This window comes from Homo sapiens, chromosome 9, assembly GCF_000001405.40.
Source record: "Homo sapiens chromosome 9, GRCh38.p14 Primary Assembly".
Taxonomy (NCBI): domain Eukaryota; kingdom Metazoa; phylum Chordata; class Mammalia; order Primates; family Hominidae; genus Homo; species Homo sapiens.
The window spans coordinates 26,331,829-26,620,186 of NC_000009.12; the positions used below are offsets into that span (position 1 = coordinate 26,331,829).

The 288,358-nt window shown below is 37.3% G+C and overlaps 1 long non-coding RNA gene across 3 annotated transcripts, besides 1 other annotated feature; it reads right to left on the reverse strand.

Moving 5' to 3' along the window:
- Window positions 1-14,341: 14,341 nt before the first annotated feature.
- Window positions 14,342-169,830, reverse strand: LOC105375999 (uncharacterized). 3 transcript variants are annotated; one of them, XR_001746566.2, is made up of 4 exons: window positions 169,748-169,830; window positions 94,608-94,761; window positions 92,281-92,384; window positions 14,342-14,460 (listed from the first exon to the last, which is right to left on the reverse strand). It is a non-coding gene; the product is annotated as an uncharacterized LOC105375999 (long non-coding RNA). The 3 variants fall into 3 exon arrangements; XR_001746565.1 differs by lacking the exon at window positions 169,748-169,830 and adding an exon at window positions 108,409-108,521; XR_001746567.1 differs by lacking the exon at window positions 169,748-169,830 and adding an exon at window positions 94,842-95,046.
- Window positions 281,983-282,277: a silencer, noted in NCBI's record as "tiled region #5633; HepG2 Repressive non-DNase unmatched - State 13:Ctcf". NCBI's record gives its function as "represses a minimal TATA promoter and a strong SV40 promoter by Sharpr-MPRA in HepG2 cells {active_cell/tissue: HepG2}" and the evidence as "EXISTENCE:reporter gene assay evidence [ECO:0000049][PMID:27701403]".

A 288,358-nucleotide genomic window follows, 5' to 3' on the forward strand; every position in this document is an offset into this window, starting at 1 on the left:
CGTGGACACATATTATAAGCCCATAAAATTCAACAGCCCATAAAAATACACAGCTTGATTTTATAAAACTCTCACTTTACCACAACTGCTCAATGTTAACCCCCTTCACCTTCATTTCACCAAAGAATGAGTGTTTTAAAACAAGCATAATACACGGATTCAATAATTTTTTGAAACATGAAAATGCCTTGATATAACAAAGCATAACAAATGGAAATGATTTCTCCCTGACTGTTATTTTCAGATTAAGGTTAGTTTGTCTTGATTCATCCTAAAATGCTTTCCTTCAGTGTATTTTTGTCCACTTAAGTCACAGGCTTAGACAAGTCCCACTTACTGCCCACCAGGATCAGACATGAGTGGGATTTTAAAAATATGATTTAATGTTGGAAATTTCAAATAAGTCATTAGAAATCAAAGGTCAAATCCTGATTAATTTTTATTACATGTGAATAATAAACATATTGTAGGACTTTCTACAAATAGTTTTCTAATCTGTCATGGAAAAATTCTCCTAATATTAAAAGATGCAGCAGTGATTAAAAGTTATGACATGAAACTGTATAAAGAGTATGATCTCAATACTATATATAAAATGTAAAGTACATATATAACATATATTTATGTAGGTATGCAAAAAATTAACAATGGCAAAAACTAACAATGGCAAGATTCTGAATAATTTTGGTTTTCCACTTTTTTACGTATTTAAAAGAATGATGTACATCAGCAGAGTTCCTTTTAAGTTTTAAACAGGGAAGCTGGTACTTCTCAAAGTTTAATGCACATACAAATCAACTTGTAAACTTGTTAAAATGCAAAATCTGATTCACTAGTCTGGGGTAGGACCTGAGATTCTGCAGTTGTAAAAAGCTCCCAGGTGATGCAAAAGTTGCCAATCCAAGGACCACATATTTAGGGTCAAGGCCATAGAACTCAAGCTGTCCAACATGGTTGCACCTTAACATCATTTGGAGAGTTTTTACAAGCACTGATGAGTAGGTCCCACTGCCAGAGATTTCAGTTTAATTGGTTTGGGCTGAGTATCAGGGATTTTAAAACTTCTCAGGTGATACTAATGTGCTACAGAAGTTTACATTCCAAAAGGTCTGATTATATATGAATATATATATATAAAATATATGGTTTTATATATATGTATATATTTATATATATAAAATATATGGTTTTATATGTATATATTTAATATATATTTATATATTAAATATACATAATTTACATATATAATTAATTATATATTATTAAATATATATAATTATATATATAAATATATATAATTATACATAAATATATATTTATTTTTTTATTTTATATATATTATATATATATATATACCATTTTATTGTGAGTGATTCCTGTGTAGCTTTATGTTCTATGTGATAGGACATTTGCCTTTGTATTACTTTAGATGTGCATATTTTTTCAACAATTGCTCTTGAGTTTTCCAAAAATAAGAAAGCAACATCATCACTCATAGCTCCATCTCTAAAATGACCTCTTTAGAGGAAAATCTCAGGAAGCCAACACTGTGTTCACTGGAAGCTAAATTCAACACTGCAAGGGAATGGGCCACAATGTCAAAGAAGACATGCAGCACATCACAGATGCAAAGAGTTCCATCTACTTTTCATTTGATATTCAGCTTTTATTCATCTTAGAATCAGCAAGTATTATGTCTTTTTCTTGAAGTGTTCTGGTCTTGAGCCAGCTACTTAATCTTTCAAAGGCCCATGGATGAAATGAAGGGATACCATCAAATGATCCCCACATTCCCTTTTGATTCTGAAGCTCTGAGTTTCTCGCTTTTTCCTCTATCCATTCTTTCTACTCCTCATTGTCACTGTCAATGTCAACATTATCATCTCAAATACTCCCCTGTAGAGCAGTGTTTGTGAAACTTTAGTGTATATGAAGACATTCAGTGATGATTACCAAACAGATTCTAAGACCCATCCACAGAGTTTCTGGTGCAGTAGGCCTGGTAGAGAGCCTGGGAATTTACGTTTCTAAAGTTTCTAGGTGATGATGATGGTCTAGTCTACAGTTTGAAAACCACTACTTAGATCATTCATACAAGCTAAATTAGGATACTTTTCAGTAAGGAGTAATTAGCAAGGTGTGGAGAAAGAAATGGGCACATAGCTCCAAAAGCAGTAGACATTTGCCTAGAAAGCACATTGCCTAAGGACTATCAATTATGACATGTGTTTTTAGAAAACTCTGCCTGATCTACCTCACAGATCAATCTAATTAGAGGAAAGTTTCTTTGCCTATTGCTAAATGCATGCAATTTGAAACTACAGGATTGCTACCCTCCTCCAAATGAAAACAGGCTGAGATGAAGCAACACTCCCCTCAATTTGATAAACTACTCATTGCAGAGCAGGCTTGAGCTGTAGAAAGCATAAGCAAACAAAGTAACTCACAAACAAAATCAATTCAACAGCACTATACGTTAACTTAAAAAACACCTGCTCTCACTATACAGTCATAAATTACCTTCAGAAAATGAGAAATTATATCCAAGATCTGACACAGTCCTTCCTGATGTGTATTATTCAGACCCTTTAGATGCGGATTACTTGACTCCAAAGCTTTCCTAGTAAGAACATTATGATTAAATTTTTACTTTCTAAATTTTACTTTTATGTAGATGAAAAACATAGGAGAAACTATATATATTATTAGATATTGGCAAATCTACTATCTTAATTTCCTTCATAGCACATATTATGGAGAGGAAATTCTAAGTACCAATAATTTCACACCATTCCTGTGTGAAATCCTTCCTGTGTGTTGACACGTAGAGTATATTTGCAAACAGGTGCACACACACACACACACACACACACATATATATATATACTCATGCATATGTAGATATGTGCATGAAATTAACACACACATATATACACGCATGTTCATGCACATATTGTCCTTCTAAGAAACTCTTTAAGGGCTGAAAATAAGATAATCAGGTGTCTTGCTTCTGTCTTCTTTAGCAGAGTGTGCCTTTGCATATTTCGAGGTTTCCCCAGGAAGATGCAGAAAGTATAAGTCACACCCTTACAGCACTGAGTCAGCATCAATCTGGCAACCGCTGCTTTATTTGTGCGGGAACCCCTTCCATGCCATGCTTGGTATTCTCCAAACCTGTTTTAAGATCAATGTTATTAATATTTCTCATTAGGTGATTGTAATCACCACTGTTTTCTTTCATAGAAAATGCTTGTAAAAATAGCATGAAATTCTCAAAATGGTTTAGATGAAAGAAAAAAAATGAAGTAGTATGGAAAATGCCTTAAGTCTTTTTATTATTTTTTAAAGGAGGATATTAAAATGTTCACCCTGAAGCTTATCAAATGTTTTGGAGATTCTTTGTACATCTATTCAGTAGTTATAAATTTGAGTACTCCATGCTGCTTCCACGATGGGCATATTTTCAGCAACTTTATATGAAGAAGAGGGATTTTTGGGTTGTGTTGTCATGGTAACCCTATATTCAAGGTTGAAAAGCTTTATTGAATGTTTTGGGTATTTCTCCATCGCAGCCTTCATTTAATAGATTTTGATGTTCAAATGTTTAAATATACTACTTCATCTCTGATAGTGTTATTTGGCCATATATATACATATATATATACATACACATATATATAATACACATATATATGTGCTATATGTATGTATATATATGCAAATATTGTTTACATGTTTATATACCTACAGGAAAGAAAATTGATAAATATGATTTTTCTTTCTCTTCCTCTATTCCTTTTGGCACCTAAGGTTTTTCATTTGTGAAAAGCAAAAGAAGATATATAGATAGATACAGTTTCAGATATAGAGAAAATAGATGGCCTCTTATTTATATCTCACAATAGTACCACAATGTATTTCTAAAAGTGCTGTTGTTTTTCCCACACTATTCTCTTTATTCAAAGGGGTGGAGATGCTACAAGGGTAAGGGTCAATAGGGCTCAGAGGGGATCAATAAGTGATATGAGAAAAGCACAGTTGCTCCTATTTGTCCTTTTTACAAAAATTCCTTGCTATAACCCAGCATTCCTGGAAACATTTTCCTAAGGAATGCATGCGTCCCATCAAGGGTGAATTAGAGTTTCAAGGTAAAAAGAACTTTGTTGTTAAATATATTAGGATGATGCTGAATTAGATAAAGGATTTAATATTCTTCTGTGTATTGTCGTGTCTTTGAAGGATCAAATAGTCATACCCAAATATTTTGACAAGGAACCTTGGAGACGGGTCACCTACAGAGCAGACTTTGGGAAATGCTGCTTTCTTGCATATTTCTAACAGGTTTCTACCATTCCAAATGTGAGCAGGATCAGAAGGAGATTCCTAAGTGGGTCAGCAAAGTGATACTTAAATCACATTTTGTCTTTCTCCATATATTTGAAGACACAGGTCTTTCAAAACAAAATCGGAGCTCATTTGAGGAAAATTAGAGACCTCTTAGCAATAGGTCCCTCATCCGCTAGAAAATCACCTCTGTGCGTGTAATCTCAGGAAACTATAGCAGCAACTGCAAAATGTCTCCAAGAGAGAACTTATCCTAAAATTCTGCCCTGAGAGTGATTCTAAGGAAACAAACTAACTACAGGGCAGGATATATATGAGAGGGAAATTTGAGGGCCTCCCTCATATGAATGCTGCTGTTTTCCCTACTCACACATTTTAAACTGTAATTTAAGCCTTTTATTATCTAGTACAGTAACTACAGTAATGGGAGCCTAGAGAATAATTTTCAATCAAATATAATTTCCTGTGAAATTTTGAAGAAAAAAATACTTCATTACTGAGGCTGATGCTTATGCCTCTTGGATTATGATTCGTGGAGACAATCTTTCCAATCTTGTGCAAAACTATCAGAAATCACTCCTTGCACTATTTCAATATACAGTTTAAAAACATGCTTTGAACTTCTTATTCTGTACTGAAACCCTTTAATAAGTACAACTTTGTTATGATGATAATGAGTATTATTTAATACTTATCATATCCAACCCTAAAATAGTTTCTGCACAGCAGGGCTATTTTAGAAGTACAATCCCAAATAAAAACCATAAACTGGGGTGTTGGTGATTCACATCAGAGAAAACAACCACTATCATATATATTTACATCAAAAATTGTTAGCCACAGGGAGTTGTTCTTCCTGACTTCACCATCCAGTTCTCAACCAGCATCTTTCTCACCGTTGCATGACATACTTCCAGGAATGAGTAGGAATGTTGCTGAAGGAAGAGGCAGAGTGGACACTGTCAGTCTTATCGTGCCATTTTTACACCACAGCACCATAGCTTTGCTCAGGGAAGAATAATCTTTCTGTCAAAGAATCCAATTCACAACTGAATTGTTAGTTGCTGGGTGCTTCAAGGTCTAAAATCTGTCCAAATCAATTGTTCTCTTCTTACCTTAAAGCGTCAGTTTCCCCAAAGCTCACTAGCTGAATCTGAAGAGTACATGTACTCACATAATACAGCTTTTTTCAGTCACTTTGCCTGATTGATTTCTCCATCACAGTGAGTTAAGGAAGGGAAGTTCAGTGGTTGTTGGTGGTACCCAAGGCAGATCCCCTTTACCAGACTGCGAGCTTATCCCCAATTGTTGTGAGTGTTTTGTGCTAATGACTCACAGCCTCCCCCTTCTCTAGAGAATTTCCCTTAGCACCAACTGAGCCACTGGGTGGAGAAATAACCAGCTGGTTTGTCCAAGCCTCTCCCAGTTTTTAGCACTGAGAGTTCTGCAACAGGGAAAACGTCTTAGTCTCCAGTAACTGCAGTGGTTGGTCGTTCCCATTGTCCTCCCTTATGACTGATACAAGAAGACCCCACAGGGGTGGCCTTGAGATGACTCTAGACATTGTTACTTGTCTCCCACCCCTTCTCTGTCCTGCTTCCTCATTCTCTTTTTCCTTAGAGCGCTCCTTCCACAAATCACTTGCTCCCAAACTCTTGTCACAGGCTGAGGAACCCTATCTTACCTAAAACAGAATATGTGTCAGTACTAGACAAGGGCTCCAGGAAGGCAGCAAAATCGGGTGGAAACTATGGGTTTTGAGGTAAAACTCACCTGTTTACATGCCACATTTTTTCCTTGCAAGATATGTGATCTTAGACAAGTTGCTAAAACTCTTTCTTCCTCAATTTCCTCTTCTGTTAAATGGTGATAGTAACATCTGTTTTATGGGGTTTTATGATTATTTTAAAATAAATAACATTTTGGACATATTGTCAGTGCTTAGTAAATGGTACTTTTTGTGAAAAACTTCAGCATTTATTTGAAAGTGGGTGCTCAGTTAAGTCGTGCACTGAGTACACATTAATTGCATTAACTTACCCACCCCATATAGACATTTTATCATTATAATCTGAAAACATTTTTAAAAATCCATTACAAATCTGATTTCAGATATATACATGTGAATTTTTTCAATCTTACCAAACTATAAGACAATTTGGATTTGATCAAGATTCTGATCTGATCAAGACTCCCTTATCTCTCAAATTTGATTTTAGAAATGGAAAAGTCTTAGATTTTAAAGCTATGTAATTTTTTAAAATAAGCACATATTTCGGAAATAATGAGCAGGCCAATTTTGGGGGTAAATCTCAAAATAATAATTATTATTATAAAAGCTATTTTTGTTGTGATGATAAGAATCCAACATGAGCTCTACCATCTAAAATTGTTAAGTGCATGACACAATATTGTTAACTATGGGTACAATGTTGTGCAGTGGATTTCTAGAAATTATTCATTTTTCATAACTGAAACTTTTTACCATTTCTCCCTCCCTGCAGCCCCTGCTAACCACCATTCTATGCTCTGTTTTTATGAATTTAACTATTTTAAATAACTCATTTGAATGGAATCATACAGTTGTCCTGTGACAAATTTCACTTAGCATAATGTCCTGATGTTTTCTCCATGCTGTTGCATATGACAGGATTGTCTCCTTTTTTAAAGGCTGAATAATATTTCATTGTATGTGTATACCACATTTTATGTATCCACTCATTCATCAGTGAATATTTAGATTATTTCCACATCTTGGCAATTGTGAAAAATGCTGTAATGAACAGTGTTAATATTTTTTCAAAATCCTGATTTCAATTCTTTTGGATATAGATACAGAAGTGGGATTGCTGAATCATGTGGTAGTTCTGTTTTTAATTTTTTAAGGAACTCTTTGAATTTTCCCATAGTTTTTTATAGATGTATACATCAAGATCCATATTTAGAATAAAAGATCTGAAATGAGAACGGTATTCTAAAAAACTTGTTAACGATAACTTTTACTTATCAAGCTCTTTCTGTGTAGTTCTGTGACATGTATATTACATACATAATTCTTAATTCTCACAAACCTGGAGCAGTGAGAGTACCAGTCTTACCAAGAAGGGAACTGAGACTCAAGCTAATTAAGGCCATAGAGTAAAGGGAGAATGAGTAGAAGAAATAACCGGGAGGAGGAAAATCAAAATGCAATCACAGGAGTTTCTAGAAATTTCTCTTTAACTAGAGATCATTAAAATTAAGTCATCTTGCAACCAATGTAACTTTTGTATGATCATTTCACATTTAGAAATAGGCCCTTCTCTTTCACTACTGACTTCTTGGAATCCAGCAATTATGATATATCATTATAACTATTTAAAAATTATTTATCTGTCACACCTGATTTCTGCTCATTCCTCGTACCTAGTAAAACTAGAGCGTTTACCTAGTAAAACAAGCCACATAAGCCTCCTCCTCACTATCAAACAGCTGTTCATCCACCAACAATCTTTATTGAGGACAGAGCAGAATACTTGGCATTTTAGTAGGTTTTACAGCTATTCAAATATGATTAATTTAAATACCAATTTTATCTAGAAACCATAGACTCTGGCACCAACTCTAAAAACAGGAGAGGAAAAGAGTGTTCAAGTCTTACGTGTAGAGGCCTACGAGTAGCTTTTTTTTTTTTTCATAAAGCCTAATTTATGAGCTTATAATTGACTAGTGAGCATCATGCTTTAATTATGATTTTGAAAAGGCCCTGGCAGTAGACTAGCTCTGACAGCCAGTGACACGGTGTGGGCTTAAGAGAATAGGTATTTATACAGGCAGTGTCAATCACCAAGTACAAGCCATTTCAACTGCCTGTCCCAATCAGGGCCAGCATCCAAAAGTATAGCAATTAGAATGAGTAGATGAAAAACACCGGGGACATTACAATAGAAGCCCATGGCCAGGGGAACCCACAAGAAAGCACAAAATGTCACCTTCGTGCAGTTATTTTAATACTGATGAGACAAACTGAAGTCCTTTCAAATGGGGCCACTTAATTTGTTGAAATAGAGAACAAAGAGTCAATTTAATAAAATCAAAGGGCATACGTTTCCCCCAAAATTTAGCAATTCAACCTGATGTCATTGTCATATATGACAATAACCTCTTACCACAGAATCTAACCACTTAATATTATATATGAGCCAATATTTGATCTTATATCATAATAACCACTGGATGCTGAAGACAGAATAATTACAATTCATTAATGTATTCAGGAAAGTTAAGTAGTTACATTGTTCTCCCTTTTTTCCAGCATTTAGTTAAAAAGAAGGAAAGCAGGGTCTTAGTTGAAAAAGCACTATATATATATATAGTGCTTTATATATATATATTTTATATATAAGATATGTATTTTATATATAATATATGTATTTTATATACAATACATAAGATATGTATTGTATATACAATACATAAGATATGTATTGTATATACAATATATAAGATGTATTTTATATATAAATGCATTTATATAAATATATATGCATTTATATATATATATATATATTTTTTTTTTTTTTTTTTTTGAGACAGAGTCTCGCTCTGTTGCCAGACTGCAGTGCGGTGGCACGATCTTGGCTCACTGCAACCTCCGCCTCCCATGTTTAAGTGGTTCTCCTGCCTCAGCCTCCTGAGTAGCTGGGACTACAGGTGTGTGCCACCATGCCCAGCTAATTTTTGTATTTTTAGTAGAGACGGGGTTTCACCATGTTGGCCAGAATGGTCTTGATCCCTTGACCTTGCGATCCACCCACCTCAGCCTCCCAAAGGGCTGGGATTACAGGCGCGAGCCACTGTACCCGGCTGAAAAAGCATTATATTTAGAGTCAGAAGGTGTAAATTCACTTTTTTTGTGTGAGTTTGTTTGTTTTGAGACAGAGTTTTGCTCTTGTTATCCAGCTGGAGGGCAATGGCGCGATCTTGGCTCACTACAACCTCCTACTCCTGGGTTCAAACAATTCTCCTGCCTCAGCCTCCCAAGTAGCTGGCATTACAGGTGCCCACCACTGTGCCCGGCGAATATTTTTTGTATTTTCAGTAGAGATGAGGTTTCACCATGTTGGCCAGGCTAGTCTCGAACTCCTGACCTCAGGTGATCCACCTGCCTCGGCCTTCCAAAGTGCTGGGATTACAGGCATGAGCCACCGCACCCAGCCTGTAAATTCACATCTTGATTCAATTTATTCTAGCTTTGAAATCTTGAACAAGACTTCAAACCTCAATTATTTTACTGTAAAGAGTGACAATCATATAAGGTCATTGTGCAAATCACTTGATGCCTAACATATGTAAACTATGAAACAACAAAACAGAATCATAATTATTAAAAACTGTATTATTTATTTATGTATAATAAATTGTACTAAAAGTGAGGAGCTGGAAGCAACAAATATTTATTATCTCCTACTTTCTGCAAGTCAGGAATCTGGGAGTGGCTTTGCTAGATGACCCTATATCAAGTTCTCTCACAGAGGCTGCAGTCAAGATGTTGGCTGCGGTTACAAGTGTCTCAAGGGTCTACTTAGAAAAAATCTGCTTCTAAGCTCACTTGTGTGGGAGTTTTCAGGCCATAGAAGATCCATTTCAAAGCTCACTCATGTGGCTACAGGAAGGCCTCAGACAGTTTGTTTCTGATTTCATGCACATGGGCCTCCATCCAGGGCTGCCTCACTACATGGCAATTGGCTTCTCCCAGAGTAAGGTATCCAAGAGAGAGCAAGATAGGGAACCCAAGAGAAAAACCACAATATTTTTTATAATCTAATATCAGAAGTGGCATACCATCATTTTGGCTGTATTCTATTTGTTACAAGTAAGTCATTAAATTCAGCCCACACTCAAGAATAGAAGATTACACAAGGGTATGAATACCAGGAGGAAGGGATCATTATTACCATAGGAGAGGATAGCTCCATGCATGTTACTGCCCCTGAAAACCTTCCAGTGGAATAAGATATGGAGATGGGATACAGTAATACTGATGATGCTGACCCTGTGCAGCCCAAGGCTAATGTGTGTTTGGGTCTTAATTTTTAATTAAAAAAAATAAAAATAAAAGTAATAGTAAACATAAATAATTTTTAAAATGGATAAGAGTTTATAGAACAAGGATATAATGAAAAAATAATTTGTACAGCTGTACAATGTGTTTGTGTTTTAAGCTAACTGTTATTAGGAGTCAAATGTTTTAAAAATTTAAAACTTACAGTTATAAAGTTATGACAGACTAAGGTTAATTTATTATTGAAGAAAGAATTTTTTATTAGTATAGCCTAAGTGTACAGTGTTTATAAAGTCTATAGTAGTGTACAGTAATGTCCTAGGCCTTCACATTCACTCACTCCTCATTCACTGACACACTGAACAACTTCTAGTCCTGCAAGCTTCATTCATGTAACTGCCCTATAAAATTGTACCATTTTTTATTTTTATACCATACTTCTACTGTACTTTTCTATATTTAGATAACTTTATATACACAAATACTTACCATTGTATTTTAATTGCTTATAGTATTCAGTATGGTAACATGCTGTATCAGTTTGTAACCTAGAAGCAATGGGCATATAGCCTGGGAGGGTAGCATAGACTATACCATCTAGGTTTGTGTAAGTATTCTATGATGTTTGCACAATGACAGAATCACCTAATGATGTGTTTCTCTGAATGTATCACTGTTGTTAAGTAATGCATGACTGTATTTATCCTCATACCTTATAGTCAATATGTAATTTATGAATCTTAACATTTTATGGTCCTCATAGAAGTCAATGTGTTCCTCATATCACCTTGATCCTCCACAAGGTTATTAATTCTCCATGTGCTTCCTCTGTTTCTTCCCACTCCCACTCATTAGTTTCCTTAATGTTGCTCTAACACTCTTCCACATTACATTTGAAAGTGTCAGAAAAAACCAGACAGAACATAAGGAGATTTATGACACCAAGCCATAAAAGGACTGATATATCTGTTGACTTAATGTCTTTGACATTATTGTCCAGCCATTCTAGAATTGTCATTAATGTCTAGCCATTCTAGAATTTATCTGAAATGCCCCAGTGAGCATTTCCTTTGCAAATGTCAGCCCTAAAAAAATTTCAGATTTTTGAGCACTTCAAATTTCAGATTTTCAGATTTGAAATTCTCCACCTGTAGGTGTATCATGGAAGTCATAGAAGGAGAATAGTGAGAGAAAGGGGACAGAAAGCTAATTTAAATAAATAATGACTGAAAATGTCTCAAACCGTGGGAGAAATATAGACATCCAGGAACATGTGACTCAAGGGCACCCCAAAAGCTTTAATCTAAAGAGAACTTCACAATGATACAATATAATCAATTTGTCAACAATCAAAGGCAGAATTTTGAAAGCAGCAAAAGAGAAGAGATTTGTCCCATACAAGGAAGCCACAATTAGACTATTAGTAGATTTCCCAGGGCAAGAGAGAGTAGGATGACATAATCAAAATTCTGAAGAGCAAAAAGCTGTCCAGTGAAGAACATTTTACCTGTCAAGGCTGTCCTTCACAAATCAAGTATAAAGACTTCCCCAGATCAAAAAAAAAAAAAAAAAAAGAATCTGAAGGGATTCACTAGTTCACTAGTACTAGACCTTCCTTAGAAGAAATTCTAAAAAAGAAAAGAAAAATTCTTTAGGCTAAAGCCAAAGATAGTAATTAGTAACCATGAAAGCATATGAAAGTATGAAACTCATCAGTAAAGTATATAGTCAAAAGCAGAATACTCTAATACTCTAGTGGTGATATAGACATCACTTTTAACTCTAGTATAAAGATTAAAAGAAAAAAGCATTTAAACAAAACCAGAGCTATAATAATTTGCTTATAAATAGAAAATACAAAATAATTAAAATGAGACATCAAAAACATCTGGGAGAATATAAGTGTACCGTTTTGCATTTAGTCAAAATTAGGCTGTTATCAGCTTACAACAGACTATTATATTTTATAGTAAGCCCCAAGACAATCACAAAGAAAAATCCCATAGTAGATACAACAAGATAAAAAGAAAGGAATTAAAGCTACCAGTATAAAAAATCATCAAATTCCAAAGGAAGAAAATCAAGAGGAAGAAAGGAACAAAGGAACCATAAAATAGTCAGAAAGCAAGTAAGACACTGTAATACTAAGTCTTTACCTATAAAAAATTAAATGTAAATGGACTAAATTTCTAACCAAAAGACACAGGATGGGTAAATGAATTTTTAAAAACTCAAGACCCAAATATATGCTGCCTACAAGGACACAAATAGGGTGAAAGTGAAGGGATGAGAAAAGATATTCCATGGAAATGAAAACCAAAAGAGCAGAGATAGCTATATTTATATCAGTTAAAATAGACTTTAAGACAAAACTGCAACAAAAGACAAAGAAAGTCATTATTTAATAACAAATGGATCAAATTATTAAGACAATATAACAACTGTCAGTATACAAGCACTGAACATCAGAGCACCTAAATACATAAAGCAAATATTAACAGATCTAAATGGAAAAGTAGACAGCAATTCAAAAGTAGTATGGGATTTCAGTAAGCCACTTTCAACAATGGATACATCATCCAGACATAAAATCAATAAGGAAACATTCACTCAGAGCAAATGGACATAACACACATAGAACATCAATTCAACAGCAGCAGAATAAATATTCTTTTCAAGCATACATAAAACATTCTCCAGGATAGATCGTATATTAGTCCACAAAACGAGTCTTAGCAAATTTAAGAAAATTAAAGTTATATCAAGTACCTTTTCTAACCATAGTGGTAAGAAACTAGAAAGTTATAACAGAGAAAAACTGGAAATTTCAAAAATACAAGGAAATTAAACCACACACTCTTAAATAACCTATGCCTCAAAAAAAGAAACCTAAAGAGAAACCAAAAAAGAACTTGAAACAAATAAAAATAGAAACACAACATGTCAAAACATATGAGATGCATCAAAAACAGCTCCAGTAGAGAAATTTACAGTAAGAAGAAAAATCTTATACACTATATACCTCATGGAACTAGTAAAAGAAGAATAAACTCAAAACTAGTAGCAAGATGAAAATATCAAAGATCAGAGTAGAAATAAATGAAACAGATACTAGAGAGTAATAGAAAAGATCAACAGAACTAATAGTTGACTTTTTGAAATGATAAAATCAACAAACTTTTAGCTAGAATAAGAAGAGTAGACTCAAATATATGTAATGATAAATGAGGAGACATTATAATGAATGTCACAGAATACATAAGAGACAGAAATATAAGAAATATACGAGACAGAATTATAACAGACTACTATAAAGAATAACACGACAACAAATTACATAACCTAGAAGAAATGGACAAATTCTTAGAAATATACAACCTACCCAGACAGAATCATAAAGAAATAGAAAATCTGAGCAGACCAATTATAAGTAAGGACATTGAAGCACAATTTTAAAAAATTGGACAACACAGAAAAGTCGTGGACCAAATAGCTTCACTGACGAATTTACCAAATATTTAAAAAGGAATACAAATTCTTCTCAAATCCTCCTCAAAAAATTAAGAAAACACTTCCAAACTCATTTTACAAGGTTAGCATTATTCTGATACCAATTCCAGACAAGGACACTCCAGGAAAAAAATTACAGACCAATATGTCTGATGAATATTGATGCACAAAACCACAACAAAATACTAGCCAACTAAATTCAACAGTACATTAAAAGGATTATATTATACATCATGATCAAGTATAATTTTTCCCTGAGATGCAACAATGGCTCAAAATATGTAAACTGATAAATGTGATAACACCAAAAAAAATGAAGAATAAAAATTTTTAAATTATCTCAATGTATAGAGAAAAGGCATTTGACAAAATTCAACATCCTTTTATGATAAAAACTCTCAACAAATTAGGTAGAGATGGAATGTGCCTCAACTTAATGTCCACAACTAATATCATACTCAATGGTAAAAGTTTAAAGCTTTTACTCTAAGACCAGGAATAAGACAAAGATGTTCACTTACCATTTCAATTCAGTATGGTACTGGAGGTCCTGGCCTGAGCAACTATACAAGAAAAAGAAATGAAGAGCATTCACATAAGATGGGCTTGAAAACCTGCCCCAGGCTACCTGCCTCCCACCTGCAGAAAAAAAAAGGGCTTGGTTCTTCCCCCACCTGTGGAGTCTGCACACTGGATTTGTGCCCTCCCCCACGTTCTGGCCAGGAGGTTTCTCAACCCATTCAAATTGTTACAGAGCTCACCTAGAGATTTTCTTCTCCCTGTGTAGTTTTACCCCTGCTCCTCTCCCATTGGATCTTTGTGGTGTCAGGCAGGAAAGGCCTGCTAGGGGACCCAGCAAGCTCCCAGGGCCTTTCTACTGCTTTCTCTACCCCTGTATTTCACTGGGCTGTCCAAATTGACTCAGCTCCAGGTAAAGTCAGAAACATCTCCCCCAAACAGACCTTCTCCAAACAGAGCTTCTCCAGTGGGGGTATGTGTTCAGAAGAGGAGGGTCTCCCTTTCCCATTTCTGCAGTTAGGGCCCTCACAGTTTTTTTGGCGGCGGGGGGGGGGGGTCTCCCAGGTCCTGCAGGGACAGTCTGCTGCCTTCAGAGGGTCTGTGGGTCCTCTTGGGATTGCTGGTTTGTTCTTGCAGTCAATCTGGAGCTAAAATTCATAATGTGAGCCCCTGCCCACTGCTCTGTCCGGAGCTGTGATCTAGTCCTGCCTGCCATCCACTGTGAGACCTGGGAATCTCACTGCCATCTCCCACAGCAGCCACAGCAAGACCTGCCCAAGGAGAGTCTGAGCTCAGACACACCCTAGCCCTGCCCTCACCTGATGGTAGTGGAAGACAAAGGACATATAATATATATGTCATATAATAGACACACCTCGCCCTTCCCTACCCACCCTGGTAGTGGAAGACAAAGGACATATAATCTTGGGTGTTCTAGGACCCCACCTTCCACCGGTCCCTCTCCACACTACCATAGCTGATGCTCTCTGGAAAGTGCCACTTCCTGGCAGGAGGCCAACCAGCACAAAAGTAGAGCATTAAACCACCAAAGCTAACGACCCGCACGGGTCCATTGCACCCTGCCTGCCACCAGAACAGACACTGGTATCCATAGCTGAGAGACTCATAGATGGCTCACATCATAGGACTCTGTGCAGACAACCCCCAGTACTAGCCCAAAGTTGGGTAGACTCGCTGGGTAGCTATACGCAGCAGAGCGACAACAATCACTGCAGTTCAGCTCACAGGAAGCCACATCCATAGGAAAAGGGGAAGAGTACTACATCCAGGGAACACCCCATGGGACAAAAGAATATGGGCAACAGCATTCAGTCCTAGACCTTCCCTCTGACAGAGACTACCCAAATGAAAAGAAACCAGAAAACCAACCCTGGTAATATGACCAAACAAGGCTCTTCGATACCCCAAAAAATTACATTAGTTCACCAGCAATGGATCCAAACCAAGAAGAAATCCCTGATTTACCTGAAAAAGAATTAAGGAAGTTAGTTATTAAGCTAATCGGGGAGGGATCAGAGAAAGGTGAAGCCCAGTTCAAGGAAATCCAAAATATGATATAAGAAGTAAAGGGAGAAATATTCAAGGAAACAGATAGCTTAAAGAAAAAACAATAAAAAAGTCAGGAACCTTTGGACACACTTTTAGAAATGCGAAATGCTCTGGAAAGTCTCAGCAATAAAATTGAACAGGTAGAAGAAAGAAATTCAGAGCTCAAAGACAAGGTCTTCAAATTAACCCAATCCAACAAAGACAAAGAAAAAAGAATAAGAAAATATGAACAAAGCCTCCAAGAAGTCTGAGATTATGTTAAACAACCAAACGTAAGAATAACCTGTGTTCTGAGGAAGAAGAATTCTAAAAGCTTGGAAAAACAAATTTGGGGGAATAATTGAGGAAAACTTCCCTGACCTTGCTAGAGACCTAGACATCCAAATACAAGAAGCTCAAAGAACACCCAGGAAATTCATCACAAAAAAGATCTTCGCCTAAGCACATTGTCATCAGGTTATCCAAAGTTAAGACAAAAGAAAGAATCTTAAGAGCTGTGAGACAGAAGCACCAGGTAACCTATAAAGGAAAACCTATCAGATTAACAGTAGATTTCTCAGCAGAAACCCTACAAGCTAGAAGGGATTTGGGCCCTATCTTCAGCCTCCTCAAACGAAACAATTATCAGCCAAGAATTTTGTATCTAGTGAAACTAAACATCATATATGAAGGAAAGATAGAGTCTTCTTCAGACAAACAAATGCTGAGAGAATTCTCCATTACCAAGCCACCCCTACAAGAACTGCTGAAAGGAGCTCTAAATCTTGAAACAAATCCTGGAAACACATCAAAACAGAACCTCTTTAAAGCATAAATCATGCAGGACCCGTAAAACAAAAATAGAAGTTAAAAAGCAAAAAACAAAAAACGAAAAAACAAAAGTACCCAGGCAACAAATACCGTGATGAATGCAAGGGTACGTCACATTTCAATACTAACATTGAATGTAAATAGCCTAAATGCTCCACTTAAAAGATACAGAACCATAGAATGGATAAGAACTCAACAACCGACTATCTGCTGCCTTCAGGAGACTCACCTAACACATAAGTGAGAGGAGATTTCAACTGGGCTTCCCAGGTCGAGGAGGGCTCAGAAAGCTGTGAAACTCACTCATTTCCTGCAACAGGACTTACTTTGGTCCTGGATGAATAATATTAAAGACATATGCTTAAAATATTCCTAATATCGGAATTTGTGCATGTGTTTTCTTCCCCAAGAAAGCTATAAACAGCGAAACTTTTGCTGTAAGCTTCCCTGTGTCCTCACTCCCTCTCTCCCTTCCCCTTCCCCTGAAACTAAAAGGAATGTTAAAAGCCCATTTTTCTGTGACCAGCAGACCTTATCTATGCTCCCAATTCCAATTCCTTGTAAACACAATTTGTAAAATCCTGTGAGATCCTGTCTCCTTTGCCATGCCACCATAAGGTTATAAAGTGGATAAAAAGTTACAATTCCGGTTTTCCTCAAGATCTAAGACATGTTAATTGTCTTTGTTTCTCATTCTGGTAACATCTTCCCACCTTCCTGCCCCATGTATTTCCCGCCTTAAAGAGTTTAAAAGGTGATCAAAAAATCTAACACTGGCTACCCACTCGGGACACCTTCCACACTGTGGAAGCTTTGTACTGTCACTCTGCTCAATAAAGCCTACAGTTTTTTTTTCTCTTGGTCCGATCCGTGTCTCTCTCTCACCACAGGCTGCCACCACACCAAATCTTTGGCGTGGCTAAGGCAAGAACCTTTGGCGTTACATAAGGACTCACATAAACTTAAAGTAAAGAAGTAGAAAAAGGCATTTCATGCAAATGGAAACCAAAAGCGAGCAGGGGTAGCGATTCTTACATCAGACAAAACAAACTTTAAAGCAACAGCAGTTAAAGAGACAAAGAGGGACATTATATAATGGTAAAAGACCTTGTCAAACAGGAAAATATCACAATCCTAAATATATATGCACCTAACACTGGAGCTACCAAATTTATAAAACAATTACTAATAGACCTAAGAAATGAAATAGAAAGCAACACAATAATAGTGGGGGACTTCAATATTCCACTGACAGAACTAGACAGGTCATCAAGACAGAAAGTCAACAAAGACACAATGGATTTAAACTATACCTTGGAACAAATGGACTTAACAAATATATTCAGAACATTTCATCCCACAACCACAGAATACACATTCTATTCAACAGTGCATGGAACTTTCTCTAAGAGAGACCAGATGATAAGCCATAAAATGAGCCTGAATAAATTAAAGAAAATTGAAATTATATCAGGCACTCTCTCAGACCACAGTGGAATAAAACTAAATCAACTGCAAAACGAACCTTCAAAATCATGCAAATACAGGGAAATTAACCTGCTCCTGAATGATCATTGGGTCAAAAAAGAAATCAAGATGGAAATCAAAAAATTCTTTCAAATGAATGACAATAATGATACAACCTATCAAAACCTCTGAGATACAGCAGAGGCAGTGCTAAGGGGAAAGTTCATAGCCCTAAACACCTACATCAAAAAGACTGAAAGAGCACTAACTGACACTCTATAGTCACACCTCAAGGAACTACAGAAACAGGAAGAATACAAACCCAAACCCAGCAGAAGAAAGGAAATAACCAAGATCAGAAGAGAACTATATGAAATTCAAACAAAAAAAAATACAAAAGATAAATGAAACAAAAAGCTGGTTCTTTGAAACGATAAATAAAATTGATAGACCACTGGCAAGATTAGCCAAGAAAAGAAGAAAGAAAATCCAAATAACCTCACTAAGAAATGAAACAGGAGATATTACAACTGACACCAATGAAATATAAAAGATCATTCAAGCCTAATAAGAACAGCTTTATGAATATAAACTAGAAAACCTAGAAGAGATGGATACATTCCTGGAAAAATACAACCCTCCTAGCTTAAATCAGGAAGAATTAGATACCATGAACAGACCAATAACAAGCAGCAAGATTGAAATGGTAATTTAAAAATTACCAACAAAAAAAGTCCAGGACCAGGCAAATTCACAGCAGCATTCTATCAGACATTCAAAGAAGAATTGGTACCAATCCTTTTGACACTACCCACAAGATAGAGAAAGAAGGAACCCTCCCTAATTCATTCTATGAAGCCAGCATCACCCTAATACCAAAACCAGGAAAGGACATAACCAAAAAAGAAAACTACAGACTGATAACCTTGATGAACACAGACGCTAAAATCCTTAACAAAACACTAGTTAACCAAATCCAACAACATATCAAAAAGACAGTTCACCCTGATCAAATGGATTTCATACCAGGAATGCAGGGATAGTTTAACATACACAAGTCAATAAATGTGATACACCACATAAACAGAATTAAAGAAAAAATCACCTGATCATCTCAATAGATGTAGAAAAAGCATTGGACAAAATCCAGCATCACTTTATGATTAAAACTCTCAGCAAAATTGGCATACAAGGGACATACTTTAATATAATAAAAGCCATCTATGAGAAACCCACAGCCAACACAAATGGGGAAAAGTTGAAAGCATTCCCTCTGAGAACTGGAACAAGACAAGGATGTCCAATCTCAACATTCCTCTTCAACATAGTACTGGAAGTCCTACCCAGAGCAATCAGACAAGAGAAATAAAGGGCATCCAAATCAGTAAAAAGGAAGTCAAAGTGTCACTGTTTGCTGAAGATATGATCGTTTACCTTGAAAATCCTAAGGACTCCTCCAGAAAGCTTCTAGAACTGATAAAATAATTCAACAAAGTTTCCGGATACAAGATTCATGTACACAAATTATTAGCTCTTCTATACACCAAAAGCAACCAAACAGAGAATCAAATAAAAAGCTCAACTCAACCCAACCCCTTTTACAATAGCTGTAAAAAAAAAGAAATACATAGGAATCTACCTAACCAAGGAGTCAAAAGACCTCTATAAGGAAAACTACAAAACACTGCTGAAAGAAATCACAGATGACACAAATAAATGGGAACACATCTCATGCTCATGGATGTGTGGAATCAATATTGTGAAAATGACCACACTGGCAAAAGCAATCTACGAATTCAAGGCAATCCCCATCAAAGTACCACCATCATTCTTCACAGAATTAGAAAAAAAAATGCTAAAATTCATATGGAACCAAAAAAGAGCCCACAGAGCCAAAGCAAAACTAAGCAAAAAGAACAAATCTGCAAGTATCACACTGCCTGATTTCAAACCGTACTACAAGGCCATAGTCATCAAAACAGCATGGTACTGGTACAAAAATAGGCACATGGACAAACGGAACAGAATAGAGAACCCAGAAATAAACCCAAATACTTAGAGCCAACTGATCTTTGACAAAGCAAACAAATACTTAAAGTGGGAAAAGGACACCCTTTCCAACAAATGGTGCTGGGATATTTGGCTAGCCACATGTAGGAGAATGAAACTGGATCCTCAACTCTCACCTTATACAAAAATCAACTCAAGATAGACTAAAGACTTAAACCTAAGACCTGAAACTATAAAAAATGTAGAAGATAACATTGGAAAAATCCTAGATATTGGCTTAGGCAAGGATTTCATGACCAAGAACCCAAAAGCAAATGCAATAAAAACAAAAATAAATAGCTGGGACCTAATTAAACTAAAGAGCTTCTGCATGGCAAAAGGAACAGTCAGCAGAGTAAACAGACAACCCACAGAGTGAGACAGAGTGAGACAAAATCTTCACAATCTATACACCTGACAAAGGACTAATATCCAGAATCTATAATGAACTCAAACAAATCGGTAAGAAAAAAAATCAAACAATCCCATCAAAAAGTGGGCTAAAAACATGAATAGACAATTCTCAAAAGAAGATATACAAACGGCCAACAAACATATGAAAAAATGCTCAACATCACTAATGATCAGGGAAATGCAAATCAAAATCACAATGTGATACCACCTCACTCCTGCAAGAATGGCCATAATCAAAAAATCAAAAACACAGTAGATTTTTTTTTGTTCACCATGTGGTGAAGAGGGAACACTTCTACACTGCTGGTGGGAATGTAAACTAGTACAGCCACTATGAAAAACAGTGTGGAGATTCCTTAAAGAACTCAAAGTAGAGCTACCATTTGATCCAGCAATCTCACTACTGGGTATCTACCCAGAGGAAAATAAGTAATTATTCAAAAAAAAAATACTTGCACATGCATGTTTATGGCAATGCAATTCACAAATGCAAAATCGTGGAACCAACCAAAATGCCCATCAATCAACGAGTGGATAAAGAAACTGTGAGAGATATATATATATATACATGATGGAATATTATGCAGCCATAAGAAGGAATGAATTAACAGCATTTGCAGTGGCCTGGATGACATTGGAGACTATTGTTCTAAGTGAAGTAACTCAGGAATGGAAAACCAAACATCGTATGTTCTTGCTGATATGTGGGAGCTAAGTTATGAGGATGCAAAGGCATAAGAATGATGCAATGGACTTTTAGGACTTGGGGGGAAGAGTAGGAGTGGAGTAAGAGAGAGAAGACTACAAATATGGTGCAGTGTTTACTGCTCAGGTGATGGGTGCACCAAAATCTCACAAATCACCACTGAAGAACTTACTCATGTAACCAAATACCACCTGTACCCCCAATAACTTATGGAAAAATTAATTTTAAAAATCAGATGGGAAGCAGTAAAATTTTCTCTAAGGATGACACGATCTTATATATTGAAAACCCTACGTGGCCTACCAAAAACTCAGAATTATTAAACAAATTCAGTAAAGTTGCAGGATGAAAAATTAACATGCAAATCAATTGTTTTCTATGCACTAACTATGAACTATCCATAAAAACAAACTAAGACAACAATGCCATTTACATTGGCATCAGAAAGAAAAAAAATTTAGAAATAAATGTAACCAAGAAGTTGAATGACCTATACACTGAAAACTATAAAACATTAGTGAAAGAAATTGAAGACAAATAAATGGAAAGATATCCTATATTCATCGATTGGTAAAATTAATGTTAAAATGTTTATACTACCCAAAGCAATCTGCAGATTCAATGCAATCACTACTAAAATTTCAAAGGTATTTTTCATAGAAATAGTAAAAAATCCTAAAATTTGTATTGAACCCCAAAAGACCATGAAAAGCTAAAATGATTTTGAGAAAGAATAATTAAGATGAAAGCATCACACTTTCTTATTTCAAATTCTATTACAAAGCTGATATATATTACAAATATTACATATATACACATAGATTACAATATATGATACTGGCCTAATAACAGACACGTAGACCAAAGGAACAAAATAGAGATCCCAGAAATAAATCCATATATATACAGTCAATTAATCTTCAGTGTAAGTACCAAGAGGACACAATAGGAAACGGATAGTCTCTTCAAAAATGGTACTGGAAAAACTGAATATGCACATGCAAAAGAATGAAATGGGACCCTTATTTTACATCATACACAAAATAAACTAAAATTGATTAAAATCTTAGACATATAACCTAAAGCCACAAAACTCCTAGAAGAAGACATAGGGGAATGTTTCTTGACAATATTCTTGGTAATAATTTTTTGGGTATGACACCAAAAGCATGGGCAATACAAGCAAAAATAAACAAGTAGAACTACACCAAATTAAAAAGTTTTTGCACAGCACAGGAGAGAAATATCAATATAGAAAGGTAAACTATGGAATAAGAAAAAATATTTGCAAACCGTATGTCTGATAAGGGGTTAAATCCAAAATATATAAGGAATTCAAACAACTCAATAGCAGAAAACAAAACAAAAAAAACCACTCAATTTTTTAAAAATGAGCAAAGGACCTGAATAGACATTTTTCCAAAGAATACATACAAATGGACTATGGGTATAAGAAAACTGCTCAACATCACAAATCATCAGGGAAATGCAAATGAAAACCATAAGATATTACCTCATATATGTTATAAAAGCTACTATCAAAGTCAAAAGATACCAAAAGTTGGCAAGGATGTGGAGAAAGGGGAGCCCTTATGCATTATTGATGGGAATGCAAATTGGTAGAGTCATGGAAAATGGTTTCCCAAAAAAATTAAAACTAGAACTACAATGTGATCCAGCAACCCCACTTCTGAGTATATATCCAAAGGAAATGAAATCCGTATCTCAAAGAGGTGTCTGCTCTCTCATGTTTATTGCAGCATTATTTGTAAAGCGAAAATATGGATACAACCTGTGTGTGTCCATCACGGAATGAATAATACAGAAAATGTGATATGTGTATGTATGATATGTGATGTATATGTAATGATATAATAATATTCTACTTTTCAGCCTTGAAAAGAAGAAAATCATAGATTTGCAACAATATGGATACCTGGAAGACATTATACTAAGCAATATAAGCCAGAATTGAAAACAAATATTGTATGACATCACTTATATGTGAACTATTAAAAAGTCAAACTCACAGAAATAGAGAGTACAATGCTGGTTATCAGGAACTGGAGGGTGGGAGAAATGGAAAGATGTTGGTCACAGGGTAAAAAATTTCAGTTATAAGATGAATTAATCCTGGAAATCTAATATACAGCATGGTAAATATAGCTAAGAATAAAGTACTGCTTACTTGAAATTTGCTAAGAAATTATATGTTCAGTATCCACATCAATTAAAAAAGGTAACCATGTTAATTGATGGATAAATTAATTAGCTTCATTTTGCTAATTATTTCACAATGTATAGTTATACCAAATCATGGTGTACTCCTTAAATGTATAAAATTTTCATTTGTCAATTATACCTCAATAAAGCTGGATAAACAAATGCACATTTAAATAAAAATAATTATTTTGAATAAAATGCCATGTATGCTTTAATGAAAGTTAACATAGTATGTGTTCCTGACATAAATTATAATTCTCCAACTCTCCAGTTAATCCCCTATGAAGGGGTTTGACATGTTTGCCATGTTAGTGGCTATGCTTGAAAGCAGAGAGTATACATCCTTACCTCATTTTCAGGCTAATCTAGGCAATTTCTTTGGGGTGGAAAGTGGGCAGGCATGATGTATGCCACATTGAAACAGAAGCTTTAAATGGAATTGTATCGTTTTTTGGTCTCTTGCCTTCCTGTTTCACTAGGCAATGAGAACAGCATAGTCTGTATAGTTCAGATAGAGATTACTCTGTCATCCTGGGTTCAAGATTGAAAAGACACAAAAAATAAAGACAAGCAGGGTCACATAGAGATGTATGCAATCTGCAGACCAGTGAACAAAAAAATAAACATTTTCCATTTAAAGCCACTGAAATTTAAGAGTTATATGTTATATGTTACTACAACAAAACAGAAAGAGAGAACATAATTTCTTATGTAAACTCCATTAATATGAACTGCAGAATATTCTGATTTTCTGTGAATTAACATGAAGTTAATTCACATTTAGACATCAGGTAGCAAGCCTTCAATACTTTTTGTAACATAACATTTATTCTTCATTTTAAATAATTTAGGAAAGTTACTGATGCTTCTAATAAAATTTGTAAAATTTCAGATTCTATTACTCAAGGTATCTCACTATTTGTGTTTTCCTCTAACTTTTCATTTTTTTTTTCTGTTCTGAGTGTCCTTTGAAGTACCACTCTGATTCCTGTTGAGAGATTTTATTAATTAAGCCTATATTAAAAATGTCTTTCTGCCAATCTCTGTGGAAGTCATTTGAGCCAAAGATGTTCTCTTTAACACTATTAAATAATGTCCCCCATCCCCACATGCAGAGACTGTGAAAATCAGGAATATATTGCTCAATTATTTCGCTCATTTGATTTTGTAGTCTATGTATACAGTTCTGGTTGATGAGTTCTTAGAATTCTATCAACGTTCTTGGCATTTTTGGCAACCATTTGCCCATGACATTGAATGTCCAAAGGTTTGAATAATTTCAACACCTGTAAAAGGGTTGTTATTGCTATTGTAGCCTTATACTTGCTTTCCAAATCAAATGGCTCCACATTTAATTATCACCAGACAGAAATGAAATGCTTTAAAGAATGCAGTTGGCTCAAAATGACTTCTTACAGTTACCATCTGTCTTATTGAAAGACTATACATCACTTTATATATCCAAAATGCAACATTCTCATTAATATATGTACATTGTCTTTTTATTCTGTTAAATGATACCAATTTGTAGCAAACCCAGAACAATAACTACACATACTCAAAGCCTAATGACAGTTCCTTTCTCCTATACAATTTCTTAAAAATTCAGCATGTGACCTTACAGTTCAAATATATCACTGAAAAGATGCCTTTTGGCATCCCTAGTGTATATTAATCAGCAACTTCAGAACACCCATAAACATGGTAATATTTAGGCAAGCTACAAAACAGCGAAACAAACTTCCTTTTAGGCTAGAAACTTTGTTAGTTGGTTGCTTTACAATTTTCCATGAAATATGTTTTAAAAATCATGTACAATATGTATTCCTTACTTCAGTACATACTAGTACAGAAAAATTGACTTTCCTGAGGACTAGTGAATAAGCATAGTGCAACAAGCATAGATTATGCTTTTGTCTTATAACATGACTCTTGAAAGCATGCCTAACAAACTCCTTGTTAATATTGTTTACTCTTAGAAATAATGTATTCTACTTCTTCCTTCTTAATAGTTCTAGACATGTATATAACTTTTTCCCTAGTCACTATGTCACTTAACGTTCCCAAGTGCCAAATTTTGAGTAAGACAGCTGCATACTTCAACTTCTAACTAGGAAACAAGGAGGGAGACATATTCAATATGTCAAGTGGAAATACCGTTGTCCTCATTTTTTAATAATTGCTATCCCTCTGATTTAGATGCCTGTGTTCTCATTCCAGGCAGTGAGATGTGTTGCTCTAGTGCTTTATAGTTCTCGATGCAGAGGCTCCTACACTTCAGAGCCATATCCAGACCAAAACCTAGTCTAGCTGAATTGATAGGAACTACACAACCAAATATCAGATCCATGTTAGTGAAAGCGTTCAAAAGCATATGAATCAGATAAATCTTCTGTATTACCTAGCTTTCATCTTGTCTTTTATTTCTTGGCACTCCTTTGAAGCAGAGAATATTTAGGAACCTTTTCAAAAAGATCAGATGCTTTAACGAATAAGAATTTTATCTATGCTGTCTCAGCAATTTTTAAGAAAAGAAAAACAATGAGGTTTTAGCAATGAAAGATGTTTATTTAGCAGAAAGGCTATTTGACAAACCATGTAGTCAATGAACCTAATTCTGAAGCACTGAGTTTGTGTACTGGAGCCTCAAGTATCTGGCAGAGTGGTTTCCTTTTTAAAATTCATGACATCATTCTCGGTGCTTCAAGTTTGGCTCAACATGAGAAATCTCCTTCTGTGGATGAATTAATTGGATTATTGGCTCTATGGGAAAAAGAATCCCTCCAAATCTCTTTAGGAAGAAATTAGTATCTTGAACTAGGTTTTCCATTCCCTAAGGGGGAACAACATCTCTTGATAAATATAACAAATTGCTTCCCCAAATTTGTTAAAACTAGTTCAATATTCTGCTTTAATTGTTTTGTCAAGTGCTAGTATGGAAAGAATTTTCATTGGCATGGATAATCTATGAACAAAGGAACACAAAAGAATGAGTGTTGAGCCAGTAAATAAGTTCATGTTTTAAATATAATTGTATTTATTTGGGAAAAAAGATTTTTGAAAGATAGAAAAAACATTATGAGAGCCTTATACTCTTATTAAAATATAAGACATAGTATACAGTGTTGTCCTGTTGGAAAACGTTCCATATTTCTTGACTATCAACAATTAAAATATTTTATCATATATTATAAAGCACTTTGTTGTTGTTCTGTGAACTTGAACTACATATATCTCTATCCACAAGGCAGAGTTTAGCAATGTCACCTCTATAAGTACAGCTTAATTTATATTTTCTGTCTTTTCACCAGCCTTGCCACAAATTTGTCCCAATGTTGGGGGGTGGGTGGAGTTTGCAATCTGTGCTCACTATATATCAAACCTATAATAAGCCATCATATTTTTTATTACAAAGAAAAATGTACTTTCCTATATATTTCAGAGAAAGTACAATTTTTAATATAAAAAGCACATACTTCACTTCAAAATGTTGAATGAGGATGTACTTAAAGAATTCCAGCTGGTTAAATTTAGAAAGCTAAACAAAGTCCAATCTAAGAATATTCTTTGGCTTTATGCCTACAGCATTTTTATTTGATTGTAAATTGGACATATTTTCATTCACTTCAGAATTTTGCCTTTCAGTGGTTTGTTCTCTTAAGAGATTCAACAGGTTCTGATTCACATGTAGGCACCAGTATTAACCCCCTACTTTCTGAGGACAGTTGTATCATTTAGAGTCAGTGATGGACCATCGCCCCTTCACTTTCTATCTACAACATTTTCTATGAGTAACTGTGACTAGAAAGGTTAACCTTTCTTTCTTATGCACCAATCTTATTGAGGTAAAATTTACACACAGAAAAAGTCAACCCTTCAGTGAATTTTTACAACTGTAACTATCATCAAAATATAGAACATTTCCATCATCCCAAAAAGGTCTATTATACCACTCATAGTCAAAACACCCAATATTTCTCATCCCAAACAATGACTGATCTGCTCTGTGTAAATCTATATGTACATAGTATGTACTCTGTTGTGTATGATTTCTGTTACTTAGTATAATGTCTGTGGACCTGGCATGATGGCTCACTTCTGTAATCCCAGCACTTTGGAAGGCCAACGTGGGTGGATCACCTGAGGTCAGGAGTTCGAGGCCAGCCTGGCCAATATGGTGAAGCTCCGTGTCTACTAAAAATACAAAAAAAAAAAAAAATTAGCCAGGCGTGGTGGCAGGTGCCTGTAATCCTGGCTACTTGGGAGGCTGAGGCAGAATTGCTTGAACCCAGGAGGCAGAGGTTGCAGTGAGCTGAGACCACACAATTGCACTCCAGCCTAGGCAACAAGAAAGAAACTCTGTCTCAAAAAAAATAAATAAATAATATCTGTGAAGTTTATCCACGTTGTTGAGTATACTAGAAGTTCATCCCTGTTCATTGCCACATATCAGTACATTGTTTGAATATATCACAATTTGTTTACCTATTCACCAGCTGACAAACATTTGGATTGTTTCTAGTTTGTGAGTATTGTGAATAAAGCAGTGATGAACGTTCATGTGCTAATGTTTCTGTGAATATACATTTTCATTTCTCTTGGATAAATACATATTTTGTTAAATTTTTCTCTGAGTATTTCATGTCTTGATGTTATCATAAATGATGTTGTTTTTCCAATTGTTCATTGCTAGTATACGGAAATGCAATTGATTTTTATGTGTCTTTGTATCTTGGGATCTTGGTAAATTTACATGTTAGTTCTAGCAGCTTTATAGTTGATTTCTTAAGACTTTCTACATAAAGAATTATATCATCTGTGAATAGGAACTGTTTATTTCTTCCTTTCCTATCTATATGCCTTTTATTTCTTTTTTATTCCATTATTTTACTGCCTAAGACTTCCACTGCAATTTTAATAAAATCGTAAGAATAAACATCCTTGACTTATTCTCATTGTTAGAGGATTAGTATTTAATGTTTCATCATTAGGTATGATGTATCTGGAGATTTTGCGTGGAGATTTGATTGATTGAGGAGGTTTTCTTTTATATCCTGGTTTGCTAAGTGTTTAATTTTTGTCAAATGCTTTTCTACACGTATTAAGATTCTATTTTTTAATGTTTATAATCTGGTCACTTAAATTTATCATTGTACATTACATCATATAAAAATATTGATGAAAAATATTACTTAGTCATGATGTTTCATTGTTTTTATAGATTACTGAATTTACCTTGGTGATACTATGTTAAGGATTTTTGCATCTTTGTGATATCTGGGACGACAACAACCTTCTTACAACATGAGGAAATGTACAAGAGATTTTTGAGAGATATGAACTCTGACTCATTAAGCTTCTAAACCAATACCAACAACTGTCTACCTCCAGACTATTTTGTAGGGTAGAAAACAAACCCTGGTTTATATAGTCCAGAACAGTTGGGATTCCCATTACTTGAAGCCAAAAGCAACTCTAACTGATGCAAATGCCACTTGGGGAATGCTGGATTTTAGAACTACTCAAGAATACACGGAAGTCCCACTTTACTGTGGTGTTTTTTTTTTAAGGACAAACAATAATCATAGTAATAATAAGAGTCTACATTAATTGTTGTATTTAATTTCATAAAGAACTGACTTTACAAAATAGGCACTACTGTGCTTATTTTACAGATAGTGAAACAGAAACTCAGTTTGGCACAAGGTCTTCCACTTTCTAAACCTATTTTATCCAACTAGAAAGTTCATGCTCTTCACTATGGCCTCCCCAGTAGTGCAATAATGTGGTAGGAGACCAACAGGACTTGTTTTCCGGTCACAATACTGCTGACCAAAACAAGATCCAGTCCAGAAGGGATGAAGTGAAAAAATGGGAAGGAACCAGTAGATGGCAAAGAAAGCTATCCCTAGCTGCCCTCATTGCTCATTAGCATAAGATACTCCTACCAATGCCATGACAATTTACAAAAGCCTTGGCGATGATCCAGAAGTTACCACCTCTTTCCATGGCAATGATCTAAAAATTACTGCCTCTTTTCTAGAAATTTCTAAATACCCTGCCCCTGTCAATTTGCATTGACTTATCCCTTAATTTGCATAAAATTGAAAGTGAGTTTGCCTGAGTATAAACAGAGTTGCCAAAAGCTCATACCTTATTGACTCTAGGCGCACTGCCTATGAGTTAGCCCTGCTTTGGAAGAAGCAGTACAGTTCAGTTAAAGATTGCTAACAACACTAGATTATCGTTGAGTACTTTCCTGTATGAAGCCCCAGTCTGGGGACTCAGCTGTCCTGTAATATCAGTAAAAGATCTTTCTTGAAATTTTTTCTAAATAACTGGGAATTCACATTCAGGGGTCTCCACAGTCTACATCTTTGGACTTGGTACTTTGGAAAGGCATGCAAATTTGACCAATGGAGGACCTGCTCCATTGAAGAGTGAGGCCATAAGAACCCAGTCTGGCAATTCAAAGAGGAGTATTTACTAATGGTTAAGGAAGTAAGGTCAAGATTTTGTTGATTTTATGCCTCATGTACAAATATATGGGAAGTAGATGCTATTGAAAACTGGATGATAAAAATTATGTAACAATATCCTGAGATGTCTGGAAGGGAATTACTAAGAAATAGTAAATAATAATTCTTTTTTTTTTTTTTTTTTTTTTTTTTTTTGAGACGGAGTCTCGCTCTGTCGCCCAGGCTGGAGTGCAGTGGCGCGACCTCGGCTCACTGCAAGCTCCGCCTCCCGGGTTCACGCCATTCTCCTGCCTCAGCCTCCCGAGTAGCCGGGACCACAGGCGCCCGCCACCACGCCCGGCTAATTTTTTGTATTTTTAGTAGAGGCGGGGTTTCACCGCGTTAGCCAGGATGGTCTCGATCTCCTGACCTCATGATCCGCCCGCCTCTGCCTCCCAAAGTGCTGGGATTACAGGCGTGAGCCACCGCGCCCGGCCGAGAAATAGTAAATAATAATTCTTAAGCTACTTTCCAGTTTCTGAGAATCTTCTTGTTCAGAAACAAGTATACATATAACATCTGTTGGCTTTTTGCTACATGATATTTTCAACAAACCTGTAAAGGACGCTAAATTGTGCTATTAAACTCTGGGAGGAAAAAACAACTCTTGAAAATAACTAGGGCTGTAGTTTTTCAAGGAAGAAGTTCAAGTTGAAATTCTCAGGCTTAGTATAATTATATAAATATCAATACCAGAAAGAAAAATGAATTCACTAAGAGTTCAAAGGACCAAACCAAGTTTGACTGAAAGATTAGAGATAAGACAGAAAATGACACATGCATATTTGGAAAGAATGTTTAACAGAAAGAAATAAACCTTCACTTGGGCATAATTTTTTTAAGTCGAAATCACTTACTGGCACTTTTGAAGATGCAGTCACGTAGCAAACCTGTTTCAACTGATAAAACAAAGCCTAATGTCTTCTACACAATCAGAAAGAGAGACAAGTGCTTCTTCCAATTAATTGGTGGAGCCTGTTTCAATACTGATTAGGTCTTCCACACACTGAGCAATGAAGGAAACCAAAGGAGTCCCGGTTACCAAATACTAGAAATTGAAAATGAAGTGAGGCAGGAAATTTAGCGTGGTTGTTTTGTAACTTATAGAACTACAATTCAGTAGCATTTTTAAACATTACTTTGTCTCTAGCCAGCATTCCACCTCTTTAAAATAAAAGCAAAATTCAAGTGTTAGTTTATTTTGTGTAATAACACTTTACATTTTACAAAGTGTTTTCAGAGACATTATCCTACTTGACCTTCCTAACCACCAATGAGGTAGAGTTATGATTACTATCTGACAGATGAAGAAACTAAAGCCAGTGAAGAAAAATAAAATTATGAAATTGCTTGCTCTTCTGCTTATGACAATGTTAAAAAAAAAAAAAACCCTTAGACACATTAAATTTAAAAAGTTTAACTGAGCAAAGAACAATTCCTGAATCAGACAGCCTCCTGAAACAGATCTAGAGAGATTCAAGCATAGCCACAAAGTGGAAGATTTATGGACAGAAAAAGGAATGTGATGTATAGAAAAGGGAAGTGAGGTACAGAAATAGCCAGATTGGTCACAGCTGGGCATTTGCCTTATTTGAACGTGGTTTGAATAACTGGCAGCTTTCGATTGGCCAAAACTCAGTGACTGGCACAAGAGTAGGTTAGTCTATTTAGCCATCCAGTTAGGTTACAGTTCATTATGTACAAAGAATCATTTACGCTGAACTTAAAATATGTAAGGAGGCAGCTTTAGGTTAAACTTGATTTAACAACAATAACCATAAAAACAAGACCACCAGTTATTGGCCATTTGGTATTAATAGATGGCAGGAATTATCTTAAGCACTTTAAATATAATACCTCATCAATCATAAAAAAATTTTGCAAGCTACATATTATTGTCTTCACACTACATGTGAGGGATATTGAGGATGAGACAAGTGAAATAACTTGTCCAAAATCACACGGATGATAAGTTATAGACTCAAAATTTAAGCCCATATCTGTTTGGTTGTAAGCCCTGTGCATTAAAAAGAAAAAAATTGGCTGTACTATACTACTCTTTGCTAAATTAATGACTTTCTTAACCCACTATATTAAAATTGCATATATATGCATTTGCAAATACTTATTTACATACATTATACACATATACTCACATAATTCAAGTAGTGTAGGCATGATTTATATATGTCTTTACTTTTAAAAGGTTCTATTTAATGCCTAGATTGGGTAAAAAGCAAATGAATAAATTTTTTTCACTTTTATCATCTGAGGCCATTTGTCATTCATTACACAAAGTTATGCAAATAAGTTCGAATTGTAAAGACATGCTTAAATTTTACAAGCTCTGAATTTCACACTAGGGAATGAGGATAAACAAATTGTATTATGTTCTGAAAAGTCTACTAAGTAATAAGTAATTTGTTAAAGTAAAAGAAGTCTAAAAAGAGTACAACTTGGTTTTGACCATTGCTACATCACAATTAGTACCAATGTAACCATTCTACCAATTTCAACATTTAAGGAACGCCTATTTCGTACTAAACATTGTGCTACAAAGATGAATAAGACATAACCTTTGTACTTGAAGACCTGAGGATCTAGTATATGAGATATGCAAAAATGGACAAATTCAAGTCAATAAGGTCAGTACAACAATAGAGATGACAAGGTATGCTATGGACTGTATGTGTCTCCCCCACAAATTCATATATTGAAAGCCTAATCCCCAGTGTGATAGTATGTGGAAATGCAGCCTTTAGGAGGTAGTTAGGGTATGAGGATGGAGGTGAGGGCATCTTAGGGCATGAGGATGGAGGTGAGCCTTTAGGAGTTAATTAGGGCATAACGGAGTGAAGTGAGGTTGATGATGGGACTTGTGGCCTTATAAGAACACTAATATGCTTGCTTCCGCTCTCGATCTCTCTCTATCCCCTACATGAGGACATAAGGGGAAGATGGCTAACTGCAAACCAGGAGGAAGGCTCCCATCAGAACCTAACCATGGACTCTGATCTCTGACTTTCCAAACTCCAGAAGGGTAAGAAATAAAATTATGTTGTTCAAACCATCTGTCGTATGGTACTTTTGTTGCAGGAGACTTAACTGACTAAGAGTTCTTCAGGAGCTTAGAGAGAAATCATAAACAAGCAAGTAAAATCAAGAAAGTCCTGTGGGAGATGACGCCTGAAGCAACCATTTAAAGGACAAGTAGAGATGAGCCGGCAAAGAAGGGAACACACAGCATTGTGAAAAGAGGCACAACCCAGAAACTTTCACACCCTTCATCTCATAACACTAAGGTCGTACATGCGTGAAGAGAGAGAACAACCACCACCCTTAGAAGGCCAATTTAGTTTAGAGAAGAAATTCTACTTCCAATGGGCTTATTCTTTAATTTATATTAAACTTAAATTGAGACTGCACTGTTTCTCTATTTACTCTCTGAAATGCTCATGCCCTTAATCAACAGATTATTATTAAAGACTATGTTAATATCCAATTGTTTTCATTAATGACATTTAGGACAGAAAGGTATATTCAGGTTAAAAAAAAGAAAAAAATGCCATACTGAATACCAGAAAATATAAATATTAGACATTCTTTTCAAGCCCCTGAGGCTTTCTTGTGGGCATTTTGATAATAGTAAAAGTTTTACTTCAGGGTGCCATCTTGAATGAGCCAAATTTAGAACCTTAATTCTAATTGAAATTTTAACCTCCCAAAATGATATGCATATGAAAGTGTTGCTTATATCTCCTTAGTAAATTTGCAGATCTAAAATGCATCATTCTCATACAGCCATAGTATCTGTGCTCTTTGCTGTCTTTTTGAAATCTCATGACAATCTCTTTTATTTGAAATAAACATGCTATTTTTTTTTAAAAAAAAATCACTCATATGGTAATATAAGAAGATCGAAGTAATTTGGACTAAACCTAAGAAGTGATTCTCTTCTTCTATCATTTATAATTTCTGTCTTCTGAGTTATTATAGAAAATTTATGGCATGGTCACCCTTAGAATTAAGACTCTGCTTTGACACAGGAAGATACCTCCTGGTAACAGTGACCCTACATTCCTAACTTGGGTCACAGTCTTGATTGCAACTATCCTTCCTTTTTGTACCTATAAGTTAATTAATGCATGCCAGTTCACAAGCCAGGCCTTGGACAGGCATTTAGAAAACAAAATTGAAAAATGGATTCTGCCCTCAAGAGTTTTATGGTCAAATGGGAGACAAACATTTGTAAACAGATAATACTGGCATTGGCTCATCCCTTTTGGATCACTAACGTTGTAATTTTATTACAATTCGATTAAACTTTGGGATATTTTGAGATTCATTCTTGTTGTATTTATCCTCAATAATTTCATCCATTTGAGAAAGCTATGGACGCCAAGGTCATAAATCAGTTACAGTCAAAAATATATATTGGCATAGTGCTTTATAATGTACAATGTGCTATCATATACATTAATTCTTTAATTCTACCTTGAGGTAGGTACTTTTACAACCTTTCCTATTTTCCTTTTGAGATAAGTGAAGTTGAGAGGTTAAGTGACTTGCTCAAGGGCAGGTACCTGTAACAACTAAACCAAGTTATTTGATTCAAGCAGATGATATATTAATCACAATATAATAGCTAAGATATGGGTATATTCTATATGTAAGATGTAAGGCTCTGCATCCATTAACAACTTTATTCTTCATTAAGAAAACTATGAGGTTTGTCCATTTTGCTCATTTTTTATATGAACAATAAAGCAAATTGGCTAAGGCTACATAGCCACTAATTGTTAGAAACAGCATAGAAGCAGACATGTGCCTTCAGAGATACAGTTCTTTACTGCCTACTAGATTTCTCCTTCATGAAATGTTCTTTACATTAAACTGCTTCTATCTGTCTCTCATTGGCATATATCATCAAAAAGCACAAACGAATATTGAAAGGTTAGAAAAACACAGACAAATCAACCAAAGACTAATTTTTTATGCTTTGCTGTCAAACACAAAATGGCTCCCCCATCTTACCAAACACACCCAGTGTATTCTATTGAAATTCAGACACTTCTTAAACACAAAAATGACTTTAGTAAGTATGTTCATGTCAGTCCATATCATCCTTCTTAATTCTTTGGTTCCTCCTTAATACTTCGTCTTCCTTAATTCTTCCCTTTAACCATACCATTTTCTTGGCTTAGTGTCTTACTCCCTTCCAAGCCATATATATCCTTAGCCATCCAGATAAACTGCAACCATCTTCAGTTATACTACCCATTCTTTCTCCAATTTTTGTTTAAACCATGTGTATGTTCAACATAATTTAATATGTACTTTTATGCTTTATCATTGTTCTCATGTTGTGTTAAGTGAGAAAATTCTTGAGTTTATATATCACCTAGGAGTGAGCATATAGTAGGTGCTCAAAACCTACTTCAGTAGTGAAACAAAAGCATATTCACAGATGTTTCCATTTCAATGAGAAACCCAAAGGAGCTTCAGTTTCAAAAGAACACTTAGAGGAAATAAGCTTCTCTTAAAAATAAATAAGCCTTTCTTTAAAATAAAAACAGTTCAAATGTCTTTACATTTAAAAGATCTTATGAAGCCAGAGTCAAGAACAAAAGCAACCTGAGTTAACTCTCTTGATATACTTTGACCTAAAACTAAGGGTAAGTGGGAAAAATGTAATAACACAATTTGATTACCTGGTATCATTTTGAATAAAAAGGCTAAAATCAAATATTGAGACCAATTCTGTTGATTAAGTTTCCCAAACGCAAATTAACTTGATCATTTAAATTTCCACATTATGATATGCCCTCTATATGACTCAAATGCCATTTCCAATTCAATTATTTTTTATTTTATGCTAACTCATCTTTGAATGTCAGTAAACAAGAGGGAAAAAATATGAAATTTGCAGAGTTGAGGGCAGTAGAGAGAATGCTGTGATCTCTATTTTCTATTTATGGATCACCCTCTGTATAGGTTTGGCATTCATTCTGAAAATTACTTTCAGCAATAAAATGCACCTAGAAATGCATACTGATTAAGTGGCATTATACCACATGAACATTTTCCCTGTAAATATATTATTAATAATTTTATAATTTCAAATTAAGATTCTGATTCCTATCTGTTTCCCTGAAGTGTTTTTCCTCCTTAATTACCTGTCTCAGAGATTTTTCTTTTTGTGTCTCTCTTTCTTCATATTCCCTTGAGGCCCCATAATTAGAGCTTGCAGTACCTCTGCACCAAACAGAAAACCAAGAAAATCTTCCTTGGTTTCAGGTTTTTATAAAAATTTGAAACGTGGAACTGGGTTCATGAAAAGTTTTCTTGAGGTAGACAAACCTTTCAGCAAGTTTTGTGCAAATCTTGGATGAATTCAAAGTTAGCCTGAGCCAATTAATTTTTTGGCAGGGAAATTGTAACATATGATGGTTGTGTCTGTGCTAGATGGCTTTATATAAAAATGGGTGACTTTGGATGGATTTGGCTTTGAACGTGTTGGCGCTTTCCACCTAAAAGCACAAAATACAATTCAGGGCTTATAGAATTCTATCCTCTCAGATTCCTAGCAGGCAAATTTGTCTCCTGTCATTGTATTTCCCAAACAGGACATTTCTTTACTCAGTACAAAATATTTTCCCCAGTTTGTGTTAAGATTGAAATTTATTTTTTAAAGGATTGAGGATCAATTAATGACATTAAACAAGATGGATCACAAAAGTGAGTAGTCCCAGACTACAACTGCCATCAGGGCAGCCATTTACACTCTGTTTCCAGCATCTAAAACGGTGCCTGGTACATAGTAGGTGCTCAGTGAATATTTATTGAATAAGTAAATAACAACTCATATCTGTAAAGAAATACCACAGCAATAGAACAGAGGAAAAAAGACATTCCCTAATATATCTTCAAACTCTTTAGGCTTCCTGCTTCTAAATGTGTTTGTACCTCTTCCCTCAAATATTCAGTATACCAGATAGTCACAAGATTAATCAATGAAATCAATAACCTAGTCACATATGCTTTTGCTTAAACATAATGATGTTGGTATTGGTGGGCACATGATAGCAGAAACAGTCCTTGGAGTAATTTCTCATTACGGAAAATAATTGCAAACCCTTACAATATCTTTTTCTGTTGTCTCACAAAACTGAAAAGGACTTAAGAAACCCATATGTTATGCAGGAGGAACTTAATTTCAGTCAGAGGACATGATTACACAAAGTCACGCAATAGGCTAGGGGAAAAAAAAATATGTGGCTGAAGTCACCTAGCTCCAGGCCAAGTGTTACTTTCATTCTACCATATGGGTGAATTTTTTTGCTTTCCTGCATACCAAATGCACCACAAAATATTTGAGTTTGTTTTAACCTATCATTAGAGTGGATCTTTGAAATCCTGAGTAGAACTAGACCACAGATAAAACCTCATCCCCTCGCTCCCAAGAAATCACTTTCCTTTACAAATTTTATATTGCTAGTTTATTTTTAAGAATGTGTATGCAGCCGGGCATGGTGGCTCACGCCTCTAATCCCAGCACTTTGGGAGGCTGAGGCGGGCAGATCACGAGGCCAGGAATTCGAGACCAGCCTGACCAACATGGTGAAACCCCATCTCTACTAAAAATCCAAAAATTAGCCGGGCATGGTGTCGCATGCCTGTAGTCCCAGCTACTTGGGAGGCTGAGGCAGGAGAATCACTGGAACCCGGGAGGCGGAGGTTGCAGTGAGCTGAGATCACGCCACTGCACTCCAGCCTTGGCGACAGAGTGAGACTCTGTCTCAAAAAAAAAAAAAAAAAAAAAAAGAATGTGTATGCTCCACTCAGAACTTTCAGTTATTCTATATTCACCTGATCCACACTGGAAATAACGTGTATTCTTTTGGTCTATGACTACTCCAGCATGGATATGCTCATAGATGGAGGCACCACAATGCAGATTCACCGTATCTTTCCAGCCCTCACATGCATGCTCTTAGAAATGTCCAGAACTCAAAAACAACTCTTGAATTCAATTCAAGTAAGGATCCCAAATCTTCAATGTGAGGACAATAAGACATCATATTTAGTCCTGTCAGTCTCTTCCCTTATACAGTAACCCTAACTCCATATTTAACTCATTTTGCCTTGTAAGTCCTTGACCGAAGAATGTCCAGACAATGCAATTTGAACGTCAATCTATTGACCAGAAAGCTAATGCTACTCAGTAATTAATGGTACACTTGAATTTTGGCACCTAGCTTAGACCTAAGAAATAGAACATGAGATGAAAATAAAGCTGGTCACTGGAAAGACAATAAAAAAAACAGAAAGCCAATTACTTGGAACCATGAATTAACCAAAATAATTCTCCATAGCACCCAGTATTCCAGTTTTTACATTCTAAAGAGTGAGACATTAGTGGACCTCATCCACTACTACAATTTACCAGCATCCCTACATGTATTATTCACTCAATTATTCACCGTGACTTCATAAAGCAAGTACTTAAACAATGTATTTTCTCAGGTCCTGAGGCTTACTGATATATTCATCCAAATGTTGATCGTGTTAAATATATGCTTGTATAATATACACTGCCCTGGGTGCTGGGGATACAACTATGAATAAGACGTACTCAGGCCCTATGCAATCGAACTTAAATTCTGTTTATTCTGCCCAATCTCTTTCTCCTCTACTTCCAAGACTCCAGTTTCATGTATGTTAAACTACTTATTACTGCTCACATGTCCCTAAGACACTGTTCATTTTTTTTTCTCTTTTTTCTCTCTGTTCTTCACATTGATGCTTTCTGTTAATATATCTAAAAGCATATTCTTTTTCTTGCCATCTTCAATATGATAAATCATTTTTCATTGTAGCTATTGGATATTTAAGCTCTAGACTATTCATTTTATTTTGTTTCTATATCTCTGAGATTTTTCATCATTTTATTCATTATACATGTATCTTCTTTAATGTCCTTAAAATATTTATAAATAGTTGCTTTAAAGTCCTTTTCTGCTAAATGGAACATCTAGGTTTTGCAAGATCAACTTATATTAGCTGATTTTTTCTTGAAAATAAGTAACATTTTTGCTTTTTCACATTTGTATATACTACAAATTATGAATAATAAGTTGTAAATATAGACACTGCTATATTACTGTGATGACTGATTTCTTTTCATGGAAAACCAGGTAACTTGTCTGGATTCCAACTCCAAACTCTGTATTTTTGCAAAGACCATAATCTGTTACCTCTGCATGGCTCTTTCAGATTCCAGATGCTGCTTTTTTGTTGTTGTTTGTTGTTTTTGGCTGAGTCCTATAGGATTTATTCCCCATATGCCAGCTAGTTTAGCCAGGTTAGCACATAGCTAAGAATGTGCATGAATTTTATATGCTGATTTAGGGGCTGAACCACTCTGAATCCCTTTCTTTCAGGATTTAATGCTAATTTTCTGGCTAGGTTCCCAAACTCTGTTCTCTGACAGCTCAAGCCAGTAAAATAGTGGCTTTCTTCCTATAGAGCCTCAGGTAGGTCTGAGCATGACCTCCAGCAAAGAGCTTAAAAATAGCAAATTTCACCTGTTATACTCATCTTTCAAGTGTATCATCATCTATAATTCTCGCTTGCTTTTGTTCATTCTCTTCTGCCTTCAAGTTGTTTGGTGAATATAGAGGATATGAATATACATATAGATACACTTTTCCAAGTTTTATAATTCTTATATGCAGAGGATTATTCCAATCAAACCACTCCACCATTTCCAATACACTATCTTTTTGAAATCAAGAAATGAATCTTACTCAACTTGGTCTTGCCAGGGCAAAATATGGGTTTTTTGCCATATAGTAGCTGATCAATAAGTGCTTGCTGGATTGAATACTTCATTTTGACATCAAGGTTATTTACAAATCATTTATAAATAATTACGTGTGCATTGTTGGACATGAATAAAATTTCTAAGAACTGACAAGAGAAACAGCACTGTGCTGAATCTCAGAAAAGTTCAAGAAAGTAGGCAGAATATGGGTCTCAGAATATAGCTTAGAAACTATTAGGAGCCATATATTTAATATGGAATTACAGAAAATTTCATAAAGTATGTCATCCTAAGCAAGAAAAAAAAACTTGTCTACTATTAAAGAGTCTATTATCTGTCAGAGGTAGGGCTGTACTAAAATCAGATGACCTTGACCTTCAAAACAGTCCCCTAAGCCTACACATTTTTCCCATAAGATGACACAATAGGCCTGGGGCTGATGAGAACTTTGAAGATAATCCCAGCCATACTCTAAGAATACTCATCAAAAGATTGTCCACTAAGACCAGATCTACCTATGCTAAGAATCTGTCAATGTTAATCCAATTCGGTTACTTGGAGTTGGAGAAAACACACACACACACACACACACAAACTCAGCTTAAATAGCCATTTACTCTCAGTGGTGTGAGGGTATTTGTTGTCTATGAATAACTCTTTGGCATAATACAAAAGAAGAATCCACTAATCTTATTAAAGGTAAATTATTTATGAGTAACTTATTCAACAGGATACACAGAAGAATAAAACATTAGATATTAGGACCTCATAGGTAAGGTTTCTATTTCGGATATGCTATTGAGAAAACAATCAGTTTATCATCAGGAAAGGTTTTCACTTTATTTCTATGGAGAAAAATAACCTCCCACCTGCTGCTAAACATACTTAATTAAAGAGATCCGGATTGTACTGCTTATACTTGTGGCATATCACTTGAACTTTTCACTAAGTGTCATTCTTATAACATTATCACAGACTCCTAGCTTATTATGAGAACAGAGGTGCTAATCAAGAGGAATTACTTAGTAATTATATTTTTATTTAGAATTTTAAAAGGATGCATTTCTATTTTTTTGGAGCACCCCAACCATATTTCTCCACACACATTTATCTAAGGAAGTTCAATTAACTATGTAGGCACACCTAGATTTGCCCCTCTTATGGCACTGTTTGATGAGTAGAAATGTTTTAGAATACAGTATTCAAAACTGTAATCATTAAATGCATTAGTTAGGATTCTCCAGGAAAACAGAGGGGAGAGAGAGAGAGAGAGAGACAGTGTGTGTGTGTGTGTGTGTGTGTGTGTGTGTGTGTGTGTATAAAGAAATTTCTTATAAGGAACTGGAATTGGCTCAGGAGATTGTGGAAGCTTAAAAGATCTGCAATCACCAAGCTGGAGACCCAGGAGAGCCAATGGTGTAGCTAGTCCAAGTCCAAAGGCTTGAGAACCAGAAGAACTGATATTTCAGTTGGAGTCTCAAGGCAGAAAAAAAAAAAAAACGCCCTACCCAGTTCAAGGCAGTCAGGCAGGAGAAACTCCTTTTTATTTGTGAGAACGTCAGCTTTTTTTTTTTTTTCCTGAATTCAGGCCTCCGCTTGGATGGTACCCATCTACCTGAAGGACTGCAACCTGCTCCACTCAGTCTACCATCCAGATGTTTATTTCACCCAGAAACATCCTTCCAGTCACACCCAGAGTAATGTTTGACCAAATACCTGGGCACCCCAGTGAAGCCGGCACATAAAATTAACCATCATACCAAGTGAACATGAAATAGCTAAATTATTTCAGCAACTTGCCTCCATTATACATTGTCCTGAACAGAACATGAGATTCAGTTCTAACTCCAATAACCAGATAGGGAAATAATTTTAATAATTCATGGTAATATGTTTTGCTCAAGTATAAAAATGAGGAATCAGTTTGTGTCTGGTGCACACAATTTATGCTTCTTTGCTTCCAAGATGACATCATTCTGTCCCTTTTTGGCATTTATCTTTTCTACTTGCCAGTGTGCCAAAATGAAAATGATTTTCAAAAAGCTATAGAGAATCATACTTTGGGAACACACAATGGTATTAATAAACGTTATCCTGAAAATGCTGAAGTAGCTCCTAAAAAAGGTGTTCCCAATAAAAATTTTATCATTTTAAATGTTATCCGCATTTTTTTATCTCAACTAAAAAGCAATAACCATGGCCAAATTGGTTAGTAAAAAACAACTATCCATAAGAATTCCTGGGTTCCGATTCCAGTTCAAACATTTAATTAGCTGTATAAGCATCAGTATAGCATGTAATTTCTCTGATCCTCAGTTTCCAGAACAATAAAATGAGGAAATCAAATGACAAAAACGGAAAGTCTGAAAATTTCCTGACAAATCTTTTAATTATATTCCTCTCTCAATTCAGTATACCAAACATGTATTTATTGAATATGAACCAAGCATTACCAAATAAACCTGCACTAGGCATCTGTAGGAATACAAAGATCAATAATACATAAAATTTTCTTACTACGAGGGGCTTACCATCCAGAGGGAACGAGAAGAAGACAGTGTGATATTGGTATAAGAATACACAACAAAAATGGATAGTAAAAATACTATTATTAAAATTTTAAAATTATAAGCTGCATTTTAAATAATACTATTAATAGAATGAGAAAGCAAACCAAAGACTGAGAGACAATATTCACACTATGTAGTTCAAGTATGGCTGTTAAAATTTAACAGACAGAAATAAACAAGATGTAACTACAGAAATAAGTACAATGCATATCTTCCCAAACAAAAAGGAAATAAAGAAAAAGTGACTGAAAGAGTTTATACGAAAGGCAAGAATTAAGAAATAAAAGAAACAACATAAAAGGGAGGTCAATAGAACATACAAAATAAATGCAAGTATATCAGCAGCAAAAGTAAATATATTAAATTCACTGATTAAAGGCAAAGACTCTCAGATTGGAAAATAACAACAAAAATCCAGCAATATGTTTTAAAAGGATTATCCTCAAAGCATATCAACACTGAAAGATTGAAAGTAAGTATATAGATGGAAAAACTACTCTGGGCAAATACAATATGGCAAAGTAGTCTCTAAAGCAAATGCCCTTTGGTAATTTAAAAATGGTTATTTCATTTATTCATACATTCAAAAAATATATATGTGGGGCTCCTATATTTACCAGGTACTGTTCTAATAACAACATAGTACTATATGAAACAAACTCTGCGGGCATGGAGGCTCACGCTTGTAATCCCAGCAACTCAGGAGGTTGAGGCAGGAGTTCAAGACCAGCCTAGGCAACATAGCAAAACTCCATCTCTACCAAAAAACAGTAGCTGGGTATGGTGGAGCATGCCAGCTACTCAGAAAGATGAGGCAGAAAGATTGTTTGAACCCAAGAGTTCAAGGCTCAAGTGAGCTATTATTGCACCACTGCACGCTAGCCTAAGCGGCAGAACAAGACCCCTTCTCTAAAAATAAGTAAATAAAAGATAAAACAGAAATAAACTCCTTGCCTCCATGATGACTGCATTCCATTGAGGAGAAAAAGGCAACAGCCAGAATCATATGTTATACAGGGTATTAGATGATACAAATACTTTGGAGAATGCTAAACAGGGAAAGAGGACATGAAGAATCAGGAATAGTGGTTTCCATTTTAAATAGAGTGGTCAAGAAACACATCACTGAAAATATGTCATTTGAACAAGGAAAGGAAGGGAATGAGTCATGTGGGTATCTGGTGAAAAAAAATCTTCCAGCAAGAAGCAAGAGCCAGGGCATAAATCCAGAGGAAACAGTATACCTGCTATTGGAGGCTTGAGTAGAGGCTTAACATCATCTTACTCATAGCTGAAACATCTGGCTGATATGTGACGTATACTCTTTAGTGGGGCAAAGTTGGAAGCAGGTAGTTTAGAGCCTACTAAAATAATCTCAGAGGGAGATGATGACTTACATGAGAATGGTAACAGAGAATGTTGTGTTACGTGGTTAAATTCTCAACATATTAAAAATAGAGCCAGCCAGGCACGGTGGCTCACACCCGTAATCCCAGCATTTTGGGAGGCTGAGGCAGGCGGATCACCTGAGGTCAGAAGTTCAAGACCAGCCTGGTCAACATGGCAAAACCCTGTCTCTACTAAAAATACAAAATTTAGCTGGCTATGGTGGTGGGTGCCTGTAACCCCAGCTACTCGGGAGGCTGAGGCAGGAGAATCACTTGAACCTGGGAGGTGGAGGTTGCAGTGAGCCAAGATTGCATCATTGCACTCCAGCCTGGGCAACCAAGAGTGAAACTCTGTCTCAAAATAATAATAATAATAATAATAATAATAATAATAATAATAATAATAGAGCCAATAGGTGGCTGCCCAGGGCTGGGCAGGGAGATAATGAGATGGTGGTCAAAGGATACAAAGTTTCAGTTAAACAGAATGAATGAGTTGTGGAGATCTACTGTACAACATAGTGACTGTAATTAACAATAATGTATTGTGTATTTGAAAATTGCTAAGAGATTAGATCTTAAATGTTCTCACCCATAAGTAAGTATGTGAGGTGATGGATACGTTAACCAGCTTGATTTCATCATTTTACAATGTATACATATACCAAAACATCATGCTCTACACTGTAAATATACACAAAAAAAATGAAATTATGTGAGGAAATCAGACAAAAATTGAAATAAGAAAACTGTTTGAATGTGGATTTACAACAAAAGTCACTGATAATGAACTTTTTTGTAAGTGTAAGTTTATACTTTGAAATATTAACTATTAAAAAAGTTATATGTTAAAAATTTATAAATAAAAATGCAAAAGAAATGATCACCAAGAACAACCTTCATGTGTCTGGACACTAAAATACACTCTTGTAAAATATACATTTTATACATGTTTTCAGGAAAAATTCATAATAAAAATTACATCATACAGAACTGAGAAAAAATGAAAACATAAATATCTACCTTGTGGAACGTAGCAACAGTCATAATAGAAGGGAATACATAGCATTAAATGCAAACATTAGGAAAGAAAGTTGAAAATCAGTAAGCTAAGCATCCTACTCAAGAAGATAGAAAAAGCACAGCAGGATCACTGTGTAGAAGATCTATTCTTTCAGAAAGACACTGGAAGTCTTATATACCAACAATAACCAATCAGAAACCACAGTATTTGATAATAATACTATACAAAAGAACAACAAGCAAGACATACATATCATTAAGATTTTAGAAGTGTATAAATTTATTGGAGGACAAAAGAAAAAAGGAATTGCCATACCATATTTCAGGTAAAACAAATATTATTTTAAAATACATTTGTTAAAATGTAACTGTCCAGTGGGCTGTTTTCCAGACAGCTTCCTAGTGAGCTGAGCAATGAAAATGTAGGCTTAAATATTTTTCCCCAGTAATGGGATGTCTGGGTCAAATGGTATTTCTAGTTCTAGATCCTTGAGGAATTGCCACACTGTCTTCCACCATGGTTGAACTAGTTTACAGTCCCATCAACAGTGTAAAAGCGTTCCAATTTATCCACATCCTCTCCAGCACCTTTTGTTTCCTGACTTTTTAATTATCACCATTCTAACTGGTGTGAGAGGGTATCTCATTGTGATTTTGATATGCCTTTCTCGATGGCCAGTGATGATGACCATTTTTTCATGGGTCTGTTGGCTGCATAAATGTCTTCTTTTGAGAGGTGCCTGTTCATATCCTTTGCCCACTTTTCGATGGGGTTATTTGATTTTTTCTTCTAAATTTGTTTAAGTTCTTTGTAGATTCTGGATATTAGCCCTTTGTCAGATGGGTAGATTGAAAAATTTTCTCCCATTCTGTAGGTTGCCTGTTCACTCTAATGGTAGTTTCTTTTGCCGTGCAGAAGCTCTTTAGTTTAATTAGATCCCATTTGTCAATTTTGGCTTTTGTTGTCATTGCTTTTGGTGTTTTAGACATGAAGCCCTTGCCCATGCCTATGTCCTGAACAGTACTGCCTAGGTTTTCTTCTAGGGTCCTTATGGTTTTAGGTGTAACATTTAAGTCTTTACTCCATCTTGAATTAACTTTTGTATAAGATGTAAGGAAGTGATCCAGTTTCAGTTTTCTACACATGGCTAGCCAGTTTTCCCAGCACCATTTATTAAATAGGGAATCCTTTCCCTATTTCTTGTTTTTGTCAGGTTTGTCGAAGATCAGATGGCTGTAGATGTGTGGTATTATTTCTGAGGGCTCTGTTCTGTTCTATTCGTCTGTATCTCTGTTTTGGTACCAGTACCATGCTGTTTTGGTTACTGTAGCCCTGTATTATAGCTTGAAGTCAGGGGGTATATACCCAAAGGATTATAAATCATGCTGCTATAAAGACACATGCACACGTACACATAAGTTTATTGCAGCACTATTCACAATAGCAAAGACTTGGAACCAACCCAAATGCCCATCAGTGATAGACTGGATTAAGAAAACGTGGCACATATACACCATGGAATACTATGCAGCCATGAAAAAGGATGGGTTCATGTCCTTTGTGGGGTCATGGATGAAGCTGGAAACCATCATTCTCAGCAAACTATCACAAGGACAGAAAACTAAACACTGCACATTCTCACTCATAGGTGGGAATTGAACAATGAGAACGCTTGGACACAGGAAGGGGAACATCACACACCGGGGCCTGTCGTGGGGTGTGGTGAGGGGGGAGGGATAGCATTAGGAGAGGTACCTAATGTAAATCATGAGTTAATGGGTGCAGCACACCATCATGGCACATGTATACATATGTAACAAGCCTGCGCATTGTGCACATGTACCCTAGAACTTAAAGTATAATAATAAAAAAATTAAAAATAAAAATAAATATTTTTTCCCAAAAAAGTCATCCCTAAACCCAAAATGAACCAAGTAGTTCTCTCTGTGCTCAAACAGTATCTTTGCCTACTTTTATCTCTGTAACTGTCCCACTCTTTAGAACATTTGCATTTATGTGTTTATCTTTTCCATTTGACCATACATTCCATAAAGGTGGAGACTATGGTCATATTCATCTTTATAAGCTCATTATCCACCTCTGTTCCTCCACTATGAAAATTACTCAATAAATCCTCATTTGTTGAGGATGCTACAAATTGTAGGTGTTATAAGTTCTGATGAAAAGATCTAGGCATTAGAGAAGCTGTGTTCTAGTCCCAAAGCTGCCATTAAATAACTGGGTGATATCTATACTTTAAGATATCTACACTTCTCTGAGCATCAGCATCTTCATGCATAATGTGAGGGTGAGATTTCCTGACTGACCATACTTTACGTGATACTTAAAATAAATATTAAATATAAAAGCAACTGAAATATTACAAATCACTACCTGGATATGCCAGAATGTGACAACTGAACAGTTTCCATTAGTTTATAAGTTACATAGCCAAATAACTATGAAGCATAGACATTATTCCCAAACCACTAGCTAGTCTAACCTTTTCTCAACTATACTCTAGAAATAGATTATATTCTCCAAAGAAGACCATACCAATATGTGTTTCATTTCGCATGCTCTTCTTAAAATGTGTTGCTGACATACCTTGATAGGGCAGTCCCCTCGAACTTGGGCAAACCTCTATAACTGCATTAACCAATAAAATGAGCACAAGTGACCCTGAGTGACTTCTGCAAGTCATAAAAATTAATATCTCTCAGAACACTTGTCCTTGAAATCTAGCCAACCTATTTTGAGGAAGCCACAGCTACAAGTTCAGCCCAGCTAGACTCCAAGCTGAAAGCCAGCATCCACTGCTAGACATGTGAGAAAATAAGTCTTCAGATGACACCAGCCCTTAGCTTTCAAACATTTCATCTGAGGCCAGACACCATGGAACAAAGATATCTCCACTGTGTCCTATATGACTTCCTGAGCCACAGTAACCGTGAGAGATAATAAATACTCATTATTTTTTAAACTACTTAGATTGGGGATAGTTTCCCAACAACAGATCACTAATACAACTTGGTTACCACAAATACTTCTAACCACTTCTTAGAATAAAGCAGCTTCTGCTTCCTCTCCTATTACAGTGTGTGGTATCTTTAGCAGAACTCATAGGCGGAACCAATAGATTTCAATAGAAAAGACACGTAAGATAAAAACCGTAATTTGTAAAGAATGCTTGCAATTGGAGTTTCTGACTTGGGTGGAAATGGGGCAAAGAAGGACAAGGTAATGAGAAACTTTAACTTGGAAAATACCAAGCTGATAATACATCTTCAAGCCAGCCTTCCCATGGCAACTTTTTGTTCAAGCACAGGTATGAAATATTTAGAACCGCTAGAACTCCAGTAGGAAGGCTTTTATCCCTGCAAAACAGTTTGTAGCCAGAAGCTGCCTGCTGGCACTGCATGCAGTAACACACCGTTTGTTCAATGCCTGAGTTTACTCTTTGACTGACTGACACACTCCAACCCGCCTCCAAAGGCTCCTTTGCCTTCATGACTGACACGTCCCAGGAAAGAGGGGTTGTAATTGCCTCTTATTTAGGAGCTAGAGGCTGGTGGAGGATATTTGCTTTGGAGTGCCAGAGACCTTCCATTGGGCATCACCCGCTCCACGGGAGGAGCATTTCAACACAGCGGAACAGACAAAGGCAACAGAAATCAAGAAACTTGCTGGGTTGATGTGTTTCTGTCCAGTCTCCCTGTGCTGTCATTTCACTTTGCCCAGTTACAAGGACTTGTTTAAAATCTGTCACAACAGATTTCATGACACATTTACTTAAAAAAAAAAAAAATCTCTGGTATGTTCTTGTCCCATACACATCCCCCTCAGAGAATATAAAAGATGGGGAATCAGCAATGTCACATTCTGCCCAAGCACTACCTTGGCTGCTGTCAAGAAAACCACGTATGCCCCACTTCAAGGGAAATGGAGGTAGGGGGCATGTGCAGTGTATGACATACTTTGAAATGGTCTCGGTTTTTAAAAGTTGTCAACTTAAATGATTTTCTCTGATAAATCAAAAATGTCCCTATAAGAGACAAAATAATTGGATACTCTGTTTAATGAGAATACAGGTTTTCACAGAGCAAAACCTCAGGTACGTAAACTAGTTTTACCTAGTCATGATGGGGAGGGATAGCATTATCTCATCAGTGATCACCAAAACTTTTACAAGAACTTTTAACATTACATTATTATAATTTATGATTAGCATGAGCTATATATTGTGAATCTATTGAGTTGTACAATTCCACTCAAAACCACACCACTTTGATATTTTTGTAGAACAGTGTTGTATTATCATGGGATAAATATATAGTGTACATTAGGCATTCTGAAATATTTAGGATCGGTTGTAAATACCTATTACTGTTTCAGTGGGATCTTAGGATCCTGGAAAAACAAGGTAAAGAACAATAAATTTAGAAGAGTCCAGAGAGATGTCCCTACCTCCACCCCCATACATAGAAAAATTGCAAATGTCCAACCAGTTAAAAAGCTAGTTTGCTGAATCCTCTCTAGTAACCTAAAAATATGAAAATACTGAAGTTTCCTGAGCAAGCCAGTTGAGACAGCAAAAGTCTTCTAGGAAACAAAAGCTAGAAATAAGGAGACAGAATACCTGTGTTTAAGAAAACTCCAACAATATAGTTGCTAACAGAGCAGATTCTGCAGCCAGGTGGCCTGTGTTTAAACCTCAGCTGTGCCATTTACTAGCTGTAGGATCTTGGGCAACTTATTTAACCTTAGTTGCTCATATGTAAAATGCGGATCCCAATAAATATCTCCATCCAGTAGCTTGGGTAAACTTAAAACGTCATACAGAATACATGTAAAGCACATGGAATAAAGGCTAACATCTATGAATATTAGTTTTGTAAGACACCATCCCGTATTTCATATGAAAACTGACTTTTACTGAACTCTTTTCTAGTAAAATTATAAAAACCATTAAAGCACTGCTCTAGGTCACACAGCAAGAAGCACAGCAGAGATTCAAACCTAAGCTGTCTGGCTCTAGAATTACGTGTGAAAAGTATTAAATTTACACATGTGATTTCATTTCATATTAATCTCCATAAAAGAAAGCTCTGAAGTATCTTTTTACAATGAGGAAACTGAGACCCAAAAGATTATGTAACTTGCTTAAAGCCACTGAGCAACATCAAGGATGAGGCAAATCTTGCAACCCAAGTTTTCTTACCACATACTCTCTTCACACTGTCTCTCTTCCTGAGCCAGGTTTATTTTGTGCTGAGAACTGTCATCCTCACTTCTTCACTCATTTTGTTCTTTTTTCTCACCGCCATACCTACCAAGAAATCTCAGCCACTATCAATTTCACCTTTTCCCAGGGCTTTCCCCTAAGAAAAGTTGTGTTATTTGTTGTTAATCTCTCACTTTTCTAATCTTTTACAACGCTCACTGTCTGTAGCCCTGCTACTCAAATTGTGGCCTATAGACCAAGCAGCATCAGCATCATTTGGGAGCTAGTTAGAAAGAACAGACTGTCAGGCTCCTCCCCAGACCTACTGACTGGAATCTATATTTTAATGAGATTCACAGGTGATTCATAGCCATTTCAATGCTTGAGGAATGTTCCTCAGCAGCAGCATAATTGGCATTTTGTGCCAGATATTTCACTGTATTACGGGGAGCTGTCCTGTGCATTGTAAGATGTGTAGCAGCATCCATGGCGTCTACCCACTAGATGCTAGTAGCATACCTTCCCACTCCAGCCCAATGCTGCACTGTGACAACAAAAAAAAATGTCTCCAAACATTGCTAAGTATCACCTGCAGAGGCTGAAAAATCAGGCCTGGTTCAGAAATCCTTGTCTATGTGAAACTATTTTGTCCTCAAGCATATATCCTCAATATTCTTCAATATAGTTTTCAAGTATTAATTTTACATCTTCAACTAATTAGATCATAAAGTACTCCATTATAAATGCTACATCTTTTTCTTCTTAATCTGTTGCATTGGATACCAAGGTGGTTGACTGCAGCAAGGGCCATCCTTGTAGGGGCGTCTCTCCTATTCCAGATCACTTCCCAAATAAAATATTAGCACAAAAGCCTTTGTTTCAGGCTCTACTATCAAGGAAACACAAACTAAGTTACGCCTATAAAATCTAGAAGAAAATAGATACTTTATGCAATAAATGTGTGTCAATTGAGTGATACAGCAAAATACCATTAATTCTAAAGAATCTATGGGTCACTGAAAGGAGAGGTAGTATATTTGAGATGTGTTTGTCTCTCCATTAACCATGAAAATAACTAGCATGTGAGTTGCTCAAGTAGTTATTAATTAATATAAAACATTTTAACCTTTATCTCCTCCTGCTTAAATAATACCTTTGTCACCATTACTACTTCAATATTACAGGCTAACAGGTAGGAAAGAATAAGGTCTGAAACACTTTCTTTGAAATCAAAATAGTTAATTACTTCCTTGTAATTGGGTGTGAGACAGCAAGCCAGAGCATGGGAAATTTCTAAGCTGGTCACATGAAGGAAATTTTGTCTGGGATTTTCCAAGGCAAGATTTTCATCACCTTTTCCTTTAAAGGGAAAAAGAGTATAGGAGAATTAATTTCTGCATTAATTTTCCTCCGAGTAACATTTCCTTATGTGACAATACAACTGCCCCCAAGCGTTTCTGCAACACATCCTGAGATTTGTCTGGCTGTGTTCGCCATGGTCACAACTGTTCTTCCATGTGAATTATTGGCACTCTTATAATGGAAGCCGGCCCCTAATATTCTGGTTGCACAGTACAGATGGTTAATAGCAAAAGAGGAACAGCCTGAGAAGGAATATAGTGCAATGCCATTTGTTGGCTTGAAAGAGATACATTATTTAAAATATATAAAAATCATATAATAGCAATATGCCTGTAATCTTAACTTTTTGAGCAATAGAATCCTAACAAAATTTTCTCACATTTTTGCTTATAACTCCCCAAGAAAAAAATCAGTTAATAAATAGAGATAAACAGAAAAAGAGTTTCAAAATGTTATTTCTGTTGTTGGTTAGTGTAGTTTATTGGGATTACTGTTCTTACGTTACTTTTAAGATATTTGTCGGAGAAGAGGGGTCCTAGAAGAGGTATTTATCATAAGCTAGCCTAGTTCTAGCCACCAATGTAATGTTAATACAAGATGGTAAGGCAGCTGGCAGGCATTGATTCTATTTAAAAGGATAGTCTCAACCTTTTTCCCCGCCGTATTTTATCCACAGAAACATCTGTCACAGCTGTCAAGGTTCCCCTACCTTAGCAAGTAACTGATCACGGTGATGTGTAAAAAAATGACTTTAAATCACAGCTGTGTCTCAGGAAAGGTTCATGGGAGATGCAAGGTTCAACTGATAGATCATTTGAACGAAAGTGTGATGGTGTTCAATATCCCAAAGACAGGGAAGGAGCCTGGAAAGTAATAAGGCAAAATGTCCCAGCAATTGAAGATTAGATCCAGACCAAAAAGAAGTGTGTGGCCTCAGAAATAACGCAAACGTGGGTAACTGGACAAAAGTGTCCAATAAAAGAGCAGGCACAAATAACCTTCAATTGAAGGAGTGGTTTACACTCACAAACCATAATGTTTGTCCATAATCTGGTTATGGGTTAATGGAGCTATTTCATCAGTCCCTGGCTAAAATTTTTTAAAAATAATAATGAGACCCACATATGGAATATTTCATAGAGATGAATTTATTCTACTCAAAAAAACCTGTTCTTTATTATGATTTATCCTTTTTTCATCTTTAGTTATATTAGTTAGGGTAAATAATGCTCTAATATTCCCTCTTCTCTGCTGTGACTAAACTAGAATTTTTGTGCCTTGAGAAAGGCCTATTCTGCATTCTCATCACAGTTCTTGTAGTCAATCTGAGAAAGATAAAAGGGTTGATGACTATGTGCCAAATTTCTTTTCAAATTTTACTGTTGCACAAAATCTCAAAATATGGGAAGCGTACTTCTTAAAAAAATTTATATATTTGAAATTTTTCAAGCTGCAATTTTAATTCTATTCTTAAGTTTAAATTGGCCCTGTACATGTATTCAATACCCTTTAGCTCTTTCATACTTTATTGTTTCCAGACTACTTCTCAAACTCTCTCTAATAACAAAAATGATACATAGATCAGGAGACAGAGAAGACTGTGAAATTGTGACTAGGAGCCAATCCATTGCTTTGGCCATTTCTACCCTAAGTCTCTGTTATTTATGCATGTTAACAAATTTGCTGGATCAGGAAATAAGCATCCTGGTGGAGAATTCAGTGAAGATGTGACTTCATTAAGTAACAGAGGTCTGAAGAACAAATAAAAAAGGCAAGAATAATGAGGAAGCAGTAGGAACAAAAAGAACATATGAGAACGGTACTGCTTAAATCAATAGGTTCTCAGCTTAAGTACTTCTTTTGGCTCGAACACACACATCCAAAATAGATGCAGGTTAAGTAGAGAAGCCTTTCCATAGCATGCCTAATTTCCTTTCATGGAACTGGCAGCCTAAATTAATGCCTATTGCAGTAAGGAGACCTCACTCAAAGTTCTAGCACCAAAGTATAAAAGTTTGTATATTAGTAATATTTCTTTTTCTGACTGATTCTATTTTTTAATTGAAAAACAGATAATATTGCTACCCTTTCCCATTTTTATTGTGTTGTCATTGGGGGCTAGATTTTTGTATGCTCTTGAAAAGACAAAAACATTATTGGAGCATCAAATATAGACCAAGCAGTGCTTGAGGGCATTTGAAAGCTATTATCTTCATTTTAAAGATAAGGAAATAAAATCTTAGAAATGTTATTTAAACTGAAACTGTGTATATAACACAGCAAGGACTTAATTAAGTGAGAGATGGAAGTGAGTGGATCACTTAGACGATCATTTGGATCACTTAGATAAAGTCGGCCTTGGTACTACCCCATACTGAATGAAGCACTGAAAGCTCATATGTTCACTTGAGGAACCAGATTTTTACTACTATTGTAATTTAAGTGGTCTCCCCCCACCAACTTTGGAGCACTATCAATCCAAATAATGATCTATAATAACACATACAAGGTCCTATTAACTCTAACATTTATCAAGATGTCAAAAAGAATGAGAATGAGTGAAACTATACTCTGGAGAGAGAATAAACATGGCTATGATTATTAGTTTTAGAACTAAATAATATGTTATAAATCACAAATTGCATATATTATAGTTTTGTCATTAACTTCTGTATTAATTAGGCACTAGTTCCACTGCTGTAACAGAGAGACCAAGAATAATAGAACACAGAGTTTATTTCTTTGTCACACAAAAAGGAGGTAAGCAGACTTCTATCTAGTTGCTCCACCATCCTCAATGCTTGGCTCTTCCTGGTGGTCCAACATGTCTGCTCCAGATCCCATTATTACATATTCATTCAAATCTGGAGAAGGGAAGTGAATCCCCCTATTTTCAAGCACAACAGGAAACTTTCACATTTTTCTTCCGTTAACACTCCATTAGCCAGACCTTAGTCACACAATCCCATATACCTCCAAAGACGGATGAGAAATCGAGTATTTAATCAGGTGTCCAGTCCATGTGCCTAGCTAAAATTCTATTATGGAAGAATGGATGTTTTGCTACAACTGTCCATTCTGACACACACACACACACACACACACACACACACACACACACGAAAATCCTTAGCAGTTGTTGTTAAGGAAATTGTTTTGGGTTTGATCTGGTTGATATTCTGTTGTACTATTGTTTTAAGAGTTGAGAATTAAAAGTTACTCCCTAATATCTCTTAATTTGCTGGTTACATAAAATACTCTTCCTTTGTCAGCAATTGCTGAAAATCTTGTCCTTAAATGGTTATCCATGTTATTATAAAGAATTACATAGGAATGTCCTCTCTTTATTTACATATCTATGCTGTGCTTTCTCTGCTTTCAGTACTCTGATAATTTCTGCTGCCCTTCAGTAAGAGAAAATATTGATAGCTTTTCAAAGAGCAACATATATATATTGGATGTGAAGACTTACCTCTTGCATAAAAGTCACAAGAGTTATAATACCCTCCTGTATTTACTATCAACTTGTCCCTCTAAATGACATTATCAAACATTCTAACTCTCTGTTGTGCAAAGAAGCACTATTTATAAATTATACAACATCCTATAGAACTGTAGGAAACTTTTTTTTTTTTTTTTGAGACGGAGTCTCGCTCTGTCACCCAGGCTGGAGTGCCGTGGCGCAATCTGGGCTCAATGCAAGCTCCGCCTCCCGGGTTCACACCATTCTCCTGCCTCAGCCTCCTGAGTAGCTGGGACTACAGGCGCCCGCCATCACGCCCAGCTAATTTTTTTGTATTTTTAGTAGAGATGGGGTTTCACCGTGTTAGCCAGGATGGTCTTGATCTCCCGGCCTCGTGATCCGCCCGCCTAGGCCTCCCAAAGTGCTGGGGTTACAGGTGTGAGCCACCGCGCCCGGCTGTGACAAACGTTTGAGTGCATGGGTCCTTTTGGTAGAACGACTTGTTTTCTGTTGAGTATATATCCAGTCATGGGATTGCTGAGTCCAATGGTAGTTGAAGTCTTAGTTTTTTGAGAAATCTCCAAACTGCTCTCCACAATGCTAATTTACATTCCCACCAACAGTGCCTAAATGTCCTTTTTCTCAGAAGCCTCATCAACATGTTATTTTTTTACTTTTTAACAAAGCCGTTTTGACTGGTGTCTCATTATGGATTTGATTTGCATTTCTCTGATGATTAGCAATGATAAAAAAAAGTCTTATATGTTTGTTGGTTGTTTACACACCTTCTTTTGAGAAGTGTCTGTTCATAACCTTTGCCCACTTTTAAATGGGGTTGTTTTTTGCTTGTAAATTAAAGTTACTTATAGATTCTGGATATTAGACCTTTGTCAAATGCATAGTTTGCAAATATTTTCCCTATTCTTTAGGTTGCCTGTTTAATCCCTTGATAGTCTCCTGCTGTGCAGAAGCTCCTTAATTAGTTTCTACTTATCAATTTTTGTTTTTGTCATAATTCCTTTTGAGGACATAGTCACAAATTATTTGCCAAGGCCAGTGTACAAAATGGTATTTCCTAGGTTTTCTTCTCGGAATTTTATAGTGTGAGGTCTTATATTTAAGTCTTTAATCCTTTTTTATTTAATTTTTCTATATGGTGAGGTAGGGGTCCAGTTTCATTCCTCTGCATACAGATAGCCAGTTGTCCCAGTACTATTTATTGAATATGGAGCCACTGCCCTATTGCTTATTTTTGTCAAGTTGGTAAAAGATCAGATGATTGTGGGTGTGCAGCTTTATTTCTGGCTTCTATATTCTGTCTCATTGGCCTATGAGTCTGTTTTTGTACCAGTTCATGCTGCTTTGCTTACTGTAGCCTTGTAGTATAGTTTGAAGTCAGGTAACATGATGCTTCCAGCTTTGTACTTTTTGCTTAGAACTGCTTTGGCTATTAGGGTTTTTAATTCATATGAATTTTAGAATAGATTTTTCTAATTTGCTGAAAAATAATTTGGTGGTTTGATAGAAATAGCATAGAATCTAGAAGTTACTTTGAGCAATATGGCCATTTTAATGCTTTTGATTCTTTCAATTTGTAAGCATGTAATATTTTTCATTTATTTGAGTTGTCTCTGATTTATTTCAGCAGTGTTTTATACTTCTCCTTGTAGAGATCTTTCACCTCCTTGATTAGATGTATTCCTAGGTATCTTATTCTCTTTGTGGCTATTTTAACTGGGATTGAATTATTATTGATTTGGCTTTCAGCTTGAACATTATTAGTGTATAGAAACGATATTGACTTTTATATATTGATTTTGTATCCTGAAACTTTACTGAACTTTGTTTATCAGGTATAGGAGCCTTTTGGCAGAGTCTTCAGGGTTTTGGGGTTATAGAATCATGTTATCAGCAAAGAAAGATAGTTTGACTTATCTTCCTATTTGGATGTGTTTTATTTCTTTTTGTTTATCAGTTCTAGGCGACTTTTGGCAGAGCCTTTAGGGTTTTTTGGGTATAGGGTCACGTCATCAACAAAGAAAGATAGCTTGACTTATTTTCCTATTTGGGTGTGTTTTATTTCTTTTTCTTGCCTGATTGCTCTGGCTAGGACTTCCAGTACTATGTTAAATAGGAGTGGTGAAAGTGAGCATCCTGGTCTTGCTCCATTTCTCAATGTGTGTGATATGGTTTGCTGTGTCCACACCCAAATCTCATCCTGAATTGTAGTTCCCATAATCCCCATGTGTGGTGGGAGGGAAATTCAATCATGGGGGAAGTTTCCCCCATGCTATTCTTGTAAGTTCTCACAAGATCTGATGGTTTTATAAGAGGCTTCCACCTTTGCTCAGTTCTCATTCTTCTCCTTCCTACCATCATGTGAAGAAGGACGTGTTTGCTTCTCCATCTGCCATCGTAAGTTTCCTGAGGCCTCCCCAGCTCTACAGAATGATGAGTCAATAAAACCTCTCTCCTTTATAAATTACCCAGTCTCAGGTAGTAGGGTGCTGCTGTAAAGATACCTGAAAATGTGGAAGCAACTTTGGAACTGGGTAACAGGCAGAGGTTGGAACAGTTTGGAGGGCTCAGAAGAAGACAGTAAGATGTGGAAAAGCTTGGAATTTCCTAGGGGCTTGTTGAATGGCTTTAATCAAAATGCTGATAGTGATACAGACAATGATGTCTAGGCTGAGGTGGTCTCAGATGGAGATGAGGAACTTCTTGGGAAGTGGAATACAGGTGACCCTTGCTATGTTTTACCAAAAAGACTGGCAGCATTTTATCTTTACCCTAGAGATCTGTAGAACTTTGAACTTGAGAGAGATGATTTAGGGTATCCGGAGGAAGAAATTTCCAAGCAGCAAAGCATTCAAGACACGATTTGGATGCTGTTAAAAGCATTCAGTTTTATGCATTCACAAAGACATGGTTTGGAACTGGAACTTAAGTTTAAAAGAAAAGCAGAGCATGAAGGTTTGGAAAATTTGCAGCCTGACAATGCAATAGAAAATAAAAACTCATTTTTCTGGGGAGAAATTTAAGCCAGCTGCAGAAATTTGCATAAGTAACAAAGAGCCAAATGTTAATCACCAAGACTATGTGGAAAATGTCCCCAGGGCATGTCAGAGACCTTCACAGCAGCCCCTCCTATCACAGGCCTGGGATGTGGAGGACAAAATGGTTTCATGAGCCGAGGCTCAGGGCCCCCCTGCTTGATGTAGCCTTGGGACATGGTGCCCTTCCTCCAAGTGCTTCAGCTCTAGCAGTGGCTAAGAGGGGCCAATGTACAGCTCAGGTCATTGCTTCAGAGGGTGCAATCCCCAAGCCTTGGTGGCTTACATATAGCGTTGGGCTTGTGGGTCTGCACAGAAGTCAAGAATTGAGGTTTGGGAACCTTCACTTAGATTTCAGAGGATGTTTGGAAACACCTAGATATCCAAGCAGAAGTTTACTGCAGAGATGGAGTCCTCATGGAAAACCTCTGCTAGGGCAGTGTGGAAGGGAAATATGGGGTTGGAGCCCCCACACAGAGTCATCAATGGAGCACTCTCTAGAGGAACTGTGAGAAGGTGGTTACCATGAAAGTAGCCTGGAGGGGGGCTGTGCCCTGCAAAGTCACAGGGGTGGAGCTGCCCAAGGCCATGGAAGCCCACCTCTTTCCTCAGCATGACCTGGATGTGAGACATGGAGTCAAAGGAGAATATTTCAGAGCTTTAAGATTTAATTACTGCCTCATTGGATTTTGGACTTGCATGTGGCCTGTAGCCCCACTGTCTTGGCCAATTTCTCCCATTAGGAATGGGTGTATTTACGCAGTGCCTGTGCCACCACTGTATTTAGAAAGTAACTAACTTGCTTTTGATTTTACAGGCTCATAAGCTGAAGGGACTTGCCTTGTCTCAGATGAGACTTTGGACTTGGACTTTTGAGTTAATGCTGGAATGAGTTAAGAGTTTGGGGGATGGTTGGAAGGGCATGATTGTGTTTTGAAATGTGAGGACTTGAGATTTGAGAGGGGCCCGGGGTGGAATAATAAGGTTTGGCTGTGTCCCCACCCAAATCTCATCTTGAATTGTAGTTCCCATAATCCCCATGTATGGTGGCAGGGACCAAGTGGAAGGTAACTGAATCACTGGGTGGTTTCCCTCATGCTCTTCCCATGATAGTAAGTTCTCACATGATCTGATGGCTTTACAAGGGTCTTCCCGTTTCTCTCAGCTCTCATTCTTCTCCTTCCTGCCATCATGTGAAAAAGGACATGTTTTCTTCCCCTTCTGCCGTAATTGTAAATTTCCTGGGCCACGTCAGTCCTGTGGAACTGTGAGTCAATTAAACCTCTTTCCTTTAGGAATTACCCAGTCTCAGGTATGTCTTTATCAGCAGCATGAAAACTGACTAACAAGAGTGTGGTTACAGCTTTTGTCTATCCAGTATGACGTTGGCTAAGGGTTTGTCATAAATGGCTCTTATTGTTTTGAGGTATGTTACTTCAGTGCCTAGTTTGTTGAGGGTTTTTATCATAAAGGAATGTTGGGTTTTATTGAAAGCTTTTAATGTATCTATTGAGATGATCATATGGTTTTTGTTTTTAATTATGTTTATATGGCAAATCACACTTATTGATTTACATATGTTAAAAACACCTTGCATTCTGAGAATAAAGCCTACCTGTTTATGATGAATTAACTTTTTGTGTGCTGCTGAATTTGGTTTACTATTATTTTGTTAAGGATTTTTGCATCTATGTTCATCAGAGATACTGGCCTGAAGTTTCTTTTTTCATTGTGTCTCTGCCAGATTTTGGTATCAAGATAATGCGGGTTTCATAGAATGAGTTAGGGATGACTCCCACATCCTTGATTTTTTGGAAAAGTTTCCATAGGATTAGTAACAGCTCTTGTCCTTCTGGTAGAATTCAGTCATAAATACATCTGGTCCAGAGTTTTTGTTGGTTGCTAGGATTTTTATTCATGATTCAATTGCAGAACTCATTATTAGTCTGTTCAGGTTTTCCCTTTCTTCCTTGAAAGCCTGTGTGTTTCCAAATGGTCAGTTGTTGAGTTCAAGTCCAGAATTTCTTTGTTAGTCTTCAGCCTTGATGATCTGTCTAATGCTGTCAGTAGGGTGTTGAAGCCTCCCCCTATTATTGTTGTTTGGCTAAGACTTTTTTGGGTTCAAGAAGAATTTGTTTTATGAATCCAGATGCTCTAGTGTTGGGTGCATATATATTTAGGATAGTTAAGTCTTCTTGTTGAAGTGAGGCCTTTATCATTACATAATGCCTTTCTTTGTCCTTGATTGTTGTTGGCTTAAAGTCTACTTTATCTGATATAAGAATAGCAGCCCCTGCTCTTTTCTGTTTTCCATTTGCATAATATATATATCTTTCTTCGTCCCTTTATTTTAAGCCTGTGGGTGGCATTACATGTGAGATGGGTCTCTTGAAGACAGCATTTGGCTTGTCTTTCTATACAGCTTGCCACTCTGTGTTTTTTAAGTGGGGTGTTTAGACCATTTACACTAAAGGTTAATATTGGTATGTAAGACTTTGATCCTGTCATCATGTTGTTAGCTGGTTTTGAAGACTTGATTGTGTAGTTGCTGTATAATGTCTGTGGGCTATGTGCTTAAGTGTGATTTTTACAATACGGTAGCAGGTATTGTTATTTCATTTCCATATTTAGCACTCCCTCAAAAGCCTTTTGTAAGGCTGTTCTAGTGGCAACAAATTCCCTTAGCATTTGCTTGCCTTAAAAGGATTTTATTTCTCCTTCGCTTATGAAGCTTAGTTTGGCTGGATATGAAATTCTTGGTTGGATTTTTTTTTTTCTTCATGTGGCCCCCAATCTCTTCTGGCTTGTAAGATTTCTGCTGTGAAGTCTGCTGCTAGTCTGATGGGGTTCCCTTTATAAGTGACCTGACACCTCTCTGGCTGCCTTTAATATTTTTTTCTTTCATGTTCACCTTGCTAAATCTGATGACTATGCATCTTTGGGATGGTTGTCTTATATAATATTCTAAAAGGGTACTCTGTTATTTCTTAAACTTGCATGTCAACCTCTAAAAAGATTGGGGAATTTTTCACAGGCTGTATCCTCAATATGTTTTCCAAGTTGCTTACTCTCCCTCTTCTCTCAAAAATGACAATAAGTTGTACTATTGGCATCTTTAAATAATCCCATATTGTTCTGAGGTTTTCTTCATTTCAAAAAATATTTTTCTTTATTTTTGTGTGAATGAGTTGATTCAAAGGACTGTTCTTCAAGCTCTGAGAGTCTTTCTTCAGCTTGGTCTATTCTGCTGTTACTGCTTCCAACTCTATTATGAAATTCTTATACTGAATTTTTTAATTCTAGAAGTTCCATTTGATTCTTAAAAGGGCTATTTTGTCTTTCAACTCTTGGATCATTTTACTGGATTCCTTGGATTGGGTGTCAACTTTCTCCTGAATCGCAATAAGTTTCTTTGCCACCCAGATTCCAAATTCTATGTCTAGCAATCATTTCAGTCATTTCAATCTGGTTTAGAACCATTGCTGGGGAGCTAGTATGCTCATCTGGAGGTAAGGGAACATGGACTTTTTGAATGGCCAGAGTTCTTATGCTGATTATTTCTCATCTGAGAGGGCTGGTGCTCTTTTAATTTTTTGAATTTGATGTTGTTTGCATGTGGTTTTTTGTTTTTATATTCTTTGTTTCCTTTGAGGGTTTAACTCTGGTGTAAGTTGAGTATAGGTGATTGGCTTCATTTCTGGAGGGCCAAGCCTTTGTATGAGATCTTTATTTGGGCTAGATCATTGTCCTGGGTTTCACGGAGGATGTATACTGGGAGAATATTTTTGGTGTTGTAATTTGGGCTACAGTCCAGTAGATAGTGCTTAAGAGTAATGACTGGCAGATGGTCTCTTAGCTGTGTGGCTCTTTTGTATTTAAGTGTGTTCACAGCAGTGCTCTATAGTAGGGGTGGGAGAGAGATGACACCCTCACCAGGTCAGTTTCCACGCCTTAAGGGACACTCTGCTGGTTACTGATGCCATGCCCACATTTCCTTTGTTCGGTGTTCTAGACTGTGGGGCTCCCTCAGGAGGAGGCTATAGCTGGCAGATAGGCCTCATACTTCCCGGACAGCCCTACAGAGGGAAACAGGATCCACTCCAGCACCAGCCAAGAAACCTACATCTCACTCTTCTCAGTGTTCTGAGATTTGGGACTCCTCCCCTGCTCAAGTGCCAGCCAAAGAACTCAGCTTGGCACTCCTGAGCTATGTGCTGCAACCCTGTGGCATTGGGACCTGCCAGGGGCTTTGTCCTCTAGCCCTTCAGGGTCAGCCACTGGCTCTGCTGGGGGAACCGAAGTGCTCCCAGGTTGCCAACAAAGCACTCAGGCTGGGGGCAGTGGAAGTTGTGCTGTGTACATGCTCTTGTGGGAGTGCTGGGCAAGGGCCTTGGGAAGGGCTGGCAGATGGGGGAGATGCAGAACAGACTGGACACACCCTAGTCCCATGGTAAAGATGGACCTGCTCCTTACTGGCCCAGCAGTCAGCTGGGGTTAGAGCTACTTGAAGGAAGATAGATAGCCTTGGGGAATGGGTGCCTATGGCTGCGTTTGCTGCAGCTGCCCCATGCACCACATAATCTGGGTTCCTTGCAAGCAGGAGCTCTGTCTCTATCTACTCTCCAAGTAGATCCCCCTGTCAATTCAAATGCCTGTCAGGGTCATGTAGCTAGGATTCCAGAGGTCCCTGGCAAGAATGGGTTGTCCTGCAGTGACTTCACTCACCCCTTCCTTAGGAGCTGTTCAGGGCTGGGTTTGTTTTCTTATTGTTAAGTTTTAAGAGTATGTGTATAGGGGTGTGTGTGTGTATATATATATATATATATACACACACATATATACGCATATATATATACGCGTATATACATATATGCACACATATATACACGTATACGTGTATATACATATATACGTGTATACGTGTATATACATATATGCACATATATACATATCTATACATATATACACACATATATACATGTCTATGCATATATACACATATATATATCTCAGAGAAGACATATAGAGAAGTCATATAGAAAGACACAAGATAGATTTTATATATGTGCGTGTATATATATATATACACACATATAAAATCTTCTCATTCTCTTGAAAATGTGTTTTGTAGACCAGAAGGTTTTAATTTTAATAAAGTTCAACTTATTATTTCTCTTGTGGATCATGCCTTTGGCGTTATAGCTAAAAAGCCATCACCAAACTCAAGGTCTGTATTTTCCCCTGCATTATCTTCTAGGAGGTTTATCATTTTGTGTTCAGTATTACAGTTTTGTATATAGGTATTTGATCCATTTTAAGTTACTTTTTGTAAAGTTTAAGGTCTGTGTTTAGATTCATTTTTTTAACTGTAACTCAGGAATAGCCAAAGGGAAGAGATATATAGGGCAAGGTATACGGCCTGGGGTGGTATGGATCTTCCATGCCCTCTCAGGGCATGCCATCTTCCTAGCACCGTGATGTGTTGACCAACTCAGAAATTTCATTCTGTATTTTTTTTAACTTCTTAAGAATTGTTCATCTTTCCTCCTCCCACCCCAATAACATATAAGCTTTAATAGGGTAGGAGATTTTTGCCTGTTTTGTTCAACATTATACCCCCAGTGCCTGACACATATTTAAAAATGAATAAATACTAGTTAATGTTTTAAACTATAAAAATTGCAATAAAATATAATGGGCCAGACTTACAGCAGCAATGCGAAGCTATTTCCTAGACTACCGTCAGGGTTAGCTATCACTGTAGAAACAAAGACAAGTTGCAGAAAAAAGCTAAAATGTTAAGACTGTAAAGTAAAAATAAGAAAGAAGAAAAAAAGAAATCTTACCATAAACCAGAAACATTATAGCCATTATGTGTTTCACATTCTCAACAACACTATGAAGTAAATATTCTCATTTTACTCATGCAGTAACTTTGGTCAAAGAAGTTAGGTAACCTGCCCAATGCCTCACAGGTAGTAGAATTTCAATTCTAGTGGTAACAATTTAGTTCCAGGCCTGATTGTTTCTAAAAGCCAAAGAACCAGAAAAGAGAGAGAAAGGAGATTGGATGAGCTCCTTTCAGAGGAAATGAAATTATCCGAAGTCCAGAAGGGAAAAATGAAGTTATGACACTGAAGTAGATGAAGGGCAAAAGAAAGGATTTTGACAAACCCAGAATAGGAGGCAATCAAGAAAAACCATGAGAAACAAACAAAAGACTAGGCATAGAAGAAATTTTTTTAATGGTTTGTAAATAAGGGAAAAAGAAAAGGGGGAAATTGAACCTCAATGTGCATGAGTTAAACATCCCTGAAGAGAAAACACATGCAACAGTAAAGTAACTTCAGGACATAGAAGAACAAATTCCTTAGGAATTCAAGATAAGCATTTTAGAAAAATGAGAAGGGAATAAAACTGACATGTTCTATGTGTTCTTGGAAACACAAATGCGATGTAAATAGGTGACAGGTAGGCTGCTACATGAAAATGCCTACAAAATGTGGTTAGACAAATAGGAGGGCTTATTCTCCACCCACATAAAGCCTTTGAGTATTAGGTTAGTGTGGCAACAACTAACACGAGCGGTGAATATCATTCTGGATCTCTGAAGTCCTCAGGGTTTTGTTTCCGACAGTGACTCGGTGTGGACAAAGCTAACTTTGGAGTAAGACAGACCTAGTTTTCATCCTGATCCATCATTTACTCATGTGTCTTCAGGCAAGACTCAGAATCTTTGTCAGAATCTGTTTTCTCATCCATAAAACAACAGCCTTTTTGCTGGGTTCTGGCAAAATTAAATGAGATAATGTATGTTGTATTTTGTCCTGTGCTCAATAAACAGTCACTATAACTACTAATGGCCTCATGTTCGAACTACAAGGACTTAATATTTCAAATGGAGGGACTGTAACCAAGAGAAGAGATAGCTGTCTTTGAGACTTGTGACCTGTGAAATTACAGGATCGTGGGAGACACAACTGTACAAATCATGTAAGCCTCATCATTCAGAGAATCCAAGTGTCTTTCCCAAGAAGCAGAATGGGTACTGAGTAGGCCTGACTCTTCCTTAAAAAGAGAACGTGAAAACTGCGTTTAAGTGGAAAACTGGACAATCCCTCTCCCACTCACACACCACAGCAACTTTATTCTTCTAATAATAGCCTGAGCAAACTAAATGCAAATCAAAACTGCTATTAGAAAATTCCAGCTTCTCCCTGAAGCTCTGCTTAACTGCATTTAGGGTCACAAATATTTTTTCTACTAACGCTATAATCTAGCAGTTCACTGACATTTACAGCCTGAACTTCCTAATTTCCTCTTGGTTTTCAGGGGAGTAATATGCAGGAACATGCTGCTTGATTTAAAATTTTAGCAATAACGTGATACGTACTGATCTTTCTCCCCTTCTTGGATTTTTCTATACTTGGTTTACACGCAGCCCTGTGGAAGCTCAGTGAATAAATGGACTAAATTCTCTCCTCCTCACCATCCGTCTTAAAAATATCCTGGTGCTAACTGGGGTACTTAGGATGGAACATTAACTCTTTCAGGCCTCCAGGGGCTTCTCTGAGGACTCAAGAGGTTAAACATAATGAGAAAAAAAAATGGTTATGCAACTTTTTGCCTACTTTGAAAGGCAAAGTTTGCTCATATGTACCTCTTTTTAAAAGAACTATATTTTTTAATACCACTGCAAACCATAACCCTATCCTGTGTTTCTAACTAGTACACAATTCACAATTTTTTGGATTTTGAACTCTGTCTCAAAGCAGCCTACACACAAGTTCCAGGTTAAACTTCTTAACATATAACTATTGTTATGGATCTGCTTACCACTCACAGAGTAATAACGTAAATCCCTCCTAGAGGCCTATAATGTCTTTCAAAATTTAATTCTCTCTTTTAGCCCTACCTTCTCTAACCAAAAACTAGCCAAGGCCTCTGACCCTCCTGAGGTTGAGCTGAGTAGGTTAGAGGTTCAAGGAAAAGAATTCAACCTTACATACTGGTGCTACACAGGCTACCTTTGAAAGCTCCCTTTGCATGGGATCTCCTGGCTTTTTGGAAGAACCTTCCACAGAGTACCTAATGGTAGCATCCCAGACGTGAACCAGGCCCGTTCTCTATGTGGATACTTAAGGTTCCACCCTCAGCTTCTGGGATTCAGGCAGTTTATCCCACCCAGACTCTCTGTCATGGCCTATTGCTGTTCCAGGCAGTCCTCTTGGACCAGATACTCATTAAAATAACCCCTGGCCCACTCACGCACCCACCTAGCCCATGGGAATTTCACACACATTACTCACTCCCAGGCAGCACCAGTCCAGCTGGCTGTTTATTTTAAGCTGAAACCTCAGGAAACACACATTAAGGGAACCACGTGTCCCTCTTAAAGCACCCCTAACCCACCTGGAGATGAGAAAGACCATTCCCCTTTCCCTTGCTGATGGAATAGGAATGGGAAATGGAAAGCTCAAAGACGATTACAATGGAAAAATTTTTCTCTTGCCCAATTATTTAATTTCTCTTCCAAACCTCAGATCCTACTCTTTGATAGATGGTCATTGGAAAAATTGCTTTCTTAAACTTTTAGCACGTTGTGTACAGGTTCATGGCAACTCCATTTAGAATGTTGGTGACTTGGCCTCTAATGTCATATTCTAGTCCTTTAGAGCTCTCAGGCAAAAAAGAGACCAAGAAGTCATAATTGAATATATGCTATATTAGGCTGAGTGTTTGTTCAACACTTTCTGCATTTTCTTTTTTCCTTACTTTGATTATTTTGTCATCTCCCTAAAACGTTTAAACCACTCCCAAAGGCACATCTTAGAACATACTCTCCCCACCCACATATTGAGGAGAGCTCTGTTTTAGAAACTTTTACGGTGTTCATACTCTCCCTCAAGGTCCAATGATTTCTAGGAGTCTGGTGATTTGTAAAGTTGTTGTACCTTTTTATGGATCTAAGCTTCTTGAAGAAAGGATTGTTTCTTCACATCTATCTCAGTGAACTCTGCAGCTCATTGAATGCACTGCAAACTATTTTTTTTATTTCTAAAAAGTACGACTTCCTGTAAGATTCAGCAATTACACTCCTAGGTATCTACCGAAGAGAAATGAAGATATGTGTTCACACAAAGAGTTGCATATGAATTTTCATAGCAACATTATTGATAATAGCCCAAAATTGGAAACAACACAAATGTACATCAACTTGTGAATAAACAAAATATAGGACATCCATACAATGGAATACTATTAAGCAATAATGAAGAAACAAAGCACTGATACATGCTACAATCCAGATGAACCTCAAAAACATTAGCAAAGTGAAAAAAGCCAGACACAAAAGATGATATATTATATGATTCCATTTATATTAAATATGCAGAAAAACCAAAACTATAGAGATAGAAAGTAAACTAATGGTTACCTGGGCTCAGCGTAGGAATGGGGATTAATTGCAAATGGGCATGAAGGATACTGCAGGAGTCATGAAAATGTTCTAAAACTGGATTATAGGGATGGATGCACAACTCAGTAAACTTACTATAAATCATTGCTTGTACAGTAAAAATGAGTGAATTTTATGATATGTAAATTATAATGAAGTTCTTTTTTAAAGCCTATAGAATTTGGAGTATTTTGGTTTTTTGATGTCAGCTTTTCATAGGTGTTAATGCTGCTGAAGCCCTGAACAGTTCAAAATAGAAGAGAACAGGGCCTCTGGGCCTACGCCTTGCTCACAGAGTCGTAAACAAACATATTGCTTCCATATCAAAAGCCAGAATTCTTAAAATTTCACAATAGGTCAGATCACAGTTAGATTGAGTGCAGCTGCAATGCACCAATGGTTTTCTGGCAGTGAAAAGAGCTGATGGTCTCCCCAAGTGTCTGGCTTAATAATAAAAAGTGACTTAGGCACTGAGCATTAAAATTTCCTCATAACCTGAAAATCTTGTCATTGTGGGATTTTAAATCCTAAATCGGATCATCGTAGCAAAGTAATTTAGAAATCAATCAGCTTCATGTGTAGAAAATGAAAACTGTGGGATCAATGTTTCCCCTAGATATTTAAAATAAAATCATACTTTTAAAATGGTATATACTTTGGCTCTGGTAAATATATATTTCATGTAAGAAAACAGATACAATTCATTTATCACTACAGGAGATTTGAAAGTTCCATGCAAGGCTTGAAATGTTGTGTGTTTTTTTTTTTAAAGTGTAACATTTCTAATTATTTTAACTAGTTATATTTTTAAATACTTTGGCTATTTCCATTGTTATGTAACTATCTATAGAAAAGCATCTAAATGCATTTGAGTGAACTGTGATTTGGTCTCCATAGAATTTTCACTAAGCATCCATTTATGAGCTCATATTATAAGGGTAGGTAGTAATTTATACTTCTAAATTCCCAGGGTTTAAATTATTTGTAAAGCAAAACCTAAACATTGTAAAATTATCACTACTCAAAAGAATATAGACAATATTTTTAATTGTATCCCACCCAAACACTCTCCATTGAGTAATAATTATATACTCAACACAATAATAAAATGTATCAAAATCCTCAAATATCCACTGCCCCATCACTTCATAGCCACATTAGGTGGGAGATTTAGTGTTTTGCACCTCCGGAAGGTATCAGGATTTAAACCTCAGGCTCAGGCAATTTCAGAAAGGAGGAATGTATAGCAGGAAGTTCTAACAGAAAGTTAATCTTCCTATTTAACTATGCTGAGCTCAAGGAAACAACAACCAGCAGCCAACCCACCCAGGCTTTAACACAGTAATCCAAGAATTATTTGTTGAGCATCTACTGTGTGCTGAACACTGCACTAAACATGGTGATACCACTGTCACTGTTCTCATGAGGTTACACTGTAGTGGAGAGAACGGATTTATAAATAAAAATAATCACAAGTTGTGAAAATTCTATAATGGAAACAAACAAACTGAGAATAACGAAGGCAAGTGGTAATAGTAACGGCAGCAGGAACTAATTCTGCATAGTGCAAATAGTGGCACCATTGGAATAGTGACAGAGTATGTCTGTCTCCAGACAGAAAAGACCTGAGGCAGGAAGTAGCTTGGCATTTTCGAAGAATTTAAACTAAGATCTTTACTAGAGAAAATAGTGAGGCAATGAGTCTGACAACTTAAGCTGAAGAGATAGAGGCAGAACTTGAAAAACTTTACAAGAAGTTTGAATTGTAATGTAGGTCAAGGACTCACAATATGATTCATGTCGTGAGAACATTTTTCTTCTGGCTTGAGAATGAATTGATGAGATCGACAATGGCAGAAGGCAGACTAGTTAGGAGACTGGAAGGAAGACATTATGGTGGACTTAACTAAAATGGAATCAAGAAAGAAGAACTAAAGTAGATAGACTAGAGAAAGAGGGAATATAAACAACTATATATTTGGACTTAAAATTCACAGTATTTACAGATAAATTGGATACTGTGGATAAAGGAGAAGAAAGAATAGCATAGCAGGCTCTACCCACATCACCTTGGATTCCTTTTAACCATTTTGTGTGCACCTCTACCTCCTCTTTGGTGAATCTCTGCTTCCATTAGCCAATACTTATGATTTCTTTGGAGGACTGCTGTTGAGCTACTGGAGCCACTTGGCTCACAACAGAGAGAGCTCAGAATGTGGGAATGCACGTTCCCTTGGAAAAGTTTTTAACAAATGATTAGTGAGTATAGGAGTATGAAAGCTCCAACTAGGGTCAAGACAACCTGGAGATTTAAACTAGAGTCTTGAGTTTCCCTGAGAGATCTGGTGGAATCTACATTCTATGGGAACTTTTCCTGAGATCTCATTATTGATGGACATCTTCTTCTCCCTGTTCTGTTTCCATAACTTCCTTACCAGTCTCCCATGATTCTTTCCTTAATAAGTCATTTGCAAGGAATCCTGTTATGGGACCTGCTTCTAGGGAACCTAACCCAAGACAGGAAGTCAATTACTCATAGATTCATAACTTTACAGATGAATACTGGGGTGGTAGGAGAAAGAGTTTGTAATCAACAGTAGTATTTTAAATGATCAATTACCTTAATGTAAATTATCTTGCTCCAACTTCCTTTTCACTGACCTCTTATACCTTAAACTTCCTTGTGTCTTTCTCCTCTATTATATTTTCCTGATAAATCTCTAACCCTAGATAAATCCCAGTGCCTGCCTATTCCACATCTGCACCTGCACGGTGATCTTAACTTAAGAAAATCACATGAGCATGCTGACTGGTCTCGTACAAGGTTTATGGCCGCTTATCTCAAGCAGTGCTTTCCCAAGGTCAAGAAATGCTAGTAATAGTATAGTTCTATATACCATTATCCCAAGATTTTAGAAAAACATTTTACATCTTTTCTTCCCTTCTCAAACTTCTAACACTTTCTCCTCCCATCCCCCACCATTCTGATGGCATCGGTTCCTATTTCACTCAGAAAGCACAAGTAGTCAGAAGAGAACTTTCTCATGGCTCTATCTGAAGGCCTTTGCACTTGTTCCTCTACCTGCAACTCTTTACCTGGGCATGTTCATACATCAGTCTCTCACTTCCTTCATGTCTCTAATGTCACCATATTCAACAGATCTTCTCTGATCACCCTTGTTGATTTATTTCAAAACAGAGCTCTTATTATCATTAGGAATATTATATATTTGTTTTTATATGTTCTAATTCTCTTTCTCCTTCCTCTGAGCTCCACAAGTGTGTGTGTGTGTGTGTGTGTGTGTGTGTGTGTGTGTGTGTGTGTGTGTGTGTTTTCCACTGCTTTGTCTTCAGGACCTAGAAAAGAATTTGACACAAAACGGATTTTCAATCATTATTTGCTGAATGAATGAATGTTAAAGAAACCTTGAGACATCCAACTCCCCAACCAAAGAATTAGGTCCACTGTGCAACTCCATTTTCTATAGTAGGTGAGCACTCTTATTATTCAACTACATTATGATTATTATTGCAATTACTTTCCAGTTTGAGTATTTTATCTTTAGCTACGTATTTCAGTTTGGTAAGTGGCATTGAACATTTAAATTTCAAGTACAGTTTTGCCTATTTAAATAATCTATAGTTACTTAAAATATATAATACAATATAAGCATTATATTGTATAATAGCTGTTATGTTGTATTTTTATTTGTATTATTTTTATTGTTATATTGTTATTTTTATTGTTTGGAGTGGGGTTTTAAAAATCTTTTTCTATTGAGTAACTGCAAACTCTGTATTTTCCATCAACAACATTTTAGCCAAATGCATATCACTTTGAGAAACTAGAGAGAAGTCCTAACAAGGAAGATAAGTATATTCTATTTAGTACCAAATATACCTTCTATAATTACAAAATAACTATTTTGTCAGGTCTATGTAACACAACTGGAGGCACTTTTCATGGTCAGTTTGCTACATTTTGGCTCTTCAGAATTCCGTATTGAAGAGCTCCTCACCCTTCTTTAAACAAGTAAACTTAAAACATACAGGCAGACGCACAGGGACTTGCAGAGACATACCGAACCAGGTATTAAATCTGTCTAGCAGGTTAGCAGAGGGAAAGAAAGGTTAAAATTATTACCACAGGCACATAAAACACTTTTAACATTTGGCTGTCCTAAAATACTCAGTTTAGGCATCCCACTATATCTGTGTGAAATATCAGCCTTTATTGAGTATTTGGAGGAATGTTCTGGAAAGCGGATAAATTATTTTCCATATCGGTTCACTTTGCCTCCATAAGTCATCAATCGAAAAACAGAAATAAGAAGAACCATTCCATTTAAAAACAGAATGACTTGCCCCAGAATTGGGACATTCATTTTAAAAGTGGGAAAGTTACAGAGGTGTTAGAGATCTGTCCAATAGATACTGAAGCCAGTCAATAGCAGAACTGGGCAAGAACACAGCTCAGGTAAACTCTTTCTACATTCCAGTATTTCTCAATCGTATCCTCCAGGTCTGCAAGATTTTTGTTATGAAATTTTGTCTTAAGAAACTGAAGCTGTGTTTCACTAACTTGTCTGTAATTTGTAAAAATATTACTACAGAATAAAAGTTTTAACTTTATAACTTTATAATTCAACATAAGAGCAATTGCCAGATGTAAAGCAAAGAATATTTCTCAAGATTCAAGAAATTTAATGTTGGATCACACTATGGGACACTATTCTCTCCCTTCACTCACAAGTTGAGTAGTAAGTGTCTTTAATCATTCCATGCCATGAGTCCTGTCCCACTGACCCCAGCTCACATCCTCCATGCATAGAGGCTTTCCTACTGCCTCTTTTTCTTCAACAGTTACACTGAGTAGGGGCTTGGCACATAGCTCACAAAAAGGTGTCTTAAAGGAAACTAAAACCCTGTAGGAGATTTGTAAAATCTTTCCCTTCCAATTCAATAAGCATTATGCACTGTCTACCACATGCAATGTAATTTCTTAGGACTGCAAAACTCATGATTATAATAATTAACACTCTGGCATGAGAGCACTTACAACCTAGAAGGGGAAACAGACAAGAAAAGTTCTAATATGACAATCACTATAACATGTGTTGTCATTGCAACTGCAGCTCAGATGTTAGAAATTGATTACATTGATTACATGGTTAACATTCAAACTGTCTGGTGTTTCTTTTATTTTCTATTTTTATCTCTTTTTAAGATCAGTGAATGATATAAAATACCAATAGTAGAGAAGTTTTCAAATGTTTACATTTTAATCTTCTATATAAAAGTAAATTTCAAGATTTTCACAAACAGTGTCTGAAACACATTAGGCAGGTGTTCAATAATTATTTGTTTAATGAATAAATAATTGAATGTGATACAAAATTTGGGATTGTCAAACTGCACACCTGGAAGCTGATTTTGACTTAAGGATAATCAATGACTGAATAGCTTTAATAAATTCCAGATTCTAGGTTTCAGGGATTAAAGAAAGGAGGAGTACTGGGGTAGAACACAAGTTGATTACTTCTCAGAAGAAGATGCACTGGGCTGTCACTCAGTCAATCTGTGTAAGTAAGCCCTGGAAAGTCCTTCCTACCACCTTCTGATTATCTGGAGATATCTATTAGTCAAGAAACCAGTGGGGCTCCCTTCTTTTGGAAGCAGTGCGGGATACAGCCCTTACTGAGCCTGCTGATCTTCTGAAAAAATCATTGCTGCCTCTGCGTGACAGTGTTCTTACACAGAGAAGGAAAAGGAGCATTGAAGCAGCAGTGCAAGAAGGATATCCACACAACAGCCCAAGTTCTCAGCTAAGCTTGCTCATTGATGTTCTCACTGAAGACTCGCTAAGAGCAAAACAGGCCTTGAATAATGACAATGTAGAAATCAATTTTTTATCCTTAATGTATTTTGTTAAGAAAATATAAATTTGAAACTTAATAGTCAAATTTATTTTAAGCAAGTGATAAGGGGAAGTGGGATTAGTAATTTTAAAAAACCAATAGTATTCGTTAAAAATTCAACCCCTTCTTTTTCATATGGCAGTTTTCAAATATGTATAAGACATTTATCACTAAACCTTTGCATTTAATGAATATCATTATATAGGTAAAATTAATTTTGTTTGTCAAAGATGCAATAATGAAGAGCTACATTTCAAACATGACTTTCAATTTACCTAAGGTAAATCTATTATTTTATCCTCCAATTACTAGATAATTGACTTTTTAGCCATGGTATAATTGATATCCTCATAAAAGACTTTCCATTAACCAATTTAGAAATAAAGCTACTGTAATACTTCTATACAGGATTTGATCTTCTCACTTAAATGCCTTTTCAGCTGCAAAATGCCTTTGCTTTCAGAGCACCTCTGTTTCATGAACTGTTACAAAGTGAAAAGTTTTTATGTGAACATTCTCTTGCTTAACCTTTCCCTGATACTGACATCAATGATTACCCCTCTGAAAAATTACATCAAATGTTTGCATTTGAGGAGTCAATTTTTCCCCACAGATTGGAGGGGAGAGGAGGAAGAATTTACAGTTGGGAAGTGAAAGGTAGAGTGGGATTTGCTGAGAATACTCTAGGATATTATCAGTAGAAATAGGAAATTGCTTTTCACCATCATTACAGACACTTCCTACAGAATCCTGAATCATCATGAACACAAAGTGAAGGGGGTCAATTGTGATGATGATTCTAGTTATCATTGCTGGTTAGAAAGAAGTACTTTCACATTTATTTTTATACAATTAAGGACTGAGTTTATTTTTAAATGTTGGAGAAGGTGGCTTACCATCAACCCACACAGTTTAGTCTTGATGAATCTTAATCAAGTTTTCCTCTCCAGACAGCGTGGGGTTTGCAATTCCTTTTGACTACTCAAATAGATGAGCAGCCTAAAGAAAAGCAGGAACAGGCGCAAACAGAAGACCTGCATGCCACAGTGGTGGCATTTGGCTTTTAAATAAGGGCAATATCTTGAAACTAACTACAGCACACAGCATAGACTGGTGAACTCTGAACTGACGGACAGCACATAGCAAGGGTAGATGTCTTCCTGCCCTGGTGTGGCTTGGGCGTCACAGGGAGAGATATGCAAGGCTGTTTTCTAAACTGCCACTGAAAAGATAGATACCTGGCCCTCCTTTTCTAAGCAAGAGCTCAAAATGAAAAGGAAAACAACTTCAGCTCTCATATTAAATTTGAGATATGGTGCTATAGAGAAGCTGATATTTCCAGGAAGAGTTATAACAGCAGCAAAAACGGCCATTTGCTTCTAACTTTGAAAGAGTGACAGCCCACCAGGGTCTCAGTATGGCCCACCTACCTGCAGCTCTCAGCTTTTTGCACAAAATAGCAGCTTCTTACCATTCTGTGTCTTTTAACAAAAAAAGTGCAGTCTTGAAGAGGTTTCTTGGTGTAACATTAGCAGTTAATCAGATAATTGCTAAACCTCTTGCCAATAGCCTGCAGCCATTCACTGTTCTGAATAATAAGTGTATTATTAATTTCTTCATTCTGGCCCTGAGCCCCTGCTTCTGCTCCCATGGCTGCTTATCGAATCCCTGCTGTGTCAGCAGCCCCACTCAGATGCTTGGGCTTTCTATCTTTCACATAAACCGGGATGCAAATTGTTGCTTGTAGACCCCACAGGTAAATCCCTTCTAGTATTTAGAATGCAGAGATTGTGAACTCTTTTTTTTTCCTCTAGGAAGTTTGCTTTCAATTGTTCCCAGGTTATCAGAATCAGACCACAGTAGAACAAGACAGCTGATACTGTCCATTTCTACAAAAATCATGGTTGTTTGGCATGAAAGAGGCAGCCCAATTCTTATAGTGTCTGGGTTGCAGTAAGGTTGATTCCTTACTTCACTGTGAATCCCTTAATTGAGCAGCTACTGATGATAAGAATTGCAATAGATGCTAGAGGAGATACAAAATAAGATAATGATCCTTTGTGCTGCAGATATTATTCTCTTGTAGAGAGAAGAGATCCCTACATAATAACTAAAATGTAAGCAGAAATTAGATCAATGCAAAAGAGAAATAAAGAAAACTATACTACAAGGAACTCTGAGAAGGGGAATTCACAGCCTGTTGAGGCACGCAGCAAAAGTGTCATGCAAAGGGTTGTGTTTGAAGCCAGGAGATAAGTAGCAAGGACTGGACAGGAAAAATGAGAAAGATACTTTAGGGAGACAGGAGAACCGACATAAACTGAAACCTGCCCTGGGTTCAAGCACTAACTGAGTTTTTTGTGTGTACTAGGCACTGGGCTAGTCTCTGGAGATACAAGGATAAATCAGTCACAGTCCCAGTCTTACTAAAGAAACAAACAAGTAAGGTAATTATTATAGTACCACGTGATACATACCAAAGAAGTAGGCTCAAAGCAGAGGAGCATTTTTGACTAATGCATGGAAAGGAAGAGAAAATGAGCATGGAAAAACAAGGTAGGGTCCTAGTGAAGGGCCACAAAAGCCAGGGTAAGGAACCACAACCCAGGAGCAGGATGTGGAATTGAGAAAAGAAAGAAAGTAAGTACATTCATGAAATAAATATTTCATGGGGAGAATCAGTGGGCGGTGGGGGTAAAGGAGAACAAGAGAAAAATTCTAAGGTGTCTTCAAAGTTTCAACATAACTTTTATACAACTAAGCCCTAAACGGTACTCTTCAAAAATATTAGGAGTTACTTTTAAGATTTCCCAAAGCAAAAGAGGGGCAGAAGGATGGAGAGTAATTCTTATATGAAAAATTATAGTTGGAAGTCAAGCAATTAACTTACTGATATGTAGAGCTAAAAATATTTAGAAATCTATTAAATCACTTCTTCATGTTTCAACTAACAATATAAACTCAAAAGCGGGTAAATGGGTTTTCCAGAGGTGTACAGTTGAGAATTGCGAAGACTAGACCATAGAACAATTTCCAATTCCAATTCAGGACCCATCCTCGTCATGGTTCTATTGTGCAACTTGATCTTACGTAAGGATAGCAACCAAGACCTCTGCACCAAAAGCAATATTCTGCCTTCTTTGACAATCATCCTGGCAATCTGGCTACCATCCATCTGTTCTCCTTGTCTCAAGCTTTAACCCACTTCACCAGGCTACTACAGTGATCTTTCTGAACAATAATCTGATCACATCACTCCCCTTCAGAAAGCCCTTTAGTAGACCTTTAATCTATATTAAATCAAGTCCAAATGGGCTGGCCAGTGCCCAGCCCTAGTGATCACACCCCCACCCCACACTTTACTGTACTAGACCTCTCATCTTCATACCTGATTTAGCCAGACAGTTTAGTAAACATCCCAGGACAGTCCTTGTCTTTATGGCTCTGCTGAGACTCTGTTTTCTGCTTGGACTCCTTTTACAAATGGAAAACAGACAAAGGAGAGAGTTAGAGGTTCTCTGATAAAGAGCCGTACTGAATACAGCAGAACAGAAGAGGGAGTAGCTTTTTTCTACTTGTCATGGTTAGGAAATGTTTCCTACGAACAGTCTGAGAGTCTTTTTTTTTTTTTTTTTTTTTTTTGAGACAGAGTCTTGCTCTGCAAGCTCTGCCTCCCGGGTTCACGCCATTCTCCTGCTTAGCCTCCCGAGCAGCTGGGACTACATGCGCCCGCCACCACGCCTGGCTAATTTTGTGTATTTTTAGTAGAGATGGGGTTTCGCCGTGTTAGCCAGCATGGTCTCAATCTCCTGACCTCGTGATCTGCCCGCCTCGGCCTCCCAAAGTGCTGGGATTACAGGCGTGAGCCACCGCGCCCAGCCGAACAGTCTGAGAGTCTTAATGATGACTAGGTGTTTGACAAATGAATAAAATGGGCTTAGAATTTATAGCTGCTTTTGCACTCTCATGGCAGACTAGTTGTGATATAGAATACACGGCCTGCAAATCCAAAAATATTGATTATCTGCCCCTTTACAGAAAAGGTTTGCCAATCACTTTCTAGACTGTAAGCTCCTTCAGGTCAGAGACTATTTTCTATACTTCTATCTTTAGTGTTTAGCATATAATAGATACTCAACAAATGTTATTTGAATAAATGAATCTTTTTAAAATGGAAATATTTTGCATATTTTACAGGTAAAAAGGCAAAGAGGCAAATGGAAAATTTTAAAGAAAGTCTCTTCAAAAATGTTTAAATTGAAAAAATATACTTACATTAGCTGGGTCAGCTCTTTCAATTAATATGGAACCTCAACTATCTACAGTAATTAATTTTCCCCTGGCTCTGTGCAGCTGAGATTTTGCTTATCAGTGTTAGCACTGAATTTTTATGGAAGGACTCAAGTGCAAAGGTTGAATGAATGTGAGGTAGAAAAGTCCCCAAAGACGGCAAACTCTCTTCACCTATTTTCATAGCCAGCAGTGCCAGAATTGAGTAAGAGTCAAAAGCTCTCCACCATCAAAGACCTCAGGAGAAGCCACTCACCTCATGGATGACATACTCTGCCTGCATACCTGATCATTTGTCTGAATGTCTCTAATGCAATGGCCAGCCCTGTACAGCCTGGAGCATGAATTTATCAAAAGGAAATTGGTTCCTAAATGTAAAACTCAATACATCAAAATCTACCAGGCAGACCAGTGAGAGACAGAAAGTGGATTTAATATTGCATTTGGCCATTATAGCCTCAATCCATCCGCCATCGTTTACCCAAAGGCCTTCAAGGCAGCAGACGTGATAAGCAAAATTTTATTCCCCTGATGAATTTTTCAGGGCCGACCTTAATATTGAAGCTTTCAAGATGAGGAATGATTACATTTGACTGGTCCTCAAAGAGCCTCATCACTAAACAGTCAGCATCTATGGGCAGGACTGCTGGAAAGGATTTTCAACCCAGCTCAAGCCATTCAGTCAACAAAATGTACTGGGCCAGAAGTCTAAGTTAGGCATTCCAGGATATAAAAGATAGTATGGTAATAGTCCTTGCTCTTAGATAATCCATATAGGAAATGGAGAAAACAGATATAGAAGAAAAATATAGGGAAAGTCATATAGCCTAAGAATGAGTACAGATGAAAACAGATGAAGGAACTGCAGGTATCAGAGCTCTGGGGAGGAGGATAGGGTTATTTAGAACATTCTCCATGACGGAGACAGAGTTTAAATGGTCATTTGAAAATAGCAAAGGTTAGTAGAGAAGAATGCAAGAAGGAAACTTCAAACTGATGAGCCTAGTCTGAAATCTGTGACAGAGGGTAATGAGCGATGAAAGTGGTAAGATGTGGGCAGTTAATTAATTGCAAGCAGTCCTTGAATCGTGAACTGAGAAGCACAGACTTTATAACAGGAGTATCTTAACAGTTAGAGCAATGTTACTTTGCAAATTATTTTCACATGCATTATTTTCTCACAGTAATCTTCTTCCTATAGATTGAAATCCTCCCTTACTGTTCCTCCCCCTGGTACACTTCATCCTCAGTACTTCATCTACCTCACCTTCAAATACATGCTCAAGTCTCACCACTTCTGGGAAATAGTTTCCTGATTCCCAGACTAGATCAAATCCCCATCTTCCCACAATTTATTCTCAGAATACCATGTAAAATTCCCAAGGAAGACAATCCAGGGATAGGATGGTGGCTTTGTTTCCCAAACTTCCCAGGGACTCAGGCCCTCTCTGGTCTTTCGCTCTACTATGGCTTATGGAGTCTCCCTCATTCTCTTGATCCAAATGCAGCTCTGGCCATTGTCCACATTCCAATCAGCAGGACAGAAGAAAGGGACTAAAACAAGAGACAAAGGATATCCATCAGGTATCTAGAAACTGCCACATGTATTTTCAAATTTATTCTGTTGATCAGAACTTAGTTACATGACCACACTTCACTGCAAAAAAAAAAAAAAAAAAAAAAAAAAGATTGGCTGATGTTTTCTGCATACAGCTTCAAATTCTCTTATGTGGATGATGAGAAAAACAAATATTAGGCAACAATTAGTAGTCTCTTCCACAAGGCCAACACTTGACAAGCAGCTTTCACTTGATGGCAAATCTATATTCTCAGATTCTTTCATTGGTCCATTTGCTTCAGTGGGTTATAGTATCTTGTCCGGAAAAGAGTTGAATTTGGTTTGCTCACCTAGGTATCCAAGGCATCTAGCACAGTGTCTGGTTTTTTTGTTTTGTTTTTGGGTTTTTTTTTTCTTTTTCAGACTAGCTGACAAAAAGTTTGTTGAATCAATGTTGGTGGGTAACAGGTCATATGCCAATTTTATAGAAAAAAATGTTGAGTATCCTTTATTCTTCAGGTTTGTGAAAGTAATGGATATAAAAGAACGAATAAAGTCATTCTGGGACGGTGAAAGAAGCACTTCCGAATTTTAGTGCTATCTTTCAGACACCACACTACTCTCTAAATTGCATGTGATTGATCATGTACAAAATGTGACTTCCCAGCAATTTCTTCATCTGAATAAGAGAAAGCACTGCACAATAAAGGAATGCTTTTCTGAGTGTGGGAAATGGTGCAGAGGATGCAGAATGGTGAGATGCGACCAACTCCGGGAATCCTCAAGTCATACTAATAAAATCACAAGGTTACATGATCCTTTAGAAGACATCTAACCCAATAACCCCCATGAGAATCACCTGAGAAAAATGTTAAATCACCCTTTACTCTCTGGGCCCTAAAGCCTAGTGAATCATCATCTTCAAACATGAGGCTAAGTAAAAATTTCCAAAGATGGCTGCTTCAGACCAGCTATTAGTGTCCCCCACCAAAATTCTTATGTTGAAATCGTAACCACCAAGGTGATGGTATTAGGAGGTGGGGCTTTCAGGAGGTAACTAGTTCATGAGGGAAAAGCCCTCACAAATAAAATTAGTGCCCTCATAAAAGGGACTTCAAAAAGCTCCTTTAACCCTCCTGTCTCATGAGGTCATGGCAAAAAAAGACAACTGTCTATGAAACAGGAAGCAGGCCTTCACCAGACACTGAGTCTGCTTGCTCCTTAATCTTGGACTTTCCACCTCCAGAACTGTGAGAAATAAATTTTTTTGTATATAAGCTACCAGTTTATGGTATTTTTTAGTAGACAGAACAGACCAAGACAATGCCTAGGTTACTTCTGTTCACAATTAAACCTGAAAACACAAAAATAATTCAACAACACCTCTCCCGCCTCAATTCTGTATTTAAACTCACTACAAAACTACTTCTAATACTTTATGGCTTGCTTTATGGCAGACATCCAAACTGGAGAGGAAACATACTATTTTCTCCTTCCACAGCATCCTAAGGAAAGTTCAGCACATCTCAGGGGTATTATGGCTAGACTGGATACAGGCTTTGGTCCCCACAGGCCTGAGTTCAGCCTGGATTTCCAGTTAAGTATGAGTCCTTGGGAAAATTTTTAAAACTTTCCAAGCTTCAGTTTTCTCACTTTCTCATCTGTAAAATGAGGGTCATTATACTACTAACTCAATAGGTTTGGGGTTTTTGTGTTTTTTTTTTGGTAGCAAAACAAAATATGTAAACCATTTAGACAAATTGTAGACATTATTTCTTCCAATTTTTTAGGGCAACTATACCTAGTGTCAATTATATTTTTATAGGCGTTAACTGAGAAATATCCTAAAAGGTTTGCAAAAATCTCATAAGTCATAAGGAAAAGGAATCTACGTAAACAGTTTGAAAGATACAAGAAATGTTTATTATCATGTAAATGGGGAAATATACACTTGACTGGTGTGGATCCATTTTTTTATCTTTATGCTAACGTCAAGTGTCTGATATCTATGTATATTTGTGGGCTTTTCATCAAGTCACAACAGACTTTTTTCTTCACTAATTTGCCTATGGAAAAGTGGTGACTTTTTAAAAGTTAGACAATGCAGTTTTTCTCGTCACAATGTTTTAAAACCACACAGAGAAGCTCTATGAAATAGGAGTTTCTTTGTATTTATAATGAATTTAGACTTTCAAGATCCAGGACCAACTAATTCTTCTTAATTTTCTCAGTTTCCTATTGTCAACCAAAGATGAAGCAGTACTAATGACCACATTTTAAAAAGTAATCCTCAAATATTCAACAGATAGTTTAACAGCAACTTAGAACATGAATGCTAGGGGACAAATTATACCCTGCAAGCTGAGCTAGTATCTATTATTCTTGGTGAATGCAGCCAAAAAAAAAATGTGTTATTGGCACCAAATGAAATAAAAGAACAGAGCTTCAAGATAATACCTGGCAGAGGGGGGGCAATGGGAGAGGGTGTCTTTCACAACTCCCGTGGCAGTGTACTGAAACAGAAAAGTACTAAGGGAAGACAGTACAGGAAGATTAAATATGATCTTGAACAGTGATATCCCCAGAGATCTTAGGCTTTTTATTCTTCCAGACCTAAAAATTGTCAGGATTTTGAGTAAATCACAAAAGCAATTGTCATCGAGAGCATTCACAGCTGCTCAAACAACTATTTTAAGGCAAGGGAAGCTGGCAGGCAAAGTGAGTATTGCAGCAGGGAGTCAGTGAAATGAATAAGTATGAAGAATATAAAACACTGTTAAAAAGTAAGAGCTGCCACATTTGAGGCAATTCGGCCTCAGTGTTTACATTTATATAGAGGGCTGTTTATGGGATTGTCGCAATGTATGCTTTTACCATTTTAATGCATAATGGTGTTGCCATTGAGGGTACTAGGAAGAAAATGATAGACCAGTTTCCAAGACAGACTCCAGGTTTAACTGCCTCATAATTTCTCAAATGCCTCAGAGTCAAAAATTTTGTAGAGGCAACTTCTGAATGACTAACAACCTCTAAGCCAAAAAGAAAATCAGAATTTAAAAATGATGACGCTGAAAGTAATAAAAAGGATGCACATAGACTGCAGACTTCTGCCTCCCATCCCTGTTCAGAAACCATATTCATAAACTAAAGAAACTGAACTCAGTCTCCCCACTGATGTGATGGACATCATCTGTAGTCGTAAACATTTGGCAAAGCTGAAGTTAGTAGTTATTTTATTATAACATTAATTCACTTACCCAAATGGGATTACACACTGTGGTATTCCTTTATAAGTTAACTTATATTAAATATTATAAGCAACATATTTAGCTGGGTATTGATGTTTACTAACTTTTTGTGGCTTTAATTTCTAATAAAAATTCCTATTAAAATTGATAGTTCACTTTGGGTTTATCGTACATTTGGAATAAAGTTGTCTTTTCAAAAAAATCTACTTCAAGGACATTTATGCTATAGTTGACTTTACAACAAGGGAAATAATATGGGTAATGAATAATATTCTGACATGATCAGCATTTTAATATGTGAACCAAAGCAAGATCAAAATATTATATAGCTCAACGGTAATTTATTTTAACCACTTCTTATTCATTTGACAAATATTTACTGAATATCCACTTTGGACCATTTACTGGGGATACATCACTGAATAAGGATGTCCTGTTCACTCTCATCACATTACTTAGAGTCTATTAAAGGAATCAGAGATCAAATAATTACAGTAGGAGCCTGTTTTTGTTTTGTTCTTGGCAGCTTTGTTGAAGCATAATTGACACGCAATAAACTTTTGACACATGTATATACCAATGAGAATATCACTATATACTCAAGATAGTGAACACATCCATCACTTCAAAGTTTTCTCATGTTCTTCTGTAATCCTTCCTTCCTGAGTCTCCCCATATGCCTTCCCTCCAGGCAATCGCTGATCTGTTCTCTATCACTACAGGTTAGTTGGCATTTTTTAAAGTTATAGAAATGAAATCATATAGTATGTATTTTTACTCATATGCCTTCTTTCACTCAGCGTAACTATTTTAAAATTCATCCATGTTGTTGTATATGTCAACAGTTTGTTCTTGGTATTGCCGGATAGTATTCTATTGTTTGAATGTACCACAATTTGCTATTCTGTTGACCTGCAGTGGATATCCGAGTTGCTTCCAGGTTTTAGCTACTACAAATAAAACTTCTACAAAGAAGCCTGGGTTTTAATTATACATGGGTTATAAGTGGACATGAGGAGAAATGGAGTTCAGACTAGAGGGAAAATCAAGTGGCTGTACTTTGGAATAAGGCTAACACTCCAGAAAAGAGGTATGGGGATTTTGCTTTCAATCATCCTCCTTGTTTTTGGCAGGTACAGGGATAGGCTAACCTAAAGACACAAAGAGGGGTTAATAGGTACTTTACGAAGCCTTCTCATAGAGTCCACATTCACAGAAACTATCTGCACACTGTAAATGCAAGCGAATCTACCTTCTGTTTCTTGAAGAGAATGAATGCCTTGATCTATGTATATTGGCTGCCCTCTTGAGTATAGGCACTTATCAGCTTTATCTAGGCTGATGTCATCAGAAACCAGGAACTATGCCTCATACATCACTAAATCAGCCTCCACTGCAGTACCTAGCACATTGGATCCACTCAGTAAATATTAGTAGAAGGAAAAAAAGAGGGAAAGGGGGAAGAGGGTGAGGAAGAGAGAGATTACATAATGGTAAAATCAACGAAGATGGAGATATACTAAATAAAAATCTTACAATTATTTATTTTGGCTAGGAGCATGGTTAAAAATCAGACATGCTATAAATACTTGCATAATGCTAAAAACATTTTATGGTAATTTCTATGATCTGGAAATAAGAGGAAAATCCCATGGGCAAGAGGGCCTTCTTGGTGGAATACTAGTTTGTTCATACCTCCATTAGCACCTTTTTCTCTTCACTTTATAGTAAATAACAAAATACTTTAACTCTTACTGGACAGTGAGCTCCAAAATATCAACTATCAATGTATCCTCAGTTCAAAAGACAGTGCCTGTTGATATTCAACAACAGTTCAGGTTAGGCTAATCACTACAAATAACCAAGGATTTAATCTTCAGTACTTCAGGAGAAGTCACTTAAAAGTTACCGATCTTCCTATATCTCCTTATTGCAAGCTATACTCCATGATAGGACTTCTCTGTACTTCTCATATTTCCTACATTTGTTCATGATGTTGCATCTAGAAAACCCTTTCAAACCTTCATATATATCCCTATTAGAAATTCCATCCATCTTTTAAAACTCAAATGAAAGACTATTTTGTCCATGAAGGACTCTTTAATCGGTTTAATTGACAAGAGATCCTTTCTCTTTAAGTCCAGGCTACTTTGTTCCCCACCTCCTTCTTCTATGGTCCTTATCCCATTAAGCCTTGTACTATTATTAGTCATGTATTTGTTATTATCTATCTTACTAAACTGTAATATCCTTAAGAGATATGTCTTATTCATCTCTGTATTTTATCTAGAGAATTTCAGAATGACTTGAAAATAGTAGGAGCTTAATAGATGTTTGTGATTAAATAAATAGATTAACAAATAAAAGAATGTAAACTTTCCAGTGTTTGCATTATGTGAAAGGCAGGAAGAAAGATGCTTTCCTCATATCTCACCCATTGTTTCTAATCTAATGTGAGAAAGCCCTACCAACATTATACACTGGGGAAAAAGCTATGGGTAAGTAAATGCTATTGAAGTAGAAATGTGATTTTGATATAGCAAGTTATAAGCCACCAACTCTTTGGTTGTAATTAATCCAGGTAATTAGCCAATTCCCTAGGAGGATCCTGACAGAAAAAAAAAACCTAGGTCAGGCAAGTTTTGATGGGAAGAAATGCAAGGCAGAAGAGTCCTAGTGCATCTGTAAAGACAATGAAGACCTCTAGCAGAAAACAGATTTTTGACTCCTGGATTTAGATTTAGAATGTTATGTGCATTTTCATAAAGTACATTTTCTCTAATATGACCCAATACTCTCAGTTGTTGACTAGTGCTGGGTAGAACAGGAGTCTTGGCCCTCCCTCTGGGTACTAGGGCAGCAGGATAATGTGTTTACGTTCTCAGAGGTTTAATCACATTATTGACTGACATTGAGTGCACTGTGGAGGACATCCCCTAAAACCTTGTACTTATATTCATGAAGTTATATTTCTTCTACTCTGTAATTATGTCATTATGCTTTTAGACTTGAAAACTGGACTCTAGATTTATCTCAATTATTTTTAATAGGGATGTACTCATTGCTCAAGAACACCCAACTCATGTTTGGAAAAATTTAAAATCTCCCACATTTCTACTCTATTATATATTATGATCATATCATTCACTTCTACATAGACAAAATAAAGTAGAAAGCTAGTAGAAATTATCTTTAGGAGAGAAATCATCTACTATACCAGAAAATGAAGAGAGAATAGAACACAGTATTCATATACTTTTTTTTCTTAATCTAGCAAACAAATATCAATTCTCTGCTTAGTTTACCTGTAGGTACACAGCTAGAATAAGAATTCTAATTTAAGGGAATAAAGCCATCAATAGAACTGTTTCTTGACCAAACAGTATGCATTAAGCTGTTGTAGAGCAATGTACCAGGCACTGTGCCACACCTTGCTTTGCTTTAGCTGAGACCATGCAATTCAAGTTTTCCATCCTCTGTGTCGAGTCTAATAATTGCTTTTGTTTTGTATTCTTTTTCTCACATCACATATTTCAACTTTACTAATAAATTGTTGAAGAAAACCATAGAATACTACAAATGAGATCTATTAGTTGCACCATTTTATTAATAGCATTTAACTTTGGCTGTTAAACTATTAACATATAATAAAAAGCTGCAATACTGCATTAGCAGGGTAAATGCATTCTAGTGAATAATAACAAACCATTCACAATTTACTAGGAGCTCAATTTAACCCAAATTATATTGTTAACAGTATGGCTGGTTTACTCACATGAAATTTAAAGAAGCGCTCTCAAGAATTAACATAAAATACCTTATGCTGTTTATGCACAATATAACTCACAGATAGAATGGGCAACATAAATTCCCAAAATTAACGCTTAAGCCAGTCTCTTCAGAATAGCTATCAATGTACAGCCTTACAAAATATATGCCCATCTCTTTCATTTTATCTATATGTCTCCATTTGTACTGGGTTTTATTTATGGTAGTAAAGTGAAATATATCATATTGTCCCTGTTTGGAGACATATGGTGTTTTATAGGCTCCATGGTCTACCCATAAAATTAACAGAGTTTGACAGTACCATTACAAGTAATTGTAGCAATAGCCTTAAAATAGAAAAACTCTGACAAAACCTTTTACTTTTCACAGAAATCCCCTCTACGCCATTTCTAGATAACAATCATGCAAAATGCTAACACTTGCTGCATTGTCACTATGTGTTACTTTACACCCATGAATATCCATGAGGATTTACAAAGCAGATGCTGAGACAAAGAGTCATAGGATAACTTCTCTGTGATCTCCTAGCTAGCAACGGGCAGAGACAGAGCCCAGAAGAGCATCCATGCCAGCGCCAGTGCTTACCCATTATACTAGACAGTCTTTCAGTATCTGTGGTTAGGCAGTCTCTGCTTAAGCAGTTATAAAGAGGGATGCTCATTTTCTCTCTAGGCCACCCATGGTATTTTTTAGCATCTCCTGTTCAGCAAGTCCTTCCTCTATCGAATCTATATAACTGATATTTATATCTCTTGGTCCTGGATCAACCCCTTAGAGCAACTCAGAATAAATCAAATGCCTCTATTTGTGACATATCTTCAAGTATATAAAAAGAGCAACCACGTTTCCTTCACACCTCCTTTTTACAAACTAAACACTTACTAGTTCTGTCAACATTTTTTATTATGACATACTTCCCATTCTTACCACATTCTGATTGCTCTCCCCTAACCACAATTGTTCGTCAACAACAATTTTAAGTTATGGCATCAAGACTAAAACACAATATTTCAGATATGAGCTGACCATTAGAAATAGTACTGGAATTCTACCCTCCCTTGTCCTTGTCTCTGGTAGACCAAAGAACCTTAGCATTTCTGATTAAATGCTACTTCTGACTTTTTGTAAGCCACGAGTAAATCCTTGAAATGCATACCATAATGAGAATATGAATGTGTTTTTTATAGTCTGCTTTTATTAAATAACGAAGATAAAATCATGGCTTAATTTTTAGCACATGCACTTCAAGATTAGTATTTACCAGTAAGCCACTTGCCTAGTGAGTGAGTCTAGATAGCTGCTTAGTCTTCCCATGCTGATGAACATCATTTTAGATCTAAGGACTTGAGGAGTTTAGACCAAATCCTGCATGTGCAGCAATAGTCAACTGTGGTACAGAATGTAATAGGCACCAGCTCATATTTCTATCTCTTTCTGACCTTTAAGTCAAGAAAATTACCTAGATTATTGAGTCAACTCTGTCCAAGCCTGTGCTTGAATATCATTTATATTAAAGTTTAAAAAATAAACTATGTATTTATCTTAGTAAATTTTATCTTTTAGTTTAGTCGTGACCTCTGAATCCTTGCTTGGTTATCCAGGCATTAGCTCTCCCTCTCAGAGCAATGGTATCCTCAGATTTGATAGCATGCTATCTTTATCAATTTCAGGATCTGATTAAGAAAGAGGAAAGCAGGACAAATCTCATAGTCCTGGCTATGCCACTAAAGCAACTGTTGAGCCCAGCAAAGTCACCAGGGCAGAGAACAGCACAGTAAGGGAAAAGGGAAAGAGCATCGGTACAGGATCTGGAGACCAGCTGGAAATCTAACACATAATCAGGCCACTACAGACACTGTCACCTTTGACTACATCTTCTCTGCCTCTGGCATCTCTAAGAAATTAGATTTCAAAAATCAGAAACCCAAGAAAAACACTCACATCTTCTCAAGATGTTCTAGTAAAAGGTTTATGATGCTCCTGAATAATAAATGGTAGTAATAATAATGGTCCTCATTATTAAGTGTTTACTCTTGGCCAGGCCCTTCATGTGAGCTACTTCTTTAAATCCTACCAACATGCCGCTGAGGCAGATATTATTGTTATGCCTCTTTTACAAAAGAGGAAACGAAGCTACTTGCCCAGGATCCCATGGATCAAAAGAGCAATCTCAGGATTTGCATCCAGCAGTCTGTCTCCAGAGCCTGCACTCTATGACATTCTTCTACACTATTATTCCATCCTTTAATACAGAAAGCAATTTTCAGTTCCTGTATTTTCTTCTGAAAATGGTCGCAACCATAGTTTTATTCCGATTTATTTTTGCAGTCTAATGTATCTAGAACATTTACTTTAACTCTACGACCAAGTAAGCCTACTACTACCATCTTGAGTATCTGAAAACTTCCTTCTTTAGGTTAATACCTGTATTTTTCTTTATTGCAATTCAAGCTTTTTCATTTGTCAATGTGCTACACATGTATCATGTTCTCATCATTATACTAAGAGCCTGGGTAATGCTTAAGCTAAATCTGAAAGGTGTTTTGATTTGTTAACAAAAAATCCTAATCATACATTCAACAGAGAAGACAAAATATCTAAACAAAATTGTTCTCAATGAATTATAAAATTATATATCTGATCTCTACTTAAAAGAGGAGAGCCTAACTAGCAAACATACACATATTTTATGTCTAAAGTTACTCTGTATGTAGAAATAAAAAGGATCAGGAAAACTGCAGGTATCCTGCCAGGAAACTATCCTGTAATTATCTGTGAAACATTCTGTTATAATTTAAAATATACTGCATAGGATCACAAAGAAAAGAGCAAAACTAACTGAATTCTGCAACAGGTTTGTAGATTTGGTGACAGCTTCAACCCAATCCCCCTGGCCATTAAAGAAAACACAAGATTATATAAGAAACTTCCCAGCCAACACTTAAAGACATAATTGTCCCAACCCTTTCAACTCCTCATGATTAGTTCCACTTACACTTCAGGGACTTTCTTGTTGAATCAAATATTCCCTGATCACCAAAACTTCTGTTCTTGAGCCTGAAACTCATGAAGTTATTGTCAGCCAGAGAATCATCCAGAGACACATATGGCTGCCTAATGCTCCCCAGGCTCTTGTGAGGTAGCTGCAACCAAAAAAGAGCTGCAAGCCAAGCTGAGAGCCTAACAGATCCAGCACTCTGCCGGCACCAAAGCAGCCCTGGCTCCCTCATGATTGCTCCTGGAGAAATTCCCCCACAAATTCTTTTTAAAATGGGCTACCCCTGTCCATCTAGGAATATATTAATGTGGAAATTTTCAGAGATGTATGCATAGAAAGAGGAGGACATCAAGAGAACTAGGAAAAGCATTGGCATTTCTCTTAATGGTGGTAGGATACCTCTTCGTGACCAACTGTGTCAATCTCAATGTGAACTTGCTCTTTCTAGGCTGCAGGGGATGTTTCCCTGCCCAGTACTGAGATTGCTCCACTCGAAGTTGGCATTGTTCAATGTCCTTTACTTCTTGCTCTATTATTGACTTAGCTGCAAGTTCAACTCAGATTCTAAAAAGACTAAAAGGGTCCTTACTGAACAGTAAACATAAAACCTATCACCAGCTCTCCAATGCATAGGACTGACTTGTGGCTGGTTTCTACCCCTAAGCAGGAAAGAGGCAAGATGAGCTCCTACCACCCCCATTTCTTCAGTTACATTTTTATTTGTCATATTTTAGCCAAGATGACTTTCTACATGGAAGAAGATTCAAATGATCACAACTGTTTACATTAGTATTTACTAACTGCCAGATATGTGAGTAAATGTTTTAAATTCATTGCCTCAGTTGACCCTGATAACCACCTTCTGAGGAAAGCACTATCACGTGCCTCATGTTTCCAGTAAAGAAATTGAGACTCAGGGATAAAATTTTTGTTTAAGGTCACACAGTTCCTAAGTGGATGGAGCAGAACGTGAACTTGACCGCACTAATGGCAGAGCTATATAACTTGAAGTAAAAATGCTCTCAATTTCCTACTTAATAGGATAAATGCTTAAGAAATTCAAATACAAATTGAATAGCCTTTCAAATGATAGCTTTTACCATTTTTTTACTTATAAGCAGCACAGAAAGGAGCTACATAGGATATAAAGGTGCTTTCAGGTCTAGATTTTAGGAAATATTTTTGCTTTGTCAGTTTCTCAAACTTAACTTATTCCAATGATATATTACACTGTTTATTATCTACAAAGAGGATAAATAGGTACAAAAATGTTTTTGACCCCTCAACAAAAGCAAATATAACCTCTTTTCCCAACCAGAAACCTTGGTCTGGACTTTGAATACTGATTTGGAAACAAGTTTTTAAAAGAATTAGCTCAAAGCAGCAGGTTTGTAGCTCATATGACACAAGATGATCAATGACCACATTAGCTACTAATCTAAGGCATAAAACATGCATGAGGCATTAGCATGGAAATCTAACACGTTCCCACCTCAGGTGGCACTGGATTTCTAATCCGTTGCCCCATGTAATAGGAATAAACTTAAATAGCTTATTTAGAGCTTCATTTACAAAGTTAATAATTAGAATGATTTACTCAAAAGGCAAAGAAGGAAGGCAGACAGCTGGGTGGGGTGTTGAAATGCAAGGAAGAAAATAACAGCCATTTTCAAAAAGCCAAACTCAACTTCTTAGTAAAAATGACTTTGCTTGTAATTTTGTCTTGAAGGACATTCCCCATTCTTATGGAAGGGAATCAGAGTTAGGAAAAAGCATGAGTTCTAGAAGCTGAGTTGGTTAGAGACCAATAAATAGATCCAGGACCCTAGACAAGTTGTTTAATCACCCGAACAAAGGTTTCTACATTTTTAACATTTGAATAATAATTCCTGCTTTGCAAGGAATAAAATTTAACAAAAGCAAAGTGGTTAATACAGTGCCTAACACTTGGGAGGTACTGAATTACTATTGATTTCACCCCTTACAGGATTCACCAGCAAGTTCCAAGATACAAGCAAGATCTCCTCTTCCCGGTTCTGCAATAGAAGGTTCTGATCTAGTCACAGATTTTGACATAGTAGTTTTCTCACCTACATTCAGTGCCGGAACAATAGTTGGATGAATTGTTTAATGTGATGTTATATAAAATATTGGACGAATAAAGTTCAGCTAATTAGAAAAAAGCAGGTATATAGTTTTTCCACCCTTCTCTCAGGTGATTCAAGTTTCTCTATGTAGCATTTTTGTGACCTGGTTTAGGCTTGTCTCTAACTTTTGAAATGTCCAGGTCAAGAGTCCCAATGAAAATCCATATTCCTAAATATTTGAAATGCATAAAACACCTGACAAAATTTAAATGAATATTATAGATTATTTCCTATAACCTAGACAGAAGTACCTTCATAATGACGTGGAAGCCTAGATTCAAATTTATAATTGTGAGAGGACTTGGAGTTCTGCGCCAAGACATAGTATCGTGGGAAAAGCCAGCTCTTCCTTCTCTTTCCACCCCAGCTCTATCCTACACAATGAGAGGACTTGCACACACATGTGTGCTCCAATTAAGTCAGCCGTCTATGCATGTGGATCACGCATATCCAAGCCCCATCCCCACTGACCACCCCAAAACTACCCATCAAGCCCACTGACACATCCACAGACATCATGGTTGGTTCTTTCCCAGAGGAAATTCCTAAGGAAGAGGCCTCTGTGAGCTCTAGAATCTAGGAATTCCAGGGTCTCAGGTACATAAAACATGTCCAGAAATGAGGGTGGTAGGCACCAGGTGGCCATGAGGACTCCAGGTGGCTCTGAAGACACACTGCCCCATGTAAAAGGGTAGGACCAGAGAACCAGATCGGAGCCTGTACTACATGGAGCCCAAAACAAGGGTCTCTCTTGCCCTGGCTCAGTAAAACCTACTTGCTCAGTCGAGTTTACCTCCACATCATCCCAAGTGCTATCCTGAAGAACAGAGGGTTCACATATTCATTGCAGGGGAACTCCGTGTTATCCATAAACTTGCTGCAAGGCAGATTGTCTTTCTGCAAGATAAAGTATGGACATCATTATTAACCCTTCTAATTTCACTTTTATACACTAAATCAGTCCTGATAATTAACATGTTCCATTTTAAACAACTAGCTGGGCTAGTTTCCTATCAAGAGACAGGAAAAAATAACTTCAATTTTCTTCACAGAAATCTATGGAGACATATATATGTCATATATATGTACTTTAGGGATTCTTTTTCATAGAAAAAATTGTTCTAAGGTATTCTCATGCTCATCCTTATCATATAAAAGTATATTCTGCCTCACATGTCTAATAATATTTGGCAGTCTTAGCACTGCTAAAAGATTTTTCTGGGCCACAGAAAGACCTTTTACAAGTGGAATTAGGCCATAACACTCACTTTTCGAGGGTTGTGAATACAAGTTATAAGCTACTATTCACAGCTTGTCATTGACTCATGCTGCTGCCCTCACAGGAAAGAGCCAGTAGTGAAAGGGCTTCAAGATACCCATGCCCACGAGACTGAAGCTCTGCCAAAAGCCAGAAATTTCACTCATGGACAAGTCGAAGGACCTTTGATTATGACGATATCCCTCCATGAGCTGGTCCTTTCCTACTTTCCCTCTCCCATCCACCATTATATCCTTGCTGTCTCTCAAGGGCTCTCTACCTCTGAGGGTCTCAAACCATATTGTAATCACCTGGAGAGCTTTAAAAATCAGCTGTTGAGATTCTGATTTAATTGGTGCAACCTGGCCATGGAGTTTTTTTCCAACTCCCCAGGTGACTCTAATGTGCATCCAGGTTTTAGAATCACCTTATCATACGCCCCCAATCTGCTTGACCTTTTCTGAACACAGCCAGCACTCTCACACTCCTATGCCCTTCTGCTTCAAATATCCCTTGCCTACCTGGCAAAAACTGCTTCTCATCCTATAAGACTCAGTCAGGTGAAGCCCCACTCAAGGAAGTCAGTCCTTCCCATTTTGAGCTGCGAGAATACCTCGTGCATCCCCTTAGTACAACTAACAGAGACTATATAATTCATCATCTAAACCAACACACTGTTGAATGTCAAATTAAACACTATTAATAATTATGCTGAATGACAGGTATCAACTAGGACTATCTCAGGCACATGGGACATAAGATAACCCTAATTATAGCTCCTATTATATTAATCAGTAATTGTGTACTGGCTTGTTTATCTCCCACCTTATTCTGTGAAAGCCACTAAAGCAGAGACTGTATATATTCGTCTAACCTCAGTGTCCAGCACAAATTAGATGCTGAATAGATGTTTCTAGAAGATGCCCTCTATTTTATAATGGCTAAGTGCATGGACTCTATAACCAAAGCACATGGGTTCAAACTCCAGCTCTACCACTTAGTAGCTGTGTGACTGGATAATTTGTGTGTCAGTGGCTTCATTTCTGAAATGAAGATAATAATGGCATGTACTTAACTGGGGTGTTTAAAGGTTCAAATGAGTTTGAACCTAGAACAGTACCTAAACATAGGAATAAGAACACTATGTAAGTGTTTATTATTTTTAAAAAGAATAAACCAATTGAATATACTCCAAGTGGCTTTTTTTCTATGAAACTCTTTCAAACAATCACGCCCATACTGAATGCTCACAGTAATAATGGCTAACCTTTACTATGACTCACCGTGTGCAAGGCACTGTTACATGCTTTACATACATTTTCTCATTGACCATTCATCACAAGTCTATCAGGGAAATATATCTATCTATTACCTTAAGTTTACAAATAAAGAAACTGAGGGCTCAAAATAAAGGTTTCCACAGTCCCTCTATTTTATCTTTCCCTAAGGAAAAAAAAAAACTTCCATTCTCTCTCCCTGAGAGTTTCTTGTGATTTCTTTGAGAAATAAAAGGGCTTCTCTGAAGTCTCTAAGACAACGTACCTAATGTATGAGGAAATGGAGAGTGAAAAAGCAATGGCAGTGAAATCTGTGCTCTAGAAGGAGCCCGTTATTGCTTTTTGAAGTGTTTTAACAATTCATGAGCCAACATTATCAAGGAGGTAATATATAGAAAATATTATTTTGGGTACTGAGAACACCCAAAATTATAAAATCTTCCTCTTACCTCCAAGGAGTTCAAAATCTAGCTGAGAAAAGAGAGAAAATAGTAAATACCATTATAAGGTTTAAATAGCAGTAATATAAGGGAGACTCCCAGAGCAACATATGATTAATTCCCAAATAAATGATAAAGTTTGTACCTGCCACGTAAAGTCAGGAAAGGACGGACTTTTGAAGAGTGGAGACTGAGAGGGCTTGAGATTTGTGTCTTTAAACATTTACTGGTTGAGGGGTTAAGATGGCGGAGAGGAGGCAGGACTTGCTTGCAGCTCCCACTTGGATAGACGGAGCAGCCTGTGAAGATTTACATCATGAACTTTTGCTCCAGCGACTACCACAGCAACGTACCAGGAAACCCGAGAGAATCCACACACCCTTTGAAGGAACTTGCTGCGGGGTCCCTAAGACGCCAAAAAACTGAGTCTGCTTGCTTTCTCAATGGGGAGGCTTGTGGTCTGAGGCAAATTCTCAGCCCGGGTCACTGGCTTCCTGGAAACTGACTCCAAGCTGCTCACGGTGGGAGTGAGACGGGCCTTTAGGACTGCAGGCTGTGTGGGAGCGGGGTGAAACCGGTGACTGCTGGCTTTCCCCCACTTCCCTGGCAACTCAGCAGACTCAGCAGAGGGAGCCATAATCTCCCTGGGAATATAACTCCAATGGACTAGGAGCCCCACCCCCATCCCCCACAGCAGCTGCAGCAAGCCCCATCCAAGGAGAGGCTGAGCTCAGACACGCCTATCCCTGCCCCAACCTGGTAGTCTTTCTTTACCGGCCCTGGTGGCGGAAGACAAAGGTCATAATCTCTTGGGAGCTTTACGGCCCTGCCTACCGCCTGAGAAACCAGGATACTTAACCAGGCCACACTAGGGCAAGTTTGTTTCCTCCCTATAGTACTATATTGTACTTTTTTTTTTTTTTTTTTTTATACGGAGTCTCTGTCGCCCAGGCTGGAGTGCAGTGGAGCCATCTCGGCTCACTGCAACCTCCGCCTCCCAGGTTCAAGCAATTCTCTGCCTCAGCCTCCCGAGTAGCTGGGATTACAGGCACCTGTCACCATGCCCAGCTAATTTTTGTATTTTTAGTAGAGATGGGTTTCACCATCTTGGCCAAGCTGGCCTTGAACTCCTGGCCTCATGATCCACCCACCTTGGCCTCCCAAAGTGCTGGGATTACAGACGTGAGCCACCGCGCCCGGCCTTTTTTTTTTTTTTTAAATACAGATTTTCGCTTTTGTTGCCCTGGCTAGAGTGCAATGACACGATCTCCGCTCACTGCAACCTCCACCTCCTGGATTCAAGTGATTCTCCTACCTCAACCTCCCAAGTAGCTGGAATTACAGGGGCCTGCCACCACGCCTGGCTAATTTTTTTTGTTTTTTTTTTTAATACAGATTTTCGCTTTTGTTGCCCAGGCTAGAGTGCAATGGCGCGATCTCCGCTCACTGCAACCTCCAACTCCTAGATTCAAGCGATTCTCCTACCTCAGCCTCCCAAGTAGCTGGGATTACAGGGGCCTGCCACCATGCCTGGCTAATTTTTTTTGTATTTTTAGTAGAGACAGGGTTTCGCCGTGTTAGCCAAGCTGGTCTTGAACTCCTAACCTCAGGTGACCCACCTGCCTCAGCCTCCCAAAGCGCTGGGATTATAGGCATGAGCCACCGCGCCCGGCTCTGATGTGCTCTTGAAAGCACCACCTCCTGGCGGGAGACGATGCAACTCAAAACCAGAGTAATAAGCAAAAACACAACCAAGGACCCACACAGAGTCCGTTTCACTCCCCTGTTACCTCCACTGGAGCAGGTGCTGGTATCCATGGCTACAAGACCTGAAGATGGATCACATCACAGGACTCTTTGCAGACACTTCCCAGTACCAGCCCAGAGCTTGGTAGCTCTGCTGGGTGGCTAGACCCAGAAGAGCAAAAACAGTCACTACAGTTCAGCTCTCAGGAAGCCCCGTTCCTCCGGGAAGCGGGAGAACACGACATCAAGAGAGCACCCCGTGGGACAAAAGAATCTGAAGAGCAGCCCTTGAATTCCAGATTTTCCTACTTACATAGTCTATCCAATGAGAAGAAACCAGAAAAAAAAAATCTGGTAATACGACAAAACAAGGTTATTTAACACCCCGAAAAATCATAGCAGCTCACCAGCAATGGATGCAACCAAGAAGAAATCTCTGAATTGCCAGAAAAAAAAAATTCAGAAGATCAATTATTAAGCTAATCACGGAGACACCAGAGAAAGGTGAAGTTCAGCTTAAAAAAATTAAAAACATGATACAAGATATGAAAGAAAATTCTTCAGTGAAATAGGTAGCATAAATAAAAACAATCACAACTTCTGGAAATCAAGGAAACAGAGAAATGCAAAATGCACTGGAAAATCTCAGCAATAGAATTGAACTAGCAGAAAAAAGAACTTCAGAGCTCAAAGACAAGGCTTTCAAATTAACCCAATCCATCAAAGACAAAGAAAAAAGGATTTTAAAAAATGAACAAAGCCTCCAAGAAGTTTTGGACTATGTTAAATAACTAAACTTAAGAATAACTGGTGTTCCCAAGGAAAAAGATAAATCTAAAAGTTTGAAAAACATATTTGAGAGAATAATTGAGGAAAACTCCCCTGGCTTCACTAGAGATCTAGACATTCAAATACAAGATGCTCAGAGAATACCTGGAAAATTTCTCACAAAAACATCATCACCTGGGCACATACTCATCAGGTTATCTAAAGTCAAGATGAAGGAAAGAATCTTAAGAGCTCTGAGGCAAAAGCATCAAGTAATCTGTAAAGGAAAACCTATCAGATTAACAGCAGATTTCTCAGCAGAAACCCTACAAGCTAGAAGGGATTGGGGTCCTATCTTCAGCCTCCTTAAACAAAATAATTATCAGCCAAAAATTTTGTATCCAGTGAAACTAAGCTTCATAAATGAAGGAATGATACAGTCTTCTCCAGACAAACAAATGCTGAGAATTTGCCACTACCAAGCCAGCACTACAAGAGCTGCTAAAAGGAGCTCTAAATCTTGAAACAAGTCCTCAAAATACACTAAAATAGAACCCCCTTAAAGCGTAAATCTTACAGGATCTACGTAACAATAACAAAATGAAAAAAAGTATTCAGGCAACAAGACAGACCATATGACAGGCCACAAAACAAGTCTCAGGAAATTTAAGAAAATCAAAATTATATCGACTACCTTCTCAGACCACAGTGGAATAAAATTGGAAGTCAACTCCAAAAGGAACCCTCAAAACCAAGAAAATACATGGAAATTAAATAACCTGCTCCTGAATAATCATTGGGTCAACAATGAAATAAAGATGGAAATTAAAAAATTATTTGAACTGAATAAGAGTGACACAACCTATCAAAACCTCTGCGATACAGCAAAGGTGGTGCTCAGAGGAAAGTTTATAGCATTAAATGCCTACATCAAAATGTCTGAAAGAGCACAAATAGACAATCTAAGGTCACACCTCATGTAACTGAAAAAACAAGAACAATCCAAACCCAAATCCAGCAGAAGAAAAGAAATAATGAAGATCAGAGCACAACTAAATAAAATTGAAACTAAAAAAATTACAAAAGATAAATGAAACAAAAAGCTGGTTCTTTGAAAAGTTGAGTGAAATTGATAGACCATTAGCAAGATTAACCAAGAAAAGAAGAGAGAGGATCCAAATAAACTCAATGAGAAATGAAACGGGAGATATTACAACTAATACCACAAAAATATGAAAGATTATTCAAGGCTATTGTAAACACCTTTATGTGCATAAACTAGAAAACCTAGAGGAGGAGATAGATAAATTCCTGGAACTATACAAACCTCATAGATTAAACCAGAAAGATACAGAATCTCTGAACAGGCCAATATCAAGCACCAAGATTGAAATGGTAATTTAAAAATTGCCAGCGAAAAAAAGGTCCAGGACCAGATGGATTCACAGCTGAATTCTATCAGACATTCAAAAACAAATTGGTACCAATCCTACTGATACTATTCCAAAAGACAGAGAAAGAAGGAATCTCCCTAAATCATTCTATGAAGCCAGTATCACCCTAATAGCAAAACCATGGAATGATATAACAAAAAAAAAAAAATTACAGACCAATATCCCTGAAGAATATAGATGCAAAAATCCTCAACAAAATACTAGCGAGCCAAATCCAACAACATATCAAAAAGATAATCCACCATGATCAAGTGAGTTTCATATCAGGGATGCAGGGATGGTTTAACATACTCAATAAATGTGATACACCACATAAACAGAATTAAAAAGAAAAAAATCACATGATCATTTCAATGGATGCAGAAAAAACATCTGACAAAAGCAAACATCCATTTATGGTTAAAACCCTCAGCAAAATCTGCACAGAAGGGACATACCTTAAGGTAATAAAAGTCATCCAGGACAAACCCACAGTCAACATTATAGTGAATGGGGAAAAGGTGAAAGCATTCGCTCTGAGAACTGAAACAAGACAAGGATGCCCACTCTCACCACTTCTATTCAACATAGTACTGGAAGTCCTCCCCGGAACAATCAGAAAAAGAAAAAAGGGCATCCAAATTGGTAACAGGATATCAAACTGTCCCTGTTTGCTGATGATATGATCATATACCTAGAAAACCCTAAAGACTCATCCAAAATCTCCTAGAACTGGTAAATGAATTCAGCAAAGTTTCAGGATACAAAATTAATGCACACCAATTAGTAACTCTGCTATGCACCAACAGCCACCAAGCTGAGAGTCAAATCAAGAACTCAACCATTTTCACAATAGTTGCAAAAAAAATTAAATACTTGGGAATACACCTAATCAAGAACATGAAAGACCTCAACAAGAATAACTACAAAACACTGCTGAAAGAAATCAGAAATGACACAAACAAATGGAAACACATCCAGTGCACACAGATGAGTAGAATCAATATTGTAAAAATGACCAAGCTGCCAACAGCAATCTACAAATTCAATGCAATTCCCATAAAAATGCCACCATCATTCTTCAAAGAACTTGATAAAACAATCCTAAAATTCATATGGAACCAAAAAAAGAGCCTGCATAGCCAAAAGAAGACTAAGCAAAAAGAACAAATCTGGAGGCATCACATCACCTGACTTCAGACTAATACTGTAAGGCCATAGTCACCAAACCAGCATGGTACTGGTATAAAAAATTGGCACATGGACCAACGAAACAGAATAGAAAAACCCAGAAATAAAGCCAAATACTTGCATCCAACTGATCTTTGACAAAGCACACAAAATCATAAAGCGGGCAAAGGACACCCTAGTCAACAAATGGTGCTGGGATAACTGGCAAGCCACATGTAGGAGAATGAAACTGGATCCTCATCTCATCTTATACAAAAATCAACTCAAGATGTATCAAATACTTAAACCTAAGACCTGAAACCATAAAGATTCTAGATGATAATATCAGAAAAGCCCTTCTAGACATTGGCTTAGGCAAAGACTTCATGACCAAGAACCCAAAAGCAAATGCAACAAAAGCAAAGATAAATAAATGGGACTTAATTAAACTAAAAAGTTTCTGCACAGCAAAAGAAATAATCAGCAGAGTTAACAGACAACCCACAGAATGGGAGAAAATCTTCACAATCTGTACATCTGACAAAGGACTAATATCCAGAATCTACAAAGAACTCAGACAAATCAGCAAGTAAATAACAGTCTTTTCAAAAAATGGGCTAAGGACATAGACAATTCTCAAAAGAGAATATACAAATGGCCAAGAAGCATATGGAAACATGCTCAACGTCACTAATTATCAGGAAAATGCAAATCAAAACCACAATGCAATACCACCTAACTCCTGCAAGAACGGCCATAAAAACTTTTTAAAAAAATAGATGTTGGCGGGGATGTGGTGAAAAGGGAACACTTTTACACTGTTGGTGAGAATCTAAACTAGTACAACCACTATGGAAAACAGTGTGGAGATTCTTTAAAGAACTGAAAGTAGATCTACCATTTGATCCAGCAATCCCACTACTAGGTATCTGCCCAGGGGAAAAGAAGTCATTATACAAAAAAGATACTAGCACATGCATGTTTATAGCAGCGCTATTTGTGATTGCAAAAATACGGAACCAGCCCAAATGCCCATTAATCAACAAGTGGATAAAGAAAATGTGATACAGATAGATATAGATATAGATATATAGATACCCCATGGTATAATACTCATCCATAAAAAGAAATGAAATAATGGCATTCACAGCCACCTGGATGGAACTGGAGACTATTCCAAGTGAAGTAACTCAGGAATGGAAAGTCAAACAGCCTACATTCTCCCTCATATATGGGAGCTAAGCTATGAGTGCACAAAGGCATAAGAATGACACATTGGACTTTGGGGATTCAGGGGGAAGGGTGGGGATGGTAAGGGATAAAAGACTACACATTGGGTACAGTGTACACTGCGCAGGTGATGGGTGCACCAAAATCTCAGAAATCATAACTAAAGAACTTATTTGTATGACAAAATACCACCTGTTTCCCAAAAACCTATTGAAATAAAATAATACATTTTTTAAAAAAATTTTAATTCAACAAGCATTTCCCAACACTCATCATGTGTCAGACACTCAGCTGCACACAGATATCACAGAGATTAGAACACACAACATAGTGCACTCAAGAAGCTCAGAGTCTAGAGGGGGATCAGACACATGGACAGACAATTCAAATGGTATAAGAATAGCTACAGCAGAGATGTGCATAGGTTACTTTGTCCAGAATACCATAAGATCCAGACAGGGGCATCTACCAACTTAGTCTGATAGTAGCAGGACAGTAGGAGGCCCTCTAGGAAAGGGGCTACCCAAGCTGAGTCTTAAGAGTTAAATAAGAGTTATCCGGGATAAAAAGAAAAAAAAAAAAACAGCTCAAAGAGCATTGTAAAAGCATGAGTAAAGGGAAATATAATAGTTAAATAACATAAAGAGTGAAAAATTCAAGCAAAAAACAACAGAAATTTTAGGAGATAAGAAAACTGGAGTCATATTAGACAAAATCTTCTAGAAACTAAGTATTTAGATAAATGCATGGGAGGTGAAATGATTGCTTTTTTAGTTTGTGTTGTTCAACAGAATTCCAGAAAATGAACAGATTTCATACTCATCAATGAGCTTCTTAAAAAAAAAAAAAGCATGTTATATACTATTTGAGTGTGTCGGGAACCAAGAAAATACGCAAAATGTTTGCTATGTGTCTTATTCTGTTTTCTGCTGTTATAAAGGAATACCTAATTCTGGGTAATTTATTCTAAAAAGAAATTTGTTTCTCACAGTTCTGGAGCTGGCAAACCCAAGAGCATGGTGCCAGCATCTGACAAGGGTCATCCTATGACAGGGCAGAAGGCAGAAGCAAGCATGTGAGACAGAAAGGAAAGGAGGGTGGGACTCCCACAGTAACTAACCTCCTCCCAAATTAATTCATTCAGGAGGGTAGAGCCCTCATAACCTAATTACCTCCTAAAGACCCCACCTCTTAACACTGTTACAAGGGCAATTAAATTTCAATCTGAGTTTCGGCAGGGACAGTCAAACCATAGAAGTATGTGAAAATATATATGCCTACACGCACAAATGCATGCACACACAAACACAAATGCATTTGCCAAAGTACAAACTACTCCTAGTTCATAAGCAATCTCAAAATTAAAAGTTGTTGGTTTTTGTCTTTAATACAGCCTTCCTTCTGGTCTCTACCAGTGATAGAAACAAGCTGACATAGCTCCTGGGGAAGTATGAAGGGTATATAAGGAAGATAAAACAACTCTTCTTTTTGGCCCTGAACTAAGCTTATAAAATACACTTGCCAGAAGGGAGATCTAGACAACATTTATTTGTCTAGTTTCATTTAAAAGTACATATAGCTTATCACCAAAAAAAAAGCATGCCTCAAAAGCAGTCACAGGCTTTGACAGAAAATGTCATGAAAAAAAATATTGCATTCTCTGTGTGTATGCATATATACCATTATGGCATGCTACCGTGTACGGTGTGTGTGTGTGTATAAAGATATATAATATGTAAATTAACTTTCCCTTTATCCATTAATAGGTCAATGAAATAACTGATCAGGGTGATGAAAGTACAAGCTCTGAAGTCAGACTGCCTGACATTAGGTCCTGGCTCCTCAATGATCATAAGCAATTTAGCCTCTCCAAGCCTCAATGACCTCATCTATAAAATAAAAATAATAATAATAATAGAACCTACCACATGTGATTATTCTGAAGATTGAATGAATATATAATGCATATAAAGTGCTTAGCATGTTGACTGGCATGTCATAAGAACTCAATAACAGTTGCAGGACCACTACACCTATACCAGATGTGATTCCAAAATAGATCTATTTTGGAAGGAGACATTTTGAAAAGCATTCAAGTGATTAGATAGGGCTGAGTAGCCTTTTTGATGCCAGCTATAAATTCACTCACATAAACTACTTTTGTAAAGGACCATCCAGTGCTTAAAACAGAGGATCATTTGTCATATTGCTCTCATAAATTCCCGTCACTTTGGCTTGCCTCATCTATATAAATGAGTCTTAAAAAAAAAAAAAAAAAACCCTGAATCTAATCACTCCTGGAGGCTGCAAAACAATAGATTGTTTATAAAATGTAGCATCACAGCTGACAGGCTTGCTGAAAATTGAGACAATGATACAGCCATAGGCTTCAGTAAAATGGCTGTGGTCAAGAAGAAGTTCAACAGCACTGATTAATCCCTAAAATGTAACAAAGTAGCAATTTATTTTTAAAAACCTCTATCTTTTCCCTTGGAATTATCCATCATCCTATTCTCTCTCCCATCCTCCTCTCTTGTTTATACCTTAATTCTGGGGAATAATTTTAAGAGGAAACATTTGCCAAGATTTTGAATTGCTTGTATTACTTAATGCATACACAAGTAAAAAAAAAAATACATATCCAAAATCCAAGTGTAAAAGCAGCCATTCCAGAGCTTGTAATATTTGGAGCCAGATTATAGATGGTAGAAATTTCAGAGAGGGGGGAAAAAACCTAGCAATCAGATTCAAGAAATATTTTTAAGAGAAATTTTGATCTGAAAACTTTGTGTTTTGCACATGTGAAAAATAGATCTTTCAATCAAGAGAAGCACAGGTTTTGGATAACATAAAGGAGCTCACATTTTCATATCTGACTTTCATTTTTTTCTGTTCTGGGAAAATAGAATTACTCTTCCATTGTGCAAGTCCACCTACTCAGAGGCATGTGATTAAGATCATAAGGAGCTCAGGTCTTCAGGCACAGAAAAAAATGTAAAAAAAAGAAAAAAATCCTGAAACCCAAGGTGAATTACCACTCTTTTAAGCTGTGATTAAGTTTAAAAATAAAACCATTAATGGTTTTTATCTGCAATTGAAACCAGAGGTCTACTTTTCCCCACTGTCTTTACTTTTGCCTTCAAATAAAATCTTATATATCTAAGAGTCTGTTTTTGGCTTAGGATTATTAAACCCTGATGTGATTCCTCCAGGGTTGAAGATCCTCATGCTAAACTGCTTACTAAAGGTTTACAAATTGAAATGGCTCTCAGGGGAATTTTTTTCTGCCCGGTGAGTTCTGTTACTGCTGTCTCTGAAGTCAGACATTATTGAGATAAAACTGATTAGAAAAGCCAAGGCTCTCTAACTTTCAACACCAAATAGGTCAGAAAAGCCTAAATCAGAGAGCTTGGAGCTCTTTCTGCTTTTATATTATTAAAAGACTTACTCTGGTAAGTGAAAGCCTTGTTTACTCAATACCAGTTTTCAGAAAACAATGCCTCAAAGCATCTTTTCTTTCCTTCCCCACACAACACTCAGAGCACAAATTTTTGAACAAATTCTGGATTAAACTAGTCTGTACTACCTGTGCTACGTCACCTGTTAACTAAACTGTGAAGTGACTTCTTACAGACCCCAGATGGCATGTCATGGCGGCTACATAGCTTAACAAGAGAATTAACAAAAAATGAAGATGCTTGTCTAACAAGGAGAAGGAAATAAAGAAACAAATAAAAATTTAATGCTCTTTCCTGAACCTCAGGTTTTAGGATGCCTATAAACTAAGAAAAACACCAGTTCAGCCTTCTATTTCATTCCTAGGTCAGTGATGTAGCATTATATATGATTTGTCCAAAATTTGTATTATTCTTCCTATTTTTTCTTAATAATAGAAAGTACAAAAGCTTATATAAGTAGCTCAACATACAAGTAAACTACGGTCTAAAAATTGTACCTTAATTTGTTAAAGCTTAGAACACTTTTTTCTTGGAAACAGTAACTGTCGACTTCTAAGACAAGTCCACATTCATATTGCAAAAACCCTATATCAAACCTCCCTAACAGTCGCTACTGTCTGCTCACCGAGTATTAAACATTTTTACTGATAAAACTCACAACTTTAAGGTAACTCATCTCTTTTGTGGGATAAGTCCTTTTGTACATTAGGCAAAATGTACTTACACTGAGCTGCAATCTGTATCCACCTACCACCTGGCAATTCCTACTATCGTAGCCAGGATCCATCCTGCTTCTTTTGCCCTCACTTCACTGTAAATGTGCCCAATTCCTTGTATCATTTCTCCTAATGTGGATTTCAGCCCTCATGCCTTACTCTGCACCATTTCCTTTTTAATGTCATTTGTGAAATGTGACGGTCACAGCCGGAGAGAATCAGACATGTGTGGCTAGCACAGTAGCTCACTGATTACCTGTGGCCTGGACAGTGTGGTTTTACTTTGTTTTGCTGAATACTAAGTCACTAGAAGACACAAGCAGCTGTGGATGGAACTTATTTGGGTTAGAAAAGAGTCTCATTGTTTATGATATGTGGCAGAGTGCCTAATGAGGGAAACCAACCAGAAGAGGCAAGAACTAAAAATACCAGCCACTTCTATATCTAGAAATGGAAAGAACAAACGACCTCTGAATAAATCTTTCTTTTCTGGAAGAATCATTTGGATGGCATTAGTTGCAAAATTGTAAGGCAAATAGATGCCCATCACCCTGGAGAAAAGTACAAAAAGAATCTGTTTTCCTGTAACTTGGCCAAATCTGTTTCTCCCAACTTCCCTTTGAGTTCCAAGCTCTGAAGGGGAATGAGAAGGAAGCAATTTGCATAAAGAACTGGAGGAGAAGGGCTCTCTGGGAGGGAAAGAACTAGCACACAAAGGAGCTAGACTACAAAGGGCCTCAAGGCAGAGCAAAGCAACCAAGCACCTGCAGTAAAGCAACCTTGGTGGTATAAAGCAATAGGACAAGAGGGCTGGTTCCTCCTTGCAGTCAAAGGAGAAAAAGAGAAATGAAAGTTTTCATTTGTTAGGACCCAGTACCCTCTCCTCCACCCCAGGAACACAACTAGGCTTTAAAGTTTGAATAAATTTATAGATTCAAAGATTTAACATACTCTTTGGAATCTGATAAAAAACATGTTAGCTTTTATACATCTTTTATACTTTTTATTGTGAAATATGACACATTTATAGAAAAGTTCACGAAATATAAATGCATTATATATATAAATAATTAGCTAAATAGCTAAATAAATAATTTTAAAGTAAATACTACCACTCATTTTTTAAATCTTTTAATTTTATAATTTTTCTTTGCTTCTTTTTAGAATTTCTGTCTTTTTTAAAAATCATTTCCAGTAATGTTGTCAACCCTTCCTTTTATGTTTTTGAATATATAAACTTAGTTATTTTAAAGTATTTGATAATTCTACATAGTCTCATTCATATCAGCTTCTCTCTCAGTGTGCCAGGTCAATTTTTAACATGCAATGGACCTTGCGTTGTTACAAATAATTTTAAACTTCCAACAAACAATGAAAATATTGTTTGTTGTTTGAGCCAGTGAAGCATCAGAAATCACTCTCAGCTTTTTATTGGGATTGAGCCTGGGCTGGGTGACTTCCCATCATCCCTAATCTTGGGATGTGGCCCTTCAAAGTCCAAACCTAAATCATAAACAGGGAGTTTTACCAGGGTTCTTACTTTGGACAGGCTTTCAACTCCAACTTTTGTCCCCTTAGTCTCACAAGGCTATCAGAAATAATTCTCAGTATTTTTATTTTCTTTTCAACAATCAGCAAACATAAGCAACATTAATGCTGGGCTAACCTCTCTATACATCTATTCTTGTTGAATCCTTGGCTCCATAATCCTTCAGTATATTTTTTACTATTTTATACCTTCAAGTATACGCTTTCCTATTGTTATTTAGCTGTTCTCTTTTTTATTCAGAATGTTGGTTAGAATTATCAGTTATCCAAAGTGAAAGTCTCTCCTCTTATTTGTATTTATTTAATCACCCGCAATAAATTAACCTAACTACTGAACAGACCTACTGCTTTATCTATACCTCCCTTATGATATTTATCCCTTCCAACCTTTTATTATAATCATTTTAAAATATTTCTCTCCTCCTTCATTCAATTTTTAAGTTTTTCTATGACAAAATTAATAACCATGCTTGATTCATTTATGAATTATCCCCATTCTTGAATGCTATCCACATTAGCCTTGCGGGAACTAAGTGACTGAATAAGCCTAAATATCTCTTGTTTGCACAACTGGGTGCATCTGAAATAGAACCTCTAAATTATCCTAAACTACATAATGGGTCATCTCAGCAGAAATAAGAAGTAGGCTGTAGTCCCAAACATCAGTTGTGAGTTGCATAAACAAGTTCCTCCAGACCTCATATAATAAGCAATTGCATACCTGCAGAAATAAATAGCAATATTAATACACAACAAATGGAAGCTTCGATACCCCAGGTTGCAGTTTCAATATTCATCTGCATATTTCATTTAGCGTCAGTACATGTGACTTAAATTGTGCAGCTATTGCTCTTATTAAAATTCATAAACTCCCTCTGGAATTCATGGCAGCCATCTGGCCAAATATTGGCTTCTTACATTTGAAACTCAATTGCATCAAAGTCACTGAATCTCTCAATCAGTTACAAAGGATCTGAGCTCTTAGGGCTTACATTGATTGGCCGCCATTTTCCTAATGGAGTCATAGCCTCTGTAATTACCTATTTGACAGGAGAGGTGCCTGCTTTCTGAAGGCTATATATCCTAGCTCTTCATTTACCTAAAATGTTAGTTGGCAGCCCTCATAAGAGCATCAGCTACAAAATGTGATTAGAGTTAATGTAAGTGTAACAGGATGATGTTCTCATCTCATCTCTACTTATTGCATATGGTTGCCACACATTATTCTCTAACATGGATTGCATTTCTAGAGTAACTTCAATGTACATTTTTATTTTATAATTCTTCAACAGCCAAAATTTATGCATTTGCACACACCTCATATCCACAGACATACTCAAGAAGTACTGCTTGATTCAAAAGCTAAAACCTCTCTTTCCAAATACATTCTGGTCCTTACAACATGAAGCATATCTCACCATGACTTTTCAATGTGCACAAGGAAAAGTAATTAAGAGCCCCTTCCTCAATTTATGCAAAGTACTGAAAAGAACACTGCTATTGGATTTAGAACCACATTCAGATTCCAGTGTTAGTTAAACCACTTATTACCTGCATTGTGTAAGTTAATTTTTAAAATCTCCAGATGTGTCTCTTCATTTATAACACTGAGATATTGATATCACTTTATTTTTTAATAATTATAATATTGTTATGAGATGATAATTTTATAATACTTTTTGTAAGTTTGAAATAACAAAAATTAAGCACCTAGCACAGTTCTTAGAAAATATTGGGCATTTGTACCAGTCAGACCTTGCTTAAGTAAAGAAGCTTCAGCTACCTCAAAATCTTGATGGTTTACAACAGCAAACATTTGTTTCTCACTCAGGAATCTTCAGTTTGTCTGTGGCTCTCCTGGAAGTGGTTGAGCTTACCTGGCCAGTTAAGCTGCATGTGGCTCCAGTATGCAGACTGGGTTCACACCTGCTCCATAAGTCTCTTTGTCCAGGATTCAGGATGAAAGGACAGTGCTTACATTGGGCATGCTCTTTTCACTGTGGATAGCAGAAGTGCAAAAAGGCTGGGAAAACTTTACTTGGACCTCACACACTATCACTTCTGCTCACTGCTATAGCAAGCCACATGGATAACCCCAAAGTCATTGTGACAGGGAAGTATATTCCACTCACAGGGAATCTATGGCCAGGAAAGGAGGAAAAGAACAGCTATGAATGAATACATACTCTCTAATACGCTATTCAATTAATGGTAGTCATTATAATTAGCCATTGTGTGACGCTGTGATGTTTCTGCCTCTATCCTGAGATCTCATAGCAAGTCATAGAAATATTTTCCCAATTATCTCCAAGAAACCAAGACTTCTAATGAACCTTTCATTAGATTATTTGAATGCCTCATTTTAAGTTACTGTGGTTATTCATTCAATAGGTACGAACAACCTATTGAATGAATTTCGTTATTCATACCTATTGAATGAATAACCAAAATAAAGCAGTTATCACTCAATATTTTTAAAGTACTCTTTTAAAAATTGAAAGTATATATTTTATTTATGCATTACACATACAATAAAATATATATTTATATAATATTTTTTAAATTATATATATATATATATATATATATTTCTTGGCTTCATTTGCTTTTTATAAGCCACAACAACCCTGTTAAACCTGGCAAAATAATATTTCCTAAAATACGATTAAGAGCTTTTTCATGAATTTGGGAGTCAGAATTCCTTGTTCATTTACCATCTGCCATCCCCACCCCCCACTCTCAAATTAGTGACTACTGCAAACTGTCTTATAGTTTCTGGCCCTATGTTCTAAATGGAACTTACATTTACCTCTTATTCTATTCAGCTTTTATTTCTACTTAAAATAGGGTTATCATTAGTTTTAATTCCCTTCTAGAATGTAACTTTCTACCAACTCTAATACTCTCTTTAAGACATTTAATCCTCACTTTTTCTCAGTCTGAATTATTTACAGTATCCAGATATCTAAGTTTCTGAGATTTTTTTATGCTCTCCAATCTTTTGAGGGACTTTACACCACCTAACTTATAAGAGGCTTATGATAGAGTGGTTTTTCTACCCTTTTACCTAAAAACATATAGTAGGGGCCAGGAATGTGGGGGATCATATTAGAATTCTGCCTACCATATTGGTTTCAAAAAATATTTATAAAATAGAAATAATAACGCATAATGTGTTCTTTAGGCAAAAAATCAGCTTCATAGTTTTGCAATTGGAAAGTACCTAAAAGATCATCCAGACCAACCATTCAACCTATGCAGAAGATTTTCTACAAACCGAAGGTCATCCAGCCTCTGCTTCAACATTTATATTGATGATGAGGCTCAATCGTTTGAAACGGGACATTTAAATTTTAAAACTCTGTAATTAATAGAAAATGTTTTCAATCTGTATTTCTCTAACCCCATTTTAACTAGTTCTTCCCTCTGGAAAATTTTTGAATCAAAATAATCTTCTCCAATAAAAGGCCTTTAAACTTAAAAATTACTATGATTTTCTTTCTAAAGCAGATAATCTAAGTTTTCTCTTCTTAGAAATTCAGGCTAAATATTCTAGTTCTAATATTATGCCATTCTCCACATCTTTCACCACCTTAATGGCCAACTTGTGAGTTTACTCTCACTTGTTAAAAATCCCCTTAAAACATTGTTTTTATACGTTGACCAAGTAGTATATCAGCTATGTTAATTCAGAGTATAAAAGAGCACAGCTCAACATTAGGAAATCCATAACTGTAATATATAATATAAACAGCCTAAGTAATAGGAATCACGTCATCATTTCAGTAGATGCAAAATATCTTTGGTAATTATTTATTATTTTAATAAATAGAAAATAGAATAGAATAATTCATTTGTATTTGTTGCAGAGTATCTTGTTCCAAAAAATCAATTTAATGATAAAATATTATTTACTTCAATTTTACAACTTACTTTTTTATTGAACAAAACATGCATATCTCACCATTCACTTTTAAAGTGAATCCGTTTAAATCAAGAATGAAATAAGGATCTTGTTATTATATAGTGTTATTTGGAAAGTTCCGGGGAATTCAGTAATTGTTTAAGTATTGGAAAGTTACATAGTAATCATTTTTGAAATCAATAAGGTATACCTAAAAATTATTTTAAAACTCCTAAAATGTTTGAATCACAAGACATTTAAATGTAGGAATATAACATAATTATGCCAAAAATTATATTTTAAACATTGATAACAGCCAGAAGTAAAACACAATGGAAAAAAGAAATGTTTCATTTGGAATCATGAAAAATGAAATAGTTAAAGAACATTACATATATATATATGTGTATATATATGTAACCTAGCTTTAAAAAAAGACAAAATAAAATAAAATCAAGACATATATATGTTTATATATAAAGAGAGAGAGACAGAAAGAGAAACATGTGGATAAGTGTACTGTATTTCAGAAAGTGGTGACAAAATGTTGCAAAGATGTCTAGTCTAGTTATCTTATAGAATTAGAGTTAGAATTCAATTAAAATTTAATCTGTACTTTTTTGTGCTGTGGAATTTAGCAAAATGATTCTGAAATTTATTTTGAAAAATAAACAAATGAAAATATCAAGCAGTAGTCATAAAATAACATCAACAGTATGTAAGGAGAAAGCGAAGAGTAACTTTAACAGAACTATTACACAGAAACAATAATTAAAACTCCATGACACCACTTCCCATATGAATATATCATTCAGTGAATTAGAAGAGAAAGATCAGAAACTGAATCAAAATATTTAAGAACTTCCTCTATTACAATTACACTCTTATAAACAATATAAAAGAATCATTTTAAGTATGGAGTGAGAATATTGGTTAACAACTTGAAAAAAGAACAAATTGAATCCACATCATTCTCTAAAAGGCAAAATATCTCCGTATGGAATAAAAATGTAAATAAAGTCAAACCATAGTAAAATTAGCAGAATATAATTTGTATGTATCAGATCTGGGAAAAAAATGATCACTCTCTCCTCCTTACAGCAGAAGAAATCACAAGATAAATAACTGGAGAACCCCTCCAAAAAAATTACATGCAAGAAGATGCCCTGGCAACATTAATGACAGAAGTGAAATATTGAAACTAAAATATATCTGTGAGAAGAGGGTTTTGTTAACTAAATTATTATATTTCAGTATATTATAACAGTATGCTGGTATTTATACATGATGATCATTAAGACTAGGTAAAATTATTAGAAATGTTTATGACAAAATCTTAGGTGAGAACATGACAAAATATATTTATAGCTTTTGAAAACCGTGTATACTCATTAGTAAGTTCTAGAGGCAATATCTTAAATCGGTTGATTGATAGCATGTACAGATTTGTCTGCGTGGAATCAGGCAAATGGTTTAATCTTCCAAGTCCTAATTTCTCATTAACGAAATAGAGGCACTTCATATCATTTTAAAGATTCCTCACGCTAGCATAATTAAAGTGTTTGGCTGATAGTCATTGCTCAACAAATCTATTATAATTAGGGGAAATATAGTATTCATCTTTCTTAAAGTTTCTTAAAACCGTGATGCTACTGCTTTTACACCACCCCAAAAAGCTGTTAAGTGATAACCAAGATAATCCAAATATCATCTGAGCAAATCAATGCTCCATGATTAGAACTCCCTCACCCCTTGCTATCTACTTACAAGGTTTCAAACTTCCTGAACCAATCCAAAGAAATAAAAGTAGTTATAACATTCACAATATTTTTATGTTTGGGCAAAGGGTTAACACAATGTTTTTTGTTTCTGTGTGGGTCTGATCTTTGGTGGTCTTCCTAGCTGTTACCTTGGAAAGAAATAAAGATGGTAGATGTCAACTATGTTATTAAGCAACATTGATTATGATGAAAAGAAGTGACCTTTGATAGACAGATTGTATCTAACCTGGGAGAACTATAAATCCTTGATGTGAGGCCAAACTTTGGGTTTCCCTAAATGTGATGACTCATAATTGGCCTGCCTCTCCGTAGAGACTCTGAAAGCTCTATCTATGGAATTGTCACAACAGATACTGACTCCTATCAGGCATGAGGCTTTCAAGCCAGGGCAGCCCCCACACCTGTCCAATGTGGATTTCACTTCTCCCTAAGTGAGTTGACCATGGGCAGTTGTGCCTTCTGCTGTGTAGACTGCTGTAAGGACTCCAGTGGAGAGGAATGTCTGAAGCTTCCCTGGGGACCAACTCTGGTTCTTGTCCTATGTCTTCTGAGTGGTCTAATGTCAAGTGTAGCATACGGGAGTGTAGTGTGTGTGAAAGTTTAGTCAAATCTAAGAAGATCCCTGATGACTGCTACAGTAAAAAAATTAAAAATAAAGAATTACTTGTATCCTTGGAATTGAGACAGGGAAAATGTTTTCTATAATTTTTTAAAAGTGTCAAGTATTACTTCATTGATTAGCACCACATTTTAAAGCAAATGAGAATCAGAGAGAAAAAGTACATATATGAACAGGGGCATCAGGGGAAGATTAAAAAATTTCTTGGGAGAAATGCTGTAGACAGTGTTCAGGAATAGGTTGTATTAGTCTGTTCTCATGCTGCTAATAAAGATATACCCAAGACTGGGTAATTTATAAAGGGAAGAGGTTTAATGAACTCACAGTTCCACGTGGGTGGGGAGGCCTTACAATCATGACAGAAGACGAAGGGTAAGCAAAGGACATTTTACATGGCAGCAAGCAAGAGAGCTTGTGTAGGGGAACTCCCCTTTATAAAACCAAATGAGAACAGCAAAGAAAAAACCTGCCCCCATGATTCAATTACCTCCCACTTGGTTCCCCCCTCCCCACCCATGACATGTGGGGTTATTCCAATTCAAGGTGAGATTCGGGTGGGGACACACAGCCAAACCATATCACAGGTTATTGACAACTTTGACTGGACAGTAAGTTCAATCTATCCCACTTCTGAATCTCTGACAAAATCACACAGGACTATGTAGCCCCATCCCATGGCTACAGTACTCCAGGGAAGCTTTATCACAGCACAAATAGCTGTTCATGGGTGGCTTTCTTGCAACAGCTTCAGACAGACTGTGCTCATGCTTTACCTAGTTTTGTACAAAAGGCCAGCATATGAGAGTCCAATTTATCTCAAGAGAAAGCAGGAATGAGACTCACTGGGTGACTGAAAGAGCTAAAAGAGCTCCTGAAGGAAGCACTAAACATGGAAAGGAACAACCGGTACCAGCCACTGCAAAATCATGCCAAATTGTAAAGACCATCGAGGCTAGGAAGTAACTACATCAACTAACGAGCAAAATAACCAGCTAACATGATAATGACAGGATCAAATTCACAAATAACAATATTAACTTTAAATGTAAATGGACAAAATGCTCCAATTAAAAGACACAGACTGGCAAATTGGATAAAGAGTCAGGACCCATCAGTGTGCTGTATTCAGGAAACCCATCTCATGTGCAGAGACACACATAGGCTCAAAATAAAAGGATGGAGGAAGATCTACCAAGCAAATGGAAAACAAACCACTAGGCAGTGGTTGCAATCCTAGTCTCTGATAAAACAGACTTTAAACCAACAAAGATCAAAAGAGACAAAGAAGGCCATTACATAATGGTAAAGGGATCAATTCAACAAGAAGAGCTAACTATCCTAAATATATAAGCACCCAATACAGGAGCACCCAGATTCACAAAGCAAGTCCTGAGTGACCTACAAAGAGACTTAGACTCCCACACAATAATAATGGGAGACTTTAACACCCCACTGTCAACATTAGACAGATCAATGAGACAGAAAGTTAACAAGGATACCCAGGAATTGAACTCAGCTCTGCACCAAGCAGACCCAATAGACATCTACAGAACTCTCCACCCCAAATCAACAGAATATACATCTTTTTCATCACCACACCTATTGCAAAATTGACCACATACTTGGAAGTAAAGCTCTCCTCAGCAAAGGTAAAAGAACAGAAATTATAATAAACTGTCTCTCAGACCACAGTGCAATCAAACTAGAACTCAGGATTAAGAAATTCACTCAAAACCACTCAACTACATGGAAACTGAACAACCTGCTCCTGAATGACTACTGGGTACGTAACGAAATGAAGGCAGAAATAAAGATGCTCTTTGAAACCAACGAGAACAAAGACACAACATACCAGAATCTCTGGGACACATTCAAAGCAGTGTGTAGAGGCAAATTTATAGCACTAAATGCCCACAAGAGAAAGCAGGAAAGATCCAAAATTGACACCCTAACATCACAATTAAAAGAGCTAGAAAAGCAAGAGCAAACACATTCAAAAGATAGCAGAAGGCAAGAAATAACTAAAATCAGAGCAGAACTGAAGGAAATAGAGACACAAAGAACCCTTCAAAAAATTAATGAATCCAGGAGCTGGTTTTTTGAAAGGATCAACAAAATTGATAGACCGCTAGCAAGACTAATAAAGAAGAAAAGAGAGAAGAATCAAATAGACGCAATAAAAAATGATAAAGGGGATATCACCACCGATCCCACAGAAATACAAACTACCATCAGAGAATACTACAAACACCTCTACGCAAATAAAATAGAAAATCTAGAAGAAATGGATAAATTCCTCGACACATACACCCTCCCAAGACTAAACCAGGAAGAAGTTGAATCTCTGAATAGCTCAATAACAGGCTCTGAAATTGTGGCAATAATCAATAGCTTACCAACCAAAAAGAGTCCAGGACCAGATGAATTCACAGCCGACTTCTACCAGAGGTACAAGGAGGAACTGGTACCATTCCTTCTGAAACTATTCCAATCAATAGAAAAAGAAGGAATCCTCCTTAACTCATTTTATGAGGCCAGCATCATCCTGATACCAAAGCCGGGCAGAGACACAAGCAAAAAAGATAATTTTAGACCAATATCCTTGATGAACATTGATGCAAAAATCCTCAGTAAAATACTGGCAAACCGAATCCAGCAGCACATCAAAAAGCTGATCCACCATGATCAAGTGGGCTTCATCCCTGGGATGCAAGGCTGGTTCAATATACACAACTCAATAAATGTAATCCAGCATATAAACAGAACCAAAGACAAAAACCACATGATTATCTTAATAGATGCAGAAAAGGCCTTTGACAAAATTCAACAACCCTTCATGCTAAAAACTCTCAATAAATTAAGTATTGATGGGACGTATCTCAAAATAATAAGAGCTATCTATGACAAACCCACAGCCAATATCATACTGCATGGGCAAAAACTGGAAGCATTCCCTTTGAAAACTGGCACAGGATAGGGTTGCCCTCTCTCACCACTCCTATTCAACATAGTGTTGGAAGTTCTGGCCAGGGCAATTAGGCAGGAGAAGGAAATAAAGGGTATTCAATTAGGAAAAGAGGAAGTCAAATTGTCCCTGTTTGCAGATAACATGATAGTATATCTAGAAAATCCCATTGTCTCAGCCCAAAATCTCCTTAAGCTGATAAGCAACTTCAGCAAAGTCTTAGGATACAAAATCAATGTACAAAAATCACAAGCGTTCTTATACACCAATAACAGACAAACAGAGAGCCAAATCATGAGTGAACTCCCATTCACAATTGCTTCAAAGAGAATAAAATACCTAGGAATCCAACTTACAAGGGACGTGAAGGACCTCTTCAAGGAGAACTACAAACCACTGCTCAATGAAATAAAAGAGGATACAAAGTAATGGAAGAACATTCCATGCTCATGGGTAGGAAGAATCAATATCGTGAAAATGGCCATACTGCCCAAGGTAATTTACAGATTCAATGCCATCCCCATCAAGCTACCAATGACTTTCTTCACAGAATTGGAAAAAACTACTTTAAAGTTCATATGGAACCGAAAAAGAGCCCGCATTGCCAAGTCAATCCTAAGCCAGAAGAACAAAGCTGGAGGCGTCACGCTACCTGACTTCAAACTATACTACAAGGCTACAGTAACCAAAACAGCATGGTACTGGTACCAAAACAGAGATATAGATCAATGGAACAGAACAGAGCCCTCAGAAATAATGTCACATATCTACAACTATCTGATCTTTGACAAACCTGAGAAAAACAAGCAATGGGGAAAGGATTCCCTATTGAATAAATGGTGCTGGGAAAACTGGCTAGCCATATGTAGAAAGCTGAAACTGGATCCTTCCTTACACCTTATACAAAAATTAATTCAAGATGGATTAAAGACTTAAACATTAGACCTAAAACCATAAAATCCCTAGAAGAAAACCTAGGCATTACCATTCAGGACATAGGCATGGGCAAGGACTTCATGTCTAAAACACCAAATCAATGGCAACAAAAGACAAAATTGACAAATGGGATCTAATTAAACTAAAGAGCTTCTGCACAGCAAAAGAAACACCATCAGAGTGAACAGGCAACCTACAAAATGGGAGAAAATTTTCACAACCTACTCATCTGACAAAGGGCTAATATCCAGAATCTACAATGAACTCAAACAAATTTACAAGAAAAAAACAAACAACCCCATCAAAAAGTGGGCGAAGGACATGAACAGACACTTCTCAAAAGAAGACATTTATGCTGCCAAAAAACACATGAAAAAATGCTCACCATCACTGGCCATCAGAGAAATGCAAATCAAAACCACAATGAGATACCATCTCACATCAGTTAGAATGGCGATCATTAAAAAGTCAGGAAACAGCAGGTGCTGGAGAGGATGCGGAGAAATAGGAACATTTTTACACTGTTGGTGGGACTGTAAACTAGTCCAAACATTGTGGAAGTCAGTGTGGCGATTCCTCAGGGATCTAGAACTAGAAACACCATTTGACCCAGCCACCCCATTACTGGGTATATACCCAAAGGACTATAAATCATGCTGCTATAAAGACACATGCACACGTATGTTTATTGCGGCACTATTCGCAATAGCAAAGACTTGGAACCAACCCAAATGTCCAACAATGATAGATTGGATTAAGAAAATGTGGCACACATACACCATGGAATACTATGCAGCCATAAAAAATGATGAGTTCATGTCCTTTGTAGGGACATGGATGAAATTGGAAATCATCATTCTCAGTAAACTATTGCAAGAACAAAAAACCAAACACCGCATGTTCTCACTCATAGGTGGGAATTGAACAATGAGAACACATGGACACAGGAAGGGGAACATCACACTCTGGGGACTGTTGTGGGGTGGGGGAGGGGGGAGCGATAGCATTGGGAGATATACCTAATGTAAATGACGAGTTAATGGGTGCAGCACACCAGCATGGCACATGTATACATATGTAACTAACCTGCACATTGTGCACATGTACCCTAAAACTTAAAGTATAATAATAATAAAATAAAAATAAAAATATATATGTAGACAATAAATCAATTTAGCATTCAAATCAATTACCAAGAAAATAAAAGCTTAAAAGGTAATCTGCACAGCAAAAGACACTATCAACAAAATGAAGAGACAACCTATAGAATGGAAGAAAATATTTATAAATCATACTTGCAATAAGGGGTTAGTATCAAAAATACATATGGAATTCAAACAACTCATTAGTAAGAAAATAAATAAGTCAATTTAAAAATGGGCAAAGGACCGCAATAGACATTTCTAAAGAGAAGACATACAATGGCCAACAGGTATGTGAAAAACTTTTCAACATCACTAATCATCAGGAAAATGCAAATTAAAACCAAAATAAGATATCATCTCATACCTGTTTGAATAGCTATTGTCAAAAAGACAAAAGATAACAAGTGTTGGTGAGAATGTGGAGAAAAGGAAACTCTTGTACACTGTTGATGGAAATGCAAATTGGTACAGACATTATGAACAATAGTATGGAGTTTCCTCCAAATATTAAAAATAGGCCTACTGTATGATCCAGTAGTCCCACTACTGAGTATATGTCCAAAGGAAATGACATCAGTATGTCAAAATGATATCTGCATTCCCATGTTTATTGCAGCATTATTCACAATAACCAAGAAATTGAATCAACCTGTGTTTTTCAGTGGATGAATGGATAAAGTAAATATAGTATATATACACAATGGAATACTATTCAGCTTTTAAAAAGAAGGAAATCCTATCATTTGCCACAACATGGATAAAACTGGAGGACGTTATGTTAAGTAATATTAGCCAGGTACAGAAAGACAAATGCTGCATGATCCCACATAAGGAATCTAAAAAAGTATAACTCACAGAAACAGAGAGTAGAATGATGGTTACCAGGGATGAGGTGGAAGGAGATTGGGGAGATGTTGGCTAAGAGATCTATTATGCATCATGGAGGCTATAGGTAACAATGATGTATCGTATACTTGAAAATTGCTAAAAGAGTAGATTTTAAGTGTTCTCACCACAAATGAATGATGTGTTTGAGGTAATAGATATGTTAATTAGCTTGATTTAGCCAATCTACAATGTATACATATTACAAAACATCATGTTACCCACCATAAATTTATATAATTTTTATTGATACATAATAATTGTACATATTTATGGGGTCCATGTGATATTTTGATAAACTTGTAAAATGTGTAATGATCAAATCAAGGTCATTAGTACATCCATCACCTCAGACATTTATCATTTTTCCATGTTGAGAACATTTCGGATCCTCTCCTTGACCTATTTTAAAATATATAATAACTTAGGTTAGCTATAATCACCCTACTGTGATATTAAACACTGGAACTTATTCCTCCTATCTAACTGTATTTTTGTATCTATTCAGCAACCTCTCTTCATTCTCCCTCACCCTTCCCAGCCTCTGGTAACCATGATACTATGCTTACCTCCATGACCAACGTTTTTACTTTCCACATGTGAGTAAGAACATGGGATATTTGTATTTCTGTGTCTGGCTTATTTCACTTAAAATAAGGACCTCCAGTTCCATCCGTTGCTAAAAAATCGCAGGATTTTATTATTTATTATGGCTGAATAGTATTCCATTGTGTATATATACCACATTTTCTTTATCCATTCATCAATTGATGGGCACTTGGCTGATTTCATATCTTGGCTATCATGAATAACGCTGCAATAAATATGAATGTACAGATATCTCTTTGACCTACTGATTTTCTTTACTTTGGATATGTACCCAGCAGTGGGATTGCTGGATCACATGGTATTTCTGTTTGTAGTTTTTTGAGTAACCGTCATACTATTTCCCATAGTGGTTATACTAATTTATATTTCCATCAGCAATATACTAGCATTCCCTTTTCTCCTTGCCAGCATCTGCTATTTTCCATCCTTTTGATAAAAGCCATTTTAACTATGATGAGATGATTGCTTATTGTGATTTTGACTTGCATTACCCTGATGATTAGTTAATGTGGAACATTTTTTCGTATGTCTATTGATCATCTGTATGTCTTCTTTTGAGAAATGCCTATTCAGATCATTTGCCCATTTTACAATCAGATTATTTGGGGATTTTTTTTTTTACTGTTAAGTCATATTCTGAGAATTAATCCCTTCTGAAGATTTGCAAACATTTTCTACCATTTCATACGTTTTCTCTTCACTCTGTTGTTTCCTTTTTCTATGCAGAAGCTTTCTTCTTGATGTAATCCAATTTGTCTATTTTTTCTTTCATTGCCTGTGTGTTTGAGGTCTTAACCAAAAATCTCATCCCAGACCAATCTCCGAAAGCATTTCCCCAATGTTTTCTTCTAGTAGTGTCATAGTTTCAAGTTGAATATTTAAGTTCTTTAATCTATTTTATTTGATTTTTGTATATACTTTCATTTTTCTGCTTATAAATATTCATATTCCAGCAACATTCATTGAAGAAACTCTCCTCTCTCCACTGAAAATTCTTGATGCATTTGTCAAAAATGAGTTTGCTCCAAATATACGGATTTATTTCTGGGTTCTCTATTCAGTTCTATTGGTCTATGTATCTATTTTTATGCCAGTACTATGCTGTTTTGGTTAGAATAGCTTTGTAGTATATCTTAAAATCAGGTAGTAGGATGCCTCCAGCTTTTTTCTTTTTGCTCTGAATTATTTTGGCTATGTGGGGTCTTCTGTTTCCTAATTCTCCACCCTTTTCCAGGTTGTGTTCTATTGCCCTGGCCTGCATTCAGCAAGAATCCTGTTAGGTCACTTTATCCAGAATCCCCCTTTGCTCCTGATATAATTTCCTCTCGCAATTTTCTATCCACTGAGCCCCACCCTGCTCCTTGGCTATAAATTCCCACTTTTCCCTGTTGAGCCTTGTTTCTCCTTCCTACTACAAAACCCCATTGTAGTAGTCCTTATTGCACAAAGTGTTTTTTTATCATCTTTGCCAAGTGTCAGGAGTAACATTTTCCTTAACAGGGCCCAGAAACAGACCAACCAAAAAGAAGGAAATGACAGGAAGATAATGAAAAGAAATCTGGGAGGACAGCAAAGAAGCAGGCCCAGTACAGATCAAAGCAAGAGGGTTAAGGAATTGAGGAATGATACTACCAAGAAAAAAAGAAATAGGAACCTATGGTGTCAGCTGTGAGCAATACTTACATAATCCTAAAAATGTAAACTAAAAATTCAGTGTTTAATTTTGCATGACAAAAACTGTAAATAATTTAAATGTCCAAAAAGTAGGGGTATTATTAAATTTGTGTGTATTTAGAAGATGAAATACCATATAAAAATTAATGAATGAACTAGATATATTTGTACTGACATGGTTAAATATCAGTAACATGAGATTCATTATGAAAAGAGCAGTTGAAGTAAATATTTATGTAAATATTTAAATTTAAAACAATGTCATTATTGTGATTACATATATATTAGTTTAAAAGTAAAATATATAAATTAGATATTCACAAAATTCATGATGATGATTGGATGGAGGGGAAGAAGGAAAAAGAAGGATCACGATTGCTAAGAGGAATATTGGAGACTCTGATCTAACTGTAGTGATTTATTTCTTTAAAAAATAATCTGAAGCCATTATTACCTATAACATACTCATCCCGAGGTTGAAGACATAGTGTTTGTTACAGTAGTATCCTTTTTAGAGTATGTTATTTTCTCACTCTAAAACAAAGATTTCAAGAAGCAATTTGCCTACAAAATTTCAGCCCCTTGATAGCCACAGAAACCAAGTTCTAGCAGAGAATTTAGGAGGAATGTGGCCTATCATTTTGTAATTAAGCAATTTATATCAGTCTTTTCTATTTCAGAACTCTCTAAACTAAAGTCTCCTAGTGATAAGTGCAGTAAACATCACTATTGACTATTGATAGATCAGTATCCTGGAGGGCACACCCTTCCATTAAGAACATTTTCCTCTGCTACCATCAGACCAAGGCACTGACCATAATGATAAACATTTCCATGCAATTTGCCAGACACTTACAGAGTTTACCTTTATTGAGTGCATAATGTACCAGGAAGTGTACTTTCATATTTATTAAGTGTCCCCCTAAGAGCCCGAGAGTATCACATAGTAGAAGAAATGTGAGCTTTAGAATAGGCAAACCTAAGCCTCGAACTGCTTCATCTCTTGCATGCCTTGTGAGCTACAAAATTTCTCTGACCCAGTTTCTTCGTACATAAACTGGAGAAAATTTGCTTACCTTATAGGTAATTATAAAAGGTGAATGAGATGATATCCGCATAGAGTCTAACACAGTACCTAAGCAGGACCTCGGTAAATGTTACCTTTCTCTTTTATAAAGTTCTGGGGGATTCAGTAATGTGACCCTGGTCACACCAAAATGAGAGAATCAAGGAGGCATGACCGTTAAGTGCATTGACTCTAGAGCCGGGCTGCCCAGGTTCAAATCCCAGCCCTGCCACTTACCAGCTGTGTAACTTTGGACAAGTTATTTAATCTCTCTGTTGCTTAGTTTTCTCATAAGTAAAATAAGAATAGTAGGGAAACTACCTCATAGGGTTGTTATTAGATAACTGAGCACTTGGAACAAAATGTAGTACATAAAAGCACTATGTAATTGAATGAATAATAAGTAATATATATGTCATGAATTCAATACATAGAAATTCATACTCCATGGAAGGAAATGTAGAGCTCCCCGTTTCACTGCACTATAGCACCACCAGCAACTAGCAGGGCTGGTGTCATATGCACATTCTGGTTTGGGGGTGGTTTGTGTCTATTATTCTTAAGTTTGGAGGGTGTAAAAGAAAGAGACATAAAGGGAAAGTTTGTCATTGACATCTTTAACTCTTACCTTCTGCGGATGGTACTCTTTTCAGTTATTTTGTATTTTTTTTCAAAAGTTTTAACTAAGCAAGTCATGGAAGCTCAATCTTAAGGTTTAGGCCAGGCACAGTCACTCAGACCTATAATCTCAGCACTTTGTGGGCCCAAGGTATGCCAATGGCTTGAGCTCAGGAGTTCGAGACCAGCCTGAGCAACATGGCAAGATGGTGTTTCTATGAAAAATACAAAAATTAACTGGGCATGGTGGCATGCACCTGTAGTACCAGCTATTCTGGGGGCTGAGGTGGGAAGATAGCTTGAGACTAGAAAGCTGAGGCTACAGTGAGCCGTGATCGCACCACTGCACTCCAGCCTGGGTAAGATCCTGTCCCCAAAAAAATAAAGTAAAACAGAATAAATAAATACATAAATCTTAGGGTTTAGCTACAATAATAGACCCCCATGTTTGCACTGAAATATGGACAAGTCTCTGTTCCTCTGTGACATGTCCTTTTCTTTTTCACCAGCAGCAGTGAGAACTAGCTGGCAACAATTTCCCATTATCCTCCTTCTGAAGGGCATGCATAACTCACTTAATTGCTTCACACTACAGTACACTGCTATCTAGAACCAGTCTGTTTATTTCCATTGTAACAGCATAGAAATAAATAAGCAATTTTCATACATTAGGAAACATAAGCATGCCAGAGTCTAATACATACATACGTATGTGATTAATAAACCAGAGCACTTAGATGAAATACACTGCACAGCACAAACACCATTCCATTAGAGCAGCCACTTGGGTGTGAGATATCACCCAGAGTTGTCTCACTGCTGGGCCCAGTAAAACAGTGCCAGGGTGGAAACTCATGGCACTTCCTCAGGATGAAAGCTCTCCTTTAGATTGAAAAATGAAGAGTGAGAAATGGAGAGCCAACTGTCCTGCTTTTGTAAGTGGTATTGGCTTTTGGTGAGCTATGAGCAGGCTTCATGACTCTGAGCAAATATATTTTCTGTGTCTTGTTTATTAATGGACAGAAAAGCTAGCCTGAAAATGAAATTGATTTTATTCACTTAGGATTTTATACTCCATTGCACAACCACAACCCAGCAAATTTTTCATTAAGAGAGATAATTACTTTAATGAAGATTAAATATAATTTAAAATTCACATTTATCTTTATCTACCTAATGCAGGTCAGAATTAGCCTAAAATGGCTGGGAAATGGGGAAGAAATGGGTTTCTTCAAAAAATTCCCCATCTGTTTAAGAGGAAATTGTCCTAATCTGACTGTCATTCCTGCCTTTTTTTTTTTCCTCTTTCTCCTCTTCCTCCCGTTCTATCCATTAATGTCTCCCACATCAGGCCCAAATCAGACCTTCTGCTTTATAATAATCCTAATTTGGGGATGTTTCACAGAGGCTGCAGGATAGCAGCAATTAATAGCCAGGATGCTTAGTGATCTGTGAAAAGCTGTATTCATGATGGGCATGTAGAAGAGAAACACTGAGATCAAAGAAGTGGCAGGTTAGTTTTAGAAATATCCTCCTTCCTTAACACAAAGTGCTTTACTCCAGTTGTCAAAGATAGGAAGCCAAGAATCATTTTAAACTCATCAGTATTACTCATATTTTATGTGGTGTTAGAACTGGTCATCATTAATGGCATTTGTGTATTGTTGTGGAAAGGGCATGTGCCTGGGAAACAGAAAAATGCAATGTTTACTCCTGGTTTTTCCTCTTTTCAGATGTAGTTAAAAATTGTTTCTTTGCTGAATCTCAGGGTCCTCATTTGTGAGATGGAGATAAGAATGCCCACCTTGAGTTCAGAGATGTAGAGTACCTGGCATTAAATAGGTACTCAACAAATGTAATATACTTTTTTACTATAACATAAATTTTCCTCTAAAAGCTTCAAATACTACACCAATGGGACAATTCTTCCTAGGTGACAGCAACACTCAATTCTGCAGAAGTAACCAGTCAGTTTTGCTCTGGGTTCTTGCTGTTACTGACCTAAGAGATGGCTGAGGCTAAAGGGGTGGCACAGGGAAGCACAGGTTTGTCAAACCCATTAGCACAGATACACACAGTCCTGAGTGTTTGGAAATTTAATTTCCAGGGAAGAAAACCAAGTCTGGTTTAGTTGGGATATACAACTGGATCTGAGATGTAATATGTGAAATAATAGTTCTCATTTACTGAATACCAATGAGATATGGTACATTACATATATCAGCATATTACATGTTATCTTATTTAATTAGTGTGACTATATAATTCATCATCTAAATCAAGACACATTCAGAGTAAAAGAGAATGCTATAAATAATTAATCAAGACAACAGGTATAAACCCAGATGGTCCTGGACAAATTGAACATATGAATGCCCATGTTTAATCCACACAATCACTGTATGAGCTATAATTTACTGAGGGAAACTATGATTCAGAGAGATTAAAAGTAATGAGTCCAAGGATGTACAAACTAGCAAAAGGCAGACCCAGGGTTGGAACCTCTGTCTATAAGATGCCAGAGGTTTTTTCCTCTAACATGCTTCCTCCTTGAAACCCTTTATTCAAGATATCAGCTATCAAATGACAGCATTAATTTCATTTTGAAAGTTTGCCTTTATTGAGTGAATAGCAAATTTCAAGCTCTGGGTCATGACTTCCAAATGCTATCAAGAAAGAGGGCAAAAAAAATTGTGAAGTGAAAGCAAAATGATGCCAGTGAAAGCAGTTATATCCTAATGTGTATCCGGCTCTCTTTGAGTGCTCGATGCAGCCTGACTATCAAAGGCATGAGCTAATGCTTACTCAAGCATGGAGAATGACAGTCAATAAGGCCAGACGTCAATAAGCCTGTTTCCCAGGTACTGGTCTATATTCTCATGCACCCAATGGATTCCTTGATCTAAGTCAACTCACTGCTGATATTAGGGACCTGAAATCACAAATGAATTTGATTTACTTCTATAACATTTTCTGGATCTTTTCTTTCCCCCAGAACATAATAAGGAGAAAAATGTTGAAAATGATCAACACTCACTCCTCTCCATGGTGTTTTAGTAGATAAAATAGATGGGTTTTCCACACTGTCAACCTTTGGCCTAACTATAATTGTTTATATTTTCCTTGTCTCTTTGCAAACCAGAAAGTGGGCCAGTCTAGCCTCTCTCGGAAGCTAGTCACATTGACAGACACAATAGAACTTGTATCCTGGCAAGGGAACAACAATTCAAATCAGTCATAAATTCCAAGCATCCTCAGTCACAATCCTTTAAGGAAAAACCATCCTCAGAAAGCAAGTAAGCCCCTAACTCTACGAGTGAGTGACCAGGTATTCCAATGATGCTGTAAAACAGACCACCTTGGGACATAATAAGAAATCCTGAGTCAAAATTCAATTATGTTTCTCTGAAGTTGTGTGATCTTAACATTTCACCCAAACCCTCTGAGCTTCAGACTTCTCAACTGTAAAGACATTGCTTCTCCAACTTTAGTAGGCATAAAAATTGCCCATAAATGTCATTAAAACACATTCCTGGGTCCCATCTTTGGAGATTCTGATTTATTACATTTGGTGTAAAGCCAGAGAATTGCATTTCTAATAAGTTTCCAAGTGATGGTAATGATGATGATGATCATGATCATAACTGTGGGCTACACTTTGAGTAATACTAAATTGTATCAATAATGCTGATCTCACAATTTCTGAAAAGCTCTGAAGAGAGAAGATGATCCTTAGCAAAGCTGCTGATTCATAATGCCTCTCAGTCAACACTGAATAAAGGATCAACAAAGTCCAGGAGTATTAGTAGGAATAAAATTTAGGGACATTTAACCATTTCTAATAGGCCAGGTACAAGATTTCATTATATTCAAATCCCTCTTGTTATAATATATTCTTTGTTAGTGTCCCAGTCTCAAGTTGTGAACTTACCCAAAGGCCTCCTAATTACCCCTTTCTTTTAGCACAAAACACAGTTTTTGGCTCACAAAGCCCATTCGTCCCCTTTAGGCTCAGCTGCATCTCCGTGGCATCCAAACCCCATTTAAAATCATTTTGATCACTTCTTTAAAACTAAAATATAAGTTTTCCTGTTAAAACAGTACTCAGGAAATAGATGGAATGATATTGACTTTGCTGATAACAGGAATCTCACGTTATACCAATTGCCAATCCTAAGGTAAGCGAGAATCCTTCAGTTTGTCCTTGTCTAATGCAACTCAGTGATCAGGCAACTCGCCTCTCACCCTCCCCTCTGCTTCTCCCTTCCCTACATTCCAGCTTTCTCTCTTCGTGACATTATTTAATCTCTCAGTTGCAGCTTCTTGGGATTAGCTACAGAATCTATTAATAGTTTTACTTCTGTTTACGGTTCCAAGGGGAGAGAAATAGCTAATTCCTTTTCTCCAATCTTGAAGATATGTCTTATTGCAAAGGGAGGAAGATGCACAGTCCCCGTGAACAACCTATTTCCACAATCATTCCACTGTAAAGATGCTAATGTGCTTCTTTGCCGAATGGATCCATTTAATAGGCAGAACAAGTTGGATATAAACTCTTTAATTGCTTTCAGCACACCGATTATCTTCCTGTGTCACCTATTGTATAATGCAAAAATGTTAACAAAAGCACTTACTGAAGACATTATTGGGAATTATAAAACAAAGAACCATCAGTTGTCACTAAATATGCTTTCATGTTCCCAAATGAAATGCATTTGTGCACTCAAGAAATAGGATAGAAATGTGCAGGCCTGCCATTGTCAGATGCAAACATCTTCATTAGATTTTGATCCAGCTGCTGCAAGATCTATAAAAAGAGCTATCAAAGCTGGCAACTCATTATTGGTTATTTCAGGAACACTTCAAAAAACTGTCCCTAAACCTGCACTGATCTTTTCTGACAAGTTCCCTGGCCAAGCTGTTTCTTTGGGAACAGGGGCATCGAAAACCTCCACCAAGTCATCCTCTTGGAATATTTCAAAGGATGCAGTCTTTCTGTGTCTGTTAGGGAGAAACCACAATTGTAGAGTCAACTTGCATTCCTGGACATTTGAGCTGTAAATCTCTGTCTGTCATCCCCCAAATCTTCTGTTCTGACCCAACAGCTTTCCTTAAAGATATATAAGTGAAAAGCAGCCAAGCCCAGGTCTTTATAGACAAAAAGGGAAAGATTAATATATGCAATGTCTTGTAATATCCTTTCTCTGTTGCAATAAATCTTCTTATGCATATTGGCAGTTAGCTTATTTCTAGCATATTATGTTCTGCAGGCACTAGCTTTTTTAAAAGAGAAAAAAACAGCAGAAAGGAAATAAGCAAGGAAGGAGAAGAAGAAAGAAAATAAAAGGAAAGGAGGAATAGAAAAGGGAAAGTGGAAAATAGTTTGAATCTGGAGATAATGTAGAGAGGAGGTTATGAGGAAACAAACTGTAAATGTCAAAATTACCTACAACTGCTCTTTGAATTCTACTGAAACCGAAGGGGGTCCAACAAAGACCTGAATAGCATTCATGTTAATCACAGCCCCTAGCATCTTGATGGGGGCCTCTCCAGTCAGGCCCAGGTCTCCAGAGGCCTCTGATGGATACCAGACAAACAGCTCGCAGAAAACAACTGTCAGAGATGTCATGGCCATCTATGAAGAACTCTTTCCCTCATAGTCTATATATGTCTCTATTTATGACAAAGAGAAACACAAATTATTATCCTCTGATTCAAACTCAGTAAACAAAGAAGAAAGAATACACAAACCACTAACAAATCCTGCTTTAAAGATTTTTAGCATGGCCTTTAATTTACCCACTATATTATCTGCATTATAGTCAAAAGAAAATTGAAATGCTCAAATTATTGATGTAATATTATATTCACTATTTAAATTAGATATAAGAGCTCATTTGGGGATCATTTGATTATATTTATATTGTCATTAAAACTATTACCCAAATCTTAATGATCTTAGGACCCACAAATATTTTTCCTTACACGTACCATCCCGATGCCCTTCAAAACATCACCTTTCCTGCAATGCCACAACTTTCATCTTCCTTTCTGTCATCTGCCTTGGCCAATGGAGTCAGGTGGATAAAAACAGTAGAAATTGAGGTCCACACCCATTCAAACCAGGGTAGGATTTTGAGTTGGGGACCAGAGCCAGAGTTAAATTTTTATGATGTAAATATGATCATGAGGCTCCTCTGGGTAACACCATTCAGTAGCTTCCTATTGCCCATCAGATAAGATCACATTCCTGCTGTGCAGCTACAGGCAGTTATTAAACCTCTCCACAGCTCAATTTCCTCATCTACAAAATGGTGATAATAATCATGAGGAAAATGAATGTAAAGCACTGAGCACAAAGCCAATAAATGCTTAATACTATTATTATTGATGTTATCTTACCAGATAAATTCGTTTTCAGTTCCCCCTTTGTTCTATCATGCAGCCATACTCAACAATGAGTTCCTCAACCCCTCCATGATCCTCCTTGCTGCTATAACTTTATATATGATTTTCTTTCAGTTTGCAATACTCTCTTCCTCCTCCTGGCCCTTGGCCAGCCTCACTCCTATTAATTGATGAACTTTCAGCTTAAATGCATAATGTGGAGAAAGCTTTCTCTGACTCCATATCTGGGTTTGCTTCCTCCAATACATTCCTCATTGCATGCATCCTCTACTATATATGCATCATCCATTATTATAATATCTTACATGATTGAAATATCCATGAAGGACCTAAGATTAGATTTTCCTTGCTTACCACTGTATTTTCTCAGGAGCAAGCACAATATAATCGAAGTGAACTGGGTTATAATGCAATTTAAAAAATCTTAGCAGATTACAATGACATAGGATTGGTCCTTGCTCATAATACATACATGTTCATTACAGTGTTTTCATGCTGAATCCCAGTCTGATGCCTCCCTTCCTACATTCTGGAACATTGCTGATCTCATGGTACAGGGAAAAGGAACACAGTAATGGTTCACTGCCTCTCTTAAGGTTTCCATTCAGAAGGGGCACACCTAATTACTCCTCATACTTTATTGGCTAAAGCAAGTCATGTGGCAAAGATTTATGTCAATCAGGTGGAAAATTCTTATGTAAAAAGGGTACCACAGAGATGGAAACTAAAATACTTAGTGACCAGTAGTATCTATTAAAAATGTTCTCAATAAATGTTAGTTTAAGAAAATCTTACTTTGCTGCAAGTTGACAGGTATAAACCCCACACCAGTTGAAATCTTCCCATAGACTTCACTGTTACTCAAAAACATTTTTACTTCTGGGAAATTTTGACTTTATAGTCACTCTCCCTCTGGTCACAGAACCATGTTTTCTGCCAGACACCAGTTGCATATCTATGTGGTAACAGTTTACAAATCATACCAGTACATCACTTTTGAGTAATGAACAAAAATTAGGTTCAACAACAACAAAAAATTATTATTTCACTGCTACTCAAAGCAAGGCATTAATATGGACAAGTGGGATTATATCCAGTCTCATAGAAATATATGCCAATAAGGCAACCTTCAACATCAGTTCACCTGACCTCAGATGAAACCCAAAAAGGTGAGTGACTTACCAAGTTCAAACAGTCAAATAGTAGCAGAACCAGGCCTGAAATATGCATCACCAATTTTAAAGCAAGTGCTCCTTCTATTACAGCATATTGCCTTCCCATAAAGATTGCCACCAAATGTGAGTAGAGAGAGAGATCACCATTTAACACACGAGGAAACCAAGGCCCAGGGAGGTGAAGTGACTGTCTCAAAGCTATCCACATTAATAGTCTTGTTTTTCTTAACCACATGAATCCCTAAGGAAAGCTATGTTGTTTCAGCACCTAGGACAGTACTTACTATTTACAAAGGACTCAAAGAACTATCTGTTGAGTTGAACTGAACTGAACTGGATTGAACTGAATTGAATCTAACTGAATTCAAATGATACACAAGGTAGAGGTATATTTTCCCTCACTCTATAGCCCCTGTTTCTATTTCCCCTGGATTTTTGGACTTGCCATACCAGCATGTTATGCACCAACAAGTAGGACTTAGCTAGTTTCTTTTCTATAATATCCTTATTTTCCGCTTCTTCCATATTTATAATTGCCTTCCTCCTTTGAGCAAAGACAAATTAATACGTAGAAATCTTGTCATTTCATGACATTTGCAGAACAACATAGGGTTTGGAAAGCAAAATCACAAATGATACAAGCCCCCAAAAGATCATTAGACAGAGAACTTTATTCCCTCTGAGCTAAGCAGGTCAGCTGAAAAGTGACATAACCCAGATGATCCTAAGACACAAGGGAAAATGTCATTAAGTTGTTGTTTTCTGACAACTCAGTGGTATGTAAAAGGAATAAGAATTAAATTTGATGACAGAATGCAGATTCTGGCTGGACTCCAGGTTTGAGGGGTATTAAATAAGAAAGAAACAATAGCACTGTCAAGTCTAATTGTTTAAAACATAAAACTCTTTCCATATGTCTTGAGATGAATAGAGTTGCACAGTATTGGGATGTATTCTGAAATCGTGCAAACAAAGAACAGCATATACCATTTGGATTAAAATATTTTCTACATAAAATCTGACTCTGCTTTCTTTTCCTTTCTCTCCTGCCTCACGAAGACACTTAGACATTTGAAATTAGCCATAGGAAAAGCGCATAAAATCTTCTTTACTATATTATGGATTTGACTCTACTATGGAAAAAGCATGGGCTTTGTGATAAGACAGAATTTGGTTCCAACTCTAACCATACCTCTTCTTGTTGTTTGATCTAAGCCTTAGTTTTACCACCGGTAGATAGAGATGATATTCTTATGACAATAAGGTGTGATGAAGATTAAATGAGATAATGACGTTACAATGTATCTTCTTTCTTTTTTCCTCTAAATACATAGAAATACAATCATCCCCATAGCAGCTCCACATAATTCTGTGACAAATGAGAGAGGATTTTTTGTTCATTGTCAATAAAGGCCTCCATTTCATCTCTTCAATAAATTGACATAAGTTTACTGAGCACTATTTACAGGAAAAACTTTGTGGTAAGTGCTTAAAGGTTAGAAAGTCTTATTACACAAAGTGTATGAAATTAGGGCATTTATTGAAATGCCTTTTCATTGGTTATCATAGCAAATAATCAAGATTACTTAGCCTTTTAAGTCTTTATTTTTCTTTACAGGATGAATGTGTTCAGTATGGAAAAATAATAAAAACAAATAAGCCGCTTAAACTCAAACTCAAACTGAAAGTAGTGGTTCTTATTTCATAGTAGATTGATTACCAATTACTTGCTTCCAACCAGTTTTGTCTTACAGCTGTATACCTATATCTGTCTGTACACTTGCCTCTATGTACTTGCACACACAGTGTTGTATGGCAAAAAGAGAACTGTGCTTGGGGTTCAAGCCTTGCCTTCCCATATTGTAATGCAAATTAGAATTGCCATTGTGTTCCTTCCTGGAATCTCAAAGACCTCATTGTTAAATGGGATTTTCTGGACAGAGGATCTCTAGATCTCTAAAGTCATTACTGTATGCGTAAGTTAAACTGTGGTATAAAACACTTGTAACTGTTCACTAATGTGTGCATGTATATGTATATTTACATACAGATTTATGTAAAAGATTGTAAAGAATATGTTCAGTTCCCAGAACACAACTCTACAGCAATTTCATGGGGATAGATAACATACGAATGCAGTTTCACATTATTATACTAAAGTGTCATGAGTAAAAGATTCCCAAAGAACTTTCAAACTAATGTCTAATCTAGTGTCTCCTAAAACAGTGCAGAGATAGATTCCAGGATAATACCAGTGGTTTTCTCCTTTAGCTATCCCCCGCACAAATTCCACATAACACAGGGATGATCATAGGCCAGTTGGATGCACGGTGTTAGAGAGGTTTAATTGACCTCATAATGTCTTACCTATGACCCTAATTAAAACCACTCAACTGCATCTCAAAAATAATCAAAACAAAAAAATAATATTTTATCAAGAGGACCTGCCAATATTACAATATGTTTGTCAGCTCCCAATGTCTTCCCCCACCCCATCACTAAAATAGCCTAAAAATTATTAGCACTGAAGGTTCCATTGTCAGTGGTCTAATTTTCTTTTTGACTTTCTACCACTGCAAAATTTTTAAATAGAGCCCAATATATTTCTAACCATTCCAAATTTCTGATGTGTCAGGATATTTTAATTTCTTATATATTATTTATAAGGACCAGTATGTATGCATCAAAAATCTTCTTTTACATACTTTTCACAACATAAATGAAAAACATACGTTTTTCCTGTTTTATAACCATTGAAATTCAAGGCAGAAATTAGCCTTGACATAAGGAAAAATACAGAATAAAGAGAAAGGTATTTTTCACCATAAAAATTTTAACTTGGAGAAGAAAAAGGGCAATTACAAGTCAGTTCATCCTTTGGGAATATGTAATGCACAAAGATTTCTGGTTAAAACACAGATGAAAGGGTAAAGGAACAGATATAAAATCTTTCTGTATAATTCATCCCAACTCTATACAAATATTAAATCTCCATATGATATTAGGTTCGTGTTATATTAACATTCATTGATCTCTTTAATAAGTGAACCACCCAAAAGCTACTGGTTGTGAATCTCTGAAAATGAGGATAGCTTCATGCTTATAAAAATAAATAAATAAAATTCCACAGGCGATTTTTATGCAGGGCCTTGTTCAAAAACACTGTGTCCATCTTATCAGTCCATTCTCGCACTGCTATGAAGAAATACCCAAAACTGGGTAATTTATAAGGGAAAGAGGTTTAATCGATTCACAGTTCCACACAGCTGGGGAGGCCTCAGGAAACTTACAATCATGGCAGAAGGCACCTCTTCACAGGGCAGCAGGAGAGAGAATGAGTGCTAAGTGAAGGGGAAAGCCCCTTATCAAGCCATCAGATCTCCTGAGAACTCACTATCACCAGAACAGAATGGAGGAAACCGCCCCCACGATTCAATTACTTCCTACCGGCTCCCTCCCACAACAAGTGGGGATTATGAGAATTACAATTCAAGATGAGATTTTGGGTGGGGACACAGCCAAACCATATCAACATCTGCGGTGTATGTAGTCCTTTCTTGGGTAAAGCACTTTACTTGGATATTGACTTTTTTTTTTTTTTTTTTTGAGATGAGTCTCACTCTGTTGCCCAGGCAGTGGTGTAATCTTGGCCCACTGCAACCTCCGCCTCCCAGGTTCAAGCAATTATCCTACCTCAGCCTCCCCAGTAGCTGGGATTACAAGGGCACACCACCATACCCAGCTAATTTTTATATTTTTAGTAGAGACAGGGTTTAACCATGTTGGCCAGGCTGGCCTCGAACTCCTGACCTCAGGTGATCTGCCCGCTGCAGCCTTCCAAAGTGCTGGGATTACAAGTGTGAGCCACCGCGCCTAGCCGGATGTTGCCATTTTTATGTTAACGTGAATCATGGGCCGGGCGCAGTGGCTCACGCCTGTAATCCCAGCACTTTGGGAGGCCGAGGCGGGAAGATCACAAGGTCACCATCCTGGCCAACATGGTGATACTCCATCTCTACTAAAAATACAAAAATTAGCTGGGCGAGGTGGCGCGTGCCTGTAGTCCCAGCTACTCGGGAGGCTGAGGCAGGAGAATCACTTGAACCTGGGAGGCAGAGGTTGCAGTGACCCAAGATTGCGCCACTGTGCTCCAGCCTGACGACAGAGCAAGACTCCGTCAAAAAAAAAAAAAAAGTGAACCATGACTTTGCAATTCTACTGGCTAATTAGCTGTGTGCCACCTTTAAGTGAATAGAAGCTGTTAAATTGAGAGCTAGAGTGGTTTTCCCGAAGTCACAGGGAATCAGTTAGGAAACTGGCTGTATATATAAAGCACCAGTGTCCAGAGAAGGATAACTTTGCCTTAAACAAATATATATTGAAAGAAGTAACTAACCTGGGACCATCAAAAGGTTGCACTTGGAACTCTAAGCATACACAATTCATGCAGAACTTTCAGGAATTATATTGAGCACTTACTTTATGCCAGACAATTCTCCAAATATTTTTACATGCATTATCACATTTTATCCTTATAAAAAAAAATCGTATCAGTTAGAGATAATTATTATGTCAAGGAGATCGTGAGATAGAGGTTCAAAATGTGAAGTAGTTAGACCAAGCCATAGGTAGGATGCAAAATCCATTGGACCAATTTCTGTGTCCACATGCGTAACCACAATGTAAAACTTCAGATGAGTGAATCAGACCCCTCAGTTCCATCTTGTAAAGATCCTACTTCGTGCAGGAGCAGCTCTTTTAGCCTACATTTCTAATGTTCCAGATGATGGACTTTCTGCCTTTACTTCCTGTTTAAGTCCACCTCATTGTCTCCCAGTTTTTCCTGAAATTTTAATTTCAGAATCCTTGAACAACAGCCCCAAGAACCTCATTAATTCACCTTTACCCTATTCTTAAGCTAATATGGCTCTATAAAGTCAGTTTATCTCAGAGAAGATGACTGCCTAGAACAGAGTCTATTATGTAGTACACATTTGTTGAACAAGTGAAAGATCTCATACTGAACTTGGAACACATACATTTGTTTTACAGCAGATAATACTGCTAACACCCTGTATTTATGAGCACTTTCCTCAACATATTTTCCTATTATGTAATTCCATTCTTACAATCAGCTCTGAAAGGAAAATACAGTAGGTATTATCATTCCCATTTTCCAGATGAAAAAACTGAGTTCCAAAAAATTGAAGTAATTTCTCAAATTTACATGGCTTCTAAGTAGCAGAGCCAGTGTTCAAACCTAGCTTTCCTAGATTCCTGGAACTACTTCATAACCTCCAGAGAATACTGTTCAATGAACTTTCTTCAAAGGTGCTTGGGAAATAAGAGTTTAGCAGAGAATGAATTTAAAGGGAGCTAAGGCTGTCTGAGAAAAGGTGGTACATATTTTTATCTGTGACAGCAGTTTCCTAAACATTCAGGAATTTTTCTAACTAGCTGTTAAACCATTGGTAACTTGAAATCAGCCATGACCTGTGCATTTATGTCACAGAAATGGACAAACACTATAAATAAGGGATTTTTTTTCGTAAAAGCTGGTTATAGGTGGAGAAGGGTAAAAGTGTTCCAAGCAAAGAGAAAGCCAACATCTGTAATGACAGATTTTGAATCTAGTCAGACATCAGTCTGACTAGAATATTAGTAATAAATTATAGTTCAGTAAGTAAGAAATAATGCAAGGAAAAGGATGCAACAAATGTGTGGTAAAATTATGGAGGGTTTCTAAAGCTGTTTGGGAGTTTCTACTCAATGGTGGAAGAAACAAGAAACTTCTGAAATAAGTACCATGCAAAAAAACTGTGACATTACAGTAACTGTATGCCTCCAGATTAAATCATGCTCTAGCCAGACTTTTTAAAATAATCTTTTAAATTAGATTTATAGAAAAACTGCAAAGATAGCACAGAGTTTCTGTGTGCACCACATCCAGGTTCTCCTATGACTAACATCTTACATTATCATGGTATGTATGCCAGTATTAATGAACCAATATTGACACATTACTAACTGAAGTCCATACTGTATTCAGATTTCCTTAGTCTTTACCTAATTCCCTCTTCTTGTTGTAGATATCCTTCGGGATACCACATTATATTTGTTGGTTATGTCTCCTTAGGCTCGTTTTTGCTGCGATAGCTTCTGAAGCTTTCTTTGTTTCTTTACGACCTTGACAGTTTGAGAAGGGATTTTGTAGAATGTCCCATTACTGGGACTTGTCTAACGTATTTCTTATTATTAAACTAGACTTAAAGGTTTTGGGGAGGGAGATGACAGAGGTAAAATGCCATTCTCATCACACCATATAAAGGATACACACCATCAACACGGACTTTTCACTGTGATGTTAACTCTGATTACCTGGCTGAGATGGTATCTTGCAGTTTCTTCCACTGTTAAATTACCTCCCCTCTAACCCTTTCCTTTGGAAGGAAGTCACTATGTGCAGCCCACATTCAGTGAGTAGGAGTTATGCTCCACCTTCTTGAAAGCAGAGCATCTATGCTGCATAGATTATTTGGAGTTATTCTGCATAGCAGAGTTTTCTATTCTTACCCCTGTGTTTATTTATTCAATCATTGTTTTATGTAAGTACTAGCTCATATATAGCTATTTAATACTTTGGTTTATAATCTAGTACCACTTTGTTTTGTTGCTCAAGTTGTTCCAGCTTTCACCACTGGGGACTTTTTCAGTTGGCTCCTGTATCCTTTTTGACATACCTCCATCCTAGTGGGGTTTTTTGAGCACTTTCTTGTTTTCTGGCACCATATATTGCTCTGGGCTCAACTTGTGTATTTTCTGCCCAGTCCTGGAATCAGCCATTTCTCCAAGGATACCTGGTGTTTTGTGTGTGTGTGTGTGTGTTTTTTTTAATTGAAGAACGGTGTTAGAAACCAAGATCTGGGCTCTATGTATACTCATGGCTACTGTAGGTATCTTGCTTATAGGTCCTCTCAGCTGACAGAATGACTTGGTGTGCTCAAACTGTTGTAACAAAATACTATACAGCTTAAACAACAAATATTTCTCATAGTTCTAGATACTAGAAGTCTGAGATTAGGGTGCCAGCATGGGTGGATTCTGGTGAGTGCCCATTTCCTGGCTTGCAGACAGCTGCCTTCTCATCCTCACATGGCAGGGAGAGGGAGAGGAAACAAGCTCTCTTGTGTCTCTTCTTAGAAGACAGTAATCCCATCATGAGAGCTCCACCTCATAACCTAGTTACTTTCTAAATAACATCATACTGCGGATTAGGCTTCCAACATATGAACTGGGTGGGAGGGGAGGACAAAAACATTCATCCTGTAGTGCACAGCAATGAAATATATGTGTGTATACTAACTCATACATGTATATATACATAACTATAAATATTTCTATGTGTAACCACCTGCACCTATATTGATGTCTACAACTCTAATCCATTAGCACACATATCATTCTAGCCTTCTACCTTGTTTAACTGTAACATCCCACTTCAGAAATGAGAAACCTGATTCCTCCTATTTGTCAATCATTTACTTAATTGTTCAATTCCAATATGCAGGTATGATTTCAGAATTTACAGTTGTACCTCTGTGGGAAATAACCTTATCAATTAGAGTCCAGTGTTTATGTCCAGATTTATGTTTGTTTTTGTTCTTATAGATTCCACTCATTTCCAGAGTTACTTAGGTCAGTACCTTCTGCCCTCACCTTGAGAGATGTTGTTTCCTACATTGTAATGCAGTTAGACTCTTTTGTCATATTCTGCATTTAACCCTGGGATTCTCTGACCTCCTAAATAATTTTCTTAACTTTGTCTATATTAAGGCTCAGTCTTTGTGCTGTAAAGTTCGATGGGTTTTTGACAAATGAATAGTGATACATAGAATCACTACAGTGTCATACAGAATGATTCTAGCTAGACTGGTGATTTTGTGCACTTGCATCATGCAATTTCTTTAGTGAATGCAATGTGCAGCCCACATTCAGGGCGCAGGATGCCTCCTTTGCTCAATCTTGTTGTCGTTAAGCCTTAGATAAATAAACAAATAACAAGTATTAATTTTGAAATAATAGCTATAATCAAATATTTGAGCGTACTTTTCTCTGGTATGTAACACTCTAACGTATTTCTTAACTTGTAGAGTAATAGGTTGCTACCCTCTAGGAAAAATATCAAATGAAGCACCAGAGGTAGATACTTGAGTAAAAATCAAAATCACGTTTACATTTATAGCAAAGAAAAACCAAAGATGTTAAAAAGATAAGATCTTCATCTGAAAGATATTTTACCTTTAGATTAATGCATATTTCCATTCTATTATTGCTTATTCAGCAAAAAAAATTATAGAGAAAACATTTTAAAATATGTTCAAGCTGAATTTAAGTTCATATACTTGAAACTAATATACTTGTTTTGATGATAAACATTACTGTCATCTCTCCATTGGTGTGATTTATCCCAACACAAACCACTAATGGTAAATAACTTGGCCTTCAGTTGAGAGTTTACAGATTCGTGACAATATTAGAAAGACAATTGTAGCACTCCCCAGAAAAGAGATCTCACATTTACTTGTAAGTACAGACACCTTACAAACTAGTCGAAAGAGTACATAACCCTGAACATGGAAGAGAATAGACAGAAATCAATACTGAATATTTAAAAGTAACAACATTTAGAAGAAAAACTTACTCTCTTAGTAAACTCCTGAATCCAAACAGAACAGAATATATGAGAAAAGTACTTTTCATCCATTACTCACTCAGGAATCACCAGTATATAAGGATTCGAAAATGATGAGTTTCTTTTCTTTGAGTTAGGGAAATACCTGTTTTGCTAAACCAAGCCCTCCCAGAAGTATATCTTTCTAAATCTACCTTTTCCTATGAAGATAATCTTCCCCCCAACCATGCACCTCACAAACCTAAGCTCAGGAGAGAGCGTTCTTTGAAGAGAAGATAAAGGCCTGAAAATATCAAGACAGATTATTCTATTGAGAGGGGGAAATCTGTAAACCTTTTCTAATGTGAATTTTGCTTTGATAAATTCTTGAAAGAGCCAGTTTTACCTCTTCATTTAGACTCTCCATTGAGTAATAGAAATGAAAAAATAATTCTCTTACTTCCTACCTGTGCTGCCTTAGAGGCTCCAAAGAGAGTCAGCAAGGGACAATAGAGTCTTCTAGTGATTTGTCCATAATAACTGAGCATCTTGGGTTGAAAAAAAAAATGGATTGTTGATCGCCTGAGCTTGTTTAGCTTTGCTTTTTTAATTGCTAAATGCCAGCCTGGGAATTCTGCCTAAAATGGTAATAAGTTGCATTTATACTACACCTTTCATCTAGGAGGCACATACTTCCCTCAGTTTTGAAACACAGCCATTCTGGAGCTGAAAAGCAGTAACTGTTTTAGTGTCGAACATTTATCCAGTGCCATAATTATACAAGGTGGAAGAAATTGTTTGAAGCAGAACCAAAATATTGCAGTAACAAAGATTGTGGGCTGCAGGTTTTGAAAATATTCTAGATATAGTCTGTTTTGTGACTTCCTTTGCCTAGAGAATATTTATATATCCCTTTGAATCTTGAGTTTCCTAAGAGGCCCACTTTTGTGTTCCTGTTTGGGTCCAACATAATTGGCCAAGAATTTAGGAAGAATGAATTAACATTAAGTATTTTCTTTCAGGAAAATCTTCTGAGACCTAGAATGTGCATCGAGAAAAAAGGCAACAAGAAAGAGATTTATAACTATTTGTATTTTACAGACAATATTTTACTCCTTATAAAGCAATTTCTATCTTTGAAAGGAGTGTGTGGGTAAAACAAGATCACAAAGGCCCACCCAGGAACTTCTGAACATATGCCTCATAGCTGATTCCTCTTCTGCTAGCCCAAGAGACAGAGATATGGTATCTATCATTGGAATACAAACCTATCAGGTCAGAACTGAAGTCTTACTCATTGCTCTAGCCTTAGAACCCAGATAATACTTAGAGATCATAGATCCTCAATAAAAGTTTGCTAAATCAATGAAAAATTGACCCTCTTCCCCTGAAAACATGAAAATGAATGCATGCAAAGTTTTCAGTTAATACTGGAGAAGTGATCAGGCCTTTTTTCGCTTGAAAAGCCAGAAGAGGGGAAAAGTACTGACAAGGAGAGTAAAAGAGCATGGAAGCCAATTTGAGAGACTGAAAAAGAAGTTCTCATGTGCCCTCAAAATATCAGACCTCTCTCAGTTTATTGCTGTCAGTAATAAAATGTCATTATTAGGTCCCAGAGAAAAATAATTGAAGACTCATCAGTCATTTATATTTGCCCCTAAACCAAAGTTATGATGTCCTTTCCTGAGAGCAAGTTTTGAAAGGCAGCAGAAAAGGGAAACTATGTTGCCAAATCATAGCCAGTAAATGGGATAAGAAGTCTGGGTTTCAAGCATTGTCAACATTTACTTGGTGTGTGAGATTTCCAAACCTCTTAATCTTTCTAGGACTCAGCTTCCTTCTCTGCAAAGTAAGAAGTATGGGCCCGATCTAGATGATCTCTAGAAGTGTGCTAAAATCAGTCCTCTTGCATGTCATGACCCCCGAATCTAAATCTGTAGTCTAGAAAAGCCTATCTACTTCTCTGTTTCGCTTAAATAACCTAGGCATCACACGAGCACCTTTGTCTCACTAAATGACCATCTATCCACTTTCTCATTGCTCTGAGAGCCATGAAAAACTCCCTCTGGTCTAGAAAGATGACAATCTAAACCAAAAATCCCGAGGCAAAGTCACCATTTTCTCTTCCTTGTTTGACACTTGAGGCAACTGATTCTCAGAGAGGTTAATTGACTAGCCTTAAGGTATCCAGACAGTAAAAGAAAACACAAAACAAATAATATGTCACTTAAATTCAGGTCTTCAGAACCCCAGCTAAGGTTTCCTACACAATTCTCCCTGCATATTTACACCTGGATAAGTTTTAAAACCATTTATGAGATTGATTAAAGCTTTTTTCCCTTTAAGTAAAATTTTCCATTTTCTGTGGAGACACTGCAAATGTGGTAGAGGATATATTTTCTGATTTTAATGAGGAAAAAAATCCCTTCTGAAGCTCATTAAACCTGTCTACACTACCCCCTCCAGAATTGTTATTGATGTAAGACGTTCAAAGTCTAGAATTGTGCTGCTATCTCATAAAACACATAATTTGAGCCAATCCTGACAAATATTCATGTCACTTTATTCAAGCATAGCTTTCACCTTCCAGAGAGTTAATAAATTGGATTCTAACAGTCTGCAGAGAATATACAGTAAGATAAAAACATCTTCCAAAAATTTACAGTATATTTTAGGATGAGTTGAAACATATCAGCAGCCATTGCAGATGCATTTACAGGATTTTTAGAGTAGCACATTTCATCATAAACAGCTCTGTGATTCAGTATGGCATTAATAATGGAAAGAACAACCTTTAAAATAAAGTAAATGCATTTGGAGCAGTTACTGAGGTGATATGTGTCTCAAAAAAAATTCAGTTAATAACTTCCAAGTTGATATGATATATTCCTTAGCCTATGCTGCCGGGAAAGATTTATCTTTTATGTTGAACTTCAGGTTGAAACGTTATAATAAAATTTAATATCTCTGTGGTAAACTGCCTTCCTCCATTTCCTTTACCTTTTAATTTCTATTATTACCAACTTTAGAATTGTTTCTTTGACCTTATGCAATATTTCAAAAAGTGGTTTAGATGCCAGATGATTACTAAAACAAAGTTGTAAATAAAATAGATCTATGCATGTACACATATACATCTCAAGATGTTAATCAAAAAGGACATAAATTATTAATGCATTTTACCTTCACACAAATGAAAGTTACAACCACATGTCCAATGTATTTTAGCCCTATTACTTTTCTTTACAGCTGCTGTCTCAAACTGTTTCAGAGATCATGAGTTAGTTTGAATTTTCTTGTGTGGTAACCAGTAAGTCAACCTTTATTCCTCTATATTCCCAAGACACCACTCCATGAATATGTGTCTAGTAAATTGAAATACTGAGAGATAGGAAAGAAAATCTCTTTTCTCATTTTCCTTTTTCTCTTCTCTTTCATTTTTTATTTCCCACTCTTTCTCTTCTCTCTTCTCCTCCCCATCTCCCCTCTCCTATCTCCCATCTTCTATCTTCCCTATCTCTCATCTTCTACCTTCTCTCTCCTAGAATATATTTTTTTCCCTCCGCCCCAGTATACTGGAGTAAGCAGTCAGGAAGAGACAAAATGAAAGAAGGCGTGGAACATTTGTGACCCTCTAATCTAAAAGTAAATTACTAGTACATGAAAGAACTCACAGGGATTCCAAGAGAGCTCCCAGAAGGGAAAGAATTTTTTTTTTGTTAACATAGTTACCAACCAATAAATTCTGAGTGTATTAAGTTAAATCCCACCTTGGCCAACAAAAACTACGCACAAAACATCATTGAATAACCTTGGCCCTGCTCGCTTCCCACATGCGGCTCATTAGCAAGGAAAGGTGAAAACTCCAAGAATCCTGTGGGCGCTGCTCTGAGGTAATTTTATAAATGCCACAGTCATGTTTTAATACAGTACCAAGATAAGGCACTTACAAGGCAACATCTCCCGGATCTCATCAAAATGAAGATAGAGTGCTTAAAATTCTAGAAGGTTACTAAAAAGACACTCAGTTCCATACAACATTTTTAAAGGCATTCTACTAAAGGTTAGTAAAGAAAACAAAACAAGAAATTGATAAATTAATAAAAATATATTCCATTTTGTCCTACTAGTGACAATGAATATTTAAATTTCATAACTAAACCTTACCTTATTTGTTCTGTCCTTTTTCTTATAGCAGGTGATATGCCTCACCTGACACACAGATGTGAAAAGCAATGCCTAACAGCAGCCCTTCCAGGTCAGCTATGTAGCTAAGAATTGAACATATCAAAACTGTCAAATCCACATTATTTTGTTTCATCGTGTTTTTTGTAAGTCATGCTCATTTTTAACCAGGGAGAAACTAAAAGTTCCCACAAAAGCATCTCATTAATCAGACCTTAAAAAATATCTGAATAGTGGGATATAAGGCAATGTTTTTATCTGTGGAATTTGCAGCAACTTGCAAACCAATATGTGGCAAATAAAATACCCAGTCATTTTTCTTCCACTCAAATGACTCCTTTTAAAAAAGAGTTTCGAATCTCATTATGTAAAATCCCATTCACATCTTCAACTACAAAAACATTGAAGCTACCCATTATGAACTCCCCATCTCATTCAAGACCAAATCTAAGTACCAACTACAGCACACCAGGTCTTCTGTGACATGACCCTGCCAGCTTCACTCACCCACCCTATATCCTACCACCAGTAATTTCCCAACCAGCCCTACCTTGGTGAATTTGCACATCACTACCTTCTGTTAAGAAGCCTGTCTTCACTTCTCCATTTGCCTAAATCTTACTCAACTATCTAGATTCAAGTCAAACCCCACTCTCTTTGAGGAACCTTCCCTGATTTCATAACCAAATTTAATATCTCTGTTCTGGACATTAAGGGAACACTTTGTTCTTAACTAAAAGCTTATTATTTCAGTCTTTAGCACAGTATTTGGAAAATGGAAGATATCACAAAAGTTCTCACTCAAGGAGCTTTAATCACATTTGGGCTACAAAACTCACCAGAGGAAACCATACAGGGTTGTACTCAGTGGCGCAACGCAAGGTGTAAGGAGAGTTCAGAGTAAAAAGCAACTGAGGAAGCTTTGGACCCAGAAGTCAGAAGCATGCTCAGTGAGAGTCAATTGATGTTCAAGGGTATCCGTAAGTTTTAACCGGTTCCCTCAGGGTCACTTACTTTTGAAAGCCTTTTCCACAAATACAATAAACAAAAGACAAAGTGAACATGTCTAAGTAAAAATTGAGCCTTTTATTAGTTTATGCCTGCATGTGGCATCTTTGGGGAAAATCTTAAACATAACTGGCCTGTGAAAAACACCTAGAAATAAGAAAAAAACAGCCTTATAATGCAGTTTACTGTTAAAAGGTTTCCTAAAACTAAGAGAATTCACTGTGGAGTTGCATAATACCACAGTGCTTTAGCAATCAATTAATTAGCTCTCAGTGCCTCATCAATCCTAGTTATTCAAGATTTAACCAAGAGTAATGGGAATAAATTAGGAAGAAAAATTTAGGCTGAATATAAGGAACATTTTCTTAATCATTAAATCAATTAGACAATGGAATTTAAAATTGGGTATTTAATGTGAAAGATGGAACCAAGAAAGAGAAAGTATAATATCATGAATAAGCAAGAAATCATAGGTTTAAAAGGTTCTCTGTCATCATTAGCCCATCCTTCTGTGTTTGGAAAAATCAATAATTTAGATTCCTATTTGGATTGTTGTCTATACTAAAAATTTCAAAACTTCAGAACTTACTAAAATAAAGAAGTTAAATTTCTCCAAGTCTAGCAGATCGTGCGGTAGAAACCATTGAATTCCAGAAAAGTTGACATCCTTTTTTAATATCTACTGACAAAACCCACAAGCAAGAGAATACTCTTTGCATACTGTTCTAAAATACAATCTTCCACAAATAGTTGAAAGATAACATGCATTCTGTCACTGTATTTCAATTCTGGGCTATATACTTTAATAAACCTCAATAGAACTTGGGTAGTGATGGTAAGGAGAAAACCCTTTTCTAGCAACATTGGGGATGAGGTTCCTTGGCCAACCCTTCCAAATGAAAATAATTAGAAATGCTGGATAAAATGTTTTTAACAATATTTTGTTTTTGTTTTTGTTTTTCAATGCATTGATGAGCTAGCAAATTATACTCACAAGTGAAAACCTAGGCAAAAGTAGAAACCCCAGCAGGGAAATAGAACACTGAGCACATTTGCTCCAGGTAAACTTGAGCTTCAGTTTCACACTACTAAAAGATACAGAGGAAAGACAAGGCCATGCCCTGTCTATGGTTGGCAGTCTAATAGGAGACTCCTCTGCATGAATTTGCAACCACAAAAGCATTCAACCTTAGTGTAAGGGTAAGCTACAAATAAACCTAGTTCAAGACAGTGCAGGAATAATTGTTGATCTAAGATTTCATAGTGACTGAAAGAAGGAAATTCTCATAAGGATTTATAAACATATGCTAATATTCATGTAGTTTTACAGCCTAAATTTATGTTACCTGGGTGATATTTAAAAATTACAAGCCAGGAATTTAGTTTATATTGGTTATGGGCTTTCTGGCACCTGACAGAACCAAATGCAAATTCTCTTTGGAAGAACACCCCAAGCTGTTCTTGAAGAATACTTATACATGAAGTTCTAAGAAAAATAAAGTCACATAAAAAAATTAAACAAACATGAATGAGATCAAGACGCTTTAAGCGACAACCAGAAGAAACAACAGGCAGCAAATTCAGACCAACAAAATCTTCAGTTATTAGACACAGAATATAAAATAAAAGTATTTGACATATTTTAAAAAGAAAAGGAGAGGTTAAAAATGTGAGCAAAGCACAATGAAGCAGAATGAGGGGAAAACAGAACTCCAAAAATAAAAATATAATAATTTCCATTAAAAACTAAATGGATAGGTTTCATTGCTTTGGTAGCCAGCCTCCAAGATGACTCCTAATTAATCTCTACCTCCTGACCACAATGTTGTATGGTCCACTCTTAGAATGTACCAGAGTTGGTCTGTGTGGCCAACAAATTATAGCACAAATGATGGTGTGTACTTCTGTGATTAGGTTTTAATAGATACTTGTGACTTCTGTTTGGGGTAGTCTCTCTCTGTGACTTCTGTTTGCAGTATTTCTGTCTCTCTCTCTCTCTCTCTTTCTCTCTCTGTCTCTGCTCCCTCTTTCTCTCACTCTCTCACCACTTCCTCTCCCTTCCCCTCCTTCTTTCTGTCTCTCTCTCACTTTCTTTCTCTTCAGGTCATCACTCACCCTGGTGGAACCCAAAATGTCACATGGTGAGACACTGAAGCCTCCTGCCAATAGTCACATGAGTGAGTCTGGAAGTGAATCTTTCAGCACCATCAGATGACTGTATCACTGGCTTACAGTTTTACTGCAACCTCATGAGAAACCAGAGCCCAAACCACACAGCTAAGCAGCTCCTGAATTCCTGACTCTCAGAAATTGCTATTTTATCCTGCTAAGTTTTGGAGAAATTGGTTATACAACATTGGATAACAGACATGGCTAAAGAAAGAATAAGCTGGAAGATAGAGCTAAGTAAAAAAAAAAAAAAAGAAAAGAAATCAGAATAGAGAAGAGAAAGACAGAAATGTAGAAACTTGAAAGAAGAGACACTGAGGATAACATGAGAAAGTTAGTATATGCCTATTTCAAGTTCCAAAGGGAAAGAAAAGCAAATGCACTAAAAAAAAAAAAAAAAAATACAAGAAGAAAGAAAAGATGATTTTCAAGAACAGATGAAATCATTAACCCACAGACTCAGGAAGCCCAACAAATCCTAAGCAGAATAAATAAAAAGAAATTCATACCTAAAGTCATCCTGATTTAACTAAGACACCAAAGACAATGAAATTATCTTACAATCAGGCAAACAATAGAGGCTGATCACTAATCAAGGAGCAAGAGCTGGAACCCAACATCAATAGCAACACCAACCAACAGTAAAATTCTGAAAGGAGTACTTTAGGCAGAAGTGAAATGATACGAACAAAGACAATAATAAATACATGGGAGAATCTAAACAGACATGGACTACATACAACAAAAATAACAATGCCTTATGTCACTAAAGAAAAAATAGCACTAATATACATAGCAGTAAAAGTGAAGTCAAAGGAGGTGATTAGGGAGGCAGGTAATGGACGTTAACATGTGGACTGGTTCTTATATTATTTGGGAGAAGTGTAAAAACATTGAGTGACTTTGGCCTTTGGGAACTGTGCATAGTAATTTTTAGAAAGAAGCCACTGAATGAAAAGAAACACAGTGAAAATCTTCTATACCAATAGAGAGCATAAAAAGGAATGGAAAAAAATCAGTCCTGAATAAACCAAGGATTAGAAATGAAACATAAACATAAGGTAACATGAACAATGAAACATAAGGTAATACAAACAGTAGTCACAAAATAAATTGCTAGAAAAAATATTCAAACACATTAGTAATTACAATAAATGTAAGTGAAATCAATGTTCTAGTTAGCAAATTTCTGAAACAGATTGTCTAAGCTGGTTCTATGCTGCTAATGAGGCACATAACTGAAGTAAATGTCCCACAAATATTTTATTATTATTATTATTATACTTTAAGTCCTAGGGTACATGTGCACAACATGCAGGTTTGTTACATAGGTATACATGTGCTATGTTGGTTTGCTGCACCCATCAACTCGTCATTTACATTAGGTATTTCTCCTAATGCTATCCCTCCCCAAGGCCCCAGTGTGTGATGTTCCCTGTCCTGTGTCCATGTGTTCTCATTGTTCAACTCCCACTTATGAGTGAAAACATGTGATATTTGGTTTTCTGTCCTTGTGACAGTTTGCTGAGAATGATGGTTTCCAGCTTTATCTGTGTCCTGCAAAGCACATGTACTCATCCTTTTTTATGGCTGCATAGTATTCCATGGTGTATATGTGCCACATTTCCTCAATCCAGTCTATCATTGATGGACTAGGAACCAACATTTGGGTTGGTTCCTAGTCTTTTCTATTGGGAATAGTGCTGCAGTAAACATACGTGTGTCCATGTGTCTTTACAGTAGCATGATTTATAATCCTTTGGGTATATACTGAGTAATAGGATCACTGGGTGGGTATTTCTAGTTCTAGATCCCTGAGGAATTGCCACACTGTCTTCCACAATGGTTGAACTAGTTTATAGTCCCACCAACAGTGTAAAAGTGTTCCTATTTCTCCACATCCTCTCCAGCATCTGTTGTTTCCTGACTTTTTAATGATCACCACTCTAACTGGCATGACATGATATCTCATTGTGGTTTTGATTTGCATTTCTCTGATGACCACTGATGATGAGCATTTTTTCAAATGTCTGTTGGCTGCATAAATGTCTTCTTTTGAGAAGTGTCTGTTCATACCCTTTGCCCACTTTTTGATGGGGTTGTTTTTTTCTTGTAAATTTGTTTGAGTTCTTTGTAGATTCTGGATATTAGCCCTTTGTCAGATGGGTAGGTTGCAAAAATTTTCTCCCATTGTGTCAGTTGCCTGTTCGCTCTGATGATAGTTTCTTTTACTATGCAGAAACTCTTTAGTTTAATTAGATCCCATTTGTCTATTTTGGCTTTTGTTGCCATTGCTTTTGGTGTTTTAGACATAAAGTGTTTGCCCACGCCTATGTCCTGAATGGTATTGCCTAGGTTTTCTTCTAGGGTTTTTATGGTTTTGGGTCTTACATTTAAGTCTTTAATCCACCTTGAGTTAATTTTTGTATAACGTGTAAGGAAGGGATCCAGTTTCAGCTTTCTACGCATGCCCAGCCAGTTTTCCCAGCACCATTTATTAAATAGGGAATCCTTTCCCCATTGCCTGTTTTTTTCAGGTTTGTCAAAGATCAGATGGTTGTAGATGTGTCATGTTATTTCTGAGGCCTCTGTTCTGTTCCATTGGTCTATAGATCTGTTTTGGTACCAGTACCATGCTGTTTTGGTTGCTGTAGCCTTGTAATATAGTTTGAAGTCAGGTAGCATGCAGGAAAGATCTAAAATTGACACCCTAACATCACAGTTAAAAGAACTAGAGAGGCAAGAGGAAACACATTCAAAAGCTAGCAGAAGGCAAGAAATAACTAAGATCAGAGCAGAACTGAAAAAGATAGAGACACAAAAAAATCCTTCAAAAAATCAATGAATCCAGGAGCTGGTTTTTTGAAAAGATCAACAAAATACATAGATCTCTAGGAAGACTAATAAAGAAGAAAAGAGAGAAGAATCAAATAGACACAATAAAAAATGATAAAGGGGATATCACCACCAATCTCACAGAAATACAAACTACCATCAGAGAATACTATAAACACCTCTACGAAAATAAACTAGAAAATCTAGAAGAAATGGATAAATTCCTCGACACATACACCCTCCCAAGACTAAACGAGGAAGAAGTTGAATCTCTGAATAGACCAATAACAGGTTCTGAAATTGAGGCAATAATTAATAGCCTACCAACCAAAAAAAGTCCAGGACTAGATGGATTCACAGCTGAATTCTACCAGAGGTACAAAGAGGAGCTGGTACCAATCCTTATGAAACTATTCCAATCAATAGAAAAAGAATCCTCCCTAAGTCATTTTATGAGGTCAGCATCATCCTGATACCAAAGCCTGGTAGAGACACAACTAAAAATGAGAATTTTAGGCCAATATCCCTGATGAACACCGATGCGAAAATCCTCAATAAAATACTGGCAAACGGAATCCAGCAGCACATCAAAAAGCTTATCCAACATGATCAAGTGGGCTTCATCCCTAGGATGCAAGGCTGGTTCAACATATGCAAATCAATAAACGTAATCCAGCATATAAACAGAACCAATGACAAAAACCACATCATTATCTCAATAGATGCAGAAAAGGCCTTCTACAAAATTCAACAGCCTTTCATGCTAAAAACTCTCAATAAACTAGGTATTGATGGAACATATCTCAAAATAATAAGAGCTATTTATGACAAACCCACAGCCAATATCATACTGAATGGGCAAAAACTGGGAGCATCCCCTTTGAAAACTGGCACAAGACAAGGATACCCTCTCTCACTACTCCTATTTCAACATAGTACTGGAAGTTCTGGCCAGGGCAACCAGGCAGAAGGAAATAAAGGGCATTCAATTAGGAAAAGAGGAAGTCAAATTGTTGCTGTCTGCAGATGACATGATTGTACATTTAGAAAACCCCATCGTCTCAGCCAAAAATCTCCTTAAGCTTATAAGCAACTTCAGCAAAGTCTCAGGATACAAAATCAATGTGCGAAAATCACAAGCATTCCTATACACCAATAACAGACAAACAGAGAGCCAAATCATGAGTGAACTCCCTTTCACAATTGCTTCAAAGAGAATAAAATACCTAGGAATCCAACCTACAAGGGATGTGAAGGACCTCTTCAAGGAGAACTACAAACCACTGCTCAATGAAATAAAAGAGGACATAAACAAATGGAAGAACATTCCATGCTCATGGATAGGAAGAATCAATATCATGAAAATGGCCACACTGCCCAAGGTCATTTATAGATTCAATGCCATCCCAATCAAGCTACCAATGACTTTCTTCACAGAATTGGAAAAAACTACTTTAAAATTTATATGGAACCAAAAAAGAGCCCGCATAGCCAAGAAAATCCCACAAAGATTTAATGTAAAAAGATGTAAAACTAGCCAGGTGCAGTGGATCACACCTGTAATCCCAACACTTTGGGAGGCCGAGGCAGGCAGATCACCTGAGGTCAGGAGTTCAAGACCAGCCTAACCAACATAGAGAAACCCCGTCTCTACTAAAAATACAAAATTAGCTGGGCGTGGTGGCACATGCCTGTAATCCCAGCTACTTGGGAGGCTGAGGCAGGAGAATTGCTTGAACCCAGAAGGTGGAGATTGTGGTGAGCCAAGATCGCACCATTGCACTCCAGCCTGGGCAACAAGAGCAAAACTCCATGTCAAAAAAATAAGAATAAAAAAAAGGATGTAAAACTATAAAAAGGAAAATTGATATACATATACTACTATCTCTCAAATTAGACACTGAATGAAAGCATTGCCATAGATTAAAACTGTGACAGCATAGTGATAAAAGTTTCAGTTGACCTGGTAGATGTAACAATTCTAATTTTGTATACATCAATAGCACCACCTTAACATATGTTAAACAAAAATTGACAGGACTACAAACAGAAATACACAAAATCTCCATCATACTGAAAAATGTTAATTACTGCAACTCTCTGGATTATTTTGTCAAGCAGACAAAAATAAGCAAAGATATAACTGTTTTGAAAAATATAATTATCAGGTTTTATCACTGGATATAGATATATATAAAAAATATATATTTTTATATATATAAAAAACACTGTACCCAAAAAGCACAAACTACACATTTTTAGGCATATACACATTTAAGCATATTTACCAAAGTAACCACATAACTGGCCAGTAATTCTTAATAAATTTCAAATATTCAATCAAATAGATCACATTCTCTGGTGACATTTTTCCCTATTTATTATTTATTATTTTTATTTTTGTGAGTACTGAGTCTGTGTCTATATTTCTGGGGTACACGAGACATTTTGATACTGTCGTGTAATGTGAAATAAGCACATCATGGAGAATAGGGTATCCATCCCCTCAAGTATTAATCCTTTGAGTTACAGACAATCCAATTACACTCTAACTTATTTTGAAAGATATAATTTACTATTGACTATAGTCACCCTATTGTGCTATCAAATGATAGGTCATATTCATTCTTTCTATTATTTTTTCATATCCATTAACCATTTCCACCTCCCCCACAACCCTCCCACTACCCTTCCCAGGCTCTGGTAACCATCCTTCTACTCTCCACATCCATGAGTTCAATTGCTTTGATTTTTAGATCCCATAAATAACAGAGAACATGCAATGTTTGTCTTTCTGTGCCTGGCTTATTTCACTTAACATAATGATCTCCAGTTCTATCCATGTTGTTGCAAATGACTACATTTCACTCTTTTTTATGACTGAATAGGATTCCATTGTGTATATGTGCCACATTTTCTTTTCTTTTCTTTTCTTTTTTTTGAGACAGAGTCTCGCTCTGTCGCCCAGGCTGGAGTGCAGAGGCTCACTGCAAGCTCGGCCTCCCGAGTTCATGCCATTCTCCTGCCTCAGCCTTCCGAGTAGCTGAGACTACAGGCGCCCGCCACCATGCGCTAATTTTTTGTATTTTAGTAGAGATGGGGTTTCACCATGTAGGCCAGGATGTTCTTGATCTCCTGACCTCGTGACCCACCCGCCTCCGCCTCCCAAAATGCTGGGATTATAGGTGTGAGCCACCGCGCCCGGCCATGCGCCACCACGCCCGGCCATGTGCCACATTTTCTTTATCCATTCATCTGCTGATGTACTTAGGTTGCTTCCAAATCTTTGCTAATGTAAAAAGTGCTTCAACAAACATAGGAGTGCAGATATTCTCTTCCAGATACTGATTTCCTTTCTTTTGAGTATATACCCACCAGTGGGATTGCTAGATCTTATGGGAACTTTAATTTTAGTTTTTTGAGAAACCTCCAAACTGTTCTCCACAGTGGTTGTGCTAATTTATATTCCCACCAACTGTACACAAGTATTCCCTTTTCTCCATATCCTTGCCAGCATTTGTTATTGCCTGTCTTTTGGATATAAGCCATTTTAACTGAGGTGAGATAATACCTTGTAGTTTTGATTCACATTTCTTGGATGATCAGTGATGTTGAGCACCTATTCATATGCCTGTTTGCCATTTGTATGTCTTCTTTTGAGGAATGTCTATTTAAATATTTTGCCCCTTTTTTGATCAGACTACTAGATTTTTTTCCTATGGAGTTGTTTGAGCTGCTTATATATTCTGGTTATTAATTCCTTGTCAGATGGGTAGTTTGCAAATTTTTTCTTCCATTCTGTGTGTTGTCTCTTCTTTTTGTTGATTGTTTCCTTCGCTGTGCAAAAGCTTTTCAACTTGATGTGATCACATTTGTCCATTTTTGCTTCGGTTGCCTGTGCTTATGGGGTATTTCTCAAAAAGTTTTTGCCTAGACCAATGTCTTAGAGGTTTTCCCCAATGTTTTCTTGTAGTAGTTTCATAGTTTGAGGTCTTAGATTTAAGTCTTCAAACCATTTGATTTGATTTTTTTATATGGCTAGAGATAGAGGTCTAGTTTCATTCTTCTACATAAGGATGTCCGGTTTTTCCAGCACTATTTATCAAAGAGGCTGTCATTTCCCCAGTGTATGTTCTTGGCACCTTTGTCAAAAATGTAGGTGTGTGGATTTGTTCTGGGTTCTCTATTCTTTTCCATTGGTCTATGTGTCTGTTTTTAAGCCAGTATCATGCTGTTTACGTTACTAAGCACTATAGTATATTTGAAGTCAGGTAGTTCGAGTTCTACAGTTTTATTATTATTATTTATTTACTTTTTTTTTTTTTTTTTGAGATGGAGTCGCGCTCTGTTGCCCCAGGCTGGAGTGCAGTGGCGCGATATCGGCAAACTGCAAGCTCCGCCTCCCGGGTTCAGGGCATTCTCCGGCCTCAGCCTCCCAAGTAGCTGGGACTACAGGTGCCCACCACCGCGCCCAGCTAATTTTTTTTTTGTATTTTTTAGTAGAGATGGGTTTCCACCGTGGTCTCGATCTCCTGACCTCGTGATCCGCCCGCCTCTGCCTCCCAAAGTGCTGGGATTAGAGGTGTCAGCCACCAGGCCAGGCCTACAGTTTTTATTCTTTTTGCTTAGAATAGCTTTGGCTATTCTGGGTCTTTTGTGGTTTCACATAAATTTTAGTGTAGTTTTTCTTTTTCTGTGAAGAATGTCACTGGTATTTTTATAGGAATTGCATTGAATCTGTAGATTGCTTTGGGCAAAATAGACATTTCAACAATATTGATCCTTCCAATCCATGAACATTGACTATTTTTCCATTTTGTTGTGTCCTCTTCAATTTATTTCATCAGCATTTTATAGTTTTCATTATAGAGATTTTTCACATGTTGGTTAATTCCTAGATATTTAGTTTTATGTGTGGCTATTGTAAATGGGATTATTATTTTTATTTCTCTTTCAAATTGTTCACTGTTAGCCTACAGAAATGCTACTGGTTTTTGCAGGTTGATTTTGTATTCTGCAATTTTACTGAATTTGTGTATCTGTTCTAATGGTTTTCTTATGGAATCTTCTGATTTTTCCAAATGTAAGATTATATCATCCCCAAACAGGGGCAATTTGACTTCTTCCTTTCCAATTTGGATGGCCTTTATGTCTTTCTCTTGTCTGATTGCCCTAGCTAGGACTTCCAGTATTATGTTGATAACAATGGTGACAGTGGGCATCCCTATTATGTTCCAGATATTAGAGGAAAGTCTTTCAGTTTTTCCCCATTCAGTATGGTACCAGCTGTGGGTCTGTCATATATGGCTTTTATTATGTTGAGATGCGTTCCTTCTATACTTAATTTTTTGAGGGTTTTTATCATGAAGGGATGTTGAATTTTATAAAATGTTTTTTTCAGCATCAATTGAAATGGTCATATGGTTTTTATCTTTCATTCTGTTGATATGATGTAACACATATTGATTTGCACATGTTGTACCATGTTTGTGTCCCAGGTATAAATCCCACTTGGTCATGATGAATGATCTTTCTAATGTATTGTTTAATTCAGTTTGCTAGTATTTAGTTGAGGAATTTTGCATTAATATTCATCAGAGATAGAGGCCTGTAGTTTTCTTTTTTCAATGTATCTTTTTCTGGTTTTGGCATTAGAGTAATACTGGCCTCCTACAATTAGTTTGGAAGTATTCCCTTCTTCTCTACTCTTCAGAATAGTTTGAGTAGAATTGACATTAGTTCTTCGAATGTTTGGTAGAATTCAGCAGTAAAGCCATCAGGTCCCAGTCTTTAATTTTCTGGGAGACTTTATATTATGGCTTTGATTTAATTACTTGTTATTGGTCTGTTCGGGTTTTATATTTCTTCCTGGCTCCCTCTTGATAGGTTGTATGTATGTAGGAGTTTGTCCATTTCGTCTAGATTTTCCAATGTATTAGCATACAGTTGTGCATAGTAGCCACTAATGATCCTTTGAATTTTTGCAGTATCAGTTGTAATGTCTCCCTTTTCATTTCTGATTTTATTTATTTGGATCTTTTTTTTTCTTAGTCTTGCTAATAGTCTGTCAATTTTGTTTAACTTCAAAAAAAACTTTTAAAAAGTGATCTTTTATATTGTCTTTTCACATCAATTTTATTTATTTCTGCTCTGATCTTCATTATTTCCTTTCTTCAACTAATTTGGGGGTTGGTTTGCTCTTGCTTTTCTAGTTCTTTAAGATGCATTGTTAGATTGCTCATCTGAAGTTTGTCCTCTTTTTTAGGGTTGGCACTTTTAACTATAAATTTCCCTCTTAGTACTACTTTCACTGTGTCACATAGGCATTGATATATTGTGTTTCCATTATCATTTGTTTCAAGGTTTTTTTCAATTTTCTTCTTAATTTCTTTATTAACCCACTGGTCATTCAGAAGCACATAACCTAATTTCCATGTATTTGTATAGCTTTCAAAAACCCTATTGCTATTTATTTCTAGTTTTATTCCATTGGGGTCAGAGAAGACGCTTGATATTATTTCAATTTTTCTTAACATTTTAAGACGTATTTTATGACCTAATGTATGGTCTATCATGGAGAATGGCCCTTGTGCTGGGGTAAATAATGTGTATTCTGCAGCTTTAGGATGAAATGTTCTGTAAATATCTATTAGATCCATTTGGTCTATAGTTCAGATTAAGTCTAATGTTTCTTTGTTGGTTATCTGTCTAGAAGATTTGTCTCATGCTGAAAGTTGGGCATTGACGTCTCCAGCTATTATTGTATTGGGCCTCTCTCTTTACCTATAATAATATTTGCTTTTTATATGTGGGTGCTCCAGTGTTGGGTGCATATATACTTAAAGTTGTTACATCCTCTTGCTGAACTGACACCTCTATCATTATATAGTGATATTCTTTGTCTCTTTTATAGTTTTGGTCTTAAAATCTATTTTTTGTGATATAAATATACAAACTCCTGCTCACTTTTGGCTTCCATTGGCATGGAATTTCTTTTTCTATCCCTTTAATTTCAACCTATATATGTCTTTATATGTGAAGTGTATTGTTTGTAGGCAAAAGATCAATGGGTCTTATTTTTTCAACCATTCAGCCACTCTATGTTTTTCAAATGGAAAGTTTAGTCCATTTGCATGCAATGTTATTGTTGATAAGTAAGAAATTATTCCTGTTACTTATTTTCTGGTTGTTTTGTGGTGTTTTCTTCCTTCTTTCTTTCCTTCCTGCCTTTGTCTGTGAAGGTGATTTTCTCTGGTCATATAATTTAATTTCTTGCTTTTTATTTTTTGTGTATCCATTGTATATGTTTTGGTTTGAGCCTACCAGGAGGCTTACAAAAACTATCTTATAACCCATTATTTTAACCTGATAACAATTTAACATTATTTGCATAAACAAGTAAAAAGAACTAATAAAACTCTATGCCCTAACTTTGTCCCCCCACTTTTTAACTTTTTGTTGCTTCTATTGATATCTTATTGTACTGAATATGACTTTTAAAGTTGTTGTAGTTATTATTTTTGATTAGTTCATTGTTTAGTCTTTCTACTTAGGACAAGAATAGTTTATACACCACAGTTAGAGTGTACTTGCTATTACCAGTGAGTTTTGTATATTCATGTGATTATTTATTGCTCATTAATGTCCGTTTCTTTCTGATTGAAGTACTCCCTTTAGCATTTCTTGTAGAACAGGTCTGGTATCGATGAAATCCCGCAGCTTTTGTTTGTCTGGAGAAGTCTTTATTTCTCTTTCATGTTTGAAGGATAATTTTGCCAGATATTTTATTCTAGAGTAAAATATTTTTTCCTCGGAACTTTTAATATGTCATGCCATTCTCTCCTGGTCTATAAGGTTCTCATTGAAAAGTCTGCTGCCAGATGTATTGGAGCTCTGTTGTATTTTATTTATTTCTTTAATCTTGCTGCTTTTAAGATTTTTTTTATCCTTGACCTTTGGCAATTTGATTATTAAATGCCTTGAGGTAGTCTTCTTTAGGTTAAATCTACCTGGTGTTCTATAACCTTCTTGTACTTAAATATTGATATATTTCTTTCTAGGTTTGGGAAATTATCTGTTATTATTCCTTTGAATAAATTTTCTACCCCTATATCTTTCTCTACCTCCTCTTTAACGCCAGTAACTCTTAGATTTGCCCTTTTGAGGCTATTTTCTACATTCTGTAGCCATGCTTTATTGATTTTTATTCTTTTGCTTTGTTTTGTTTCCTTTGTGTATTTTCAAATAGCCCATCTTCAAGCTCACTAATTCTTTTTTCTCCTTGATCTATTCTACTATTAAAAGCCTCTGAGATTCTGGTACATTGTATCTTTGCTCTCATTAGTTTCAAAAAACTTCTTGATTTCTGCATTAACTTCATTATTTACCCAAGAATCACTCAGGAGCAGGTTGATCAATTTCCACCTAGTTGTGTGGTTTTGAGTGAATTTCTTAATCTTGAGTTCTAACTTGATTGTTCTGTGGTCTGCGAGACTGTTTGTTATTATTTCAATTATTTTGCATTTGCTGAGGAGTGTTTCACTTTCAATTACGTGATCAATTTTTGTGTAAGTGCCATGTGGCAATGAGAAGAACGTATATTCTGTTGTTTTTGGGGGGAGAGTTCATAGATATCTATCAGGTCCATTTGATCCAGAGCTGAGTTCAAGTCCTGAATATCTTTGTTAATTTTCTGTTTCAATGATCTGTCTAATATTGTCAGTGGGGTGTTAAAGTCTCCCATTATTACTGTGTGGGAGTCTAAGTCTGTTCAAAGGTCTCTAAGTTGTTTTATGAATCTGGGGGCTCTTGTGTTGGTGCATATATATTTAGGATAGTTAGCTCTTCTTGTTGAATGGAACCATTTACCATTACATAATGCCCTTCTTTGTCTTTTTTTGTTTAAAGTAGGGTTGATGCAGTCTTCGGTATGCCAATTGCATTTTTCAGTTCCAGAATTTCCTCTTGATTTTTTTAAATTATTTCAATCTCTTTGTTAAATTTATCTGATAGAATTCTGAATTCCTTCTCTGAGTTATCTTGAGTTTCTTTGAATTTCCTCAATGCTGATATTTTGAATTCTCTATCTGAAAGGCCGTTATATCTCCGTCTCTCCAGGATTGGTCCATGGTGGCTTCTTTAGTTCATTTGGTGAGATCATGTTTTCCTGAATGGTGTTGATCCTAGTAGATGTTCCTTGTTGTCTAGGCTTTGAAGAGTTAGATATTTGTTGTAGTTTTCACTGTCTGGGCTTATTTGGAGCTATTCTTGAGAAGGCTTTCCAGATATTTTAAAGGACTTGAGTGTTACAATATAAGCTGTATCTGCTTTAGGGGGCAGCCCAAGCCCAGTAACACTGTGGTTCTTGCAGACTCATAGAGATTACTTGACAGAGACTCTTATTCTCTTCCCCTACTTTCTCCCAAACAAACATATTTTCTCTCTCTGTTCTGAACCACCTAAAGCTGGAGACGGAATGACACAAGCACCCCTATGGCTACCACCACTATGACTGTGCTGTGTCAGAGCTGAAGCAAGCACAGTGCTGGGTCTCATCCAAGGCCTGCTATAACCACTCCATGGCTATTGCCTGTGTTACTCAAGGCCCTGGGGCTCTACCATCAGCAGGTGGCAATGCCAACCAGGCCTGTGTCCTTCCCTTCAAGATGGAAAGGTTCCCCCAGGCCCTGGGCAAGTCCAGAAGTGCTGTCCTGGAGTCAGGGACTAGAGTCCAATATCTCAGAAGTCTACTTGGTGTTCTATCATATTGCAGCTGAGCTGGCACTCAAACCACAAGACACAGTCCTTTTCACTCTTCCGTCCACTTTCCAAAAGCCAGAGGAGCCTCATCCAGTAGCCCTGCCACTCCAGGCCACAAGGAGTACTTTCAGGATACCAGTCAATGTTCCCTTAAGGCCTAAGATCTCTTAAGTCAGCTTGTAGTGAATGCTTCTTCGCCTGGGACACAGTGGGCACCCCTCTGGCCCAAGGCAGGTCCAGAAATGCCATCCAAGAGTCAAGTCCTGGAAACAGGGACCCCAAGAGGCCGCTTGATGCTCTGCCCCACTGTGGCTATGCTGGTGCCTGAAGCCAGCAAGTTTCAGGGGCTCACCCAAGGCCCTTGATGTAGAACCTGGGTATCATTGCTGGTTATTCAGGGTCCAAGGGCACTTCAGTTAGCAGGTGATGAATGCTGTGCCAGGACTAGGTTCTTTCCTTCAAGGCAGCAGGTTCCCTCCTGGCCCAGGGTGTGTCTAGAAATGTCATCTGTTAGCTAGGCCCTGTAACGGGGGCCTCACAATGCTGTCCAGTGCCCTATCATGCTGTGGCTTAGCTAGTATCCAAGATGCATGATAAAGTCCTCCCCACTTTTCCCTCTCCTCTCCTCAAGCAGAAGGAAGGGGTCTTTTTTGGAGTCATGAGCTGTGCAGCATGGTGTTACGGAAGGGGTGATGCTAGCACTCCCTTGGCTGCCCCAGCTGGTGTCTCAGTATGTCTCATCCCCTCCCAGTCCACTGTCCCTGGGCCTATTTCAACCTATTTCTAGGTCTCACCTAAGAATTGCAGTCCTTATGGCCTAGACTGCCTTTCAAATTTACTTGGAGATACAGAGCACTGTAGCCCTCTGTTGCAAGGTTTGCTGCACTCAAGTTCTGACCACTGAGATTAGTGATTCTTCTATGGCTATGGCTGGTTTAAATGCTCCCTCCATGGGCAGGCATCAGCTGATTTTGGTCCGGTTTTCCTTTCTGCTCTGCCAGGGCAGCAGCGAGTTAAATGCCCCACAACTGCTGTGTTCTCCCTCCCCCAGCTGCAGCTCTCTGCACCACACTATGTGGTAGGACGGTGAGGGAGGGTAAATGAGACATCAGTGATTCCAGACTGTTTTTTCTAACTCTTCAGTGTCTCAGTGATATAAAGTTAAAACCGCTCTCTCCCTCTCCCTCTCCCTCTCCCTTCTTTCTTTCTTCGGTCTCCCTCTGTTGCCGAGGCTGGACTGTACTGCCGTGGTCTTGGCTTGCTGCAGCCTACCTGCCCCGGGCTCCCGTGGTTCTCCTGCCTCGGCCTGCCCAGTGCCTGGGATTGCGAGCGCGTGACGCCACACCTGACTGGTTTTTGTATTTTTGGAGGAGACAGGGTTTCACCCTGTTGACCAGGCTGGTCTCCGGCTCCTGACCTCGAGTGGTCTGCCCGCCTCGGCCTCCCGGGGTGCTGGGATTGCAGACAGAGTCTCGCTCACTCAATGCTCAGTGTTGCCCAGACTGGAGTGCAGTGGCATGATCTTGGCTCGCCACAACCTCCACCTTCCAGCCGCCTGCCTTGGCCTCCCAAAGTGCTAAGATTACAGCCTCTGCCCAGCCGCCACCCCATCTGGGAAGTGGAAAGCGTCTCTGCCTGGCTGCCCATCGTCTAGGATGTGGGGAGTCCCTCTGCCGGGCCGCCCCGTCTGGGAAGCGAGGAGCGCCTCTGCCCGGCCGCCCTATCTGGGAAGTGAGGAGCATCTCTGCCCAGCCGCCACCCTGTCCGGGAAGTGAGGAGCATCTCTGCCCGGCCACCCATCGTCTGGGATGTGAGGAGCGCCTCTGCCTGGCCGCCACCCTGTCTGGGAGGTGAGGAGCGCCTCTGCCCGGCCGCCCATCGTCTGGGATGTGAGGAGCGCCTCTGCCTGGCTGCCCCATCTGGGATGTGAGGAGCGCCTCTGCCCGGCCGCCACCCGGTCTGGGAGGCAAGGAGCGTCTCTGCCCGGCCGACCATCATCTGGGATGTGAGGAGCGCCTCTGCCCGGCTGCCCCGTCTGGGATGTGAGGAGCACCCCTGCCCGGCCACCACCCCATCTGGGAGGCGAGGAGCGCCTCTGCCTGGCCGCCACCTGGTCTGGGAGGTGAGGAGCGTCTCTGCCCGGCCACCCATCGTCTGGGATGTGAGGAGTGCCTCTGCCCGGCTGCCCCATCTGGGATGTGAGGAACACCTCTGCCCGGCCAACACCCCGTCTGGGAGGCGAGGAGCGCCTCTGCCCGGCCGCCCCGTCTGGGAAGTGGGCACCTCTGCCCGGCCGCCCCGTCTGGGAGGTGAGGGGCGTCTCTGCCCGGCCGCCCCGTCTGGGAGGTGAGGAGCGCCTCTGCCCGGCTGCCCTTCATCTGGGAGGTGGGGAGTGCCTCTGCCCGGCCGCCCTTCGTCTGGGAGGTGGGGAGCACCTCTGCCCGACCGCCCCGTCTGGGAAGAGGGCGCCTCTGCCCGGCCGCCCCATCTGGGAGGTGAGGGGCATCTCTGCCCAGCCGCCCCGTCTGGGAGGTGAGGAGCGCCTCTGCCCAGCCGCCCCGCCTGGGAGGTGAGGGGCATCTCTGCCTGGCCACCCTTCATCTGGGAGGTGGGAAACAGCTCTGCCCAGCTGCCCCGTCTGGGAAGTGGGGAGCACCTCTGCCAGGCCACCCCATCTGGGAAGTGTACCCAACAGCTCTGAAGAGACAGCGACCATCAAGAACGGGCCACGATGACGATGGCGGTTTTGTCAAAAAGAAAAGGGGGAAATGTGGGGAAAAGAAAGAGAGATCAGATTGTTACTGTGTCTGTGTAGAAAGAAGTTGACATAGGAGACACCATTTTGTTCTGTACTAAGAAAAATTCTTCTGCCTTGGGATGCTGTTAATCTATAACCTTACCCCCAACCCAGTGCTCTCTGAAACATGTGCTGTGTCAACTCAGGGTTAAATGGATTAACGGCAGTGCAAGATGTGCTTTGTTAAACAGATGCTTGAAGGCAGCATGCTCATTAAGAGTCATCACCACTCCCTAATCTCAAGTACCCAGGGACACAAACACTGCCGAAGGCCGCACGGACCTCTGTCTAGGAAAACCAGAGACCTTTGCTCACGTGTTTATCTTCTGACCTTCTCTCCACTATTATCCTATGACCCTGCCACATCCCCCTCTCTGAGAAACACCCAAGAATGATCAATAAATACTAAAAAATAAAAATAAATAATAATAATAATAATAATAATAAAACCAAGTACTATGAGTGTTCACCTGATTTTTGGTTCTTAAGAAAGTGGTTTTTTTCTGTGTAGATAGTTATTAACTTGGTGCCTTTGCAAGGGTGGGAGAGGGGACAATCAGTGGAGACTTCTATTCAGCCATCTTGCTCTGCTTCTTTTCCGTTTTTCTCTGGTCACCATTTAAGTTAGAAATTAATAGCAAAAATATATAACTAGAAAAATCTAAAGTTTTGAAAGTTAACAAATGTATTTCTTATTAACTCATGAGTCACAGAAGAAATTATTGCTTCAATCAAATAATGTTAATACCAAATGGTAATAAAAATATTATGTTTCAAAACTTTTGGGATACAGTTATAGGATACTAAGATAGAAAAATATGCATTTAAATATGTATACTATAAAAGAAGGAAACTTATTAACAAATGACCTAAGAAATCAACATAAGAAGTTAGGGAGAGAAATCAGATCAAGCCAAATACAGTAGAAAGTAGGAAATAATACAGATAAGAGTAGAAATAAACAAGATAAAAAAGAATAAACTGAAAAGCTATTAACTTAAAAGATTAGTACAATAGACCAACTTTTAATCAAGATAAAAAGAGATAATGTACAAATAAGCCATATTATGAACACATAAATAAAAAACTACAGATGCTACACAGATTTAAAAGACATTAAAAGAATAATATGAACAACTTATGTCAATAAATACAAAAATTTTGAAGAGACAGAGAAATTCCAAGAAAATATACCATACCAAAACTGATTGAAGAAGAAATGAACAAAAAACCTGAGCAACCCTATAGCCATTAAAAGTAATTGAAACAGTACCTTAAACTCTTACCACAAAGAAAACATCAGCATCAGACAAATTTGCCCATGGCTTATACAAAACAATCAAGAAATTTTAATTATTCTTTAAAAAACTCAGAGTAGGTAAAAGAAAGCATATTACCTAACTCATTTTATGAAGCTGACATAAAGTGGATAGTGAAATTTGACAAGAACCATAGAAGGCAATAAAATTCTAGATAAATGCCATTCATGCACCTAAATAAAAAAATTCTAAATAAAATATCAGCAAGCCAAATCCATCGGTGTGTAAATAAGATAATATATTCTAACCAAGTTCACTTTATCTCAGCAATATTAATGTTATTTTAACATTAGAACATCAATTAATGTAATTCACTGTAAACTTTAAAAGTTGAAAGGTGGTAAGTCATTATCTCAGTAGATAAAGAAAATGCAGTGAATACAATTCAACATTGATTCATAATTCGATTATCTGCAAAATACTGAAAGTACACATTATCCTGAATGACAAAATAGTGAAAATTTCGCTGTGATGATCAGAAAGATTGTTGTTCATTATTATACACAATGTTCTAGACAGTGCATTATAGTAAATAAAGATATAAGAGTTGAAAAAAGAAAACAAACTGTTATTTTCATATTGAAATCACAATGGTAAAAGTGTATAGCAAGTTTGCTGCAATCAGAATCAATGTACAAAATGAAATTGAATCTATTTCATCTACAAGAAGTTTTCAAATGTAGTGTTTTAAAAGATACTACTTCAATAAGATAAAAATGTATTTGAAAAAATATTAATAACTCTAATGAAGAAAGTATAAGATCTTCCTGGAGAAGATTATAAAACTTTATTAAATCACATTAAAGAAGAACTAAAATAGAGAGGTATATTATTTTTACTGATTTAAAAACTGAATATTATAATGATGTCAATTCTCCCAGAATTTATCTATAGATCCAAAGAAATTCTTATAAAAAATACCATGTTTTTGGGTAGACATTGAAAAGTTAACACTAAAATTTATATGGAAAAGCAAAGAAAAACTCCTGACAAGGAACTACCAGATATCAAAACTAACTATATAATTAAGACGGTATGAGATTGACATACGTTTAGACAAACTGATCAATGAAAAAGAATAGTCCAGAAACACAATCACACATATAGAATAACTTCTTTTTTGATAGTGAGCAATGTAGATTAGAAGACAGGTAATGAGCTTTTCAGAGGTTTTCCGACAATTGGATATACATAAAAAAACTTGTATACTGATCTCATTATGCACTCAAAAATCAACACCAAGCATACTTAAATATGAAAGGTATGTTGGCCAAACTTCTGAAAGAAAACGCAGGAGAATTTTTAAGACTGTTGTGTTAGAAAAAAAAAAAGTCTTAAGGAAGACTCTAAAAATGCAAACCATTAATAAGGGAAAAATTAATAAGCTTGACTATTTTAAATTCAGAACAATAATTTTCCCAAAACACATTTTAAGTTTTTTTTTTTAAAAAAAAGCTAATAAGCTGCCAATTGGAGAAGACATTTGCAGCAAATATAACTAAAAAAGGATTAGTATTCAGAATAAAGAAAGAATTCCCTAAAGAAGCAAAATTAAAATTTAGGTAAAATATATCACAGAAAAGAAAATGAAAATGCCCAATAAATATATACTGTAAATGCTTTCATCTTATATAATCAAGGAAACACAAATTAAAATAATGTAAATGATAAAACAAATAAAAATTTTACTCAAGCTATTCAAAAAATTGAAGAGAAGTGAATACTTCCAAACTCATTCTACAAGGCCAGAATTACCCTAATACCAATACCAGACAAGGACACAACAAAAAAAAAAGAAAGAAAGAAAACTGCAAGCCAATATCCCTGATGAACATAGATGCAAAAATTCTCAATAAAAGACTAGCAAGAAAATCCAACAGCACACCAGAAAGATAATACATCACAATCCAATGGACTTTACTCCAGGGATGGAAGGATGGTTCAACATACACAATTGAACAAACACAATATATTACATTAATGGAAGCAATAATAAAAACCATATAATCATTTCAAAAGATGCTGAGAAGTATTTAAAAAAATTAAACATCCTTTCATGATTAAAAAAACTCTCAAAAAACTCAGTAAAGAAGGAATATACTTCAAAATAATGAAAACTATATGTGACAAACACACAGCTAACATCATATTGAATGGAAAAAAAATTGGAAACCTTTTCTCTAATATCTGGAACAAGACAAGGATGCCCACTTATACTACTGTTATTCAACGTAGTGCTGGAAGTCTAGCCAAGCAATTAGGCAAGAGAAAGAAATAAAGAACTTCCAAATTAGAAAGAAAGAAAGAAGTCAAATTATTCTTGTTTGCTGACAATATTATTCTACATTTAGAAAAATCTAAGGACTCCACCAAAAAGCTGTTATAACTGATAAATGAATTCAGTAAAGTTGCAAGATACAAAATCAACATATAAAAATCAGTAGCATTTATATATATCAACATTGAACAATCTGAAAAATAAATCAATAAAGTAATTCCATTTACAGCACTATCAAAAAAAAATACCTAGGAATACTTTCTTTTTTAACCAAAAGAGTGAAAAACCTATACAATGAAAACTATAAAACACTGATGATAGAAATTGGAGAGGACACCAAAAATGGAAATATATCCCATGCTCATGGATTGGAAGAATTAACATTGTTAAAATGTCTATACAACACAAAGAGATCTACAGATTAAATGTAATTCCTATCAAAAATACCAATGACATTCTTCACATAACTAGAAAAAACAATGATAAAATTTATGGAATCACAAAAGACACCAAATTGCCAAGGCAATCCTGAGGCCAGGGGGGAAACTGGAGGCATCACACTACCTGACTTCAAAATATGCTACAAAGCTATAGTAATCAAAACAACATGGCACGGTCATAAAAACAGATGCATAGGCCAATGGAACAAAATAGAGAACCCAGAAATAAATCCATGTACATACATTCAACACATTTCCTACAATATGCCAAGAACATACACTGTGGGAAAGACAATCTTTGCAATAAATGATGCTGGGAAAACTGGATATCCATATGCAGAAGAATGAAATAAGGCCCCTACCTCACCATATACAAAAATCAAATCAAAATGGATTAAAGACTTCAATCTAAGCCCTGAAACTGTGAAACTGCTAGAGGCATACATTAGTGAAAGGTTTAAAGATATTAGTCTAGGCAAACTTTTTTTTTTTTTTTTTGGTAAGACCTCTAAAGCATAGGCAACAAAAGGAAAAATAGACAAATGGGTTATACCATTTGTATAGGAAACAGTCAACAGAGTGAAAAGAGAATCATCTGGCAAGTGATTAATAACTAAAATGTATAGAGAACTCAAACAACCCAGTAGGGAAAAGCCAAATAATTTGATTTAAAAGTGGGCAAATTATCTGAATAGACATTTCACGAAATAACTTAAACAAAGAACAACAGGTATATGAAAAAAATGCTAAACACTACTAATCATCAGGGAAATGCAAATCAAAAGCACAATGCAATATCATCTCACCCCAGTTAAAATGCCGATTATATTATGAAAAAGACCAAAAAATAACAAACGCTGGCTGCAATGCAGAGAAAGAGGAAGACCAGTATACTGTTGGTGGGGATGTAAATTAGTATAACCACTATGGAAAACAGTGCAGAGGTTCTCGAAAAAGTAAAAATAGAACCACCATAGGATTCAGCAATCTCACTGCTGGATGTATACCCAAAACTTTTATATATAGTATATCAAAGAGATTTCTGTACTTTCATATTTATTACAATAATATTCACAATAGCCAAAATATAGAATTAACGTAAGTGTCCATCAGTGGAGGAATGGATAAAGAAAATGTAGTATATATACACCATGGAATATTAGCCATAAAAAGAATGAAATTCTGTCATTTGCAGCAACATGGATACATCTGGAGGACATTATGTTAAGTGAAATAAGCCAAGCACAGAAATATCACATGTTACCACTCATAGGTAGAAGCTATTAAATTAAAAAAGTTGATGTCATGGAGGTAGAGAGTAGAATGATGGTTACCAGGTGGTTACTGTGCAGGGAGCACAGGGGATAAAGTGAGATTGGTTAGTGGTTATAAACATACAGTTAGATAGAAGGAATAATTACTAGTGTTCGATAGCAGAGTAGGGTGACAATAATTAACAACAAAGTATTGCATATTTCAAAATAGCTAACAGAGAAGATTTGGGATGCTCCCATCCCAAAGAAATGATAAATATTTGAGGTGATGAATATCCTGAATATCCTGACTTGATCATTACACATTGTATGCATGTATCAAAATATCATATGTAACTCAAAAATATACAATTTTTATGTATCAATTTTCTAAAATTTTCAAGTGGTCAAATAAAAAGAAGTAGAGTGAGGTTGGAGAAGAAGGGAAGATGTGGAAAAAAAGAAAACTTTATTCTTCCATTTCTGAATTGTTTACATTGTTCCAGTGCAAATTTACTTCTTTTACTTGGGTAGTTTTCTCTTCAAAAATAAATAAAAAATAAAAATATGTACTGCATATAAAAATATGGACAGGACTGAGACAGGAGAATCACTTGAACCTGGGAGGCAGAGGTTGCAGTGAGCTGAGATCGCGCCACTGCACTCCAGCCTGTGCAACAGAGTGAGACTCCGTCTCAAAAAAAAAATAATAATAAATACGGACAGGAATATTTATTATAAAAATATAGACTTTGGTAGGCCGAGGTGGGCGGATCACGAGGTCAGGAGATTGAGACCATCCTAGCTAACACGGTGAAACCCCATCTCTACTAAAAATACAAAAAAATTAGCCGGGCATGGTGGCGGGCGCCTGTAGTCCCAGCTACTCAGGAGGCTGAGGCAGGAGAATGGCGTGAACCTGGGAGGCGGAGCTTGCAGTGAGCCGAGATGGTGCCACTGCAGTCCAGCCTGGGCGACAGAGCGAGACTCCGTTTAAAAAAAAAAAAAAAAAAGTGTGTGTATATATATATATATATATATATATATATATATATATATATATATATATATTTAAGATGGAAGAATAACTAAAATGATATTTCACAATGTATGAGAATGTATAAGATTCTTAAGATTGGGAAAGATTGAAAAAAGTCGGACAGATCCAGGGTTGACAAAAGTCTGAACACGATGTATAAACAACATATGGAATGTCAGTTAGTAAATACCACCCTAGCAACTAATTAGGTATAATCTAGATGAAGTATGCACAAACTCTGTGCACTTCTGGGTCTGTAACCCAGAGAAATTCCAGGACATGATCTCTAGGGCTGTAAACAAGTATGTTCATTGCGACGCTGTTTAAAATAGCAAAACACTGAAAACAACCTAAACGGCCACCAATTCATATGGATAAATAAATTGTGGCATACTCTACACAGTAAAAATTAATTAATTACAGAAAAAGATTAACTTGCTGCTCTGCAAAATAATAATAAAATCAAACTACTAAAGAATAATTCCTATATTCAGTTGGATGAACCTGGAGGACGTTAGGTTAAATGAAATAAAACAGACATAGAAACACAAATACCACATGAGCTCACTTACACGTGGAGTCTAAAAAAGTTGAAATCATGGAAGTACAGAGTAGAATCGTGGTTACCAGGGTGGAGGGAGTTAGGGAGATATTGGTCAAAGGATGCAAAATTTCAGTTAGATAGGTAGAATAAGTTCAAGAGATCTATCTTACAACATGGTGACTATAGTTCATATCACTGTATTATGAAAATTGCTGACAGTAGATTTTAAGTGTTCTCACCGTAAAAAAAGGTAAGTATGTGAGGTAATATACTTGCTAACTAGCTTGAATGAGCCATTCCACAATGTATACACATTTCAAAACATCATGCTGTACAAAATAAATATATACAATTTTTATGTGTCAATTTAAAAATACAATAAAATAAAACAAGGGAAAAAGAAGGCATGGGATAAATGGAGGGAGGCATTCAGGAAGCCTCAAAAATAATGGTAACATGCCTTTCCTTAGACTATGTAATTGGTATAGAGTCGTTCATTCTGTCATTATTCTTTATACCTCATACACATTTTAAATATTCTTCTGTAACAACTTAAAACTTTAAAAATCGTTTTTAAAAGAAACACTTGCCCCACAAACCAGCACTCTCCAAATCCCCTATTTTTGTTAACAAATCTGCCATTAATCATAATAATAAAAAACATGAAATCTTTTGTGGTTGTTTTAGAGGAGTTCAGTGAAGGAATGGTGGTAACAAATATTCTTAGAAAAGCTGGAACAGCAAATATTCTAGATTGGGAACCATCTTCACATTTTATCAGAATGGAATGGGCTGGGACCAGGCGTGGTGGCTCATGCCTGTAATCCAAAAAAAAAAAAAAAAACAAGAAGAATGGTCTGGACATTAATAGCACCAATTCTCAATTATTAACAGTGTCCTGTTGCTAGAAGCACTCCTATAGAATGAAGGTCCTCATAGGTAGACATCTGAAAATAGAATGTGGAAGATAATATGCATACCCCACCCAGTGACCCATTCTCCACCACTGGGCAGTCAAGGGGAGAAAAATGTCCTTCGGTAACCATGGCATGCAGCCTGCAGCCAGGTGGAATTAAAAAAAGAAAACAACTGCATCCTGCATGCTAAGGAGCATGTTTCATAGTGATTACTTACCTCCAGGCATTAGAAATCTCCCAAGTTATCTGTTAAGGTACTTTCCAGTCTTCAATCACTCTTTTGAATTACTCAGCCAATGCCTAAAACAAATACATATATACATATATATGTGTATATATATGTATATATGTGTGTGTATATAGATGTATATATGTGTATATAGATGTATATATGTGTGTATATAGATGTATATATGCGTATATATGTATATATGTGTATATATATATGTGTATATATGTGTATATGTGTGTATATATGTATATATGTGTGTATATATGTGTGTATATATATACACACATATATACATATATTCACACACACACACAAAGCAACATATGTCAGTGCAAAGCTATTTTTTTTTTGTCTTCCTAACATGCCTAGCCATTGCAGCACTTGCTACAGATAAATTGGGGCACTTCTGCAGGGTCATTGTTTGCGATGAGACAAGTTCCCAAACATTCCAGTAAGGCCTGGGGAATTCTACACAGTCTTAATTGGTCTGAAGGCTATGATGATTTGAAGATCTGTGATCAGGGAGGAATAACCAAAATGCTTCTCATCACTGAGGTCACAAAGACCAGAAATGACAGCTCTTCTTCCTGCACATCACTTCTTCCTGCACATCACTTCTTCCTGCTGCCTTTTCAGAAGTTTCTACCTGAATAAAGAATAGAGGAACAATTCCAACTACTCTCCTCTGAAACATGGTACATGCAGCTTTGAGCTCTGCCACATCGTCCTTTCCCACAATATGATGTTCATGAATATGACAATAACTTTGTGTAAGCTTTTACTGAGCTATTTGAGGTTGTCGAAGGAAATGTTTCCTTGCAGAGAGCTGCACTCACAGTTCTGCAGATGAGAGGAAAGTAGGGCTCAAAGTAGCTCATGCTCGGCTTGCCAAATCCCTTCCTGTGGTGTGTTGCCATATCCACCCACAGAGGGGCACAACTGTTCCTTCCCTGGGAAGCTTCCAATGCTGACCAAGCCTTATACTTGGAGCACTGCAGCCACCCAGAAAAGGCACCTTTCTCTAATTCACACAGAGGTGCCTTAAAGCCAGCCATGACTCTCCCTCTGTTTGCCAGTATGACATAATGAAAAGAGCACTAGCCCAGAAGTCTTCAAACCTTCAACAAAATCCCAACTGAGCCACCTAACCTTGGAACACTTAAGTAACGTCTCTGAGCTTAAGTTCCCATATCTTTAAAATGAGTATGATAATGCAAACCTTGCAAGACTGATGCCAGGGCTAAGTTAAATAACATGTAAGCATGTAATCGATGTTCAGAAAATTTAACTTTCCCTTTCCTTTTGCAATATTTGTGTTCTTGTATATAGTAAAGAACACTTGTGTAGTGAGTTTAACATTTACTGAGATTTTTTTATAAACCTATCTCATTTAAAACCAACTCTATGACGTGCATGGGAAAATACAGACAAAAAGAGACATGTTGAAGGTTTACTGAGGAAGTAACCAAAGCCTGGGTCATCTAATTCCAAATCCCATGACCGTCCAATCACTTCAGGTTGTGATTACTGAAATTGTTACAGCTTATCACAAGAAGATTCAACAGGAACAACTTTATCATAACTATAGTTTTAACCTGGAAATAAAGCTATTCACCTTTCCCTAAAGATTTGCAACTGGGAAGTTCTTAAATGTCTTTTAAGGGAAGATGAACAAAGATATGCCATATTCTCCACCAAGACCTCTGCCTTGTAAAGTAAAAGAACAAATAATGCAACCATGAAGATTACTGTCAGTGAATAACAATAATTATTGTCAGAGTGGCAGAGAATAGGATATTTGTTTCCAGCTATTTTTCATATTCAACAAATATTTATTGAGTGTCTACTGTATATAGTTATAAACTCTCAGGATATAGTACTGAATATAGCAGACAAAATATCTGCTCTCATGGATCTTATCTTCTAGTGGGAATAACAAACAAAAAACAAAATGACAAATATGTCAGGAGATAACAAATTCTATTAATAAAGCAGAAAAAGGAGAACATAAGAGAATAAATCTTTAGTTGGGGAGAGAGGAGTGTGCTGATATAAATAGGATCTCTCAGAAATGAAAACTTGCATTATTTTTAAAAACAAAGGTTCTGTTGGTTTTCCTTTAAAGGAAAGAATAAATAAAATAAATAAAACAAACTCAGAAATCAAAACCACGCTTTTACCTTAATAATTCCCACCTCTCATTTCACTTTTCCGCTGTGAAATCTACTGGCACACAGTACTAAGGTTCCCAGAAAATGAGACTTCCTTCCCAACCTCTTCTTTACCTGAATTTTCCCACTGGGACAACAAATCCCAGCCTATGATATAACAAGGATAAGAACACAGTTCTCTCTGATGTGGAAATTTTGGGGACATTACAAAGTTTATTTTTATATTCAACATTTTAACAAGAACACATTGAACATACTTTTAAGGACACTATGAAACTTAAAAACATTAGTAATGCATAAATAATACTGCAATTATGTCAGAAATTTGTTTAGGCACTTTAATTTGTTTTTCCTACATGTAAGGTGAACTTTTATGATGTAGGACTCTAATACATTAAGTTTTTTGAGTATTAGAATGTTAGAGTTGGATCATATCCCAGAGATTACTGGCTCAACCCCTTATTGTGTAAATGAGGACTCTTAGATTCAGGAAGCTTAATAATAACAGTTTCTCATAAAATGGATGCCTGTGTGCCAGGAAGAAGTGTGCCAAGTGCTTTATATCCTGCGTAGTCAGGGTTCTTCAGAGAAATGTGTGCGTATAGAATCTCTCTCTCTCTCTCTCTATATATATATATGTGTGTGTGTGTGTGTGTGTGTGTGTATTATATATGTGTATGTATATATAAGCTATGTGTGTATATATGTTAGAGAGAGAGAGAGATACAGAGAAAAGTGTTTAAGGAATCGGCACCTAAGTTATTGGTAAATCTGAAATCTGTCGAGCGGGCTGGCAGGCTAAAAATTAAGGTAAGAGTTAATGTCGCACTCTTGAGCCTGAAATCTTCAGATTGGAAACTCAGGCAGGGTTTCTATGTTGCAGTATTAAGAAAGAATTGCTCTTTCTTCAGGAAGCCTCAGTCTTTGCTCTTAAGGCCTTCACCTGATTGGATGAGGCCCACCTACATTATGGTAATCTGCTTTGTTTAAAGTCTACACATCTGAAAAATACCTTCTCAGCAACATCTAGACTGGTTTTTTACAAAATCACTAGATGCCATAGCCTAGTCAAATTGAGACAGATTATTAACCATCATAGTCTCTTTATCTTAGTACTACCAACTTCCTTATTAAATTGGCATTATTATTGCCCACACTTTATAAAGAAGAAAACTAACAGTTCAGAGGTCTCACAGGACTTGTCTAAGGTCCTACCATTAGGAAGCATCCATGCCAGTCAGCCTTGACACAGATCCCACATTTTCAAACATCTGCTCTATTGCTCACAATCTCCCACTAGACATAGAGGTAGGTACAAAACCCACAATTCCTGATTCTTATATCCATTTATTCAGTAACTAAATATTGAGACTCTCCTGTTACAGATCATCTGATAAAGATCACCAGGGACACTCCTTGTTAACTTGCTGCTGGTAGGAGACCATACCTGAAGAAGAACCAACCAAAAGAAAAGATGGAGCTACAGGATTTGAGGAAAGGATGCAGTGTACAGAAAGATGAAGCAATCATTTATACACCGTCCTGCTTGGTTTTGAGCCTATCCAAACACCAGTATAGACGTTGCTGTGAGGGTACCTTTTAGATGTATAGACTTTGAGTAAAGCAGAATACAAGAAAACATTGTAAATGCACACACACACACATGAACACACATGCATGCACATGTACACACACCTCTTTTATGTCTACACAGGAATATCCCAGCATTGCAAGTTGTTTCCGGTTCATTTCCCTTCCAAAATCTGATTCCCCACTCACACATCTGCATTTTTTTACTCGTTATTCCAACCCGCATTCTAAATCCCTGTAAAGAAATGACAGCAAGTTGAAACAAAAAGAAAAAGATGCTTATTGCTCCTGCAGTGTTCTCTCTCAGGACCTTTCTGCTCTAGGTCATGGGTACTTTGTCTTTCTGCTGTTCTTTTTCTGCTTTAATTTAGAGTTCAGGGTTCTGATTGGATTAACGGCAAGGGCATTTTAGAAGAGCCCTTGCTCAGCATTATGCATCTGTTGCTTGCAGGAACACTATATCCCTATATACCATGTCCTCTCCTGAGATTTCTATTGCTTCACATTTTATTCTCTGCACTAACATCAGCCTTTAGTTCATGGGCCTCATTTTGTAGCACCTGTTGCATTAATTACCAGAAAGCTCCGTTCAGCCAAGGGCCAGGCATTCACCAAGCATTGCTCTAATGCAGTAAACAATCAGATAGCAGAGTTATCATCTTTGCAGATTTCACTTTTCTGATAATGTTAACTCCAAAATAGAATGTTCATGTGAAAATATATTTCATCTGTACGTGGTACTGCAGTAACATTACTTCATTGGAATAGTTATACTACACTTATTCTATAACATAAGAAGGAAAAATATATTTAATGAAACCAGCAGAACATGGCAATCTACTGACAAGGTGGCAAAAAATCCAGCCTTGCCTTTTGATTACAAGATATTTTATAAGGACAAAAGGAAAAGTCTTTTTGAATCTTGATTAATTTTCATCTAGACAACATCATTCAATAGAAAGGGAATACTTTTGAAATCAGATTTGTCTGAGTTTAAATCCTGACTCTGACATTCAGCAGTAATATGAACCTTCAGCAAATGACTTCACCTCTCGGAGCTCAGTTTTTTTTACCAGTAAAATGACAACCATACTATCTATTTTACAGGATCATGGAGGAATAATGAAGTTGAGGTATCTAAACTACCTAGCAGCATTTGTGGCACAAAGTAAGTGTTCAATAAATGGGAACCGTTTAACATAGCAGATGACATGTGGAAAGACCCCCATCTCCAAGGCACTGTTTCTGTCAGCCACTTTCCCTGCTGCCTGCTTTCCAGTCCCACTTTATCCCCTCACATCAATCTTGGTAACACAAGAGGCTGGCCTAGAAGCAGACAATTACCCCTTCCTTCTTCTAATGTCATACAATATTTCAACTCACATACTGATTTTGCCACAAATGAGAGTTTATCTTAGCTTATACTCAGTCTTAGAATTTGCTAACAATCTCTAGTCGCTGAAGCAGCCAGCAGACACTATAGCTATATTGCAACCCTCAAAACATCTTTAATATACTTTCTCCCTTCTCTGCCAGTTCAAAATCCTCTATGCAAAATGCCTTGATTTATTGAAGGTGGGTTGATGTTTCATTTCTCTACAAACTACTGTCTGCCACATAGTCCACTCTTTATATTATCTGATGCCATATTTGTATTAAGTAAAATTATGGCAGAATAAAAAGCATTAACCTATGGGTGTTCTCAGTATTCTTTCTATGCTACTAATAAGAAATTTGGCTCAGCCTCCTTCAGTAACTTCCCTGACCCATCCCTCCTATAGGAGACATCTTGCAGACCAGTTTGAAGGCTTTCGAGATGCATGGTCAGAAAGAAAAGAAATGAGAAGACACACAAGAGGAGCGTAGAGATGATTTGGGAAGCAAGAGGAGAATTTCAGAGGCTGAAGAGATGGGAGTGGGATCAGTTGTAACGTGAAAGGAGTGGAATAAAGGAAATTGTAAGGAGTACTTCTAGAGTCTCTGGGTATACTTGATAGTGTCCAAAAAATATAAGTAGAGAACTTATTTTTAAATTTCTATTGATGGCAAGGATTTTGTTCTTTGAAGCTCGGCTTTGCTCCCAAATTGAACTATATGGGTTAGAGCATTACAAGTTTTACTTTCCCCAACTTGACTATCAGAGTTAAAAGTGTGGGATTCTATCCTTACTTCTATTTTTATTATATCCTCTAAGCACCTAGCACGGCTCTGCATATGCTTCCAAACCATTAATAACACATTATTCACTTAACTTGATTCGCTTTGATATTGGTCATCAAGCCAAACAGGACCACAGCTATAGTTTGGGCTAATCAATTTTCTATTCCCTTCTCACATCAATGATAAATTTATTCTTAAATAGGTGAAGAGATTAAAAAGAGCTGCTCCAAATGAATTCTCGTCTCTTGCCTGAGGAGTGTGTCTCAATGTACTCAGAGAATTTGTACCTATGGCTGAATTGCTGTCATCAAACTGAAGGAACCCCACAGTGGAAAAGAGTTTCTGGAAAATTGGATACAAGCAAATGTCATTTGGAATTATTAAAAAAGGAAGAATTTATGTTTGTGAACTACAGAGCACTGAGCTTGACATTGATCTGGGCAAGATTCTTGAATGATTTTTTTTTTTAAACAATGGCTTGTGAGTACTTAGAAAAGAAAATGGTAAACTCAACGTGAGCTCACTAGAATAGTCCTGTCAGATTAGCTTCATTTCCTACTGACAGAGTTACTGCACTGGGAGATCAGAGAAATAGAGTAGAAATAGTGTATCTAGATTTCAGAAAACCTTTTGACAAGTTCTCTCATGACACTCTTGAGGGCAAGATGGGGAAAAGCAGCCTAAATGATGTTATAATTGCAGACTTATAGCCAATGGAATATTAGTATACAAAAGAATTAATGAGTCATTATGATTCAATGAAACATTTCAATTCAATTAACATATTTTTATCTCTTATGTTAGCCACTGTGCTGAAGTCTAGGGATTTATTTGTACAGATATAGAATGAAGGAATCCAGACTTGCCAACAGCAGCCTTCAAATGATCCATTTGTGTGATTTTGCTTTCAAAAACCTCAATGTAAGCCTGAGATAATGTCAGACAAGTACAGTGTCTAAAATTAATTCAAGCAGTGCTTCTGTTCTTCTCTATATAGCGTGTGTTCACTTTTGGACTCCATACATTGAGAGACTCATGGACTGGTACCTGTCCATGTCCTGTTAGGAACCAGGATGCACAGTAGGAGGTGAGTGGTAGGCAAGGGAGCATTACCAACTGAGCTCCACCTCCTGTCAGATCAGCAGTGGCATAGATCCTCACAGAAACGCAAACCCTATTGTGTAACTGCCCATGCAAGGAATCTAGGTTTCATGCTCCATATGAGAATCTATGCCTAATGATCTGAGATAGAACAGTTTCATCCTGAAACCATCCCCACCCCCCCACCACTGTTCATGGAAAAATTGTCCTCCATGAAACCAGTATTTAGTGCCAAAAAGGTTAGGGACCACTGCTCTAGATAGTATCCCAAAAAGACTGATCAAGAGGATGACGAGATATCAATAAAATCATATGGAGAAGACAGAATGAAGCATTGAAAAGAGAGAACCCATGACTACATTAACAACCTCCAAGAAGGAGATATGGGACAGAGCAGGAGTTCCAGATGGGCTACCTTGAAAGGTAGTGGGTTTCCTGTAAACAGAGATTCTGAAATGTGGACTGAAACACAAATATAAAGTGAGCGGAGAACCCATGACTCATAACCTTAAAACTGTACAGAGACAAATATGAAACTTAAAACTGTAAAGAGACTAATATGAAGGGTCCAGTTTACTGGAGAAAGTAGGACACCTTCGCAAAAGAGATGCTGCCTACTGTTGAATGATGAGTTATTTAGGCATTCCAGGGAGAGGAGGGAATTTCAGATAAAGGAAACTGTGCCTCAAACTCACAGAACCAAGAAAAGAGTAAGCAAATCCAAAAAATTGCAAATGATTGTATATAGCTTTAAGAAATAGGTAAACCGGGACTATGAGAAGATGAAAACAACAAATTGACAAAGATTAGACTATGAAAGCCTTTATTCCAGAAAGGGCCACTTAAACATTTTAATTATGGGAATAATATTATTTATATGCATGCTAGAGAAATAAATCCGGTGGGAGGGAAAGAAGAGGGCTGGGAGCAAGTTAGCAAATATTGAAAAAGCCCAAGAGACAATAGGAGCTTAAAATAAATCAGGATGAGAAGAACAGATTAAGAATATTATTAATATTGTTGTATGTACATGAATGTATTTTTAATGATGAGAGATGTTTGGAAGCTCTAATGTACAGAACTTAGACCCACTAGCTAAGTAATGATATTTCATGGAATGATTTGTAACATGACATATCTAAATTATTAGAATAGTAGATTAGATTATAAATAATATTTTAGTAAGATAAAAATATAGCATAATGTTTATGAAAATTTTGAAACAATCTCATATTGCTACTGTATAATGAACACTTTTGGATTTCGATTTTTAAGATACCAATTTAATTTTCAAAGAATTCTTTATAAAACAATTCACAGTAATCTTATATAGTTCATTCTTATACATAAAAATATGTATATACTCATAAAAAATGACTATCAAGTGTTAATTCTAATGGAGAACTATAATTTAAAAGATCATTTAATTAGTTCAGCTCTAATTGTTTAGCAATGTTTCCTTTTCTTCCATTTGCCTTTACTCCCAGGAAGAAAAGAGCATGGAGTAAGAAGACAGTGAATTCTACTCTAACTCCATAGGAATGAGAATGAAAATTGATTGCTCTATCATCTCCCAGAGATATCTCAAAAGAGTGCTCCAAAATATTTTGTGCTAAGACACAGATGTTCTCACATTCACAAAGCAAAGTAGTGCTCTAGGATTGATTAATTTGGTCAATTCGGCCTATTTAGTTTTCAAAAGAAACCTGTTGTTGTTGTTGTTAATGGTGTTTCTTTGCATTGCGTAACTCTAATTAGTTATTTGCTTGATTTTTACCTTTGAGCCATTTAAATTTGTTCTGGATAAACATAGTATAAGTAACATTTGTTAAAAATAGAAGCTGTTTCTTTTTTTTGCCTTTTTCTTTCTTGCTTTCGTTTTACAGTTTAGAGACAAAACAATGGGAGATCTTAACAGATGACTTAATTATCAAGAGGTATCAATTATGTAAATGAGTCTGATGGTAAATAGAGCATCATTTTCTTACAAAGTTGTTACTTCCTCTGGGACAAGGGTTCTCAAACTTGAGCATGTATCAGAATCACCCCGAGGACTTGTTATAAAACAGATGGAAGACTCATCCCTAGAGTTTTCGATTTAGTAGGTCTGGGATGGGGCCCGAGAATTTGCATTTTTTAAAGTTCCCATGTGGTGATGATGCTGAGATTCAGGAACCATATTTTTCAGAAAACTTCCCTATCCCTGAAACTGGGTTCAACGATCTTCTTATGAGCCTCCTTTCCTCTCTCTGCTTACGCCTTTCTAGGAGTATCACTCTGAAGTATGATGGCTGACTGACACGTCTAGCTCCTTTATCAGATCATGAGCTCCCTGAAACAAGCATCTGATTTACATGTCTGTAGAACATGTCTGATTTACAACCTATATCCCCCAGAGCACAGCATAGGGCTGGTAGAGGGTAGTAGATGGCTAATAATTATATGCTGAATAATACTTGATTAATAAATAAATGCAAATTTAAGTTCTGAGGAAGAAAACAGAGAGAGAGAGAGAGAGAGTGTGTGTGTGTGTGTGTGTGGGTGTACATACAGTCATACACTGCTTAACAATGGCAATACTTTCTGAAAAATGCATTATTAGGTGATTTTGTTGTCCTGCAAATATCATAGAGTATACCTACACAAGCCTAGATGGTACATACCCTACTACACACCTAGGTTATATGGTATGGCCTATTGCTCCTAAGTTACAAACCTCTTACTGTACTGAATACTGCAAGCAATTGTAACACAATGGTAAATATTTATGTATCTGAACATATCTAAACATAGAAAAGGTATAGTAAAAATATGGCATTATAATCTTATCAGATTACTGTCATATATGCAGTTCATCGTTCATGGAAAGGTTGTTAGGCAGTGCATGACTACATATATGTGTGTGTATGTGTATGCATGTGTATATGTATATTTGTGATTTAAAATATTCAAAGCAGTGATAAGAGAAATACTGTGTATTCCAGGAAAAAAAAACCATCAAAGAAACAAAGAGAAGTCTAATCAGAGAAAGACTTAAAAATTAGAACTTAAAAGTTTGCTTTAGTTACTATAGTATATGATGGAAATAAAATATTTTAGAAAGATAACAGTAATAAAAATGTACAAATGGTTTCAACTTTGTCACTTATGCTCTTTGGCCTACAAATGCCTTTTCATACTTCATCTTGTGTAGCTGGTAAAACTAAGAATCACCCCAATTTACCTACAGTGTAGCCAAAGGCACACCAAAGATCAGAAAGATCACCCACAACCTAAACAGAAAAAGAGAATTATAAGAAGAAAAAAATGGAAAAGACCTAGTAGGTCATTCAGTTCTGGTCTCTACAGTAGTGGAAGATTAATAAAATAGCACAGAAAAAAATATGGAAATATACCCAAGAAAACTTAAGACTCTCTGATTCTCTAATTTTTAGTGCCTCATGAAGTTCAAGAGTTTATTGTCAACTCATTGCTTAAACCACCATTTATTAAAAGAAAACATTCCCTATAGTCTGCATTGAAAATGAAAATAAGGCAGGCAATGTAAAAAGTTGATTTTGTGGTATAAAATGACCTCTTTTTCCTGTGTTCATGAATCTCTGCTTTGTAACTGTACTTATCCAAAATATTAAAATGACCTTCAGGCCAACCCCTCTACTTAACAGTGAAGGGGGAAGAGAAATTTACTAGAAGTTGACCATTACAGAAATTACTTGCAAGGCATTTTTCTTTAATAGCTGCAGTTTCGCTCATATTATCATCCTTTTCTGTTGACAAGTTTCCAAGATTTTAATCCTGGATTGGAAATGTTACCCTATCAGAAAGGGCTTATATTGTCAGGAGCAGTGCTGTCGTGGAATGTAGAATCATATATGAGAATGCTTGCTGTATTGAAAAATATACCATTGCAAGGAAAGGCATTTAAATGTTTAGTCTGCTGGCTCATAAATCACTTTCAATGTGCTCAAGTTCTTAGACAACATACTGAAAGCTTTCTTATTTCTTATATTATAGCAGTGTCATTTGCATTGCTGAACTAGGGGTGATGTTGGCAATTCCAGACAAATCCTTGCTTGGAGGATTTATAACTGCGATTAAATTTCATCCTGGCTTAGAATTCAAAAGTAAAATTTTTGTGAGGTTGTTTTTTTTTTTAACCTAACAGGTATCTGATATTTTAAGAAATGGTCAGATTCACAATTTTGGTTTACAGGTGGAAGCAAGTTGCCTAACATGCACAACCAGCATGGGCATTAAGAGATCTGAGCATGTTTATCTAAATTCACAGGCTCGGTTGGTTGTTTTAGAAACATATATTCAAGCATTTTTTTTTTTTTTTTTTTTTTTTTTGAGACGGAGTCTCGCTCTGTCGCCCAGGCTGGAGTGCAGTGGCGGGATCTCGGCTCACTGCAAGCTCCGCCTCCCGGGTTCACGCCATTCTCCTGCCTCAGCCTCCCAAGTAGCTGGGACTACAGGCGCCCGCCACTACGCCCGGCTAATTTTTTTGTATTTTTAGTAGAGACGGGGTTTCACCGTTTTAGCCGGGATGGTCTCGATCTCCTGACCTCGTGATCCGCCCGCCTCGGCCTCCCAAAGTGCTGGGATTACAGGCGTGAGCCACCGCGCCCGGCCTCAAGCATTTTAAAAATTTCTATTAACTTTACCGGAAATTGTTGTGCTCCTTTTTTTTTTTTTTCCTTTCCTTTTCTTCTTCTTTTTATTGTATGGATAGCTTTTCTACTCCTTCTGCTCCCTCTTGGTGGAAATATTTGAAACTGACTTTGATATCTATTTCACCTTGGGCATGCATACACAGTGATCCCATTTCTGTTGTCTTCTTATACAAAGCTAACAGCAGGTATCCATGCCATCTACCTATCACCTGAAGTTGTTCTCTAGGGATAAAACAAGACTCCAGTTAGCTAAAGTGTTTGAAAAAGAGAAAAAGAAATTAAAATATATCGACTGGAAGGCTTTGAATTGAGAACAAAATTGAGTTATCAACATGAAGCAACGAACTACTTCTCAGAAGCAGACATTGAAGGAGATTCAGAATAACAAAAAGGAAATTAATAAAAATGTTTACTGAATTTGAAAGATAATCCTCAGCTTCTACTAGACTAGCAAGTGGGAGTAGTTGGGCTAAGGGCTAGCTAAAGAAAAGTGTTCTCTTAAAGTTTTCTGAGAGTTTCCTCCAAATCACTCTACCTTTTCTGCCCTGTTTTAAGAGTCAGTGTCTCACTCTGTCGTCCAGGCTACAGTGCTGGAGTGCAGTGGCACAATCGTAGCTCACTGCAGCCTTGGATTCCTGAGCTCAAGTGAGTAGCTAGGACTACAGGCATGTGCTACCAAGCCCAGCTAAGTTTTTATTATTCTTTTGTAGACACGTGATCTTGCTATGTTGCCCAGGCTGGTCTTAAACATCTGGCCTCAAGCCATCCTCCCATTTCAGCCTCCTGAGTCGCTAGGATTACACATGTGAGCAACCATGCCTGACCATCACTCTTGTAAAGAAAACTAAGTAAAAGACAATAAGGATTTACTTGCTTTTAAGATAAACGGATTAATAGTGATAAGCCTAGATATTATTCTATAGCCGAGGAGAGAAATATGTCCTACGTAAAGGGAAGTATCTCCAAAAAGGAGAAAACATGTTGCTCCTGCAGATTCCTGCTTCTAGGTGGTTCCTACACACAAGAAGTGCAACTATAATCAGATTGGCTTCAATTTTTGCAACTTAATGCTAAGGCAAAGGTTTGAGGAATGGCAAATACAAGGCCCATTTGATAACCACAAAGCAACCCAGGAATTTCAGTGGATAATGGAGCCCACTTGAGTGGATTGAGATGTTTCCAGTAACTGTCTTCAGCAGAGTGTACAGATGCCAACAGCAGATGCCAGTTGTAGAAGGAGACACCACCCTCCAGTAATAGCTCTGCCTCAGTGATTTAAACAGAATGTGATCCAATTACATGTTGGAAAGATCACTTTGGATGCAGTAAGTACCATCTGATGTTTGGTGGAGATCTGAAGAAAGATCAGTTGGGAGCGTGTTACAGAAATCTAAGAGAGATACAATGGGTATATACATATGAAATAAATAAAAGTGAAAAGGAAATGCCATAATTTAAGAGGTATTTGAGAGACATGTAGGGGAAATAACTGACAGGGACTGGTGACTGACTGGATGTGGGATGGTAAGTCAGTGCAAATAGATCAAATAAGGCTGCACAGGTGAAGTATAGTTAATCTCGTAGCGTGAGATACCCACAGTAGTGAAAACAAGGCTAAAGGGAAATTGAAGATAAGTTATTTGGAGTTCATAGAGAAAGCATGGCACCAAAATGAACACAGAGCATAAGAATCTTAATAATACACATACCCAGATTTCTCTCTTGGATAACTGTGCCCCTCTGCATATGGTAGGAAACTGAGTATGGACCAAATGAATAGGTTGTGCCAGTGTTTATCAGCAGATGTATTAGGAAGCACTGTTACAAGGGTGAAAAGGTGAATGGGGTGGCCGGGCATGGTGGCTCACACCTGTAATCCCAGCACTTTGGGAGGCCGAGGCAGGTGGACCACTTGAGGTCAGGAGTTCAAGACCAGCCTGGCCAACGTGGTGAAACCTGATCTCTACTAAAAATACAAAAGAAAATAGCTGGGCATAGTGGCGCACACCTGTAATCCCAGCTACTTGGGAGGCTGAGGCAGGAGAATCACTTGAACCCAGGAGGCGGAGGTTGCAGTGAGCTGAGATCATGCCGCTACACTCCAGCCTGGGTGACAGAGTGAGACTCTGTCTCAGAAAAAAACAGAAATGAAAAAAAGAAAGAAAGAAAAAGAAAAGAAAAGAAAAAGTGAATGGGAAGACCTTTACAGTTCAAAAGCCCTTAGCTGGCTTCTGAGAAGCCCAACAGCTTCTGCAATGAGCTATAATCAGTAAGACTGTGCTAAACCAAACAGAAAAACAGAAACACAGCTATACTGTGCCGTTAAAATGGCAACTGACTCCCAAAACACCCCAGGGAAATGACCAGTCCATGAAAAAAGAGTCCCAAAGCTAACATAAGGTGTCTGGTTAAGTGATTGGCTAGACAGTAGAACTCCTAAGTGAAGTAGAGAATACAGAAAGAGAAGCAGAATTGGATGGAGAAAATGGTTTCATTTGAAAGATGTTGAGTTTGAGGGCTTATTACGTATAGATGTTTATTAGGTAAGTGAACATGAAGGATTAGAGCTCAAGAGAGTGTGAGGTCTGAGGGCAAAACAGTTCTCTTGCTCATATTGGGGACCTCACAAAGCATAAGCATAATTTTTATATATGATATGTTTACGGAATTTCTGTCTCTTCACTCTGTCTTATAAAAGACCAAAGACTTCTCCTACCTGGGGGAATAAAGAGGACAATAAAGAGCAAGGTAAAAATCCCATCTTGCCATATTAAGAAGCCTAGTAGAAAGTATTCTGAAAAGAAAAAAGAAGCTTTTGTTTCCAGCAGATTTTCAGACTGGATTTCTTGATGGACTCTCCTACTGAAAACAACAAAGAATGCTGGCAAAATGTAAATTACAGGCCAGGCGCGTGGCTTATACCTATAATCCCACAACTTTGGGAGGCAAAGGTGGGAAGACCACTTGGGCCCAGGAGTTCAACACCTGCCTGGGTGGCATAGTGAGACCCCATCTCTACAAAAAAATTAAAAAATTAGCCAGGTGTGGTAGTATGTGCCTATAGTCCAGCTACTCAGGAGAACCCTTCTCTTCTAAGAAGTAGAAAAATAAGGTAAATATAAATAAGACAAACAAGTCTGGAGGTGAGAGGGATAAAATTTTCAGGCATTTGTTCTTGCCTGTTGCTCTTCTTTCTTTTTAGAAGCAGTAGCAACAAGGCTTTCTGCTGAGGCAGGGAGATGTAAGGTTGGAGGCTTGAGGAAACTGCTAAATTTTGGAAGAGCTGTTGTTGGCATTGGAAAAAGTTGATTCAGTTTTAATAAATCATCTTTTGATACTAACCTACTGTCAATGGGGGAAGTTGAGGAAAAACTACTGGAGTTTCCAAAAGATGTATCTCCTTAGTTTTCTGGGAAGGGATTTAGATGAATTTCTGTTGGTTTCTATTGTTGTGAAGCACTAAAGGTAACCCAGGTTCTTGCAAATCTGACACAAGGATTGCAAATACTCATCAGGCACCCCAACAAAGGAAATGCAGCAGGAGCAAAAAGCAAGGGAACAAATGAAAAATGGTGACAAGAGGGGAGGGAGGGAACCTGGCAACCAGCAAATAACATCATCCAAACTCATCCCATGCAGTCACTGGTGGCTTAATAGGGAAGCAAAGAAAGCTAGGTTTGATGAGGCTTTTTTTGGCATAATAGAATGTCTTTGAGGATTGAGGAAACAATGTGTGCAGAGAGTTTTGTGTTCTGCCATCAACAAAAGCAAGAGATTAATGGAAGTGACTCCCTTTTCTCATGTATGACAATATATTTATCACTATTTGCTTATATCCTGAGACCTGAGGAGAATGGCTCCTTTTTGTTGCCCTGCCAACCCTTCCCAAGCAGGAGAAGAGTTCAGGCACCACTTTGTGTTTGATTGTTATACTTCCTATTGAAGCTGACCAAAATAGAAAATCTACCCACGCATGGCAGTAAATGTCAACAATGTGAACAACTCTAGAAATGAGAATAAGACTGATATTCAAGCTGTCTAAATGAAAGTGATGGGAGCCTCAAAAGTTGTGTTTAATAAATGTAATGACTAAAATTGCATTTTTAATGTGCCGTGACATGCCAAGTGTACAGCATAGAAACTCCATCACAAAAGTAGGGAAAGGGAGGAAGTGAGCATGCAAAGCTTTGACCCCCACTCTCCCTGCCTGTCATTTCTGACTAGAGCAGCTGAACTTTTACAACTTGCAAACAATCTCCAGGTAAGATTGTGTTTGAGCAAAAGTTTTTTCACAGCTGAAAATTTTGAAAACCATTGCACCAAAGGAACAAACAATTTGAAGGAATCCTTTGGCAAATCAAGATGTATTTTCACTTATTGTGCAAACATTTATTGAGCATCTTCTGTGTATTAAACTGTTCTTTGCACTGTGATGGGCATAAAGAGGTTAAAGATTAAAAAGGGAATCTGGAGGGAGAATAGCGAGAGATTAGTTAATCAATAGATTTTGGTCCTTGAGACAGTCAACTTTGGTTCTGAGTGCAGAACCACAGGAGAAAAGCCTTATTCTCCACAAATGAAAGAAAGGGCACAAGTGGTTTTTGGAAAGAGAGGGGTTGAATAGAGACAGGGGAAGCTCAAGATATTAGTAGCCTTCTTTCCTTTATGAATAGCCCCACTGCATGTATTGTACATTCACTGATTTCCTATCATGTACCAGATATCATGCTAAGGGACAACTATAGAGAGGAATAGACACAGGCCTGTCCCCTGAGAGCTTGCAATCTAGTGGAAGCAATGAGAAAACCAGACACATGACTTATAGTTAAGATAGAACGTAAGAAAACCCATAAGTGGGATAAAAATTGAAAACTCTGTAGATACAGATGAGATCACTTTTAGACTAGCTGGCCAGAGAAAGCCAAGATAGAGATGAGGTTTTTCCTAAGCTTTTGAGGATGATTAGGTTTTCAAAAGATGGAGGTGATGGTAAAGTGATCAACATAAGAGAGTTTCACTTAATAACATATTGAAGATCTTGTATGTCATATACTATCATAGTCTGTGTTTCTTAAAATAAGGTAGACTTGTCTTTCAAATATGCTATCTCATTTAATTTTCAATAATTTTGCAAGCTAAACACTATTGTCACCATTGCACGAATGAAGAAATCATCTCAAGGAAGGAAAATAACAGGCCCAATGACACACTTTTGATAAAAGGCAGATCCCGGATTTGAATCCAGGCCTGTCTGAGTCAAAAGTACAAGCTCTATCCTTAGTACCAAACTACCTCTTCATTGATCACTTTCAACCACGTTTGCCCTGCTAAATTTTCTCTGAATCTCTCAACTCACCTACACATGATTAGCAAACAAAACACCTTTTTAAGAATAATTACATACTGCTGAGAGATCTTTATTACTCCAACAAATGTGTACTGAAGGAACATATTTTCTCTTTTAAACTTCAACAGGTTTCCATTTATCATAACCAAAGACAACCAGTTCTTCAACTAAAAAGGTCACTCTAGAGCTAATTCTCATAGGGCTATGATGTGGCTCTGAGCACCTTCAGGGAGGTCCATGCCTTAGTCATCCATAGATCTTTAACACCTAACCCAGTGCCTAAAACAGAGGAAGAATCCAACTAATGCTTATTGAGATGAAATGAATACAAAGTTAAATAGTCCCTTTTCTTTTAATGAATGATCTGATAAAATTAAGGGGAGGAAGTTGTCCTATCTGGCAAACTCTCCTTATGTTAAGTCCATCAACCAATAACACGGTTCCACAATACTCATAACTGGTGGTATTGACTTGTTTCTCTACATATTGGCCTGTTTGTGTTTCAAGATCCAACTCACGACCCACCTTTTTCATTCCCATTCTATTTTTATTTATTTAAGTTTAATGACCACCTGTGAGATAAGATGTATTCACCTCATTCTGCCACTGAGGAAACAGATGTTCAGAGACAGCTTTATGATTTCCATCAACTCACTTAGCTAATTGTCAGGTTCACGACTACACCAAATGTTCTCCTTGGGGTCAGGTCTGAAGGGAATGGGTGGATAAGCGTATAGCTGAAAGAACACTCAAGGGGCCATAGCCAGATGAAATGTGGTTTAATTCATCAGCTCTCTCATCAGCAGCTCACTCGTCAGCAGCTAACTCACACTTAGTTCTCCCACGCTGTCCGCCTTGTCTCAGCTGTGGCCGTCTCTCCCTTCAGGGTCAGCAGCTAAACTCCTTCTCTCTCTGGGCAGGAGCTGTGTCCTGGCTCCCCGCTGCCCATCTGCAAAGGTGGACAGCCCTGGCTCTCTCCCTCTCTCTGGGTGTGAGCGTGCCCGTACAGTGTCAGCAGGGCAACTATACCTTTTACAGACAATAGTGGCGTAGGGCCAAGGGATGGCCTTCCCATATTATGGCTACGTGACTGTGATAACAAGTGGAGTTATATGCCTGTACTCTAAACTCACTGGAGTCACTTTGGATGTTTACCTGGGCCTATCCTTGATCAAAGCACAGCCATGTTCCTTACACTAATAAATGGTAGAGACTAGATTTCTTCCTAAGGTGTTTGATTACAAGTCTAAAAAAGGGAACTTATAATGTAAATCTTAGAAGAAACCTATTCCAAGGAGAATTAACTGATCTTTTCTTTTCAAGAGCATGTTCTGTATCCACAGGACCAGCAAAGAAAGCCACTTTGCTCTTACCTTTCCCCAGGAAATCTAAAGAGAAGATTTTTGTCACAAAGACAATCTCTGCAAATGAAATTGGAAGATCCAGGAAACTGGAGAAAATAAAATACCCAGATTTAATTTTCTACATCTATCATTAATCTTTTAAATGGATTTTATAAGAATTTTATTACACATAACTCTAGTCCTGAAATCTAACTCAGATTTACAGAAGCTAAAATTTCCATAAAATATAAACTGTGAATAATTTAGATTACATTCTACTGTACAATAAATATATATCCCAGACAGGAAGAGATCTATAACCTCATTTTCCTCTTGACATCTGCAGAACAGCTTTCCCTGGCAAAAAGTTTGCTGACCCCAGCAATTCAGCCAAAGTCATAATAAAGCAAAGCATAGTTTTCTTTGGTTAAAATTCATTTCTTATCAAAGACAGTTTAGAGAGTAGGCTCTGGAGCTGGGCTACCTGGTTTTGAACACTACATCTGCCACTAACAATCTGTGTGACCTTGGGCAATTTATGAACCCTCTCTGTGCCTTCGTCTAGGTATTGGTCTAGAACTGTTATGAGGACCAGTAATAAAACAAAAAAGTAATAAGTTTATCATATTATTTCCTGACACACAGCAAGCACTTAATAAATGTTAATTATCACCACTGTTATCACTACCACCACCATCATCATACATTAGCAAATCTTCATGTCTCTCAAAGGCTGAGCCCAATTATTTTTCCATCCTTTCATTCTACTGGATCAGTGGCAGGCGAGGCTCCATTTAAAGTACATTTGATTATCCTTAGACTCAGAGACAGGAATTCAGAGGAGCCTGGCAATACAAAGTCGCAAACAAAGACACAGCCGTTTTTATTATTTTTTTATTTTTAAATTTTGTGGGTACTTAGTAAGTAGGTATATATATATATATATATATTTATGGGGTACACAAAATATTTTGATACACGCATGCAACGTGAAATAAACACACCCTGGAGAATAGGGTATCTATCTCCTCAAAACATTTATCCTTTACGCTACAAACAATCCAGTTACATCTTTATTTTACAATGTACAATTAAGTTATTATTGACTATAGTCACCCTATTGTGCTATATAAAATAATAGGTGACACAGCTGTTTATAAAGTTACCATTTATTAGGTATACATTATGTAACAGGTGCTTTGCATATACTATTTGAAATTCTCTCAACAATTCTGCTTCAAAATTATTTAAATTTTACAACTAAGGAAACTGAGTCCCCAGGAAATCATATTGATATCAGGTGTTAGAAGCCAGAATGTCAACTTAGGTCAGTCTCACTACACAATCTATGTTCTTTCCACCATATTATCACATTGCATGTATTAAGTGCCACTCAATCCCTCTGCTGTGTCTTTGTCCTGCTCCTGATATCCCCACCTCTCCTGGAGCCCGCTCCTTCATGCAGTTTCATGTGTCCTCTGACAGGGATCTAGACTTGACCTGCCTCCCTTATGACCCATCTAACTTACCTGTCCAGCATTCTGTTCATTTTATATTTTACTTCAAGGAAAGGACCCAAGATTCTCCATTTCAAATAAGATCTTAAGTATTTTTGATGCAGAGCCTTTTGATGTAGCTAGAAGGTTAACAGAAATGAGTAACCTAATTTTAACCTTCCTAGAATAATAGGAATGATAGCTAATATGTTCTTATATTGAAAACATGCCAGGCAGATTCTCAATAGTTACCATGTGGGATCTCATTTCTCACCAAATCATTTCACAGATGATGAAACTAAGTTTACCTAACTTATGGGAAGTCATAAAGTTAGTGACTAGCAATTCAGGCATTGCCCATGACCGCCTGGCTCCAAAAACTAATGTGTGAAGAGCATTTTACTTTTAATTGTTGAGACACCAGTCAAAACTTGGTTGGGGACAAGTGTTGTTTGGGGGATAGAGATGCAAAGGATGAATTCTCAGCTGCCTACGTGAGCCATGTTTACAGCCCACATAGTCAGCACTTTGGGCAGTTTTCAAGTCAAGGTTTTGTCATGACTATCATGCAAGTTTTCATTTAGTTATTTTTTTTATTATACTTTAAGTTCTAGGGTACATGTGAACAACATGCAGCTTTGTTACATATGTATGCATGTGCTGTGTTGGTTTGTTGCACCCATTAGCTCGTCATTTACATTAGGTATTTTTCCTAATGCTATCCCTCCCCCATTCCCCCACCCCACGACAGGCCCCAGTGTGTGATGTTCCCCGCCTTGTGTCCAAGTATTCTCATTGTCCAATTCCCACCTATGAGTGAGAACATGCGGTGTTTGGTTTTCTGTCCTTGCGATAGTTTGCTCAGAGTGATGGTTTCCAGCTTCAGCCATGTCACTACAAAGGACATGAACTCATCCTTTTTTATGGCTGCGTAGTATTTACTTCTCCGTCTCAACCATTAACTCAGGATTCCAAAATATACATTTTCAAAAATTGAGATACTCTTAAAAACCAACAAAAGAGCCAGGACCACCAAAAACTGATCACTCCAAACAGCTAGGGCACAGTTGAAAGAGGGCAGTATGTTCCTGGAATGGTGGGAGGTTGTTAGACGAATGTTGAATGATGCGATCTCACAGAATCAGTCAAATTTGTTATTTTTTTTCTTACCAGATTCTTTTTCTACCAGTAGGAAATCAGCAGATAGGGCAATAATAATAATAATAATAAAAGGGATCTTTGAGGCAGTTGAAAGATTTAGTTAACGATCCCTAGGGCTTTCTTTTTATAAGATATGGCACCTAGTTGGGATAAACCTGCAAAGATATTTTAATAGGTGACAGATTTTGTATTACAAATGTACGTTTAATGTAATAGAACAAAAGCAGACTTTGATTTGGAAAACCTGGGAATCTGCTCTTCACTCTACAACCATCTGCAGCAGGAACTGAGACTTCATTTCTTCTCTGCCCCATCTCACAGGGTGGCTGAGAGCATCAAAGGGAATAAACTATCTGAGACTGCTTTGTAAACTCTAAAACACCATAAAAACGTAAGGGATTATATTGTTGTAATATGTATAATAGACTCTTCCTAGCTAAGATCTGTGAGGAGTCAGAGAAGAATACCTGGAGCAGGGTGCGGGGAGAAAAACAGGGTTTTTATTAATTCATTTAGGCTCTGTTCCAATTGAATTCTAGCTGTAGAACTATGTTCTGTAATTATGATTTAGCAGTGCCAGAAACAAATATAGCTATCAAGTTCATCCACTTGCACAGAGAACAAATTAGTTCATAAAATGTACTGGATTTTATCTCCAAATTGAAATTTTGGCCTAAGTCAGTAATAGACACTAAGTCATTTGAGTTTTTTTCAGTGGAGCAATGTTAGTTAGCTGATGTTTTCAGAGAGAAAGTAGCCACTAAGAGTAAGGTGATTTGGAGAAAAATATATGTTTATATTGTGTCCTAACCATAGTCTATTTATGATATTAAGATTTTCAGCTGTTTTTAAAGACTATAGTTCTCTCTGGTCTTTGAGACCAGTAGTTCCATCAACTTTAGTTTTCATAAGACCCATCGTGCCTTACATCCATATGCTTTTATGTTTTACTTCAGGGCAAGTACCCAAGATTCTCTATTTCAAATACAATCTTAAGTATTTTTTGATGCAGGAGGCCTTCAGAATCACTGTTGGAGATAATAGATTTACAAGTTTAAATTAGGCTTCTGTCTAGACCAGGGCAAGGCAAGTAACAGAAATGAGTGATGCAAGCCTGTGGGTTGCATGGTGAACAGGGAAAGTCGTGCCTCTCCTTCGGGTTGCAGTAAGCAGTTAGCATAATTCAGGCTTCATGCCAAAAACATTAACATCCAGTGTACCAGGTGTTTCCTTATTTTTGAGATGCCAAAAGCCTGGATTTGCATGTGCATAAAATATGCCGATTTTTAGAATGTTGCCTCAATATTTCAAATAGTGTGTGGATTAATCAACATGGCTACACTCATTCAGTGAGAGGCTGCTTTGATACCCCTATTCGAGGCTAGAATTCCTTGCAAGTTGTAGAGTATGAGTCTTAGTCATGAGTGAATGAATGAATGAATGAATGACATGCTCTCTTCAAGATTGTTGACCTTATCGTGCATCTAAAGCAAAGATCTATCTTAACACTTGAAGTAATTAGAAATTATCACCTCTTTGCTTGCAGTGGAGTGAGCTGTCCAATAAGACAACTACACGCTTGCTCATTGTGGACACGTTCTTTCCTCAACAGTAACATTTTATTTTGTTTCAGGTGTGGCTGTCTACCTGTCTTTCATGGTGCAGCTCATTGCATTTTTAAAAGATGTTTTTTTCCAGGAGCTAATTGAGCTTTATCTATGTGAGTGAGCTAGAATCTGTCACTGACAGCCTGCAGAAGGCCATTTCTTCAATTGCTTGAAAGAATTAAAGAGTCAGACATGACAAACTGCAGCTCAGAATACCTGGCTGCAAGCCCATTAGTGCTGCTGTGCCAAGATGCACTAATAAATTACTTAGAGAACACAGACTCACTTTACTTCTGTCAGGAAACTCGCCACCCTAAAACCAAGGGAAAAGATTTGATTTTTTTCTATCAAAGTTTGTCAGGGCCTTTTGGAAACAGAATGCATTATTTATTTTTTGCAAAACATAATTGCTGGCAAACCCATTCCAGTCTATGAAAACAGCTTTCCTTTGTTTCTTCTATGATTTCTAGAGAAACAAACCTTAGGCTTTCTTTATATCTCTTACTCTCTGCCAAGAAGCAACTGTTAACATAGCAGCAACTGTAGCAAATAAAAAAATCAAACTGTGCATTTCTTTCCAATCCTGTTTTATAAACTGGGTCCTACTGTCTTAGCTTTTCTTGTAACCGAAGAGACAATTAACTTTTCCCTAAGGGGTAGAGCAAGAGTATCCCATTTACCAGAATGTTCTTATCAATCATTGATCAATCAAGAATAAGTTGTAAAGCTGTCTGCCAGTATTCTCGGTATTTGCTCAATTTATCTTGGATCAAATCCTTCCATAGGCAGAGAAGGCCAGATACGATTCTGGGTCTTATATTGATGAGTCCCTCTCTAAATAATTTTCTGAATTCATTCTGCTGTCCTCATTCCAATTCCAACGCTCATTTCTGACTATATACCCCAGTGCTGCCTCACAATTTTGGGGGATTTTTGTGTGTGTGGTCCTAGTTGGTGACACAGCCCTGGCCACTATCAAATCACTGTGGTCACTGGAAGGGAAGACTCTGTTGTCCAGCCGAGGTGAAGGAGGAGCCTTTTGAGGGACAACTCTATCAGGGGAAGGGGTGGCTCCCTAAATGAAAAGTAGATTGTTATTGCCACATGATAGGGGATGGGAGGCAAGTAATCAACAGCAATCAGTTTAAATCCATTAAATTAGTTTTTGCATCCAAAATGTGGATGTGATTTTCAGATACTCTGAAGTCCAGTCTAAAATAGGACTTTATACAATGTTTTTGAGCAAGAGAAACCTTACAGGAATAAGCGCATGGATTCACAGGGGAGCTTTGGCACCAGGAAGATACTCATATGGAGTTAAGACTTCTTACAACAATTGCAAACACAGCTTCAATATTATTTGCCCACATGCTGAAAATATTAACAAGCTGACAGAGATGGGTGGGCTACCAGGGGACTTGCACAGGAAACTCAATTTAAGCATCTTCCCCAGCCCATTCATCACAAGTCATTCATTTGATGTAGTCCTCCAAGAAAATCACCTTAACAACAAAAAAGGCAGCTGTTCAGCTAACAGCCTGAATCACAGGGACAGGAAGTGAAGATGCCACAGGAGTTTTTCTGCTCACCCACTTGGTCTGCTGACCGAGCCCTGTGGAGTTATGGAATTTGTGTCCACAACACAAGACTGGGCTATACTGAAGTTATTAGCAAGTGCAGTCTCTGTGTTTTGAGCTACTAGGGATTGAGACCAGAATGAAAAAAAAAAGAAATGAGAAAACATCATTCTGGTATTCATACCTTTTAAGAGACTCAAAGTTCAGAATATGTGCCCTTTATCATATATTTTCATCCTGTACAAGCTTTTTCAGATTAGATTTGCTGAAGCTTTGAAGGAGAGATCAACCTACTTCCTAGGCAAGGTTACTCCCATACATTTCCAATAAAATAGAAATGTTCACTACTTGCCACCTGGATTATCTTTTTCTTCACTTGGATGTCCCTCCCCTGGGAAATGTCTGCTTGCTCGTGCTGTGTGCATGTATGTGCATTGGCAGCTAAAAGGAATGCAATCAGAACCTGGTATTCTACGTGTTTCCCTGGTCATCACGCTCTGTTCACAGCTTCTTCTTTCATCATCCATTATCAATTTTTCCTAAATGACTTCCTCTAGATGCTGTAAGTCTCTTAACTATATCTTTCTAGTTGATTCACTCGCTCTTTCAGCAGACATTTACTGTGTACCTTCTTTGCATAGGACCCATGCTAGTTATTGAGAATAAACGATATATTGTTGAATTCAACAAACATGTATGTGCCAAGCCCATTTTCAATATGCTAGGGATCTCACAGTCTAACAGAAAAGAGAGGCAAACCAGAAGATATTTACAATAGAGAGGGAAAAGTGATGTTACACTAAGTAGAGAGTGTTTTGAAAGCACAGAATGGATGTGAAATCTGAGCAGACCCAGGGATATCCATGGAAAAGGGTTTTATTTCTTTCACTTTGGTTGAGCCAAATTCATGTTCCGGCTGTTTTTCAAGTATCTCTTATGAGTGGCATTGATTGTTTTACACTGGGATACTCTTGAGGGAGAGCTATTTCTTGTTCTCAAGAAATCTGATCAACTGGTGTTCTCTACAACCTCACGTCCACCATCTTTCCATCCCCAGCAACATCAGCACCTGTGCTGAGGTCTGCTTCTCTGGGTCCCTCTCCCTATCACTTTCCAAGCTGACAAGGGAAGGCAGAGCACTCAAGAAAAAATAAATAAACCAAATGACTTGGATCGTTTTCAAAACTTTTGTTGAAATAAAATATGAAAAACATCAAAACCTCATTGCATCTGTCTCTTTGCTTAGGATTCATAGCTTATTCTGTGAACAACTTAACAATAAAATTTGTTCAACAGGTGAAATAGAAGATGGTGAAAATGTCAATCTGTTTTGAATCTGTTGAATTTTGTTTTGAATATGGCTTCCCTTCCTCCTAAGGACTGAGCCATCACTGGATAGAGCTCAATGTTACTTATTCTTGTTCAATATCCATGTAGGCCAGTAACCTCAAAGCCACATTAGGGAACACGCACTTACAAATTGAATGTTTACATTTGGATTGTTTGGGAGCAATTTTAAAAGGCCATGGCATGTCATACTTGTCATTGTGTTGAGGTACATTTTGGGATCTGGAGCTTCTTAAGTCTGGAAATTCATTAATTAGTGAGTGAGGCTATCCAACCATTCAGTATCCATATATAAGTTCTACTTTGTTGCAGTTTACTAGTGACTGTGTATAATATTTTTTGCTGTATATAGATTTTATTGAAGCAATTATATGTAGTAATATTTCCAAGAAAATGAGAGATATACCAGCACCCAAGAATATATCTCGTCTAAATAATATCTCTTCTAAATATCCAATAATATAATACTCTGTTGCATTATCCACATTATCCTGTTTCCCCTTGGCACTGGCACAGTGACCAGCACAAAGAAGACACATCACAATTTTTTATTAGATAATATTTAATGCAGCATCAGCTAGTAGTATTTCCATGTGAGCTACTTATAATGCTAAGGCAATCTAAAGAAATGCACAAGACTTGCATAAATTATTTTTCTAGGTTTCCCATTTTATTTTTCCGTTTTCAAAGGCTTAAGAAGAATGCTTATCCATATACTTCCATTTTGAGGGCGTCATATGATGTTGTGCTGAACTCATGCAGCTTTCACATAAGGTGATATTTGGGAGTCTAACCTCTTCCTTTCTGGGGCTTGTATAATCCTTTCGTAAGCATGTGCTGTTACAATGAACTTTAGTTCTCTGATCTTAAATATGGTGTCCTCTGCCAACCCGGAACTTTAATGATAAATTTGGCATTTAAGCAACACTGTGGTAAATTTGCTAGAAAGAATATGGGCTCTGAAGCAGAGAGATAGTTTCTAATTGTGGTACATCCTCTTTCTACTTGCGCAATATCAGGACATTTAATGAACTCCTCTGAGATTTAGTTTCCTCACCTGTAAAAATGTGAATTGAAGTGAGTTGAATGGTGGGTCCCAAAAAGGTATGTCCACATCCTAATTCCCGAAGGCTGTGAATATTACCTTATAGGGAAAATAAATGAGTATTACCTTATATGGCAAAAGATATAACTAATTTAAGGATCTTGAAAGGGGGAACTTATCCTGGATATTCTAAATGGTCCTACATGTAATTATACACATCCTTATAAGAGAGAAGCAGAGGCAGTTTTCAGACAGACGCATGGAGGAGGAGACATGCAGAGGAGAAGGAGTCAGTATCACCACAGAAGCAGAGATTGAAGTGACGTGGCCACCAGAAGCTGGAAAAGGCAAGGAACAAATTCTCCCTTTAGAACCTTCAGAGAGAGTGTGGCCCTATAGACACCTTGATTTCAGACTTTAGCCAGAACTATGAGGAATAAACTTCTGTTGTTTTAAGCCACAAAGTTTGCAGTCATTATTTTGGGCAGCCACTGGGCATGAATACAGGCATAATAGGCACCTTGCAGAGTCAGTGTAAGGATCAATGAGAATGTAAGTTAGAAACCTCAAAGTGGGCACTCAGTAAATAGTAACTATTGTGATTATCATTATTGCCTAGCCAGGTTGTATACATGCAGATGTTAAAATCAAAATTTGACAGAATAAGCCTAATTTTTGCTTCCAAGAGATAAATAATCAACAAATGACCCCAACTCACTTTCCCAACGACATCTCCTACAACATAACTTATAGTTAGGGTAACTACATATTCCAGTTTGTCAGGCTGTCTTGGTTTATGCTTGTTATCCTACTGTACTTACAGATCACTCTTTTACTTTCAAAGGGCCTGAGTTGGACAATAAATAATAAGGTAGGCCTGCCTATACACCAAGTATGCTGGAATAATAGCTGCTAGCAATCTTTGCATGTGTACCATGAGTCTGGAATCATTGTAAGCATTTAACTTGTATCAACTCATTTAATTGTCACAAGGCTTTATCCCCACTATGCCCAAGGATATACAGATAGTGAACAGTAAATTTGATGTTGCTTCTCAGACCAACCTGCATGGCTCAGAATCTAGACTTCACTGCCACTTTATTACTTGACAATGCCCACTAAAGTATCCAATCTCACACCTCTTTGTGCTTACTAATCAGTTCTCAGCTGCAGTGCTAAGCCATTGTTATATTTAAATATATTGTGAGAAGTTCCATACACTATTTAACAATGGTACGAGTGTTGCATTTCCAAATTATTTTTTAAATAAATTAGAGCCAACTCAAGATTCTACATACAATAACATAGCACTCATTTACCTGAAATTTGAGAAATAAGAGAAAGAAGGGAGAAAGAGCTGCAGTGAGAATGGGTATGCCCATAGGAATATGTGGCACATGGAAGCACTACTGAATCATGAACATTTCAGTAGCATTAAAAATGCTAAGAGCTACACACTTTTCTCATCCTGTTGCCTTTGTCTGAAACATCTCCCTTCACAATCTCCTGTTGAACATCTACTATTTATTCAAGTCATAATTCATATGGCCATGAACACATCCCCAAATATCCATGAAAAACAAATGGTTCCCTCTTTGGAAAGCTCATCATTAATAAATCAATTTTTCTTTGCATCATACCATGCTATGTTCCACACTGATCTAAACACTGGTGTGTCTCCCTGGCTTCTCTGTAGAAAGCTGTGGGCAGGAACTGTATCTTTCCCTTTTCTGCAACCCAAGCACCAGTCACAGTTCTTTTCACACAGAAGAGGCTCTCAGTCAGTTAGTTTATAGGTAGGATTGTGTCTCCTTTCACCATGCACATTTCTTTGGCTTAGGCTGCCATTCTGTAAATACTCTGCCCACTAACTGAACAGTCAGCATTCACTTGGTGAGAATATGTTGAATGCCCACTCTATTCCAGGTAGGGAGCGAGAAGCTGAGAATACAGAAATGAGCATCACTGTCACTCCTCACTAGACAGAAAGGAGTCTAGTGATTACTATAAGAGGTGGTGCTCATATTCAGTGTGTGAATTTGGAAGGATTTACCAAGGCTAAGAGGGAAAGGGCATTCTAGCTAGCTCTAGGGTACTCAAAGTGTGATCCACACATCAACAGCATCAGCTTCACCTAGGAGCCTGTTAAAAATGCAGAAAGTCAAGCCTTACGCTACATATCTACTGAATCAGACGTGCATGGAATACATTGCCTGGGACCTGGAAAGCAGTCAGAAAATATTGCCTATTATTAGTGCTACAATATGTGAGCTGGATTTTGAATAACTAGGGGGTGTTTTCCAGAAAGATAAAAGAAGGAAAAAAATCCTGGCAGTGGAAAGTACCTGTGCACAGGCAGGCAGATATAAAACATAGTGAACTGAGACAGGGGAATGAATAAGGCATTTGCAGTAGTTGTATTGGATGGAGGTGACGACAGAAAGACTCTGGCGCGCTAAGTTAGGGGAATTTGTCAAAAGATCTTGAATGACATTCTCAATGCTTCCTTTTTATCTTGAGGATAATTGATATGTGTATACAAGAGAGTAACATAATGTGAATTTACTAGAAAGTATGGAAGATGGAATAAAGAGAGAAAAACCTAAAAGCAGAGTGAACTATTAAGAGTGTGTGACTACAGTCTTGCCAAGAGATGATAGTTATGGCTGGGTTCAAGAGACTTTTCTGAATTAAAACTCCTAGGCTTCAGTGAGCAATTAGGTAACAGGATGACTGAGTTTCCTGTTTAGGATGACAAGAAGGATGATAGTGAAACATCTTACCAGGTGCCTTAGTTAGGCTTAGAGAGCAGCTGCAATAACAGAAAAGTCATCGCCACCCCAAAATAACAGGTGTTGCAACAGAGAAATTTGTTTCTCTCTCAAGAAGTCCAGAGCTAGGCAATCCAGGACTGATACAATGCCCTACGATGATGGGACAGAAGGTCCTTTTGTCTATTAATTCTCCATGTAAAGACTCTCCTCTCAAGGTCACTTCATGGTCCAGGTTGCTGCACAAGTTCCAGCTCCAACCACCATCTCTTTATCCCAGCCATCAGGAAGGAAGAAATAGGTGAAGAAGGAAGAGTGCTTTCAGTGGCTGTCATTTAAACAGGGCTCCCAAACGTTGGCACATGATACTTTCACTTATTTCTTACTAGAAAAAATAAGCAACAGGGGCTTAAAAAGTACATATTTTGGGGGTCGCCATTTTCCCAGTTAATAAAGATTCTGTTATAACGTTAGAAAGATACAGTCGAAACAAGTAGCGATTTCTGCCACCATCAAACAAGGAATGGAGAAGAGGAAGCAAGTTTTACCAAGGGAGCAATAAATGTTGACATTAAGGTAGCTATGGCGACATTCAATGAGAAATACCTAGGAGGCAGTTGGACACATGTCTCTAGAGTTTAGGATAGAGGTGTGAAAACAGAGATAGAAAGTTTACGTGTCTTTCCTCCTGCTCCCAGTTGTCCTGAAATAGGCATTTGAGGTGGTATAAGTAGCCTATTTATTCCATCCATAGAAAAATTTGCTGGCATGAAAACAAACCCACAACAGAAATTATTGTGTTATGATTGTCAAAAATATAGAGTAATTCATAGGGTTTACAGGTAAGAACCTTCTCCCAGGACTGCTCAGTAGCTCTGCTACTGATGCCCATGGGCAGGTCATATTTTTCTTGTCAGGTTTTGGAGCCATTCTTCATTTTGCTTCATGGATTTTGAGGCTATGAACATTTGAAACCCCTTATAGCAACCTCTTTAAAACATACTTCATAACTTCATATCTCGGTGCTTATGCTTTGTCATGAATGACACTTATTTTCATGACTCTAAAATTATAGAATTTATTTTGAGAGTCAGAGCCCTTTTTTGATTCTATGGTATTTGGAAATCATGGGTACTCTTACTCCTGCTCTAAAGTCTGAAACTCTTAGAACGAAGGTCATTATTCTCCTCCAGCTGACCTTATATTCCCAAGGGACTACTCATTGTATTTCTATGAATAAGGGATTTAGGACACTAGAGATAATTCCATACACACTTTCCAGGAATGAAAATGACTGACCTGCAGAGTTAACCAGCCACAAGTTAAAAGAGACATCAATAACTTGAGGAGGTCTAGAGAGTAACTCATATGGTGAGACGTCTAAAAATCAAGTCCATATGGTACAGAGGGAGGAATCCTGAGAAGAGGGAAGCATAGTAGGATCACGAATATCAGACACATGGACAAGAAACACACTTACCTGTAAAATGAAAGCAAAAGGAAGAAGTCACATAAAAACTGATTCAATCTAAAATGACACAGCCTTCCCTATCAAAATTCTAATGACATTCTTCACAGATATAGGAAAAACAATCCTAAAATTTGTATAGAACCACAAAAGACCCTGGATAGCCAATGCAATCTTAAGGAAAAAGAATAAAGCTGGGGTATAATACTACCTGAAATCAAAATATACTGCAGAGCTATAATAATCAAGACAGCATGGTACTGGCATAAAAGCAGACACTTAGACCAATGGAACAGTACAGACAGACCAGAAAATAAACCCATACATTTACAGACAACTGAGTTTTGAAAAAGATAATAAGAACACATAATGAGAAAAGGACAGTCTTCAATAAATGGTGTTGGAGAAACTGGATATCCACATAGAGGAGACTGAAACTAGACCCTTATCTCACACCACATGCAAAAATTAACTCAAAATGTATTAAAAACTGAAACATAAGACCTGAAACTATTAAACTACTAAAAATATAGGGAAATGTTTCATGACATTGATCTGGGCAATGATTATTTGGATATGACCCCAAAAGCATAGGCAACAAAAGCAAAAATAGATAAATAATATTATATCAAAATAAAAAGCATCTGCATAGCAAAGGAAACAAAAGAGTGAAAAGCCAACCTATGGAATGGGAGGAAATGTTTGCTAACCACACATCTGATAAGTGGTTAATATCAAAAAATATATAAGGAACTAAAACAACTCAATAGCAAGAAAACAATTTAACCAGATTAAAAATAGACAAAGCACCTGAATAGATATTTCTCAAAAGAAGACATACAAATGGTGAACAGGTTTATGAAAAAATGCTCAATATCACTAATCATCAGGGAAATGCAAATTAAAACCACAGTGAGATATCACCTCACACCTGTTAGGTTGGCTATTATCGAAATGACAAATGATAACAAGTGCTGGTGAGGATGTGGAGAAAACGAAACCCTTGCACACTGTTGATGGGAATATAAATTAGCAGAGCTATTACTGAAAATAGTACAGAGGTTCCTCAAAAAATTAAAAATAGAAATACCATATGATCCAGCAATCTCACTACTGGGTACATATCTACCATAATCAGTATGTCAAAGAGATAATGGCACTCCGATGTTTACTGCAGCATTATTCACAATCATCAAGACAAAGAATCAACCCAAATGTTCAACAATGGATGAACAGTTAAAGAAAATGCGATATATATGCACAGTGGAATACTATTTGAACACAAAAAAGAAGAAAATCTTGTCATTCACAACAACATGGATAAACCTTGAGGACATTATGTTAAATGAAATAAGTCAACCACGAAAAGACAAATATCATATGACCTCATTCATATTTGGAATATGAAAAATTTTATCTCAAAAACAGAGAGTAAAATGGTTGCTACCAGGAGCTGAGGTGGTGATGGAGGAGAGAGATGTCGATCAATGATACGAAATTTCAATTAGATAGGAGAAATAAGTTCAAGCGATCTATTGCACAACATGGTGACTATAGTTAATAGTGATATTTTGCTGCTATGGTTTGAATGTATCCCCCAAATTTCATTTGGAAATTAATCTCCAAATTCATATGTCAATGGCATTTGGAGGCTGGGTCTTTGGGAAGTAATTAGGTTAAATACAATCATAAGGGTGGGGCCCCTATGATGGGACCTGTGGCTTTATAAGACGAGGAAGAGAGACCTGAGCTGGTATACACTTTCCCTGTCACTGTGTGATACCCTCCACCATGTTATGATGCAAGAAGGCCCTCACCAGATGTTGCCACCTTGCACTTGGACTTCCAAGCCTCCAAAGCTCTAAGAAATAAATTTATTTTTTAAATAAATTACCCAATCTATAGTATCCTGTTACAGCAACAGAAAATGGACTACAAAAATTGCATTCTTAAAAAATTCTAAGTAGGTCATAAGTGTTCTCACTGCAAAAACAATAACTATGTAAAGTAAAACATATGTAAATTAGCTTGAGGTAGGCATTCCTCAAAGTACATATGTTTTAAAACATCATGTTGTACACGATAAACGTATACAAGTTTATTTGTGAATTTAATAAAATAAATCATTAAAAAACTAAAATTAGACAGATTTTCTAACACTTGAGAATAACCTACTGAAAAAAAATTAGTCAAGCAGGAAGGAAGGCATCTCCAATGTAGTAAAGACTAGCTATGTCAATCAGTTTCCTATTTAACAGTAAAACACCAGAGACATTTCCACTCAAAAACAAAACAATGATGCTTATTGTTGCCACTGTCATCTGCTGTTATTATGTAAATTCTAGGGATTAAAATATAACAATTAAAAGAAATAAGATGTATAATCATTGGAAAGGAGGTGACAAAAAAGTCATCATTTGCAGATGGTATGATGTATATATATATACCTAGAAATGCCAAACAAATCAACTGAAAAGCTATTTAAACTAACATGAGTTTAGGAAGATAGATAAGTACAGAAAAAAGTAGAAAACCAATAGTTTGTCTACATATCAATAGAAATGAATCAGAATATATAATCAAAAAATATCCCATTAGTAATGGAATGACAAACATCAATTTCTAGTAATATAGCTAACAAATTGCTGTGCTAAGTGCAATGGCACATAAGCAAAGTGAGCAAATCTGATCCCCCAAGTTCTCATTATCCCATTGAGAGTCATGCTTGGGCTGGGTTGTGCTCCAGGAGAGGGCCCTGGCCCCACATTACTTTACTTACTTGTATAAGGGAGGAGGGACACAGGAGAACACCAACTGAATGTGCAATGATGTGAGCTATGTGTTCTTGGAAAGAGTCTTCTTAGAAAAGGGCAGCAAGCTAAGGCATCCCCAGCTCAGCCAGGATCTTAAAAATCAGCACTATCTGTATCAGCCAGATAAATTGCCGTCCTGTTGAGCCAGCATAGGCCTGCTGATAGCTCATAACAAAGATACCAGAAATGAGAATGAGACTGCCTCCAAGGCCACACAGGAGATAAAACTTTTCTGCCTCCTCACTAGTAAATTGCAAGACCTCCATTAAGAAAAAGCAAAAAATTTCTGGGAAATGTTAAAGAATATTTCAATAAATATCTTTATTCCACTTACTCGTTAATTCACTGACTAATATTTTTTGAGAACCTAGCCGGCCACCCACTGTCACAAATGCTAAGTAGACAATGGTGAACTCTCATGGAGCTTAAAATCTAGGGGGAAAGACAATAAAAATAAGCAAATAATGAATCTATAATTAAAATCATGGCAAACATTAGAAATCAAATAAATTCAGGGCAGTGCTAAAGAATACCCCTGGGGATGGAACTAGAATAGGCTAATTAAAAAAAGACAGTAAGAGAAGGTAATGTTTACAGTGAGACTTGAAGTATCAGAAAAGACCACTTACACAAAGAGCAAAGAGAATAGTATTTCAAGAAGGAGAAACAATGTGAGCAAGAACCCTGGGTTCAAAAAGAGCTAGAAGTGTTCCAGGAACAGAAAAGAGGCCAATATCATTAGAAACAGTGGGCAAAAAGGATAATGGTGCAAAACGAAACTGGAGAGGGAAATGAGAATGGCTTGGGAAGCCATATTAAGCAGTTTGGATTTTATTTGAAGTGCAATAGGAAGACATTGATGGGTAATAGGCAAAACAGTTATATTATAAGGTTTATGGTTCTTAAAAAATTACTTTGGCTGCAGCATGCATGATGAGCCAGAGAAGGGAGAGTGGAAACAGGGAGATCATTCAGGAAAATATTGACATAGCACAGGAGAAATGAGCATGGCTCAGACTAAAGTGGCAATGGAGATGGAGGGAAGAGGACATATTTAGCTAATATATTGCAATCAAAAGGAATTCTTAGAGATTATATGTACAAGGTGAAACAGGAAAAAAAAAATCAAGGAAATCTTCCAGGTTTCTGGCTTAAACAACACAGGTCTTTGTGAAGTGGCAAAGACTAGACAAAAAGAGTTTCAAGGAAGAGAGCTCAAGAGTTTAGTTTTGAACATAGTACATTTAAAATGATTGTGGGATATCTAAGAGGAGCTGTCAAGTAGGCAGTCAACCCTAAGAGCCTAAACTCCAAGAAGAGATTTAAGCTAAAGATATAAATGGAGCTGTCAGCACATCAATGGCTTAAACCAGGAAAAGAATGAAATCAACCAGGAGAGCAGTTCGAAACTGAGTCATAATATTTGCCATATCTGTGTAGCACATCTATGTACTTTTTGTAGAAATCATTTTTCTAAAATGTCCACTTAAATACCCCCTTTAATGCCTTCCAAAGCAATCATAACTGTGAAATTGCCTGTTTAATATGAAAGTTACATTCTAATTTAACATGAAGTATAAAAAATATGTAACCATTAAAGGAAAAATGTTTGCCCATATACCATCTAAAATCAGCTTTGACTCCTCTAGGAGAATGTATAACATCATTCAGGACATACTGACTAAAGGAGAAACATTGAGAGGATGTAAGAGCCTAGGAGTACTTAAATATTTAGACTTTGGGTGGAGGGAAAAACAAAAAACAAAAACCTGCAAAGACTGAGTAGCCGGAGAGAGAGGAAGGAGATACACCAGAAAAGTTGGGGTATAGTGGGTGTCATGATGTGCCTGCCACTCAGAGTCCTATTCAGAAAGAAAGGACTTACTCCCCTACCCCACCTTCTCACTGGGGACCTGCCTTCAGCTGGAGTTATCTGACTGCAGTCACATCCCCCTCCTCAGGGACAGCCGCGTCCAGTGGTTGTTCAGGGGGTCTAAAGGTGCAGCCTCCTCACCACCACTCAGGACAACTCTGAAGGGCCTGTTCAGTCTCATGGGGTTGGCCAAAATTTTTGTGGACATGCATCACAGCCCAACTTCGCCTTCTGTTCTTTTCTATTTCCTTCCCTTCCCCCACAGTTATTGAATCCCAAGAGCACTCCGTCATCACTTCCTGTATGCTGATCTCTGTCTCAAAGTTGTCTTTCTGGGGAACTCATGCTGCATTATGTGGTATTTCAAAAGGAAAAAGGGAAGAGTGTTTCAGGAAAAAAGAAAATACTGAAAAGTCAGATAAGAAGCCATAACACTATTCTTGGTAGGAGGCCTCAGTAATTGCAAATATGCAAATTTTCATCAACTTTATTTGGGTATTGTGTGGAAGAGAAAAACATCTAACTGAAAAAATAAACAAGTGAAAAACTTTTTTAAATCTTTGAAAAGAGAAAATAATAATAGAAGATCATCATTTCTCTAGAATCTAGATAGTAAAACACACTGAAGAGTGACAACGAGTCATACAGTATAGGGTTGATGACAGAATAAAAACAGTTTAAGAATAAATGTAAAACCCAAAATAGATTTAAATCAATATATAAAAATACATATACATAAGTAAGAGTAATTCAGGTAAAAAATGAGAGCTAGAGTTTTTCAGCAAATGAATTCACATTCTCAAGGGCCCAGGTGTTTGAGAGGAAAACAATTCAACAAACAGAAATTCGTTATACCCACAGCAAATACAAAGAAAAAGAGCATGGCATGCTATAAGACAAAAAAGATAATTAGATCAAGAACCTACTAAATCATACAGAAGATTTCGATTTTGTCCTAAAGGCAATGGGAAATCATCAAAGGCTGTGCTGTCCAGTATGATAGACACTAAACCTATGTGCCTGCATGGACTTCAAATATGGGTAGTCCACACTGAGAGATGCTCAAATAGAAAGTATTTCATGGAAAATTTTATAAACTGTTTATATAAAAAAGTATGTAAAATATTGAATTAATAATTTTTATATTGATTTTGTTGAAATCATAATATTTTGACCATACTGGGTTAGACATAATATATTCTTAAAATAAATTTTATCTGTCTCTTTCCTTCTTTAATGTAGCTACTAGAAAGTTTTAAATTACATATATGGCTCCCATTTATGCATATCATATTTCTATCAAACAGGATCAACATGAGCTCATCAAACCAGAAAGTTACATGATTAATTTTGCATTTTAAAGATATCTCTCTGGCTTTAGTGTGTCTCCTCCATTTCCCATTTAAGTTCATGCTGGGTTTTTGATCTTTTAACTTTCTTCATCCCATCCTCTTACCGGCCCCATGCAACACCCTCCTCACCATCACATTATCCTCTTAGGTAAATATCTTGTTCTAATAAGTAACAGGCCATTTGCATAGGATTTCTGGGCTGGGAGAATGTTGGGTTGTTTGTTTGTTTGTTTGTTTGTTTGTTTGTAGAATGTAAGATTGTATCCCTTCAGGGAAGAAAGGCAAGTATAGGGAAGTCTGGAAGACTGGAAGATATACAAGATAACATGTGATCTCACCTCAAGTTGATGAGTGCTACCTCCCTACATAGAAGATCATCCCTGCATGACCATCTTTGCATATTAGAGAGCACCTCCTCAGCCCCCAAAGAGAACAACTCTCTACAGACTGCCCAATACTGAATCGGTTCTTTCCTCATCAGCATTCTACTTATCTTCCTCAATAGTAACTGTGGCTCTGAGATAGCCTCTAGAGAGTATATGGAAGACGGCTGACTAGAAGCAGCTAGTGCGTGCTGCTTTCATGGAGAAAAGAAAAAGAGGCAAGTAAATAATAGATCTACAACTAGAACACCCAAGTGGACACACTGGGATTCATTAATGAATCAACTCAATACACAAGGAATGGAGAGGAACTGGCTAGGATAACCACCCACCCAGGAGTGACATGGAGCCAGGGGAGGTTCCCCACTACCATGGGAAATTGTGAGTGAATGAGAGTCCCCAGGGACCCATACTTCCGCCATAGACCTTTAAAACCCTGGCCTCAGGAGATTCCCCAGTGACCCCACCCTACCAAGGCCTTCAGACTGACACAAAGAGCTGCATGGAATCTGAGCAGAGCTACTGCTCAGGCACAACTGGAATCTCTAAAGCCTTGGATAACTGGGCATCTTGGCATTAGCAGCTGCAGCTCTGGCAATGGGAGAGGACAGACTCCCTTGCGTGCCCCTAGAAAAAGTGCAGAATCCAGAGGGCTGAGCAGTGACAGACTACAGGCCTTGCTTCCACTGTACCTTGAAGGATAAGGTCCACTGGCTTGGGACACCAGCCACTCTTTGCTGGGGCTCTCAGGCCAGTAGCTTCTTTGCACTTCCCTGGGACAGAGCTTTCAGGGGAGAGGCAGGCCGCTGTTAGAGTAGGTAGTTAGGCAGACATGAGCAGGGCAGGAGAGGCACCATGACCAGGAATGCCAGACAACCATCAGATGATGGTCGAGCAGTTGTTTAACTGTCACTCTAAAATAATAATTGGTTGCAGCTAGCACCAAGGCAAGGCAGGCTTCCAATAACTAGAAAACACCTGAAGTTTGTAATAAGCAGTTTCCCAATAAGATCTCAAAAGTTGGGTGAGTGGGCTCAAGCATGCACACTAAGGCAAAATGGTGGAGTTTAACTGGTTTATGACTTTCCTCCAGGAAGGCTTGACTTGTATGAGAAAAATACTTCAACTGAGCATGCGTGCAACTTCAGTAAACACAATACGCATAATAAGTTAGGGTGGGGTGACCAGCCTTCTCTATATAAACACTTGGTCTAACCAATCTGTGTGCCCTACATGAATCAGGCACTGCTTCCTCAAGCCTGTCTATAAAATCTGGTGCACTCCTCCATGGGCCGGAATTCCTATTCAAGTGCCCCTCTCTCTCAAAAGAGAGAACTGTTCTCCTTACTTTTTCTTTTGCCTATTAAACCTCTGCTCCTAAACTCACTCCTTGTGTGTGTCCATGTCCTTAATCTTCTTGCGCAAGATAATGAACTTTGGTTATTTACACCAGAAAACAATGACGTTTCAACAGCAGCTCCACATCTCTCCAGGGGCAGCCTCAAGAGACAAGTGAAAAACCTTCTGCCTCAACCACTACTAAGGTCCCTTGTTGTGCTGCCTCCAAGCTGAGGAGGGAACATAAAGCCTGAGATCGCCCCAGAGCTGTGATGTGCAGTCCATGAGTTCCAGGTCAAGATCTGCAGCCAGCACTCTAGTGAGAAAAAAGGCCACACTTTCAGAACACTGAGAAGGGTGCACAGCTGCAATCATGAGGAAACACAGAGGAGCCACATGACTGAGTAAAAGCCTATCTACTGGCTATTAGACTTAAGCACCATCTACCGGATCACAGTCCAAAACTTTAACACCAAAAATATTTTGCTAATATGCCCCCCTGTGAAACCAAGGACAAGAATTATGCTACAGATAAAGACACTACACAAAGTCTTGGCTCTCTGAAAACTTCCAGAAAAGAAGGCTACTGACTGTACTCGATTTACAATGCAGTTAAAGGAAAACCAGCCCACACAGATTAGAAAGAACAAGCAGAAAAACTTTGGCAACTCAAAAAAACAGAGTGTCTTTTTTTCCCCAAACAGTTGCACTAGTTCCCCAGCAAGGGTTCTTAACTGGGCTGAAATGGCTGAAATGACAGAAATAGAATTCATAATATGGATAGGAATGAAGATCATTGAGATTCAGAAACATGTTAAAACCCAATCTAAGGAATCTAAGAATCATAATAAAACAATACAGGAGCTGACAGATGAAACAGCCATTATAAAAAAGAATCAAACTGAGCTGATAGGGCTGAAAAAACACAAGAATTTCATAATGCAATTGCAAATATTAACGGAAGAAGAGACCAAGCTGAGGAAAGAATTTCAGAGCTTGAAGATGGGTGCCCTGAAATAAATCAGTCAGACAAAAATAAAGCAAAAGGAAGAGACAAACCTCCAAGAAATATGGGATCATATAAAGAGATCAAATCTATGACTCACTGGTGTCCCTGAAAGAGACAGGGAGAAAGGAAGCAACATGAAAAACAAGCTTCAGGATATCGTCCATGAAAACTTCCCCAAATTCGCTAGAGAGGCCAATATTCAAATTAAGGAAATGCAGATAATTCCTGCAAGATATTACACAAGAATACATCCCCAAGACACATAATCATAAGATTCTCAAAGTTCCAAATGAGAGAAAAAATGTTAAAAACAGCTGGAGAGAAGGGGCAGGTCGCCTACAAAGAGAAACCCATCAGGCTAACACCGGCCCTTCAGCAGAAGCCCCAGAAACCAGAAGAGATTAGGGGCCTATATTCAGCAATCTTAAAGAAAAAATTTTCCAACTAAGAATTTCATACCCAGACAAACTAAGCTTCATAAGTAAAGGAGAAATAAGATCCTTTTTAGACAAGAAAATGCTGAGGGAATTCATTACTACCAGACCTACCTTATAAGAGGTTCTGAAATAAGTGCTAAATATGAAAAAGAAAGACCATTACCAACCACTACAAAAACACACTTACATGCATAGACCAGTGACACTATAAAACAACCACAAAAAAAACTGCGTAATAACAAGCTAACAACATGATGACAGGATCAAATCTGCACATATCAATACTAACATTGAATATAAATGGGCTAAATGCCACAATTAAAAGGCAAAAAGTGGCAAGCTGGATAAAGAAGCAGCACCCAAGAGTATGCTGTCTTCAAACCCCATCTCACATGCAATGACACCCATAGGCTCAAAATAAGGGGATGGAGAAAAATCTACCAAGCAACGGAAAAAAAAAAAAGGAAAAGTTGCAATCCTAATTTCAGACAAAACAGATTTTAAGCCAACAAAGATCAAAAAAGACAAAGAAGGGCATTCTAAAATGGTAAATCATTCCATTTGACAAGAAGATCTAACTATCTAAACACATATGCACCCAACACAGAAACACCCAGATTCATAAAGCAAGTTCTTAGACACCTACAAAGAGACTTAGACTACCACAGAATAATAGTGGGAGACTTTAACACTCCACTGACAGTAGACAGATCATCAAGGCAGAAAATTTAAAAAGATATTTAGAACCTGAACTCAGCACTGGATCAAATGGACCTGATAGACATCCACAGAACTCTCCACCAAAGAACAACAGAATATACATTCTCATTGCCACATGGCACATACTCTAAAATTAACCACATAATCAGACATAAAACACTTCTCAGCAAATGCAAAAGAACTGAAATCATAACAACCACTCTCAAACTAAGGCACAATAAAATTAGAAATCAAGACTAAGAAAATCACTCAAAATCATACAATTACATGGATACTGAATAACCTGCTCCTGGATGACTTTTGGATAAATAATGAAATTAGGTCATAAATCAATAAATTCTTTGAAACTAATGAGAACAAGATACAACATACTAGAATCTCTGGAACACAACTAAAGTAGGGTTAAGAGGGAAGTTTATAGCACTAAATGTCCACATCACAAATCTAGAAAGGTCCCAGATTAACAACGTAACAGCAAAAATACAAAAACTAGACAAGCAAGAAGAAATCAACCCCAAAGCTAGCAGAATACAAGAAATAACCAAAATCAGACTTGAACTGAAGGAAGTTAAAACACACCAAAAAAACACACTAAAGATCAATGAATCCAGGAGTTGTTTCTTTGAAACAATTATTAAGATAGATAAGCCACTAGCTAGACTAAGAAAGAAAGAAGAGAGGTGATCTAAAGAAACACAAGTAGAAATAACAAAGGGATGTCACCTTGACCCCACAGAAATACAAAATAAAAAAAAAACTATCAGAGACTACTGTGAACACCTCTATACACACAAACTAGAAAATATAGAAGAAATTGATAAACTCCTAGACACATACTTCCTCCCAGGAAGACTGAAACAGGAAGAAAATTGAATCCCTGAACAAACTAATAATGAATTCAGAAACTGAATCAGTAATTAAAAACCCACTAACCAAAAACAGCCCAGAATCATATGGATTCACAGCCTAATTCTACCAGATATATAAAGAGCTGGTATCATTCAGTGGTACCACTGAAACTACTCCAAAAAACTGAGGAAAAAGGACTCCTCCCTAACTCATTCTATGAGGCCAGCGTCATCCTGATAACAAAACCTGGTCGAGACACAACAAAAAAATAAAAGTAAAAGTTAAGGTCAATATGCTTCATGAATATCAATGCAAAAATTTTTAGCAAAATATTAGCAAACAAAATCCAGCAGCATATTAAAAAAAAAAAAAAGCTAATCCATCACAATCAAGCAGGCTTTATCCCTGGGATGCAAGGTTGGTTCAACATATGCAAATCAATAAATGTGATTCATCACATGAACAAAACTAAAAACAAAAACCACGTGACAATCTCAAAAGATGCACAAAAGGTTTTTGATAAAATTCAACAACTCTTCATGTTAAACACCCTCAATAAACTAGTCACTGAAGGAATATACTTCAAAATAATTGGAGCCATATATGAGAAACCCACAGCCAAAATCACACTGAATGGAGAAAAGTTGTAAGCATTCCCCATGAAAAGCAGTACAAGACAAAGATGCCCACTGTCACCATTTCTATTCAATGCAGTATTGGAAGCCCTGGCCAGGGCAATTAGGCAAGAGAGAGAAATAAAAGACCTCTAAACAGGAAGAGAGGAAGTCAAACTATCCCTATTTGCTGATAATAAGACTACATATGTAGAAAACCCTATAGTCTCAGCCCAAAAGCTCTTTGATGTGATGAACAATTTCAGCAAGGTTTCAGGATACAAAATCAATGTATAAAAATCACTAGCATTCCTATACATCAAAAAGAGCCAAACTGAGAGCCAAGTCAGGAACATAATCCCATTCACAATTGTCACATTATTAAACATTGCTCAAAGAAATCAGAGATGACACAAACAAACGGAAAAACAGTCCATGCTCATGGATTGGAAGAATCAATGTCATTAAAATGGCCATATTGCCCCAAGCAATTTATGGATTACATGCTATTCCTATCAAACTACCAATGACATTCTTCACAGAGCTAGAAAAAATATTTCAAAATTCATATGGAACCAAAAAAAGAGCCTGATTAGTGAAGGCAGTCCTAAGAAAAAATAACAAAGCTGGAGGAAACACATTACCTGACTTCACACTATACTATACAGCTACAGTAAACAAACAGCATTCTGCTGGTACAAAAAGAAACACACAGACCAATGAAACAAAATAGAAAGCCTAGAAATAAGGCTGCACACCTACAATCATCTTGATTTTCGACAAAGCCAACAAAAAAAGGCAATAAGGCAAGGACTCCGTATTCAATAAATGGTGCTAGGATAACTGGCTAGCCACATGTAGAAGATTGAAATTGGACCCTTTCCTTTCACCAAATACAAAAATCAACTCATGATGGACCAAAGACTTAAATGTAGAGCCTAAAACTATAACAATCCTGGAAAAGAACATAGGAAATACCATTCTGGATATAGGACCTTTAAAGATTTAATGATTTAATGATGAAGACACCAAAAGCAATTGCAACAAAAACAAAAGTCGACAAACGGTATCTAATTAAACTAAAGAGCTTCTGCACGGCAAAAGAAACTATCAACTAAAGTAAACAGACAACCTACAGAATAGGAGAAAATAGTTGCAAACTATGCATCTGACAAAGGTCTAATATCAAGAATCTATAAGAAACTTAAATTTATAAGCAAAAAACATACAACCCCATTAAAAAGTGAGCAAAGGACATGAACAGAAACTTTTCAAAAGAAGACACATACAGGCAGCCAACAAGCATATGAAAAAACTCTCAACATCACTGATCATTAGAGAAAGGCAAATCAAAACCACAATGAGATAACATCTCACACCAGTCAGCATGGCTATTACTAAAAAGTCAAAAAAGTAACAGTTGCTGGTGAGGTTGTGGAGAAAAGAGAATGCTTGTACACTGCTGGTGGGAGTGTAAATTAGATCAGCCATTATGGTAAGCAATGTGGTGACTCCTCAAAGAACTTAAGATAAAATTACCACTCAACCCAGCCATCCCATTTTTGGGTATATACCCAAAGGAATATAAATCATTCTACCATAAAAACACATACATGCATATGTTCATTGTAGCACTATTCACAATAGAAAAAATATGGAATCAACCTAAATGTCCATCAGTGGTAGACTGGCTGAAGAAAACCTGATACATATACACCATGGAATACTATGCAGCCCTAAAAAAGAATGAGATTGAGGCCTTTGCTGCAACATCGTTGGAGCTGGAGGCCATTATCCTAAGCAAACTAATGCAGGAACAGAACACCAATACTGCATGTTCTCACTTTTAAGTGGGAGGTAAACAACAAGAACACCAGGATATGAGGAGTGGAACAACAGCCACTGGGACCTACTTGAGGGTGTATGCTGGGAAGAGGGAGAGGATATGAAAAAATAACTATAGGGTACTCTGTTATTACCTGGGTGATGAAATAAGCTGTCCACCAAATCCCCATGACACCAGTTTACCTTTGTAACAAACCTGCATTTATACCCCTGAACCTAAAATAAAGGTTAAAAAAAGAAACAGTAACATAAGAATAAATATTTATTGAATGAAAAAAAAGAAGCTTCTACTGCTTATTCCTACTAACCGAAGTGTCCTGAGGGAGGAGGTCTGTGGTATGTCTATGGAAAAGGCCTTTTCTCCAACAGCTTTGGGCATCCCCAAGAGTTAAATACAGAGAGATCTTGGGTAACTTCACTGACCTGATCTTTACCAGCTCTGGTCATAACTTTTCATTATAAGAATAAGCTTTTCAGGGATTCTGGGGGATTTGACACATGCTGTGAGTAGCCATGAAGTTCAAATGTAACATCAAGTCTTAAGGATACCAGGTGAGATTTAGTCTCTCCTAGAGAAAGTTCAGGGACTGAGTCATACAACGCATTTGATAATTGCTGAATCTGAATCTGTACTGCCTTCAAGGGCCCATTGCTATCAAATGGCTATGCTCATTACTAAAGGGCTGGTGGCTGGAGGGAAGAACTCACAGCAAGGGATCTTCAAAGCCAGGCAAGAGACTAAGATTGCTTTTCCGAATTGGGGGTGGCAAATTTAAAGGCCTACAGGCACCAGGCAGGAAACGTAAATGAAAGACGCAGGCCAGCTCGGAAAATGTGAGAGCACATATGAAGTGTTTATAAATGAGGCTGCTGCAATTCAGTCCATGAATCTTCCCATTTTCTTTTTTTTTTTTTAATTGAGGTAGGGTTGCCAAATAAAAATTGATGTTTTGATATACATACACATTGTGAAATGATTACCACAATCAAGCTAATTAATATATCCATCATCACAAACAGCTACCACTGTGTGTATCTGTATGTTTGTGTGTGTGTATGCGTGTGTTGTGAAAATAGTTGAGATCTATTCCATTAGAAAATTTTAAGTATACATTATTAACTCAAATCACCATGCTGTGCATTAGGTTTCCAGAACTTATTCATCTTCTTTATCAAAGTTTGCACCATTTGTTCAATAACTCCCCTTTTCTTCCACGTCCCAGCCCCTAGTAACCACCATTCTACTCTCTGTTATTATGAGTTTGACTTTTTTCCTGGAGAAGCTGAATATAGAGAAAAATGGTTTCATGTGAAATTGTTCATTCTTTTAAAGTTAGCAACTAATTAACTAAATACACACACTAACATACGTACACACTACTATGAAGGACCAACAAAACTCAACTACGGGCTCATATTTGACACCAACACATTCTCCGCATACCTAGGGCAGACTAGCTTGTGTAGCTTAGCTTTGGATCAGTAATTTCAAACTTGTCTGTAATCTATGCCTGCTGCTGTGTGTTTATGTTTGCAGTGTTAAAAAGAATTAACCCGCCTGTTAGAATGGCAATAATTAAAAAGTCAGGAAACAACAGATGCTGGAGCAGATGTGAAGAAATAGGAAGGCTTTTACACTGTTGGTGGGATTGTAAATTAGCTCAACCATTGTGGAAGACAGTGTGGCGATTCCTCAAGGATCTAGAACTAGAAATACCATTTGACCCAGCAATCCCACTACTGGGTATATACCCAAAGGATTATAAATCATTCTACTATAAAGACACATGCACACGTATGTTTATTACGGCACTGTTCACAATAGCAAACACTTCGAACCAACCCAAATGCCCATGAATGATAGACTGGATAAAGAAAAGGTGGCACATATACAACATGAAATACTATGCAGCCATAAAAAAGGATGAGTTCATGTCCTTTGCAGGGACATGGATGAAGCTGGAAACAATCATTCTCAGCAAACTAACACAAGAACAGAAAACCAAACACCACATGTTCTTACTCATAAGTGGGAGTTGAACAATGAGAACACACGGACACAGTGGGGGGTGCATCACACACTGGGGCCTGTCGGGGGCTGGGGGACTGGGGGAGGGATAGCATTAGGAGAAATACCTAATGTAGATGATGGGTTGATGGGTGCAGCAAACCACCATGGCACGTGTATGCCTATGTAAATCTGCACATTTTGCATATGTACCCCAGAACTTAAAGTATAATAATAATAAAAAAAGAATTAACCATATAAAATGTTAGCATCAGTTTTACTTTTGAGATTAGAATCAAAAAGCCAAGTCAAGGTTGTTAATGAGAGCAAGAGGACCTCAAGCACGCAGGGTGGAAATCAAGGAACAACAATTAGTAGACAAAAAGGATGACAGAAAAAAGTCTGGCAATAAACAAAGAATGTCCAGGACAGATAAAGAAATTAACTTATAAACACGTTATGCGCTACGTCAGTTAGCCAGTTGGGGTTGGCATTTATATTCATGTAAATGGTTCATCTCTATTGAGATCAACACACTGGGTTTGGGTAATTTGCACATGACACAACCAAAACCAAAGGTCTTATAAAAGAGAGCAGCTTGCCGTTTATCTCCCATACAATTCTCTAAAAGTGCTCTTCTGGGAGAGAGAAGAGAGAGAGACCCCAGCCTTGCACATCAAGACCGAGTTTCCTCCCGTATAGCTTCATGGTTAGATGGCAAGGGGCAAGCGTGCAGCATTCTGAAAACTTCACAGCAATGAGAATAGAGGGCAGTGACCAAATCAGCAAGAAAGGATCCACTCACCAGGTGCCAGAGTGGAGCAAACACTGGATAGCTGGAGATCGAAAATTAATGAAGATACTTAGTTGCCTAGAAGAGCTTACATTCTAGTGGCAGGGTATTCATTTAAGGGAGAGAGAGACAGAAGAGACAGAAAGAGAGAGAGAGATTTTTATCTCCTACCTCATTCTTTCCCCCAGTTTCAACATCCCTCCTATCAGAACAATCCCTGGCACTAGGCTTAGTCCTAGTTATATGTTTGTAATTTTCAAACCCTGAAATTGGAATGATAGTTAATCTGCCTCCCTACCGTGCCTCAGGAAGTTCAGATTCCATAAGGGCACAAAAATCTATATTTAAAATAAAAATCCCCTGAAGGGTTTCTTATGATCACCCTGGCGAGAGGAGCTTGGTTTTCACCCCTCTCTTCACTGTCCATCCCCAAAGCCCTGACTACTTCTGCTAGTTATTGAAGAACCAGCCTCAGGGCCTGAAAATCATAACCACAGCCCTGACACAAAGCTCTGTTCACAAAGATTGTTCAAAGCCGTGGAATTCTCTGGCCCTTTCATAATTGTAATAGATATTGAAATGAAGCACATTCTATTCTCTCCACAGGGAGAGCTTTTTTCTTTTTTCCCCTTCAGTTCAAAGACTTCTCCTGGTACCCTGATAGCATAATAATTGGTTTTTCTTTCCTCTTTATGCATGCTTATAGACACAAACTCCGGTGTTTTTGTCCTATTTCAATAAAAATTGACACAAACTTTACAATAAATGGCTCTGATATAACTGATTGTTCTCCCGTTGAGTAATAATACTCATAAAAAGAAATGGAAGGCACAAGAAGATCAGGGAGTGGGCAGAAATTGGAATCAGAGAGGGAAACTGTTTAGCATTTATAACTTCCATAAACTCAACCTTGTATTTGTGTCAGCTACTTTATAGTTTTCCAATTTACTTTTTAATTGAGTCCTTTTTGTCAGCCATGTTTGGAAGACGTAATTCTACATCGTCTTTCAAAACCGTACCACTTTAGTTCAGTTCAATTGATCTCTCTTTGTATTTATTATTCTTGAGCCCAACATATATCACTTTCCATTTGGCCAACTGCAAATGCAATTTACCATGCATCAAGCCACTTACACAGCAGATCTGCATTAGTTAATATTCTATTTGGGGTGATCTTTTCTGTGTTTGCTGTTAGCCCTGATCACTGCCACTTACCATACTGTTTAAGTTATAAAAACAGAAACAGTAACTCAAATGAACTGATTTACTTGCCTGACTATATAGTTTAACCATGTGAAGTGAAGCTATTGCTGAAGGCACATAAAATGTGTAATAATTGAACCAACTTTGGTTGCAGACTCTCTGAAAACCTCACAGAAATGTACAAATTGCCCTTCCATGCTTCCTTTTCATTGTGGTCTCCTGAAAAGACCCTGTAGCTGAATGATCAGAGACCTGGAGTCTGGTTCTGGCTCTGTGCCCCACACATTCTGTGACCTTAGGCCTTTTTCTCTGTCTTTGCTTTCTGTCTATTTCCTGGTTTTGGAATACCCACAGAATGCTTCCTGAAGCATTTCACAGTTGTTTTCTGGAAAGATGAGTCGGGAAAAATTGATTAATCAACAAGGAAGTAGATCAAGTGAAAAACAGAAAGGGAAAGATATGGAGCCAAGCATAGGGAGTCTTAAAAATCCAAGAAAGGGTGCGGGCATGGTGGCTCACACCTGTAATCCCAGCACTTTGGGAGGCCAAGGTGGGCAGATCATCATTTCAAGAGATCGAGACCATCCTAGCCAATGTGGTGAAACTCCATCTCTACTAAAAATACAAAAACAAGCTGGGCATGGTGGTGCGCACCTGTTGTCCCAGCTGCTCGGGAGGCTGAGGCAGGAGAATCGCTTGAACCTGGGAGGTGGAGGTTGCAGTGAGCTGAGATCATGCCACTCCACTCCAGCCTGGCGACAGAACAAGACCTAAAAAAGGAAAAAGAAAAAAAAAATCCAAGAAAGGACAACTCAAGAAACTGCAGATGGGAGCTGACAAAGAGGAGGTGGCTCAGTTTAGAGTTACAGATACTTAGATCTATTTAAAGAGTAAAGACATTGTTGATCCTAGGTGTAATGTCCTTCATTTCCAGTGCACTTTCAGGACTGAATGAAAGTATAAATGGGAAGGCATTTTTCATTCAGTGTTGAGCTGGGTGCTGAGGATACACTGATGAGCAAGACAGACACAATCCCTACCCTCTTGGTGCTCATAGCCAAAGACTTCTTAATATGAAGGACTATGGAGATGTAAGCTATTACTATTGTTGTTGGTGTCCTGTTGTTGAAAATTGGATTAGTCCTGATTCTTCCTGCTGGAAAACACAAAATTCTTTAGAGGTTTTTAAATACATGTTACTAAAATAGGTTTGCCACTGGGAAGGTGCCATTTGAACAGTCTCACAGTTTTCAAGGACTTTATGCAACCATTTATTCAGCTTCTAATTCTAATTCTAACCCACTCATTCAGAATGTACAGCTACTTGACCAGCATCTAATTCTTAGTTTCTACACAAGTTAAAGAAACGTATTTAACATACACATATTTATCTGACGACATCTCTGATTTCTGTTTATACTGGCAAAGTCCCATTTAGACATGATTTCTTCCTATGTGCCATAGCACTTTCCATATGTATCTATTATAGAAATTATCTGAGCGTATTAACAATTTCTGCTAGCTCCTTGGGGACAACAATTATGTCTTAATGATTTTTGTGACACTAGCACCAAATGCAACTACCAAGTACCTACCACACTACAAGCATTGTGGAAACCACTGGAGATATAGAGATGATCGGATGTTGACCTCCTTTTCAGGAGCTCATATTCAAGTGGCATAGGTGTAATTGTAAACAAACAAATGCAATATAATGTGTTGTATGTTACATCAGTTAGCATGCTTTAGGCTGCAATTAACATAAAAACTGAGTTAAACTGACTTTAAAAATAAAGAAATTTCCCTGCTGTTTTTATCTTTATTTTTCTTCCATTCTTCCATTCCTTTCATTTCCCATTCTGGGCAGAGATGCTGGCATCTGCAAAAGCCAAGTGGTGAGAGGCTGGGGAATGGAAGGGGCAGAAGGAAGAGATGACTGGAGTACTTGGAAGATTGTGCAAACAAGTAAATAGATTGAGGATAATGAGAGCCAGGTTTCTCATTACTTGTAAAAGGATTTTACAAGCGTGGGAAAAGGGAAGAATAAAAGGAACCTTGAAATATTAGACCGGGGCTTTAGGCATCAGTATGAACTTGTAGGCTTTCTAGTATACATATTCACCTAAATATAGAATTGGTTGTTGTTATAGGTGTGTGTATGTATATACATATATTTCCCAACTTTGTTCTCTGAGCGGGTCTCAATGCAGTGGCACCCTGGAAGCAATGACCACATTGGACATCCAGATGGTGGTTTCTAAATTCCACCCTGCACTAGAGTCTGGTCATGAGGAAACATCAGACAGACCCAAATTAAAAGTCACCTTATAAAATGAAAGACCTATATTCTTTAAGAGTGTTAAGGGTGTAGGAAACCTGAAAAGACTGTGGAACTGTTCCACATTGAAGGAGACTGATTAGGCCTGACAACTAAATACAAACATGTTCTTGGATAGGATCCTGGACCAGAAAGGAACAAAAAGCATTACTGGAACAGTGGATGTGTACTAATTTTGACCTTAATAAGTGCCTCTGGTTTGCTATTTAAAGAATGTGAAACTATGAGGTGACTAACTCAACTGTTTTTAGCATTTGCCAAAGCTTGGTTACAAAGCTTTTATTTTTTCCCCAAAACATTTTTGTTGACTTCATAAAGATGAATAACCAACAAAAGATTTTTTTTTAACCAACACACTTGATTTCAGAAATATTACTCCTGAGAACACTATACCAAAAGTTTCATTTCTAATGACAATAACATGAGGTCACATTTATAGTAACACCCAAATCACAATCACTTAGCAACTCCCTTCCCCGATACGTTGGAACTCAAAATACCACACCTTGCTCCATTACTTCTGAGTCTGTTCTGTTCTTCATGTTCCAGTTCTGCATCAGCCCCATGCTATGGCCTCTGGATATGATCTGCTGCAGCTCCGGGACCACACACACCTTGGGAAATGAGGTTGAGGAAGTTGTGTTGGTCACCCTATGTCACTCAAGCCCAAGTTTGGAAAGGAACCTCCCTTGATTCTCTACAGTATGACTGAGACCCAGCTTGAATTTTTTACAAAATACTGAAAGTTTAAGCATTAAAGAAGGAAATTACATTACATTTAGTAGTTTATTTCTGCTTTTACATGTGCTACTCTGAGAGCCAACAGGCTCTAGGCTTGCCCTCTGTCGCGCCTCCTAGTCACCCTACCTAACTCCCTCCCAGCCCCCAAGAGGCCGACTCTACCTCATCTCACCACTATGTCCTCCATCATCCCTATAACCCAAAGTCCAGGCCTGTATGCCCTGAAGCCCAGAGAGAAAGCTTGTCTCTCTCTCTCCAATCTTTGGCCTGATTCCTAGATTTTCTTCTGTCTCTGGATCAGTCTCTTCCAGAACAGGAGAACTCACTATATGACCACAACAGAATAATTGCAAAATAACATACCCTGAAAACCTCAATAAATTCTAATTATTATATCCAAAATAATGTGTAGGACATTGTTATGGGCTGAATTGTGTCCCCTCAAAATTTTATATGATGTACCTCAGAATTTGATTGTATTTGGGGGTAGGGTCATTAAAGAGCAATTAAGTTAAAATGAAGTCATTAAGGTGGGCCTTAATCCAATGTGAGGGATTTATAAGAAAGGGAAACTTGAACATAGATGTGTACAGGGAGAATACAGATGTGGAGATATGGAGAGGAGACAGCCATCTACATAAGCCAAGGAGAGAAGCCTGAAACATCTTTCCCTCACAGCCCTCAGATGGAACCAACTCTGCCAACACCTTGATCTTGAACTTTCAGCCTCCAGAATTGTGAGAAAATAAATTTCTGGGTTTTGTTTTGCTTTTCTTTTTTTTTTTTTTAGATGGAGTCTCGCTCTGTCGCCCAGGATGGAGTGCAGTTGCACCATCTCGGCTCACCGCAAGCTCCGCCTCCTGGGTTCACACCATTCTGCTGCCTCAGCCACCCGAGTAGCTGGGACTACAGGTGTCCGCCACTACGCCCAGCTAATTTTTGTATTTTTAGTAGAGATGGGGTTTTGCCATGTTAGTCAGACTGGTCTCGAACTCCTGACCTCAGGTGATCCTCCCACTTCGGCCTCCCAAAGTGCTGGGATTACAGGAGTGAGCCACCGTGCCCGGCCAATTTCTGTTGTTTAAACCACCAATCTGTGGTACTTCTTTACAGCAGCCCTAGAAAACTAATACAGACATTCAGTTTTAATTGTGTTTAGATAAGGCCACTTTCTTTTTGGTCTCCCCTCCATTGGTAGGTGGAAAATAGACCTTTGAAACTCAGTAGTTTCAGATTTTTTGCTAGTGACTACAAACAGGAAAATGAAATATTTTTTAAAAAAATAGTTCATAGGCGCAGGACATTGTAAATCTAACATTTATATATATATATATAAATTATTTTCCTAACTCCCTTTCCCACCTCCACAAAGACATTAAAACCCAGCAAAGTCTCCAAGATGGATTGTTGGCTCAATAAAATAGCCATTTATATTTTCAGACAAAGCACTAGGCTACTCAGTGTAAAAAAATATATCGTACTATTTTCAACGAGTACCTTTACAAAAATGTAAAACATAACAAAGAAGTGATAAGTCCCAAAGAACAATTCAATGCTCCATCTCTTAATGAAGAGGAAAACAGTTTGAAACTTCAAAGTAACAGTTGTGCTTATTTTTCAATCCATCAAGAGTGAACTTTATCCACAACACCCTTCTCTCATTCCATGGTTTGTCATTCGTATCTAGATTATTGATGAATGAAATAAATGGAATGAAATGGAAAACCAAGGTGTTTATTTCATTTTCTACTAAGAGAGTGAAACTTCACGTAATCAGACTCCAGCTCTCCTAAGGACCAGCTTATCTCTCTCCACCTGAGTCTATCCTTTTTCCCTGTGTCTTCCCCTTTCCTCAGTTTGCATCACTTCTATTTACCCAGTCACCAACATCTTTCCCATTTCTTCCCTCTAGCTTTCATCATTCTCCTTCCCTTCCCTGCTCCTGTGTGGCTGACACACCTCTGGTCTGATTTGGAGTGTTCCAGTTCATGAATTCGAAATAACAGAAAAGTCGTCAACGCCCAGAGCAGCAGTGTCCACATGTGGTAGGTGAATCAACGGTTGGCATATGAGGTTATTTTAGGGAGTCCACAAAAGAATTTTTAAATTTTGAACAGACTTTTAAAATTCAAATGTACATTAGAAAAAATATAAACTGGCACATCAAATCTTTAAATCCTGACATGAATGAAAAACTGAAGGAAAAATTTTGAGGCATAAGAGAATCTTTAAGGTGTCCTTAAAATCAAAACACATTAGATTTTATAAATCTAAGTGCCTTTTCTGACACATCCAACCACTGAAATAGTGCAGGTCTTATAAAGTCTCAGAGTACCATGTACCTCCTCCCTTTATAGCATTTAGCACAGTTATAATTCATTATTTGTGTACCTGTTTATCAAGGGGCCATCTTCACTACCACACTGTTAACTATGAAGACAGTCTCATTGCAGTTAGTCTACCACCGTATCCTTTGCTCTCAACACACCCTCTGGTAAATATTAGCATTCCTTAAGTGTTTGTAGAATAAATGTGTGAAGAAACAAATGGATAAATAAGGCTGGTCTGGATTAGATGATATACCCATCACTTTTCTAAGATTTCTGAGTGAAGAAAAAAGCCATCATCTGATAATTTAACCAAAAATGAATCAAATACATAGTGTAGGTAAAATAACAATAGGTTCAGCATTACAAGATCACAGTTTGAACCTTAAATTTGACAATAACTAAATTGTTGAGTGGCTTCTTTTTTATTATCACGTCATTCCACCTCTTGTGACCTTGTTTTCCTATGAGAAGAATGAGTGGATGCTTTCTAAGACATGTCTCAATTCTAGGTGCCAGGCAGTCAAGTCAACATAGCTCAAAACAGTTTTCTTAAACCTCTATTTGCCTCCTCATGTGTATGCATGTGTTCAGTGATTATTATCTGGGGTTAAAGCTTCAGTAAAAATTGTTATTATCAATGAAAAAGATGTGGAACTTCTGGCTAACCAAAGCATATTTAAAGCCCTGTGGATTCTGCAGTTGGGAACACGAAATACAGTAGTCTCTATAAAAAACAGTTTGGCCCTTCCTCAAAAGAGTTAAACATAGAATTACCATATGACCTAGCAATTCCACTCTTACATGTATACTCAAAAGAATTGTTTTCAAGCAAAAACATAGACATTATTGTTCACAGTAGCACTATTCAAACTTTCTAAAAGGTAGAAACAATCCAACTGTGACTGGATGACTGGGTAAACAAAATGTGGTTATAACTGTACAATAGAATATTATTCTGTCATAAAAAGGAACAAAGTACTAATACATGCTGCAACATGATTAAACCTCAAAAATGCTTTTTTAATTGACATAAAAGTATATGTATTGATCATGAACAAGGTGATAATTTAAAATATATATAATTTGGAAATGGCTACATCAAGCTTATTAACATATGCAACACCTCACAAAGTCATCCTTTTTGTGGTGAGAACAACTAAAATCTACTCTCTAAGCATTTTTCAAGAATGTGATATATTATTATTCTCCATACTCGCCACGTTGTACAACAGATATCTAGAACTTATTCCTCCTATCTAACCAAAATTCTGTGTTCTTTCACCAACATTGCCCCAGTACCCCCTACCACTACCACTGCAGTCCCTGGTAACCATCATTCTACTCACTTCTATGAGATGAACTTTTTTAGATTCCACATATGAATGAGATAACATGGTATTTGTTTTTCTGTGCCTGGCTTATTTCACCTTAACATAATACCCTCAAGGTTCATCTATGTTGCTGCAAATGACACGATTTCCTTCTTTTTCATGGCTGAATAATATTCCATTATGTACGTATACTAAATTGTCTTTAACTATTCATCCACTGATAGACACTTATGTTGATTCCATATCTTGGCTATTGTGAATAATATTGCAATGAACATGAGAATGCAGATATCTCTTTGGCACACTGATTTCACTTTCTTTAAATACATATCCAGTGGTGGGATTGCTGGATCATACGGCAGTTCATTTTAAATTTTTTGAGGAACCATCATACTGTTTTCAATAATGACTGTACTGATTTACATTTCCATCAGTAGTGTACAAGTGTTCCAGAAAGTAGATTGATTTGTGGTTTCCAGAGTCTTGTGAAAAGGACAGAATGAGGAATAACTGTTCTAATGAATATAGGAATTCGTTTTGGGGTGATGAAAATGTTTTAAAAGTAGATAGAAGTAAAGGTTGTACAACATTGTAACTCATTAAACGCCACTGAATTGTATGATTTAAAATGGTTAGTTTTCTATCATGTAAGTTTTACTTCATTTTTTAACATCCTATGGCTTCTATTTTTAAAAACTATAAACCATAATCTTCATTAAAAATAGTCTCTTGATATCAAATATAGGCCATTATAAATCTATGAAAGTTGATGGTAAGTATTTTAGGCAGGGATGAGTAATCTTTCACCCATGCCAGCAGCCTGCTGAGCTTTAAGATATGCTCCTTGATATCATTTCATCTACAAAAATCAAAAATATTCAAGTCTACTACTAATAAATCCTGTCACGTACTTATACGCATGAATTTACAAAACCCTTCCTGAGCTGAGTAATTCCAGCCAACTCTCGTCCATGAATTACAAATGCTGTGTTAATAATAAGCCAGTCACAGAAGGACAAATACTGCATGATCCCACTTGTATAAAGCATCTAAAATAGTCAAATTCATAGATGCAGAGAGTAAGATGGTGCTGCCAGGGGCTGGGGGGAGGAGGAAATAGGGGCTTGTTCAATGGGTATGAAGTTTCAGTTATGCAAAGTGAATGAGTTCTAGAGATCTGCTGTACAACATCGTGCCTATAGTTAACAATACTGTATTGTACACTTCAAAACAATGTTAAGAGGATAAATCTCATGCTAAGTGTTCTTACCACAAAAAAGGAAGGGGGCATAAAGAAACTTTTGGAGGTGATGGATGTGTTTGTTATAAACTTGCAATAAAGATTTCACAGGTGTATGTGTACTTACAAGCTCATCAAATTACATACATTAAATATGTACACTTCTTATATCAATTATACCTCAATAAAGCTGTTTTTAAAAACTAAGTTAAGGCTGGGTGCTGTGGCTCATGCCTGTAATCCCAGCACTTTGGGAGGCAGAGGCAGGCAGATCACGAGGTCAGGAGTTCGAGACCAGCCTGACCTACATGGTGAAACCCTGTTTCTATGAAAAATACAAAAATTAGCTGGGCATAGTGGTGCATGCTGGTAATCCCAGCTACTTGGGGGGCTGAGGCAGGAGAATTGCTTGAACCTGGGAGATGGAGGTTGCAGTGAGCCAAGATCGCACCACAGCACTCTAGCCTGGGAGATAGTGCCACTGCACTCCAGCCTGGGTGACAGAGCGAGACTCCATCTCAAAAAAAAAAGAAAAAAAAAAGTAAGATCTAAAACCATAAAAATCCTAGGAACAACCTGGGCAATACCATTCAGGACATAGGCATGAGCAAAGACTTCATGTCTAAAACACCAAAAGCAATGGCAACAAAAGCCAAATTGACAAATGGGACCAAATTAAACTAAAGAGCTTCTGCACAGCAAAAGAAACTGTCATCAGAGTGAACAGGCAACTGACAGAATAGGATAAAATTTTTGCAATCTATCCATCTGACAAAGGGCTAACATACAGAATCTACAAAGAACTTAAACACATTTAAAAGAAAAAAACAACCCCATCAAAAAGTGAGCAAAGGATATGAACAGACACTTCTAAAAAGAAGACGTTTACGCAGCCAACAAACATATGAAAAGATGCTAATCATCACTGGTCATTAGAGAAATGCAAATCAAAACCACAATGAGATACCATCTCATGCCAGTTAGAATGGCAATATTTAAAAGTCAGGAAACAACAGATGCTGGAGAGGATGTGGAGAAATAGGAACACTTTTACACTGTTGGTGGGAGTGTAAATTAGTTCAACCATTGTGGAAGACAGTGTGGCAATTCCTCAAGGATCTAGAACTAGAAATACCATTTGACCCAGCAATCCCACTACTGGGTATATATCCAAAGGATTATAAATCATTCTACTATAAAGACATACGCACACGTATGTTCACTGTGGCACTATTCACAATAGCAAAGACTTGGAACCAACCCAACTGTCCATCAATGATAGACTGGATAAAGAAAATGTGGCACATACACACCATGGAATACTATGCAGCCATAAAAAAGGATGAGCTCACGTCCTTTGAAGGGACATGGATGAAGCTGGAAACCATCATTCTCAGCAAACTATCACAAGAACAGAAAACCAAACACCACTTGTTCTCACTCATAAGTGGGAGTTGAACAATGAGAAAACATGGACACAGGGAGGGGAACATCACACACCGGGGCCTGTCGGGGGGTGGGAGGTTAGGGAAGGGATAGCATTAAGAGAAATACTTAATGTAGGTGATGGGTTGATGGGTGCAGCAAACCACCATGTCACATGTATACCTATGTAACAAAACTGTAGGTTCTGCGTATGTACCCCAGAACTTAAAGTAAAATGAAAAAATAAAAAAATAAATAAACTAAGTTAAAATGATCCCCAAAAAAACCCATCAGTGTCTTCTCAAACAATAAATAAATAATTCACAAGTTCAAATTTGTCCCCTATTTCTCTAGCTGGACCCCCAAGAGGTCTGCATGCAGAGTTCTAAAAAAAGTACATGTAGTTTAAAAGCACCAATTTTAGAAAAGTCGTGTTTCTGACTATGAAAAGACTTGTGCTCAAAAATAGCAGTAAACACAGAGATGTTCCCATTTCCCATCCCTTGACATTGCTACACAATTTCCCCAGGACCAGAGCTGCCATGATTTCCGTGTGCCAAGCAACCACACAAGTGTGAAGAGATAGCATTCAAGCACAAGCTCACTACCAGCCTCTCAGACACCTGCTCACGCCCTTCAAGATCAGTTGTAAGGACAAGCTTCACACTTTACAGAAACTGAAGTCACCATCCTCTTTTGAACTTGTTTTCTAAATGCTTCATAAAATGGGCAATTTGATGCTTAAGAATGTATCTTTGGAAGCAACACTGATATTGTGCCACATGACACATAATGTCACAATGTGGTACTTAACAGATCAGTTCACTGATGCACCAATTAAAGAATAGCAGCTATATTATACTTCTTATTTTTCCTTTTGCTCCTCCCTCCCTTTCTTTTATTTTTTCTAATTATAAAAACAATGCAGATTCATGTAAAAAATTAGAGAAAACAAAAATTTAAAAAATAAGAATCATCCAGAGTCCCACAATTCAAAAAAAATTCACTAGGATATTAACATTTTAACCACTAACTTCTAATTTATATCTAATGATTTAGAAAAGTTTTGATAAACATTTTCCATTTTACTGTCTTTCTCTGCAATTGAGATCTTAGATAATAAATCAAAAAATATTTTCATTATCAAACACTAGAGTGTATGTCTCACAAACAATGCTCAATCCTCAATAAAAATTTTGAATAGTGCAGCCCCTTTTGAGAAAAACAGCCCTATCTTATAATCAGCTTTTTGCATGTCCCAATGCATATGTCACCTCCATAGGGAAACCTTTCTGACTCTTCAGATGAGGTTAGGCTTCCACTGTGTACTCTTGTAGTAGCATCCTGTGCTTTCTCTTCATAGCAACTATTACAATTAACCATGTGGATCATTATCTGCTGCAGTCCCCAGCTAGAACATAGGCTCTCAGAAGGAAGTCACCAAATCTGTCTTATTTCTTGCTATTGCCCCAATAATTGAGTTTTATTATATAAAATATTCTTAACTCATAGTTAAGGGATAAGTGAATGAACCAAAGAACAAACCTTCTCAGGAACACAACATGGGACCATGACTAAGAAGTGGAAACTAGTGTGGCAGTGTAATTGCATGAATAAGAGCTGAGTTTATACTAGGATGAGTTCTCTTTAATCCTCCTCAAATACCACAACCCTGAGGCAAGACCCCAGTCTAGCATACAGACCCCACTAAGGGAACTTACCTGTTGTCATACATGAATGACATGAAGACATATGATGTCATACATCTTCTGGGCAAGATGGAGTAAAGGAACTGGATTTACCCTTCCACTTGCAACAACTTAAAAAAAAATCACTTTCAGACATTGCAAATCAAATGGCAAAAGACAGTGATTCCTGAGATGGAGAAGTAAATAAGATGAGCCCTACAAATATTATGCCTTACTGCCTGGAGAGTTTTCAGGCTGCAAGCACAGGAAGGGGAAAATCAGGCAACAGGCAGTATGGATATTCTTCCTGAATTGAGAAGAAGGAGCTGATTGTCTGGAGAGGTCAAGACAGCCAGTGTTCATAGGGCAGAGTGTCACAAAACAGATAACTGCACAGAGTAAACCCCAGAGGTCTGTAAAGGGTCCCATTTGAGTCTTCAGCTGACTTCATGCAAGTGAAGAAACTACCTGAGACCACAGAAAGAACAACCTGGAAGGATCAGAGGGAACAATCTATGGTGCTCACACAAGACTGACAATTGTTCCTGCTCAAGTGAAAAAGCCTCATCATTCTCGAGAATTGGGTGGCACATTCAGAAGGGTAGTGCCTCCATAGCATGGAAAAATTATCCTAGTCTAAAGGCTGTTGATACTGTTTAGTTGTGTAACCACCCAAATATCATCTTGAATTGTAGCTCCCAAAATCCCCATGTGTCATGGGAGGGACCTGGTGGAAGGTAATTGAATCATGGGGGCAGGTTTCTCCCATGCTGTTCTCATGATAGTGAATAAGTCTCATGAGATCTGATGGTTTTATAAAGGGCAGTTTCCCTGCACATGCCCTCTTGCCTGCCGCCATATAAGACATGCCTTTGCTCCTCCTTCCCCTTCCACCAAGATTGTGAGGCCTCCTCAGCCATGTCAAACTGTGAGTCCATTAAACTTCCTTTTCTTTATAAATTACTCAGTCTCAGGTATGTCTTTATTAGCAGTGTGAGAATGGACTAATAACAGCTGCTTTAGTCCCACCACACACAAAACTGAACCGTTTCCAAGTAACTGCATGTGCCATAACAAAGTTCAATAATATATATAGGAATATGAAAATATCCAGTATCCAAAAAGGTAAAATTCACTGTGTCTGGCATCCCATAAAAAATGATTAGGCATGTAAAGAAGCAGAAATATATGACCCATAATAAGGAGAGACAGTAATGGGAGAGATAACATATGAGGAAGAAAACAAACAAAAAGTCCACGTGGAACATCTACCACTATAATGAAAGAGAAAGTATGGTATACATAACTAGAACAAAAACTCAGAATCGCAAACCCGTGCCACCATTGACTAGGTAAATTTGACTCAAAAACCTATTTTTAAACCACTGCTTCTCTTCTGTTTACTTATGCTCTTATAAGGACTGAGAGACTTGAAGTGTGTGAACATAAAGAACTGCTTAAATAAAGGCAGCCCTAGATTTTCTATTTTGGATGGCCAAACCTTCTGCACATCTAAAACTGCTTCCACAAACTTGAGAATGCAAGAACAGACACGTCCCACCACTCTAAGGAAAGAGATTGATATTTTGAAAGGATTGCTATAACCTAATCAGTGTTTGCCTCTGAAGCTTCCACCCATCTGTCCTGAACTTTGTCCTCTTTTTATTTGCTAGCAGTTTTCATAACATGAGTCAAAGAGGATGGATTGTTCATCAATTAAATGGCATATCACATTTCCCTAACATGTCATAAATTTCATAGATTTCTCAATATCTTGTCATGACAAACCCAAACTTAGCAATATTATCACTGTGGCTCTACATTTCAAGAGACTTAATGTTTGTGCCAATAACGGAAATTTATTGTTTCTTGAATTTAATGGGCCCAGTGCTGCTGGTTCCTTCAGACTGTTTCAGCAGGGGCTAAACTTTTTGAAGTCAATAAACCATTTGCTGTCTTTAACATAAACTCCAACTGCTCTCTCTTAGGTTGCTCTCATGGACAAAATAATGCTTCTCACTTCCAGCAATTTGCTATTTGGAAAAGAAACATTCTTAGGATTTTACTCATTGAGCCATAAGAAGGCTCTGAAATGATCTTTAGTGTGATAAATGAATTACCAAAGTCATGGGTCTAAAAGTAAAAGCACAATGACCAAAAATCTTATTTAGATAAATAAAAGATGCCACACAAAGATTATCTTAGGCCGGGGGTGGGGGGGGGGGGGCGGTGCGGGCGGGGCAGACAGACCAGAGATTTTGGAAAAAGGAAACCATGCTTTTGATGCCTTAGCTGCTATCCAGCCCAGTGAAAAAGTCATTACAATCAGAGGTGGCAGCAGCAGAATAGAAGGGAATACAATACAGTGGAGGAGGGGATGGATGAAAAAAGACTAAGATCAAAGGACAGATCAGTGAGGGAGTAAGTCAACCAAAGGCATAGAGAGTTATGGGCAAGGCACCTATACCCATTCAAAATTACAGCATCAATGAGAGAGAACAAGGGAACAATCAATGTGTTAGGCAAAGCTATCTTTTGTGAATCTTCCATGGCCCTGAAGACTGACGCTGCCAATAGAGTCAATTAAGAGGACAGGACCCATAGCTTCTGCTATGGTTCTGACAGATATCTTGAGAGAGTAGTCTTAGGCCATCATTCTGACAACCTGTGAGTTAGAAAATACCTAATTAGGAAAGCCATAAAATGGCTGAGAGCCATAAAAAAGCAATTAAAGAACAAATATGGATTATTGAAAGAGTCAAGGTGAAGACAAAAACAAATCCTAGCATCTGTTAAATAAACAAAAGGAGCAAAGAAACCAGAACTCAGGCGTGTATATGCACACACACACAAACATACACATGCCCACATGTGCACACACACACACACCCACAAGCCCCTCACTATGCTAGGTAGACGGTCCTCAAACTGTAGCCATACTGACTGCTAAAATTGGCATTTCATATAGGATTTTTAAAAATCTTACCTGGAAAGGGAAGTAGCCAAAGAGCTCTTATTTTGAAACTCATATGTGCCAATGGCTTCATTATTTCCCAGGAAATAATGAAGTTTAATAGCCCCCTACTCTGACTTGAAGACAAGAATTAAAGCATATGTAGAGGTCATAACTCAATGTAATCAAAAGAGGGAAAAAGGTAGTAAAAATAGGAGACAAAAAATTGGCCGGGCATAGCAGCTCATGCCTGTAATCCCAGCACTTTGGGAGGCCAAGGTGGGTGGATCACTTGAAGTCAGGAGTTCAAGACCAGCCTGGCCAACATGGTGAAACCCCATGTATACTAAAAATACAAAAATTATCTGGGCATGGTGGCGGGTGCCTGTAATCCCAGCTACTCAAGAGGCTGAGGCAGGAGAATCTCTTGAACCCAGGAGGCAGAGGTTGCAGTGAGCCAAGATCGCACCACTGCACTCCAGCCTGGGTGACAGAGAGAGACTCCATCTCAAACAAACAAAAAAAATCATTTCTCACACATTATTATCATTTCTTTCACTAGACTATAAGCTTCAGATGGTAGAGACTATGTTTGTTTTGCTAATCATCAAATATATAGTGCCTAGTACAATGCCTGATAAATAGCAGATAGTCAATAAATATTTATTAAACTTAAAAGGATATAATGCTACAGTGAAACAGAACAATGAAACAAAAGCCTAGATCCTCAAGGTAGATGTGAAATTGATTTGGCTCTGAGTGACTGAAAAGTCCAAAATACAAGTGTCTTAAATTAGATAGAATTTTATTATCTCATTCACATTTAAAAGTCTGAAACTAGGTAATGCTGAGGCTGGTACTGCAGTTCCACAAAGTGATCAGGGATCACTTCAACACTCTCCTCTGCTATCCCTATGTCTGGTCCTTACCCTCAAGATCTGAAATAGCTATGAGAGTTCCAGCTACCATGCCTTTACTCCAGGCAGAGGAAGAAAAGTAGAAATAAAGGCCAAGAAGGGAAGATCACCTTTATTTGATGCCTTACACAATACTTTCAATTACACTAATCAGTCAAAATTCAGTCATATGGTCACACTTAACTACAAAGTGAGGCTAGGAAATTTAGTCTATTAGCTGGAAAGCAATGTTTGCACTTTAAAGTCTATAATCTTTCATTAAGGAAAATAAGGATAAGAGATTAATTTGCATATCAATTAAAATCTTCTCTAGAATGTAGGAAGAAAAGATAGAAACTACTAGGCATTAATGCCATTTCTCTTTTGTTCAATATTTTAGAAGAATCAACAAATTCTCTTGAAATTCTTAAGAACTAGCATACCCCTCAGCTAAGAAAAAGCAGAAAGAAAGAACTAGATGTTTTTCTCCTTTGCTCCATTTGAAAAAAGAATTCTGAGCAAAGACTGCTTGATCTCAGGGAGTTGGCCATCTCCATGATTTTGTTTCCCAGCAACCTAGAGATCTTTCAATTGGATGGAGGCTGTAAATAAACCATTCTATGATTCCATCAGCCTTCGACCATCCACCACCCAACACCTGCCTCCTCCAAATGACTCAACCTTCCTTTAGCTCCTGCCCACAGTGCCAGATGTTTATTCACTAATTCAAGGAGGCGAGGTGTGGGGGAAAGTTTAGGCTGGTGCAAAAGTTATTGCAGGCTTTGCCATTGAAAGTAATAGCAAAAACCACAATTACTTTTGTACCAACCTAATACTTCCACCCCACAATACATGGGAGTCCTTGAATACCATATTTACTTTTGACTGGTAAAGAACCAAAAATTTAAAAAAATTGAACTAGGAAAAAAATCATGATAACAGATTCCAACTATTCTATGTTTGTTCATTCATTTTTCAATGCAGGATTTTAGCTAATGGCATTAAATTAACTGTTTCCTAGAAAATAAAACCACTACAAAGAAACACCATTGAGGCCATACCTTGAGTGTGAAAGTTTTCATTAATGTCTGAGGGCTATTTGAAATGTGAAGTCATGAATCAAAGAGAAGTGAAAGGACTTTATTTAAAAAGCTGATCAGAGACACTGTCTTTGAATCTTTGCCTGGTGACTGGGATAGGAGGGTAAAGATTTTAAAGTTTCTCAAACCCCTCCTCTTCCTCAGCCTAGTTCTAAGGGGAAAACAGAATTCCTAGGCAGCTTAGCATGAAACAATCACATTGCTTTTTTTTCCCTGCTGTAAAGATTGTAAAACCATAAGAGATTAACAAAACTCTCTACTCAGATTAAAGATCAAAACTTGATACCCTAAAGACCAGGGTGTGTGGAATGGGATGCGAGGAACAATGTATTTCCTAATTTGGGAATATATCAACTGAGAGGGTTAGGAGGGAACACCAGGGTCTTAAAAATTCAATCCTAGTGGGTCCCATTCAGAGATGATATTCAATATACTTAGCAAATGGTATTGCACAGGCAGCTGCCCATCAGAAACAGCACTGGCCAGGGCACTAGCTCAGGGACCTAGAAGCTCCCTGCTAAACCATGCATTAACTCTTTGGTTTCCAGATTATAAGCAGGGTGGCAGAACAGTGAAAAACCTCAAGTCATCAGATATTTACCACCAAGCAGTATTTTAACAATTTATACAGCTGTCCTGGAGCATACCAGCTGCGTGTTAGCCCCAGTCTGACCTTTCCAGGCACTAAGGATTAGGCAGGCTCATGACTATTAGGCCACCAGCCTTGGTTTCCAACATCATCCAATTTCAGACAATCACTTAGCTCTTGCCACTTTATACCAAGGGCCATCCAATCCCAGAGAAAGCATTCAGGAAGACACAAATCCTCTTCCTAGACTATTCACCATAGTCACTAGAAACATCAGATGGGGAAGAGGAGTTTTGATTTAGACTTTGGCATTCCCATATTCACTCAGGAGTAAACAGAAATATGAAGCAATAGGATTTGAAAGGAAACTCAGAAAATGGAAATGTTTAATACTACTTTAATCATGTCCTTCTCTGACTACACCTTGGTCTCCTCTGGACAGGTAAATTAGATTGGAATATGTTCTACATCTTCAAGCTGCACATTTAAATCAGTATCACTTTAATTCTTACTTGTGAATCTGTGTGAATAAGACTATAAAATTATTAAGAGGGAAAAACACTTAACAAAAAAGAAAGGCTCACTGGTGACACCAATCACAATGACCAGGATATAGGGGCTTGTTTAATTATTATCAGAAAAAGCAGATTCTCTTTAATAGTGTTTCATATTTCATGTTTTCCAATATACAGAAAATCCTTCTCCTTTTTTTCCAAATGGGTTTTCATTTTTAATAAAAGTCTTATTTGAAGATCTTAGAAAAGCAGAACAGCTGAAGAAATGTAGTTTTACTCCCTGTTCGACTATTAATCGGTCTATTATTAAGTCCCTTGTTTGCTCTTCCATTCCTCATGTTACCCCCTTTTCTTTGTCATAAATACCCCTTTTTGCTGAATGAGTTTCTGTTCACTCATCTTTTTAAATTAAGTTTATCCTCACTCATATAAAACTCACACACTTACATGAAATTCACTAAAGTGTTTAGTGAATTTAGAAAATGTTTTAAAAAGTCAAACACACAGAGAGAGAAAATAAAACTCTAGTTAATGGGGTAGGAGGAGGAAATATGAACATGCGGGTGAGAGCACACAAAGTAACAAATATGTAAGATGAACAAGTCTAAAGATCTAATGTACAACACAAGGACTATAGTTAATAAAACATATTGTATTCTGGAGTTTTGCTAAATGAGTAAATTTTATTTGTTCCTGCAACACAAAAAACAAATGGGTAATTATGTGACATGGTGGATATGTTAATTTGCTTCACTATAGTAAGCATTTTACTATCTACATGTATCCCTTACCATCATGTTGTATACTTGAAAAATGCAGAGTAAAATTTATTTTTAAAGTGTACAATTCAGTGACATTTAGTGCATTTACTATGTGATGCAAACATCACCACTATCTAATTCCGAAACATTTTTGTAACCCCACAAAAAAAACCCTGTGCCCATTAAGCAACCATTCCCTGTTTCCTCCCTCCCTCTCAGGCCCCAGAAACCACTAATCTGCTTTTTACCTCTATAGATTTGCCCACTCTGGATATTTCATGTAAATGAGCTTGATCAAGGTGTGGCTTTATATGTCTAGCTTCTTTCACTTAGCATGTTTCCAAGGTCCATCCATATAGAAGTACCTTTTATGACTGAGTCATATTCTATTGTATGGATATACCATCGTGTCTTTATTTATCAGTTGCTGGACATTTGGGTTGCTTTTGGATGTTACTAATAATGCTATTATGAACACTCATGTAGGTGTTTTTGTTTGGACACCTGTCTTCAGTTATCTTGTATATATCTAGAAGTGGAATTGCTAGATCGTATGACAATTCTATTTTTAATTTTTGAGGAACTGCCAAACTATTTTCTGCAGCTGCTACACCATTTCACATTCACACCAGCAACATACAAGGGTTTCAAAGTTCTCAACATCCTCACCAACACTTATATTCCATTTTTTATATTATAGCCATCCTAGCAGGTATGAGGGGGAACTCACTGCAGTTTGATTTACATTTCTCCAATGACAAATGATGCTGATCAACTTTTCATGTACTTAGTATACCTTCTTTGGAGAAATGTTTACTCAAATCTATTGCCCATTTTTTATTAATTTGGTCATTTGCCTTTTTATTGTTGAGTTGTACTTTCCAATCATTTTCAGTTGAAATGTTTGGCACTGGCTTTTCAAACAAATGACAAAGTTGCAAAATGGACAAAGTGAAAATAAAGCAAACCTAGACCACTTGCCACACCCACTAAACAAACACATACAGTAACTTCAGTTTTAGATTTTTGAGTTTCAATATTCCCAGCAAGACAACAGATAGGTAAGGTATTGCTAGATTAAGTGAATTTTTTTTTCAAATTGACAGAAAAGAAAATAATTTATTCATGTACACGTTTACTCAACAAATATTTATTGATCACGCTGCTAGGCATTAGGACGATTTAAAACATTGGTGGAACAGTGTTGGTCTTTATATTGTCCATCCTTCCAGTAAGATGCATTATAAATGAAGTTTTCATATGAAAAACATGTCAGGAAAAGTAATTGTGGAAAATCTTAGTTTCAATTTACTCAGAGTTTAGGAAAAAAAAAAAAGAACTTTCCAAACAGCCTAGAGATAGATAATCCGTTTTATCTACCCTCAGAAAAGATACTATGTTAAAGAGGAACAATGTCTCCCTCACCATATGCAGGCATATAGCACCCAAACTCATCAATACAATGCCTTTGAATAGGTAGGTATTAATAAAGAGGTAGCAAATGTGTATTGTTCCCTTGGATTATTAAGGATAGCTCAATGAGGAGCTTGTGGAAACCTGGAGTATCAACGAAATTTTGAACTCAGATGAAAAAAATATGATTCCAAGTTGGCATTTTTGAATGAAAGACTAAAGAAGAAATCTATAAAGCAAAGTATGAATTTTAAACAGGAAAAAACTATATATTCTAATTCTCAATGCCTGCATCTGTGGAAAACTGAGACATTGAACTACTGAAGTATACCAATGTTTGGGACTTCATAAACAAGACGTAGACTATAAACATAAAAATAGTATGGGGTGGGCACTATGGCTCACACCTGTAATCCCAGTGCTTCGGTAGGCAGTGGCAGGAGGATTACTTGAGACCAGGAGTTTCAGACCAGTGAGATCCTGTTTCTACAAAAAAAAAAAAAAAAAAAAAAAAAATTCTAATTACCTTGGTATGGTGGCATTCAGCTGTAGTCCCAGCTACTAGGGAGGATGAGGCGGGCAGATCACTTGAGTCCAGGAGTTCAAGATTGCTGGTGAGCTATAATTGCACCACTGCATTCCAGCCTGGGCAACAGAGCCAGACCTTGTCTCTAAAAAACAATAATAATAAAATTAAATTTTAATTTAAAATTAAAATTAGTATGGAGTAGTGATACAGAACACAGGCTTTGAAATCAGACAGACCTGAATTTGAGAATCGACTTTGTCTTTTACAAAGTATGTCACTCAATGAATATTATTTATAGTTCCTAACTCTTGATTTCCTCAATTGTAAAATAAGGATTAAAGTATCTGTCTCATTCATTTGTTAATGCTTAGCACAATGCCTGTAATACATTGATAATTACTATAATTGTTTTGCAATATGATATAAATGGTGAATAGAGACAGAAGAATGAGTAAATAGAAAGGAAAGGAATCTGAACAAATTTTTTTTAAAAAATGGATTTGTTACAGATACAAACTCCATTTTCCAGGAAGAAAAGATAATTTGTATAATTGCTACTCTCTGTCATTTTTATAACCATTTATTCAGAATAATAGTTGTATAATCTCAACATTGACTCAAATGCAAACTCATTTACCTTGTTCAAGAATTATTAACTCAGCCAACTTTGGCCCATGACATTCCTAATTATGCATATTTAGTTAAAATATTTCAAAAATATAAATGCAGTTTTTATTTTTTATTAATTCTGTGATATATGATTTATATCAAGGTACTAATGGGAAACTGCAACCAGAAGTTCACGGGTTAAAGAATCAGCTCTATAGAACATCGTAGTGGGCTGAATGGTGGATTTTAGGAGCTGATCATAATCCTGAAGGACACAATTACCAAACACCGTAATCTCAAATGTCAAAAGCCTGAAAGATCAAAAATTCAAAATTATAATTCTGGAAAAAATAATTTTAAAATTATTTAAAAGATATTTATTTGTGTTTTAAAGGGATTTATTCAAAAGCATGTAAAAACATGACAAAACACTTCATAGATCACTTTGCACAATAAAATAGTCAATAACAACGTACATATTTTTGCAAGCATAAACACTCAGGTATACCAATGACAGTCACATGGGTATGACAGTTATAAGCGATGAACTGTATTCATAAAGAAATGGGTCAAAAATTGAAATGTATAAATGCATATCACTATGGTTGGTAATGTGTGCACCTAGCTTTATAGCTGCCATCATCTGAAATACCCAACCCAAGACTAACAACCGAAGTCTTTTGATCAGATGGAGGAAAAACTGTGATGAATCACCGCCATATATGCAGTTGTCTGAAGAACTAAGATTTTGAGAAATTATATCTTACACAAATGCAGTCGTATGGACATATCTTCATTTATTGAGGATGTTCCAACATTTTTACATACATGCACAAAGCTTACAAAGTCACATTGTGATAAAGCACTTTCATGAAGTCAAATTTGCAAAAAAAAAAACTGCATAAAACAAATTAGAACTCTCTAAAAGTCCTTACATAATTTATATTTCCGGTATTGGAAATAATGCAAGTTAAAAGATGTAGCATAGCAAATTTTAGGAGATCGTTTTGACAGTTTAAAATAGGGAGAAAAAGAAAAGGAAAAACTAAAAAGAAAATCTGACATATGAAATAGTGTATTACAGGGAAAGATTAAGGGCAATTGCATGGAGATAGTTCATTAAGAGCTGGCCAAATTTCATGATCATTAAATATGCTTTGAGGTCTTGCATCACAACGAATAGCTGCCTTTTTTTTAGGATTTGGCCTTCCTCAGAGAATATTCGTTTTCTACATGGTACTGCTCTTTTCGAAATTCTTCTGTGATTCCACATACACCAAAACAAGCATTCCCTATTAAATCTTCCTACCTTCAGTGCCATGCTTCCATGTTGTTTTGGGTATGTAGAAATCCATTCTACATGCATTTATACATAGACCATAAATTTGGCAGAAATAATACAATGATTGAACAGTAACATCATTGCGTAAGTGTCTTCTTATCCTACCACGCATATAATTATTTTTGAACCAGTCAGTGGCTTTGCTGACTTCTTCAGCAAATATGGCTTTAATTCATTAAAAGCTCCTGAAATGTCATCTGCTGGAAGGAATGTCAGTGCAGGCAAATGATGCATTTTTTAACTGAAGTTTTTGTCGTTGCTATAGAACATGGCCAATCAACACATCTGAATTTTCTGCCAAATGCATTGGGCTGAAAGGAAAAAACAAACTTTACTGGTAATACCTTGACATTCTCTTTTAGAAGCCTTGGTCATTCCTGGCTCCAAATCTGTCATTAGGGTTAGGGGATCCAAGTGAAATCCATTTTCCTCTGTGTTAGGACGATAACAAGGTAATAGCTCTGCCTAACATGATGCAACCATCTTGTGACTGTGATTATTGGGATTTTAGACACCAGGAATTTTAGACTTTAGAGATTTTGCTCTTTGGGATTTCAATATTTGGGAACAGAGCCTGTAGGACTGTGTCTTTCAAGATTATGATCAATCTCAGGTTCTGTGGACCACCTTTCTGCTTTGCCCTCTCCTCCCCATTAAATTCTGCCAGAGGAAAAGAAAGATGTTCATTGAGGTCTGTTTCCTTTCGGTTTTCTGTTGCTATCAGCATCATCTTAACAACGACTTCAGAAGCAATTGTTCTATCAGCAGAATTTGAATTCAATTCAATCTAACTTGCAGTTTTTTTTAACACATGCAGACCAGTCCCATCACATTCACTAAGAAATATCTGGACCAATTGTCTGTCCCCACCCCCTCAAATTCATGGGTCCCAACCCCAGAGATACCCTCCTCCAAACTTCTAAATTGTGATAATTCCATTATTTACCTTTGTTTCCCAACCCAGGAGCTGGTAGTTAATTCCTACTGTTGCTCCCTTCTCTAATACTTTAGTTCTGTTTATCTTTCAATTCTTCGATACCCTTTGCAATTGTTTATATTAAATTCTTTCTGTTAAAATGATTGCAGTGGTTTCTGTTTCCTGCCTGGACCCTAATGGTACAGGTCCCCAGCTAGTTGCTTTCTGGTACTATTTCTCATCAATAAGACTGGGAGCTCTCAGAGCAGCTGCAAAGAAGCTCATTTTCATCACCAGGAAGCCAACAGCAACCACTGTGTCAGTACTACTAACAAATCTGGTCTCATGCATTCTTCCAATCAATATGAATCCAAGTGAATAAAACCTCCAGAAAAATCAACCGCTGAAAAAGGTAAATCTAAAAAGATAGAAAATAGATTAGTATTATCCTGGGGCTGGATATGAGAACAGGTACTGACTGCAAATAGGTACAAGGGATAGTTTGGGAGTGGTAGAAATGTTCTAACACCGATTTTGATGACGGTTTTACAAATATACTAAAAATAATTGAATCATTTATTTAAACTGGGCGACTTCTGTGAAATAAACTATGCCACAATGAAGGTATTTTTTTAAAACTCAACTTTTGAAATTTAACAAAGGACCCTGTGATCAGGGCCTATCATGGAGAGTGCAAGAGTGTCAATTAGGTCAGGATTCTCACTCAAATTTGGACTTCCAGTGTTTTCTCCAAATGAGATGTTACATACATACACCAAGAGGACTGAAAGAATATGTTCATCATCACTAATTGTTAAAATACAAACACAGTTTTTGTAACCCTAGGCCTCTTCACCTCTGAGATATTTGTCCTCACTATGCAGTACATACATATTAATAAAACAGGACTTCTCTCTTTAGCATCTCAGCTGTCTCCAAGGCCAAAGACAGAGGAGGAAGGTGAGGAGAATTAACACTTACTAAGCAACTGCTACGGAACAGGCATCATACATTTTGCTTAATACCTTAATTAAATCTCACTTTTATAATAGCCCTTTGTGATGGGCATTTCAACCCAACATTCCACAGAGAAGAAAACTGAAGCACTTAAAAGTAAAATAACCTGCCCAATATCATGTACTCAGTGAGTAAGATAGCTAGATCTAAAATCCAACCTTTATTACAGGAAATGGCATTTCCATTAAAGCCTTGAAGTCTCTTCAGCACAGCATTTCCAAGGGCCAAAAGAGAATTCTACAAGATTGTATTTTGAATGAACAAGGAAATCAGTTAAATCAACTTATGTAGTACACATCAGCGTTCAATATCACATGAATTATGAAGGTTGGAATCTTTAAGAACTCTCAAAGGGTAGGCATTCCACATTGTATTTTACGTAAGTAGATATTTTCCCCTGGATTTCTTTAGGTTCTTTTTGATTGAAATGCTTGGCAACATTTTGCTTTATGTTGTTTTAAAGCATTCTGTGCTGACAAGTGGTGAACTCAGAAAATACAGTCCATTTTTCCCAAACCTATGAAAGTAATATTGCGCATTATGGCTTTGATAGTCCCCGTGATTATGACTACAGATTTAAAGTTTATGTTCCGCTGGGATCACCCAAACCAAGACTATTAACTTAAAATACACAACTGAAGATCAAAATGTATCTTCTCAATTGAGAAAACCAACAAAAAGAAATAGTATGTATATTTTTTGAAAATAAAACAATTTTTTAAGTTATTAAGGGAAATCATCAGAATTGTATTGTCTTTTTTTGCATTGAAATAAACTTTGTTATTGTTTAGAACAGAAGGAAAAAAGCAGCTAAAATAATTTATGTTTCAAGTCTAACCATGACAAAATTTTAAACAGAAGTTTGAATATTTAGGTCCCTAATTCCAATATCTTACCCATAATGGGAATAGTTTGAACATTTGAACAAAACAAATGTTATTTGCCTTGTTGAGATAGGTATCTCTAATATGATCAAAAACTGATGTTAAAATTAAATCCCCATCCTGAGGCAATAGCATAGAGACCGAGTCTATCTGGTGCTTTGGTTCATATAAAGGTCATTGTGATAAAATCTCAATGATATGCAATTAAAAAAATTCACATTGTCTACATTGGGTGAGGAAAGTAAAGGCACAACTGTAGTTGTGAAGCTTAACTAAGGTTGGTGAAGGCTATTTCCGCTGAAACAAACAGCTTTTTATATAAAAATACTGTTAATTGTTACTTCAGAGAAGTTGATTAAGGAATGGGGGAGGTAGATAATTTGTTTCTTTTTATATTACATTATTCTGTGCTTAAACTTTAGTGAAAGTGCTGGAACTTTTATCATGGGTATGCATTTCTTTGTTAATGAAAGAAGAAATTACTTAAAAAATTATTTTAAAATAAGAAGCATAGATGACTTCCAAAAAGTCACGTAATTTTCAAAAATTCTTTCCATTACAGAGAGATAATCCAATGCCAGGACACATATGCTCCCTGGGGTAAAATTGAAATATCCATAAAAATGAAATAAGAAGAAGCCATTTTAATGTCTAGAGGAAGAAAATACAGAATATGTGGTCTGTGTGTGGCCTTTGAGTAAGCCAGTGATGCTCAAAGTACCCATTCACAATAAGATCTGGAACCTGTGCTGGAATGTAAATGAACACACTACTTCCTTCTATGAGCAAGTCTTGCTACCAAAATAAATAAACACATACATACATACATACATACATACATACATACATACATCAGATGAACTGAAAAGCATGCTTAATGGCTAAACTAATTTACATCCTGATGCAAACTGGTCGCAAACAGATGGCCGACCAGAGACCACAATATGAGTAGCACTGAAACCTGCATACACCAAAAATAAATGGAAGGAGGAAAGTTTAGACTGTGAGTCAGTCAGGGTTCAAAGTAGGAAACAGAAATCACTGTAGACATTTAAAGTAGAAAAAGATTTAATACTGAAAATTCAGTGTAGACAGAAATGGTAGAAGAAAGAATAATGTGCAACAAGTCCACAAGCTGCCACTTAGCCAATTTGAAGAACTTCCACCATAACTACAATGCAGAGATCAGAAAGTTATGATTGCTGTCACGACCACCACTGCCTTTTAACATTTATGGATCTGGTGACTAGACAGAGGAGCACTGAGCCCGGTCAATTCAATGGCTTTTAAATCTTCATGAACTTGCTTGCCAGCTGAAAATGGCCTCCACCTCTGCCCTCCATATCTGCCCATATTTGTCTTGGTACATCTCTTTAAAGGGTATTCACTGGGATCCACACCTTTGAGTTGAGATCAGTTCTGCTTTGTGTATGTTCATTCTGCAGTCCAGGATGAAGGAGTGGTGGCTATTCATAGAATGCTCTACTCATGGTGATGAAGCGAAACACAAGCACATATAAGGCCCCTGCTCACGTCATATCTACTAACATCTCATTGTCCAAAGCAAGTCACATGGCAAAGCCCATTTTCAATGAGATCTCTGTTCTACCCCCAAAGGAAAACCACTGTAATATTACACAGCAAATGGTATCAATATACTGTCACAGGGAACTGAAGAATTGGGACCAATATCCCAATCTTCAACAACTTTCAGTCTTTTTCAATGCTACAGTTTCATATTCTGTAATGCTATGACAGAGATTCATAACAATGTATGAACTACCTCAATACCCAGTTACCCACTTTCTCTCCTCCATCAACTCCCCAAAAGACCACAGATAACCAATCTCTACAAAACTTATCCATTATTAGCCCCTTCTATCTGAAAGAAAGTGTTGTTACTCTCTCAAACCATGGCCCATTCCCAGGCTGTGTTATAATTTTCCCCAAACTCTCAGAGACTTTAATTCTACTCTATTACCTCTTTTCTCCTAAATCTTCACACTTGCTTCTTTCCCAATCAAACATCTGTAACAAATGCTACAATCAAACATGTGAACTTTGATCTTAAAAATAAATGGTCTCTCACGATATTACATCTCCCCTAGCAAGCCTCTTCTTCCTCATATTCACCTTTCCTAAAAGGGTGTATTTATTACAGCTTCTATTTCCTCTTCTTTCACTTATTCTACAGCACTCTGAAATCTGGCCATAAAAAAACAACAAGAAGTCATATTTGCCAAGTTTACTGCTTATTGTCGAAGGGTTTGGTGAGGCGCTATGAATAGCACACTCATTCCCTGATTTCTGCATCAAAAGAGAAAGAAAAAAAATGAAGCTTTCTCCGTTAGTCTGTTTGCATGGCTATAAAAGAATATCTGAGGCTGGGAACTTTATAAAGGAAAGGGGTTTATTTGGCTCACGGTTCTGCAGGCTGTACAAGAAGCATAGTGCCGGCATCTGCTTCTGCTGAAGTCCTTGGGAATCTTACAATCATGGTGGAAGGTGAAGGGAAGCCAACATGTCACATGATGAGAAAGGAAGCAAGGGAGAGAGAAGGAGGTGCCAGACTCCTTTAAACAACCAGCTTTTATGTGAACTACCAGAGCAGGAACTCAGTCATTACCATGGGGATGGCAACCAAGACAATCATGAGGGATCCACCTCCATGATCCAAACACCTACCACTAGGCCTACCTCCAACACTAGAGCTCACATTTCAACATGAGATTTGTAGAGACAAAACATCCAAAACATATCACCAACACTGAAGAAATGTGGCTTAGATGTGAGAGCCAAATGAGCTTATTAACTCCCTACGCTCTTGGATCCAAGACTGCAAATACACTTAACCCAGGTTTCTGTCTCACTATTGTAAGTAGAAGGGGAAGGAGAAAGAGTGCAACTATCACCCTGTTCCAGTGATCATGTTTGTGACTAGTAAGCTCCAATCAAGAAAAAATAGACCAATAGCAATTACCTAAGACCCAAGAAAGAGATGAGGAAGTAGATGCAGAGCATGTGGGGGCAATAGCCCCTCACAGAAACTAGAAGACTGGAAAAAAGATGCTCCCCTCTAAGAGTTACTGTTTGCATCTCTAATTTACTTGAGCTGTCTGGGATATTTGCACTGTTGACCTTTCATTCCTCTGGAAAATCTTTTTGCCTCAAATTTCAAGAAACTCCCTTCTCTAGGTTTTCCTCCTAATACTCTGATATGCCCTATTTTATCTCCTTTATGGGGTATCCCCGGGGATACCACTTTGTTTTCCCATTCTTTGGTGTCCCTTGGAAATCCCATCCATGCCTATAACTTTCACTATTACTCATGTGTTCATACAACTGGATATTATCTGCCTAATAGGTACTTCACTTCAAGGATGCGCATATGTACCTGACATGCAAAATGTCAAGACATATTTGTCTTCTTTTTCCCAAAGCAATCTTTCTCTTCCATAATCTCTCCTTTGTGGGTGGCACTAGCATTCACCCAGTCTTCCAAGACAGAAATCTTAAGAAACATCTCTAATTCCTCTCTCTCCTTCTCCTACTCTGTCCCTACCACCTCTGTGAGGTCCAGTGAATTTCACTTCCTGAGTATCTTTCAAATTAGTCTCCTCTCTATTTCTACTATCCCTGCCTTGGTTTAAACCCTAAGCATCTGCTCGAACCTAATTTACCACAATAGTTCCTCACTACTACGCCCCCTTAAAATGGACATATTAGTTTTGGGTTTCTGCAAGATTGTTTTTGTTTTGTTTGCCTAACACCAATTATCTCTTCTTTTGCTAAAAGCACCCCAATTTTGCTGAATGAATGCAAGGCACCAATGTATATTTTCTTTTTTAGAAGTTATTTTCAATTGGTGATCTATACATGATGTATATGACAGGTCCTCATTGATTAGAATATGTGGTTAACCAAAACTATTGCTTAATAATGGTGGTAAAGAGAGAAATTACAAGGATTTATTGAGGATCAGGAATTAGAGAACAATAAAAGATTTCAATATAAAAATTAAATTCATCAAACTAGAGGATCAATTACTTTTTGGTTTCTCCTTCCTGATCACTAGCAGTGTTTTAATATCCTTAGGGATCAATTCTGTAGCTTCTATGGATTTTGTTCTAAATGAACATGATTCTTTTGATTAATATTGCTTCTGTAACAATATCTAAGTTAGTAAAGCACACTCCATACGCTTATGCTATACAAATTTGTGCTTTCATCTCTGTAACTCCCCCTGAAAGACGTTTTTATCAAAGTAATAGTTGTCTTAGATGTGTTCAAACCCAACTAAACATAAAGCATTCACTTTTGTCTGTCACACACAGCTTCCTCCACCTTATATACTGGAAGGAAGTCCTTTGGTTTGAAAGCTTTGCCAGTGTTTGAGAAAGTAAATCCCTTTCAAGTTCAGGGTGAATATTTTCAAAAGGATTTTACAAAGAGTTTTAATAACAACACAGTCTCTCTTCCCCACTCTCAGCTCAAACCTGATTTTGAACTTTTTAAATTTAACACCAAGCTTAGATTCTCAGACGGTAAGAGCTGAAAAAGACTTTAGATTCCATCTCAATCCCACCTACACATTTTACAGTCAAGGAGACAGACATCTGTAAAAAGGAAAGCATTTGTTCAAGGTCTTGATAGGTTTAACATAATTGAGATTTATTTCCCTAATGGTCTCAAGATCTTGTACAGCAGAAATTTCAGTAAGCCCCAAAGTGCTGCACCTGTCTTGCTTGATTTCTGGACCTCTGACTTCAACTCAGATGCCACTCATCATTTTCCATAAACTGTTCATTTCTGCCTCCATTTTCCTTAAATCTAAAGAGCCCTCTTCAAGCCTATCTCATCGAGAGGAGCCATAGGGAGGTGGCAGAGGTGGTGGATGGGGGGAATTCCTGCTGGGCCTGAGCAATGAGCCATTGCTTCTGGTGGCTCATTGCTCAGCCTCAGCAGAAATACCCCTTCTAAGATGGTACAGCCCTGGTATAAATAGATATTACCAAAGCCTCTGGCTCAGAGGGCAGCTGGATATCCGAAAAGAAAAATAAGAGGTGGCTATAGCTGCTCAATGTAAGTGTGGGGTGGAGGTGAGGAGGGAGAAGTGGCAGCAAAATTTTATCTTCCCACATGACAAAAATAAAATGATTGGGGTTTTCTCTTTCCTTTTTGCGATTTCCTTCCCTAGTTCCCCAGCTGCACACACACATGCATACACGCACAAAAATAACAACAACAACAACAATTACAACCCCTAATTGTCCTAGCCAGGGGTCATTTTGTAATTTTCCTATTTGTTTACACCTCCATTTTTATTTATTTAAACCGAGGGTGGGGTGGGGGATAAAAAATATAAAAATACAGTGTAGTTCCTTCCAGGTACCTTACTCCACAGTAGATCCTGTATTTCATAACTTCTCTGAAGCTCAGATTTGAATTTTCTTACTCTCCAGGGTTTCTGTTTTCAGTTTGTACCCTAAGGTGTAAAGAATATGCATGGAATAACTGGGATTCCAATAATCTTCTACTAGCAAACAGGATGTTCAAGTGTTCATTTTTCAATTTTTTGCTTGTTTTTTGTTTTTTTAGACAGAGTTTCACTCTAACGCTCATGCTGGAATGCAGGGGCTCAATCTCAGCTCACTACAAGTAATCCTCTCACTTTAGCCTCCTGAGTAGCTGGAACTACAGGCACATGCCACCATGCCTGGCTAGTTTTGTGGGGTGTTGTTGTTGTTTTTGTTATTGTTGTTTGTCAGCCAAGAAGACAAGCAAGGGATAGATTCTGACCCCAAATGAAGAAGAATGACTAAGAATTAGAACTATACTATTATAGCATAAAATGGGATATAACCGAAAGTAATAATATCTTCATTACTAGAAGTACTCATTCAAACAGGAACTGAAGAAACCATTGGTCAAGATTTTGTTAGAAGGAATTCAACATTCACTGAAGAAAGGACAGTCTCTACAATAAATGCTGCTGGGAAAACTGGATATTCATACACAGAAGAATGATACTAGACCACTATATCTCGCCATTTACAAAAATCAAATCAAAATGAATTAAATGCTTAAATTTAAGACCCCAAACTGTGAAACTGCTAGGAGAAAACACAGGAGAAACAGTTTGGGACATTAGTCTGGGCAAAAATTTTATGGATAAGACCTCAAAAGCACCGGCTGCAGAAGCAGGAATAACAAATGAGATTATATCTAAAGTAACAAACTTCTGCACAGCAAAGGAAATAATCAACACAGTGAAGAAACAATCTGCAGAATAGGAGAAAATATGTGCAAACTATACACTGATAGGGCATTAAAATTCAGAATATACAAGGAACTCTAACACCTCAACAGCAAATAAATAAATAAACACACAAATAATCCAATTTAAAAATGGGTAAATGATCTAAATAGAAATTTCTCAAAAGAAGTCATAAAAATGGCCAAGAAGTATATGAAAAAATGCCCAACAACACTAATCACCAGAGAAATTTAAATGAAAACCACAAAGCAATATCATCTCATCGTATTTAGGATGGCTATTACCGAAAAGACAAAAAACAATACTGGTGAGGATGCAGAGAAAGGGGAACTCTTATACACTGCTAGTGAGAATGTAAATTAGTATAGTTATTATGGAAAACAGCATCAAGGTTTCTCAAAAAACTAAACTAAAGCTACCATATGATTCAGCAGTCCAAGTACTGGATATATATCCAAAGGAAAAGAAATCTATGCTAAAAAAAAATGATCTGTACACCCATGTTTATTGCAGCACAATTCACAATAGCCAAGATATGGAATCAACCTAAGTTTACATCAACAGATAAATGAATAAAGGAAATGTGGTATATATACCCAATGGGATACTATTCAGTCATAAAAAAGAATAAAATTCTGTCATTCACAACAACATGGATGGAACTGAAGGACATTATGTTAAGTGAAATAAACCAGGCACAGAAAGATAAACACTGCAGGTTCTCACATGTAGAAGCTAATAAAGTATATCTCATAGACATAGATAATAGAATAGCGATTACTAGAGTCTGGGAAGGGTTGGGGAAGGGGAATATAAGTAGAGGTTGGTTAATAAATACAAAATTGCAGCTAAATAACAGGAGTAAGTTCTAGTGTTCTATAGTTATTTCATATTTTCAAATAGCTGGAAAAGAGAATTTTCAATGTTCTCAAATAAATGATCAATATTTGAGGAGATAGATGTACTAATTACCTTGATTTGATGACTACACATTGTATGCATGTATTTAATCATCACACTGTACCCCATATATTATACAACTATTACATGTCAGTTAAAAATCGTCTTTAAATGATTAAAATAGTAAAAAAAGAAAGCTTTGCTAATCAGGTAATGAATAAAAAGACTTGAGAAATGGAAGGAGCTAAGGATAAGTTAGCTGGTTTCAAGCATCTAGCAAAGAGTTGGGCGAGATGACTTTTAAGTTGTTTTCTGAGGTTGTTACTCTTCATTCTTGGTAAGTCTTAGGTATGCTTGGGTAAAATAATGTCTGGGATTGGATCTTAGGTTGTATGGGTCTCCCAGCTCAAGAACACACAGGTCAAGTCCTGCCTCACCAGTAAAGTCAAGTTCTTCCCTGATATCTGAATTGTTTCATTTCTGTTGGTGGAGGAGGTACACAAAGGTTTTACTCTCAGCCTTCCAATACCTACAGATCCCAATTATAGATATACAGTGAGTGCAGTTACATCATTAATTGGAAAGTGGATTGTGAACTGGAATAAAGAAAATTCACACCAAACCTTATGGAAGCTAGTAACATGGATTTGAAGGTGATACTAGTTCTACAAATAAAAACGTCAAGGCAATAAGTCCTTGCTTTAGTCAATATTTATCTTTCAGGTTAATCAGTCTGGAAGTTAAACAAAAATATGAATTAATTATTCTGGCTATCTTCTCTATATACATAATCACTTAAGCAAAGCAAGTTAGATTGGTGTCTGACTACATAAAAATGGACTATTGGGATGTTCTTTATGCAAAGGAGCATTCTAAAGGCAAAATGGTATAAAAAGCTTGTAAAAAGTCATTATTCTCTTTCTGAGAATTAAGTGCAATTGTAGTCAAGGCAAACAATTGTCATTGAACTCAGCAGCAATCAATGGAGAGAACCTATTTGTATATGTGAATTGGCTAGTTAACACTATTTCAAAGTGTCATTGATTCTAGACAATGTGAATGATAGCAAGGCTCACTTCTGTTTCACTTTCCATCAGAAATCAATTGTTTTGGTGTTGTCATCATCATTGTTGTTTTTGTTGTTATGGGTAGAAGTTCCATTTACTTGAAAAGTGTCCCTCATATGAACAGCTTTCTCTTTCACAGAGGGAACCAGGCAGACAAAATTTGCTCAGAATCAAGTGACAGAAAAAAAAAACCCATGATCCCAGAGGATAGGTCACTTAATGCAACAAAGACAAAAAATATCAATGTGGGGCAGGAACCAGAATATGCATTTGTGAGCAGCAGTGTACAAAGGATGGGAATGTTTTACCACTGACGTTGCTTAGAATTGCTGGTTCATGGTTGTAATACAAAGCAGACCAACTTTTAGTCACTTTTTAAAATGTTTTTTAATTTCATAAAGACAACACATTCTCTCATTCCTGCACTAGGCTACCCCACCATCTGTTTGTGAGTATTCCCTAGCCTTTCTTCCTCACAGCCTCTCATCGACACAAATTCTTTCAGAAAAATATTCTATGTATGCCAGCTGGACCTGAGAGCATCTAATTTTTCTAAACAAGTAATAAATTAATAGATTTGAGAAATGGAAGAAGCCAAGGATAAGTTAGGAATTTTTTCATTGAAAGAGAGGTATTTAGAGGAATGGGAAAGAAGAATAGATTCAAAATGTTGCAATGAATAAGGCTACCCTTGTTCCACTCCCACTATCCCCATAATTACCACAATGGACTTAGGGTGCATAGAGGATTCAAGAATCAAGAACCCCTTGAAGAAGACCTGATCTTTAGGAGGGCTAGGTATTGGAAGTGAGAAAGGTTTAGGGGTAACAGTCCAGAAGCCACTTAGCTTAAACAAGACTAGGGAGATCAGAAAAGAAAGACAGGATACATATGAGTGACCTGGCCTTTTCTTATCCATGAAATTGAATTCATTATTTCTGGCACAAAATAATAAAGGCCAAAAAACGATATGTGTCACCTTTAACCTGGGAAGTAAATTATGGTTTAAAACTCTTAAAGCACAGGAATCCTCTCAACTGCTCTGAGAGGCATTTCTACCACTACTCCAAATAGAGAAAACCAGGCAGAGGCTTCATTAACTTAACTGAGGTCACAGAGCAAGTGCAGAATGAAGCAGAAAATAATACATAGGCTTCATGAATCCCATTTCACTACCCCCTTCACCAAGCCTCCTCTCCCTTTTATTGTCTTCTTTAAATCAATTCCCAAGGACAACCAAATCTAGTCCGTGTATAGTAAAATGTCACATGTCTCCATGGTTTAACTCTTCTAGAAACAGCATGATGTTATAAATAGCCCTCAAGCTAGTACAAGAATCCATGGGTTTGCTCTCTATTGTCCATGGAATGGGGACACATGAAAGTCAAGGTACCAATGAAATACTGGACATGACTTTTCTATTCCTAATCCCTTTTTCTTTCCTTCTCTCTCTTCTTGTCAGACTTCTCCAGACAACTTATCCATGGATTTTCTTTTTTTGTTTTTAGAAAACTGATGAAAATCTATTAATACTATGGTTGGGTTTGAGTCAATGCTTACTTTGGATGTGTGGGTACTATATAAAGTTGTGTTATGAAAATACATGGCTGTGTGTGTATTGAAATATAAACATGTGTGTTTACTCATACATACATACAGATACACACCCACACTTTCCTTTTGCTATTTATTTTGGCCTTTATAACTAGAAAGTTATCTTCTCTATGTTCTGTCCTAGGTATTCCTCATCCCTGCCTAAGTCAGTTTTGAATGGTTATGCAAACAACTGAGGGAAACTTCAGGGTGTCAGGACTCTGACTGAAATTAAACATCTTTTCCAGTTTTATTGAAGCATCATGGACAAATAAAAATTATATTTATTTAAGATACAAAATGTGATTATTTGATATACATATATTATAAAATGATTACTAAAATCAAGCTAATAAACATATCCATCACCTTACACAGATACTCTTTTTTGTGGTGAGAACTCTGAAGATCAACTCTCTCAGCAAATTTCAAGTATGCATTATCACTAACTATATTCAGCAAGGTAGGCATTTGATATCCAGAACTTACTCATCTTGTAACTGAAAGTTTATGCTCTTTGACTAACATCTCCCTCTTTACCCTATCCCCCAAACCCTGGTAACCACCATTCTATGCTGTTTCTATAAGTTAGACATTTTTAGATTCCACATAGAAATAAGATTATGCAGTATTTGTCTTTTGTGTCTGGCTTATTTCACAGAATAATATCTTCCAGGTTCATTCATGTTGTCATAAATGGCAGAATTTTATGATTTTTATGGCTAAATGGCTGAATAATATACCCTTGTGTGTGTATATATGTATGTGTATATATGCGTGTGTATGTGTGGGTGCACATTTTCTGTATTCATCTATCAACAGGCAGACAGTTTTCATATCTTGGCTATTGTAATAATGTTGTGATGATCATGGGGGTGTAGATAATCTCTTTAAGAGAGTGATTTAATTTCCTTTGGATATATACTCAAAAGTGAAATTGTTGAATTATGTGGTAGTTCTATTTTTCCTTTTTTGAGGAATTTTCATGTTATGTTCCTCATAATTGCTGTACCAATTAACATTCCCACAAACAGAGTACAAGGGTTCCCTTTTCTCCACATCCTCATCAACACTTATTATCTTTTGACTTTTTGATAGTAGACTTCCTAATAAGCATGAGGGGATATCACACTGTGGTTTTGATTTACATTTCCCTGATGCTTAGTGATGTTGATCACTTTTCTGTATACCTGTTGACCATCTGTAAGTATTCTATCAGAAAAACTGTCTATTCAGGTCTTCTGATCATTTTTAATTTAGTTGTTTTGCTATTGAATTGTATGAGTTCCTTACATATTTTGCATATTAACCCCTAATCAGATATATGATTTGCAAATTTTTTTACCATTCTGTGGGTTGCATGTTTGTTGATTTCCCTTTTTTCTGCAGAAACTTTTAATTTTATGTAGTTTCACTTATTTTTGCTTTTCTAACCTGTGCTTTCAGCATCATATCCAAAATCATTGCCAAGACCAATTAATGTCAAGAAGATTTACCACTGTGTTTTATTCTAGAAGTTTTGCTGTTTCACGTCTTATATTTAAGTGTTTAGTAAATTTGAGTTGATCTTTGTATACGGTGTGAGATGAGGGTCTAATTTTATTCTTCTGCAGGTGGATATTCAGTCTATCCAGAACCATGTATTGAAAGACTATCCTTTTCTCATTGTTATTTTTGGCACCATTGTCAAAGATTAGTTGACTATGCATGTGACAGTTTATTTCTGGGTTCTCTATTATGTTGCAATAGTCTATGTGTCTGTTTTTAATGCCAGTACCATACTGTTTTGATTACTACAGATTTGTAATATAATTTGAAATCAGGAAGTGCGATGCCTCCAGTTTTGTTCTTTTTGCTCAAGATTGCTTTGACTATTCAGAGTCTTTTGTGGGTCCATACAAAGTTCAGGTTTTTTATTCTGTGAAAATACCATGGGAATTTTGATAGGGATTACACTGAATCTATACATTGCTTTGAGTCAGATGAACATTTTAACAATATTAATTCTTCTAATCTGTGAACACAGGCTATCTTTTCCTTTATATATGTCTTCTCCATCAGTATTTTATAGTTTTCAGTGTACAGATCTTTCACCTCTTTGGTTAAGTTTACTCCAAAGTATTTTGTTCTTTTTGATAGCTTTGTAAAAGGGATTGTTCTCTTAATTTAAGTTTCAGGCAATTTATTCTCAATATATGGAAACAAAACTGATTTTTGTATGTTGATTTTGTTTCCTTCAATACAATATTAACTTTAAATGTAAATGGACTAAATTCTCCAATTAAAAGACACAGACTGGCAAGTTGGATAAAGAGTCAAGACCCATCAGGGTGCTGTATTCAGGAAACCCATCTCACGTGCAGAGACACACATAGGCTCAAAATAAAAGGATGGAGGAAGATCTACCAAGCAAATGGAAAACAAAAAAAGGCAGGGGTTGCAATACTAGTCTCTGATAAAACAGACTTTAAACCAACAAAGATCAAAAGAGACAAAGAAGGCCATTACATAATGTTAAAGGGATCAATTCAACAAGAGGAGCTAACTATCCTAAATATATATGCACCCAATACAGGAGCACCCAGATTCATAAAGCAAGTCCTGAGTGACCTACAAAGAGACTTAGATTCCCACACATTAATAATGGGAGACTTTAACACCCCACTGTCAACATTAGACAGATCAACGAGACAGAAAGTCAACAAGGATACCCAGGAATTGAACTCAGCTCTGCACCAAGTGGACCTAATAGACATCTACAGAACTCTCCACCCCAAATCAACAGAATATACATTTTTTTCAGCACCACACCACACCTATTCCAAAATTGACCACATAGTTGGAAGTTAGGCTCTCCTCAGCAAATATAAAAGAACAGAAATTATAACAAACTATCTCTCAGACCACAGTGCAATCAAACTAGAACTCAGGATTAAGAATCTCACTCAAAGCCGCTCAACTACATGGAAACTGAACAACCTGCTCCTGAATGACTACTGGGTACATAATGAAATGAAGGCAGAAATAAAGATGTTCTTTGAAACCAACGAGAACAAAGACACAACATACCAGAATCTCTGGGACGCATTCAAAGCAGTGTGTAGAGGGAAATTTATAGCACTAAATGCCCACAAGAGAAAGCAGGAAAGATCCAAAATTGACACCCTAACATCACAATTAAAAGAACTAGAAAAGCAAGAGCAAACACATTCAAAAGCTACCAGAAGGCAAGAAATAACTAAAATCAGAGCAGAACTGAAGGAAATAGAGACATAAAAAACCCTTCAAAAAATCAATGAATCCAGGAGCTGGTTTTTTGAAAGGATCAACAAAATTGATAGACCGCTAGCAAGACTAATAAAGAAAAAGAGAGAGAAGAATCAAATAGACACAATAAAAAATGATAAAGGGGATATCACCACCGATCCCACAGAAATACAAACTACCATCAGAGAATAGTACAAACACCTCTACGCAAATAAACTAGAAAATCTAGAAGAAATGGATAAATTCCTCGACACATACACTCTCCCAAGACTAAACCAGGAAGAAGTTGAATCTCTGAATAGACCAATAACAGGAGCTGAAATTGTGGCAATAATCAACAGCTTACCAACCAAAAAGAGTCCAGGACCAGATGGATTCACAGCCGAATTCTACCAGAGGTACAAGGAGGAACTGGTACCATTCCTTCTGAAACGATTCCAATCAATAGAAAAAGAGGGAATCCTCCCTAACTCATTTTATGAGGCCAGCATCATTCTGATACCAAAGCCGGGCAGAGAAACAACCAAAAAAGAGAATTTTAGACCAATATCCTTGATGAACATTGATGCAAAAATCCTCAATAAAATACTGGCCAACTGAATCCAGCAGCACATCAAAAAGCTTATCCACCATGATCAAGTGGGCTTCATCCCTGGGATGCAAGGCTGGTTCAATATACGCAAATCAATAAATGTAATCCAGCATATAAACAGAACCAAAGACAAAAACCACATGATTATCTCAATAGATGCGGAAAAAGCCTTTGACAAAATTCAACAACCCTTCATGCTAAAAACTCTCAATAAATTAGGTATTGATGGGATGTATTTCAAAATAATAAGAGCTATGTATGACAAACCCACAGCCAATATCATACTGAATGGGCAAAAACTGGAAGCATTCCCTTTGAAAACTGGCACAAGACAGGGATGCCCTCTCTCACCGCTCCTATTCAACATAGTGTTGGAAGTTCTGGCCAGGGCAATCAGGCAGGAGAAGGAAATAAAGGGTATTCAATTAGGAAAAGAGGAAGTCAAATTGTCCCTGTTTGCAGACGACATGATTGTTTATCTAGAAAACCCCATCATCTCAGCCCACAATAAAATCACTTATTAGTTCTAACAGTTTTTGGAATCCTTAGGGTTTTTAACATATAAGACCATGTCATCTGCAAACAAAGACAATTTAACTTTTTTTTTTTATTTCTCCTTAAAAAAAAAAAAGGGATACATATGCAGAATGTTCAGGCTTGTTACATAGATATATGTGTACCAGGGTGGTTTGCTGCACCTATTGACCCATCCTCTAAGTTCCCTCTCCTCACCCCCGTCTCCCAACAGGCTGTGGGTTTGTGTTGTTCCCCTCTCTGTGTCCATGTGTTCTCAATGTTCAACTCTCACTCATGAGTGAGAACATGCAGTGTTTGGTTTTCTTTTCCTGTGTTAGTTTGCTGAGGATGATGGCTTCCAGCTTCATCCATGTCCCTGCAAAGGACATGATCTCATTCCTTTTTATGGCTACATACTATTCCATAGTGTATATGTACCACATTTTCTTTATCCAGTCTATCAGACAATTTAACTTTTTCCTTTCTGATTTGCATAACTTTTATTTCTCTCTCTTGCCTATTTTGTCTGCCTAGGACTTCCAGTACCATGTTGAACAGAAGTAGTAAGATTGGTCATCCTTGTCTTGCTCCTAATATTTGAGAAAAAGCTTTTAGCTTTTCACCATGGAGTATGATGTTAGCTGTGGACTTATCATATATGGCCTTTATTATGTTGAGGTATATTCCTTCTATACCTAATTTGCTGATAATTTTTGTCATGAAAGGATGTTGGACTTTGTCAAATGCTTTTTTTACATCTATTGTAATGATCATATGATATTTACCCTTCATTCTGTTAATGTGATATATCATGTTTATTGATTTGCCTATATTGAACCATCCTTGCATCTCAGAGATAAATCCCACTTCATCATGGTGTATAATCTTTTTTTTCCTGTTTGAGATGGGTTCTCACTCTGTCACCCAGGCCAGATTGCAGTGGCATAATCACTGCACACTGCAGCCTTAACCTCTTAGTCTTAAGCAGTCCTCCCACCTCAGCCTCCAAGTAGCTGGGGCCACAGACACCTGACACCACACTTAGCTAATTTTTTTTCTTTTGTAGAGATGGTGTACTAGTCCATTTTCATGCTGCTGAGAAAGACATACTCAAGAGTGGGTAATTTATAAGGAAAAAGAGGTTTAATATATTCACAGTTCCATGTAGCTGAGAGCCCTCACAATCATGGTGGAAAATGAAAGGCACATCTCACATGGTGGCAGACAAGAGAAGAGAACTTGTGCAGGGAAACTCCCCTTTATAAAACCATCAGATCTCATGAAACTTATTCACTGTCACAAGAACAGCATGGGAAAAACCCATCCCCATGATTCAATTACCCATCAGGTCCCTCCCACAACAATTGGGAATAGTGGGAGCTACAATTCAAGATGATACTTGGGTAGGGACACAGCCAAATGATATCATTCCACCCCTTGCCCCTCCCAAGTTTTATGTCCTCACATTTCAAAACGAATCATGCCTTCTCAACAGTCCCCTAAAGTCTTAACTCATTTCAGCATTAACTCAAAAGTCCACAGTCCAAAGTCTCATCTGAAACAAGGCAAGTCCCTTCCACCTATGAGCCTGTAAAGTCAAATGCAAGTTAGTTACTTCCTAGATACAATGGGAGTACAGGCATTAAATAAATACACCCATTTGAAATGGGAGGAACTGGCCAAAATGAAGGGACTAAAGGACCCATGCCAGTTCAAAATCCAGCAGGGCAGTCAAGTCTTAAAGCTCCAAAATGACCTCATTTGACTCCACTTCTCACATCCAAGGCACACTGATGTAAGGAGTGGGTTCCCATAGTCTTAGGCAGCTCTGCCCCTATGGCTTTGCAGGATACAGGCTCCCTCCCAGGCACATGGTGCAAGCTGCCAGTGTGGAGGACAGTGGCCCTCTTCTCATAGCTCTACTAGGCAAAGCTCCAGTGTTGACTCTTTGTGGAGTCAACCTGCCCCACCTGCCCCTTCAGCACTGCCCCAACAGAGGTTCTCCATGAGCACCCCACCCCTGCAGCAAACTTCTGCCTGGACATCCAGGCATTTCCATACATCCTCTGAAATCTAGACAGACGTTCTCAAATCTCAGTTCTTGACTTCTGTGATCCACCCAAGCTCAACACCATCTGGAAGCTGCCAAGGCTTGGGGCTTGCACTCTCTGAAACCATGGCCTGAGCTGTACCTTGGCCCCTTTTAGTCATGGCTGGAGCAGCTGGGATGGAGGGCACCCAGTCCTTAGACTGCACACAGCAGAGGAACCCTGGGGCCAGCCCACGAAACCATTTTTTCCTCTTAGGCCTTCAGGCCTGTGATGGGATGGGCCACCTCAAAGCTCTCTGACATGCCCTGGAGACATTTTCCCCATTGTACTGGTGACTAACATTCAGCTACTCATTACTTATGCAAATTTATGTGGCCAGCTTGAATTTCTCCTTAGAAAATGGGATTTTCATTTCTATCGCCCTGTAAGGCTGCAAATTTTTCAAAATTTTATGCTTTGCTTTCCTTATAAAACTGAATGATGCCTTTAACAGCACCCAAGTCACCTCTTGAATGTTTTGCTGCTTAGAAATTTTTTCTGCCAGATACTCTAAATCATCTCTCTCAAGCTCAAAGTTCTTCAAATCTCTAGGCCAGGGGCAAAATGTCACCAGTCTTTTTGCTAAAACATAACGAGTCACCTTTGCTCCAGTTTCCAGCAAGTTCCTCATCTCCATCTGAGATCACCTCAGCCTGGATTTCATTGTTCATATCATTATCAGCATTTTGGCCAAAGCCATTCAACAAGTCTCCAGGGAGTTCCAAACTGTCCCACATTTTCCATCTTCTTCTGAGCCCTCCTGTGTTAGTTCATTTTCATGTTGCCGATAAAGACATACCCAAGACTGGGTAATTTACAGAAGAAAGAGGTTTAATTAGACTTAAATTTCCACATGGCTGGTGAGGCCTCACAATCATGGCAGAAGGCAAGGAGGAGCAAGTCACATCATATGTGGATGGTGGCAGGCAAAGACAGAGAGCTTGTGCAGGAAAACTCCACCTTACAATAACCATCAGATACATGAGATGTATTCACTACCATGAGAACAGCACAGAAAACACCTGCCCTCGTGGAGGGACAGACCCGATTCTCCCACTGGGTCCCTCCCACAACACATGCGAATTCAAGATGAGATTTGACTGGGGAAACAGCCAAACCTTATCACCTCCAAATTGTTCCAATCTCTGCCTGTTACCCAGTTCCAAAGAGGCTTCTACATTTTTGGGTATCTTTACAGCAGCGCCCCACTCTACTGTTACCAATTGACTGTATTCATCCATTTTTGCACTGCTGATAAAGACATACTTGAGACCAGCTAATTTATAAGAAAAAAAGAGGTTTAATGGGCTCAAAGTTCCACATAGCTGGGGAGGCCTCACAATCATGGCAGAAGGTAAAATGCATGTCTCACATGGCAGCAGACAAGAAAAGAGACCTTGTGCAGGGAAACTCCCCATTACAAAACCATCAAATCTCATGAGACTTATTCACTATCATGAGAACAGCATGGAAAGACCACCCCCATGATTCAATTACCTTCCATCAGATCCCTCCCATAACACATGAGAATTGTTGGAGCTACAATTCAAGATGAGATTTGGGTTGGGACACAGCCAAACCATATCAGATGGGGTCTCACTATGTTGCCCAGGCTGGTCTCAAAAGCCTGGCTCAAATGATCCTCACACTAATTCCATAAGTGCTGGGATTACAGGCATGAGCCACCATGCCCAGCCGTATAATCCTTTTAATGTGCTGTTGAATTCAATTTGCTGGTACTGCATTGAGAATTTTTGCATCTATGCTTATTAGAGATATTGGACTCTAATTTCCTTTCTTTGTACCACGCTTGTCTGGCCCCTTAAAATTGGACCTCATAAAATGAATTTGGAACTGTTCCCTTCTTTTTGGTTTCTTGGAAAAGATTAATTCTTCCTTAAATGTTTGGTGGAATTCAGCAGTGAAGCCATCTGGTTCTGGACTTTCCTTTGTTGGGAGATTTTTGAGTAGTAATTCAATCTCCTTACTCATTATTGTTCTGTTCTGCTTTCCTATTTATTCATGATTCAATCTTAGTAGGTTCTATGCATCAAGTCTATCTGTTTATTCTAGGTCATCCAATTTGTTGGCATATCATTTTTTATAGTAGTCTCTTAGGATCATTTGTATTTCTGTGGTATCAATTATTAAGTCTTCTATTACAAATATTTTATTTCTGATTTTATTTCAGTCTTCTCTCTTTTTTTTCTTAGATAAGCTAAACACTTGTCAATTTCATTTACCTTTTCAAAAATTCAACTCTTGGGTTTTTTTATCTTTTCTATTGTTGTTGTAGTCTGTTTGATTTATTCCTTCTTTAATCCCTTTTTCTGACAACTTTGGGCTTAATTTGATATTGTTTTTCAGTTTCTTGAGGTACAAAGTCTGATTATTTAAGATCATTCATTTTTCCTAATGTAGTCATTTATTATTATAATCTTTTCTCTTAGATTTGTTATATTTATATTTATATTTGTTTCAATGTATTTGTTATTCCTCTTTTTGAACCTTCTTTAAGCCATTGGTTGTTCAGGAGTGTGTTGTTTAATTTCTATATATTTGTAATTTTTTTTTTCCAGATGGAATCTCACTCTATTGCCCAGGTTGGAGTGTAGTGGCGCAATCTTGGCTCACTGCAACCTCCACTTCCCAGGTTCAAGTGTTTCTCATGCCTCAGCCTCCTGAGTAGCTGGGATTACAGGCGCATGCCACCACACCTGGATAATTTTTGTAATTTTAGTAGATACAGGGTTTTGCCACATTGGCCAGGCTGGTCTTGAACCCTTGACCTCATGTGATCCACCTGCCTTGGCCTCCCAAAGTGTTGGGATTACAGGCATGAGCCACTGTACCCAGTCTATTTGTTAATTTTTTAGTGTTTTTCTTGTTGATTTTTAATTGCATAATGTTGTAGTCATAAGAATACTTGACATGTCAATCTTATTAAATTTGTTAAGACTTGTTTTGTGATCAAGACATGATCTCTTCTGAAGAATGTTCCACATGCACTTGAGAAGAATGTGTATTCTGCTACTCTTGGGTGGAATGTTTTATATATGTCTGTTAGTTTCATTTGGACTAAAGTGTAGTTCATATCCAATGTTTCCTTATTGATTTTCTGTTTTGATACCTGTCCATTTTTGAAAGTGGGATGTTGAGGTCCCCTACTAATATTGTATTTCAGTCTTATCTCTCTCTTCAGATCTATTAATATTTGCTTTATATATTTAGGTTCTATGATGGGTGCATATATATTTACAATTGTTATCTCTGTCAGTAAAGTATTCTTCATTGTGAATGTTTTTCTTTCAGCATTTTGAATATATTATCCCACTGTCTCATGGCTTGCAAGGTTTATTCTGAGAAATCCACTGATAGTCTGATGAAGATTCCCTTGAAGATGGCAAGTCTCTTCTCCTGTGGCTTTCAAAATTCTGCTTCTGATTTTTGGCAACTTAATTATAATGTATCTCGGTGGAGTCCTCTTTGGGTTGAACTGATTTGGAAGCCTTTAAGCCTCATGTATGTGGATGTCCATCTCTCCCACAGTTGGGGAAGTTTTAGGCCGTTATTTCTTTTCTTTTTTTTCTTTTCTTTTCTTTTCTTTTTTTTTTTTTTTTTTGAGACAGAGTTTTGTTCTTGTTGCCCAGGCTTGAGTGCAGTGGTGTGATCTCGGCTCACTGCAACCTCCACCTCCCAATTCGAATCAAGCGATTCTCCTGCCTCAGCCTCCTGAAGTAGCTGGGATTATAGGCACCTGCCGCCACACCCAGCTAAATTTTTTTTTTTTTTTGTATTTTTAGTTGAGACAGGGTTTCACCATGTTGGCCAGGCTGGTCTTGAACCCCTGACCTCAGGTGATCCTCCTGCCTCGGCCTCCCAAAATGCTGGGATTACAGGTGTGAGCCACTGCGCCTGGACCATTATTTCTTGTTTTTGTTGTTGTTGTTGTTGTTACTGTTTTGATACAGAGTCTCGCTCTGTTGCCCAGGCTGGAGTGCAGTGGCGCGATCTAGGCTCACTGCAACCTCCACCTCCCGGGTTCATGCCATTCTCCTGCCTCAGGCTCCCGAGTAGCTGGGACTACAGGTGGCCGCCACCACACCTGGCTAATTTTTTGTATTTTTAGTAGAGACGGGGTTTCACCACGTTAGCCAGGATGGTCTCAATCTCCTGACCTGCCTCAGCCTCCCCCACTATTTCTTTAAATAAGCTTTCTTCTCTATTTTCTCCTTCTGTGATCATGATTTAAATATTATTTCTCTTGACAGTGTTCCATAAGTTCCATCAGCTTTTTTAACTTCTTTTCATCCTTTTTTTTTTCTCCTCTGACTCCACAGTTTCAAATGATGTTACAGAATTTTTTATTTCGTGGATTCTTTTTTCTGCCTGATCAAGTCTGCTGTTGATGCTCTATTGCACTTTCTATTATATTCACTGTATTCATTAGCTCTACAATTTTTCATTTTTTAATGATTTTTGATTTTTGTATGATTTGTATCTCTTTGTTGAACTTCTCATTCTTTTCATGAATTGTTTTTCTGTTTTCATTGAGTGGTATATCTGTGTTCTCTTTTAGCTTGCTGAGCTTTCTTAAAACAATTATTTTGAATTTTTTGTCAGGTTATTCATATACCTCCATTACTTTGGGAGTCGCTTATTGGAAAATTACTGTGTTCCTCTGGTGTTATCATGTTTCCTTGATTGTTTTATTTATTTTTTCTTGTTCCTTTCAGCCTTGCATTGCTGTCTTCACATCTGAAGAAACAATAACCTCCCCCAGTATGTAGTGGCTGGCTTTGGGAAAGAAACATCTTCACCAGTCAGCCCAGCTAGTGATTCTGAGGCTGTCTCAGTACTTTTCTTTGGATGTGCGCACTCTACTCCTCTAGTTTCCTCTTGGAGGTTTGCGGGGAGTCTAAGATTATATGCCTTTTTTCATCTTGCAAAGGCCAGGCTGGGTTTTAACAGCCTCCACTTTCCTGAATCAAGTTGACTGACTGGAAATGATTGTAAACCATCTACAAAGACTCACATTTGCTATATGGCAGGGGCATGTGCAGTGAGTCAGCCACAGGGGAGGGAGAGAGGAGCTGTGCAGAGTATTAGGAGCACCTGCAGGACAGTAAGGGAAGATGGTGTACAGGCAAGTCATCCCAAGTGGTTAATAGAAGGCCTCCTAATAAAGTTCAAGAAGCAGTTAGTAGGCTACCCAGCGCTTTAATTTTGAGCCCTGGTTGCTGTGAGTTCCCACCTCTCTTCTCTGTTCCCAGCCTTTCCAGCCACTCAGCCATGCTGATCCACTCAGTATTCCGGGTGGAGCAAGAAAAAAGTGGGCCTCTTGGGCAGCATTCTGTACATCTGGTGAACCTAGGCATTCATTCACTACATTCTCACTTTCCTCCATGGGAGAAATAATGGACTAAGGAGGTCTCTCTCGGCACCAAGCTGTGCTGCCTTGGGGAAGAGATGATGCAGATAAAGTATTTCTTACCCTTTTCAATGCACCTATTCTCAGAAAATTTGCTCCAACAGTGTCCTAGAACTTCTCTGCTAGACTTCCAGACTGCCACAAAGGGACTCTCTGTGGGTGATTGTCAATGTCAGTGCACTATAGGGAAACGAGGGTAGAAAACTCCTCTTCTGCCATCTTGCTGATGTCACTGCAGAGTTGTTGGATTTCTTGTTATCTCCAGCCTCACATTCAAACTACCATACTACATAGTCTGGGACTTGTGAGTAGAAATGTTTCTCTCAAGTATTCACTGACTTGCCTTTCCAACGTCTTTGGTTGTGCCTCAGTTCTTTAATGTTACCATTATTGAAAGGGGCTGTTCAAGGGAACCAATGTGTTAGGCAGGCATATTCTTCTTGCTTAGCCATAAATAATGGCCTCATCATAGTCTCTATTATCTGTTTTCTGTGTTAGTTGTTTGTTTTTTTTTTTTTTTTTTTTCCTGAAACGGAGTCTCGCTCTGTCACCCAGGCTGGAGTGCAGTGGCACGATCTCGGCTCACTGCAAGCTCCACCTCCCAGGTTCACGCCATTCTCCTGCCTCAGGCTCCCGAGTAGCTGGGACTACAGGTGGCCGCCACCACACCTGGCTAATTTTTTGTATTTTTAGTAGAGACGGGGTTTCACCATGTTAGCCAGGATGGTCTCAATCTCCTGACCTCGTGATCTGCTCGCCTCGGCCTCCCAAAGTTCTGGAATTACAGACATGAGCCACCACGCCCAGCCCCTCTGTGTTTAAGGAAAAAAAAATGCTTTTCTTCTTCTCTCCCTGCCCTTCATCCCCTCTCATTATATCTCTTTGCACTAGCCATGGAGCCATTACATATCTAAAAAGTGTTTTCTGACAAAGAGAAGAAATAATTTTAAATTCCCAATGCTACATAGGAGGAATGTGTCATCTGCAAAATAAAGCCCACATTCCTAAACTTAGCACATATCCAGCTCTTGATTGCTTTTCCAACCTTATCCAATACTAAGTCCCTGAATGAATGCCATACCATATTTTTCTCAGGAAGCACCAGGGTATTTTCTCATCTTCAGGTCATTTTTCACACACACATGTTATCTGCCTTGAATGCCATTTCCCATCTCATCTGCTTGATAATGTCCTTTTCATTCCTCAAGACCCAGCTCAAGGGCCTTCTATGTGAAGTGTTTCCAAAATCACCTAAAAAGCATTCATCAGTTCTTTCAGTGTGTAGTCTATTATAACCTATTGCTCTTATATCCTATATTTAATTTTTTCCTCACTATATCATGCATTCCCAATTATATATTGTCTTATTCTTTTCAAATCCAGAACCTACCACAGCATCCACTTAAATAGCAGTCTTCTACTAATGAATGAATGAATGAATGAATGAATGAGAATCTATATTCCCTCTGGACCCAAATGAAATTTTAAAATTACTTTAGGCCTTTCTCGTGAGACCTAAAAGGCTAGCAAGCTTGCATCATCATTATTGAAAGCACGTAGGCTATCTGATTCCACGCGGAGAAAATTAAAATAACAAAAGCAAAGATATTATCCATTAGGAAACTTGTGTAGTGCTGAGGCTGTGATATTTATCTTGCTCACTCCTAATTTTTTCAGATCCCTCACATCAGAGAAGCTAAGATCTTCCTTTGCCTTATCTCTGAATAAATTAAATTTCTGATTAGAGCCAATGGAAGGTTTTGCCCAAAGGAGATTTTAAAAATGAGAAAATTCTTGCAGGAGTGATTTCAAAGCTAAGTCCTCAACTGCAACAGGACAATATGTCACTGAGCTTTAAATTTAATAAAGGATCTGTAGCCCACACTTGTCCTTCTTAGAGTAATAGGGTGAGTGCTCTGGGAATCTTGCCAAATGCCCCAACTCTAAAATCCAGGTCTCCGTGGATACATAGAAAGACTAAGTGGTTTTCTACCATTTTAACCATTCAAATTATCATTACACAGTAATAACTGCTCTTTCTAGTTCTGTATGACCCAGAAACTTAACCAATATGTCTATACTTGTTTAGTCAAATCACTTGTAACAGACCAAGGAAGAGTTAAAAAAGATTTAGAAAAGATAAAAATAATTTCACTTCTGGAGTAGCAGTTGTTTGAGAGGGATCCATAGATTTGCCATATTAAGTATAGTTCTCCTAGTTTCTTAGATAAAGGGAAATTTTCCAACTGTGGAATAAGAAAAGATGATAGAAAGAAAGGTGTCTTAAGAAAAATAGACTTCCTAGTGGCACTTTGCCAGACATGTTTCTATCTGATTCAGTTTTCAATAGCTAGACAAACAGTCCTTTCCTGGATCCTGAGAAGAGGGATTGTCAATACCCAAAGATCAAAAACAGCTTGCCCATAAATCTATATAAAGTATAGTCAGTGTGGCTACAAGGCAGTATAGTTAAATTAGAAAGCCCTGAAAAGTATTTTGGTAAACACCATTAAACACTGTAAATTATTTATAATAAGCAAATTATTAAAAACCAGAAATATTGTTCAGTGAGATCACTAACCCAGTATCCACATAGCCAGATAAGTGTTCGGTTTCCACAAACAACTGGGAGTTCTTAGCAAACAGTCTGTGAAAAAGTATAACCTTATTGAAAGAGACACAAAAAGCAGAAGAAGATTGACACATAAAGATTAGGAAGCTCTTATTAGACAATTGTAGAGCTTAAGGTATTTGGCCCTCCAAGAAGAGTTGCTTACATAGCTATGTAAGGCAATATAGAAATGTGAAATCACAAAGAGATTTATAAACCAGAAAAGAACAAATCAATAAACAGCAAGAGATAAAGGAGAGAAATCTCACATTTAAAAAATAAGTAGTAAATATATTGAGAACCTAATACGCCTGCATATACTACTAGAGACATATTCATTTATGCAAAACTGATTATTAAGGACCTAATGAAAGGAATGGTTTCTATGAACCAAGGATTTTATCAGATTCTAATAAGGGAAACCAGTAGTTTAAGAGTTATGCCTATAGATAGGCCTAAGCCAATTATTTTAAAAATTTGTGTTTAGTTCACCCTTTGTGTGAATCTAGTTATGTTCATTAATTCATTTGTGTCTACAGTACTCAAAGAATCCTATTCAGGTGTGAAAGGAGAAACATTTTTGTCCAACTAGATATATAACCATCTAATTTGGGTGACTTGGCAGTAATAGAGGAGACAAGGTCTTTCATAACAGTTGCACTAGTCAATTCCTTGTGTCTGAACCGAAACCAAGGATGGTCAATCTCAGAACTTTTGGCATTTTGGATTGGTTATTCTTTTGTGAAAAGAGGTGCCCTATGTATTGTAGGATATTTAACAGCCTCTCTGGCTAGTAGTATGCATGCACATTCATGCACATGCACACAACGCACACACACACAGTTTTGTCAACCAAAAATGTCTCTGGGAGGGCAGGTTGCAAAATTGTCCCTTGTTGAGGAACACTAAGAATAAATAAATTTTAGATCTTATTTGAACATTGCCTAGCAAATAGCGGTAATAATTGCTACTGCACATACTAACCTTGGAGCATTTCAAGTTTAAGTTTTCGAATTTCTTAATCTCTTTAAATCAGATTTCCAAAGGTGACTTCGATTTTTCCAATGTCATTATATACTTGCATGCAGGAAGTTATTAGTCAGCTTAAACTGTCAGTGTTAAAATAAAATCTCTCCAAATTTCTCCACCACAAAATAAGAGTGTGTATGGGCACAAGAGAGAGAAAGAAGTGCATGGCTTTTTGTTTGTTCATTTTTTTTAAATACACATATGCATTTGGAAAAAGCATTTCTCTTCACCCTCTGAGGAACATTACAATCAACTCTTGTCATTCCAACAAATATGTCCTTTATTGTTGAAAATAATTCAAACCGCAAAGGAAGAGATGGGCCTGTACTCTTATAAGCACTTTTAATCTATGTAAAGTTAGGTTTAATTGATTCACTTGTTGATTCATACAGGGTCTCCACATTGGTGTCTGGAGCAGCTTGAACAGGGAGGGAAAAAAATAAAAATATCGAAAGTACTGTCCTCATGGCAGAGTTGATTGCAGTGATCAACTACCAGTTATATGATTTTGATGAAAATGGCTCCTAAAGAGGAATTCTTGTAAGAATACTGAAAACCATAGTTACATTGTGGCATTCCAGAAACAATTAGAATGTTATTGCGGTTTTCTGAATGGCCAAGTCTGTGGAGGAGGTGGCCATTCATGCCTTCTCCAACATTTCTCTGACACTACCTCTTTTCTATGGGTTTGTGAAAGATTTCTGAATCCAAATCTTCTCCAAGACTGTATCAGTATCCCTATCCTGAGACTTTCATGTGAGGCTGTTTGTGTCTTGGATGAGCAAGTAACACTATTTTATGATATTAAGCCCTATACTCTACAAGGTTCCCTTTAATTTGAATGTCTGTTCACCTGGGCTCTGATACATCCACATAGCACACAACAACCAACTAAGAAAAACCTGTACTCTTTGTTCTACAACCTGAGGTTAATGATGCACCAGAGTACTTGCACATGGCATTTGTAATTGGTCTCATTGGCATTTGACTGTCTTCTTATCGAAATGCATTTTGACTTTACTTGACCCTCTTATTCTCCTTGATTGGTTAGACCATCAGGGAGAACCTTCACCATGTTCTAGTTTTAGAACCCAGTCGTTGTACTGACCACTGAGTGAACACAAATCTGTACCTTTTGATATAGTTTGGCTGTGTCCCCACCCAAATCTCATCTTGAATTAAAGTTCTCATAATCCCCACATGTGGTGGGAGGGACCCAGTGGGAGATAATTGAATCATGGGGGCATTTTCCTCCATGCTATTCTCATGATAGCAAGTAAGTTCTCATGATATCTGATCATTTTATAAGAAGCTTCCCCCTTTGCTTGGCTCTGATTCTTCTCTCTCCTGCTGCCATGTGAAGAAGGATGTGTTTGCTTCCCCCTCTGCCATGATTGTAAGTTTCCTGAGGCCTCCTAAGCCATGTGGAACTGTGAGTCAGTTAAACCTCTTTCCTTTATAAATTACCCAGTCTTGAGTATTTCTTCATAGCAGCATGAGAACAGCACACAAAGGCATGTGATTCACCTTAAAATTCAAAATTCTGAGTCCTAAATCGTCTTATTTTTACTATACTTTATGGCAAATTGCATTTTCCAAAGATGGCAGCAGCATCTCCCATCACACATGCTCTCCTGAAACATCACCACTTCCCCATCAAGAGGTCAAGTCTATTTCCCCTCCTCTTGACCATGGGCAGGTCTTTGTGACTGCTTCAACCAATGAAATACAATAAAAGAAATTCTTTGGGACTTTCCAGAGTAGATCATAAAAACGTCATACATTTCTGCCTTGTTCTCTATGGATACTCACTATTGGGAACCCAGCCACCATGCTCTGAAGAAGCTCAAGCAGTCCATGGAGAGACTTGTGTGCAAAGAACTGAAAACCCTGGTCGACAACACTAGCTGAATTCCTAGCTAACAATCAGCATCTACTTGTAATTGAGTCATCTTGAAAGTAGATCCTCTATTTCCTGGGTTAACTTACTCAACCAACACCAAAAAGCATAAAGACAAGCCTGAGAAGAGACTATTTGAACCCTACCCAAATTGCAGATTTATGGCAAAATAAAAGATTGATGTTGTCTGAAGCCAGTGAATTTTGGGGTAGCAAATAGCAATAGATACAGCAATAGATATAACTGATACATACTTTATTATTTTAAGACTTAGCAAGTATTCTCAAAATATAATGAATTATAGGAATTTCTCCAGATAAAACATTTGAACAAGCACAATGTAAGCATATAGATATATAGATATATAGATATATAGATATTTTTTTTTTGAGACAGAGTCTTGCTCTGTCACCCAGACTAGAGTGCAGTGGCACAATCTTGGCTCAATGCAAGCTCCGCCTCCCAGGTTCACGCCATTCTCCTGCCTCAGCGTCCCAAGAAGCTGGGACTACAGGCGCCCGCCACCATGCCCAGATAATTTTTTGTATTTTGTTTAGTAGAGATGGGGTTTCACCGTGTTAGCCAGGACGGTCTCAATCTCCTGACTTTGTGATCCACCCGCCTCGGCCTCCCAAAGTGCTGGGATTACAGGCATGAGCCACCGCGCCCAGCTGTAAGCATTTTCAAATGAGGTTTATTATAAGATTATTTACATTAAAGAAAAAAAAAATTTTTAAAAGATGCTCAACAATTACGCACCATGTAAATAATATATGGCACATTTACGCAATTGTGCATAGTGGGCCACTGTTTTAACAGATGACTTTTGTAGTATATTAAGATAGAAATTTTTAACTAGTAACCAAAACAGCAGATTTTAAAACAGTATGCATACAATGATTAAATTTTTATGACATGTATTAGTGTGTGAATATGTATATTTATAAAAAGGAAAAAGTCTTCAAATCTATACTCCAAAATATGTACAAAGGTTACTTCTGTGTGAGAGGTGTATGTTATTTTTATGTTCTTTCCTGCTTATCTGAATATTCTACTTTTTCTTCACTAATCATGGTTTTAAATAATTTTTAAAACTAAATCAATCGAAGGGTTCCCTTTATAATTTTAGTGCAGGGTAAAGGATTGTGCCAGACCATCTTTGTCTGTACTTGTGTTTCCAGAAAGTGAATTAGCCTGCAGCATATTCAAATGCATACCAGGTGAGTAGTGCCATAACAGGATTCCTCTCTAATTCCTGATGTTTTATTTTCCCCTATTTAATTTTCCAGAGCCTCCAGATCAGGAGGATACAAATTCCTTTCCTTTCCAGAGTAGGAACCAGGAGGCCAGCAGCATAAATGCAAGCAAAGAAACTTCTTCATGTGTGAAGGATTAGGGGCTGGCAGCAATAGTAGCAGCAATAATGCCAACATTGAGTGTGATTTTTGAAAATCTCTGTCACTATGGGGAAAGGGATTCAAGTGATTGACTATTTCATGTGGAAGAAAAGGTTAATTCTTTCTTTGCATCTGAAAGGGCAAGTTTGGATAAAGCCCTAGATGATGGGAAAAGAGAAGAAGAAATTGGCCCCTCAAATAAGTCAACCTTTCCAACCCTATTTAAAACCAGCTTGCAGAAGTAGGTTTTCCCACTTCATTGTGTACACTCTGCCTTGTTTCCTTATCTTCTGTCTTCGAAAATTAAATTCAAAAACTGTGTGCTACACCTTCCCCCAGTTGCACTAAGAGCCCACATTATTGGTGCATCAGCTCATCAGTCCTCTGGGCTTCGAACAGATGTTTGTGTAGGGTATGGGGGTGGAGGTGGAGGGATGTCCTACCACCAGTCCTATAAACTGAACTTAAAGCTTATGCTTTTCAAGAAAAACATTTCAGCCACATGATTTAAATGGTTGTCATGGGAGTGGCAATCTCATTCACTTTGAAAAGAATTGAAAAGGTGGCTGCTATACTTTCCTATCTCCTCTTCCCTTCTCCTCTTCTGAAAGGGACTTCTTATTGAAATTATCTGCTACAAAACACAGCAAAGTCTCACTTTTCTATTCCCACATGGGCTGCAGTTCAGCTGAAATCATCTGACCTGGTGTCACAGCCAAGCCTTGAAGACTCTACATTATATGTCTGTAAGCAGAATTTGTCCTGGTGGCCTGTTATGGATCAAAAAGGAATGAAATGAAAGGGCTCAGGGTTAGCTAAAATGCATTAACTGGGGTAGGTTGCCTGCCTGGGTGATTATCACAACAGAAGATTTTCCCAGCCACATGTAGATCAGTGTCAGTCTCTCTAATTTGGAGACATAAGGTAGAAAAGAAGACCAGAGAATGACATTTGCAAATTGCTTATTGACTTTAAAGTGGCCTAAGTCATTACCAAGTACCAGGCAAGGAATGTACACATTTCACAGGGAAGCTTTGGAATGCTGGGTTTTGAGATTTTATTCTTGCTCCACCACTTACTAGATGTATGAGTATATGCTAAATAACTAATTAATTCTTACCCTATGTGATGTTTAAGTTTTTGCATGTCAGCTTATCTGGGCCACCAGATGCCCAAATATTTGGTGAAACATTATTTGGAGTATGCTTATGAGGCTGTTTCTGGATGAGATTAACATTTGAATTGGTAACAAGAGTAAAGCAGATTGCCCTCGTTAGTATGGGGGAGGGGCTCATCTAATCAACTAAAGACCTGAATAAAACAAAAGGGCTGAGTAAGATGAAACTTCTTCTGCCTGACTGCTTTAGCTGAAACAATGGCCTTTTCCTGCTTTCAGTCTCAGACTTACATCATGGGTTCTCCTGGTTCTCAGACCTTCAGATTTGGACTGGAACTTACACTGTTGGTTCTTCTGCGTCTCCAGCTGGGGTTCCCCCTCAGAAACAGACAGTGCAAGGCAGGCCCACTAATGAGTCTCATGGGGCATAATTCAACCTAAAGGAAGAGAGTCAAGAGACACAATGACAATAGGACAGAAACACAGTTGAAAGGCAATTTTGAATAAAGCACAGTATCTGTCTCTAAAGTTATCCTCCAGGCCAGCCAAGCGCCACCGGCTCAGCCCTGGATCTTAGAAAAAGTATCAGTGATGTGTAAAAAAGTAAAAGAGCCCCTTCTGGCTAAGATGCCATTATAAGTTTGCAGTCTAAGCCACCTTTCCCCATCATATGTTGTTCCAAACAAATAGCACTGATAAATCACATTTTTAAAAAGAAAATCCAGCCGGGCATGGTGGCTCATGCCTGTAATCCCAGCACTTTGGGAGGCCGAGGCAGGCGGATCACGAGGTCAGGAGATCGAGAACATCCTGGCTAACATGATGAAACCCCATCTCTACTAAAAATACAAAAAATTAGCCGGGCGTGGTGGTGGGCGCCTGTAGTCCCAGCTACTCGGGAGGCTGAGGCAGGAGAATGGCATGAACCTAGGAGGCACAGCTTGCAGTGAGCCAAAATCATGCCACTGCACTCCGGCCTGGGCAACAGAGCAAGACTCTCTCTCAAAAAAAAGAAAGAAAATCCAAAATACATAGGCATCTCTTTGTTGAGAAGAAAATAAACTAGAATACAAGCAGTAAGTGGGGCTGAAACTACAGATCATCTGGGCTTGGGGTCTGCAGTCTCAGAGGCAGACAGGAATTCAAAGAAAACCCCCACTCCTTTATGCTCCACAAGGGACCTGAGATGGTCTCTCTTGAAATCAACAGCTATGGTAGGACTCCCTTGCAATGACAAGAGGCTTTAAAAAGCCATACAGCGCTGAGTTGGGCTATGTTCTATATAACACAGCTTCATAACCAAGAAGGATAAGGGAAGCTGAGGCAAATACAACCTCCTAGTCATGATCTGAGCCAACCTACTTCCTGGCTCAACAACTGTGTGAAGAGTTTACATAGCAGATTTGAGGCTGCCAACTTAGAAGGACCTACTTCCAAGGTTGGCCCTTGGCTGGCATCTGGGAATTTGGCACTCAGATCACGCCCTAATAACAAGGGCAGCTAACTGTACCTGGAGTGTTTGTCCAAAAATGTGATTTGTGGTTAATGTCTGTTTCCCTTCTGGGAGTCTGGAATTTGGGTATGTGCTAACCAGAAGGTGCCTTCATGATCAGCCTTCCTAAAAATGTTTTGAACTCTGATCCTCTAGCAGGCTCTCCTGGGCAGAAATATGATACACATATTTCTAGTTTTTGCTGCTGGAAGAAAAAAAAAAAAAACCCACTCATGTAGTGTGTTTCCTCATTGGAGGAAAAGTGTACGAGGAAGTCTGCAGGCATTTCTCCAGAATCTACCTGTGTCTTTTTCCCATGGTGATCCCGTTGTATTTTCACTATAATAAACCTTAGTCATGAGTCCCAACTATATGCTGAGTTGCATAAGTGCCACTGAAGAACCTCCGAATGTGTGTGACCTTGAGGGTCTTTAAAACTGTAGTGGCTATGGGATTTATTAGAACAACTCCAACTAGAATACGGCTACAGTGTGATTTTGGAGAAAAGGGCAGAAAATGATGGAATGTTGGTGCTTGGGTGATTATGCCATTACCCATGGGACAAAACTGCAGCTGAGCTGCTATCTTTTGTGAGAGGTAAAAGGAATTTGAAAATGATAGATTCAACCCCAGGAGAGTTGGCTCATTGGATCCACTGGCTTCTTTTGGCCACACTAACTAAAATGAAGAAAATAGAAAAGTCCCCACGGTGACTTTGTTTCTTGTGGTCTCTTCCAAGGGAAAGTAAAAACGGCCCAAGTTGTCCCTAAGATGGGCTCTGAATGGGTCAAAGACAATAAAATTAATTGATTAGTTGCTCTCTCCTCCAAGAAAAAAAAAAAAGGGAGAGAATCACTGAAGCCCTTTCTCAAGCCTAAACTGCAGCACCCCCTACATCTTGTATTCTAGCTGGAATCTCCTAGTCACTGTGATTTTTATCCTATAAATGCTGAATTCACTGCAAAAGCTTGGAGTAAAACTTGCCATTAAAAAAAAAAAAAAAAAAAAAAAAAAAAGATGTTTTAATGGCCTTGTATCTTGCAGCTATTTCATCTATGTATGATAAAAATTGGTTTAAAAAATATCTTATGCCTCTAATTTCATAAAACCTATAGAGAGATTATCCCGATCAGGGAAAGCTGCAAAGAAAAAATATTAGTGGTACCCAATTCCCTTGCTTTTTGCCATGCATGGGTAGGTAAATTGAAATTTAAACACTTTGAGTATCGGAAACACAACAAATCTCCATAACTGATTATTTTTGCTATGGTTTTGCCCATTGGAGCCTCTGAAAAAAGCAAGAAAAAATGAAAACAAAGGCAATCTCCAGATGGAAATATACTTTTGTAGTTTTGAAAAGCTGTTTTAGTTTGCTAATGAGCTGTTGTTGAAATGAAATGGCTGATGATTTTCCAGCCTAATCTGCATAGTTTAGAGTGGGTCAATTTGGACTCAAATCAGGTTTAAAAAAAGGGATCCTAGGAAAGCCTTGTTGCTTGGACTTTGTATGTAAATGTCTGGCCCTGCAGTGTCTTAGGTTTCCTACTACAGAAGAAAAGTTACTGGCATTTTGGGAATCATGAATTCAAGATTCTACTTGTCTGGTTCCGACTCTAAGGTGAAACCTGATACTATATACTATGTATGGGATGTTTCAGCTTTAGCACTCACTGTGTCAAACTGAAATCAGATGAGACCTCTCTGCTCAATGAGCAGGACTTAAATTCTGGGGTGGTTGCAGATTTACAACACCCTTCAGTGGGGCTACAAACTGTAAAATCATCGCGCATGCTGGATGGCCTATATGGGTTACATACAGATGCCCATGGAAAAGGGTTTATTCTCTTATGAAAATGTGTTACATTGAGCTGCTAGCTGGCTCTATACTACTGGTACTAATTGCACTCATAACTTTTGGTTCCTGCCAAAAGCTATAAGTTGAGGGAGGACACATCTCTTGAGGAAGCCACCAGGGTTTCTAATATAGATGTTTATGGTTAACAGGATTATGGTTAACTAGCTGAATTCAGAACCCCTGGAGGACATGACTGAAGCTAATTCTGCAGGTTGGTCCCTGCACCATGGAGTCCTAATAATAATGATTTTGCTGTAAAAATGCTTGGATAAGGGTAAAGAGAAAAAAGCCAATATGGCAGGCCTGAGGCTGTTATCTTTAGAAGGGCCTGCTGGCAAGATTGGTCTTTAGCTGGCATCTGTGACTTGGCACTCAAACTATTCCCTGACTAATAAGGGAGGCTCACTGTGCCTAGACTATTTATATAAACAGCATAATTTATAGTGAACACCCGCTTTTCCTGAGAGTTTGCATTTTTTGTACATTCTAAAGCAGAGGGTGCCTATGTGATCAGCTCCCAGTAAAACCCTTTGATGCTATAGTAGATTAAATAGTGGTCCCTAAAATTCATGTCCAAGTTCCAACCCCCAGAACGTGTAGATGTGATTTATTTGGAAAAAGGATATCTGCAAATGTAAGTATCTTGAGATGAGATCACCCTGGATTTAAGGTGGGCCCTAAATCTAATGACAGGTATTACTATAAGAGATAGGCAGATATTGGAAACAAAGAGAACATTATAAAGACCTTGTGAAGATGGAGGCAGTGAATGGAGTGATGTGTCAACAAGTCAATGGAAACTGAGGATTGCTGGCAGCCACCAGAAGCTAGGAGAGAGGCAAAGAATGGCTCCCCACTCAAATTCTCCACAAGTAATCAACCTCTCAATGCCTTAAATTCAGATATCTGGCCTCTGGAACTGTGAGAGAATACATTTCTGTTGTTTTTTGCCATCAAGTTTGTGGTTATTTGTTATGGCAGCCTGATCTAGTTTGGCTCTGTATCCCCACCCAATCTTATCTCAAATTGTAATTCTCACATGTTGAGAGAGATATCTGCTGGGAGGTGATTGGATCATGGGGGTGGTTTCCCTCATGCTATTCTCATAATAGTGAGTGAGCTCTCATGAGATCTGATTGTTTGATAAGTACCTGACATTTCCCCTGCGTTCTCATTCCCTCTCTCTCTCTCTCTCTCTCTCTCCTGCCACCTTGTGAAGAAGGTATTTGCTTCTCCTTTGCCTTCCACCATGATTGTAAGTTTCCTGAGACCTCCCCAGCCAAGCGAAACTGTGAGTCAAACCTTTTTTATTTATAAATTACCCAGTTTCGGGTAGTATCTATATAGCAGTGTGAAAACGGACTAATACACAGCCCTAGGAATCTCATACAAACACTGAGTCTCTAAAGGACTTCCCTGGGCAGAAATATTGCCACATCTTTCTGCATTTTTTTTACTGCTGGAGAAAGAAACATGCTATGTGTGTCTCCTCGTGGAATAAGAGGGTATAAAACGGTCCGTGCATGAATTGCTCCAGACTTTTCCTGTTTCTTTGGCCCTTGCTCATCGTGTCATCTATTCTCTGGCAGTAATACACCTTAGCCATGAGTACAACTATATGCTGAGTCCCATGAGGCTTTCTAAAAAATCACCAAATGTGTGGGTGGGCCTTGAGGACCCCCCAGAAAGACAGCATTTGTAACATCCTTCATAGCACAATAGAACATGAGCTCTAAGTCATCAATATGAGCCCTGATGGTGAACAGGAGACCCAAACTACTCAATGAAGGAAACCATAAAAATCTCTATTCAGGGTGGGGCTAGTACAGAGAAAAATAAAAAATACTAACTCAAGTTAAGCCTGTACATAAAGTTCCAACATACTTGAGAAAGTTAATGCTAAGACAGAGAACCTAGAAAATCAACAATAGGCTATTAACTCCTTCCCCAGCCCCCACAATGACAGTAATAGAGCAATTATAAAATAATCCTAAAATAATATTTTACATTCTTGAAGATATAAAGGAAAGAATAAATTCATTAAGAACAAGACATTATGAAACAGAAACAGGCAGAAATGAAACAAATGTATATATAAAAAAGGACCAATCAGAAATGCTAAAGGAAACAGGGTTACAGAAATTAAAAGTTCAGATAAAATAAATGTCAAAGACAAATATGGTGAATTGCAAAACAGAACACAAAGGAAATCAACTCAAATGCTGCACAGTAAAACAAAGATATCAAAAATATGAGTGAGAAGACATGTGGAATCAATTAAGAGGATCCAACATTTATCTAAATAATCAAATGAGAGCTCAAGAAGGATAAAGGAAATGGCAGCAGAATCACATTCGCAGATTAAAAGTCTGAGAGTTGAATTAATACACCTACATTAATACATCTAGTGACAATAGAAAACATGAAGGATGAATTAAGAAAATCTTTAAACACTACCGGAAAAAAAAAAGTGATCCACAAAGTAATGACAACTGGCCTGAAAGTAGAAGTCTAATCAGTAACAATCGATGACTAGGGTATACAATAGAAGACTAATATATACAATGACTGAGGTAGTTTCCACACAGTTTCTTGCATTAAAACTACTAAAGAAAGTACTTCAATGAAAAGAAAAGGGAGCCCAGAGGAAAGAAGGGGATGAAAGAAATACGGTGTGCACAGAAATTAATAAGTTGTTAAAATTAGTTTTAACTATTAAAAATAATAAATTTTGTGTTAAAGTGACACTAAAACTCTAGACAATAAGAAGGAAGAAGTGAGGATTATTCAATAGGTATATGAAGTATGCTAAAGTTCTTATATTATTAAGGAGCAGAAAAGCAACATTCAATGATTTTATATTTTGTTTAAAATCTTTATAATTAAGTAGGTGTGTTAAATATTTCAGAAAAATATACCATAAAATATATTTTACAAATAATACAAATGTATATTTAATGCATATACATGAACTAAGTGTTTAATATACTTTCAATACACATACATGTATTGTGAGTTTAATATATATTAAATACATATATAATAAAACCTGTAGCTTCTAACCCAGCAAAGGAAACCAAAAAAAAATAATGAAAATATTATTGATATAAACAAGGCATAAAAGTAAAATAAAATTATTAATAGCCAGACACAGTGGCTTGTGCCTGCAATCCCAGCTACTCGGGAGACTGAGGAGGGAGTATCACTTGAGGCTAGGAGTTAAAGACCAGCCTGGGCAACATGGTGAGACCTTGTCTCTAAAAAACAATAATGGTCAATTAAAATATTGATTTAAAAGACTGTAAGAAGACAGTAGAAACAACTCCAAATGTATCAGTAATATCAAAAATAGATGAAAACAAGTTAAAATAACCAGTTAAAAACAAATATCCTTGATTTTTATTTTTTAAGGAAAATGAGATGGGAAATGATATTAGATAAAATAGAATTTAAAGATAAGATTATTAACATATACCAAGCAAAACATTACATAATAATAAAACTTCACCATGAAGATGAAAATCATGACATAATGTACCCAAGAGTGTATTGCTAAATACAGTACAATAAATAACAAAATTGCAAGAAAAATTGGCAATGTGGGTTATAAAGTATCCACTATAGAAATTTATATAATATGTAGAACTTATATATCATATAGAACATTTCTTAAATGTAATTAACAAGTTTCTTCTAAGAATGATACATAGAATTCCACACCCAATAATTAATAATAACACATTCATTTTCAGCACACATAAAAATTCACTATGTACCCATTTACAAAGAAATTCTCAATAAATCTTAAGGAAGCAATATCTTACTACATTCCTTCACCACAATACAATTTTTTAAGTTTTTTTTTAAATAACTGATGTATTTTGAGAAATGTAAAAAGAACACATATAAACAACTTATAGGTTAAAGGGTGTGATTCTCAAACGTTTAAAATTAAATTATCATGAAAGAACCATGTATCAAGATTTATATACTTTGGCTAAAGTAGTACTTATAGGTAAATTTGTAGCCTCAAATTAACTGTCTGCAAAAGGAGTTACTAAAATTAAATTAATTAAACATTAAACTCAATAAGCTAGAAAATGAACAACAGATAAAGCTAAATAAAGTATTACTTGAAAATACTAATAAAATAGACAAACTAATAGTAAGACTGATCACCAAAATAAGCAGAAACCAAACAAAAAACTGTATAGGTAGAATAAATCAATAATATTAGGACCAAAAAGGAACATAACTAAAAATATAGATTTCTTAAAGCATTCAGTAAATACTGCAAACAATTTTATCATGAATGGCGCAGGTCAGAGATAACCAGGTCCCCACATATTTGTGTCTTTCCACGATGTCAGATTTTTATTAATGCTGTCTCAATCATAAAAGCCATGAGCTACATGGAGTTTCCAAGGAGGCCATTCTTCTTAGTAAACTTTCCATTCATTCAGCAGTTAGAGCCATGGGCACACAGGCTCAAGCCACTCAACTAATCAGTCAACATGGCAAACCATATATAATAGTTACCTATCAGTTATCTACTGCTGCAATAATGCCGCATAATGAACAACCGCAAAATCCAATATATATATTTAATCAATATATAAATGTTATAGATTAAACATTCCACAACAAAGTAACATTTAACATTAAAAGAAAGGGGATAGGAAAAAATGGTTAATGAAGCATCCCAGGGAGAGGGATGTAAACAAAACAAAATAAAAAAACTGTCCTGGTCTGGCTCAAGTTGTCTGTTTTCCTTGCAAGGAAGAGTCTTTGGTGTGGGCACAGCCTTCGTAGGCAGATGCTGGGTGTTATCACGAGCGACAGCCTGTTAAGACAGCCATTAAAAGCTGTTGTAGTCCTGCTCTTTTCATGGCCAGAGTCCTCTGGGGTGAAGACTAATAGTGGAAGAGTGTGCTTGGTTATGTTCTTAATCTGGTTGGAGGCAGTCTTCATTGATCACACAAAACATCTGGTCCCTGTTGGCAAAGTGCCTTATGAAGTGTAAGAGACAGTCTTTTTCTAAGATGGGGTTACTTATGTCAAGGGTGCTCTATACAAACTTTATGTCAATAAATTCTCTCAACAGTATATAAATTATAAAAATTTACTCTAGAAGAAGCTGAAAAGCTGAAGAAACCAATAGCCATTAAAAGAATAGAATCATGAGTCAAAAAATCACCTCCCCTTCTCAAATAATAAGCTCAAATTGCTTTGCAGACGAATGTGACAAAACTTTTACGTTACAGATTATCCCTACTTAATGCAAGCTGTTTCAGAAAATAGTAAAAAAGGTAAATTTCTCAAACTATTTTTATTAGGCTAAACAACTTGATACAAAAACCAGACAAGAATAGGACAAGTATTGACAAAGCTTACTTATAAAAATAGATGCAAAAAACTAAAATATTAGTAATCCTGTTATGGGTTGAAATGTGTTCCCCCAAAAGAGATGTGAAGTCCTAACCCCAGTTCCTCAGAATGTGAACTTATTAGGAAATAAGAGTGTTGCAGATGTAATTAGTTAAAATGAAGTCATTCTAGAGCAAGATGGGTCCTTAATCCAATACGACTAGTGTCCTTATACGATCATGAAGACAGAAGGAGAAAACACCCTATGACGATGGAGTCAGAGGCTGGAGGCAATGTCAATGATTGCCAGCAACACCAGAAACTAAGAGAAAGGAATAGAATAGACTCTCCTCTAAAACCTTCAAGAAAACACAGTGTTGCTGGGTGCAATGGCACACACCTGTAATGACAGCACTTTGGGAGGCTGAGGCAGAAGGATCACTTGAGCTCAGGAGTTAGACACCAGCCTGTACAACATGGTGAAACCCTGTCTCTACCAAAATACAGAAAAAAAAAAAAAAGCTGGGCATGGTGATTTGCACCTGTAGTCCCAGGTACTTGGTGTAGGGTCCAGCCCCACAGGGTCGGTGGGTCTCTCCCCATGTGCAAAGACGAGAGAGTGTAGAAATAAAGACACAAGATAAAGAGATAAAAGAAAAGGCAGCTGGGCCCGGGGGACCACTACCACCAAGTCACGGAGACCGGTAGTGGCCCCGAATGTCTGGCCGCACTGTTATTTATTGGATACAAAGCAAAAGGGGCAGGGTAAAGAGTGTGAGTCATCTCCAATGATAGGTAAGGTCACGTGGGTCACATGTCCACTGGACAGGGGGCCCTTCCCTGCCTGGCAGCTGAGGCAGAGAGAAAGAGGAGACAGAGAAAGAAACAACTTACACCATTATTTCTGCTTATTAGAGACTTTCAGTACTTTCACTAACTTGCTACTGCTATCTAGAAGGCAGAGCCAGGTGTACAGGATGGAACATGAAGGCAGACTAGGAACATGACCACTGAAGCACAGCATCACAGGGAGACGGTTAGGCCTCTGGATAACTGTGGGCGAGCCTGACTGATGTCAGGCTCTCCACAAGAGGTGGAGGAGCAGAGTCTTCTCTAAACTCCCCCCGGGGAAAGGGAGACTTCCTTTCCCGGTCTGCTAAGTAGCCAGTGTTTTTCCTTGACACTGAGGCTACCGCTAGACCACTGTCCGCTCGGCAATGGGCGTCTTCCCAGATGCTGGCGTTACCGCTAGACCAAGGAGCCCTCTGGTGGCCCTGTCTGGGCATAACAGAAGGCTCGCACTCTTGTCTTCTGGTCACTCCTCACTATGTCCCCTCAGCTCCTATCTCTGTATGGCCTGGTTTTTCCTAGGTTATGATTATAAAGCAAGGATTATTATAATATTGGAACAAAGAGTAATTGCTACAAACTAATGATTAATGATATTCATATATAATTATATCTAAGATCTATATCTGGTATAACTATTCTTATTTTATATTTTATTATACTGGAACAGCTCGTGTCCTCAGTCTCTTGCCTCGGCACCTGGGTGGCTTGCCGCCCACACTTGGCAGGTAGAGGTGGGAGGATTGCTTGAGCCTGGGAGCCAGAGGTTGCAGTGAGCTGAGATCATGCCACTGCACTCCAGCCTGGGTGACAGAGCCAGACCGTGCCTCATAAAAAAGTAAGAAAACATAGTTTTGCTAACACCTTGATTTCAAATGTCTAGCTTCCAAAATGTGAGATGATAACATTCTACTGTTTTAAGCCACCTAATTATTTCATGGTACTTTGAAGCAGCAGCACTAGGAAACAGGTACAAATGACAAAGTGAAAAATAATTTGGAAACTCTATGTGATAAGAATATAGAACGATGTATGTCATAGGATTCTCTATATTTTTATTTTTGAGGTAGTTCATAATGTTTTTTTAAAAACGAGATCCCTAGATGACACAGCAATGAGAGTACAAGGCAGCAGTGTTTGGGAGACTGAAGCATATGTTTCCTAGTTGGGGTGACTGTAGGAACTCAGAAACAGTAACCTGAGCTATGAGCCAGACCCACAATATGTGGAATGAGAGAAACAAATGTGGATCTGATTCAAAGGGATTCATGGCATAGGCAGGTATATCAGTTATCTATTGCCTCAATAATGCTGCATAACAAACAACGACAAAATCCAGTGGCTTAAAATGATTAGCATTTATTTCACTCAATAGTCTGTGGGTTGACTGAATAGTTCTGCTGGTCTGGGCCAGACTTGGCTGATCTTAGCTGGGCTCACTCAAGCAATATTCATTCTGTGGTCTGAGGGGACCCCAGAATGGCCTCAGCTGAGATGAATTGCCTTTGTCCCTCAAGGTCTCTAATCCTCCAGGAGACTAGTCTGGCCATATTCTCATGGCAAAGGCAGAGGAACAAGAAACAAAAGCATTCAAGTGTTTTTGCAAGCCCCATTGGTCAAAGCAAACACTGGGCTAAGTCCCTCCAGAGTCAGAGCGGGAGTTGCCTACAGTGTTACAGGGCAAAGGGCAGAGAGGCCATGAAATGGTGTCATCAATGTAATCAATCTTCCACAACAGCTTCCATGATATTAAAATTAGACAACCAGAACAGGAAAGGAGAAAAACTGCTAGGCACAATGTGATGAGTTGAAAAACAAATCTTAATCATGACCACCTGGAGATACCTGTGGGAACTTCCTGAACGAGTAGGGAGAAATATAGAGATAAGATGCCCACAGAATAGGGGGTAGAGGGGTTGCTGGGGGTGGGCAGAATTAGAGCAATACTCATCTCTATTATTGTGACCCTTTTTTTACCCTATCCAGACAACTCTAGTGAGTCACTAGTGATACCAGGGACAGTTTTACTGTTGAGTTCTACAAAACTGGTGGCATACAAATCTCCCCTCCCAGTGTTGGGTCACAGTGTTTCCCAAAGGTACCCAGGAAAATCAGCATTTGCAGCTATGACCACTGCCCATGCTTCCAGGCTAAGGCTGATACACATTCTGAGTAAAAAGGTTAAACACAACCATCTGGTGCTTTCATTTCTTCCCCTTTTGGCCACTACCATGGCTCTTCTGCCAAGTGTCCAAAAAACACAGCACACAGAGATAGTATCCTGCAAAACACTCCAGTGAAAAGCTTATCTGACAGTTCATCTAAAACAATGGTGACAAAGTAATATCAAATTCAGAGTGCCAGGAAGCCTGCTTCCCTACCTGCAAGGGGATATGGGTGACCATTGTTATTTAATTAATGACAATATTCAAAATAACTCACTCTGTCTCCAGGAAACCCCTGTGAGAAATTTCTCCATCCAAAATGTGCTTCCCTTACGGGAAAGAAAGCTAACTTCTTGCTCTCAGATCCGTAACTTGACCTACTGGAATTCTAGGTGAGAGACTTATTGTAATTAAGAAGCAGTATCAGGCCGAGCGCGGTGGCTCACGCCTGTAATCCCAACACTTTGGGAGGCCGAGACAGGTGGATCACGAGGTCTGGAAATCTAGACCATCCTGGTCAACACGGTGAAATCCCGTCTCTACTAAAAAAAAAAAAACAAAAACTAGCTGGGCATGGTGGCACGTGCCTGTGGTCCCAGCTACTTGGGAGGCTGAGGCAGAAGAATCGCTTGAAACCAGGAGGCGGAGGTTGTAGTGAGCCAAGATCATGCCACTGCAATCTCTGTTGACAGAGCAAGACTCTATCTCAAAAAAAAGAAAAAGAAGTGGTACCTGTATGAGTGGTTATAGAAGAAAAATACTCTAAAACAATCTTATTTAGTTATGGAATTTCCAGGGAATCACAGAAATGGAAATCTTATGTGAGCCTGTTGAGAACGAAAAGTGTTTATTTAGTTGCCTGTATCTGGTATTTGGTGGGGATGGTGCAGACACACAGAAACAATAGAAAGCTAATTCTGTTGATAGTGTGGACTCTCATTTAAAGATGGAGACTAGCCCAGACTCCATTCTTGCCCCTTTGTCCTCACACATTCTGTATCTTGGAAGTGGCAGATTGATTTATGTGGTTTGAAAACTTGCATGATCATATTTGTTCTGTATCACATGTGCAGACTTCCTGGGAAAAAAGATGTGATCACTCATTTTTTTCGGTACACTAGACCTTCTCTTCATATCTCTTCTCCAAAATGCATAAAATTAAATCACTGGTTTTCTTCCCTGTGTCTACGTCTTAGACCTGCATAGACAAAAACTGGCAAGAGATAAGGGCAACCAACATTTATTGAGCCACTAATGTGAGTCCCGTCTTCAATGACCAGTTGGCACTAATATAACTAAAATGACAGATAAGTCACTATTATGCACGTAGTTTCTAGCTCCTCCATGGTATCTAATCTCTGTCTCCTATAGGAATTATACTATACATTCCTGAGGACATGCATCCAATTCCATCCATCCAATGGAATAAAAGGTTTACTTACTCATATTGGCTGACTTGCTTTGCAAACAGTATCAGATAATATGAAATTTATTTTGAGGTTTAACTTACATAAAGTACATATATCTTAAATGTACAGCTCAGAGGATCTTTACATATGTGCGCACACATATAAAGCCACCAAGATAAAGATATAAAACATTTTCAGCATCTCAAAAGACATCCTCATGTTCCCCACCATTAATATTCCCCAGGACTAAATATTATTCTGACTTCTATCACTTTAGGTTAGCTGTGCCTACTTTGGGGTCTTTTATACATCTTTCATGTCTCTACTTATGTTCAGTATTCCCTCTGTCTTCTTAAGTACATGGAATATGGTTATAATCACTGTTTTTATATCTTTTTATACTAATTCTATAATCTGTGTCATTTCTGAGTTTTAATTGATTGATTTTTCTCCTCATTATGGGTTATACTTTCCAGCTTCTTTACATGCATGATAATTTTTATTAGATACCAGATATTTTAACCTTTAGGGTACTGGCTATTTTTTTCTATAAATATTCTTGAGCTTTATTCTGGGACATGGTTCAGTTACATGGAAACAGTTGAATTATTTTGGGTCTTGCTTTGAGCTTTATTAGGTGGAACCAGAGCTAGGGCTAATATTTTGCAACTACTGAGTTAGTACTCTACCCAATTCTCTGTAAATTATGAGGTTTTTATATTCGGGGTGATGGGAAAAGGAGCCAGTCTGGTCACACAGTGATCTCCAAGGATTATTCTCACTAATCTTTTTGGATGGTTCTTTCCCTTACATGCAAGCACCAATAAGTATTTGGCTGAAGTCTCAAAGGAGTCCTTCTCAAGAATCTTTGGATTTCTCTCATCTCCAGTACTTGGCCCTGAGAACTCTAACTACCTTGACTTCCTAGACTGGCAGCTTCATCTCCTGTACTAGAGAAGCTGCAGACCTTCAGCAGACCTTCATCTACATTCTTCCTCTGAGCACTGCAATCTAGAAACTCTCTCCAGGCTTCACCTACTTTCTTTCTCATCTCTCAAAGATCACTGTCTGTTGCCTGCTGTCTAGTATCTTGAAAACCACTGTTTCATATATTTTGTCTGAAATTGTTTGTTTCAGGAAGAATAAATCTGGTCCCAGGTCATCGCCCTTGGTCAGAAGTAGAAGTCGTTGTTTTGCCTGTTTTTGAACTTTATTTAAATGCAATCATATTGTATGTTCTCTTTTGCATCAGACTTCATCAACTCAACATTATGCCTGATCCATCCACGTTTTTGCATGTATTAGTAGCTTGATATTGTTTGTTTTAGCTATTTATATTTCCACCAATAATATTTTTAAATTGTTTTAGAAATTAATAATTACCCTCAAAGTCTTTTACAAGAATGACATTAGTAAAAGCTTTCAGAAATCATGGATTTGAATCTTGAGTTTGACAATTCTTATCTCTTTGCCCTTGAACACACCCGTACAGTTATTGGCTCAAAATTAGTTCAAGTGCTTTATACTATTCTGTTTTCTAAAAATATAAAGTGATTTTTACTTATGGAATCACTGATTCTTGGTTTTCCTTTGTTTTCTCTACAACATAGCAAGAATGTGGCATCTACCCTGTCCAAGTAATTTCAATTCTTACAGAAGGGTTCACTGAGTGACAAGTGGAAATAAGTACTTTCTAAATACACAGTACTAGGGAACTAAGGAAAACAATGATCACATTTAGTAGCCCAGATACTACTGCTCTGTTACCATACAATTAAGGGACTTAACTTCCCCTAGAAGTAACTATGTTTTTAAAAATTCTAGATTATCAGTACCTTTTAAACTCAAAGGCATACTGAGTAGGCTCCAGCAGGTTTGTTTTCAGTGATATGATTGGGCTTCAAAGGACACCAGAAGTTTACTTTATGCATTTTCCCTTTTGGATGTAACTTTCATCATATTAATGAAGTAAGAAATTTCATTTGTATAAAAGATGAGCATGCTCTGATAATTTGGTTATAATGACATTGAGCTCAGTAAAGATAAATACACTGCAGGAGTCTACTCTGCAAATATAAATTCAATTTCTTTCAATGCTTTGAGTTTTTATTTTTTTCTTAAGTGGCTGAACATTAATTATTCCAATATCAGATAACAAACTTTCATCATTTTGAGGACAAACTACTGTCATATCAAATGAAAATGTTTAAGAGAATTTCATTTGAAACGATGTATTCTTTTTTTAATTTATACACTTTATTTATTAAAATTAAGTAATTTATGATACGAAAGACATTCTAAAACATAAGTCATTGGAATCAATGTATTCTTTTAAAATAACCTATTAGGTCTTAACTTTTCCTCTCAATGAGGATTCCTCAAGATTTCCAAAGGTACTGGTCTTCTGAAAGAGATCTCCTGCTCATCTACCACTGTCAGCTCTTTCAATCAGCAGTCAGGTCGATGAACCAGAGTTTTGTTTTTTGTTTTTGATGTGGGCTCAAAGCAAAATAAAGAAAAAGTAAACGCACTGGAGAGTGGTGGTTAATTTGGGACAAATGGAGTTAGACAGCTTCTGCTTCCTGTTAGTTAAATGGCATTGGGAATGTTATTCACCTCTTAGGCTAAGGTCAGGAGTTCGAGACCAGCCTGACCAACATGGAGAAACTCCATCTCTACTGAAAATACAAAATTAGCCTGGTATGGTGGCACATGCCTGTAATCCCAATTACTCAAAGAATGAGGCAGGAGAATCACTTGAACCCAGGAGTCAGAGGTTGCAGTGAGCCCAGACCACACCATTGCATTCCAGCCTGGACAACAAGAGCGAAACTCCATCTCAAAAAATAATAAGATGCTCCTTGTTATCTCTTCTCTCTCAAAACATCCTGGTCCTCTAAGGCCTATTCTGGAGACAATCTCCTTCTAATAATAATACCTTCTATCAGGTTTATATAGATA